This window comes from Mus caroli, unplaced genomic scaffold (genome assembly GCF_978045245.1).
Source record: "Mus caroli unplaced genomic scaffold, Mus_caroli_1 scaffold_15, whole genome shotgun sequence".
NCBI lineage: Eukaryota > Metazoa > Chordata > Mammalia > Rodentia > Muridae > Mus > Mus caroli.
Window position 1 is genome coordinate 96,124,453 of NW_028227270.1, and position 285,688 is coordinate 96,410,140.

Below are 285,688 nucleotides of genomic sequence, written 5' to 3' on the forward strand. Positions count from 1 at the left end.
GGGAGGGAGAGGAGCAGAGGAGAGTATAGAGACACACAGTAATGAAGAGCACGGATGCTTAGCCTAAAATGTTAATTTTTAAAATGAAAAACACAGAACTTAACAAACGAATACGATCCACTGCAATATTTCTACACGTGCATGCAATGTGAGTTTTGAAATCTTGATTTCCCCCCCCCCTTAGGGCTTTTTTCCTTTTATTAACCATGGATTCTTTTCTCTTATCATAATCCTGGTTATAGTTATCTCTCCGTCTACCCCTCCCACTTCCTCCTCCATGGTGTGGCAAGAACAAAGCAGCCCTCACCAGAAACCAAACTGACAGAACCACCTTGCCTTGGACTTCCAGCCTCAAAAGTTTGGGGCTAAATAAACCTTTTTTTAATACATAAAGTTCCTAGGGTGGTGGAACCCCAGACAGATAAGCAAGCTGAAAGGGCCAATAGCTCCTACTACTGCAGAAACCCGTGAAAGGGAAACAGCTGCCTCAACAGGTCCCAAGAAGCCAGGGGTTGTCCACCTCTGAAAAGAGGGAAGCACCAGATGGGAGAAAGGCCAACCCTCTCAGAGGAGCCTTCAGTTCCAATGACGGCTGTCCTGAATGATGAAAGCTGAGAGGGCTTCTTGGTGGAAGACCTTCAAAACACTTTTATTTGATCCTTAGAGCCTGAGTAGAAATGTCCTGTGGGGCGCATCATCGAACAAGGAAGGGACTGACAGCTGATAAAATAGTCTCTGTTCCAAGAGCTGGTTTTATTTACAGAGTTAAAAATATTCACAGATCAGAGTAAAAGGAGGCCCAGAGGGGAGGGGAACGTTTCTCTAGGTATAAAAACCCTAGCAAGCCCCATGGAGGCAGGGACAGTGGGCATGGGAGCTACTGGACAGACTGAAGCCATGCATCAGGGCTGACTGTGGTCAGGGAAGTTAAGGACAAAGCGCTTCTCCAGCCAGCAGGGTTGGGCCTGGCTCCTGGCCTGCAGGCCCCATCATGGCTTTGATCCTGGCAGGTGCTCCAGGAATTGCATAGTGTTGCAGAAAGTGTGGCTGTCCCCAAGCCCTGGCCCATGGCCACCAGGCACCCGCTTCCTGCAATGCACTGCTCACATGTCAGGGTTATCAGGATGCTGAGCATTAGGGCAGGGAGCTGGGATTGGGAAGAAACCAAGGGCAGAAGCAGCCGATCCGAGCCCCCACAAAGGGTTGCCCTAGGAAAGTCTTAATGTGGCATAGAAAATGTTAACTTTATTTGGCCTGGAAGCTTTGCCCTCTGCCATACTCAGTAGCTCATGACTCCTTTCTAAATAAAATTGTCCAGAACACTGGTGTTGACTCCGAATGTCCCAAACCAAAAGATCTCTTACATCTTTAATAAGCTTTTGCCAGGCAACCCAAAGAACTTAGAAGGAGAGGGGTCTCTGAGCTTCACAGCTTAGAGGAGGTGCAGGATAGGATGCGAGGCCCTAACTCTGGAAGCCAATCCTACCGTTCAACCCCACCTTGAGGCTTAAGCAGTGTAGAGTTCAATCCCATCTTGAGGTGTAGAGGGGACTAGTTAGGATACAAGGCAAGATGGATCCCCTCTGCAGGGGACTGATTGATTTTGTTTTTCAGATAAGGCTAGCCTTGACCTTACTATGTAGCCGAGGCTAGCCTTGACTCTAGTTGCTCAGCTTCCATTTCCCATGGACTTAGGTTATAGCACATACCACTACACCCAGCTTGACGTTGGTTTGATTTTTTTTTTTTCAGATAGAATACTATAGTCATTGGTGGGATTTTGGGGTTTTTTTGGGGGGGGTGTTTGTTTGTTTGTTTTTTGGTTTGGTTGGTTTTTTGTTTTGTTTTGTTGCAGATAACCTGATATGCTGTTTGTCCATTTTCTCCCTTAATTTGCAGGGGCTTTACCTTTTCTTTTAACAACTTCATGGTGGAGAAAAGTCCTAGAATTGGTGCTAATTCTAGGGCTGGATATGACCTAATGTGTGCTTTACTGTTCATACAGTTTTGAGTCCCGAGTAACAACATTGTTTCTTCAGATTACCAAAGAATGATAATCCTCCGAGCTCCAAACTCAGACCTCCTTATGTCTACCCAAGATTTAGCAGGTTGAGACTTCCAATCCTTGAACAGGTAGAATCTATATACCCCTGGTCAGCCTTAAGTAGCCTCAGCAGATGGGACTTCTTCCTTCCTTGGTCTTTGGGGAATTAAAGTCCTAGAGGCAGAAATTAAAGCTGAAATGGAAGGTGTCTTGGCGTTGAAGAGGAACTCCTCACCCCTGCTCTCTGGGAATTAGGAAATCTCAGAAACAGGATGACAACCTCATTTGTCATTAAATGTGCTTTGGCTTCCTCTTGACTGGTGTCAAGACTTCCTTAACCTTCTTGACCTTTCCTCAGCCTATTGACCTGTACCACCAACTCTTACACCACCCTGTGATCCCATTTCCTAAAGAAACACTTCTAAAGAAGCATACTGAGCCTTTTCACTTAATCCTGTAACTCCAAAAGCCACCAGTGTTGAATATCCGCTAGTATTCTATTTTGTTCGTCTGTCTAAGGCAGTCTCATGTACCTGTGCTGTGCTGACACTCACCGTATAGCTGAAGTTAGCCTCGAACTCTGGTCTTCCTGCTTTCTCTATAAAAGGCTACAAAGACAGTTCCTGTAACAATACTTAAATGTGACTCTCTTTTGGGAAGCCTCACTCAGCATAGTCCTGGTTGGCCTGGAACTGGCTCCATAGACCAGGCTGGCCTTGAACTCACAGAGATGTTCATGCCTCTGCCTCCCAAGAGCTGGGATTAAAGGTGTGCTTCTCCATGCAGTGCTTGGTTTGCCTTATTGTTTGTTGGTTGGCAAACTTGTGCTAGGGCTAGATACAAATCACCATACAGTCTGTGGAGGATGACCTTGAGTTCCTACCTCCCCAGTGCTGGGCAGACACTGGCCTGACATGTCCAAGGTGTTCTGTTCAATGTCCTAACACTGCTTTAAAAACCTAAATAAAGCCGGGCGTGGTTCGAGCACGCCTTTAATCCCAGCACTCGGGAGGCAGAGGCAGGTGGATTTATGAGTTCAAGGCCAGCCTGGTCTACAGAGTGAGTTCCAGGACAGCCAGGGCTACACAGAGAAACCGTGTCTCGAAAAAAAAAAAAACAAAACAAAAAACCTAAATAAACATAAATTGGATTATTAACAAGACCATGTGTTTGAACAGCTGCCAGCATTTGCCTAATGTTTTTCAAAGGTCATTTCATGGTGCGGGGTAGGGGGTGGGGGCAATGAAGTGTTTTTTAAATAATTATTTTTCTTGAATGACTATTTCCTGGCACATGTTTTTCAAAGATTTAGCACATCAAAGTTCTAATGTAGTGAAACCTCTATCATGTACTTTCTGTACATTCGAAGCTCTTCCTACTAGCAATGCTTAAAGTACTTCTAGCTCTCGGTGTCCAAGCCAAACATCCATGGTCTCTTCTGGAACTTTCCTTTTGTCCACAGCTTCCCACTGTTCTACTTAATCCTTAGTGCCCGGCAAGATAAATAGTTCAACGTCCCCATAGCTCCATGTTCATATATCAGTGAAAAAAAATCCTGAAACTCAAGTCTGTCTTTAGTATTGTGATGTAAACAACAAGTCTATTGACAAATTTTTATTTACTCTGGGGGCAGGCTGAGGGGTGTGATTAACTAGACTGATCTCAAGTAGTACAGACTGGCCTTACACTCTAGTTAAGAATGACCTTGAACTCTGGAGGGATTGCAGGTATTCGCCAGCACACTGCTCACTTTGGCTTTTCCTTGTTCTATAGCAAAAGCTTAACGCACTGTCCCTTCAAAGTGAGTTTTAAACACAGTAGCCTTAAATAAAACTTATTTGATTTACTTATAGTGGTAACTTCCTCATCTCCCAACTGTATATTTGTGCATACATAGATACATAGGGGACCTTTCCAGAAAGTAGCAATCAATCTGCAGCTCCTCGAAATAATGGACACTTTCGGAGCTGAGCTGCTTTGGTCAGTCTACCTTCACACCTGCACGTCCTGGCTCTGTAAAGGACCGCAGACCCGGTCGGCAGTCACCAGACACCACGCCGGAGCATGCGTGGGCGGCAGCGCGCAGGCGCGGGACGGCTCGCGCAGGCGCGGTGCGCGGTTGTCGCGGTGAGCCGGTCGACTCGAGTTCCGGCATGCCGGGCCGGCGTCCTGGGGCGGCTTCCCGGTTGCCCGCGCGCCATGGAATGCCTGCGCTGCCTGCCCGGGCTGCTGCCCCGCGCCGCGCAGCCCCGGAGGGCCCTGTGGACGGCGGCCGCGCGCCTGAGCCTCGCTGCCTGCGGCGGCCGCGCAACCCCTTTGCTCTCCCGGAGCCCGAAGGCGCCGAGCACAGCCCGCGCTGCAGGTACGCGCGTCCCGCGGGGCCCCGGCGGCCTCTGTCCCGCCTGCCCTTGGCCCCGCCGTCCTCACCGCCGCTCGGCCTCTCCGGGCTCACCCTGCCCTCAGTGCTCCGGCCAGCACTGCAAGGACTTGATTGCGGTTTCTTGCTTATTGGGACAGGGTCTCCTTGTGTTGCCCAGGCTGGCCCCCAGTTGACAGCAGTCTCATCCTTCTGAATGAAGCAGTTAGAAGCGTTAACCGCCTCGTTGGCTACTTTCGTTTGTTTTGTTATTGTTTTAAAATTAGCATTTAAGCGGCCTTCTCTGAGTTTGTATGTGGAGGTCAGATGACAGCTTGCTCGAATCAGTTGTCTTAACGCAGGGCTTGGCGGCATGCATTTTGCTGGCCGAGCCAGCTGCTGAGCCCAAAGTAATGGGTTTATGACAGCACTTTTATGCATACTTTTTCCTGACACCCCCTCATCCTACTGGCCCTTTTACTTCCTTATGCCCCCTTCTATTTTCGTGTCCCAGAATTCTGTTAGGTGGGAGTTTTGTTTGTTTTGAGTCGTGGTCTCACAGTAATCCAAGCTAGCTTGAAACTCACTGTGGAGCCCAGACCAAAGTCGATGTTGGGCAGCAGGAAGCTACAATTAGCAAGGTTGGGGTGTTATTAATTCTGTTTATTATGTTACTTTACTCTGGGCATATTGATACAGTTATGTAGTTGCCTTGGAATAAAGTAGGGAATTCCTAGAACTGAGTTTGAATGTGAAGCCAGTGATGAGCATTAATTAACCCTTGGTGAAGTCTGCTCAGCAAGTAGCCAGCCAAGGGAGCAAAAAACGCTGGGGGAAGACAGAGGACTCTTTCTTTGCTGATGCTTTGCTGAAACCTGAGGACAGCGTTTTCCACAAATGTGACTGCACAGAAACAGTCCTGACAAGAGTGGTTTGGGCTACTACTCTTTTTTGAATTGTACTTAAATTTTTCCCATAATGAGCTGCTGTCAGTCAACACCCCCTCCCCCACACCCAGGTCTTTGGCCACGTGCTTTTTTCCTCCCTTGATAATACTTGGGAACCAAGTGGTCTGTAAGACCCAGGAACTTAACTTGTGACTCTTGTCCCTAGAGCTTACATGGTAGAAGGAGAGAATAGACTTCTGATTTCCACAGTACTCAAACACACCCAATAAACAAATGTAAGTGTTATTTTATTACTTTTGTACAGTGCTTTGGACAAAGCCCAGGGCCTTGTGCATTTTAAGACAGGCACTGGTTGCCCCAGCCCCAACTGACCTTTCTAATCACAAAGGACAGACAGACCTCAGTTAACAAGTTGTGTGAGCTTAGTACATGGAAGTGGTGGGTAAGAAGATGGATAGAATGATTAGCTGGAAGCCTAACCAAACAAGTGTCTTCTTAAGGCTCCATGGACTGTTAGAGCTACAGTTTCCCCTCCAAGAAAATGGGTTAGCACGGGCCATTCATTCTCTCCTTTGTTCTCAGGTGATGTGCTCCGGTTTAGAACCTCGGATGCCTCTCAAGCCACTTTAGCCAGCGTGGCCCAGGTGTTTGCTGTGGTGAGTACCCAGCGTCCAATAACTTGCCAGTTCACAGGGTTGGAGTCGGGGGAGGTATTTGCCTCTGTGCTGTGTTTGGCCAGTGACCCAAGCTCCTGAGAGATTGGTCCAGAGGAACTCTGGAAGCTTTGCTGATGACTGGGGTTCTGGCTATACAGAACAGGCTGTTCCAATGACAGCTCAGTTTTCCTTTTCAATAAAATTAAGGTGTTTTTGTAGTACATGTTAAAGGCTTCCACCAGAAGCCAGTTTCGTTTCTTGTCTTTGTTTCAGGGGCTGGGGAGAAGGGGTTGGAGGGAGAACAAGTCTCATGTAACTTAGCTCACTTCAGACTTGCTATGTGGTCTAGGGTGATCTTGAACTTGCCCGCCTGGCTCTGCCCTCTCACGTTGTAGTGTAGCAGGTGTGCTGCGTCACTATCCTATGATTTAATGCACCACCACACCTACTTTATACAGCCCTGGTAATTGATCCCGGGGCTTTTTGTGTGCCAGACAAGCACTCTGCCAACTGAGCCCCAGCCCCAGCCCCAAAGCCTCCTTAGTGAACACTTCATATTTTATCTGAGTCTGTTTAGAATCCCCTGGAAGCCATTGAGAGGTGTGCATGCCCGGGAAGGGTGGCTATGATCTCTAAAACTGGGAAGTGATTCTCAGGGAACTGGGTGAAGTAATACACATCTCCTGTGCTTTTGTGCATTTATGAAATTAGACCCTTGGTGACAAAGTGCTAGCCATAAATAACCTAAGTAAAATTGTAAATTGTTTTTGCAGCTCATTTTGTAAGCTTTTATGGTTTCCAAAAAAAGTTTTAAATGTGAGCCAGACTTCCTAAGTTTAAACTCAGTGTGTGCTCTTTCCGTAGGGGACTTAAGACAAGTCACTGTGATGACTTGTGCCTTGGTCTTTTCATTAATAACTAGGAATTATTGCCTTAGGTAATTATGACAATTAGAGTACCAAGCTGAGATAGCATCACTGTGTGTTACTATGCTCGTTTGTGAACATGATTTAGGGACTGAGGAGATGGCTAAGCACCTGCTGCTCTTCCAGGAGACATGACTTTCACTCTCGGCACCCACACCTGCTGGCTCACAGCCATATTAGCACAGCTCCAGGGGTCTGATACCTTCTTCTGTGTCCCAGAACATATATAAAGGCAAACACGCTCATAGAAACGAAAACAAAAAAGTTAAACCACCTACTTTTTACTGAAAATGAAAACTCACAAAACCCCGAGAATGGTGCCTCAGATACAGTGGCCATCCAGCGTGTTGTTCTTTACAGATCATCTGGGTTTGGTTATTATTAGCTTCATGAAGACCTTTAAGGCATGGTTTGACTGTGTAAGCCTCCTTGCCTAGCCTAGAGTACTCAGGATCCTCCTGCCTCTGCTTTTCAAGTGCTAGGAGTGAAGGTACATTTTACCATGCCCAGCTAAAGAACTTGGGTTGGGTTTGTTTTTTGGGGTTTTTTTTGTTTGTTTTTTGTTTTGTTTTGTTTTTTTTCCTCTTCTTTCCTTTCTCTGTTTAGCCCAGGGTGGCCTGGAACACAGAGTAGGCCTGTTTTTGCTTCCTGAGTACTGGGATTAAAGGCATATGCCAGCACCACCTAGCTAGAACTTTTCTTTATGGACAATATAAACTAAGAGGCATCCCAGAGTTGCTTGTTTGGGGTCTTTTCTTTGTTTGTTTGTTTGGGGTTTTTTTTGTTTTTTGTTATTGTTTGGATTTTGTTTTGCTTTGCTTTGCATTTTGAGTCAGTCTCTTGACCAGGCTGAGCTAAAACTCACTGTCAGTCCAAGGTAGCTTCATAATCAGGCAGTGCTACTGCTCTGGCCTCCAGGATGCTGGGGTACAGCCCAGAGGCCCTTGCCAGTCTCGGCAGGATTACTTGGAAAGTACTTACTCTTAGTTTTCTGGAATTGTTCGGTTCCACGATGGAATCAAGGCCACTGGTTCTCAGGTAGGCAGACGACCAAGGCAGAAGGATGTGAGTGTGAGGCCAGCCTGGACCACACAGTCACTAACTCCCCCCCACCACCACCACCAAAGGATACAAAGTCAGATGATGACTCAAAGAAAGTTCTTTGTAGGCAAAATAAATTTAAACAAAATAAATAAAAGGACCACTAATAATCAACTGATTCTATTGAAAAGAATGAGTTTCAAAAGTGAGGTAGTTACAAAGTAACCATTTTAAATGTTGGTTTATATGATGTCATTCAGAAAAGGGATCTCACTAAAGAAAAATGATGCATAGATATCAAAATGTAAAACCACTTTATATGTTTTGGTAGAGGTATGACTTACAGGAACACTGGAAGATACCTTGTAAGTTGTTATTGGCATAGTTTCCTCTAAAATTTTGTCAAATCATGTGATTTACGTCATTTTACAAATTTCCATATTTTCTGCAGTGAGTATATGTGTTTCAGAAATCAATTTAAGCCAAGCCAGTCGGTAGGTATTACACAGATACAAAGCTTTTAATAGAAGTTGACCCCAGAGCTTGGTGGTGCACGTAATTCCAGTACTCAGGAGGCTGAGGCAGGCGGATTCCTGTGAGTTCAAGGTCACCCTGGTCTATAAAGGGAGTTCCAGAACAGCCAAGGCTACACACAGAGAAACCCTGACTCAAAAAAAGGAAAAAGAAAAGAAAGAAAAAACCTTGACCATGGTGTTTCCTGCTGCTTCCATCCTGTGGATGAGATCTTTCTCAGGGGAAGCAGGCAGAAGTGTGAGTAGTAGGGTTTGTTTTAATTCTGCTATCATAGCATAAATTGTCTCCAAAGCAGTAACCTAGTGTCTGTGTATCACTAAGACCCATGCTTGGGTTGTGTTTAGTTTCTTAACTAGGACAGCCCATGTATTCACATTGGACACCTGCAACCATGACTGCACTAGCATACAGAAAGTGTTCCTCTCCTGAGCAAAGCTAATGTGGCCCGGTGCATGCTGGGACTGCTGCGGGTACCTCTTCTGTACGTCTCAGTTCCTTCTGCAACGCCTACCAGAGACTTCTTAACTCCCAGAAGACATTTAGGTTTGTGAGACAGCCACACTCAGCAACACGGCAAAGCACCGTCATGTTTCCACTGAGTGACATCCTCAACTCAGGAATCATCGTCACGTCCTTTCCCAGCCAGAGAGGCTTCCCTACCTGCTAACTGATAACTCAGGTGCAGGTGAATTTGCAGAGGAGCAAGTGAGGTCCATGGCTTACAGTCCCCATGTCTCCTGGAAACTCGCTTCCACGGCCCCCACAGTGAGCATGGCAAGGTGTAAGATGATGTCCAGCCCAGTGCCATCTACTCACAAGGCCATTGGTACCCAAAGCAAGGTTACCTAGAGACAGAACTCATTCTCCATGAGTGAATTTCTCGAGGAACCAAGATAGAAAGTTAGTCTATCAAGTTTATATTAGCAAGGGAATCAAAAATAGGGATTTTTCTTCTGACTTTTACAGATAATGGCTTAAAATTGCATTTCAGCCAGGCTGTGGTGGCGCACACCTTTGATCCCAGCACTTGGGAGGCCAGAGGCAGGTGGATTCTGAGTTCGAGGCCAGCCTGGTCCACAGAGTGAGTTCTAGGACAGCCAGGGCTACACAGAGAAATTGTGTCTTGAAAAAAAAAATTGCATTTCAAGGTTTTAAGGCTATAATTTAATAAATATACTATTGAGATTAAATTAATACTTGTTTTTATGATCTATCTTTAGACAAAGTTTGACAAAGAAGGAAATGTTACCTCTTTTGGTGAGTATCTTTATCAATGGATTAGTGAATTTGGTGAAAAGTTAGAAATTGCAGTGCTGTTTGTGATTGCCGCTGTGTTGAAGGAGGTGTCTCCTCAATGTTTGTTCACCAGCGCTCTTGGGACGGTCGGCTGCTGAGCACAGTTCTCCTGTATTACTTCCTTCTGGCGGGAGCCACTTGGACTCCCAGGATACTTACAGAGTGTTTGCCGTAGAGCCCTGTTGTCTTTCCTCTTGATTCTTCTGTCAGTCTCCCTTCTACAACCTTCCGAGCCCTGTTCATTCTGAACAGGTTTAAAGGAGAATTGCGCACCACCCCCATCCTCAGTAGAGAGATGGAAGTGTGGGTCACTGAGTGGCTTAAGACTCCAGTTTCACCTCTCGCTGTAGCCCTGTGGTCCTGTTCATCCTTGCTTATGTCCTTGTGGTTCTCCCAGAACCGCTTTCCTAAGCTTTTCTGCTTTTCTTGCTGGAGGTATGGTTTGACACAAAAGTACACATACTACTGTCCCCAGCCTATCACAAGTTTCTCTCGTCTACTATATTCTTAGCTAGTAAATTTAGTTTTCAGATAGGAGGATCTGCTGTGAATATTGACTTTTCTTAGTTTTTATTTGTCCAATAATAAATTACCAAATTCAGCTTATTCACAGATTCAAAACCCTAAATATGATGCTATAGTGGCAAAACCAGAAAATATAGGAGCTAGAGAAATGTCCTAGCAATTAAAAGCACTCATCCCTCTTAAAAAGAACCCAGGTTTAATTCTTAGCATCTACACAGTAGCTCACAGCCATTAGTAACTTTAGTTCCAGGGGATCGGTGTATAGCATTCTGGCCTTCACAGGCACCAACACTCATATATAGAAATAAATCTAAAAAACTAGCTGATAAAAGTTTTGTTCAAGAAAAAAAAAAAAAATGACTGTGTGCTAGAGATGTAGCTAAGTTGCTAGAGAGCTTGCCAAAAAGTACAGGAATACCTAGACTCAGTTCCCAGAAATAACTGTGTGAGTTTGAGGTCATTCTTCAATTTTTAAGGATTTTTAAGGAGTTCAAGGCCAGCCTGGGATGTGTGACATCCTGTCAAAAAAGGAGACTGTGTCCAGAGGTAAAAATTGCTGCTATAGGTGCTTCTCATACTTGGTTGTGGTTTTTATACTGGTCCCCAGTGGGCTGCTGAGCACAGTGAAATATTACAGAAAAGAGGAGAGGGAGAACTTGAGTTTGCAAGAATCTGCTTTTATGGTTAGAGTGGGCATTAAAGTCTCTCCTAACCTCTGTGTGATAGTGATAGAGACTGCACTGGTCAGGTGGGGGACACTGCAGCAGCCCATGCTCCTTAGGTTAGGAGTTTTACCCATTCTGTTTCTCTTATAGAGAGGAAGAAAACTGAATTATACCATGAGTTAGCACTCCAGGCCAGAGACTTGAGGTTTCAGCACGTGATGAGCATCACTACTAGAAACAACAGGATCATCATGAGGATGGAGGTAAGGGCCACGCTGCTGTGTTCACCAGAGTCCTGGCTATGTGGTCAGTATGTGGGTTACAAGAATTCTGCAGAGCTGGGAGAGTGGTGCATGACTAATCCCCCAACACAGAGGCAGGCGGATCTCTTGAGTTCGAGGCCAGCTTGGTCTACATAGCAAGTTCCAGGACAACTGGGGCTATATAAAGAAACCCTGTTTCAAGAGAGAAAAGACAGACAGAGAGACAGACAAGCATTGGGAGGATGTGGGATTTTTGTTACTGAATGCATTGTAAGGGGAGAGCTCATTTTGCATGGATTGGGTTTTGTGTTCAGCCGGCATGATGTTGCTCTCTTTTGAGTTGGGAAAATTCTGACTGTGGTCTTCGTTGGCCTTTGAATTTCATCTGTGGTTTCATCTGATATTACTCAAGCTTGATATTTACTTATTCATAAAGACAGGGTGTTGTGTGGCCAAGGCTACCTTAAGCTTGCTGTGTGGCTGAGGATGAGGCTGATCCCCTGATCCTATCGCCTCTGCCTCCCCAGTGCTGAAGTCAGAGGCGCAGGCTGCCTGCCACCGCAGCTCACGAGATGGTTCCATTAGTGTCCTGTGAGGTACAGTTACAGTAGAGCCTTAGCTACCAAGAAGCATCTGCTTTTTCATGGACACTGGGAATGTCTGTTGACTCTTAAAACCTTGGTTTACGTTTGTATCTAACACTTTCTAAAATCATCACTCTTCACTTGCCTGCTCAGAAGACACTGAGTATATTCAGTTTTTTTAGTGATTTGGTTAACATGGCCCTCCATTGTTTGGACCTGTGAGAGCGAGTGGTCCTGAAATCAGTGAGAGGCCATCAGTGGTGCCAAGCCCTGAAGTGTGCGTGTGCTGCTTTTTACATTTGTCTTAGATCAGATTTTTTTGTCCTTTAATCAAAATTACCACAACAGAAGCAATCTGCTCCCAATGATGCTTCTAGAGCTAGAGAAAGCACCCAAGGAGCTGAAGGGGTCTGCAACCCTATAGGTGGAACAACAATATGAACTAACCAGTACCCCCAGAGCTTGTGTCTCTAGCTGCATATGTAGCAGAAGGTGGCCTAATCGGCCATCAATAGGAAGAGGGGCCCCTTGGTCTTGCAACTGTATATGCCCCAGTACAGGGGAACAGCAGGGCCAGGAAGTGGGAGTGGGTGGGTAGGGGAGAACAGTAGGGGGAGGGTATATGGGACTTTTGGGATAGCATTTGAAATGTAAATGAAGAAAATATCTAATAAGAAATTGAAAAGAAAAAGAATACTTCTAAACAGTATCTCTTTGAAGTGCACATGAGATAAAGTTAGACAGGATGTTAAACTGGGACCCAGATGGTAGATATGCTATACTACACAGATGAATGGATGGATAGAGAGAGGGATGGATAGATAGGTAGGTAGGTAGGTAGGTAGATAGATAGATAGATAGATAGATAGTAAGATAAATAGGTAGATAGATAGAAGACTATACTACACAGATCAATATGTAAGTAGATAGACAGGTAACACTATATAACCTCTCAACTTTTTGTATGAATATTTTCATAGTTAAATGTTGGAAGATCAAATATCTGTGTCGTGAATAGTCACAAACTATCAAATCTTTTTTTTTTCTTCCCACACTTTTTTTTCTTTTAGATTTTCAAAATTTTTTGTAATGTTTAATTTTTGTTTTATAAGTAAGGGTGTTTTCCCTGAATATATATCTGTGTAACACAGATAGTGCCCTCAGAGGCCAGTAGAGGGCATCAGATAACTAGAGTTATACTGGTTGTGGGCCACCATGTGGGTAGTAGGAATCAAACCTGTGTCTCCTAGAACAACCAGTTCTCTTAACCACTGAGCCATCCCTTATATGTAATCCTGGCTATTCACACCTGGTTAGAAAATTTTCTGATTTCATACTGCTGTAGTTTGAAGCACTGAGGCTTGTCTGTAATTTCGAATTAACTCAATAAATTGGTGCTATTTTCAAAAGGAACCATTTCCATTTGAGCCAAACTACTACAATTAAATTAAATCATTTCTATAAGTATACCAAAATTTAACTTCTTTTTTTTAAGTTCAGGAACCAATTTATGGTGTTTGGGAGGAGAAAACAGTGGAGCAGATGTCAGAAGGAGGGGAATGCACACTGAGAAGTGGCTCAGTGATTAGAGCACTTGTCGCTCGTGCATAGGACAGGGTTTGATTTCCAGCACCCATAGAGTCGTTAACAACCACCCAAAATTCAAGTTCCAGGGATCTGATGCCCTCTTCTGACTTCCACAGACACCAAGCACACAGGTGGTACATGCATGTACACTCAGACAAAACACACATAAAATGAAATGAGTTAGTCTTGAGTCGGGACCCAGGGAAGCAAGCAGGCCAGCCAGAGCTGTGCAAAGCAGCTATATGCAGGGGCTGGGTAGGAGGGTTCAGAGAGGGTGAGGACATCCAGAGATGGAACAAACAGGCCTCCATGGTTTGGGCTGGTATCACATAAAAGATAGAAGTGGGGAAGAAAGTTATATTGTTGAGTCAGCTCTTCTAAGTCACAGGCTTAGTGATGGGATCTGCAAGGGTTTTTTTGTTGTTGTTGTTGTTCTTTTTAGATAGCAGTCTTCATACCTCAGCTCCCAAATACTGGCATGCAAGCACTGGCCTCTCCCTTGCTGAGCCGCCTGCACCTGCATGATTGTTTTAGGGAACTTTTTCTTTCACTCTTTCCCTAGTTTCTCATGCGTGTCCTGGCAGATGTCTTGCTTTAGGGCTGGATGTTTTTTTGAGATGGTTTCATGTACACCAGGCTGGCTTTGAACTTGCTCTGTAGCTGGCCATGTCCTTGAACAGCTGCTGGGATTGTGGGTATACATCTGTGCCATACCAGACTGGAATCTTAATAAATACCTAATCTGTATAATCCTAGATCTTCTGAGAGCATCTTAGAATTATTGAGGCTTACATAATTTGAATTTTCTTCATTTATAAAAAAAAGTCCCTTAATTTTATTATTATTTATTTTTAGAAAACCAAATGAGCATTGATTTGGTTTTATTTTAGTCCAAAATTAGTAAAATGAACTCAGTTTTGTAAATTTGCTTTTTCCTCCAGCTTGGTAGCCTGCATCTGTAGGAATGTGTGAATATGTGTGTACATAACACATTCTTTCTCTCAATTTTCTAGTATTTGAAGGCTGTGATAACTCCAGAGTGTCTTCTGATACTAGATTATCGGAATTTAAACTTGGAGCACTGGCTGTTTCGGGAACTGCCCTCACAGCTGGCTGGAGAAGGTCAGCTCGTCACCTACCCGTTACCATTTGAGTTCAGAGCTATTGAAGCACTCCTGCAGTACTGGGTAAGCCTGATTGGATGTATTGTCCGGAGCTTGGTTTAGTTTCAAAGGATTGGGGTGTGAAGATTGTTAGGAAAAGCATCCGCTCAGAACCCCCGAGACCAAATTCTCAGCACAGAGATTTATTTGCCCAGAGGTTCAGAAGACAGGGAATAAGAGACAAAGACGGGAAATAGAGGCAAGGGAGAGGGGGAAGGGAACAAGGGAGAGGAAGGAGGGGTATTTGTGCAGGAGGAGGACAAAGGACTGCCTGTGGATAGAGAGGAGACAGACATGGCACATAGAAAAATGGCAGTATTTTATAAAGGTGAAAGGGGAAACCCCATATTAGGATAAGGTGTTATACTTTAATTGGGCGTGTTAATTAGGTGAGCCTAAGGGGGCTTTGACTGCTGCACTTCAGTACCTTGATAGTTGGACCTTGGTAGTGGCCAAGTAAGGGACTGGGCCTTGGTGGCTAGCTTCAGGGTTATAGTCTAACAGTTTCTAGTAAGGCAGAGGGGATGGAAGAGAAGGGTAAGTTCTGCCAGAGCCGCACTCTACAGAGCATGGCCAGAGTCCCTTCAAAGGCAAGTTAGTATTGATTATTACAAAGCCGATTTCCCCAGCCACATTAGAATCACTTGTCAGGCTCCTCCAAGGACAGACATTCATTTTTCAACTTTATGACCCAAGCCAGTGGGACTAAAGGCTCTTAAGAGGAGACTGAGAAAGCACATTTCAAATTGGCTCCCTTTTATACACGTATATGTTTTTACTTCTTTGTTGTTGGATTGGGTTCCTGCTGTATATATACCAGGGCAACCTAGAACTAAGGTGGTCCACCTGTCTCCTCCTCTAGTGCTGGGCTCACAGGTGTGTAGCACCACACCTGTCTGCACTTTCAAGAACTGTATCATGGGAAGAGTATGCAGGAGACCTTAAGTTAGGATGGATGTCCATCTCTGGGCACCTTTTGCTCCATTCTTCAAATTAAACTGTATAATACAAGTGCTCTCACATGAACATTGGTCACATGGTCCTCTGTTTGAGAGAGCTCAAGGAGATGCCTCTTGTTTGGTCTTCAACCAAGACTTGGAGGAACCACAGTTCTTGTAGTAACCCCTGCCCCATCCATCAGTAGTCACTGGATTCCTAAATGCTCAGGAAAGCCTGAGTGAACCTGGTATCCCTCTCTGTTGCCTGCTTGCTTTAATGAGGGAAGAAATGGTTTCCTCTCTGCTGGGGTTACAGGAGCAACAGCACAGTGCAGTTGGTGCATGACAGGCTGGGCTGACTCAGGACTTCATAGTATGGGAACAGATGTTGTTAGCTATGGGGAGAACAGAGGGAACTCAGCCACCTACTATAAAAGTTCTGGTCTGTGACATGGGGTCCCTTCTTTTTTCTGAAAGAGCACTACAGTATCAAGCCAGCCATCTCCTCAGGGGATCCTTTCAAATAAAGGGGAGCCCTCTCAACCCACTTGGACCATGACACACTAGGAGCTGGAGACCTCACAAGGACCTGGAGGGGGATCCTAGCCTCCTAGCCACACAAAGTCCAGCCCTTGCTGGCCAGAGGGTTGGTGTCTCTTAGGATAGTGAAATAGTAGGTCTGCCTTAATTTCCCACTCTGGGTCTTCTGAATCTAGAACTGGATCCTGTAATAGAGAATAAAAGAGTCTGTAGCAAGCTGATGTAAACCCTGATTCTAGGCTGCAGCTCCAAGTCAGATGACTTGTGTTTCTGAGTTAAAACAGTATGTAGTCCCATTTATAGTCTTCATTCTGCTACTTAATTCCATTAGTCTTGTGTCATTTGCCAGTTGGTGTGGAGGTATTTTGATCTTAACCACTATCCTATTATCAGTTCATTCCTGTGGATTATCAGCCATGCTTGTGTTAGCTTAAGAAAAGTAGACTTTGGACTCTACAGTGATTTAATGTGTCTTTTTAAAGTCCAAGTGACACTTCATTTTCCCTCTCCCTTCCCAGGCCTGGAATTAGAGGCACATGACAATATATGGAGTTTATTCAGTGCTGTGGGTCTCTAGCCCAAGTTTCAGTTGGGCTGAATACTGTGCTCTGTTTACAGAAAACTTAGCTCTAACCAATGTGAAGTGCATGCTTTGACATGGGATTTCAGATTTATTTTATATTTATTGTGTGTATATTTGTGTAACTAAGTGTGTGTAGGTGCCAGTAGAGGCCAGGGGCATTGGATCTCGAGTCAGAGTTACACAGTTGTGAGCTGCCGAACATGAGCTACTGGAACCAAATTCTGATCTTCAGGAAGAGCAGGAAATGCTCTTAACCCTGAGCTATCTCTGCAGTCCCCGGGATATCAGTTTTTTGTTTTAACAAATTGTTCCCTAGTCCTGTCTACAGAGGAAAACTATTGTGAGTTAACCCAAAGCCCGTGGCAGCTTTACATGTTGCTCTTCTAACCAGGAGGTATGGCTTTTGAGTCATCTATAGATAGGTGTTCCAGCAGGGGCCGTGTTCTGAAATGTTGTCAGGTCTTTTTGCTAGTACAAATGTCTGTGTTTAATCAGAGGCTTCACTGATCCTAAGTTCTAAAAAGGTTGTTTTAATTCTTATGAAAGGCCATGTTGTTATCTAGATCAGCACCCTTCGGGGGAAACTAAGCGTCCTGCAGCCAGTGATCCTTGAGACCCTGGATGCATTAGTGGACCCCAAGCACTCCTCTGTGGACAGAAGCAAGCTGCATGTCCTACTCCAAAACGGCAAAAGGTAAATCCCGGTGGCTTGGCGAGCTGGGAGTTAGAGACAGATACCTTCAGCTTCCGACTCTGTGATGTCTACAGAGAGATGCTGAGGTAAATTCACATGTGAAACTAGTGTGGTTCTTGTTTATAAATGGTAACAGCTTTCCACACTGTACTCGGGCTGTCAGCATCGCCATACTTTATTTTCTTTTGTGGGAGGGGACTCCAGGGAGGATGAGACCTACTTCATTACATACCCCAGTCCGACCTTGACCTCGGGGAAGCTTGGACTTGCTGCTGTCTCCTGCCTTAGCCCCCTCAGTGCTGGGATTTAGTTTTTGTATGAAAATAGTGCATTTCTTTTTCTAAGTGTTATCGGTGGAAGATTGAACCAAAAGGAGCACACAATCTAATAGTGTTCAGAAAGATACTGAACAAAACATTGTCTCCAGCCCACCTGTCATCCCGTTCAGTTGTTGATGCTATCTTTATTTTGATAGCAAATTCATTGATCTAAATCCAGATTCACGTATCCCCTACTGTAAAGCCCATGTTCATTTTCTAAAATCATAACTTATCAAAGAATTTAAACTTTGTCTTAGTTAATTTGTGTCACAGTTTAAATAAATATATTCTGAGAATTGTACTCTCCTACTGTCATTGAAAATTTAACAACTAAGGGCTGCGGCTGCGGCTAGCTTAGTGGTAGATATCTTCCTCGTGTGTGAGACCCCAGCACCATATTAAAATTTGCTGTGAGTGGGAAGGTTGTGATTGTCAGAGCTGGCCTACGTAGTGCTTAAGTGCACCTCTCTCATGCCCGCCCCGCCCCTTTTGCACACACCCTGTCACGTGTTAAGTGCTGAGCCCTAAACTGAGGTTCTCTGGGACAGCAGAGAGTGTCCATAACCACATAACCACTGGGCCATCTCTCTGACAACCGCACTCCTCCCCCATGTCAGATTTTAGCTGTCAGTGGTTTGAATTTTTTTTTTTTTTTTTGTGGTGCTGAGGATTGAACCCTAAGCCTCATACACACTAGGTGATCAATAAACATAGCATTTAACTTAAACTTTCAAGAAAAGCTGGAGAGTACAAGTCTCAGAGTATATTTATTTAAATTATGACACAAATTAACTTAGGTGTTTAGGTTTGATGGTAAGCACCTTTGCCTGCCAAGCCATCTCACCAGCTCAGAAAAACAAACAAACTAACAAAAAATATATTCATTTTTATTAAAATTGTATTGGTGGGAGAATATGTGCATATGTGTGGAAGTCAGGAAAGCTGGTTGGAATTGGTTCCCTCCTTCCACCATGTAAATCCCGTGAATTGCCGTGAATTGAACATGGGCCATCAGGTTTTCCAATAGCACCCTGGCCTTCTTGACCCTTCTTACTGGCCCTAGTTTAAAACTAAAGTTAATATTTATTTATTTTATGTGTATGGTTGTTTTGCCTGCATATACTTAAATGTGTACCATGTGTGTGCCTGGTGCCTGAGAAGTTCAGAAGATATCAGATCCCCTGGAGTTGAGTTACAGACAATTATGAGCCATCATATGGGTGCTAGGAACCAAACTTGGATTCTCTGCAAGAATACCAGGTGACCTGAACTGCTCAGCCGTCTATCCCTTAAGCCTCCATTCTTGGTTAAAAGTTTAAAAGGTGTTGTTGTTTGTGTTGTTAGTCCAGTGTTAGAGTTCCTTTATTAGTTAAGGATAATCTGAGCGCCAGGCTGGAGAGATGGTTTCAGTGCCTAATATAATGCTCTCTCAGAGGACCTGAGTTCCATTCGCAGCACCCATATCAGGTGGCCCACAACCACCTGTAACTCCAGCTCCAAGAAGCGAACACTCTGGCCTCAGTTGGCATACAATAGGACACATGGCATAGGCACACACAGACACATAAATATAAGTAATTTTTAAAAAGAATGTGCAAAGCTAGGTATGGCACCTCACATGAAATCCCAGCACTCAGCAGTCTAAAGCAGGAGGATTGCCTCAAGTTGGATGCCAGCCTAGGTTACAGAGTGATGCCCTCTCTCAAAAAAAAAGGGGTAGGGCCAAGGGTGTAAGTGATCTGAGCGAGCCTTTGCCTGCCGTGATTCCCCCTTCAGAACTATGCATAAAGACTGAATGGTCTGTCCATCCCCTTCCTGCATGACTCACAAACGAGACTACAAACCGCTCCTCCGGCTTCTTTTTCTTACCTGTAACCTACCTCCTACAAACCTCCTCGGTGCACCTCTTCAGCCATCCTCTGGCCTGATTCATCTCAGAGTCCTTTGTTAAGGATAATGCCCACATGTTTTACCTTAGCCTTATAAGTTGCCCTTCACACTTACAGTGAACTGATGGTGCTGACCTCTGCTGTGTAACTCTTCTTACAGTCTCTCTGAGTTAGAAACAGACATTAAAATTTTCAAAGAGTCGATTTTGGAGCTCTTGGATGAGGAGGAGATGCTGGAAGAACTCTGTCTGACCAAGTGGAGCGACCCACATGTCTTGTAAGTGGAGCCTTGTGTTGTTTCTCCCTTCAGGTGAGCCTGTATTTTTCTAGATAGAGAATAGGTGTTTTTCAGCTTTAGACACTGTGTGTTGCACAGGTCCCAGCTCAGTGAGGCTGCATTGAGTGCACATTGCATTCCAGCTGCTGGGCTGAAGAGAACATAAATATATCGCAGTAATCCCCAGGGAATGGATCACTAAGCAACATATGCATAATGAAATAAGTTCCCTAAGAAGCAAAGGTAACAGTTGCATGGTAAGGAGAAGGGGATTGCATTCCATAAGCCTTGTCTGCTATAAACACATAGCTTACACACTTTTTCTGATTCATAAACCTAGAAATAATTTGTTTTTTTAGAAACTGCTAAAAGCAGGTCCAAACACAACGTATGAAGCTCACTGTCTGATCTTTAATACTTGGCAGTGCATTTAAAAGTCACTGGAGACTTGAGTCCCCTCCAGTAGTGGGTCCAGAGCCTGTAGAGATGCACTCTCTAGACAGAGGTGCAGTTGTAAGTGCTCTTGCTCCTCACTAGCTAAGAGCAAGCAGAGGGGCAGGTGCGAGTGTCTGTGTGAGCATGCTGACCTGAGCTGGATGCCTGGAGTCCATGGGAAAGGGAAAGGAGGGTACAGCCGCACACTGTCCTCTGACCCCCACATCACTCGCACACCATAAACAGTAACAGCTACTTTCTCTTTTTTTAATTCCCCCAAGACAAAATATACAACCCACTCTCCCTGACATTTAATCATACAGACATGCCAATGCAATTCACTTTTACCAAATCTATCCTGCAGGAAAGGGGATGCCTTAGAGTACAGTCAGACCTGTGGTATCCATCACACAGGCTAGAACTTCACACTCTTAATAGGATGAGTTCAGGGAAGCAGATGACAGCAGTTGGGTCCTCTGCTCACTCATGCAGGGAGGATGAAATCAGCTACTGCTGTATTTGATTGCATTCAAAGGGACATGCTTTTTTTCATGTGCAAAGGTGTTTTGCCTGCATGTATGTCTATGTACCACTTGTATGTTCCATGTCTACAGAGGCCAGAAGTGGGCATCAGATCTCTGAGAATTGGAGGTTCTCAGATTACAGATGGTTGTGAGCCACCAGGTGGGTGCTAGAAATCAAACCCAGGTCATCTGGAAGACCCTTAACCACTGAGACATCTTCCAGCCCCAGGAAATGCTCTTTTCAAGTTAATCTGGGTTCTCTTGTGCTCCATAGTGCCCTAGTATTTGCACTATCTCATCAGTATTCACATCTGCATTTCCCAGTCACTAACGATGTGTTTACATGAGTCTTTTGGATTGAGGGCATGGGCACAGTGATTTGAACTCCTCTGAGTAGGGCTGAGTGCATATGCTTAGGATCAGTTGACAAAGCTCACAAATGGGATGCAGTCGCAACAGGTGAGACAAGGCTAGACAACAGACAAGACAAGGCTAGCTCTCTCCCTGGTGGCTGAAGTCGGGTTTGCTGACTGTTGACTGTATTGAAGTGAGAAGAGCAGCACTGGGATCGACCACGCAGAGGAGATGGAGCTGCTCCTGGAGAACTACTACCGCTTAGCAGAGGACCTCTCCAATGAGGCTCGGGAGCTTCGGGTCCTGATTGACGATTCGCAGAGCATTATCTTCATCAACCTAGACAGGTGAGGATGCCCTACAGAGGGGGCAAGCACTGCAGTTAGGAACGAAGAAGCACTTTTTAAAACAATGGCATTTGGAAGAAGTCACACCATCACATCTGGGACTACTCCGTAGTGGGCTTTATTGGTTACCTGGCTGGCTAAAGCACTAAATGATGCATGGGTTTCTTGGACTCACAGTTTGAGGGAAACTTGAAGTAACTGCTCATATGTCCTAGTCAGGAACCAGTGAGGTGAGTGCTGTGCTGTGCTCACTTCCCTGTGAATGCTCTCCAGGTCCCCAGCCAGGGAGTAGTGCTACCTATGGCAAGGGTGGGTCTTCCCACCTCAGTTAAGACGTTTGTTTCTATGGTGATTCCAAACTTTGTCAAGCTACAGTGTTAACCATCACAGGAGTTCCTTTTGAAGGTGAAGAGTGACCACCCCTAGCCTCCATAGGCCTTCAGTCGGTGTTGCTGGATCTGGGTGTGTGCTGGTCTGAGTGGGATGTTTTCTCTGCAGCCATCGCAATGTGATGATGAGGTTAAATCTCCAGCTGACCATGGGAACCTTCTCCCTTTCGCTCTTTGGCCTGATGGGAGTTGCTTTTGGCATGAATTTGGAATCTTCCCTTGAAGAGGTAGGAATACAACTCTTTAAATGGCTCACAGGATTGTACTTTATGACGTTTAAATGGGCAGATTTGTTAGAGTATATTCGTTCCCTTTCTCATTGCTGTGACAAAATCCCTGGCAAAGGCAACACAAGGTGCAAAAGGTTGGTTTGGGCTCACAGTTAAAGGACTCACAGTCCATCATTGCGGGGGAAGGCAAGGTCGCAAAGCAGGAGGCGTCTGGTCGTGTGGGCCACAGTCAGGAGCAGGGGGCTCGCCCCCTCTGGAGATACCCTCCCAGAATTTGACTCCTGAGAGGTTCCAAATCTAGTCAAGTTGACAATAAAGATGCCACTTAGAAGTCAGGCAGTTACCAGTGGCCCCTGTGCGTTATTTCCTAGTACATGGAAGTACCCAGGAGACACTGACTAACACAGCCACACTGTGAGGCAGTGGTAATAAGGGATTTTATTTTAGTTGTGTGTTCCTGGGAGTTTATATGTATATAGGGCCTGTTTGATACAGTTACCACAACTCCATAAAATAGACATATTTCCCCTACTTTGTAGATGAGAGCCTCAGGAAACTAAAGTTGCAGATCTATAAAACGAGGATTTCAAGCCAAAGATGAAATCCTTTCTCATCCTGGTGTGGTGGTGCACACCTGCAGATCCAGCTCTTCAAGCCCAGGAATTGAGGGCCAGCCTGGGCTGCAGAGCAAAGCCTTGCCTTTACAGCATTCTCTGATAGTTGCATTATCCACAGTCCCGGGTGCAGCAGACCCCAGTTGTGAGGAGACTGAGGAGTAGCCCTGCCCTCGCCGTGGGGTTGGGGCTTTCTTTACTGCAGGCCTTGTCCTAGCTGCTTTCTGTGGAGCGCTCTTCCAGTGGCGGGGAGTTTGTCTGTGAGGAGCCTGACCTTTTGTGACTGGAATAAACTCGTTTCTTTCAGGACCACCGTGTGTTTTGGCTGGTTACGGGGATTATGTTTATGGGAAGTGGTCTCATCTGGAGGAGGTTGCTCTCGTTCCTTGGAAGACAGCTGGAAGCTCCTGTGCCCCCTGTGGTATGGACTTGGGGTTCACGGCAGCACTGCTGGGCTCTCTGCAGACCTGAGTCAGTGGTCGCAGGCTTTGTAACCCTGTGCAAGTTCTCCTTACTTTCCCATCTATTAATCCAGTCCACACCATGTGCTTCCTATGATGTAGACAGTTAAATAAGGTGAGATGCTTAGCAGTGTCCAGCACAGTGAATCAGTTGGAAATGACTTGGTTTCTGTAGAACACTGGCAGGAATCCTACCCTGAGACAGATGCTCTGCAGGGCTTTCCCGTAGCTGTGCTGAAATGCAGCTAGCTGTAGTGCTCTCATGAGCCTGGGGACTGCCCCTCCTTACCTCCCTCATCTGTGGAGTCAGCACTGCTGGAGGAAGTGCACGGGCGCTGACCTGCCCAGTCTTCCCTACCCTCTGGTTAGTGGCTTCTAAGAAAGACACAAACTGAAATTCCTTTCCTGCTTTATTTAGATGGCCTCCTTACCTAAAAAGAAGACCCTTCTGGCAGATAGAAGGATGGACGTGAAAAACAGCCTCAGGCCGGAAGGAGGACTTGGAGCAGGCAGGACTATCCTGGCAAACCGCTAGCAGCAGCCTGACAAACAAAGATTTGTATACTTCTGAAGCTATTATTACTTTCTGGGGAAAAAAGACAACTGGTGTTTAAATTACGTCTGACTAAAAATACTGTGGCATTCACAGTACTAAACGATCACATCTGCAGAATTCTTTGAGACAAAGAAGAGGTTTCTTTGCAAAAGGCCAAAACCCTGTGTCCTACCAACTTTTGAGATACTGTTTTTATGTTTTAAAATATAGATTAATTTATTGTGAGGTAGACTTACGTAGAGTCAGCGCCGTTCTACATATCAAGAAGAGTGCAGCTTCGGGCTGACGGAGCCCCCAGACTCAGCAGAGCCCATGGTTCCTCAGTGCGCAGACCTCACTTCCTCGCACAGGGAGGGACCCACGCTCCTAGCAGCTTCTCACTCAGGAAAGAAAGCTGATGGATCTGTTAGCCTTGCAGCAAGCTCTGGAGGAGTGTCGCTCCTTGGTAGACCTTCCAGGCATTTGCTCTCTTTTATATATAAGATGAATGAAAGGAGGTATAATTTAATGTCAGCATATTTGGATTCCAGTTAATCAAGATTCTTACTATTTTTTTTTTATTAATTATAAGTAGAACCGTGGGAGTTAGGTTTAAAGAAAGTTTGTTTATTCTCTTACAATTTTATAGCTGTTTTGATGATTGCCTGATTTAAGAGATTGTCCTACTACCCCCTCCCCAGGAGAAAATGTATACAGCCAGCTAATGTGTTTGCCTACCTCTCAGAAGTTAGCAGATGGGCTTGTCAAACAAGAACATAGCTAATGCAAGAACTGTGGATACGTTATCTTCCCAGTCAGAAGTTCTCGTTTAAAATAAATGGCAAAGCAGGACATGATTGCTCCACCAGCTGTGCCTCCAGTCCATGAGAGGCTGCAGCAGGAAGGTTACAGAGAGTCTGAGGCCAGCCTGGGCTACAGAGGACGTTCTAGGCCAGTGAAGGAGTTCCAGGCCCACCTGGACTATAAGTAAGGCACTGACTCAAAACACCATCTGAAGTGGGGCTGCGAGTGCTGCTCATTGCAGAGTGCTCACTCGCCCGGTGGAGCAGAGCTGTGGGATCAGCCCTCTAACTGCACGGGAAGAGACAGATGGCTCACACCTGTAAGTCTGAAAGCTGTTGTTTCACTAACCATTCAGCCTGCCCTTGTGTGTTCTCAGGAGGATTCATTCAGTTGTGTGCTAGAGCATTACAATACCCAAAAAGTGTGCTTCCCAAAGGAATGCACTTGTAAGACTATAGTAAGGCCAGAGCAGCGCTTAGCCTATGGGGAGGGGATAACGAAGTGCTCCCACCCCAAATGTAATCAATTCACCTCACATTAAAGGACGGAACTGGCAGTTCGTAAAATTTTTAAAGGTGCCTAGGTCAGGTAGGGTTTTTGAGTGAAAGTGCTCCTTAAAGGGAATGTAAAGTGGCAAATAGTGAGTTTAGTGATTGAGCAAGCAGTCACACATCAGGTGTGAGCAAAGAGGTGGGATACGGTCTGTCCTTACGTTCAGAGCCTCTGAGCCGATGTGGGCAGAGCAGAGGTCATCCTGTGAAGTGATTGCTGACAAGAGACTGGAATAGGCTAAACAGCTCACTGACAGGCTGCTGGGTGCTGGGATCCAGGAACTGCGCTCAGCTTCGTTTCTGTGAATGGCTGCAGTGAAGCTACATTTGAGCTTCAGTGTGATAACTTCAGTAATGGCCAAAGAGGTTCTAATGGAAGGATCCAAACATGGGTGTATCATTTACTTTCTCACAGAGGACTCAATATAGTCAGTATCCTGTCAACTTGAAGATGTTTGGATTTCTGTAAGCTTTAGGTTTTCTTTATCTGATGCCTGTTACATGCTATGCTCAGACACTGAACAAAAGACAAATCCTCTGGCCATGTTTAGACAGGCTCTTGTCCATCCATTACAGAGCAAAATCACTGGCACTGTGTGGCTGGGTTGAGGGAGCCCCTGCCTGCTGTGCACAAGGCCCTGGAGTTCACCTTGCCATTTACATTTTCTAATTGCTGTCCATGTACCAAAACAATGGCCCTTGTGCTGGCTGTGCTCTTTAGATAGGTTGGACCACTACTTAAACCAAATGTCCCTTTGTGCTTCCTGCTGTGCCTTAGGAGTCAGAGTGTATACTCACAGCAGCTGTGCCTTCCTTCCTTAGTGTCTGTAGTTGTACTTGACTGTATAGAATGGGGGGACCACTGTGGCCCCTTCCCCACACCCCTCTCTTCTCCTCCCACTGTTTTCACCGGACATATGACAAAATACCCAAGATAAAGAGCTTAAAAAGAAGAAATGTTTATTTGGGCTCACAGTTTTCGGCCATGTCAGCGCCAGGGTGCTTGGCCCTGTTGCTTTGGGGCTGGGGAAGAAGCAGTGTGCTGTGGCAGAGGGGAGCTGCCCAGGTCATGGCAGCTCAGCTGGCAGCAGAAAGGCAAGGAAGCCCAGGGGTCCTGATACAACCCAGTACATAACTCTCCTCAACAGAGTCCTACTTCACAGTTCCTACCTTCTTTAAGCTGAGGATCAAGCCTTCAACATAGGAGATTTGGGGTACATTTAAGATCCAAATAGGACAAGCCACCACTACCAAGGATTTTTATAGGAGCAATTATATGGAGAGTGTTAGGAGCTAACTACACCCTTTCTAGGCAAGAGAGCCAGGTATTCCCACAGAAAAGGAGGTGGGGTGATAAAGTCCCAAGCTTAGGCAGCAAACTCAGAGGATGCAGAAGAGCTTGAGAGGGGACTTGACCTCACAGCCTGCTGCTCCCTAGCACACGGGGTCCACACATAGCTGACCATATTTCTAGGCAGCCTGGCTGTCCCAGGTTTCACCATAGCTCCACCCGAGAACTACTTGTCCATCCTGGAGATGACTTGGCTCAAGAGAGGGGGGGTGAATAGAAGAGTGCCGTCTTCAGTCTGAGCTGAGGCTGTAGACATGAAGTGCCCCAGAGAGCCGGGCTCCCCAAGAACTCCTTCCAGCAGCAACAACCACTTGGTTCTGTGGAGGACACAAGACAGACAGCACTAGTGACATTCCCGCCATGAAACAGACGTCATACTGTGCTCTGAAGTACACAGAAAAGCAATGCTGGCCACACCCCACAGCCAGAACTTGGGTCTCTCTCTTTGTTCAGATTCCACTTTCTCAGATCTGTTAAGTTCCAAACCCCACTGTTGTACAAGTGGACCCCAGAACCTCACTGTGGTCGGTGCATGTGCCTACATCTGGAGTGGCGGGGGCTTGCACGGGCCACCTTCACAAAGCATCCCTGCTGCCTACGCTGTTCTCAAGCTCACTTTCAGACTTCTGTCCAAAGTCTGCAGCAGGTTGGGAAACATTGTAGTAATGGCAAATCTTCACAACAGTTCAACTTGATCTTGGGGAACTGCCAAAAGTTATTTTAGATCTTTGTTGGTAAGTAAAGTGTAGCTGATTATGCTGGCTGATAGCACTTTAGACAGCAGGCTGTGATGTTTATCTTGTTGGTTGCATTTTAACATTAATAATCCCAAAATGATGATAATGGCAGCAATGTATTGTGGCCTGACCATGTGTCAGGATTCTAGGTGGGGCCCTTGCTGGCACCTCCTAATAATACCCCAGGGTCAGTCCACACAAGAGAAAAATAATCTTTTCAGTTGGCAAAGTGGTAATTTCTTCTTGCATTTTTTATGTAATTACTAATTTACTAAATGTGCTTTTACTTTGGCTATATTCTAAGTCTCCTTTCTATTTCCTGGTCAAACCATGCTCCTCCCCTAAAGTTAAACTTCCTGGCTGCTTGCCATCTCCCTGGTCTTACCATCTCAGAACCACAAGTTCTGTATAGACAGCCACTGTCTGTATCCCTGTGTCGTTGTACCTTGATGCCAAAGGTCTTAGCTGCATTGTATCCTTTGGTGTAAGCTATAGGTGGAGACTTGGCCGTGTCTCACTGTTCTGTCTTCTCTGCTGTCCAGTGAGGCAGAGTTATGTCCTGCTGAGGCTCACCGTGGACACGGGCACCGTGACAGTGGCAGTGTTCCTTACACACGTCTCCAGGCTGCCAGTCCCTCCAGGCTCACGTGTCCCAGGAAGGAAGCCTGTCTTGAGAGTCCTACCTCAGGTCTCAGGGAAAGGCCACTGAGCTTTAATACCCTGTCTCAGTTGTGAGATGGGAAAGTGGGGAATGTTAATACTGACACAAGTGAAGTGCAGTTAGGAAGGCTAACTTGTGGAGTTAACCAGAGTCAACTGTAAAGTCCTTTCCAATGACCTTGATCACTGCTACCCTTGGTCAGTGTTCCAGACAATGTCTAATTTCTTGAAAGTGCATAAAATTGTAAGTAAAAGCCAAGCATGTCCTTTAGAGAATCCTTCCATAAACTTAATAACTGCTGTTTCTAGTAGCTAACCCTGAACTTCCTATGGTCTATCATGGTCTGTCAGTGAGGACTGTTGGCCACCAGAGGGCAGCTTCACTGTGAGTCGGCCAAGCACCTCCCAAGCCTTTACCAGATTGCTGTCTTCACCAGCTTAGGACTGCTCACACTTGGGACTCCTGCTCACCCTGCCCCCCAGCAGTTGGTCCTGTGCTAGTCTCACAGACCTGTGTGTATCTTCTGAGCAGTCGGCATCCCGCCTTTGTTAATAGCCTGGCACAGTCCTACAGTACTAGTCCTGGGATGAGCAAATGCTTTCGTGGATTAGTGTGGTTTCCTTTGTTTTGACATGGGGTCTCACTCTAGCTCAAGTTAACTTGGAACTCTGAGTCCCAGGCTGGCCTCAGATGCCTACCTCAGATTCCCAAGTGCTGGGATTAGAGGCATGAGTCACCACACCTGGCTCTTTAGTAGTATATATTAAGATAAATTTCTTATATTTATTGAAATATTAAGTATATGGAAACTTTAGGGGTCCCACTGCTGTGTTTCTTGCCTACAATGATATTTGCATAATTATATAAAAATACAGGTGCAAGGATGTTCGCTACAGCACTGTGCAATAATAAAAAAATGGAAATAACATAAATATAAGAGTGTAATTTAACTGAGTTATGGACTGTCCAAAAAATAAAGTATTGTGTAACTATTGGGAAGTAGTCATCTGAAAGAAAACAAAGGTGCCTAAGAGGGTAGCCATGGTGTACGTGTCTGTCCAGATCAGCAGTTCTCAACCTGTGGGTTGTGACCTCTTGGGGATCGAATGGCCCTTTCACGGGGGTTACCTAAGACCATCAGAAAATACAGATGTTTACATTACAATTCATAATAGTAGCAAAATTATAGTTATGAAGTAGCAACAACCATAATTTTATGGTTGAGGGGTCACCACACCATGAGGAACTGTATTAAAGGATTGCAGCGTTAGGAAGGTTGAGGACCACTGGTCTAGACGCATTAAAAGACGGACCAGGCACCCAGGATGTCACCCATAAGGTTGCTGCCCAGCCTGACAGCCTGAATTCAGTCCCTGGGACCCACGAATGGTGGGAAGAGAGAACGAAGGCTCTCCCCTGCTCCTCTGAGCACCACAAGTGTACTGTGGCTCATGACCATACTTGTAACACAAATAAACATTTTTTAAAAGTCAGCAGTCTGGACATTGTCATTGCAGTGATCTGCAAATGCCATAAAGGGCCAGGGGATACTGGAGGCTATGTGAGAACTGTCTCAGAAGCTGCGGTGCGGTGTGTACAGCCAGAGCCTGCAGGAGTGAGAGCAGGTCCTCAGCACCGCATGCAAACACCCTTAAGACGGACCCTGACAGCCAACGCCATAAAAACCTCATGTCAGCAAGTATTCTTTCAGCTATTTAAAATAGGTTTAAAAAGTCAAATATAGTTGTCCCACAGGCCCTGCTAGGCCCTGCTGTAGAGCAGCAGAGGGAGGGCATGGGGGTGGGGGCGGGCGTGGGTCTCACACTTAGAAAATAGTGAGGTTAAGTTCCTGTTTCCTTTCTTTTCTAAACTAAGAAGGGATTGTCAGAGCTTGTGTCAAAGCGCAGGCCCTGTACTCACCCTTCCCTTAGACCGCACAGACACGAGCGAGCTCCCAAACCTTGAACTTGCCTGTAAAACACACACACACCATGGTTGGTTCAGCAGTTGACATAAGTACAAGGGGCTGGGGTGGGGGTGTCAGACCTTGGGGTACTTACCTCTGGAGAAGTTAGTACATACTGTGCCTGGAAAAAAGAGCAGTGGGGAGACCTTTAGCATGGCTACTACTCATGCAGAGCTTTGAGCCAGTCTGACAGCTTCATGCTCATATTTCAGTGTTTCCAGATTCTTCCAACTATGCCCCGTAACCTAGAAATTCCATTTACAGAAGCCTAGATCCTAAAGCCTCGTCTGTTGTAAGGAATCATTTCCATTGGAATGTTTGCCCTGCGGTGTATAATAGAATCAGCCACAATGACTAGCGATCACCACTTCTGATAAGTCAGTTAAATGGGCGTATTCCAAGGTAAAAGAGTTAACAGATAGAACCCCCCTCCCACTTCCCTTCTTAGCAGGATCTAATGTAATGCAGGCTGGCCACAAACTCACTCTATAGCCAAGGCTGTCCTTGAATTCCTAGTCCTCCTGCTTCTACCTTTGGGGTAGTAGAGTTACAGCCATCACCACCACCACATCTACATCCCTCTAGAACAATGTGTACTTTTCCATAAAATCTAGGCTCTAGGCTGCTGTCATTTGTGCTTTCCTCTTTACACCGTCTACTTATTTTACTTGGGTTGTGTGTACATGCATGTGTGCCAAGACATGCATGTGGAGGTCAGAGGGCAACTTGAGAGTAGGTTCTCTACTACCACGTGGGTCCTAGGCCCTCCAGCTTGGTAGCAAGCTCCTTTAGACACTGAGCCACCTCACTGGCCCAACAATGTTCTCAATATGAGGTGAATACTCCTCATGCAGAATGCCTGGGTCCAGAGTTTAGATTTGGGATTTTTCTGGATGTGAAGTATCTACAGATACATAGTGGGATGTCCAGAGGATGGGCCTCGGACTAAACAGGAGATATATCTGACAGGCCCACAGCCTGACAGTTCTATACAGTATACTAATGACTGTACACAAGACCAGTACCCTACTGTAGAGTTTCCATTTGCAGTATCATGTCAGATCATGAGAAGTCTTCACTTTTGCAGTATTTCAGGTTTTAGCCTGGGAATGCTCAGCTTGCATACTGTTTGATTAAAGCCTAGCACTTGGGAGGTGGAAGTGGGAAATTTGAGGCCAGCCTAGACTATACCTTAAAAAAAAAAAAAAGCCGGGCGGTGGTGGCGCACGCCTTTAATCCCAGCACTTGGGAGGTAGAGACAGGCAGATTTCTGAGTTCGAGGCCAGCCTGGTCTACAAAGTGAGTTCCAGGACAGCCAGGGCTACACAGAGAAACCCTGTCTCGAAAAACCAAAAAAAAAAAAAAGATCAAGTTAATTTGTGAACAAAACAGGCATGTTGGGATCCTATTGGTTAACAAGTGTTAGAAAGAGGTCTTAGCACTGGTCCTTGGCTGGCTGCCGTCTGCAGTGTCTTGAACAGAAGCCCTCTGTCCTTCAGCCTCTTTGTCTGTCATTGGCATCAAAATAGCTTCGTAGCTTTGGTGTGGATTCAGCTGCACACAGTGCTTTATTGTGCGCACACTAAGTAGGACATGGGACTGCTAGCCTGGGACCCCCGCACCAGTGAGGCAGACACAGGGAGACTACCACAAGTTCCAGGCCAAACAGGGCTACATGGCAAGACCCTGCCTCCTGCCTACTAGAAGATTATGCACTCTGATTAACAGGGGAAAGCCCTACAGAATTCTAAGTAGGTTAATTTTAATGCTCCTCTTTGTGTTTCTGTATTTTCTACATTTTTCACACTAAACTTTCATTTTGCCATTTAAAAAATCATTTTTTGTTTGTTTTTAAGACAAGGTCCCACTTTGTACCCCTGGCAGAGAACTTACTATGTAGATGAGGCTGGCCTCAAACTCACAGAGACCCAAATGTCTCTGTGTCCTGGGTGCTCGGGTCAAAGGCATATGCCACTACACCTTAATTTTCAAATTTAAGAAAGATAACAATAAATAGTAATAACAAATAATAATAGCCAAGCTAAATGCTTAGAGACGCAAGGAACCCCATCAGAGAACGGAGTAAAGAAGCAATACACAAAAATCCAAAGGCTGCAGTTTTTGGTGAAGTTCCAATGTGGCCAGAACCTCCTTTAGCTCCCTGCCCTGGGCACCTACTCAAGCCATGGCCAGCTGTGAACAAGGACCAAGTCCAACTGGGTTCCAGCTCTAGAGGCAGCCAGCACAGCTGTAGGCACACGGGCGGATGACTAAGCGCTAGACCTTGCCCATCATAGACTCCGCAGGTCTCCCTTACCTTCTCCTCTGGACATGGAGTCATCCAGGACTTGCATTTGCCGGTCATGTCACCTAAGGTGGTATACATGCCATTATAAATGTACACTCGCCCATCTTCTCCCCCTAGCAGTCCGGAAGTGACATCTGTTATCCTCAGTGGGGCAGCCATGATGATTTCATCTGTTAACAAAAAAATGGAAAAGAAGCATTAGACTCCTCTCCGCCTTCTGCCCTCCACCTCTGGATCCTAAGCCTACCTCCCACACATGCCCTTCAGTCGCCACGGCTGCCTCCAAAGTCAGTGAAAGGCCTTTGCTTCCCACTTTGTCATCCATCAGTAATGGACCTGGTCCCCTCCCACTAAGTCTCTAGGAAATGCAGCTTATTTGTGTGCATCTAAGTTCTGGTCTATAGAAGCCCTGGAAGCCAGGCGTGGCACATGCATGCAGTGCCAAGTGCCACACAGCTTGGGAGATACAGGCAGAAGGATCAATAATTGAGAATCACCCTTGGCTGCACGAGGAGTTAGAAGCAAACCTGAACTAAGTGAGGTGGTGTCTTTAAAAAAAAAAAAAAGAAAGTTTCTTAGGCCACTGGACTGTCCATAAAGAGGCAGAAGCTAGTCCATCTAACTGGGACACAGGTTCATGGAGTATGAAGGGAGTTAGCTTTAGCTAAAGTCACTATTCCCAGCCTTACCTAAGCCATCATCGTCCAGGTCAGTCAGGTGTAGAACACTACCAAATCGAGAAAAGCGTCGGTCTCCACTGAATGTGCTGAGCAGAGCAGGCTGTGTCTTCTCGGGGGCTAGCTCGTACATCCGAGTGGCTCCACCCTGGTGCAGGGTCATGGTTAGGAATGCCATTTTAGATACGTCATCTGAAACAAGCCACAGGGCCTCCTAGCATCGTAAGAGGGAAGAGAGGACCCCACCAGTATGCCCATTTGTGCCCCAGGTGTGTGCACTTCAAGTGCACCATGTTCTCACACTGTCCCGTCCCCAACTGTGCAGGGACCATGCAGCCAAACCTTTGCCAGATACAAGTTTACTATTCAAGTCTCTTCCCCGCTTACAGGAAGCAAGCATTCTGGGAAGTGGTTTGGCACTATGCAGAAAGGGTGTCAGAACACTGGCTCCTCTAGACTAGGAATCTCCCTGATATCCATCGTATCAGAAAAGTAGCCATAATTTCCCCAGGTCTGGGTTCTGTGCCTAAGGCTCAGTCCCTCCTCCAGAACAATGTGAAAACATTTCCCTCCCCAGGTTTCCCTCAAAGCCCAGTGGCAGGCACAAGGGAGAAAAGTGCTCTATATGTAAGAACAACCAGATATTTGAAGAGTATTTGACATAGAACATGCTTACAATAAGATATGAATACATTTTCTAGTTAAGAAAGGAAAATACATGAGGAAGTTGCTGGTAGGCCTTCTACCCCACCTTCCCAACCCCCACATGCTTCAAGTGGCCAGCATTATTAAAGGACTTGACTATCCTAAAACTAAAAATTTTTTAAATAATAAAAATAATTTAAATTTTTTCATTTAATTGTTACACTTCTTATGTATTTATTCTGTGTATGTGTATCTTATGTGCGTGAGCCAGAAGTTGCCACTGGATCCCCTGGAGTTGGAGTTACAGGCAGATGTAAGCCACATGACACAGGTGCTAGAACTAAGTCATCTGTCTATCCTGTAATTTTTGGGTGTGTTTGTTGAGAGTCTCATGTAGTACAGTATACTCTCAAACTCACTACATCGCAGAGGCTGACCTTGAACCCCTCTGATCCTCCTGCCTCCACTTGGCCTGCAGGAATGAGGACCCGCAGACTCAACTCCAAGTTTCTGGTGACCCTGGGCTAGATAGTGTCTCAATAACAAAAACAGAATTAAAACACAACAAAGCAGCTCGTCTCTAGCTCTGGGGTCAGAGTGTGGGAGCTTTAAACTCACTTCCGCGCATCATTTCAACAACATTTGAAGTATTGATACTATAGCCATTTTGTAAATGATGATATACAAATTCAAAGAGACTACACAACTTGCTACTCATGACTTTTAAACAGGAAGCACTTAAGCCCACTTGTGCCTGGCAAGTTCCCATGACTTTCTGTTAAGACCTTATGGTCAAAGAGCCTCATGGGGTGTGGGTGACCTACCATGAGTAGGGGCTCCAACCAGCAGGACTTGGGTTAGGGTCCCATTCACTCTCACATAACCACTGGACAGGGAGGTACCCAGCTTTCCCATCGCCTGCAAAGAACAATTGGTTGTTACCGATCGAGCAAGCTCCCTACAGCACACTGTCCTGGAAAGGGAGGCTGCCGTACCTTATCTCCCGAGATAGTGATTGTGCTCTGGCGGTTTGGGAGAAAGTAGCCATACACCTTTCCCAGGCTCTTTTCCTCTTGGTTCTTTTTGTGGCTTGAGCGTGCCATCCTGGGGAGAACACAGTGGTTAGTGGCAGATGCAGAATGCTGGTCCGCAAGGGGTTTAGTGTCCAGGAAAGGAGCCTCACCCTACTATGTAGACCCTTGGGCTCTGTCCTGTGGTCCTGAACTGCCAGCATTGGCTCCTATGAAGTTAATCTCACGAACGTGGAGACTCCCAAGTCTCGCATCAACCCTCCACCTCCTCTCTGCAGCAAAAGCAGAGATGCCCTCTACCAGTGGTTAGTTCACACTCACGGCCCACCCCACTGCTGGTGTCCTAGGGGAAATCCTGACGCCAGGACTTCAGAATCAGACTGTGCTGGAGGCAATGTCTTTAAAAGGAGAAGGAACATTGGGGAGAACCATAATCAAACAGGACTTAGTCCTTATATAAACAGATTAGTACATTGACACCAGAGGGCTGTGAGAATCCCAGGGTGGAACAGTCTCTGCATGGCCAAATGATTGGCTTGCTTCCTGACTGTTGTGATGCTGCAGAGCCAGAGCCAAGTGGTCTCCGGCTTTCTTTAATACCTGCCACTCGCTCACTCACTGCCCATCTCTGTATCTCACCTAGCATCTCTGTGACTCTTAGTTAAAGCCCTTTGAAAGCCATAGGCAGCTATCTCTCACCAACTCCGGGCTAAACATCTTCAGAAAGCCTCTGAAGCTAGCAGCAAGACCTTGGGCTTCTGTAATCTATCTGTTGTCTCCACCAACTTATTTCGGGGAAAAAAATGCTTTGATTTCTTACTTTCTTTTGTTCTGTAACTAATGTAATTTCACAAAACCATTTCTGTATTTGAATGTGTTATTTGAACAACTTAAACTTGTGTCCCTGTGCCCTAGTCAGTCATATGTGGCTGAAGAATAAACTATTTCTGGGGCTGGAGAGATGACTCAGCTGTTAAGAGCACTCGTTGCTCTTCCATGGGATTGGGGTTTGATTTCCAGCACCTACATGGTGCCTCACAACTGGCTGTAACTCCAGTTCCAAGGAAATTAAATACCCTTTTCTAGCCCTGTATACAAATATTTTCAAAAAAGGATAAGCTATTTATTTCCTTTGAAGAGTGCTGTGTCTTGCAGAGATAACTCTAACAAAGATGGCTATATATAAGCCAAACAGGAGCAGAACTTTGCCCACACTTTGATCTGAGACTTCGAGCTTTCAGAACAGTAACATGAAATATTTCTGTGTTTAAACTCATTGTCTGAGAAATTCTTTGTGCAATTTCTTGTGCAAGGTTCTTGCACAAGAACCTACAGCCTCCCTCCAGAGCTGTTCCTTCTAAGGGCAATAACCATTCACCCGCTTCTTCATACCTCACACCTACTGAGGTCCCCAACACCTGGCACCTTCCCCTATGTGCATCGTTTCCTCTGATCCCGATGTCAACACTCACCTGCTGACATTCTTCCAGGTCGGGCTCCCAATCAGCAGCAGGCTTCTGTTTGCAACAGTGACCCCGTGAAGGGAGTATCCAAACCACGAGAAATCCTCCTCCCCATTCACCTTCCAGTCAGCTTCCTCCAAAGTCAGTAATTCTAAAGAACACCAGGCTCCATCAGCCGACCAACCAATCATCAGCCAAGAAACCCAGGCCCAATAAACGAACATGAAAGGAGCAAATACAGGCATGTTCTAGGCATGGGGGCACACGTCTAGAATCACAGAATTTAGGATGTGGAGGTGGAAGGATCAAGAGTTCAAGGTCATCCTTGGCTATATGCAGTTTGAGGTTAGCCTGGTAGTATGAGACCCTGTCTTAAAACCAACCCTCTATATGAGTGAATGGGTGGTACCTATTCCTCTTCTGAGGGAGGACCTGGAATAGAAGGGACGGGTCCTGTTAATGAGCATATGAGAACCAGGTCCTTTCTGAGATTTTGCAGACCTTGTTGGTTATACATGGATCCCAGGGCCCCAGCACTATTCGCAGATGTCACACTTCAGACATGAAGTGTGTTTCACAAGCCCATTTCCAAAGGGTAAGGATACTACTTAGAAAAGCCTTCTCAGGGCACGTGGAGCAACTAGGTTGGCTCTGGCCCTCAGCCTTCACAGCATCTCTGTTTCACTCTTTGAAGCTGTGAAAATAACCTCTTGTCCCTTTGTATGTGGACCAATAAACCAGGTGGCCTGTTGTATACTCGGTGATTATTATTTATTAAACATTTATTTATGGTGTGTGTGTGTGTGTGTGTGTGTGTGTGTGTACCCATGTGCCATAGCATACATGTGGAGGTCAAAGAACAACATTTCAGGAGTCAGTTCTCTCCACCATATGGGTTCTAGAGATTGAACTCAGGTTGTCAGCCATAGCAGGAAGCCACTTACCCACTGAGCCATGTCACCTGCCCTCATTGGCCTTTCTCTCCCCATCTTTTGCCACGACCTCTGTCAGCATGAGAGCCTGTCTGTTAGCAAGTGACATTATAGCACACAAGCCCACATGCAAGAGATGTCATGGCAGCCACAGTCAAGCAGTGATCTCTGCCCCTCCCCTTGACCAGCGTCTACCTTTGTCATTCCGTCTGGGGTGAGAATAAAAGGTGGCCACAATCCCTCTCTGCTTCCCTCCACCTGGTGCGAAAGGGGAGCTGATGACCAGATCGTGCCGGCCATCTCCGTCTGCGTCTGTTGCCAAGAGGGTCCAGCCCAAGTTACAGTAGGTGTCCTTAGGAGGAAGATGGGACAGCACAAGCCATCAGCCCCAGAGGCCGTGGGGCAGCAGCTGAGTGAGGCCCAGACACAAGGCAGAAACATACCTTGCAGGAGATGGTGACGTTAGGGGAAGAAGACAGCCTCCCTTGCTGGGAACCATAGTAGACATACACTGAGCCCTAGACAAACAGCAACAAACCAGAATGCTTTCATGGTACCGAGAACCCTAAACCCTAAAATACAGTAAAACTAGAAAGGACTGACTCACTAGTCCCAGAAACACAGTCTGGAAACTGGCATTTGGCATTACTGCTCCATGCCCCAGGCCCCCTCTCCACCTCTGCCTTCCTCCCAGCCTTACATTGTAGGTGAGCTGCCCTGAGCCCACGGAGGGAGCGCCCACAGCCAGGTCAGGCAGCCCATCCTGGTTGAAGTCCAGCACGGCCAAAGCTGAGCCAAAGCGACCTGAAGGCTGAGGAAACACAAGTTACTTCCCTGGGCTAAGCATGGCCTTCAGACTCCCAGCATGGAGAGCCTGGGCCCCCACCTACCACCCATAGGCCAAGGCCCAAAACCTCAGTGTCCATAGCACATATGGGACATATCCTGGTAGCTCTGCCATAGGCAGCCTTTGGGTAAGCCTGTCTATCTTGAGAAGCTGAAGTATAAGAAAGCAGTCAGTTCTTGGGAGCTCTAGATTTGTAGATATGGTCTTGTGTACTCCAACCCATACTACAGTATCCCCTGTGTGTGTGTGTGTGTGTGTGTGTGTGTGTGTGTGTGTGTGTATGTGTGTGTGGTGTTTGGGGTTGAATTGAACGTCTCACACATCCTAGGCAAGTACTCAACCAGTAAACTATATCCGCAGGCCTCTGTGTGTGTGTGTGTGTGTGTGTGTGTGTGTGTGTGTGTGTGTAATTTTCATTTTAAGACAGGGTCTTACTAAATTGCCCAAGCTGGCCTTGAACTCACTTTGTAACTTGGGCAGGCCTTGAACTTGTGACCCTCCCTTCTGTCTCAGCTTCCTGAGTAACTGTGTTGTCATGCCTATACCACCAAGTCCAGCTGAAACTATCTAAGTAACAATCACCAAGTGCCAGCACCAGCAGCTGACTTCAGTGGCACACTCATGATGTGGAGGCAGAGCCACACTGAGGGGCCTGGCATGGTGGCTGCCAGCCTACGATGGCTACTATATTTCCATCTAAAGAAAACAATACAAAACCAGTCTCCCTGCTGCAATGGCCCCATTTCACATATGCAAGCATCCATTTCCAATGGTTATCAACATTACAGAGCACAGCTGTGGAACCTGCCCATGGTGGCAGGAAATTCTACTATGGATTAAATGAGGTGCTGTGGTTATTAACCTCACACCCCATTCGTAAGAGGAAAAACTGGTTCTATTTTAACACATTTTGTTCCCAACATAGATTTTTTTTCTCTATGTATATTTTTCTCCTCCTGTCTAAAACCAGCCTAAATTTAACTCAACTTCTCTGTGCTCTCCACAGCGTGTACCACGGGGAACCATCTGGCAGCGGTAATGTTGCCACATCACATATGGCCCAGTGCCCCATATATTGTCTATTGATTAATTCCTGTCGTGTGTGCAATGGTATCTGTCGTGTCCAGCCTTTTGATGACCCAGAAACATGACAAAGAACAGAGGACTGCTTCAGGAATGGATGCTGTGCTGGGTGGGGACCTGTGATAAGCTAAGCCTTGCCCTCTGCAGCTGGGCTGAGTCATCTCCAGCAGCTGTCCCGGGGCCCTCCTGAGATTCAGCCTCACAACAAAGTGCAGAGGAGTTTTGAAACAGCAATCCTAATCCCCCATGGTAGCCAAGGACATGGGGAGGCTCATGATGACACAGGGCTGGCCACAGGCTTCCAAAGTCTAGGTCATGCCTTCTTCTGGCCGTCATCCAAGCTGCCAAAGGTCGCATGGGGAGGAGGGCACTGTGGAGCCATCGCCTCCTCTCCCATGTGGACTTTGAGAGAGTTTATCATGCAGGAAGCCACTGCCCAGAATTTTAGACTTTACCTGCTGGTTTAACAACAGTGACTGCGCAGCAGTAGGAGAGACAGGACATCTTAACTTAGTTTGGAAATATTTCATGTGATGTCAGAAGACTCCATAAGATGGAACAACCTTTATAGGGTGACCCCATACCCTGGGCAAGCGACTCACTTCCACATGGCAAGGCCAGGACAGCTTTTATCAGAGCCTAAGCTAGATCACAAACCCTGTGAGCTTGTAATTTGTCTTCACAGACAGGTGTGATGACGTTTTTTCTCCCCACAGCATGAATAACTAGCAATGGAGAAGTAACTTACCCAGTCAGAGAGCCACTATTGACCCCCCCCCCCAATCTAGGTTGCTAATCCCAAGCACTTGACACTCAGAGATTCAGGGCCAGGCCAATGCCACCAAAGCCTCTTCTGTGACTAGCAGTAAGGCTTGCTGTCCCTCCTTGCTACTAAGATGGCAAATGCCTTCTGTGTCTGTAATGCCGTCCAGGGCCCTAAGTGTTCCTAAGATGAACGAACCCTCCGAGTCTGTAATAATCGTCAGCAGTGACTGGGTTTTCCCTCCTGAAGAAAAACTTCTTGAAGCAAAGCAATGAAATGCAAGCAGAGCCTGGAGCCCAGAACCAGGCCCACGGTGGCTTTTTATTTTATGGCTACTCCGTAACTAATGAAGACGGTTACACGGGTAGGGGTGGGGGATGGTGAAGAGCATTAGGAATTCTGTCTTTACCACGGCACTGTGACATCAAGAAGCTATAGCTCTTCACATTAACAACCCCAGCCCTAGGAAGAACAGGCATTTAGAAGTTCAAGGCCAACGTGGGGCTACATAGTGAATTCCAGGTCAGCCTGAGCTATAGTGTGAGTCTCTCTCTCTCTCTCTCTCTCTCTCTCTCTGATTTATTCATTTATTTATTTTATGTATATGAGCATGCTGTCACTGACACATCAGAAGAGGGCATCAGATCTCATTACAGATGGCTGTAAGCCACCATGTGGTTGCTGGGAATTGAACTCAGGACCTCTGGAAGAGCAGCCAGTGCTCTTAACCACTGATCCATCTCTCCAGCCAGAGACCCTGTCTCTTAAAATGGAAAGAACCTCAAATCCAGAATGTCTGTGTGAAGCTGTTGTGAACAGCATGTCTGTTTGGTGAAGGCACTGTGTTTTATGTTCGAAGTTAGTAACAGATGGAGCCCAAGGCAATGAAGGCGACTCTAACAATGAATGGCATTGCACGGGTGTAGGCTGCCAACTGTTACTATAATTATTCTCCTCACTAGTGGCTTAGCTGGAGAGCATACCTCAAAATGTCACATATGGGGGGGGGGGCAGTGGCTCAGCAGTAGAATGCTACCCCAGAACCCGCTGAGGGTATGGCTCGGAGATAGAGCACTTGCCTGTAATCCAGTGAAGGGCTGAGAGCATGGCTAAGTGGTAGAATGATGGCCTAGAATCTTCCAGCAATAGGTTGAGGTGTCATCAGTGATCTAACCCCTACCTAGAGTCCCTCAGGGAGAGGCCTGAGCATGGCTCCATGGTAGAGCACTAGACTCCCCAAGAGAAGGGCTGAGCTAGGGTAGGGCTCAGTAGAAGAGTGTTTGCCTTACAGTACCCCTCAGTGAGGGGATGAGGGGCACTCAGATGTTCAGTGCTTGCCTAGTACCCTCAGTGAGGAGCTGTGGGCAGGGGGCTCTGCAAGAGCGCTTGTCTAGTAGGCTGAACAAGGGTAAGCCCTGTGGTAGAGCACTTGTCAGTCATGCGTGAAGCCTTGGGTTTAATCCCCAGTACCAGAAAAACAAAAACAATGAAAACATTTCAAAATATCAGCAGTGGCTCACTCCCCCCCTAAGAGAGGAAAGATGTGATAGGGCATCTCACCTGGAAGCCCTCCAGGATCCCATGGGCCTCCTTGTCTAAGTCCAGGTCGATGGGAGGCAGGCCCAGATCGTTGCCATAGATGATGTACACCCGCCCAATCTGGAAGCGGCCAGGGTGGCTGTAGCCTGGTGCACCCACTACGAGGTCGCCGTGCCCATCCTGGTTGAGGTCAGCTGAGGTCATGACCCTTAGAGAAGGAGAGGGCTAAGGGCTACAGTCACACCACTTGCTCTCCTCTCTAGAACCCAGCCACTTAGCTTTCCCAGCTGAGTCTGCAAGACTTCTGGGGACATTTATATAGGAAATGGGGAGTGGGGGTGGGGCTGTATCATTTGTGAGACTCAGAGTCACTCTACACAGGCAAACAAAATAAAATGGACAGCCAGAGGCCCCTGGGTCTTTCTGAACCACAGAACCAGAGTAGATGAAGAACAGCCTCATAGAACTGCCCTACCAGCAGCCACCGAGGTACACTGTTTCCTAATCAAATTCATGGTTTGCTTCTATGCTGCCAACACAGCCCAGTTTTTTATGGCATTAAATTAGGTAGCCAACATCTTTAGTGGTGAACTGAGATTCCTAAAGGTTGATGGGAAGTTCCTGATTGTAGAGAGTTGAAATGCTGCAGATCTGGAGCCAAATTATCTTTCTTGGACTATCTTTGGCATCTCAGTGGCCATTTAGTGCCCACCTATGTCTGACCTCAAATCCTTGAGGTAATCAGGGAAATCCTTTGGGGATGTATTAACAGACCAAGCCCAAAGCTAAGAATGTTATGTGAGGTCTGTGGCAGCCATTATAATCTAACCAGCCTGCTTGGTGTTCCCACCAATATAGTTTGTTTTTGTTTGTTTGTTTGTTTGTTTTGAGGCAGGGTCTCCCTATGTGTCCTCAGCTAACCTGGAACTCACTCTGTAGACCAGGCTGATCTGGAACTCATAGAGATCCTCCTGCCTCTGCCTACCAAGTGCTGGGACTAAAGCAATATGCCACCATATGTGGCCCTACCAATATATATTTTAAAGTGTCCTGATTTAGAACTTTGTGTGTTATGTCATTATAAAAACTCCATGAAACTGTTACCACATTGGAACACAGTATTTGCAGCAACCTGAACCTGTGTTCTTAGACCATGGTCACTCAGTTGGCTCCAGAATATATCTATCTTGGGGATGAGAACTATGTATCTGAATCAAGTAAATAAGTGGCACCTGTGACTGACTGGCTACAGAGATGACAGTTAATGGTTCACAGGTGACCCAGGGCTGAAAAGAACAAAAGTTTTGCTTGTTCTAGTTCACATGGCCATGGAAAGAACAAATAACAAGGCATAGCGGAAAGAACAAAGCCCTTTCTAAGATGCCTGCAGAAAGGCAAAGGCCAGTGCACAGCCCCCAGGGGCTAAGGCTAGCCAGTAGGTAAGGCCCTGCTGGTTGTGGCTGCCATTCCTGCCTTTGGCTCTTTTGGGGAGGTGGCTAAGAAGAACCTTAACTCACACGTGAATGGCAGCAGAGAGGTAGATTTCACCTCCCAACCCCTGGTGCTTGCTGTATTAGTGTACCCCTCAAATAAAGGGCCATTGGAATTCTGTTGAGGTTTTGTCTTTCACTGTTTATTGTAATGCCAAGTGTTGGCCTCTAAGATCTGGAGTCTGCATGTGGCCTCTGGGACCCTGCCCCCAAGTTAATTCTGATGGTGAATAAAGATTCTGGCAGCTAATAGCTGGGCAGAAGGGAGATAGGGACAGTTGATTAGAGAGAGGAGACCGTGAGAAGGGAAGAGAGAAGAAAGAAGCTACCATGGAAGAAGAAGGATGCTCAGGAGGAAGAGAGCACGCCACCATAGGATAGGAGTTAAGAGAACATGGTCATGTGGGCTGGCCAGCTGGAGTTAAGAGCAGCCCAGATGAAACAGAGTAAATAGTAAGTAATAAATTTTTTGCTGTTCTCTATAGGGAAATGGATTCTAACAGCATGGAGGGTAGGCAGCTGCCCAGCTATTGTGCTGATTAAGGCATATTTAAAAATATAAAGGCTGTGTGTGTGTGTTTCATCTGGGGACATAAAGAATCTAAGGTGGGTAGAAACCCCACGACAGGATTGTTTTAAAAATACTATTATTTCAGAACCCACTCTGAGAAGACATAGCAGTGTTGCCAAACCATCCAGAATAGTCACTTCTGTCACCTGGCTACGCTCAAAATCAGAAGAACCCCCCATTCCCTCAATAAAGTGATCCCTGGGTACCAGGCTCTCACCAGAAGCAATGGTATTCAGACCATCCTGCCTCTCTGCTTACATTCCTGGAGCATCGTTGAACTACTCAGGGAAGCCCATGATAATAAGTCCCCAAGAACACTGGGGCCTGGAAGATATTCTACAAAATGGCACTTGGTTGTTGCAGTTACTTAGTAAAATGAAAGATCCTGGTGCTTAAATATATTTGGCCAACTGTAAAGAGCAGTTGAAACTTATATAGCTTAGCCATGAAATTAGTGATTTTTCTGATGACAAACTAATTAGAAAAGAGTGTTTGAGTTCCTCTTTTATTTGTTTTGGGTGGGTTTCTTCATTTGCTTGTTTTGAGACAGGCTCTCACTACATAGCCCTGGATGTCCGGGAACTCACTATATATACCAGGTTGGCCTCAAAGTCAGAGATACATCTGCCTCTGCCTTTCTGAGTGTCTACATTATAGAAATAAAAATGTGTTCCAACTCAGCCAGGGTCCTCTGCTGGGGCCCTGTTGAAGAAGAGACGTCCTAGAGAGTATGCCTCTCTTTGGCTTTCCAGGTTACCCTTTTGCACTTGTAATATTAGTGTGTTTAAGAGGCATTGAGGAAATGAGTTACTTTCAAAACATAACACATAAAGGCTTCCGACTCTATAGCTCTGAAAAGAATGGGACTCCTGACAAAGAACTCTGCCAGTTTGGGGACCTTGCACTTCACTGCACCAAACATAATTCTTTTCTCTTTCAAAATTGGAAGTGTTTACAAACCAACTTTCTGGGGCTGGAGAGATGGCTCAGTAATTAAGAGCATTTGCTCTGGGCACCCACATGGTAGCTCATAACTGTCTGTAACTAGAGTCACCGGAACTATGACGCCTTCAAGGGCACCAAGCACACACATAGTGCACATAACATACATTCAGACAAAACACTCAAATACATACTTTTAAAAAAAAAGTCTTAAAAACATTTTTTATAATAACCCTGTGCTGGTTAGTTTTTGTTTTTTTTTTTGTTTGTTTGTTTGTTTGTTGTTTTTTTTTTTTTTTTTTTTTTTTTTTTTTTTGCCAGCTTGGTATAAACCAGACTCATCTGGAAAGAGGGGACTTCAGTTGAGAAAACTGCATCTATCAGACTGGCCTATTAGACAAGTGTCTGAGGCATTTTCTTGATTGCTGATGGATGTGGGGTGGTCCAGCCTGCTTTGGGCAGTGCCATCCCTCAGCAGGTAGTACTGGGTTCTATAAGAAAGTGGGCTGAGCAAGCCATGAAGGAAAAGCCAGTAAGCAACTTCCTCTGTAACCTCTGACTCTGTCCCTACCTCCAGATTCCTACCGTGTTTCAGTCCCTGCCTTGGTTTTCATTGATGATGGACTGTGATCTGGACATATAAGTCAGACAAATACTTTCCTCCCCAAGTTGCCTTTGCTCGTGGTGTTTTATCAGAGCGGTAGAACATAAGCCAAGGCAGACTCTATTTTTCTTCAGTCTGGACTTGTACAAAAAAAAACTCTCTAACAAAATGGAGGCACCTTGAGGTCCAGGAGAGGAGCAAGGAAGATGTCTTGTAATGAAATCAACTCATGTCCAGTCTTTGTCCCTCAACCTTCTGTACCTGTAAGACAGCCACAGCTCAGTAGGAAGGTATGGTGTTTAAATATGCTTGGCCCAGGGAGTGGCACTATTGGGAGGTGTGGCTTTGTTGGAGGAAAGTATGTCACTGTGGGCATGTGCAATGAGCCCTCCTCCTAAGCACATGGAAGTCAGTCTTCTCCTAGCAGCCTTCAGATGAAGATGTAGAACTCTCAGCTCCTCCCACACCATTCCAGCCTGGGTGCTGCCATGTCCCCGCTTTGATGATAATGGACTGAACCTCTGAACCTGTAAGCCAGCCCCAATTAAATGTTGTCCTTATAAGAGTTTCTGTGGTCCTGGTGTCTGTTCACAGCAGTAAAACCCTAATCAAGGCAGAAGTGCATTAGATTTCTTTCTGTCTTCCAGTTCACCCAAACTTGAAATAAATCCATGTTCTGCTTCCTAGTTTCTTCTAAAATACAGGGGAATTAATTATTACAGACCTGTGTGCCCGGTTAACACAAATGATGCCTCCCCAGAGCTGACAAAGGGCTGAATGGGAGTCAACATTCCCAGTCTAAGGAGCTCGTTCTTACCAGCCGAGCCTGGCATAGGGGACAGACAGGGTGTAGGAAGCAGAGGGGCTGGAGACATGATTCAGATTTCTCTGAGAGCTGCCAGCAAGCATCAGCCTCAGGTTCCTCTCCAGAGTCTGGTACACAAAGGTGACAGATTCCTGGAATGAAAGGTTGTGTTAGACGCGCAGCATCATCAACAGGAGCCAGGGGGCACAAGCGCTGACAAAGAAAACAGGCCTTCATATTGATGTGCTAGCTCAGACCAGGCATTAGGGACAGCAACGTCACACCGAGATGGTCCAAGAGATGATGGCAGGGGTACAATCTGAGAGAATGGGCTACAGGGAAAGAGTCGGCTAGGATTTCCTCAAAGCCCACCTCTGCATTGATTTGAAGATTCACACCCAACAAAAGATCATCTCACTGTAAGGCTCTTTTTTTGGCCTAGCACTCACTCTGAAGACCGTGTAGACCGTGTATAAACCTCAAGGAGAGCTACCTGGCTCTGCTTCCCGAGTGCTGGGACTAAAGGCATGGCTGGCCAACAAGAGAATTTTTTTTATGGACCAAACTTTAGGAAAGGCGAGCCTGTCCAATCTAGAATCAGAATTATGTTTGTAAATAGATGGTTCATTTTCCTCAAACAAATGAACTGAAACACGTGGAGTCCAAAAATTCCCACCTTCTAAAGCAGTGGTTCTCAACCTGTGGGTCGTGACCCCCTTGGCAAACCGCTGTCTCCTAGAATTCATAACAGTAGCAAAATTATAGGCATGAAGTAGCATCATCAACAACAAAAAATTACCGTTGAGGGTCACTGCAATATGAGGAACTGTATTAAAGGGCTGCAGCCTTAGGAAGGTTGAGAGCCACACCCACAGTGAGATGCTATTGGCTTTGATTCTCAATGTACCTGAAGAACAGGAGAGGACCTTCACAGAGCTGCAGACCTGTACCAGGGAACCTGGGGACAACCGGCCACCAAGCCTGGGATTCTAAACTTCCCTTTTTCTTTTCTTTAGTTTTGTTTTTGTCTGAAGACAACATCTCATTCTATAACCACGGTTATCCTCAACTCAGTAATCCTCCTGCATCTCAAGTGGTGGGATCACTAGTATGGGCACCACATAGAACTACCTAATTGTCTTGAAGTACTGTCTACAAAGACACATGCACAAACCAGGGTGGTCCTTAGCAAGCTGAATAAACTCTTGATCCATCCAATTCAAGGGAGCACAAGTCTAAATTCACCCAAGGGTGACATAAGACCAAAGAAGACTTCCTAGCCTCCAGCAGTCTTGTACAACAAAACAGATAGAGCTAAGAATATGAAGGCAGGCCAGCCAGCCCCAGCTAGGACAAGCACCAATGTAAGTAAGGACCTGCAGACAAGCAACATGTCCTCTGTCTTCCCACTATCATCCTGCCGGCAGGCTGCACACAAACTGCTTAGTCTAATGCTCAGCTCTGGCTTGCGCATTCATGCAGAAAAACACTGCATCATCTATAGTAAACTATCAACCCTCAGGACAGACACTGGGAATACCAACTCTCTGTGATGTTAATCTCCATTGCTTTAGAATCACCTAGGAGATCCACCCCAGGTATGTCTGTGAGGCCAGGGAAGTTTAACTGGGGAGGGAAGACTTACTCTGGATGGGGACAGCACTATCCTATCTACTGAGGACCCATTTATTTCAATAAAAAAGGAGGGAGTGAACTAAGCCCTAGCCTCGCTGCCCTCCAAGTGCCTGTCAGACTGGGAAGATGTGAGCATGCAGCCCCACGCTCCCACTGCCATAGCTGCCATATTTTCTCACTGCAGTAAGACTGCTGCCTCCTCAGGGAATCAAAAACAAACCGTCCTTCCCTTGAGGGGCTTTTCTCCAGGTATTTACCCCAGCAACAAGAAAGATAACTAGCACACTTCCTGCTTAGACATTTTCCCCTTAGGAGACAAATACAAGCACATACATGCACTTTGTTTGTTGGCAGGAGTTCCCAAGCTTGGGGCCAGTTACATAACCTGTGGAGCCCAGTGCAAAATTAAAGCTCAGAGGCTTGCCTTTTGTTAACCTGCTTGTAAGAATTTTTAAGGCCACGACAACGGAGTAGGAAATGAAGCATGGGCTCTTTAATCAGACCTGGAGGGGGACCATCCCATGTGACTGGGCAGGCTGACCTTCAGGAAGCCGGCCCTCCTCATTCCCTCATCCCACTCCTGATGTGTGACATTTACATTGTTGTCTAAACCCTTCTGGTCTTGAGAACAACCACAAGCCAGTACTGACCTATTTCCAAGTCTTGGAACCTTGTCCTAGGTTCCAGGCAAATGCAAATACTGGACTCTCCAAACATCCTGAAATCTCCCCAGCTCATCACCAGCAATGCGTTCTTCTGCTGATGGAATGCTAACCACTATTAAGGTTTTCCTCAGTTCCACTTCTTCGTGGTGCCTTCCCCATGACTTCTGAGGTAAGAAAGACCTCTCTCCTAGCCTGCTGCCAACCCAGCGCACCTTTTATCACACACCCACGGAAGACCTGTGTCTGCTATTAGGCCAACATTTCCCCAAAGATCAAGTCTCTTTTCATTTCCCTTTCGTTTTCATCCCCACAGCAACATGACCTCAAAGTTCCCATGTGATGGGGGACATGGTGGGACATGCCTGTAATTCCAGCACCCAGAAAGCTGAGACAGGAGGACCTAGAATGCCACGAGTTTGAGGCCAGCCTTAACTATGAAGTAAGATTTTTGTCTGAGGGGGAAAATGGCCCTATGAATACATTTCACACTCAATGGTGTCTGTCAGCATGGAACTATGTAGGAAGTCTTCTACATAGCAAGCACTTGCCTAGGGTCACAACAGGACCAGCCTAGATGTACAGAGCTTCTGTAACTAGACCACTTTCGTGTCTTAGGGCATCTCTGGAATGCACCACTCATTTTAGAGACCAAGAACACTGTGCCCTGTCACAAGCTGAGATGCTCATGTGGACAGCAGTATGTAAGGACTTTACAGGCAAGCTGTTGAGAGAAGTGGGCCATCCTCCTTCAACAATAACAGGAAATTCTTACCGGGGCCCAGGAGCCTGTGCTGTAGAACACGCCTCTTTCTGTGTAGTTGAGGTTTTTCCTGATGTCTCTACTTATGAACATGGTCAAATTCCTGTGAAAATCATTTTTCTTCACTTTTGAGCCACTGGAAAGAGAGAACAATAAAATGATCAAACACGGTAATACTAGCTGAGATCCTGGGATTTTAACATCGAGAAGATGGAGAGTCAGAAAACATACCTTTAGAAAAGCCTTCATTCCACAAAATCTTTTGGTGAGTATATTTCTAAGGCTTAGAAGCCAACCCTCACAAACCTTGAAGTGTCTGGAGCTGTGTGTATAGCAGAATGTGTGCTTGACATGTGTGTGGGCCCTGGGTTCAACACCCAACATCAAAAAGAAGGAGGAGGAGAAAAAGGAGGGAAGAGGAGGGAAGAGGAGGAGGGAGGAAGAGGAGGGAAGGAGAAGGGGGAGGAGGAGAAGGAAGAGAAGGAGGAAGAAGAAAGAAGGAAGGAAGGAAGGAAGGAAGGAAGGAAGGAAGGAAGGAAGGAAGGAAGGAGAAGAAGGAGAAGAAGAAGAGATTTCCTGTGGTCTCAGAGCTCACAGTAGGAGTAAAAGTACTTCTAGAATACCGCACCATAAATAAATGTGTTGCATGTTTCACTGAAAAGGTCAAGACAGCTCTTGACATCCTTAGGATGGCAGCATGCAGGCAGACTGACCTGAGCTATAATCAGTTATCTCATTAAAATATATTTTCTAGCCCATCTGTGATGCACACCTTTAATCCCAGCACTAGGAGGTAGAGGCAGGCAGAGCTTTTTGAGTTCAAGTCCAGCCTGGTCTACAAAGTGAGTTCCAGGATAGCCAGGACTACACAGAGAAACCCTGTCTCGAACCCCCCCCCCTAAAAAAATCACATATCTTAAACAGCCTATGCCACAGGTACCTAGAAGAGCCACTTCAGGATGCTTAAGGGTAAGGGAACAATAAGGCCTAGGGGGATACCAGAGGAGGAGGAGGGATTCCAACAGCCACAGACAGTAAGCTTAACCTAAAAATTATATATACATATATATACACATATATATATATATATATATACACATACACACACATATAAACAACAATCATAAAGAATATATATGTGACTGGAGTTAATTATTTTAAATGAATTAAACAATAGGCTTTATAGAACCTTTCCTTCACCTTTTAATTCTTACAACACACCAAATCTCCTTAGGATGTTTCACGGGAAAGCCCTCACTTTACTATCTAGATTATTTCGGGGTTTTTCCTCTTAAACATCTCATTGAGCCCTGGTTAGGCCACTGTGGTAAATTCTCGGAGCAGCCAGCCCTTTGCTCTCCAATGTTCAGCCATGTTTACAATGACACATTCAGTATGCAGACAGCTCTCAGGCCATGTGCTCTGAGTTCCTCATACAATGACTATCTCCAAGTGTTATTATTATTTATGCTATTGTTTTATTTCATTGATAACAGATGGTATCCCTTTCTATTGAAAGCATCGTGATTTGGAGGTTGGTACCTGGCTTTGACAGGAGATACCACCTCTAACAATATAAACGAGGCCTATTCCTCAGAAATTTCCACAGAGCACTTCTCTTCACCTTGTCAGGAAAATGCTTTTTTAGGACAGAATCTAGGTAAGGTTCATAAATCAAAATAATAATCATAAAACTACCAATGAGCATTTAGTGAGCAACTCACTGCCTGCATCTGCCTTACACCTGCTACCATCTGTAGTCCATGTCAGTATTCCAGGACTGTAGATGTCTTTTCTTCATTGTCAGAAAGAAAAGTTGTAGCTTAAAAACAATCACCACTGTGTTTAAAAGTCACTTGGCTGTAAACAGCTCGGCTAGACTAGGAACCTGCATCCACTGGTCTGAAGACCCCAGGCTCCACCATCTCCACAGCAGCCCATCTAGAGAGGCACTCTTCTGGTCCCACTTACCTGAGGGTGTGGTTCCTCCTGCCATCACACGAGATGAACAGAGGGTTCTCAGGCAGGTTGCAGTCACTGGGGAAACAGTGGAAGGAGTTAGGCACTTTTCTTCCTTCCCTCCAAGGCTGATTGTAACAGGCAATCAGTGATGTGCTTTAACTCACTCTTGTTGCTATGAGTCCAATGTGCCATCTATCCATTGTGCCAATGGAGGCACCTTTAAACCACCCCCATAGGCTCAAAGAGTTCACTGCCTGGCCATTTGGATGGAGAGCCCAAGTCTCTCTAGCCAAGCCTCCCTCTGCCCTCCGGGCTCCTCTGCCAAGCTTGCAGGCAAACATGAAATGCCCAGAGTCTGAGAATATGATGCAAACTAGGTCCCAGTTATAAAATTCTACAGATTTAGCAATTAAGTAGGAAATCAGGTATCTCTTCTATAAGTGAGAAGTCTTTGGAAAATGTAAGAGATGACCTCATTCAAAAAGAGACTTTATGGGAGTGGGTGTGGACACTGTGGAAGGAACAGGACTTTGAAGCGCATCTGTGGAGGCCACTGGAGGAGACTAGGAGAAGTGCAAGGGCTGTACAGCAAGGGAAAAACAGGGGCTGGGAAGGGAACCAGGGAGACTGTGAGGAGGAGCTGGCAGCAAGCTTTCCTCATGCATTCCACCAAGTGAGCTACAACCCTGCTCCCTCCCTTTCTGGAGGATTTGTTCACTGTGTAAAGTGACTGTTCTCATAGTGACACTTGGATTCATATGCATCACATACTGAGACCACAATCACCATCCACTTCCATCTCCCCACTTCCCTTCTCCCTCTCACAAACCCTGCTCCTCCTTACATTGCATGGTTTCTGTGTTTTCTAGGTTCTACACAGGAGAGAAAACTTGATGTTTTGAGTATGGCTCATTTTAGCTAATATGATCATCTTCAGCTCCATTTTCCTACAGATGCTGTGATCCCATTTTTCCTGCTGAGTAGGCTCACTGTGTGTGCATGCACGTTTTCCAGACCCATCATGCCAGCTCTGAGCTGAGGAAAAGACTTTCTCTGTGAGTCTCCTTGCTCCACCACTGGAGTTGGAAGGCAATGCGGCCATTCACTGTTTCTTCGGGAAAGCCTACTGTATGCTTCAAATACCATGAATGCACTTTAAAGTGCATTTTAAAAGGTAAGTACTCCTAGCAAGCTGGAATGAGGCTAGTAAATAAAAACAAATGCATTTCTTCTTTTGTGATTCTTTTTTGTTTATTTGTTTCTAGAACCTACTTTCAATTTCTCATAAATTCTGAATTCTGATATCTCTCCCTCTTCCCCTCCACCTCTCCCACCCCTCTGTGTGCTAGAACAGAAATAAGAACTGTGTTCCAGCCGGGCGTGGTGGCGCACGCCTTTAATCCCAGCACTCGGGAGGCAGAGGCAGGCGGATTTCTGAGTTCGAGGCCAGCCTGGTCTACAAAGTGAGCTCCAGGACAGCCAGGGCTATACAGAGAAACCCTGTCTCGAAAAACCAAAAAAAAAACTGTGTTCCTCTGCTGTTTCTTTCTACCTGTCTTTCCTTAGCTAAGTACAGAAATAGTCCAAAGTCACCCAGAAGTGGGGCTGGGCTTGAGGACTGTTGCATGTGGTGAGGGAGAGAGGGAGGAAAACAAGGAGGGAGGAAGGATGAAGAAATGGAGGTCACTAACTCTACTATGACTGGCTGGACATTCTGAGTTTGATAAATATAACCTTAACTTCCACCTAATAGCAGCCATGATCATGGAGCCAGCACTTAGTAAGCACTTGCTTTTTAAACCCTCCGCTGCCTGCATGAGGGCTCTCACCGACTCCTCACAGCTTCATCAAGACGGGATGGTGAGCATCCCCATTTAACAGGAAATCAGCGCTTAGGAGGTTTAACAACCTGTGGACATAAAACTCTGTGATAAGAAGGAGATGTCTCCAATTCCAAACCCCACCCTCTTTACGTCTAGGCTGCACGAACCTAAACACTCTCATCCAGGCCAGGGAGATGAGTCAGTCGGTGGATGCAAACATGAGGACCTGGGTTTGATTCCCAGAACCCATGGCCTGGCATGGGGGCTTGCAGAGTCAAGCAGACCTCAGGAGCTCCAAGGCCAGCCTGCCTAGCTTCCTGGCCTAATCACCAAGATCCAGATCAATAACAGACACTGTCTCAAAAAAAAAAAAAAAGGAGAGCATTCTGGCTTCAGAATGTGTATATATATATATACATATATATATATATACACACACAACCAAACTCCACTGCAAGGGCTTTGAGGTCTGACTTGAATCACTATTGAAATAAGACTTTGGAGCTGGGGAGATCACTCCGAGGGTGGAACACTTGTTGTCTAAGTGTGGAGATAAGGGTTTGGATCTCCAGAACTCACATAAATGAAAGGTGAGCCAACCTGAAGTGTCAGTGCTCAGAGGATGGAGATATGAGATCTCCAAATGAGCTAGCTAGTCGGATAATCTGCAATAAGTGAACTCAGAGTTCAGCAAGGGACCCTGTCACAAGGTGAGAGGAACTGAGGAAGACACCCACATCAACCTCAGATCTCCTCGTGCATGCACGTGCACTCACATGCAAAGATGTCTACACACATGGATGCACAACACGTAGCAGAACAGGTTAAATTCAATAGAATTTATATTAGATTGCTAATCCCTACCAAGTCATCCCTTCCTGAGACTTCCAAGCAAATCTGCATGGAGTAAGCAGAAGTCAATCTTAGCACTTAAGAGAATTTCATTTCAAATCAACAATGTGTAATTATGCTTAATAATGTGTGAATATTGCAAATGTTTTTACGAACACATCACATATTATTCTTATCAACTTATCAACACCCACACTCCAAGTTCCTGACCTGGAACCAGCTCTGGGGAGTAGCTCTTGCGCAGAGAGCCTGCATCTCCACTGCTGGCTTCACACGCCCAGCCAAGCTTCAAGTGCTACCCCTTCCCTGAAGCAGGGGCTTCATCAAAGTTTCCCTTCCTTCTTACCCCCAGCATCCCAGCAGCTCAGCCAGGGGCAGGGGTTGGGGGGTGGGGGAAGATGTGTATCCAATGCTGATGATGTACAGTTTCTCTGATCAACAGTGGCTTCCCAGGACTAGGGGTAGTTCTTCCTAAAGATCTAACTTCCTGTATGCTCTGTTTGGTCTCTGCGTAGCTCTGGTCCTGAAGATGACAAAATGAAGGTGATGCTGTGCTCTACAAACCATCCACCAATGATTTGGTTATGGAGCATGGGGAAGGTGTGTGTGAGCTACTTCTCCGTGATTCCCAGTTCTGCAGTATCTGCTTCTCTGTCTCTGTTCCTAAAACTAGAACAGCATTTACCAAGTCAACCAGGTGTCCCCCAGTCAGGTTTTAGAGAGTTCATAGTTTCCATTGTTTTCTCCCCAAATGGCTTCAGACAACACTTCTGAGATTGTATTCCACTGATTTTTGTTTCATCAACTGAAGATGCTAAGCTTTGTGTGGGGAATCTAGCAAGGCAAAACTCACCTGGTCCCGTTCTCCAGCATAAAGCTGGTCAAACGGTAAATGTTTGTGGACCAGAATGCCATGTCATCCAGACCTCCGAGGAAATAGTCTTGGAACTGCTCCACCAGAAATGGGGACTTTGTAGAGTACGTGGAATAGAGCTGCAGCAGGAGGCAGGGGAGTGAGGCATTGCACCGTCTACATACAATCCTTTAGCCAAGATTCAGAAAAAGCGCATCTTTACCTTGGAAACAGCAAACATCTCCCCGTGCCTGCAACACAAATAAGAATCTTCATGAGCTGCAGTGGCTATAGAAAAATGAAGCAAATAATGAAGAGACAGCCCAGCCATGTGCATCTTCTACCTCTCAACTGCCTTGACAGAAGCGAAGTCCATAAGTTCGAAATGCAACCCCTGAACTAAAATACGAAAAGGGTACTCAGAGAGGTCCCTTCTGGTCCACACTTACATTTCCAGGAACTGAAGGTACGTGCAATCAACAAGGACGTCTTTGGTGATGACTTTCCGGCCATAGAGATTATCATAAATTCTCAGAAGATCCTTGACGGGCACGTACCTGAGTTCAAATGAAAGGGAGACGCGTGAGTTCTGACACTGATGACAACAGGAACAACTGCAGGAGCTGCACAAGCTCCCAGTGTCCCATGATTGATTCTGTGTCACGAATTCAACACTCAAATTCAAGCATCAGCACTGGTCATTTAACTTTGCCAGTGGCACTTAGGGATTGATACCATTATATTCCCATTTTACATAAAAGGAAACTGAGTCTCACAGGGACAGTAAGTAAGTTTCCCAATGATGCAGAACAACAACAACAAAAAAAGAATAGGTGCCTTAGTCAAATAATTTATGAAAAGATATTTAAATATCAGAAATTATCAAATTATCAAGTGTAAAAAAAAGTGTTCAATTTTGTGAATTCAGAGTTCATGAAAATTAGTCTCATGAATTGCTAATGTGTATGTGTGTGGGTTCATGAGCTTGTGTATGCATATGTGCACGTGTGCGTGTGTGTGTGTGTGTGTGTGTGTGTGTGTGTGTGTGTGTGTGTGGTGTGTGGTGCAGGGTTATATTTGGATATGTGTGGAGCAAGGGTGTATTTGGGTTTTTAAGTAGTATCTTACTCTGTAATCAAGGATGGACTAGAACTTCTGTGAATCCCAGGATGTCTTCCAACTCACAGCAGTCCTCCTGCCTCAGCGTTCTGAGTGTTGCACTTATAGGCCTGAGCACCAGATATGGCTCCCCTTTGGGTGTACTAATTTAGATGCACAGAAGAAATCCAGGGAAAGAACTCTGGACCCAGTTTTTGGCTCATAGGCATTAACTATTTAGTTGGAAGGAGAGCAGTATTTTAAAATCAGATGTATAGAGTCATTTTTATTTCAGTCTCAAAAGCCCCAGACTAAACAAGAATATAACAACAGATAAAATCTGATTTCCATAATAAAATCAAAGATACAAAAAATAAAAAATGAGATTAAAATTGATTTATGTGTGTTAACAAGAAAGAAGGAATTAAGAAGCCCATTTTTAGCTTATAAGAGCACCAATGACCTTTGCAATAAAAATGGCTTAACAGGCAAAAAGAAATAACAAAAATATTTGTTTTAATGAATCACTAAGCAAGCAAGAAAGTAATGAAAAATAATAAGTCCAAAGTCCAAAGTCCAAAACCAAATAGAAAATGGAATATTTGGAAGCAAGCAAGGACGAGAGCCAGCTTTACTCTGTTGGTGTCTGATGAGCCTCAGAAGCTACAGCGGTTTGACGGTAGGAAGCAGATAGACGAGCAGGGACATGGGGCCATCCACCAGAGTGTGGCCAACCTGCTAGGGACCCTGTCCCTAAAGACAACTCCCCTAGCAGCCATCAACTGCCAATGACTCCTCCACAGTGAGTGGCAGCCCATGAGTCCCTCCCTCCTCCATGTTGGAATGCTGGCTGGCTTGCTCTTGTGCAGGCAACCAGGGATGCTATGAGTCTGTGCATGCATTCATCCTAGAGAGTCCTCCCTGGCCTCTGGCTCTTACAGTCTTTCCACGCCCTCTTCTCAGAAGGCCCCTGAGTCTTGGGTTTGAGTGATACAGATGTCTCATACATGACACGGGACATGGTCACTTCTTAGCACTCACTCTCTACCCTTTGAGCAGCTGTGTCTGTGTTAACCTTCATCCACTACTCAAAGACGTTTCTCTGCTGAGGCAGAGCTGTGCTGCAGTCAATAAACTTTCATCAAAATTCCAACAAGTTTTTCCTGAAACACATTAATTAGCCTTATCCTAAATTCCACGAGAAAGAGCAAAGATAAAACATACTTTTAAAGAAGGGAGATACTTTGAATGAAAATGGCCCCGGTAGGCTCAAATACTTGAATGTGTGGTTCTAGTCCAGGCCCAGTGTCTGTCTGCTTCTCTGTCTCTCTCTCTCTGTGGCTCTGTCTCTCTCTATCTCTCTTTACCTCTCCTCTTTCTCTGAGTGTGTATCTCTCTGTGTCTGTCTGTCTGTCTCTCTGTCTTTCTCTCTGCCACGGCACTCCCCACGGTGACAGTCATGGACTCTGACACTGTAAGCAAGCTCCCAGTTATATATTTTCTTTTCCAAGTTACCTTGGTCATGGTGTCTCTTCACAATTCAATGGTCACTAAGACAGACGACAAAGAGGAAGCTCTGCCCTTCTAGAAGCTGACGTACAGCAAAGCCACAGGGACAGAAAGAAGCAGTGTTCCTGAGGGACAGTTACTCTGGCCAGGAGGAGAGAAAGGAAAGCACACAGGCTTGCTGCAGACCAGGGAGGAAAGAGTAGACTAACGAGAAACTCGTTCTAGAACACCCAGCCACCTCGATGGGGAAGGTAAATTAAATTTATACTTCAGCTTACAAAAAAATGTCCAGATGAATTAAATGTAAAAAGACTTCCTGATCTCCCAGAAAACCCAGGTTTGTTTCCCAACATCAGACAACTCACAACCACCTGCAACTCCAGTTTCAGGGGATCCAGGTCACTCCCAGCCTTAACAAACAACTGCATGGAAGTGTTACACACACACAGGCACACACACACACAAATAAAAATAAATCTTTTTTAAAGCCATAAAGGTTTTAGAAGACTACATAGAATCATGCCTTAAAGGTAGACTATTGCTTTTAAAAGACACCAGAAGCATCCACAACCAAGGAGAACAGATATAGTCAACTACTATGGATTAACAAATTCGATTAGTCAGCCTTCAATCCCAGCCCTTGGGAGGCAAAGGCAGGCAGATCTCTGAGTTTGAGGCCAGTCTGGTCTGTAGAGTGAGTTCCAGGACAGCCAGAGCTACACAGAGAAACCCTGTTTCAAAAAACTGAAAAAACAAACAAAAACCTCAATAATGAATAAAACACACCCTAAGTATTAATACACACTACAAAGTGTACAAGCATAATTTAAGAAGTAATTTGACAAAATGGTGAGATAGTAGAAGCTATATATTCAGAACACTATGCAAAAACACCGGCAAAGCCAGAAGTAGTAACACAGGCCAGTAACCCAGGCTGCTTAAGAGGCTGAAGCTAGAGAGTCCCCAAGGTCAAAGCCTGAGACACTCAGTTAGACCCTGTCTCAAATTTTTAAACACTATTTAAAAAAAAGAAAAGAAAAGAAAAAATGAAGTCGCTAAGGACTTAGCAAAGTAACAGAGTAGTTGCCTAACATCCAGAAAGCCCTAGGTTCATTAGCTAGTAACAAGGGTAAAATTACACACACGCGCGTGCGTGCACACACCCACACAGAGAGAGAGACAGAGAGACAGAGAGACAGAGAGAGAGAGAGACAGAGAGAGAGGGAACAAAAAGACAAACCAGTAGGAAAATAAGCTATAAACTAAAAAACAAATCCAGCAAGTCATAAATTCTATTTTGGTACCACATATTTAAAAGAATGTTGGTCTTACCAGTGCCGTGAGAGGTAATTAAAATTAAATTCAAACTGGCTCAACACATCTCCTCCTACGGCAAGAGAAAAATATTTACAATCTGTGGGTTAGTGACAAGACAGCTTCTTCCAGCCCACATTCCCACAAACCAGACTATTCCCGTAGCTACTCATTCTGTTTCAGACCTGCCTTAAAGAAAAAGCTCTCTTTTAAAAATCTTAGCTAGAAGCCGGGCGGTGGTGGTGCACGCCTTTAATCCCAGCACTTGGGAGGCAGAGGCAGGCAGATTTCTGAGTTCAAGGACAGCCTGGTCTACAGAGTGAATTCCAGGACAGCCAGGGCTACACAGAGAAACCCTGTCTCAAACAAAACAAAACAAACAACAACAACAACAAATCTTAGCTAGTGACATGAATGGATTATGAAAGCATAGTGAAATAATTCTGTTTGCTATCTTTTTGCTTGTTTTAACAGGATCTCACTGTGTAGCCTTGGCTGGCCTGTGTCCACTCTGCTTAGTGCTGCCCTTCAACTTATAGGAATCCTCCTGTAATTCAGCTCCCCAACTGCTGGACTTACAGGTGTGTGCCACCACACATAGCTCTGAACTTATTTTACTTTAAGATAGACCATACAAGTCTATTCAAATAAATACTAACATGTACATTACCACTGGAAAAAAGAGTTCAGCAATTGGAAGCTGAGGTACAGGTGACTACGACTAATCTAGCAGATGGCGTTTAATCCAACATATAAGAAAAATTTTCTCATAAAATTATTTTCTCATAAAATTATATTCTCATAAATTTCTCAACAACAAAATACATATTTTTAAACAACAACAAAAAATACATTAATGCACCCACTTAGAAATCTGGCCCCTTAGCTTGGGGTGGTGGCACATGCCTTTAGTCCCAATACTTGGAGGCAGAGGCAGGGAGACCTCTGTGAGTTCAAAGCTAGAGTTCCATAACAGCCAGGACAACACACAGAAACCCTGTCTCAAAAAAAGAAAAGAAAAGAAATGCATCTCCATGTTGCATTGCTGTGTTATGTTCTGATAGATTTTAGCAATAAAATTAGAAAAATATTTAGCATATAAGGCTGGCAGGGTGGTTCAGTAGGTAAAAGTGCTTGCTATGTAAGGCTGAGCTCAATTCCCAGAACCCACAGAAAAGTGGAGGGAACCACTTCATAATGTGGTCCTCTGACCTTCACACTCGCACACTGTGGCTCGCATGACACACACAGACACATCATGTCCATGACAACACAGATGCTCAAGCACACACACACCATGTACATGACAACACAGATGCTCACGCACACACACACATCATGTCCATGACAACACAGATGCTCACGCACACACACACACACACACACTTGCATGCACACTAACAAATAAATTAAGAAAAGTAATTGACATATGAGAAGAATGAATGGACAGTACCAAAGTCACCAGCCGAGTGAGCGTCGGAGTAAGAGTCGTAAAAATCGATCTGAGGAACAAAGAGAAGTACGTGGTGAATGTCATGGACTGTGGCCCAGAATGTCACCCCGAATCAGACACGCCAAGGGGAGGTGACAGCCTCTCCTGGGGAACTGCAGAAGTGTATCTTGGTGTTTGGCCTTCACAATAACATTCTCCCTCTTGTCTGTGTTGTCCACTGAGTTGGATAACAACACTGCTGCAGACAGTTGTGTCTCCCTGGGGTGAACAACTTTTCAAATGGAGTTCAGATTACAGGTCCAATAGAGTAGGGTTTGTAGCAACTAAAATGACTAACGTGGGTGGAGGATGATAAAAGGCATAAATATGAGCAAGGTGCACTGACATGTATGTATGTATGTGTGTGTGTGTGTGTGTGTGTGTGTATACATACCATCATGACGAAACCCATTATCTTATATGCTATGGAGAGATGGTTCAGTAGTTAAGAGCACTGGTCACCCTCCCAGAGGACCTGAGTTTGATCCCCAGCCCCACATGACAGCTCACAACTGTCTGTAACTCCGGTTCCAGAGAGATCCAATGCCCTCTTCTGACCTCTGCAAGCATTGTGTATACATGCTGCATAGGCATACGTGCAGGTAAAACATCCACACATATAAAATAAAAATGAAGATTAAAATCTTAATTAAAAATGCCCAAAGTCGAATACAACAACTCACAGGCAATAGGGTCTTTCAGTCTAGTTATTAGGAGAGACCGCAGCCCTCTGTTTGGGAGCTATTTTGAAGAGAGCCAAGTGGCAATCAGTCCTTTCCTTAATCAGACACACAGCCTCAAAGACACTGCAGAGACACACCTGCCCCTGTTTGCAGCACCTTAGTCCATTTCAGTCTTGTGGGTGTGTCTTTAAAGGTGATAACAGTGAAAGGAATTAATATAATAACAACTTCTTAAAAGTCAAAACTCTAGCCAGATGTTCACAGGATGTGTGGACAAGCTAAGCTTTTCCTTTTCCTTAAAATAATCCAGTCTTATTTGTAGATTTGGGGATCAAATCCAGGGCTTTGCCTGTTAAGCAAGCACTCTTATCTCTGAGATACTGCTCACCCTACCCAGTGTTGGTCAGGGTTTGACAGTGGCACCCTCGTAGTGACAAGTACTCACAGCTCCCATTGTCCTGAGGAACCCTTGTTCAATACCCAGGCTATGCCAGCTGACGTCAGCGACCATGTGGGAGGTGATTCCAAACAAGAAAGCCACCAACTTCTCTGTGTCCTGGGGAGAAAAGCAAATTCAAGTCTTATGTGTTGGGTTAATATGATGATTCCCTGGGAGGCTTTAACAAACATGAATTAACTTCCATTACTGAGCCTTAACAAAGAACTAGAAGCAGGTGAATCGCGTAGCTTCTGGATTCAGGAAAGTACACCAGACTTTCTGGAATACTGCGTAGTGTCTTGGAAGGTTTTCAGATTCATTAGGCATCGGAGCTAAATGGCCGATAACGTTAAGGGTTGACTAGTTGTAACCTCCTGCAGCCTAGGCAGGCTCGTTCAGACCTTATGCCACTGGGGCCACCTGCTGTGCTGCTTCTCATCCCTCTCCTTTGATGTTACACTGCCTGCCACCTGCCCTGAGGCCAAACCGGTTCTCCAAGATTTTCCGGAGTTTACTACAAACTGAATTTGGCGAGTTTCTGCTAAAAGGCTGTTCTGACAACTTCACATCTCTACATCAAGAAACTTGACGTGACTGGGGATGGATGGGCTTCCCTCTTTATAAGCGCAGATTTTATTTTTAAACATTTGAACCTTGAACAGACTAGCATGTCTTGGTTCCATTATTTCTCGACCCGCCTAGGTTCCCTCTTCTTTTTCAGCTCCAGGCTGCTTCCCTGGCTCTAACCCAGACATGAGAGCCGCAGGCCGGCCCCAACAACTAGGCATCTGCTGCATCCCCACTGGTGTGCATGGCACCGCAGGTCAAGTGGCAATGAGCTATCCTCATCTGGGCAGCAGAGATGCCAAATGGAGTGAACCCAGCAGTACTTGGCAGTGCAGTGGTGACTCCATGGAGGTGGGAGTGCGTGCATACCTTCTCCCAGGGCAGAGGGTAGTTCTCCCGAATATAATGGATGCTGGCATTAAGAAATGGAGTCCAGTGAGTCCTCTCAGAAACGTCATGATATTTTCCTAATAAAACAAAAAAGTTTGGCTGTGGAGCCTAAAATGTTGAGAGTCTCCTCAAATTTCCCATGACCACCCACTGTGTTGCTGGCTCCCTTCACTTTCCCCCCAATTCCTTCTTTCCTCAGTTCTGACTCCAAGGACACCTCAGGAGCAGAAGGACCAGGTGTAATTTTAGAAGAGTCACTCAAAGGATCCTTCCCCAACAATGTGCTATATTCTGATATCTTATCTCATGTCGTCACTCTCCTTTAATTTACTTCTATCGTTGTTGTTGTTGTTACACTTGTTTGCGGTAGGTAGGTCTGTGTGTACACGCACACCTGCATAGCAGGACTCATACAGAAACCAAAGAACAAGAACAACTTGCAGGAATCCATTTTCTCCTTCCACTATGTGAGTCCCAGGGATGAAACTCAGGTCATCAGACCTGGAAGCGAGCACATTCAACTCACTGAGCCGTCTCTCACACACACCCTCCCTATTATTCATTTTAAGTGACTTTTCTCTCTCATATTCTGGTCCTAATCTTTATACCACATAGGAGAGCATAAACTGGTTTATGCAAATGTGGATAGCCAAGCATGCTGGCACATACTTGCAATCCCAACACTCAGAAGGTGGAGGCAGAAGCAGGAGGATTAGGGGTTTGAAGTCATCCACAGCTACATGGTGAGTTTGAGGCTGTACCTTGGCTACAGGAGACTATCACAAAAGAAAGTGGGGGGAGAGAAGTAGGGAGGGAAGGAAAGAAGAATGGAGAGACAAGGGAGGGAGGAAAAGATTGTAAATAGATAGATAGATAGATAGATAGATAGATAATCTAAACTTCTTAGTGTAGAGTGTTGTGTGTTTTGTCTACTTTGAAGGCCCTCACACATTGAGCAGAGCTTCTTAGATTTAATGATCAAAATCTTCCCTTTTTTCCATGTATTTTTATTAATGTTTCAAGGGACTGTCAGAGGATCAAGGGACAGTAGGACTCACTGAATGCTGCTTAGGATTTGCCAAGTGAGAAATGGTAGGTTAGAGAGAAGAACTATGACCTACAGGCAACAGCAGTAGCGTTGAAAAATGACAGAGAGGAAAACAGAAAGAATTGCTTATAAACTCAAGAAACACCAAGCTTAGCTTAAGGATTTATGTGTTTGACTACGTAAGGCGTGAGTGTGAGCACAGGTGCTTGAGATCCTGAGTACAGGAGACGGCAGCACCTCAGCATGTATTTCACTGTTGTTAAACCAGATTGTTAAGTGATGGGGTTTAGCCAGTGGTGGTGCACGCCTTCAATACCAGCACTCAGGTGTTTCGGCTGGCTTCTTTGTGCCCTGGCTTTGGATGGGTTTAGTTGGGTTGGGATTGGCCAATTGACAGAATCAATAATGAGAGAAGAAAAAAGGAGGGAATGGGAAGTCTGAGGATTTATATTCTCAGCTCCTCTGCTGTAGAACGGAAGGAGGCTGGCTATGACCCTTAGCTACAGATTCCACTCCTGTCAAGTGGTCCCCACCATGAAGGGCCCCTCAGCACAATGATGTCATCATTCCCCTGCATCACCTGCAGGTGGCGACTCCTTATATGCTGCCCACACCTTTAGGAATGGTGTTCTCTTAAATTCCCCTCAAAGTACTCAACTGACTTAGACTTTCGACTGGGCAGTGACATCATTAATATCACAACAGCCTAGGGAGGAGGCTGCTATAGCACAGACACAGAACGGAGACTGTAGGAAACCTTTTTTGAGAGTCACATGCTGACAAACAGAAGGGACTGCCACAAAGCAGTAAAGCAAGGAGAGACATTCAGACCAGATACCATCACGAAGCAAAATTCCCAGAATTTCTATGCCCAAGCACTTAAAGTCATCGGTGAACACTTTTACAGACATGTTTATATATAAACTTGTATTTTATTTTTGATTCTGTGCATGTGTTTGTCTGTGAAGGATGTGCATGAGGGTGCAGGTGCCTGCAGAAGCCAGAAAAAGATGTCAGATGCCCTGGAGCCCAAGTTACAGGTGGTTATGAGTCACCCAACATGGCTGCAGGGACTGAAACCTCATCTTCAAGAGCAGTATACACTTTTAACTACTGAGCTGTCTCTCCAGCTTACAAAATATACAATTTTTAAACTCCTGTTAACCAGCAAATGCGGCATCACTCCCTCTGAAAACATGCCCCTTACCTCTTTTACAGATGCTAGGATAAAAGGCATCAGGAAACACCGTCCCAGCCTGATATGCGTCCTGGTGCTCTAAGATCAGCTGACAAACAAGAGAATGCATCAATTAGAGGGCTGGAGTCAGAGCTGGGAGAGTTGGCCCCATGTGCTTCTAGCTATGAAAGATTAGAACTACACCAGACATAAACAGATGAAGGAAAAAGGCAGGCAAGGGTAACTGTTAAAACCCCATACATATTTCATCAGCATACAGTATATATAATAACTTCAGGGACTTTCCTGTGTAACAGGCAAGTTTAAAAAGTAGCAAAACCCACCTGTTGAGATTTTACTATCTTTCATTTTCTATTTTTGTTTCTCTAATGGAGTAGAATTCTGCTAAGGCTATTTTAAATTTTTTTTACTTCTTTATGTGTTTTTGTTTTCTGACACAAGACCTCCTGTAGCCCAACTGGCCTGAAATTTCTATGTGGTCAAAGCTGACCTTGAACTCCTGATCTACGCCTGGAGAGCTAGAGTTACAGGCTTGTACAAATCACCATACCTGGCCTTCTCTAAGGCTAGTCAGCTGATCCAAAATTGGTTTATGACAAGCTTTTCAATGATCTACTGTGAAATGAGAAATATATAGATACCTAGATATACACGCACATACACACAAACACACACACACATTTACGTAAACATCTATGCAGGGTAGTTGTGCATGCCTTTAATCCCAGCAGTTGGGAAGCAAAGGTAATTAGATTTCTGTGAGTTTGAGGCCAGCCTGGTCTTCAGAGCAAGAACAGCCCGGGGTTACACAGAGAAATCCTGCCTGGGAAAACCAAACACACACACACACACACGATTTAACACAAATGTATAGGTAGCAACAACAAATGCTGTGTGCGTGTGCAAGGTTACACCACTTGGGCTTTACCTCCCCTCCCCCTCTCATTTTCCCTCGTGCTTCAGAGGGATACAAAGATATCCTTTGCCCTTAAAAATGAGGTGACAGTGGATAGCAGGCCTTTTCTCTAGGATGGTCTCTGTGGAACTTGCTGATTCGGGTCTTTGTTGACTCTAATGGTGTGGCGAGCTCAGACCCCAGGCTGGGAAACAGAAACCTCTTCCGCAGAGCCCTCCTGCTTCTCCTACTAGCCTGGAAGCCTGAGAGTTTTCTGCAGCAGAGATGCAGGGCTCCTGGTGGGGCACCAGCAACCAAGTGCTTGCAGGCAGAACACGCACATCAGGTTCACTGGGAGCACGGGCTGAGGTTATAAGGGCTGGAACTGGCAATCAAGGCAGATTTGTATTTTCCAAAGCAAGACTGCATTAAGTCTGTTGAATCTGCGACTAGCCAGCAAGGGCAGTGGCTATAACAACTGGCACACAGACGGTTTTCAGTACTATTACATGTTCTTACATTGTAAACTATTACATGTTTCTAGACACATTGGAGCTCCTCCTTGGGCTCTTATTGTGACAGCCGCTTCTCTAGCTTCTTGCTATTAGTCCCCCTGCATAAGCTAGCTCAAGAGCTTCTGTTGAGGTTTGGCCTTTTGCTATGTATTGTAATACTGGCCCTCAGGCCTGGTTGCCCCCAAGGACAAGAGAATCTGCACATAGACCCAAGTGATGCTACACGACCTGGCCCCCCAAGTTATCTCTGATTGGTGAATAAAAATGCCTATAGTGGGTAGTATTGAGATAAGTGGGGTTTGGGGTTTCCGGACTTGGGAGTCTGAGGAGAGCCATGAGGGGAGACAGAGAAGGTGGAGAGAAGATAGACGCCATGGGTTAGGTGAGTCAGGAAAGCATGGCCACGTGGGCTGGCCAACTGAAGTGAAGAGCAGCCCTGATGGAAGATAGCAAATTAGAATTTGGGGTTAATGATGGGAAAGCAGATTCTAAAAGCTTAGAGTGTAAATATCTGCCTGGCTCTAGTGCTGATTAAGGCTTATTATATTAATAAAAGCTGTATGTCTTTTATCCTGGAACTGAATGATCAAAGGTGGAGTAGAAACTGCAACTGAGATTAAATAATTTCTAACATGGCTTCTGTGGTCTGCAAAAGGACGACGGTGAAGGACACAATCTGCAGTCAAGTTTGGTGGGGCAATTCTTTTTTTTTTTTTTTAAAGATTTATTTATTTATATGTAAGTATACTGTAGCTGTCTTCAGACACTCCAGAAGACCAGAAGAGGGAGTCAGATCTCATTATGGATGGTTGTGAGCCACCATGTGGTTGCTGGGATTTGAACTCCGGACCTTCGGAAGAGCAGTCGGGTGCTCTTACCCACTGAGCCATCTCTCCAGCCCTGGTGGTGCAATTCTTTTCTTTTCTTTTTTAAAGAAAAATATTTATCATTATTATCCATGTGTAGGTATGTGTGTGTGTACCTGTATGATAAATGTGTGCTACAGCACACGTGTGGGGTCAGAGGGTGGCTTTCAGGAGCAATTCCCTCCATCCCTGTGGGTTCTGGGGCTTGAACTCGGGTCCCCAGCTTTGATAGAGAGGATCTTTACCCACTGAGATATATCACCAGCCAGAGAGCTGGACTTTTGTCACTTAAAAAATCATAAATAACAAGCTTGAGGAACAGTTTAGTGCTTAAGAGCACCTGTTGCTATTCTAAAGGACCAGAGTTCAGTTCCCAAGACCCACATCAGGGAACTCAGAACTGCCTATAACTCCAGCTCCAGGAGATCTGACACCCTCTATGGCCTCTCTCCATGGGCACATGCTCACATGTGATACACACACACACACACACACACACACACACACACACACACATTAAAAACATAAATCCCCTTAGCAGCCTCCACCTTAGGAGCTGGGTTTATTTTAAGCCTTTCTTTCATATCAAGAGAAAGGGGGTTATTATAATAAACCATTATTAGACACAGGCAATTAACAGATGAGGTACTGGAAGTGTTTCTACCCTCTTGAAATATATTGAACCTTATTAATAAGTTAATGATTAAAAGACCGCCTTAAGCCTAGAGAAAAACAACCTTTTGTGAGACAGTCTCTCATCATCTAAGTTGGCTTTGAGATTAGCATATAGTAAAGAAAGACCTTCATCTGATCCTTCCGCCTCAGCCTCCCAAAGTCGGAAAGGCGTTTAGCACCCCGCCCAGACAATTCTGCTTATCTACCAAATTGGCAAGGGTGAAAAGGAATATAAAGTAAACTATGAAAGGAAAAGCTCTATCAAATTGGAATATTTATCAAACTTTTTCCATTTAAGTACACGAGTAATTAAGGCTAGTTGCTTTTTGTGTGCTGTGAAGTACATATGCATGAATATGGTTTTTGTCCAAGCCTTCCTGTCTCACATCTTCCTCCAAAAGTGGAATGTAAAAACTAGAATTCCCCTGCCCCAGACAGGTCCCAGAAACTCTAACTTAAAAGGAGGGGACCTTTTTGTCCTGAGCCAGAAATGCTCTGGCTTTATCTTGTCTGGTAGGGAAGGTCGGTTGAGCAACCTGACCTCTCACTGGGCTTCCCCACCCCGGCCAGGAACTTGAAATCAGACTCTGATGTTGCTGTCCAGCTTCAGCCCACACAATGACACCTCCATAGCATTCCAGAGGACAAAGCTACAGTTTGGGGACAGCTGGGCACAAGGAAGCTTGCAGGAATGCAAACAACAACACACCTGAGCCAGAGAAAGACACATACCGCCCCCAAGAAAACACACACAAGATAGATAAATAAATGTAATGTTAAAAACATTTAAGGAGCGCATTGAAGAGCCCGGAGATTAGCAAGCCCCAATTCAATGAGGAGGAAGTGCTTGCGCCCATGACCTTTCCAGGACTTGCTACTATGCCTGTCTATCCATCCGCCCTTCTTTTTACATTTAGCTATTTGCACTTTCCAAAGAGAGACTATGTTAAGTTTGTGGACTCTGCAGTACATTAGTCTAGATGTATACGAATGTGTCTATGTGTATAACAGTAGTAATGTATGTGTGCCGTGGACGTCCCTATGTAGAGGTCAGAGAGCAACATTCAGAAGTAGTTTGTTTGGGGTTTCCCCCCCCCCCTTCTACTGTCTGGGTTCTAGGGATGACTCAGGTTGGTAGGCTCAGCAACAAGTATCTGCTGAGTCATCTCATCGGACCAATGGGCTGAGTCAGTTCTGACATCACAAAAGAATGTCAACCACTCTTACCAAAGTCAGTTTTTGAGAGTCAATATTACCACATAATGTTATATATCATATGAATAGTAGTCGTAGTTGTAGTAACAGCAGCAGCAGTATTATACAATTAGGAACGATACATGGGAACACAATGGGTTAAAGCGATGTAAGGATGGGTACAAATGACCCATCATATATATATATAATCCTACAGGTGGGAGGAGACACAGAAATAGCACATTTCCTCGTGAAGACCCCTGGCTCCCGAGTTCAAGCTGAGGCTAGAACTCTTATCTGTTACATGCATAGCCTTGGCTTCAGTTTCTAGCAATACACACACACACACACACACACACACACACACACACACACGGGAGAGAGAGAGAGAGAGAGAGAGAGTCCCTGCTCCTCTTGATGATAAAATGTGTACAACAAATAGTTATAAAACATAGAAAATAAGTAATTTCTCTCAAGCACAACCTCTCTTTATAAGAACAACAAAATAAAATAACTTACAAATTATTTCAAAGGCCAGAGATGTAGCTCACTGGTAAGGCTATTGCCTAGAATGCACAAGGCCCTGGGTTCTACAACAAATATTGCAAAAAGCAAAGAAAGAACATGATTTCAAGTTATAAATTATATTATTTAAATCATTGAGTTCTAAAGTATTTTAAATTTACATGGATAGACATATATATTTGTATACATACCCATATAATGTCTGAGTGGCACTGGACATATGTATGTTTTAACCACAACATTAGGTTTATAAAGACAACTCTTAGGATTAACTTAAGGATCTGTCTAGACCTTTGTTTGGCATCCACAGAGGAAAACGTAAATACCATCAACAGAAATTCAGCTCCCTACCTCTTTGTAGTTAATGCGTCCATCTTGAAGCTGAAGAAACTCCAGAGCCCTGTGTCCTGCAAGAAATGAATACCATATGAGCTAAGCTCAACTGTATTTACCAGAGATCATTTTAACTTATGTGTATATGTGTCTGTGTATATGTGTCTGTGTATATGTGTCTGTGTATATGTGTCTGTGTATATGTGTCTGTGTATATGTGCGCATATATGTGCATAAGTGCAGTTACCCATGGAGGCCAGAGAGGCCCTAGGATTCCTCCGAGCTGGAGTTATGCACAGCATAACTCCACTGTGGCTCCACCGCGAACCACCCAATGTGGGAGCTTAGAAGTGAACATGGTTCCTCTGTGAGAACATGGAGCACTTCTACCTGCTGAACCATCTCTCTAGCTTGCACAGATTTTTTTTTTAAGAAAACCACATTTTTTTAAGTTGCAAAATATGGAGAAAAGGAGATAAAAGGTAAGATTGCACTCACTTGAGGTTTTCTTTAGGCAGAACTGCTTTATTTGTTTGTTTGATTGATTGAGTGAGTGATTGATTGACACAGGGTCTCTCTGTGTAGCCCTGGCAGGCATGGAAGTTTGTAGACCAGGCTGGCCTTGAACTTCCAGAGCCTCCTTCCACCTGCCCCCTCAAAAGTGTTAGGATTAAAGGCATAGTTTTATCATGTCCAGATTAGGCACGATTTTAAATATTTATGTTATTAGAACACAAATCAAATTTGTACTGCGATTTAAATGTCCTGCTTAACTAACTCTATGACCCTGGGCAAGTTACCTAACACTGTGGACCTCGGTTCCTCCTCTGTGAGATGAAAGCAAAATGTTACCTCACAGGTTAGCTGAAAGGACCACATGAAGCAAATACTGAGCGAGGACACAGGGGCAGTCATGTGGGAGGAACTTGGGAAACAGAAACTGTCATGGTATTTACCTCAAAGCTGGGTAGAGAACCCTAAACACAATATAAATAAATAAATAAATAAATAGGCCCCAAAGCATGGCTGATCAATGGTCCCCAAGTGTGTTTCATCACTGAAATACTTTGGAAGGACAATCATCTCAGAAAGCTGCGTACTCCACCCCCCATGCAGATGTGCAGAGATCCAACCTGAATCTTAGCATAAGTGGGAGGGTTGATACTCCTTGGAACTCCCGCTGAGCAGCAACATCTATTTCTATTGTGAATCACAGTCTTTTTTTTTAAATTTACTAATTATATGTAAGTACACTGTAGCTGTCCTCAGACACTCCAGAAGAGGGAGTCAGATTTCGTTAAGGATGGTTGTGAGCCACCATGTGGTTGCTGGGATTTGAACTCCTGACCTTCGGAAGAGCAGTCGGGTGCTCTTACCCACTGAGCCATCTTACCAGCCCCCACAGTCTTTTTTTTTTAAAGTTTTGGTTTAAAGTGCATGGGGGTTCTGCCTACATACATGTCTGTGCACCACATACAGACAGTGTCTGCAGAGACTAGAAGAGGGCACTGGATCCCTGGAGTTACAGACAGTAGTTAGCTGTCATGTGGGTGTGCTCAGAATCAAACCCAGGTCCTCTGGGAGAGCAATCTGTTCTCTTAACTTCTAAAACATCTCTCTAGCCCTGAATCATAGTCTTTTTTTTTTTTTTTACATCAAAAAAGCCTCTCCTCTACTGTATACATTGATACCCCAATAATGAAATCACAAAACATACAAAGCATTCAGATTCAGGATCCCAGTTTTTCTTAACACAAACCACGGAATGAGGACAATTCTAGAAATGGTCTGACATAAGAACCAGTCTTCCACTCAGGCCTCACATAAAAAATCAAAAAAAAAAAAAAAAAAAAAAGTGCTATGTCATCTAAGTCGTTACTAAATACAAGGTGGAATTTCAGTTGCCCTTCATACAAAAAAAAAAAATCTTAGAATTTGTGCAGATTTGATTTCATTTATAGAAACAGGTTTAAAACAATGGTTTCACTCTGTAACTTAAGCTGGCCGGGAACTCACAGCTCCCCTCCTGCTTCTGTCTTCCCATTGCTAGGTCTATGGGTATAACCACACCCTGGTTAGATATTTTTAAATGTCCATTAGGATTTATCTATCCATCAGGAACCAACACAGAAACTCTAAGGATTTTTGTTTTACTCCAAGGATTTAAAAGAAAAAAAAAAGAAAAAGAAAAAAATATTTTCATTTACATGTGTTCTCCTTGGGCTTCTGTCATTTTAGCTTAGAATTGGAAGATCCCTAAGAATTCATTACATCCTCCCTCCCCCCACCCAGACCCTTTGCCAGCCCCCCCACCCACCCAGACCCTTTGCCAGCCCCCCTCCCCTTCCCCAGCCCCCCACTCCCACCCCACCCCCCCAGCTACAGGCACCATGCCTTTCTCAGAACAACACGTCTAGTTTACAGCAGGTCTAATAGTTGCAGTCTGTGTCCCTTTCCCTTTGTTTCTTGACTTGCTTTCAGCAGTAAATGTTTGACTCACTGTCGGGACACAGCATTCTGGGCCAGACCACCCACCAGGGAGTCTGAAACAGTGAATCCATTTCCTTCCCTGCAGACTGGAAGGCCGGGTCTGGGCCAGGGCCAAGGTCTGCTGTAACCTTTTACACTGGTAACTATGATCTTAGGATCCTGCCTGCCAGGGCTCAGAATCTACATTTACTTTATGCTAGTAACTTTTCCTATTACATCTGTAACCTAGTCCCTCTTTGTAACTGATAGAGGTGGCTTAACTATAACACCTTTTTATATACCTGTATCATCTTTATTAAAACAAAAGAAAGCACAGAATATTAAAAATACCTAAAATTAGTCTTAAAAATCACTGTAGAATGTACTCTTATTTTAGTTGTTTTATGAATTGCTTTACATTCCTCACACATTAAAAAAAAATCACAAATATATTTCATAAGAACCAAATCCCTTCGTTAGAAGAGACCTACCACATATGCTTACGATGGTAACTATGCAAAGTAATAAGCATTTTAATTAGTTTATCAACATATCCTATCACATCACATACCTTAAATTTATACAGTTTATTTTTGTCAGTTATACGTTAATTAGAAAAAAATAAGTTTAAAAGGCCCTCCCCTTTTTCACTTATCTAAATCCACTATCTATGTCATAGTTTGATTTTCATTGCTGAAATAAACACCATGACCAAAAGCAACTTGGGGAGGAAAGATTTAATTGGCTTACACATCCCAATCATAGCCCTTCACTGAGGGGAATCAGGGCAGGAACTCAAAGCAAGAACCTGGAGGCAGGAACTGAGGCAGAGACCGGGGAGGAGCACTGTTTACTGGCTTGCTCTCTCAGACTTGCTCAGCCTGCTTTTGTATACACCCAGACATCTCCTGCTCACAGTGAACTGGACCTCCTCCATCCATCGTGAATGAAGGAAATGCCCCACAGACTTGTCTACAGGCTCATCTGATGGAGGAGGTTCCTCGGCAGAGATTCCCCCTTCCCAGATTTGTCTAGTTGACAAGAACTAACCAGCACAGTCAAGATCACTCAGCCACTGCCTCTAAAGTCAGGCATACTGGAGTCTGTAGCCTCCTCATAATTCCTATGATGCTAGGCTGGACTCCTGTAATGGTAACAAACACTCAACCTCACTCGTTGTCCTACCTCCCTGAAGCCAAGCATCCTAAGGCCAATAGGTAGCACTTAACCCGTGGGAAATAACTTAGGTGAGTGATGGAAACTAGGGTGACCTTAAAGCTCAAATGATGTGTCATACCCATAAGAGCCACTAACAGCCACTCAGGGACTCGCTCCAATGGCCACACATGGCGTTTTACATCTACCTAGAAAAGCCTGTCCTTGGAAATATAAAAGCACAAAACTAGTCTCACACCCTTGCCATAGACATCCACCTTCCTTCTCTCCTCGTTCTGTGACTTTCTTCGCTTCCTCACTATCCCGTGCGAGGAACACCCAGTGGCTTCACATAAAGGAGCCTAAGGGGCTTCAGCTCTCTCACCTAGCTATCCCCCCACCAACCCACCTACCATTTCCTAGCCCTGGATATTCCCAGTCTCCCTCTCTCCTCTCCACTGTCAGGCCACTTCCCAAAGGAGAAAGAGTTGTGTCAATATGTGGGATAGATTTTCAATCTCTTTTCTTAAGCTTATTGGTGGATTCTTGTCCTTTTAATAACATGAAGAGGGATGGCGAGATGGCTCAGCGGTTAAGGGTACACAGTGCTCTTGACAGGACATTATTCGATCACAAGCACCCATGTTGGGTCGTTCATACCTGCCTGTAATCTTAGTTCTGATGCCTCTGACTTCCAAGGGCACCTGCACTCACGTGCATACACTTACACACACACACACCAAAAAATAATAATAGTAAAAATAATCTTCAAAAATTAACACACGAAGGGGGCAGGAATGGGTGTCGAACTCACATAATCTCAGCACTCAGGAGAGAGAGGTTGGAAGTTCATCTCAACTTTGAGGCTAGCCCGTTCTACATAGTGACTTCCAAGGTAGCCAGAACTATATCAGGAGACCCTGTCTGTAAAACAGACAGACAGACAGACACACACACACACACACACACACACACACACACACACACAGCCCAGTACTTACCTATTTCTACATGTGTTGAGAGACCACAAGATGAACTTCTAGAACAGAAAAGAGGCAGCAGAAGCAGCAGGCTAGACCACAGCCTGCCTGCAGACATGTTGTCATTCCTCCTCAGCTGCTCTGCTAACGTGGGGACAATCTAAGCTGAAGCCAAACTATGACTCCCAAATCCAGGCACGGACTCGGTGTGTTCCCTCTACATAGGTCACTGACACAGGAAACCAAGCCTCGTTTCAAAATAACGCTGTTTTCCAATGAAATCGACGGGGAATCACCCACTGTTTAGCGTCTCCGGAACAGCAAACACACTGTCCACCTGGGAGGGGAGAGAAAGCACTCTGCTGGGACCTAAAAGCCTTGGCTGGAGGCACCTTATCATCCCACCCACCCAGATTTCCCCCCAACCCTCAATTGGCTCGACAAATCAAAGCTGCCTTCACCTTACTTTCCAAACCGGACACTTACCTGTGCCAGTTGACGGTCACTCCGATACTACCTGGCTGTCCACGAGCGGCATCTCCAATATCCTCACCTCACACTTATCAAAGTTTCCTCATCCTCCCAAGCCCCAAGTGCATGCTGGGAAAGCGTTTATGGTGATCACCTAGAACCGGCTTCTCTTTTTGTTGTTTGGCAACAGATACTGCCAGTTCTACATGTTACACAACCCCAGCCACTCCTGGCCTTCTACTCTGGCTCTTCCAACAGGACTTACCCGAGATGTGTTGCAAGGGAGGATTCCTGCAGCCCAAAGACACTGACTGCACCTGCAAGGTGGAGGCAGGAAGCAGATTAAGGCGAAGAGACAAGGGTCTGGAAAATGCTGGGCTCAGAACAGACTCATCATAAGGTAGCCAATCAGAAACAGGGTAGCAATCCAGGTCATTCGTGGACATAAATGATGGTGATCTTAACACCCAAATGATGCACTGTCAGTGCTCAGAGCAGCAGGGTGCTCCCAAGAGACTGAGGAAACAGTATTCATCCTTGGGCTAGGCAAGGGGAAGGGATGAATGAACAAAAGACGGGATAATTTGAGCCGGCTGTCTGCCAGGCAGCAGTCGGTTATGTAATCTTCAGCCCCATTCAAACCCGTAGACATGGTTTCTGTAGTTCTCTCCACCCAGGGGCACTGGTCCTGACTGCTTCTAACTGCCTTTAAGCCACAGGCTGCAAGTTTTGATTTGTTTGTTTGGTTTGGTTTGGTTTGTTGTTTTGTTTTTTAATTGGGTAGCAGGGTGTTTATAAACTTACATCACTTTGTTTTATAGCTCTGGCTTTCTTATGGGGCCAAAGATGACCTAAAATTCCAAATTCTCCAGCTTGTACCTCCCAGTGTTGGGACAGTAGGTGTGAGCTCAGCATATCAGACTAACTTTTTGTAAGTGAGAAAATTGACATATAAATCTAGAATTTTAGCTCTCTATACAGAACAAAATAAAAACCCAAAGAACTGACTTCCTGACCCTACACCCCTCTGTGACATGACACCCAACTGGAGTAGGGAACCAGCTGTCCCTTGGATGAATAAGCCCTCCTCTGTGTTCTCTTGTCCTAGGCACCCGCAGTCTGTGGCGGATCCCCCAGTACTACTCTGCGTGCTGAAGTCTCAGTTGGCCTGCCTCTCCCTCTGAGCCTCCTAAAGTCTGCAGGTAAGATGATAGTGATGCTAAATTAGGACCTAAGAGCACCCAAGAATAGTCAGCCAATAACGGAAAATTGGGTGTGATGGCGTTTACTGTAGTGCCAGAACTCTAGAGGCTGAAAACGGATGGCTGATGGAAGTTTGAGGCTGGCCTGGACCACACTGGGACCTTTTCTTGAGAACAACAACAGGGCTGGCAAGATGGCTCGGTGGATAAAGATACTTGCCGCCAAGCCTGACTGATGACCTGAGTTTAGGTGGAAGGAGAGGACTGAGTCTCCACCCGCATACACAAGTAAATAAATGCAGTAAAAAGCTTAAAACAACAAGGAGAAGATAGCAGATAGAGGACTGGCAAGAATCACCAGGAAAAAACCCTGCCTAAAAGAGCTATCTAGGCAGATATAAGAAAACCAAGCCACATAAAACACCAGAGAAGGTTACAGGTTCCATTACTAACCAGTACTAACCCCGGATTCTTTACATATTTTATACATTGAAGCTTAGAATGACCATATTTGTTAATGCAACAAAAACTGGAGGAATCCCTCAGTGCCATGTGATGGCTATGTGATAATGTTGCTATTTTTTTTTTTGAGAAATGTTGGGGAGATGCCTTTTACTCATGAAATCACAAGCATGAGGACCGAATTCCCATCCTTACCAGCATTTAAAAGCCAGGCACAGTCGTGTGCTCCTGTAACTCCAGGGCAGGGGAGGCACAGGTAAGCAGATTCCTGGAGTGCATTGGCCAGCCAGCCTAACCAAATCAATGCACTCCAGGTTTGGAGAAAGACCATCTCAGAGATAAAGAGAAGGAAAGCTATTGAGAAAGATACCTGATATTGACCTCTGATCCTTATATCGTGCATGCCCACATGTTTATGAAAATATTTTCCCCCCTACTGCTATCCCCCTTGCTAACGCAGGCCTTTTTTATAAAGAGACAGTGTGATTCCATCACCCGGAGCTTCTCTGAAATGCAAACACAAGTTGAAAAGCAAGGGTGCAGGTATCCTAGGAGCCTGTGAGAATGTGTGCCTCATTTGCATACCAATCCTGCTAGCTTCAGGCTGAGGGACCTTGTGCAAGTTATTAAAATATGCTTCTGCTTCTCTGTGACTCAGAGGTAATAATAGTTTCCACCTTGTGGGTCATTGTGGATATCAGATGAGCCAATGCACCATGCATTTTAAGTGGCGATCAGTATACTATATACTTCACAACTATCATTCAAAAGAAAACTCCCCCACCCAAAAGACTCACCAGGGACTTCTATTATTTTCCCTGTTGACTTTTGTTTAGTTTGGGTTTTGTGGCATGGGGGATCAAATCCAGGGTTTCCTTCATTTTAGACAAGTGTTCTAACACTGAGCTATATTCCCTATCCATTTATTGATTTCTTTCCTATCAATAAACCAACTTTACATTCAGGTTAGTCAGTATAAGATTATTTCTAAAAATTTAGATATGGGTATAAAACAAAGTTGGATGAAGCCAATTTCAGTTGAAATGAAAACTAGTCTCCCAGCACAGAGATGTAGAGACATCCCTACATCTGTAGGGAACTATTTATGCAGATAAATGATGAAACAATATTTTTTATAAAGCTGCATGTAATTTAGGCTCTCCTCAAACCATCTATGTAGCTGAGTTATGCCTTGATTTATTTAAGTGTGTGTGTGTGTGTGTGTGTGTGCATGTGCACACGTGCCCACACCTGTGGAGATGAGAGGACAAGTTTCAGTGTACACACACCTGCTTGAGGCAAGGTCTCTCTTCATCTTTCTGCTTCTCAGAGTACTCCAGGCTAACTGGTGCATCTGGGAGATCTGTCTGTCTTCAGCTCCCACCTTGCCATAGGAGTGGTGGAACTGCAGGTATGGCCACTGCATCCACCTTTTTACATGGATTCTGCAGATTGAACTCCGGTGATTAGGCTTGTAAGGCAAGCACTTTTACCCACTGGGCCATCTCCCCAGCCCTTACCTTGAATTCTCCATCTCTTTGTCTCTACATCTCTGTGCTGGGAATGCAGGCCTGAGCCCCCAAGACCAGCTTTAGATACAATTTTAGTGTTCAAAATAAAGCATAGCCTTCTATGTCACTGTTAGGAATAATAATAGCTCATCTGGTGCTTGCAGCCAAGCCTGATGACCTAAGGCCAATCCCAGGGACCCACGTGGTAGAAGGGGGAAAAAAATCAGTCCTGGCAACCCTCCAGTTCTTCACATAAATAGGTAAAGTCTTAAAAGCCAGGAACTGGAAGCTCATGGTACCCAGAAACCTAAGGGGAAAAGAGGCTCCGCGCCTCCCCCTCCTCCCCCCACCCCTGCTGCGTTTCTCCTATGGGTCCTAGTGAGCACCCATCCAAGATCCGGGAGTCATGGGGAAGAGCCTGGAGGGAATTGTTTCCACTCCAAACGGGGGCTTGCTGGGGAGAAGAATCAGTGTAGGAAGTTTCGGGTGTTACTTAATGAACTTCTCAGACCATCGGGACAGTTGCCTTGGTGAGCTCCTTCCTTCAACAAGGAAGTAAAAGCATGATTTTACTACCGCGTGGCTGTGAAGATTAATAGTAAGACTAAACCTAAATATTGTGTGCTTAGGCTTTTGGGAATTTTTGTGGGTTTTTTTTTTCTTCACTTTCAAAGAAACAAACAGTGAAAGTGCTACGAAACTTCGGTGTTACTCCTAGGGCGCAAATGCAAGGCGGGCAACTCAGCTGAAAAGGAGAGTAGGCAGAGCTTTTACAAAGTTTCTCAAGCCAGGAGCGGTGACTTGCTTGAATACTCTCAGATTGATACCGTGGATTCCCTGAGTTCAAGACCAGCCTGGGCTACATGGTGAATTTGACGTTGGCTTTGGTTACCAAACAAGATGTTTTTCTTTTATTTCTGGTTTTGTTTTTTGTTTTTCAAGATGAATCTTTACAGAAATAAAAAGAGAGAGAGAGAGAGAGAGAGAGAGAGAGAGAGAACGAGAGACAGTGAATTCTATATTGGATCCCGAGACACACAGCTGATTTCAAGTTTGGGGTCTACAGTGATTAAGACAAGATCTGAAGGAATGCCCAGAGAAGATAGAATGGTCTATGAGTAGAGCGCCCCCTACAGGCAGCAGGCATCCAGGCCGGCCAGCTTGCGATAGCTGAGAAAGCCACCAGAGGCCCTCCTTATCTTGATCGCTTCTCGCTCCAATTCCCTTAAAAAATACAGGACAAAGTAGTGAACACACACAGCACATATGTGTGCACACCTACCTGCACACACAATTAAATTCTGCTATTGAGACTTCTGCCAGATGTATCTGGCACAAAACTGAGAGGCTCTGACTCAGCAGAAGACATCCAACAATTAAAAGAACATCCAAGGCATTTTGCAAATACAATATTCTAACTGGGGCATGTAGTGCTTGCCTGTAATTGCAGAACTCTAGGAAGGAAGACCGCGAGATGTAGGCCATCCTAGGCTGCATAGTAACATGTTTTCTCAATAATAACAACAACATTTGACTCCACTTATTCTGAACACAAACCTGCTATTTCTTTTATTCATATTAAAACTTAGGGTTTCTTTCTTCTGCAGAGTTTGGGGCCCAGATGTAACAGGAAGATGAAGATGTTGTTTAAGGTGATGGTGGTATGTTCAATCCTCACACCCCTATTGATTTCTTTTTAAAAATAGGGTCTCAGCCTTAAACTCACCGAGAGCCTCCCAAGTGCTGGCCACAACACCGGGCTTATTATTACTTCTAGGTTGATTGTTTCCAGTTACTAAATTTCAGCTCTGTTAGTTGCTTGATGTACTGCAGCTACGTCACGAAGCAAAGGGCAGTGGCTTGGGAGCACCCTGCTCAGGACCAACAGAGGACACACACAGAAAGCATGCAAGAGGAAGCCTCACTTCAACCCTAATTGAAAGGTTGCCCCAAATCCCAGTACTCAGGAGCTCTGTGCTCCGAATTCATGAAGGGGATATGTAGAAAAGCATGCAAGGGACGGATCACTGAGCCACACTTCACCCCTCACTGAACAGTGATCCTCAGTTCCAATGCTCAGTAGCCCGAGCATATGAAACCGCGAGTTTGGCCTTTGGTGCCTTCTTTAGACGGAGTGCAAATTGCTGGGACTGGGGAACTGGGGAACAGAAAGTGCTCCCGTCACAATTAAGGCCTAAAGAAATGACAGGTGAGCATCCGACAATGAGAAAAGTGACTTATGTGCACGAATTCATCTTGCTGGGAGTCTTGCCATTCGCAGGCCCTGGAGAAGGACCCGTGGGGAACACAGACCAGTTCAGGCTCTGGCTCCTCGCAGCTCCAATCTCAACAGCTCAGAGAGAGGGCGCTCTCGTTGTCTCCGCCACCCCGCGCGTCCCCGCCACCCCGCGCGTCCCCGCCACCCCGCGCGTCCCCGCCGCCGGGCTCCCGCTTTCCCGCGACCCCTGAGATCCTGCAGCTCGCTTGCCTGTCCCTTGCTGGTGTCGCCGCTACTGCCGGGCCATGGCGACCTGCTTTCTGCTGCGGAGCTTCTGGGCCGCGCGTCCCTCGCTGCCGCCTCCCGGCCGCCTCCGCCCGGAGCCCACAGGAGCCCTGCGGCGCAGCTACGCCAGCGGCCCCGCTGGCTTCCACGCCGACCTACTCCGTGGGGACAGCTTCGTGGGCGGCCGCTGGCTCCCAGCCCCCGCCACCTTCCCGGTGTACGACCCGGCCAGCGGCGCCAAGCTGGGCACCGTGGCCGACTGCGGGGTACCCGAGGCCCGCGCTGCTGTGCGCGCCGCCTACGATGCCTTCAACAGCTGGAAAGGGGTCTCAGTCAAGGTGAGAGCACCGCTGGTGCGGGATCCCGGCCTAGAAGGAGGCAGAGATTCACAGAGTGAAACAAAGTGAAACCGGTTCCTCGGGATACACAGTACGGAAAGCCAGAGCAAACAACAAAAAGAGATAAATAAGTTTGGAGCATGCGTACGGTTATCAGATCCCCTTCCTACATGTATCGACAGGTGTGCATAATAAAAGTGAGGTATGTCAGCCAGCCTATCTGAGTGTGTGTGTGTGTGTGTGTGTGTGTGTGTGTGTGTGTGTGTGTGTGTGTGTGTATAAGGAAGAAGAGAGCCCTGTATGTGAAAGCTGTATGTAGGGAATGTGTATCTGTACATGTAGGTTGCATGTTGGGGCTGTATGTGTAGGAGCTGTGTCAAGGACACTGAGAAAGGAGATGTGAGCTTTGTTTAGAGGAGGGAAAAGTCTAGGGGCATTCTCTGACTTTAGGTCTAAATGGGTAAGGACTAGCGCTTACTAACAGAGATTCCTGGACAGTGGAGGTGAGGACAGAAAATTATTTTAGAAAAATTCTTCCTCCTTTATTTTTGATAGTACCCCTGCAGCCAACCCCATGAAATCATAGTCTCTTTATCCTTCATTTCCTGCTGCTGTCTCCTGATGGGGGTACAAGCACCAGAGCCTTCACATTGGTCCACCCTGCGTGTAGCTACTGGGGATGCCATGTATTTCTGGAGGTGCTTGGAATACAGAGTCAAGAAAAAAGGTTGGGGGAGGCTGGAGACCGATTCGCCCTTTGAGACGTACTTGCTGCTCTTGCAGAGTTTCTGGGTTCAGTTCTCAGCGCTCCCGGGGCAACTCTCACCAGTTTGGGACTCCAGTTCCAGGGGATTGCTGAAGGCACACATACACGCATGCAAGCCAACGCTCATATGCATAAAATAAATGAATCTTAAGGAAATCCAGTCCCTTATAGAGCTCACGTGATGTTTTGGAGATCCAAACTGCAAGCAGTAAACAGCAAGGAAGTGTGCTGGAGCTGATGAATAATGTGGGGGCAAAAGACACACGCAGGCCCAGAGGTCAGAGGAGAGGTCAAGGTGGCCATTTGGGCGGCTTACAGTGACAGGAGTGTGTCTTCCTGCAATTCCTGAGGCCAGAGTCAGAGGCTGTGCTGGCTAAGTTCTATGTGAACTTGGAATAAGCTAAGGTCATCAGAGAGGAAGGAGCCTCCATAAGATTGGACTATAGGGAAGCCTACAAGACATTTTCTTAGTTAGTGATCAGTGGAGGAGGGCCCAGCCCATTGTGAGTGGTAGCATCCCTTGTCTAGTGGTCCTGGGTTCTATAATAAAGCAGGCAGAGCAAGCCATTGGTAAGCAGCACCCCTCATTGGCCTCTGCATCAGGTTCCTGCCTCCAGGTTTCTGTCCCTGTTTGAGTTCCTGTCCTGGCTTCCTTCCATGATAAACAATGTTGTCGAAGTGTAAGCCAAATAAACCCTTTCCTCACCAACTTGCTTTTTGACCATGATGTTGTGTTGCAGCAATAGAAACCCTAAAACAGAGATCAAGATGGCGACAGGCCTGGTTTCATCTGAGGCCTTTCTCCCAAACTTGTAGACATCATGCTTTTTCTCCAATTGGTCCGTGTGGTTCTATCACCATGGCCTTCTTCTGGGACCAGTTGTTGACTGAAGGCCTAGCTGCATTTAGTCACTTCTTTAAAGACGTTAACTCATTCTGAGGCACTGATGAGGTGACTCGGGACTTCAACACCTCACTCTAGCAGGGGGCACATTTTCTCCTATAACATCAGGGTTGGCCTTTCTGAGGATATTAGGTATAAGGATGAAGAGAGGCAAGGGGAGATCCTGAGCAACTCGGGAACATGGCTACTGGGCTGCCAGAACAGCAAGAAGGCCCTTGTGGCCTAGAGTGGACCAAGAACTAAGAAGAGATGCAAGGAGCTGTCACAGAGCTTGGGGAGGAAGGAGCTGCTTCATTCAGGACCTGTGGACCAGCCAAGGATTTCCCAGTAGACTTTGATAATGGTAATGGGAGTTCTGAAAGAGGCTGTAAGAGGGCTGTGGCCGATGAACAGGCCTGTGCTTGCTTTTGTTATTGTTGTTTCTTTGTTTTTGGAATAAGGAAGTTCTTGAGGCATGCTAACTTTATAAAGAAAATAATTTTGTTTTCCCTATGGATTTAGCTGGTAGGAATCCACAATCAATAGTAACCCGGACTGTTTGGAGGTCTATGGGACCTCAGTGGCTAACAACTCCAAACGACGTTATCCATTGCTGGTACTGGGTTCTTTATTTGTCAGCATGTGAGGCTTTAAAGGGCGTTGCTATCCTGTTAGAGAGTAACTTATTTTAAATCCCTCTATCTATGGAAGCTTTTATAGTAGACGGTAGGTTTCCATCTGACTTTAAAAAAGAAAGAGAGGTCTTTAGTGTTATTAAAGGCTCTTGCCAGTGCTGTTGGTTACCTCCCAGAACCTGATGGTGAGACCTATTGCTGAAGACACCAAATATTTGAGTGATGGGACAAAGAGGCATCAAGCTAGACGTGATGTAGAAGTTTCACTTCTATCGCTGTCGTAGAGCTCGACAGTGCTGGGTGTGTGCTGGCTGGATTGTCTTGTCAACTTCACACAAGTAAGTCACCTGAAAAGAGGGAATCTTAATAAAATGACTGGCCTATAGGAAGACCTGTAGGAGATGATCTTGGTTGATATGAGATGGACCAGCCCATTGTGGATGGTGCCACCCTGAGCGCCCTTGAGTATATAAGAGAGGAGGCTGGGAAAGCCGTGACGAGCAAACTAGTCAGCAGCTCTCCTCCGTGGCCTCTGCATCAGTTCCTGCTTCCAGGTTCCTGCCTCCAGTTATTGTCCTAATTTCCGACTGTGATGCAGAAGTGTAGGATAAAAGAAGATAGTTTTCTTCCCCAAGTAGCTTTTGGCCATGGTGCTTTAGCACAGCAATGGAAACAGAAATGGGTACCAGATACAGGCATTGCTGTGATGGGCCTGCCCGTGTGCTTTGGGAGGACTGTGGTACCAATTTGAACTCTGCAGAGGAAAAGCTGTTGAGTGCTCGGAGCTCAGTGGGCTGTTCTGGAGGAGGTTGGAGGTTGGGAGCTGATGTTAAGAGTAGTGCAAATGATGGAGGCCTGGCTTGGGAAATCCCAAAGGGAAGTTTAGAAGTCCCTTAAAGGCTCTACCAAAGCCATTCTTGTGGTATTTTAAATTAGAGCTACTGAAGTGAGGAAACTTTTGCTTTGCTGAGATAATCAGTCCTGGTCACTAGGAACTGAGAAATTAGTGGTGATTTTTTTAAAAAATACCAGTAACACTGAGAAGAAATCTTCTGGGGGTATTTCCACAGAAGCTGTGGTCCAGAGTGGGTTGAGGCTCTATCTCATGCTGGAAGCTAACTTTGGTAGTATAAGAGTTACCCAGGTTTTAAAGGCATGAAGGGGTCCTTGAGAGCAGCTGAGGCTTGACACTCTGTGGTAAGGCTAGAGTCCCTGAAAACCCTGGGGAGGCCACTGATGAAGGTGCACCTCAGCTGTAGTAGAAGCCCTAGGATTGAAGGGGTCGCAAAGAGGGTGCGGCTTGGCACCATGTGTCAGGGTCAGAGTCCCTGAGGAGAGCATAGGAGAGGCCATTGGTGAAGGCGCAGCCCATCTGCAGCAGGATATCCCAGCATTTCTGAGATCATTTGGAGTATGATAATGAGATGGTCACCAAGGACAGCAGCAGCTGTGGAGTGGAGCCAGCCTGAGCCTGTGAGATAAGCTGTGTGTGCTGTGGATGGCAGAGATGGAGAAGTGCCACAGCCGAGTCTAAGATCGTGAGCTCCTGATAATGCACTTCACGCTGTTGAGCTTTGGTTTTGCTCTGATCTGATTGCAACTGTGCCTGGTTCTTCACTCTTGGGAAAAAAAAGAGTTTAATTTATTTTGGGTTTTATAAGAACTTACAATTAAGAGACTTTGGAAATTGTCTTAGTCAGGGTTTCTATTCTTGCACAAACACCATGACCAAGAAGCAAGTTGGAGAGAAAAGGGTTTATTCAGCTTACACTTCCACACTACTGTTCATTACCGAAACCATGGAGGGATGTTCCTTACTGGCTTGCTTCCCCTGGCTTGCTCAGCCTGCTCTCTTATAGAACCCAAGACTACCAGCCCAGAGATGGCACCACCCACAAGGGGCCTTCCCCCCTTGATCACTAATTGAGAAAATGCCTTGGATCTCATGGAGGCATTTCCTCACCTGAAGCTCCTTTCTCCGTGATAACTCCAGCTTGTGTCAAGTTGACACAAAACCATCCAGTACAGAAATTTAGAAATATTTTGAAAGCTTACAAAGATTTTTTTAGAGAGACCTTGGATGTCTCAGAGATGTTGGGTATTTTAAAGAGAGTTTCAATGTTTTAGAGAGACTTGAGATGTTTTAAAGAAACTGAACTTTTGAAGTGTGGAATTTGTAAAGATTGTGGGACTTTTAAAAATAGGAATGTTTTACAATAGTGAGATTCATGTTAACGTGATAGAGAACATCAAGAAAGGAAAGGTTATAGCTAAAGTGGTGTGTTTGTGTGTGAAATTGACAAGGGGGCAGTTGTGCTGGCTAGTTTTATGTCAACTTGACACAAGGTGGGTTGTCTGGGAAGAAGGAATCATAATCGAAAAACACCTCCATAAAATTGGCCTGTAGTGCTTTTTTTGATTGATGTGGAAGGGCCCAGGTGACTGCACTTGGTGTTTCCCTAGGCAGGTGGTCCTAGGATACATAAGAGATGAGGCCAAGCAAACCACGGGAGCAGGCCAGTTAGCAGCCCTCTTCCATGACCTCCACATCAGTTCCTGTGTCCAGGCTTCTACCTCCAGTTCATGCCCTAACTAACTTCCTTTGATGGTGGATTGTAAGATGAAATAAACCCTCAGTCATGCTGTTTTAGCATAGTCATGCATGCAGGTGCTACGTGTACACTCAGCTGTGGGCGTAATGGGCAGGGAGTGAGATGGGCATGGGGGAGTAGGGCAGACCTGATTCCTGGATATTCTAGCATTACTTTACAGACTCACAGTGGTTCACCAAGATTAAGGGCACATAGTGATGTCGCAGTGCAGGCGTGCAGGGAGCTTTTCTAGACCCCTTGGTAGTTTGGCAACCAACTACTGGTGTTGGGGCCCCTCTGAAATTGGCAACATCATTCTGTCATGCAACCATAGCCTCCACCCTAAAGCAGGAACATGTTTCAGCTCCAAAAGTACAAGAGCCTGGGGCTTCTTAGGGGAACTTCCTTCTTGAAAGTGTCCCTGGGTGCCGGAACATTACTGAGGGAGAAGTTCCATAGATTCCCTGAAGGAAACAGTGGGGCACAAAGGCAGGAAATGAGGCTCACCCTCCTTTTCCCTGAGTCTGCACTGCCTGTATCTCTCCCTCTCTAAGTGTAATTTCCCTTTCCTTCCCTAAGCCATTCGCCTCCCACCGCCACAGTCTATGTGTTCTTGCAGGTCTAGCTCTGTGTAACTTCAGTCACTTGGCCTTCCACTATTCTCCTTTCTCTGAAGCAGCAGAACTGGTCCATACACACCTCATCATCAGCCTTACATCTTTCCTTTCATGTGTGGATGACCTTTTCCCACCTTGCAAACTAGAAGATGCATGCCAGTTAGACAAATATCTGACAGAGCAACTTACAGGAGGAAGATTGGAATCCGGCTCACCAAGGGCGTTTGGGTTCTTATGGTGGAAAAGGCATGGTGACACAGCTCAGTGGTGGCTGGACCACATGGTGATTGGACCACATGGTGGATCTCTACACTGGGCTGACTAGGCCAGGAAACAGAGAACAGAACCAGAAGTAGGCCCAGGCAGTAATCTGAGATTATTATTTACTTTCATAATCACATACACTGGCAATGTTTAGGTTTGCCCACAAATTCTCAGGCATCAAAAACATTGTCAGATAAACCACCACATTGGATAACCTGGCAAGAGAAAAAAATATCACGTAAGGTTTATATATTTACTCCCCACTCCTGATTTAAAAGGTGTTTGATATTGATATAGGTGCAACTTTTTTTGTTGTTGTAAAATTTACTTATTATTATAAATAAGCACACTGTAGCTGTCTTCAGACACACCAGAAGAGGGCGTCAAATCTCATTACAGGTGGTTGTGAGCCACCATGTGGTTGGTAGGATTCGAACTTAGGACCTTCTGAAGAGCAGTCAGTACTCTTACCCGTTAAGCCACTTCACCAGCCCCAATTGTTTTGTTTTTTAAGACAGGGTTTCTCTGTGTAATTTTGGCTAAGCTGGAACTCATTATGTAAACTAGCCTGACCTTGAACTCTGACAAGCTCAGCCTGCCTCTGCTTCCCAAGTGCTGGGATTAAAGCATAGACCTTCACACACAGCTTGAGTTTGCAAGGATTTTTTTCCTCCTAGAAGTTCCAGGAGATAATTTCTTCTCCTGTCTTTTCCAGGTGCCTTGGCCAATGGGCTTTCGTCCCTCTGACACTTGGTTTTCTGGTTGCATCAGACCTTCTGACTCTGTCCAGTTACAGTCTCTCTTGTTGTTGCACTGGGCCCACTTGGAAATACAGAATAGTCTCAGCTTCTCAATCCATGATCATATTAGCAAAGCCCCTTTTGACATCTAAGGTAGCAGTCACAAGTTCAGGGAATAAGGCTGTGGATGACTGTGAAGGCTAAGTACTATTCCTGGTGCTTGCCTAAGTGATGTGTTTAGTCTTTTCAAGATCCTACGAGGCGTGCATATGAATCATGTTGTGGATGAAGAGACGGGGGTGGGGTGTGGAACTCTAGCAGAGGAGCTGGGATGGGAGCCACATGTTACTGTCCACCCTTCTGCCTTTCTGAGACCCTGTTTGAGTTTTGAACATCTACACACCCCACAGTTATGGAGGATAGGGCACCTTCAACTTATTAGTCAGGTTAGGGTTTTCCCACTGTATGGTAGTTTGAGAACAGTGCATATTCAGTGGAAGGGATTCATGGAATTGAGACTTTTGATCTTTTCTTGGATGAGCCATTTGCAGTGTCATATCCCTCTTGATGCTGGGCCACAGCAATGAGACTGCTGTGCTATGAGAAGTTCTTGGCTTTCTATCATGTTGCAGAGCTCAGCTTCTCAGCCTGTTACTTGTGTTAGCAGCATTTTCACTTTAGGCTGTTGTTGACTACCAGTGTGAAATCATGGTATAATTTCATCGTAAGCAGGGGTATCTGTCAGCACTCTACAACTGCTGTAACAAGATGCTGCTAACAAGGAGCTTAACAAACAGAAATGTCCTCTCTTGGACTTAAAGTCTAATGTCTAAAATCGAAGGATTCCAGCAGCAGCTTCTTCTGAAGACCAAGCGGGCAGGATTCATCCAGACCTTTCTACATGGTTTATAGATGTCTGTTTCCCTGTGTCTCTTCAGGTGTTTTTTAGTTTGTTTGTTTTGTTTTGTCTTGTTTCTGCATGTGTTTTAATATCTGTGCCCAAATACACACACACACACACACACACACACACCTCCTTTTTTCCCATTATATATTCCTGGCTGGCCTGGATCCCACAGTGTAGACTTCAGACTCACATTGATCCACCTGCCTCTACTACCTGAGTGCTGGAATTAAAGACATGGATCCTATATTCAGCCACATCTTGTTTTTAGAATGACAACATTAATATTAGATTAGGATGAGCCTTAATGACCTCATTTTATTTTGCTGCTTCTAGGAAACCCTGTCCCTATTCTGTCCCTAGATAAAATAGCATTCTGAGAGCCTGGGGTTACCTGTTTGTGAGGTAGACCCAGTTCACTCCATCCTCTGCCATGCCAAGGGCTTTGCATATGAGGATTATTCATGACTTCCCCTGGTTTATATAAATCCAACCTAGGTATTGCATTTTCTACATAAAGGCAGAATCTTACCTTTAAAAAAGTTTATTTTTAATTATATGTAGTGTGTCTATTGTGTGTGCTTGTTTGCATGCATGTGTGTGTATGCACGTGTGCGCACCTGTTTGGTGTGTGTGTGTGTGTGTGTGTGTGTGTGTGTACACTTGTGCATGCATGTGAGTGCCAGTGCCCACAGAGCCTAGAGGTCTCAGATAGAATTACAAATAGTTGTGAGCTACCAGCTGGGAACCAACCTTGGGTCCTTTTCAAGAACAATATTTGCTTTTAATTGTTGGACGATTAATTCAGCCCAGACTCTTATGTTTTATGTCTATAGTTCTGCTATGTTAGATTCTCTCACTCTTTCTCTGACTAAGCATGGTACCCTGTTAACAGCACATAGCAGGCCATTCACTTTTGCCCTAAGACAGGATCCTATGTAGCCCAAGCTGGCATCTTGGTATGTAGTCAGTGAGTCCCTTGAACTTCTGATCCTTCTACCTACAGCTCCCTGGTGCTGGGATTAGTCATGTTCTGCCATGCACAGATTTATGCTGAGTTAAAGATGCGATCCAGGGCTTCATGCGTGTCAGGGAAACACTTTACCAACTGAACACATCTCCAGGCCCACAGACAGAGGCATAGTCATTTCTCAGAACCAGGCCTCCTGGATTTTAATACGTTTTCTCTCTCGTCTGGCGCTTTATGAAGTGAGAATAGGTGAAATCCTGCGTGATAGCAATGCCCTTACTTTCAAGGCAGTGCTGGCATCTTTCTGTTCCTGAAGATTTATCCTCAGCAAAAGTTTTGAGATGTGAAAAGATCCAGCTTGTTAGAAAAGGGACATTCTCCAGAGGCAACTGTGTTCTGTGTGCCACCGGCTCTCTGTTAACAAGTGTAACTATAAAAGTAAAGACTTCGGCGTGGTTACAATGGCAGAATGACATGCTAGGTTTGCTTATTGCATGGTTATCCAGGCAGATGAGAGTAAGTCTGTTCTTCTTGAACTAGGGATGTGGATTATTTGGTAGAGAGTTTGCCAAGCATGTATGACTCCCCGGGTTCAATCCCCAGCCCCCACAAACTGGGCTTGTGGCATACAACAGTCATCCCAGCATAGGATGATCAGAAGTTCAGGGATAGCTCCACCACTGAATGGATACAGGCTTGCCTCAAACTTCTGGGCAAAGGCAATCCTCCTGCCTCAGCTTCCTCCTTGGCTTCACGGTGGCTTCTTCATACATATGTGACATTATACCCTGCTCCAATTCGTCCCCTTCCCTCAGTATCTGTCTCTCCCAGATGTTACTCTTCTGCAAAAAGCACCCATAAACCAACCCAAAACGTTGACTAGCTACTGGGGCATCCCCCAGCCTGGTGAGGTTGACACTTGAGGTGAACTATTCTTCCTCCAAGTGTAAGGCTAGACACATAACCGGTGCTTAGGAGGGCAAGGGTGCCAACCCATCTTTCCTGCACTTCCCAATTCTCTGCCTCATTTCTTTTTTTTTTTTAATTTTTAATATTTTTATTACATATTTTCATCAATTACATTTCCAATGTTATCCCAAAAGTCCCCCATAGCGCCCCCCACTTCCCTACCCACCCATTCCCATTCTTTTGGCCCTGGCATTCCCCTATATTGGGGCATATAAAGTTTGCAAGTCCAATGGGCCTCTCTTTCCATTGATGGCCGACTAGACCATCTTTCTATACATATGCAGCTAGAGACAAGAGCTCCGGGGTTCTGGTTAGTACATCATGTTGTTCCAACAATAGGGTTGCAGATCCCTTTAGCTCCTTGGGTACTTTCTCTAGCTTCTCCATTGGGAGCCCTGTGATACATCCAATAGCTGACTGTGAACATCCACTCCTGTGTTTGCTAGGCCCCGGCATCGTCTCACAAGAGACAGCTATATTTGGGTCCTTTCAGCAAAATCTTGCTAGTGTATGCAATGGTGTCAGCGTTTAGAAGCTGCTTATGGGATGGATCCCTGGATACGGCAGTCTCTAAATGGTCCATCCTTTCATCACAGCTACGAACTTTGTCTCTGTAACTCCTTCCCTGGGTGTTTTGTTCCCAATTCTAAGAAGGGGCACAGTGTCCACACTTTGGTCTTCATTCTTCTTGAGTTTCATGCGTTTAGCAAATTGTATCTCATATCTTGGGTATCCTAAGTTTTGGGCTAATATCCACTTATCAGTGAATACATATTGTGTGAGTTCTTTTGTGATTGTGTTACTTCACTCAAGATGATGCCCTCCAGTTCCATCCATTTGGCTAGGAATTTCATAAATTCATTCTTTTTAATAGCTGAGTAGTACTCCATTGTGTAAGTGTACCATAATTTCTGTATCCATTCCTCTGTTGAGGGACATCTGGGTTCTTTCCAGCTTCTGGCTATTATAAATAGGGCTGCTATGAACATAGTGGAGCATGTGTCCTTTTTACCGGTTGGGACATCTTCTGGATATATGCCCAGGAGAGGTATTGCTGGATCCTCCGGTAGCACTATGTCCAATTTTCTGAGGAACCGCCAAACTGATTTCCAGAGTGGTTGTACAAGCTTGCAATCCCACCAACAATGGAGGAGTGTTCCTCTTTCTCCACATCCTCGCCAGCATCTGCTGTCACCTGAATTTTTGATCTTAGCCATTCTGACTGGTGTGAGGTGGAATCTCAGGGTTGTTTTGATTTGCATTTCCCTGATGATTAAGGATGTTGAACATTTTTTCAGGTGCTTCTCTGCCATTCAGTATTCCTCAGGTGAGAATTCTTTGTTCAGTTCTGAGCCCCATTTTTTAATGGGGTTATTTGACTTTCTGGAGTCCACCTTCTTGAGTTCTTTATATATATTGGATATTAGTCCCTTATCTGATTTAGGATAGGTGAAGATCCTTTCCCAATCTGTTGGTGGTTTTTTTGTCTTATTGATGGTGTCTTTAGCCTTGCAGAAGCTTTGCAGTTTCATGAGGTCCCACTTGTCAATTCTCGATCTTACAGCACAAGCCATTACTGTTCTATTCAGGAATTTTTCCCCTGTGCCCATATCTTCAAGGCTTTTCCCCACTTTCTCCTCTATAATTTTCAGTGTCTCTGGTTTTATGTGAAGTTCCTTGATCCACTTAGACTTGACCTTAGTACAAGGAGATAGGAATGGATCGATTCGCATTCTTCTACATGTTAACAACCAGTTGTGCCAGCACCATTTGTTGAAAATGCTGTCTTTCTTCCACTGGATGTTTTTAGCTCCCTTGTCGAAGATCAAGTGACCGTAGGTGTGTGGGTTCATTTCTGGGTTTTCAATTCTATTCCATTGGTCTATTTGTCTGTCACTATACCAGTACCATGCAGTTTTTATCACAATTGCTCTGTAGTAAAGCTTTAGGTCCGGCATGGTGATTCCACCAGAGGTTCTTTTATCCTTGAGAAGAGTTTTTGCTATCCTAGGTTTTTTGTTATTCCAGATGAATTTGCAGATTGCACTTTCTAATTCGTTGAAGAATTGAGTTGGAATTTTGATGGGGATTGCATTGAATCTGTAGATTGCTTTTGGCAAGATAGCCATTTTTACAATGTTGATCCTGCCAATCCATGAGCATGGGAGATCTTTCCATCTTCTGAGATCTTCTATAATTTCTTTCTTCAGAGACTTGAAGTTTTTATTATACAGATCTTTCACTTCCTTAGTTAGAGTCACGCCAAGATATTTTATATTATTTGTGACTATTGAGAAGGGTGTTGTTTCCCTAATTTCTTTCTCAGCCTGTTTATTCTTTGTGTAGAGAAAGGCCATTGATTTGTTTGAGTTAATTTTATATCCAGCTACTTCACCGAAGCTGTTTATCAGGCTTAGGAGTTCTCTGGTGGAATTTTTAGGGTCACTTATATATACTATCATATCATCTGCAAAAAGTGATATTTTGACTTCATCTTTTCCAATTTGTATCCCTTTGATCTCCTTTTGTTGTCAAACTGCTCTGGCTAGGACTTCAAGTACAATGTTGAATACGTATGGAGAAAGTGGACAGCCTTGTCTAGTCCCTGATTTTAGAGGGATTGCTTCAAGCTTCTCACCATTTACTTTGATGTTGGCTACTGGTTTGCTGTAGATTGCTTTTATCATGTTTAGGTATGGGCCTTGAATTCCTGATCTTTCCAAGACTTTTATCATGAATGGGTGTTGGATCTTGTCAAATGCTTTTTCCGCATCTAACGAGATGACCATGTGGTTTTTGTCTTTGAGTTTGTTTATATACTGGATTACGTTGATGGATTTCCGTATATTGAACCATCCCTGCATCCCTGGGATGAAACCTACTTGGTCAGGATGGATGATTGTTTTGATGTGTTCTTGGATTCGGTTAGCAAGAACTTTATTGAGGATTTTTGTATCAATATTCATAAGGGATATTGGTCTGAAGTTTTCTATCTTTGTTGGGTCTTTTTGTGGTTTAGGTATCAGAGTAATTGTGGCTTCATAGAATGAGTTGGGTAGAGTACCTTCTGTTTCTATTTTGTGGAATAGTTTGTGAAGAACTGGGATTAGATCTTCTTTGAAGGTCTGATAGAACTCTGCACTAAACCCATCTGGTCCTGGGCTTTTTTTAGTTGGGAGACTATTAATGACTGCTTCTATTTCTTTGGGGGATATAGGGCTGTTTAGATCATTAACCTGATCTTGATTCAACTTTGGTACCTGGTATCTGTCTAGGAACTTCTCCATTTCATCCAGGTTCTCCAGTTTTGTTGAGTATAGCCTTTGGTAGAAGGATCTGATGGTGTTTTGGATGTCTTCAGGATCTGTTGTTATGTCTCCTTTTTCATTTCTGATTTTGTTAATTAGGATGCTTTCCCTGTGCCCTCTAGTGAGTCTGGCTAAGGGTTTATCTATCTTGTTGATTTTCTCAAAGAACCAGCTCCTTGATTGGTTGATTCTTTGAATAGTTCTTCTTGTTTCCACTTGGTTGATTTCGCCCCTGAGTTTGATTATTTCCTGCCGTCTACTCCTCTTGGGTGAATTTGCTTCCTTTTGTTCTAGTGCTTTTAGGTATGTTGTCAAGCTGCTAATGTGTGCTCTCTCTAGTTTCCTTTTGGAGGCACTCAGAGCTATGAGTTTTCCTCTTAGAAATGCTTTCATTGTGTCCCATAAGTTTGGGTATGTTGTGGCTTCATTTTCATTGAACTCTAAAAAGTCCTTAATTTCTTTCTTTATTCCTTCCTTGACCAAGGTATCATTGAGAAGAGTGTTGTTCAGTTTCCACGTGAAGGTTGGCTTTCTATTATTTATTTTGTTATTGAAGATCAGCCTTAGTCCATGGTGATCTGATAGGATGCATGGGACAATTTCAATATTTTTGTATCTGTTGAGGCCTGTTTTGTGACCAATTATGTGGTCAATTTTGGAGAAAGTACCATGAGGTGCTGAGAAGAAGGTATATCCTTTTGTTTTAGGATAGAATGTTCTGTAGATATCTGCCAGATCCATTTGATTCATAACTTCTGTTAGTTTCACTGTGTCCCTGTTTAGTTTCTGTTTCCACGATCTGTCCATTGGTGAAAGTGGTGTGTTGAAGTCTCCCACTATTATTGTATGAGGTGCAATGTGTGCTTTGAGATTTACTAAAGTTTCTTTAATGAATGTGGCTGCCTTTGTATTTGGAGCATAGATATTCAGGATTGATAGTTCCTCTTGGAGGATTTTACCTTTGATGAGTATGAAGTGTCCCTCCCTGTCTTTTTTAATGACTTTGGGTTGGAAGTCAATCTTATCAGATATTAGAATGGCTACTCCAGCTTGTTTCTTCATACCATTTGCTTGGAAAATTGTTTTCCAGCCTTTCATTCTGAGGTAGTGTCCATCCTTTTCTCTGAGATGAGTTTCCTGTAAGCAGCAAAATGTTGGGTCTTGTTTGTTTAGCCAGTTTGTTAGTCTATGTCTTTTTATCGGGGAGTTGAGTCCATTGATATTAAGAGATATTAAGGAAAAGTAATTGTTGTTTCCTGTTATTTTTGTTGTTAAAGTTGGCATTCTGTTCTTGTGGCTGTCTTCTTTTAGGTTTGTTGAGGGATTACCTTCTTGTAGTTTCTAGGGCGTGGTTCCTGTCCTTGTATTGGTTTTTTTCTGTTATTATCCTTTGAAGGGCTGGATTCGTGGAGAGATAATGTGTGAATTTGGTTTTGTCGTGGAATACTTTGGTTTCTCCATCTATGTTAATTGAGAGTTTGGCTGGGTATAGTAGCCTGGGCTGGAATTTGTGTTCTTTGAGTGTCTGTATAACATCCGTCCAGGATCTTCTGGCTTTCATAGTCTCTGGTGAAAAATCTGGTGTAATTCTGATAGGCTTGCCTTTATATGTTACTTGGCCTTTTTCTCTTACTGCTTTTAGTATTCTATCTTTATTTAGAGCATTTGTTGTTCTGATTATTATGTGTCGGGAGGTATTTCTTTTCTGGTCCAGCCTATTTGGAGTTCTGTAGGCTTCTTGTATGTTCATGGGCATCTCTTTCTTTAGATTTGGGAAGTTTTCTTCTATAATTTTGTTGAAGATGTTTGCTGGTCCTTTGAGTTGAAAATCTTCATTCTCATCCACTCCTATAATCCGTAGGTTTGGTCTTCTCATTGTGTCCTGTATTTCTTGGATGTTTTGAGTTAGGATCTTTTTGCATTGTACATTTTCCTTGATTTTTGTGCCGATGTTCTCTATGGAATCTTCTGCACCTGAGATTCTCTCTTCCATCTCTTGTATTCTGTTGCTGATGCTCGTATCTATGGTTCCAGATTTCTTTCCTAGGGCTTCTATCTCCAGTGTTGCCTCATTTTGGGTTTTCTTTATTGTGTCTACTTCCCTTTTTAGGTCTAGTATGGTTTTGTTCATTTCCATCATCTGTTTGGATGTGTTTTCCTGTTTTTCATTAAGGACTTCTACCTGTTTGATTAGGTTATCCTGTTTTTCTTTAAGGATTTGTAACTCTTTAGCAGTGTTCTCCTGCAATTCTTTAAGGGATTTTTGTGCTTCCTCTTTAGTGTCTTCTACCTGTTTACCAGTGTTCCTTTGTATTTCTTTAAGTGTGTTATTAAAGTCCTTCTTGAAGTCCTCTACCATCATCAGGAGATATGCTTTTAGATCCGTGTCTAGCTTTTCCGGTGTGTTGGGGTGCCCTGGACTGGGCGAAGTGGGAGTGCTGGGTTCTGATGATGGTGAGTGGTCTTGGTTTCTGTTAGTAAGATTATTACGTTTACCTTTCGCCATCTGGTAATCTCTGGGGTTAGTTGTTGTCGTTGTCACTGTTTAAAGATTGGAGCAGAAGCTGTGTTCCACTCACCAGCAGTCTCAAAATCCTGTGGCGGGGGTCGTGGGTAGCTGGCGGGTGTCAGCCGACCCTGCACTCTAGCTACACCGGTGCTGTTCCGGCCGGATGAGGCCTGTGGCCCTACTCAGGCCGGTTTCTGCTTCCCTTACTCTGCCTCATTTCTTTTCCAGGAGAGGAGTTCATTACTCCGTAAATGGTACGACTTAATGATACAAAATAAGGACGACCTTGCCAAGATCATAACAGCCGAGAGTGTAAGTTGAAGATCCTGGCTTGCTGCTGGGAGGAAGGGTCCTGGAGTGGTTGGACCAGAGCATGGGAATGCGCCTGGCTTCCCTTGACTGCTGTCCTGCAGCTTAACATGTGGTCCTTTGATGAGGGACTAAGTCATTATGGTGCTCAGAAAACACATTTGCTAAAACAAAATTTCTGTGCTCTAGTATATTTGATGCAAATTTGTAAAAAGTAGATTGGTTGGGGAGCTGGGGGCTGGAGAGATGGCTCAACAGTTGAGACCATGCACTACTCTTGCAGAGAACCCAAGTTCAGTTCCCCAAACTCACATCAGGAAAGTCACAACTACCTATATCTCCAGCTCTGGGGAACCCAATGCCTCTGACATCTGTGGGCTCCTGCACGCATACGCACGCACAGACACACAGACGACACTCGTAAAATAACGAGAACAAAGATTTGGGTAATAGCTTCGTTTAGAGCTAATGATCTTTAAAATCATTCTAGTTTTAAAAATATTTATATTATTATTTATTCATGTGTATTTATGTATGTATGTATGTGAGTACAAATGCCAGTGGAAACCAGAATAGGGTGTTGAACTGGAGTTACAGATGGTTGTGAGCCACTCTGTGGGTGCCGGAAATCAAATCCACACCCTCTGGAAGAGTTGCCAGTGCTCTTAACCACTGAGGCAGCTTTTTCCTTTTTTTAAATATAATATTTCTTATTTATTTGTGGGGGATTTCATACATGTATGCAATCTATATTTCTTCCATCAGTCTCCTTCTCCCCCGAGGCCAACCAACTCACCTTGGACCCTTTCAGCATGCCCCCTCCTCACTCCATGTCCTCTTCCTTTTAATGACCTTAGTTCAGCTAGTGCTAGTCGAGGGTGTGAGGCCACACACTATGGCATGGGCAACCTGCAATGGCCACCCGTTCATATCAAAGTCACGCCCCTCCGCCAGCAGCCATGGACTGCTTACCTCTCCTCTGCTCCCCATGGGCTCATGATCCCTGGTGCTAGAACTTTGACTGGCTCGATCTTGTGCAGTTAACCTCGGCCCAAGTTATTTTCTTCTGTTACTCTGTTTTTTATTTTCTCATTATTTTGAAATTTGTGAACTGTGCCATTAGTTCATTCACAGAATAAGAGACTTCACACTGTGAGTTAATATTTGGGAAGCCTTAGACTCTGTAGGCTCTGTGTCTGCCCCTAAGCTGATGGTTTATCTTACCTCCATCATTCCAACCCCCTAAGACTTGCACCAAAGTTAGCCATTTTTCAGCAACCTCTGAGCTCTGTGGTGGGAAGCTTTCTCTCTTCTTCTTGCAGCTTTGAGAAACTTAGGACCGCAGACTGCACTTTTGATGAACATTACCTGTTCTGATTTGATTTAGGGAAAGCCACTGAAAGAGGCCCAGGGAGAAATTCTGTATTCAGCCCTTTTCCTGGAGTGGTTCTCAGAGGAAGCTCGCCGTATTTATGGAGACATCATCTATACCTCTGCCAAAGATAAGCGAGGGCTAGTCCTCAAGCAGCCCGTTGGTGTGGCGGCCATCATCACACCGGTATGTAGCAAGTTCAGCACGATCCTGGGGTGGGAGCAGAAAGCAATCTCTTTTTCCTGGTGAACAGGTGTGTCTATCCTGTCAGCTTTGTCACCTGCCCTTGGTTTCCTGATTCCTTTCCTGGATGTAGACTTGTGTTTCCACATTCTTTGTGACAGGGTCAGGTGTAGGGACATAAGAAGAGACACATGTTTTCTGATGCCTTCAAAAACAGGGTGACCTGCAGAGACTTTCCGACCTGGTGTGGAGTCTCCATCCTGGGGTCGCCTAGCTCCTCTGAAAACACCTTTGAAATGTCGTCATCTTTAATCGACTTCAAAGGGGGCATTTACTTTTTTAAATTTGTACCATTATTAAAGAATTATGTTTATTTTGTGATTATCATCCATAGCAAAACATTTGTGCCTCTGAAGGTAGGCACAGGGCCAGGTTCTGGAGGTCCAAGGGCAATGAATTAAGATGCTGTCTCTGCCCAGATGGGTTTGCAGTACACTGGTGGGCACCAGGTTCTTCTCAGCAGCCTTTCCTGGAGGAGCTTGGTGCCAACTTCTCTCCAGGGTCTGCCAGCTGTTTTCAAGGCTGCTGGCCTTCCCTGATCAGCACAGTTACAGATAGAGTCCTCTTTGCTACCTAGATTGATGAAACCTGCCCTGAAGCTCGCTGTTGTTGGTCATGTGATCTTGGGCAAGTTATTTACCTGTGATGTCTCAGTTTCCCCAAATATGTAAGTAGGGATAATAATAACAATGAGCTCATTGGGATATTATAAGGACTTAGTTCATTGGAATTGCAAAGAGCTTAGGACAATAAATGAGACACAATATGCACTATATGCACAATATGAATTTTGTTAACGTAAAATTTACAGTGGGGCTAGAGAGATGGCTCAGTAGTTAACAGCACTGGCTGCTTTTCCAAAGGATCCAAGAAGTTTGGTCTCCACCCATATCAGATGGCTCACAGTAACTCCATATATCCTTAAACACACACATATAAATAAATGAAATTAGATTTGTAGATATCTATTCCCTATAAATATGTATATACAAGTAAGTAAAGCAGCCATTTTCGTTTTTTTTTTTAAAGATTTATTTATTTATTATATGTAAGTACACTGTAGCTGTCTTCAGACACTCCAGAAGAGGGCGCCAGATCTCGTTATGGATGGTTGTGAGCCACCATGTGGTTGCTGGGATTTGAACTCTGGACCTTCGGAAGAGCAGTCGGGTGCTCTTACCCACCGAGCCATCTCACCAGCCCAGCAGCCATTTTCAAAGTCACATACTGACCTGTTTGACTTAAGAGCCTCAGGTCATGTGTTTATAAATAAAGTTTTATTAGTACACATGGGGTTCATTTACAAGCCTGTGTTCATGAGACAACCTCAGAGGTGCATAGTTGTAACAAAAACTATGCATCCTGCAAGATATGGCCCTCAAAGTACACATTGGTCTAGATAGTTTTGTACTGTGGCCTGCTTCTGTGAACTTTGACCTCCTGATTCCGTCACGCTGGCCAGAGTCAGGTGTTCTGAGAGCTCACCTGTATAGAAGCAAACAGGTTTGCCAGTCAGTTGGGCAATGGAATGGTGACTGGCTCTCTGCCCTGCCTCGTCTTGGATCCTGAGGCACTCCCAACGCTTACATCCTTCCTCTGTTCTTCCAGTGGAATTTTCCCAGTGCGATGATCACCCGGAAAGTGGGGGCCGCCTTGGCAGCTGGCTGCACTGTGGTGGTGAAACCTGCTGAAGACACGCCCTATTCCGCCCTGGCCCTGGCTCAGGTGAGTTTCTCCGTGCAGGACCAATCAGGTGCCCAGGTGGGTGCTTCTCAGGGGCAGGAATCTCCTTTTCTGCATGTGTTTCCTGCAGTGTTCTTAGTCCACCAGCAGCTATTCTATATCTAGATAGATAGATAGATAGATAGATAGATAGATAGATAGATAGATAGATAGACGGATAGATAGATGCATAGATAGATGCATGGATGGAGCTGGCCTTCCAGGTGGTTGTGAGCCGTGTCATGTGGGTGCCCAGGAAAAGCACCCACCAAGTGCACTGAACCACTGAGCCATCCTCCAGCCCCAAGGTTTCTTATTCACTGCCTGATGCTGGTTCAATCTCTATTCAGTCAGATCTTTTAAGTTTCCTGCTGAAAACTCTCAGATGGCTTCATGTGTCACTCAGTAAAACACAGGTTTACTGCAGTAGCCTTCAAGGGTCTATACCACCTCCCATACTCCGGCACCCTCTGACTTGTCTCCACTTCAGAGGCCTCATTCTTCTGTTTGAGCCACTCTGGCCCCTGCCACTCCTTACACCCTCAACTCAGGTATTGGGCAAACGTTTTCTTCTGGAACATTCTTCCCCAGCCATGCTCACATGACTTGCTTCTTCACGCATTTTTAAACATTTATTAATTATTGTGTGTGCATACACACGTTGAGTGGGATGGACATGTGTCCCACAGCACTCCTGCGGAGGTGACAGGATAACTTGGTGGAGTCTGTCCTCTCCTTCCGCCTTTATGAGGGCTCTGACGCAGGTCTCCAGGTTTCCATAGCAGGCACTTCACCCACTGAGCCCCTTGCCAGCCTATTGCCAGTGAAGAAGTGATGGGCATGCACCTCAAAGGGACCCCATTGGCATAGCGGTTATTTTGAAGTGCAGGAAATATCATTTCACAAAGGGCCATTCAGCCTAACTTTTCCTACATGTCACAAGCCAGAAACATACTTTTAGAGGGAGTGCTTCATACACTGGAAAACCTTGCAGGTCACCAGAGCCTGGAACACAAGACTGTAGTGAACCAGAATAGTCACTCGGTGAAATAACCACATTAGCCTTTGTAGCCTTCCTGCCCCCGTTTTCTCTCTGTGACATTCATAGGACACACTGTCCTATTCAGAGATCCACATGTCCTACCCTTCCTTCACGCATTGATTGTTCTTTGTCTGAAGAACATGCTCAGCACAGGCTGTGGTCTTTACTGTCACTTTTATGCTTTGCTCTTGTCAACCAACCATCTTCTGTCTTCACTGGGATTCTACATCCAGCCTGAATTCACATAAGAACTAAGTATCACCAGAACAAGCCTTATATCCCAGCTATTCAGGGGACTGAGGCAATAGATCTCAAAGTTCAAGGCCCGCCTAAGCAACTTAGAGTAGCACTATGGTTATTTGAATGGGAACAGGCTTGTTTGTTCGTGTGTTTGAATCTATGGTCCCAAGCGGATGGAGCCACTTTAGAAATTGTGGGGCCTTTAGGAAGTAGGGCTCTCTGGAGGAGGAGGAATGTGTCACAGGATGTGGTCCTCGGGGTTTTCTAGCGTGGCCCCACTTCCTGTCTGCTCCTCTCTGTTTCTGTGGACAGTGTTACTCAAGCTCGTGCATCCTAGCCTCCTGCCTTGATGGACTGCATCTCTGCTCAACCTGTAGCCGAGATAAACCTGCCTTCCTCAAACTGCTTCTTGTTGGGATTTGATCGCAATGAGGAAGACGTATCTCAAAACAACATGTAAAACCTAGAGCCGGAGAGATAGCCAAGTGGGAGAGTTCTTGCTTAGTATGTGCGAGGCCACGGATTCAATCCCCAACACCACGGAAACAATTACTAATGATAGTAAGAAAAGAGTTCCAGGTGTGTATGCCCAAGGCCACAACCAATATATGCTTGCTCCATCCTCTCCCTCCTTGTTCAGACTTAGTTCTTTAAGGACCTGTGGTTTGCACACTTCTAGTCCTTAGCTGATGTCTTTCTGGTTGTTTTGTTCTTGGACCTTTGTGTTAGCCAGCTTCCTGTCACTATAATGAAATGCCTGAGTTAATAGCTTATGAAGAGGAAAGGTCTAATTTATCCATAGATTTTGGAGGTTCCAGGCTATGATTCCTGCACCTTTGTGCCTATGGTACAAACAGTGCCTATGGTAAAACAGTACATCATAGTAAGAACAGTGTGGCAAAGATAACTGTCTACCTCACAGCCCCAAAGCAGAAGAAAGAGGAAACACTTGGCTCCACGATGCCCTTTGGAGGGGTCTGGACTCCTTTTCTTGTTGCTGTGACAGATGTCTGACAGAGGCATGGAAGGAGACTTGTAGCTTTAGGGGATGCAGTTCATCATGGCCCAGAAGCCATGTCCTCAGGAGCCTGAGATAACCTGCTGAGTTAGGTTTGCAGTCAGGAGGCAAAATCAAGTGAATGGCAGTTCTCAGCTGGCTTCCTCTGTTCCCTCTTTTGATTGGGTCTGCAGACCCCAGCTCACAGGTGACGTGTGTCTCCTGTGCTCAGTCACATGTCTCCTAGGCTGTCCTGTACATCAGCAATGAATGTCATCACAGGGAGCAAGCCTTTGGTGATCTAAAGACCAGGGGCTAAGCCACTACACTTGAAGCCTTTGCTTGGGTGGCGGAGGCAGAAGGATCAATGTCAGCCTGGCTACCCAGGAAGAGCCTGTCGCAAACTAAACAAACAAGCAGAAGGCCTGCCTCCCGTTGGCACCCACCCCTCTCGACTTCCTGTGCCTGTAGCACCCTGACAGAAAGCGGCCAACACAAAGGTGTTGTGGGTTATTTTTTCTTTCTCATGTTCTTGTAGCTTGGTGGTCATTTCTGATTAAAAAAAAAAAAACTCTCAATTTTTTTTATTGTATTCTCTCTAATTATTCTGACTTACAGGTTTGCATATGCATTTTTCAAGGTGGCCTGCTTGTGTCCCGGGGGTCCCGTGAGCACCCTCGGGCTTCCCTTGAGTCTGTCCGGAGGTGTTCTCTGGGCTCCCTCACGCAGGTTTTATACCGCAGGCCTCTACCCACTTGCAGTTTCTGTCTGTGGAGAAACTTGGTCCCTTGGTCTTCTCATAAATAATGTCCTGATATTTGGATTTGCTACCACATTGCTGATTTGATTTGTTTTAATACTTTGATTAACACACAAAGACATTCGCTTCATACTTACTGTTTTTGTGAGAGATTAGTGAGATTAAAAACCTTGCTAACAAAAACAAACAAACAAACAAAAAACCTTACTAAATACTCCAATAATATCAGTACTGGGGAGGTTGAGGCAGGAGGATTGCCACCAGTTTGAGGCCAATGAGGGCTATAAATAGAGATCTGGGTCAGAAATATGAGAAAGTCATAACAGACCTGCTCCAGACCCTGTCCTGGCAAGGCCCAGGTCCCCAGGTCAGGTGGCTGGGGTCAGTGGCTGCTTCCCTCCTCCCCAGATCCTCGCCTCTGTTGAGTTCCTCCTGTCTGTGCCTCCCTTTCCTCAGCTCTGACCCACAGGCACTAGTGAGCAGCTTCGTGAGTTTTCTCTAGACATCCTTTCCCCGCTCCACGCTGGAGTCTACAGTCAGTCAAAAAGCTTGAGATTTGCCTCAGACTGAACAGGAGGTGGCGCTAAAGCTCTTACCTAAGACACTGTGCTTGGTGAACCTCACATTGCTACTTAGTTATACCCATGTATTTATTTAGGAGGCTAGGAGGGTAGTTCAGTCACAGTGTGTGCTTAGCAGAGAGAGACTGTGGCTTTAATCTTTAGCACATATGTGCGTGTGAATAGACATATACACACATAGTCATACATATACATGCACATATATATGGACCTAAAAGAAGGTTTTTTTATTGGTGCTGATGTTAACATATTTAAAAATTTTTAATTACAGTTATATGTGTATGGGAGGGGGGAACTATTCTCAAACCAGAAAAGAGTAGAGGATACCCTGGAGTGGGAGGGTGCTAAGCTATGGGTGATGGGAACTAAACTCGGGTTCTCTCAAAGAGCCATACATGTTAATAGGCACTGAGCTGTTTATCCGGCCCATAATACATTATTTTGAGGAAATAGGGAGTCCTATAGCCCAGGCTGGCCCTGAACTCACTATGTAATCGAAGATGACCTTGAGTTTGTGATCCTCCTGCCTTTACCTCCCAAGAGTTAGAGTTATAGACGTGCACCACCAGGTCGGGTTCTCTTCAGTATGGTTTTTACTGTGGCTCAAGGCAACTTATGTTTTACATTGCATTCTGGGTTAAACATGTTTACTTCTGGTTCTGTTTGTTTTGTTTTGTTTTTTCAGTTCAATCCTTATTATGGTGTGTTTGCTGTTTCTCTTTAAAGCTTGCAAACCAGGCGGGAATCCCTCCAGGTGTCTACAACGTTATTCCCTGCTCTAGAAACAAGGCCAAGGAAGTGGGAGAGGTCCTGTGTACCGATCCATTGGTGTCCAAAATTTCCTTTACTGGCTCAACAGCAACGGGGAAGGTATGTAATGTCAGAGTCAAACAGGTGTTATTCTAATGCTTTCTATTTACAGGGTGTAAGATTACTATCGTATGGTTTTGTTTAATTTTATTGGAGACAAGGTCTACATAGCCCTGGCTGGCCAGGAACTTGCTATGTAGACCAGGCTGGTCTTGAACTCACAGAGAGATCCACTTGTCTCTCAAGTGCTGGGATTGAAGAAATATACCACCATGCCTGGCCTGTCGTGTCATTGTTGAATTGATGGTATGGTTTAAAACTCAAGTCAGTGTTAACGTTGTTCGTCTTTGCCATTGCGGCAGCCCGCAATGTCACTGTCCTTCCTCCCCTTCTGTAAATAATCACTTCTACTTCCCTACTACCTTCCTAGCCATTTTTTAAAATCAAATCTATCAAAATAAAAATCTGTATTCTCCAGAATACATTGTATACATGTATGATCTTCTCAAAGAATAAATATAAATATATTTAAAACAATATATTCTCATGTTTCCTTTTTCTTATGCAAAATGATATCTAAAGCAAGGTGACTTTGTGCCTACCTTAAATTTTCATCCTTGGGTAATTTTGTAAAACAAAGGTTTAGCTGCCTTCTATGCTGGTTTTCTGTTGTTGTAAAATACGTGAGAAAAGTAACTTAAAGGAGGAGGCATTTTGAGGACGTTTGGCTCCTGGTGTAGGAGGTTCCGTTCCTGTCCATGGTCACTTGGCTCCCTTGTTTTCTTTCCTGTAGTGAGGCAGAAGTCTCATGGCAGGAGGCCTTGGTGGCAAAGAGCTGCTAACCTTCTAGTGGCCAGGAAACAAAGAGAGAGAGAAAGGGTCCAGGACCAGATACATCCTCCAAACACATTTCCCCATGACATCCTTCCTGAGCTAGACCCCAGTCCCTAATGAGTACCCCACTCAGCTAGAACTGGTGACCACTCTTTGGACATCTGGGCCATCAGAGGAAGGTACTTTCTGTGCAAACAATAACATCCTGGCCGTTGATTTGGATGCTCACATTATTTTCCTCCTACTGTGCCTCCTGCAGATCCTGCTACATCACGCAGCAAATTCTGTGAAGCGTGTCTCCATGGAGTTGGGTGGCCTCGCCCCATTCATTGTCTTTGACAGTGCCAACGTAGACCAGGCCGTCGCGGGGGCAATGGCGTCTAAATTTAGGAATGCTGGGCAGGTGAGTCATGCAGAATGTTTTAGTGCTGGGGTAAGGGGATGTGTATGTGTTTTACAAAGACCAAGGCCTTGACTCTCTTACTGGTTCCTTTGTTCATCTGCTCAGTCATTTTGTAGCAAGTGTTTACCTAGTACTTTCTGTCAGGCATGAGGTAGGCTTGAATAGTCCAAAGAGAAGTAAGAGCTAGTCTGTTGCTTCAAAGCGTTTCCAGAATTGCAAATGTCTTTATGTATATGTGTTTGGTGTATGTGTCTCAATGTACAGACATGTAGGCCCATGACCTCTTTCCAGTATATGCAGAAGCCAGAGGAGGATGGCTGGCATCCTCTATCACTCTCTACCTTATACCCCTGAGACAGGGTCTCTCACTGAACCTGGATCTAGATAGGCCAGCAAGCCCTGGTGATACACTTAGCTTCCCATTCCCACTGGTGCTGGGACTACAAGCAAGAGCAGCCACACCTGGCTTTGTTATGAGGGTACCAAGGATTTGAACGCAAGTCTGAATGTTATATAGTATCTTTTTTTACCCACTGAACCATTTCCCCAACTCCTTGTCTTCTAATCAAATAATCCTTCCTCACTTCTTTCTCCCACCTCTTGAATCATCTTGTCATGGTGTTCCCTTCCCAGTTTGAACACAATGTTTAACAGCTAAGGCCTGAGGTCTCCCGTGGTATAGGAAAGAAGGCAGGAAAACCCCAAAGTTGACACAGAGCAGGGCGCATGGAGCAGCGTGAGCACTGAGTGGTAGCTGTGTGCAGTGGTTGTGAGGACTGGATGAGCTGACGCTAGCCTAGAAACCCTAGATGTCAGATCTGGCAGCACCTTCAAGACTTCTGATACAAACCTAGGAGCTGAAAGCAAAAAGACTGAGTGACTTGGTGCTATGAGCCAAGGGTCCTGTAAACCCTCTTTTCCTGCTGATGTCCAAGCCACTGCTATTGCTTAAGGCATATTCTTATGACCTATATGTCTTAAGGACATTCATTGGTGTCCAAAATTTCCTTTACTGTCAGGCATCCAGGCTTAAGACATATTCATAGACAACTGGGCCTTAAGAGTACAATCAGCAAACAGAAAATCATTGGCATTGTTTTTAAAGACAGGAGCTTCCCTTGTAGCCCAGCCTGGCCCTGAATTTGCTGTGTAGCACAGACTGGTGGGGGACCCTCATCCCTCCTGGAGTTAGAAGGGGATGCTGCATGTGCAGCCCAGTGAACTTCTTAAATGCTTCCTAGAGAAATAACCTCCAAAGGTCATGACATGAAAGAGGGGTGGGGACGCAACTATCCTATATTATTTTACTTCTTTGTTTTGACTTTTGGTAGTCAGATTTACCTTTTCATAAAACCTCAATAACTTGTTGTTTGTTTGTTTACAGAATTAGAATTGTTTTTAATCAAACACAAAATGTCAGTAGAGGTCTACTACAAAACTACGACTGTGAACTCTGTCAAGCCACTAAAAACTCATAGGTCGCAATTATACACATATTTATTTCTACAAGGAAAACAGAAAAATTATCAATGATAACTACATTTCCTACAGTATGGTTATATTTTATCATTTTAAAATGTGAACTCTAACTGGATATAAAATAAGCAAGAGTCTCAATAATTTAACCTGACGTAGAAGACGGTCTTAAAGTTATAAGCTTTCAAAAAATATTTTTTTGTTTTATAAGTGTATTTTCCTGCATGCATGTATGTACACAGTGTGTGTCCAATGCCCTCAGAGGCCAGAAGAGGACATCTAAGCCCCCGAAACTGTTAGGAATTTCCATGCGAGTGCCAAGAACTGAACCTGGTTCCCTGCAAATACTCTTAACCTCGGAGCCTTCTTTCCAGACCCCCTTCCTAATTTTATGGTTTTGGGGTTTTTTATATTTTGGGTTTTTTTTGGTTTTTTTTTTTTTTGACAGAATTGGAAATAGGACCCATGGCCCATGTATGCCAGGCAAGCAATCTACCACAGAACTCTGTTTCCAGTCCTTATTTTTATTTTTAATTACATGCATAAGTGTGTGACCATGTGTGTCCAAAAAAGGGCATTGGATCCTGTAAACCTGGAGTTATAGGCAGTTGCGAACATGGGTTCTAGGACCCAAACTCAGGTCCCCTTCAAGAGCAGTAATAACTGCTGAGCCATTTCTCTGGCCCCAAAAGAAAGGCCTTGTATCCGTTTTTGAAATTACAGATCCAGCCAAGCTCTTGAACTGGGACGGAGGATGTGAGTTTACCTGACCTCATATCCCCCCCCCCCCCCCCCCCCCGGGCTCTGCTCTCTGATGTCGCTGCATCTCTCTCCTCGGGAACATTACAGCCTTTGCTCTTCTAACCCATCTGCTTTATAATAGCATATTGGATTTCTGGTTTTGTAGTTCTTTGGTTTTTTTTTCACATAGCTATGTATTCTGGCTCAGACACTGAGCTCTCGGTGTGCGGTAGCTATGGGAAGAGCTGGAGTGGTGTGAGCACCCAGTGCCTCCATCCCCGAGGCCACGCCCACCTGGAAAGAACACGGAAGGCCGGACTGATGAGAGCCACCTCGGGAAGGGTTGTCTTACATCTCCTGCATCTGCCGCTTCTGGAAAACTAACTGTGGGTTTGTTTTGTCCTCTGTCTAGACTTGCGTTTGCTCAAACAGATTCTTGGTACAGCGGGGTATCCACGATTCCTTTGTAACGAAATTTGCGGAAGCCATGAAGAAAAGCCTGCGTGTAGGTAACGGATTTGAGGAAGGAACGACTCAAGGGCCGTTAATTAATGAGAAAGCTGTAGAAAAGGTGAGCTGGTTTTCATTATCTGCATTAAGGGAATCTTGTCATATCAGTCTCAAAGGCTTCATTACATATAAGGATTTTTCGTAAGGTGCCCACCAAGGCTGTTTTGGAAATAATGGGAAAATGAAAAAAAGTGGGTTGTTTTTTTTTGTTTGTTTTGTTTTGTTTTTTTTGTTGTTGTTTTTAAAGTGAACTCCTACGGATGCATATGATTGAGTGGTGGTGTCTGGACATGCGCTTCCCAGCTCCGCCTGAGAACTCAAGACTGGGTTCCTTAGGTCTTCTGCCTTCCTGTATCTTCTGTTCCCAGTGGCGATAGGTTTTTTCCTGATGTTCTTCCAGAAGAATTCTAACAAAGGCACCAGAAAATGCACATAGCCTTGCAGGTTAGGAGTGGCAGAGGGAAGCTATTTTTAGAAAGAAATTGCTAATTGACCATCCCAGGCTGGAGGACTGGCAGGGTGAGGTTTCTCCATTACACTTGTGTTTGTTTGGCTTTAGCCTCGGTTTTAAATTCTGTTTATTTACTTAGTGTATCTGAGATCTGAGTGTGAGTATAGGGGGTAGGGGAGGGCACAGGTGTGCCACAGCACCGGTACGGAGATCATAGGACAAGCGCTAGAGTCCTTCTGTCTGTACACATGGGTACTCAGGTTCTCAGGATTGGCAGCAAGCGTGTGTACCTGCTGACCCATCTCACTATTACCTGCTGATTCATCTCACTATTACCTGCTGACTCATCTCACTATTACCTGCTGACCCATCTCACTATTACCTGCTGATTCATCTCACTATTACCTGCTGACCCATCTCACTATTACCTGCTGACCCATCTCACTATTACCTGCTGACCCATCTCACTATTACCTGCTGACCCATCTCACTATTACCTGCTGATTCATCTCACTATTACCTGCTGACCCATCTCACTATTACCTGCTGACCCATCTCACTGTTACCTGCTGACCCATCTCACTATTACCTGCTGACCCATCTCACTGTTACCTGCTGACCCATCTCACTATTACCTGCTGACCCATCTCACTATTACCTGCTGACCCATCTCACTATTACCTGCTGACCCATCTCACTATTACCTGCTGATTCATCTCACTATTACCTGCTGACCCATCTCACTATTACCTGCTGACCCATCTCACTATTACCTGCTGACCCATCTCACTGTTACCTGCTGACCCATCTCACTATTACCTGCTGATTCATCTCACTATTACCTGCTGACTCATCTCACTATTACCTGCTGACCCATCTCACTGTTACCTGCTGACTCATCTCACTATTACCTGCTGACCCATCTCACTGTTACCTGCTGATTCATCTCACTATTACCTGCTGACCCATCTCACTGTTACCTGCTGACCCATCTCACTGTTACCTGCTGACCCATCTCACTGTTACCTGCTGACCCATCTCACTATTACCTGCTGACCCATCTCACTATTACCTGCTGACCCATCTCACTGTTACCTGCTGATTCATCTCACTATTACCTGCTGACCCATCTCACTATTACCTGCTGACTCATCTCACTATTACCTGCTGACCCATCTCACTGTTACCTGCTGATTCATCTCACTATTACCTGCTGACCCATCTCACTGTTACCTGCTGACCCATCTCACTGTTACCTGCTGACTCATCTCACTGTTACCTGCTGACCCATCTCACTATTACCTGCTGATTCATCTCACTATTACCTGCTGACCCATCTCACTATTACCTGCTGACCCATCTCACTATTACCTGCTGACCCATCTCACTGTTACCTGCTGACCCATCTCACTATTACCTGCTGACTCATCTCACTATTACCTGCTGATTCATCTCACTATTACCTGCTGATTCATCTCACTATTACCTGCTGATTCATCTCACTATTACCTGCTGACCCATCTCACTGTTACCTGCTGACTCATCTCACTGTTACCTGCTGACCCATCTCACTGTTACCTGCTGACCCATCTCACTATTGCCTGCTAACACATCTCGCTATCTCTGTTTTTAAGTTTTCATTAAAATTAAGCATTTTATCTTGGCATTTTCATGCATGTATTTCATCATATTTCCTTCTTACCCGCCCCGACTCCCCCTTCCCACTCTCTGCTTGCTGATCCCTTTTCTCTCCCAAGTTGTCCCCACTCTGCTTTCACATGTCCCATTTGTTTTAATGTTTAAAAAAAAATCTTTTTAAGTGAGGGGGCCAGAGGTTAGGTGTTCTTAGAGCTTCTTCTAGAGTTACAGGCAGTTGTCAGCTACTCAACAAGGGTGCTAGGAACCAAACCTGAGTCCTCTGCAGGAACAATCAGTGCTCTTAACCAGGGACCCATCACCTCCGATTTCCTATAACGCCGTTGGATTGTCGGCTTTCTCTTAAGCATCATTCAATCTTAGGTTGTCTTATTCATCGTTGCCCTTGGAATACTAGGCTATACCATATATATCCTACACACACACACTATAGGCAAGGAATGCAGCATGCTAGACCATCTGGGTTTGTATCAAAATATTGTATGATGTTTATTCAATAGTGAAATCAGCTAAGAACACATTTCTGAGACCGAACATCTGTCATGGGCAAGCAATGCCATTATATTTGAGATGTATCCAAACATCTCTTCAACCCAGACAGAAGTAGACAAGTGGTCTAAGCGTACAACCAGCCCAGCATCCATAAATGCAAAGCTCAGAGAAGCGATGGGCTATCCAGAGTCCGTTCTCTCCTTCCACCATGTGATTCCCAGGAATCGAGTCTTGACTGGTTTTCTGCTGTTTAACATTTTAGGGGATTGTACAATTTGGAAAAGGTCCCTATCCAGCTTTCCCTGGTGCCCTTCTTCTCATCTCTCAGGTAGAGAAGCAGGTGAATGACGCAGTTGCCAAAGGGGCCACGGTTGTGACGGGTGGAAAGCGACACCAAAGTGGAGGAAATTTCTTTGAGCCCACCCTGCTCAGCAATGTCACCAGGGACATGCTCTGCATCACTGAGGAGACCTTTGGGCCTCTGGCACCAGTCATCAAGTACGTTCCTCCAGTAGTGGAAGGAGGGAGACGCTTGGGAAGGAAAAGCTAGTCTGAGAGAGAGAGAGAGAGAGAGAGAGAGAGAGAGAGAGAGAGAGAGAGAGAGAGAGAGAGATTGATTGAGAGATTGATTCCTAAGCTGTTTCCAAGGCTGGGTAGGAAGGCTGAGCAGATGCAGTCAGCTGCATAGCAGAGTTGAACAGTCAGAGTCAAGCAGCAGAGTCGTCTTTCTGATAGTTGGGGTTTGATTTTGGAGTTTGTGTATTCAGGTGCACATATAGGTCAGCCCTGGGTGTTACTTCTTGGGAGCTGTCCACCTTAAACTTGGAGAGAGGGTCTCTCACTGCAACCCAGGACTCTCCAGGTAGAGTAGGTTGGTTAGACCTGGGATCCCAAGCACAGGCCACCACAACTGAGTTTTCATACGGGTTCTGGGGGATTGAACTCAGCACTTACCAACAGAGCCAGGTATCTCCCTAGTCCTAGCCCCAGTTTTTGGTGTTTGTGTTTTGTCTTTGTTGAGTGGTGTGGAAGGTGGTTATTGTTGGTTTTAGTTTTGGGTGTTTGTCTGTTTGAAACAAGGCCTCGTCTGTAACCCAGGCTGGCCTTAAACTCTCAACTTTCTTGCTTTAGCCTCCCCTATAGGCATACACCATACCTAATTTCAAGCACAAAATTCATCAAAATCCCTCATTTAGATTTCTTAATGCCTCTAAACTTACTTTCCCCCACCGATTTCTAAGCATATTTTTCTAATACCCTCAAGGCCTCTATCCTCTCAGTCTATAGGAAATGAACTATAACCTTGTATAATCTTTTATCCAACCTTAATAAATAATCATTCTCAGATCAGTGGTCTGACAATATTCCGTTTTCTACTTAGATCCAGGACCTGGAAGGGCTCAGAAGAAGATGTCAGATCTGCTGGGCCTGGAGTTAAGAGTTGTGAGCCACATGTGGGTGCTGGGAGTCCAACCCAGGTCCTCTGCAAGAGCAGCAAGTGCAGCAAGTGCTCTTAACTGATGAGCCAGCACTGCACCTAGCAGTCCTTTCCTTAAAGGATTTTGTTTGACGATGTCTCTCCTCGGTTGGTCCACTTTTCCCTCTCTCTCAGAGAAGGTGGACCACGTTGCTTTACCAGGTCTTGGAGAAGGCTGAGTTACCATGTCTGCACTTCTACTCCACTCATTTCTCCTCCCCTTGGATCTCTTTGCAACTCTGGCCTCCTCCTTGTCAGTATTTAGGAAGTGAATCGGGAGAGCATAAAGCTGGTTTCTCTATTCCTCAGCTCACAGATTTTGCTCATGACCTGCTTTAACTCCGGCAGGTTTGATAAGGAGGAAGAGGCCGTCGCTATCGCAAATGCAGCTGAGGTTGGATTGGCAGGTAGGTTTTCCGACTGGCGGCCACCGTCGTCATGACGCAAGTAAAGGCCAACCTCCGCCTTTTGAGCATTACTCTTACGTTCTGAATTACAGTCAGGAGCAAGCTGAAAAGGCTCACCCAGCCACACTCTGGGGCAGGACTGAGCAATGTGGGCTTGTTTATAGACAACTAGGACCGACTGCAAGGCTTAAGCATCTTGCCCTCTGAAGGAGGAGGGGCTGACGAGCTGGAAGCGAGCACAGACGCGCATGCTTACAAAGGCCCAGTGGGACTGGGAAGGACCCCAGCAAAAGAGAAACAGACGCTTAACGTGATGGCCAAGGTTCTTAGGATGAAAATGTGGACAAAACCAACCTGGGCCTTTCTTTACCTGCAAGCAGGAGAATCCCGGGGTCCCTGTGACTAGGCAAGCACCCTCAGAGGCAGGCGCGTGTGACTTTCAGAAGAATTCCTCAAGCTGTCTGCGTCCCTTTGTTCCCCTGCTAGGTTACTTTTACTCTCAAGACCCAGCCCAGATCTGGAGAGTGGCGGAGCAGCTGGAGGTCGGCATGGTCGGTGTGAATGAAGGACTGATCTCTTCAGTGGAATGTCCTTTTGGTGGGGTGAAACAGTCCGGCCTTGGGCGCGAAGGGTCCAAGTATGGCATTGACGAGTACCTAGAGGTCAAGTATGTGTGTTACGGAGGCTTGTAGGGTTCTGCACTTCTTTAAGAAATAAAACTACCTAGATCTGTAGGGACATTCCATCCATTTTTTTTTTTTTACAACAGATGAGTAGGTTATCAGAGTTAATGATTTTTTTAAAAATCCAGCCAGTCCTCATATCTTAGATGTAAATCCTAACCCTTCCCTTATCTAACTATGGACCAATAGATGCCATATACCTGTGGCTGTGGGTCCCAGCCAGTCCTGAGACCCCAGCACAACCCCACTGCCTCAGGACAAGGTACAGAGTGAATGTTCACATACCCTCTGGCACCTCACAAAGTATAGTCATTGTGTGGGCAGTGGGTCCCCAGTCCTTATGGGACTGTGCAACTTTGGTTCAGAATGCAGGGAAAAAGACGAGGTAATAGGACAGCTAGATTATGAGGAGGTGTGCATCCCTGCCTGGGCACCTGTCAGCTTTGATGAACAGCTGGCTGCCTGTTCCAGGGGGTTGTGGCAAAGGCTTTGGGTTCCTAAGACTTCTTTATAAAACGCACAGACTTCCTGTGCTCTGTGGAATGAGGGGGCGTTTCTCCTTGTTTCTGGGCTGCTGTTTAAATTACTGGGAGCAGAATTGCTTTGGGTTTGTTGCTGTTGTTTTGGTTTTGGTTTTGGTTTTGGTTTTGGTTTTTTTTGCTTTCTTTGGTTTATCTTGGTTTGGTTTGGCTTTATGCGACAGGGTCTTGCTAAGTAGCCTAGCTGGCTTTCAAACTCACAGGTCTCCTCTATCAGCCTCCAAAGTGCTAGGGTCCCAGGCATGCTCTACCACAGCTGGGTAAATGGAAGTCTCCAATGCCTTAAACTTACAGCTCGTGCTTCATTTTGTTCCTCATAGAAAATCAACCCAAACTGGAGGCAAAAGTCAGCAGAGTCGGGTTGGTAGGATGGAAACCATGGCTTTGTCCCTTCTCCAGAGCTGGGTGTTTAGTCCATGGCCTTGTGCATACTAGCATGTGTTCTGCCACTGAGCTATCGCTAGCTTTTTTTCCTTTCATTTTAATTTTTGAGGTAGTCTTGATACGTCACACTGGTTGGCCTTTAGCTCCTTATTGTCCTGCCTCAGCATCCTCCATAGCTAGGTGACAGGCCAGGCCAATGGACAGCAGGGGCTCCCAGCTGCCTCCTGCTGCCTTGGGTATGATGTTTAGGGCTCTGTGCCCCATGTGTAGAGATTCATGCTTGGCTTAAAGGACATTGTGAGCCTGGAAGGAAAAAAATGCTTCACAAAATGGTGGAAATGCAACTCAACTCCAGGAACCATTTTGATTACAAGCAGTACCTCACTGCCCCCCTCCTTGAACTCAGGAGGTGACTTTGTGGAGGAAAGAAACCAGGTGCCTCCTTGTTCACCTGAATAAGTCTGACCCAGGTTTTCTGTGCCAGGGTATGGCCACTGCTAACCCTGCAGAAGAGCAAATACACTTTAACCACTGTGAAAAATTATTCCCACAATTGCCAGTCTGCTGTGGGCGAGAGCTGAAGCCATGAATCTCAGGCACCTTTGTCCTAGAAAAAGCATTTATGCTTCGTGATTCAAAAACAAAGCACCACACACAGGGACCTGCAAGATAGCTTGGTGGGTAAAGGCTTTGCTGGACAAGCCTGGTGACCTGAGACCTGAGTTCTATCCCTGGAACCTACAGAAAGATGAAGAGAACCAACGTGACAGTGTTGACCTCTGACCTCCACAAATGCACCAGAAGCATGCACTCCTATACATTCAAAACACGAACACACACACACACACACATACACACACACATACATGCACACACATACACACGCACATACACGCACACACATACGCGCACACACACACACACACACCAAACACTGAAACTCCCTGCAACTGGTGTTGATCTCCCTTTGAAACAATTTAAGTGAGGAAAATCTAGGCCCTTGTAGACATGGCTCCCATCTACCTAGAAGCTGTTTATCCCTAGTAGGCAATAAAGGAGTTCTCTGCTCCATGCCCATCTGTGCAGAGAGCCCACTGGCACACTCTGTGGATGTTCAGTGAGACATCTACAGGAATGATAGCACAGTTAGCTGCGGTGGTTCCTAAACACTAAGTCCCAAGTCACTGGGAACTTCAAATAAGGATGTCATGGTTCTTAAGGTCCCTGAGCATAAGAAAGTAGACATCTTCATCCTAGGGACCCCACCCAAGGGGCAAGAATCATAACTCAGGATGTTCATAGTCTGTTTATTCTATTCTTCTGTATAGTTGGTTTCTACCACATTTTCTAATTAAAATTTAAAATTTTATAGATGTGGTATTTTTGCCTCCATGTATATCTGTGCACCACATGTGTGCTGGTTCCTTCAAGAGGCCAGAAAAGGGCATTGGATCACCTAGAAATGGAGTTATAGATGGTTATAGTCCACCTTCTGAGTTTGGGGAAGCAAGCAAACCCTAGCTGGTCCTCTGAAGATAGGCAGCCAAATCTTAACTTCTGAGCCACCTTGCCAACTCCAACATTTCTAATTTCTTAAGATTTGTGCCCATCTTTTTTTTTTTTTTTTTTTTGTCAATTAAGAATACAAATGCCTTGCTGGTATTTTGTAGAAAATGAATACACCCACGGAATGTGAACTTATTCCACATACACGTTAAACAGTGTCAACCAGTGGGTTCCTGGACTGTGTGGCAAGTTTGTACTTTTTGTGTGTGCATGTTTGATTTACTGGGTAGATCACTGGCCCACACATTTGTTACAATAAATGTAATCAACTTTTGTAATAATGGGGATGGGTATCAGTGGTAAAGTATATCATTAGCATTCCGGAGATGATGGGATTAATCATCACCAAAACGTAACCATGAAAGAACATCTTCCTTAGAAAAATGCTTTTGGGTTATGGGAAGATGATGAGTTTGGTTTTTGATATTGTTTTTAAAGAGGATCTCCTGTTAGCCTTAAACTCCTGGGCTCAGATGATCCTTAGCTTCCCAAATATCTGTAACTGTAGGCATGTTGTCACCAAATCAGCTACGAGTAGATTTTTTTATTATTAAGGGTTTTTGAGTTTGGGTCTCATGTAGTTCAGGCTCACCTAGGAATTCTCCTGCTCTACTTCCTGTGTTGGACTCACGCCTGCGACCATGCCCAGCTAAGGAGTGTTTTTTGATGAGCCTTTGTTACTGTTCCATAAGATATGTAACAGGTGGGAGTTTTTGAAGATGTCTATACAGTTATGTAAAAACAAGGCTTAATGAACCACAACCTGTAAGCCAGATCTGACCTGCCACCTGATTTTGTATAACTCATGAGTTTAAAGTGTTTTTATATATCCCAATGGATTGGGGTGGGTTAGAACTGTTATTTCCTGAAACCTGTGAGTGAACAGCCTCAGTGCCCCATGCCTGAGTAGCTGTGTTGTGACAGTCTGGCCTGCAGAGCCTAAAGGATTTGCTACAAAGCTGCTAAAAAGGGTTTACAGCCCAAGCGGGAGACACTGGCCTCGCCTGTCTATGAGGCATTATTTTATTCTATTAAACACCTTCTGTGAAAAGGGCACATTTTCTGGGCCTTTGTTATCAGGACTTCTTGGCAGTAATTATCAACTCGAATGATACTAGCCTGATGCTAATCCTGTCTCCCAGGTAGTGGGGCTCACTCAAAGTGTCAGAGTTCATCAGTGTTCTACATCTGAGGGCCTTTAAGCAGGGCCCCAAAGCAAGTCCTTGGTTCTTCTTTCGGTATCTTTGTTCTTCTGGGACTTGCGGGAGAATAAAGATCAGACAAGCCTATTTTGTGATGTGATGACCTTCCAATTGGATCCTGTGGCTTGTCCTCTCTGAAGGCCGGATCCCAGTGTTTTAGTTACCCCTGTGCAGCTACTTCAAAACAGAATTTTACTTGAATACTTAATACTGTGATTGTTTCATGCCATACTTTGTGAGACAAATCTCATGAGTTGTTGAGGAATATATATTGCTCTATAAACATGTATACATTGCTTCATTTTTCTAGTGTGTGACATTGTGTGATCAACAGAGTTGAACCTAATAAATGTTTAACAGGATTTCTTATTTCTGGGTTAAAGTGAGTGGCTGTGTTGTTTTTGCCCTTTTTATACCAGGTCATTGTTGACAGCTTTTTTTTTTTTTAAATCGTTTGAGTTTTGACTGGATAGTGTTAGATCAAATCAATGTGAATGTAAAATTATACTTCCTAACCAGCAGTCCCAGATCAGTGAGGACCTCATGCTGGGAGCTAAGCTAATAGCACTGGCACTTCAGCAACACCACGTGGTCCAGACCTGTGTCTTAGCTTGTCAGTGATGGGCAGTTACCCAAGGTCATGCCCCAGCTCTCTCCAGTCTGTCTTCTACACACTCCACAGTTAGCCACTTTTTTCCAGTTTTTTATTTTTACAGAGAAGTATGAGAAAGGCATTTTCTGAGCCCCTGGTATCCAGATACGATCCTGGAATACGAATGTGAACACTTGTCTGAGTGCATTTTCGGTTGCTAATAACACAATACCACAGCTTGGGTAAGTTGTATTGTTTTAGCTCATGGCTCTGGTACAAGGCCAAGGCAATGGCCTTGCTAGCAGAATCCCTAGGCTGTATAGAGCATAATATGCAAAAGACCTAAGCAAACTGGCCTTTACAAGAGACTCACCCCTAAAGCTCCATTAAATTCCTAAATGGTTGCATTGGTGAAGGCAAAGCCTTAGTCAGCTATGGAAAGGTCCTGTATGACCCCGCCTCCTGGGCCTACAGGTGGCCCACTCCTCTCTGGAGTTCTCCTACTAGGTGCCCCCCCCCCAACCCTCAGTGGGGCTTAGTCACCTTATGACACCAGTAAAATTGGATTAGGACCCAGACTGACTGCTTCATTTTGAACCACTCTTAAAGGGCTTATCTCTTCCTACATTCTAGAATTTGGGGGTTAGGAGTTCAACGTACAAATTTTGCCCCCAGGGTCCCCTGTGCCCAGGGAAACCGGCTGTCTTCAAATTTTGACTTGGAATGTTGACACGAGCTTTCCCTCCCCATCCCCAACTCCCAGAGAGTTCATTTAAGGTGCAACAGCAGTGGGAACTCCAGGCAGAGCCTTGACCAGGGTTGAGCAGAGACCAGGACGAGAGGGCAAGCTCCCAGGCCTCAAGGCTCAGAGTTCCTCGCAGGTCCCAGCTGGACATGATGAAGGCAGGAGGGTGGTACTGCTTCACAAATCAAGACAGAAAGGGTTGGGTGTGGACTTCAAGTACTACCTCAATATAGAGCCTGCAGCGTTTGCTCCCAGACCTGATGGTTTCGCCCCTGCAGAGTGCACAGGGAACCGCCTCTGAGTGGCAACTGACAGAGGCGCAGACAGCCCCACCTTACTCTGCTCTGTGGCTACTAAGCTCCTAGTGGGGCTTTCTTCCCAGAGCGCCACAAAAAAAGAGGACCCTGGGTGATTCCCCCAGGGCTGCTCAGAGGGCCTCCTCCAACCCCTGGCTTGCTGATGAGTTCAGAAAGATTCAGTTGATGAGGGTTACATTAATCCCGAGGACAGAGGCCAAGCCCAATCCCGAGGAACCGGAAGCACAGCCAGGCTCTGGCATGTCCATACCAGGGGCACTTTCCTTTACATGTTGGGCGGTCCACAGACCTCTGCTCTCCGGGGAGTCACTTCAGCAATGGGAAAGCAGAACGCAGGAGCGCTGGAAGCCTCTTCCTCTAAGAAAAAAACGAAGTGTGTTCTGGGGCAAGGGAGAAAGCTGACCTAGAAAAGAAAAAAGGGGGGTGGGGGCATACATAGTTAGACCTTTGAGAACATTTTTTAAAGTGTTTGTTTGTTTTCATGAGGGAAAAAAAAATGTGTTAATCAGCTGTCACCGGTCACAATACCTGCGATTTGATGAATTTACAAGAAGGAAGGGTCTATTCTGACTCACCGGTCTAGTCCACCGTTGCGAGCAGCTTACTTTGGGACTGGGCCCAGAATGAGCATCAACAGAGCTGGGCTGAGGAAAACGGCTCCCATGGCGGGTGGAGAAGCAGAGCGAGGAAGGCACGCACCCAGTGAGGTCACTTCCTTCCACCGGACCCCACTTCTTAAAGCTTCCAGTGTGTTCCAGCAGTGGCGGGGTTTGGGGATCAAGTCTTCCCACACTTTGGCCTTTCTGGGACATTTTAGATCCAACAGCGGCCAAAAGTCATTGTCGTTGTTATGGTGTATATTTGGTTCATTTCCCTTTCAAAAACTCAGTAAAATAAAGAACTCTTGCAAGACCGTGATGATCAAGGAGACTTTTAATTCACAGACCTGAGGAGTAGCACTCCGGGGCTCCACAATTTACCCCAACAAAATTGCTAATAGACTGATGGAGACAACTTCGTGGCGGAGGAGATCCAAAAATGAATACATCCAGCATCAATTCTACAAAACTAGAAACTTCAAAGACATCTAGTAGTGTGGTTTTAGGGAAGGTGTGTCTATGAAGGATCGCACAAAATCGTTTAGGGTGACATACTCATTAGCTCAGTTAGAGTGGCGGCTCCCGGGCATGGCCATACCTCAAAATCTATCACATTATACTTAGTATGTGCAGTTTATTCTAAGTGAATTATACCCCAATATACTTTTTTAAAAATGACTTTTCCCGCAGTGCTATGAACTGAATTTAGGTGCTCACACACGTAGGTAAATTCCTAGTTGTAAATTGGTTTTTGTTTTTGTTTTGTTTTGTTTTGTTTTATAAATACTGTCAGGGCTGTGCATGGTGGCATAGGACTTTAATCCCAGCACACTTGAGAGGAAGATCTCTATTAATTGCAGGCCAGCCACAAAATACAGTGGAGAGAGAGAGAGAGAGAGAGAGAGAGAGAGAGAGAGAGAGAGAGAGAGAGAGAGGAAGGAAGGAAGGAAGGAAGGAAGGAAGGAAGGAAGGAAGGAAGGAAGGAAGGAAGGAAGGAAGGAAGGAAGGAAGGGGAAAAAGGAAGGAAGAAAAGAAGAAAGAAATAGAGAGAGAGAGAAAGAAAGTTAGTTTGCAGCAGGGACAGAATGTCCTTTAATATTGATAGAAAGCCACTGAGCTGAGACTGGTCAATTCAAGCTGACTGTCCTCAGGAAGGACCTGTGAGTTTCAGATATTGTGTTTGTTTTCCCAATATTGATACAGCAAATAATAGTTTTACTCTTTGTTCATTTGGTGTGTGTGTGTGTGTGTGTGTGTGTGTGGTTTTCTTTTGATTTGAGACAGGCTCTTTCTATGGAGCCTGACTGTCCTAGAACTTACTATGTAGACCAGGTTGGCCTTGAACTCACAGAAATCTGCCTGCTCAGTATGCCATTATACCTGGCTAAGTGTTTTAGACTTTGCAGACAACTCCTACTACAGTCTATTTAAAACCTTTTTGTGGGCTGGAGAGATGGCTCAGTGGCTATGAGCACTGACTGCTCTTCCAGAGGACCTGAGTTCAATTTCCAGCAATGGTGGCTCATTACACATGGTGGCTCACAACCATCTGTAATGGGGATCTGGTGCCCTCTTCTGGCGTGTCTGAAGACTGCGACAGTGTACTCACATACACGAAGTAAATAAAATTGGAAAAAAAAAAAGTCTTTTTGTAAGATAAGAGCAGCCATGGGGTCATTCATACATAAACACATGAATGATCATGGCCCAAAAACTTTTTACAGACACAAATTTGAAAATCATATTAGGCATGTGATCAAAACATTTCAATTTTTTTCCCAACCATATAAATCTTAAAACCTGGAGCTGGAGATATAATTCAGGGGTAGAGCCTACCATACATCAGACTCCAGGCTTCTGTCTCCAATACTGAGGGAGAAAAAAGAAAAAAGATTACAGTAAAAACATTTTTTAAAAATCCCTTTTTAGCACGTGCAGCATAAGAAAACAGGTAACAGTCTCCTGACCCATCTCCAGGGACCCTCTCTATAGGGAGGACCAGAGGATCAGAGGATTAAACGGTCCTCCCTGGTGCCTGGCAGGCTGCTTGAACTGACTGATCTCCGCAGGTTTATCTCTCAGTGTTAGAGGACATTCTGTCCTCCGCTGGAGAGACTTGTAAGTGGCAGCCGTGTGGGCGAAGTGTGTAGATTCAGGCCAGTGTCCCTTGACCACAGCCCCAGATTTAGCCACATTAGCAGAGGGAAAATACAGTTCTCCTTCAAAGAAGACTTTTCCTTAGATCAGCATATGTATGGAATACAAGAGTCAACACCTGGTCAAAACATGTGGAAGATAATACATTTAAACGAATAAAATCAAGACTCAGCATCCAGGATATCTTGGTCACATAAAAATAATAATAATTTTAAAAAAGTCCTCCTCATTATGTGAAAGAAGTGTTGAGGAATACTTTTTTTTTTTTTTGGTTTTTCGAGACAGGGTTGCCCTGGCTGTCCTAGAACTCACTTTGTAGACCAGGCTGGTCTCAAACTCAGAAATCCGCCTGCCTCTGCCTCCCAAGTGCTGGGATTAAAGGCGTGTGCCACCACGCCCGGCTACATGTTTTTAAATTGCAATTGTGTGTATGTCTGTGTGTGTGTGTACATGTGCATACACGTCCAGATATTTTGTGTGGAGGCCAGAGGACAACTTTGGAGCGTTGGTTCTTTCTGTCTACCATGTGGGTCCTGGGAATCAAACCTAAGTCTTCAGGCTTGGCAGCAGGGGTCTTTCCCTGCTGATCTATGTCACCATTTTCTTACTTCACTGGATGGCTGTTTACTTCTTGAGACAGGTCTGTAGCCTGGGCTGGCCTTGAATACAGTAGTAGCTGTGGATGGTGATCTCGAACTCCTGATTTTCCCACTCCCACCTTCCAAGTGCTAAAATCACAAGTGATGGCTGTTCCTCATTGTGTGTCTTTTGTTTGTTTGTTTAAGATTTATTTATTTTATTTATATGAGTACACTGGTTATGAGCCACTATGTGGTTGCTGGGAATTGAACTCAGGGCCTCTGGAAGAGCAGTCAGTGGTCTTAACCGCTGAGCCATCTCTCTTTAAGGTGTCTTAAACATACTCAGTTGTGGGATGCTGGCATTTGAATCTTTCTAAAACAGTAACTAGTTGTGCACTCCGCCTCTGAGCCCTATAAAATGCTTTCTCCCACATGCCACAACAGTTTCTCAGCCTGTGGGTTGCAACCTCCATAACAGTTATATATCAGATAATTGCATTACGATTCATAACAGTAGCAAAATTACAGTTATGAAGAAGCAATGAAATAATCTGTAGTTGGGTTCACAACAGCAGGAGGAAGTGTATTAAAGGGTCTCAGAATTAGGGGGGTTGAGGACCACTGCTTATTTTTCTCTGTTCATCAATACCTCTTAGAGTCTTGGAATCTAAGATCATTAGTTATAGACAGAGCAAGATGGATGCTGAGGGGCTAGCCTAACCCCATTTTAGTCCCCAGGGAACAAGTGGGTCACAAGACAGAATCCATTTTCCAGTAACCATTGTGATGTTTATTTCTGGTTCACTATAGAGTCAAGGTTCTTTTGTGATGGGTGGGTCAGAGAGACCAGGCTGAGATCAGGCAGGAACAGAACCAGCAAACCCACTGCAAACCTAGAGGGAGGGTGGCTTATAGTGTGCTCCAGAGGAAGACACCAGGTCCATGACCTCGCACTTTGTCTTTAGCTTCCAGACACACTCGAAGCTTTCCTCATCATCGTAGCAACAGAACTTTCAGGGGTCTAGAAGGTTCTCCAGGATTTGCCCTCCAACATGCCTGGACTACTTCGTGCATTGGGAAGTAGGTCTCGGCACTCGATTCCCAGATCCACCACTGACTCTGACCCTGTGAAAATTACTTATGCTCTCTGGACTTTCAGTGGGTGTCTACGACATAGGAACGCTTTCTTTCAAGATGAATTGGAAAGGTCAACTAGGAGTGAGTACACTTGTGCACAGAAAGCAGCAGGGGTCACAGGCTTCAGCACCTTGCTCTATTGTTCCAACTTGGGCTGGATTCTCTGTGCCAAAAATGTCCAGTTACCCACGAAAATAGCATCAGCCTGGTCTGTGGATAGGGAAGATTCTGTGTATGGAGCTAAATACTAGTGCTTTAAAAAAAAAATCACTGCTCCTCTAACATTATAGATAATGTTGAACTATAATATATAGATATAAACATACTACTTTTAAAATAAAAGTACATTCCTATACATTTTAATTCCATCATTCCACCAGTAAAGTTATAATATACTGAGCTCACTGATTTTTTTTGAGTTTTCAGTTAACTATAGCTCAGAAATAGAAAATTCCAGAACAAACAATTACTAAAATTTAAGCTGTGATTCTAATTCTCCTAACTTTTTTTTTCTTTCATTTTTACACATAGGATCTCAAATAGTCCAGGCTGCCCTCAAACTTGTTGTATAGCCAAGGCTAGCACTGAATTCCTGTTCCACCTTGCTCTCCTCTCCCAAAGCTAAGACTACAGTACTGGCTCTTCCACTCTCTAAATGCCAAGGGCATCGCCAAGGCCAACAGCCTTGGGGCCATGGGCACCTGGGCAACTACCATAAGTCAGTCAACATCTCAGGCTGCAATGAGCTCCAGTCCATTGCTCTGGGTGCTGCTTTGTTGGTGGACCTTGTATAATTCCTTTTTATGTGCTTGAGTATTTTGCCCACATGTATGAACTCTGTACATTCTTCCTGCTGCTGCCACCACCGCTGCCGCCGCTGCTGCTGGAGGCCAGAAGAGGGCCCTGGACCCCTGAAAATGGAGTTCTGGACAGTTGCAAGTCATCCTGTGAGTGCTAGGAACTGAACCACAGTCTTCTGCAAGAGCAGTGAGGTCTTATATGTAGCCATTTCTCCAGTCCCTTAAATACATTTCTAAGCAAAAATGGTAGATGTTCTGTCCAGTTATTTCAATGGGAAGTCTCTGTAGGCAGTCAGAGCATGGTGACCACTTTCCCCTCATTAGGAGCATATTTCAGAGCTTGGGAATGTCTATGCTCACCGAGTCCTCCCCACTTTTCCATGGCAGTGCTACAGTGCATATTTAGTAAAAGTTACAATAATAAGCAGTCAGTCTGAATGTCCACTGGGGCTGAAAGAAGTCCCACTGTGGTTTCTTTTTCTTAGAGAAAGTGAATGAGAAAAATGTTAAAGGCCTTCAACATTTAACCTGAGGGTCCTCCGCCCCCTCCCCATCTCTATTGCCTCCTGTCCTTAGATTCTGAAGCTTCCTTAGCTCCTGACCTTCTAGCTGGCCACAGCTGGCTGCATCACAGACAGGAAGCTGCACACAGAAGGTTCCTGCCTCAAAGATGAACTGCAAGCTGATCCTGCAGGTCCTCTGGAGAAGCCGTTTCTGGAAGGTTCTTAGAGGCAGTCGCAGCTTCTACAGAGCAATCAACCCTCCTTAACTTGCCTTTCCTACAGGGCTATATAAATAGAAATAGGTGTTTGCCTAATCTCATCATGGACAATAAATATAACAAAGTGTCTGCTAGAAGACACAAAACTTTTCAGCAGATGCCAGAGGTTTTATGCACCCCTTTTCTCTATTGATGAGCATCAGTTGGAGAAGCAGGATTTTGTTTTGTGTCTTGAAAGTTCCAAGAACCCAGGTCTTTTCATCACTACTTGGAGCACAGCACAAGGCCCCTGGGGAGGGTTGCCACTGCACTGTGGCCAGCAGGAGACAGCTTTTGTGTTTTAACTCCCACTGCCTAGTACTGAGCCACGGGGGCTCACGAGGTCTCTCCACAGCAGCCGGTTATCTGTCCTTTGAGTAATAACCGAAGGAAACTCCATTTCTGGCACAGCCATTCAGGGAACCCTTCAGGACCCCTCTCTCCATCCTCTCTCGGCTGAATAGCGTGTCCTGGTCGCTTTCAAACTCAGACTCCGACACCATCAGACTGGAGTTGTGCTCCGTGCTCCTGTGCTTGATACCTGGGGAGAAGCAGGGAGAGCGTGAACACAGGCAGTACTTTACTCTCAGGGCTGTCCTTTTGTCTGTGTGCTCCCCAGTGCTCCAGGGAGGACTGTGGATTACCCTCTGACTGGCCTTTAAAGCCGTCACCTGCATGGCAGGTGGGTTGGCATGACAGAGGCTTCAGGTGTCAGTCAACCTTGAATTTGAGTTCCAACTTTGACAAGATACCTAACCTCGTCTCATCTTCTGGAAGGCGACAAAGCTCCTACCCATGGGCCTGTGGTGAGGACTGGATATAACTCACCTGTGAAGCCCTTCACCCAGCTTTTAGTGCAATGTGGGCTCTCAACACATAAATGCTGCCATGACTTCAAAGTTAACCCTACTAAATATTTTTGGTAGATGATTTGAATTCTGGGGGATTGAAGCAAAGAAGAGGATTAAAATATGATCCCTACTGGGCAGTGGTGGCACAGGCCTTTAATCCCAGCTCTTGGGAGGCAGATTTCTGAGTTCAAGGCCAACCTGGTCTACAGAGTGAGTACCAGGACAGCCAGGGCTAGCTACACAGAAAAAAACCCTGTCTTGAAAAACCAAAAAAAAAAAAAAAAAAAAAAAAAAAGATCCTGAATATCAACCAGCTCATAGGGTCTAACAGGAAACTCTAAAGATTACTGGGGGTGCAGGACCACGGCATTCATGTGGAGGTCAGAGGATGACAGTAGGAGTTAGTCCTCTCCAAACACCACCAGGCACAGAACTTATGTTGTCAGGCTTGGAGACAACCACCTTTACTCACTGAGCCATCTCACCAACACTAATGTTTAGAATTTTTTGAAAACAACTTATAGTTTCTAGCTAAGGAGTTAAAACATAGATCTATGCCAGGACTCAAAAATATCTAAGAAATAAGAAGTAAAACTCTTACATGAATCAGGAGGATACGAACATCCCCTGGTGTCTGGGATTAGTTCTGTGATGATCTAAATAGGATGGATTTGAACACAGAGGGATGTTGAGGTAGGAAGACAGAAGGAGGGCATAGAACATTTAGAAGCATCCGGAAGAATTTACAGGAAAAAGAAAAAAAAACAACCCAGATAGTGTGGAATGACAAGTGGGAAACAAGGCTGGAGCTCACAGAGATAAGACAGGAACGCCACTTTGAGGGTTTAAATGAAAATGGCCACTGTAGATCCACAGAGAGCTGCACTATTAGGAGGTGTGGCCTTGTTGGAGGAGGTGTTGGAGGAAGTAGTCACTGGGGGAAGGCTTTGAGGTAGATCTCTCAGCTCCTTCTCCAGCACCACATCTGCCTGCACGCCGCCATGCTTCCCACCCTGGTGACAAAGGACTAAACCTCTGAACTGTAGGCAAGCCCCAGTTAAATATTTTCTTCTGTTAGAGTTTTCATGGTCATAGTGCCTCTTCACAGCAATGGAAGCCCTAACTAAAACAGCTGGAAAGAGTGGGTTTTAACCCATACACAGAGGAACCCACAGTATACAAAAGAGGAAGTATAGGGGAGTCTTGCAGACTTAGAGGATACTGTAGTCTAACTATAGTGTCCCCCAAATTTTACATTGAAACCTATCTCAAGGCTATGTTACTGAGCAGAGAGCCTATGGAGGAAATTAGTACCTGTTGTGGATTGGTTCTAAAGCTATTTGAGTTAATTTGGCTCCCAAAATCACGCAGGAACCTGTCTGCCTGTTAGCAGACTGCTGCCTATAAGATGTCCAGGGTCCCTGCCCCCAGTTGGCTCTAATTGGTAAATAAAGTCCCTGGCAGCCAATTATTGGGCAGGAAGACAGAGGTGGAACCTTAGATTTCCCAGGCAAGGAAACCAAGAGAGGAAGTTCTTAGAATCACTATGACTGAGAAGCAGAAATACCAAGCCTAAGAGCTACAAGAGAGAAAGCATACAACCTTGTAAGAATTGGGGAAGAGTGGTCCAGGGGCACTCCCCTGATTGGGTCTGAGGTAACAGAGATGAAATATAAAATTTTAGTAAGTAATAATTCAGGAATATCGAGGGGAAGTATAAGCAATGCGTACGTAAGTTTGGGAGTGGCCCAAGTATTGTGCTGCTTAGGGCATAATAAAAATAAGGTTGAATGTGTGTGTGTCTTTCATTTGTGAACCCAAAACATCTCGGTGGGTAGCAAGAAGCGCGCTTGCACCCACTGGAGAGTTTAGAGTGGATTAACAGAACCACTGCTTCAAGTACCCTTATGAAGAAGGCATAAGAAAAGACTGGAGACAGTACTCGGGAGGCAGATTTCTGAGTTCGAGGCCAACTTGGTCTACAGAGTGAGTTCCAGGACAGCCAGGACTATACAGAAAAACCCTGTCTCAAAAAAAAAAAAAAAGAAAAAAGAAAAAGAAAAGAAAAGAAAGAAAAAGAAGAAAAAAAGAAAAAGAAAAAGAAAGAAGAGGAGAGGAGGGGAGGGGAGGGAAGAGAGAAGAAAGGAAAAGAAAGGAAGAGAAAAGAAAAGGCTGGAGACATCAATAACACAGAGGTGGAACAACTGTGTAGCATATGTTGAAAACCTTCGGTTCTATACCCTTTGAGAGAGAAGGGTGGGGCAGAAACAAGGACATGGAGACAAGAGACAGAAACATAAAGATAGACCAGAGAGCTCTCTTGCTCCTCTTACCATGCAAAGATACAAGAAGAAAATACTAACCCATGAAAGAAGTGGCCTCAACAGATTGAATTTGCTACCTTGACCTTGGATATCCAACTCCAGATCTCTGACAAATAAACACATGTGGTTTCTAAGTCCCCACTCTCTTTTATGTCGTTACGGTAGCCAGAATAGACTTATACCGTAGTGGGGCACACAGAGGAACAGAGTCCAGCTCTGAGGCTGACAGCCTGCTCCAGCCCATGCTCCTCAGACCATCTGCTAAGCTTTCCTCCATCCTTGTACCCTCTCCTATAGAATGGAGAATAATCCCAGTACTTGATTCACGGGGCTTAGAATCAAATGGGCAAAGTGTACTTGAAAGTACCTGTGCTAACAAGGATACTTACTACTGTGAGTTAGAGGTGGGATTATAAAGATCTGAGACAATGGTGGAGGGGTATGGGAAGGTATTAGGCGATATGGGATGGCAGGAATGTGGGGCTTCTGTGACTAGTAAGAAGGCACATGAAACAAATAGAAGGTTTGTGAACTAACCAACCCTAAGCGCCTCAGTCTCTTAGGAATAAAGCACCTAACACCTTTGCATTAACTCCAGCAACACCAATGGTGAGCACTCAATGGATTTACAGCTGCAGTTGGTATTCCCTGTGAACTCCTGTGGGGCCGCTAATGAGTGCCTATTTTCCATTGTCAACTTGACAGACATCGCTAATGCATTAGTGATTGTACATCTCTCTGTGTGACTTTAAGAACTCTGTCCAGAGAGGGACAATCTGCCCTGAGTGTGGGCTACTCCATTGTATGGTCTGTGGTCTTGGGTGGGCTACTCCATTGTATTCAGTGGTCTTGGGTTGAATGAGAGGGAACAAGGAGAAAACAGCTTAGTGCTGTCATCCCTAGACCCACACAGATAATGAGCAAGTGTCCTCAGGTACCGTTGCTATAGTCAAGAACTGCTCCTGCAGCCAGGCCTTCCCTACCAAGATGGTCTGTATACTCAAACACTTAACCAATTTAAACCCTTCCATGTCGAGGGTTAGGCCCAAGCCAAGGCTTTCCCTGGGACCCTGGAGTGTGGAAAAGGCACATAGTTCCTTGTCTAAAACTAGAAATATGTTTGGCAAAGCCAGAAATGGCTTGATTCCAGGACCTTGAGGGAGCTATGTTTTCATGCTGAGAACTCAACTTTTCCCACCCTAAGAGGTTATGTTTGTTTATCAGTCCAAAGGACCTTGTAGGCTAGGTCTGTGGTACGTTTGAGATACCTGTGTCCCTTCATGCAATATTGCTTGATCAGCTTCCTGCTGACTTTGTCCCTTTGTATGACAGCTTTTGATAACAGTGTCATATTTTTTTTTTTCAGGAAGACTGTATATAAGATGCTGTGTTTCCTAACAAACTTGCTTGGCATAAGACATAGCTTGGGTAAGATCTCCTGTCCCCAGCTTTCCGATCTTCTTTATCTTATCGTCTGGTCATCCCCCTTAGCACCCTGTCACTGAAGAATGACCTATTGATCCAAGTCACTCCCTCTCTTACATTGTTACTTGTCAGGTATTGGGTCACAACAACTTAACCACACTCTCTACACACAATAAACCATTTTGCACCCCCTAACACACACACACACACACACACACACACCCTTCCTCCCCTGTCTTAGTTAGGGTTTCTATTACTATGAAGAGACACCATGACCATGGCAACTCTTATAAAGGAAAACATTAACTTGCAGCTAGCTTAAAGTTTTAAAAGTTTAGTCCATTGTCATCCTGCCAGAAAACATGGTGCATGCAGGCAGACATGATGCTAGAGAAGGAGCTGAGAGTTCTGCATCTTGATCCTCCAGAAGCAGAAGTCAAAGCGGGTTGAGCTTCTGAGGCCTCAAGCCTGCCCCACAGTGACACACTTCCTCCAACAAGTCCATACCTCCTAATGGTTCTACTCCCTATGGACCAAACGTTCAAACACAGGAGTCTATGGGCACCCATTCCTATTTAAACCACCACCACACACACGAACCACCTACTAGAAGGTGTTATCCTTGATCTTCCATGACAAGAATCCCTCCTCATATTTTGGGAGGGTTGGTCTGTTACTACGTATTATAATGCTAAATTCTGTACTGAAGGTCTAGGCCTACAAGTGAATTCTCACCTTTACCAGCTTTTGTTGTGCAAACTTTGCTCCTTAACTTAAAACTACTGGTTATATAAAAATGGCTATAGCAATTACTGGGGGGATTAGAAGTAGGTGGGTTTTTACCTGATTACGGGAGGAGGAAGCAGACAAGGGGAGAGGAGAAGGAAGAGATGTGCCACAAGCATGTGGCCAGGAGAAACAGCAAATATTTGGGTACATCATTGGGGAGGTAGCCAGGCCAGCAGTTAGAAAAATAAGTTAGGGGCTACCCACCTCCAGCCAGTTATTGTCAAAGCCAATAAAATAGCCATAGTCTGAGTCTCATATATTTTTAAGCTGGTCAGGGATAAGATTAAATTGCTTATACTACGGACTTCATCCCTGTTGACAACAGCTTGGGTTGTCAACTTTGAAAATAGCCACACCTCTCTAAAAGAATTAAGCTACCTACGAACCCAGAATTATGGAAAGCTCACAGAATCATCACCGAGCAGCCTCAGAGGCACATTACATAAGTGATAGCTAATGGGTAAGAACCCAAAGGTTAACTGGAGCAGCAGGAGGTGTTCCGAGCATAAGGGTCAATACCCGAGGTAGGGCCACAGGCCTCATCCGGCCAGATCAGCACCGGGGTAGCGGGAGCGCAGGGTTGCCTGACACCCGCCAGCTACCCACGACCCCCGCCGCAGGATTTTGGGACTGCTGGTGAGTGGAACACAGCTTCTGCTCCAATCCAATTGCGCGGGACCTGAGACTGCATTAGTTAGGGAAGCAGAAACCGGCCTGAGTAGGGCCACAGGCCTCATCCGGCCAGATCAGCGCCGGGGTAGCGGGAGCGCAGGGTTGCCTGACACCCGCCAGCTACCCACGACCCCCGCCGCAGGATTTTGGGACTGCTGGTGAGTGGAACACAGCTTCTGCTCCAATCCAATTGCGCGGGACCTGAGACTGCATTAGTTAGGGAAGCAGAAACCGGCCTGAGTAGGGCCACAGGCCTCATCCAGCCGGATCAGCGCCGGGGTAGCGGGAGCGCAGGGTTGCCTGACACCCGCCAGCTACCCACGACCCCCGCCGCAGGATTTTGGGACTGCTGGTGAGTGGAACACAGCTTCTGTTCCAGTCCAATCACGCGGGACCTGAGACTGCTCTGGTTGGGGAGAGAGAAATCCGGCCTACATAGGGCCACAACCCTCTTCCGGTCAGAAAAGCACCGGGGCAGCTGGGGCGCAGCGTAGGCTGACACTCACCAGCTACCCACAACACCCACCACAGGATCTTAAGACTTCTGGAGAGTGGAACACAGCTTCTGCTCCAATCCAATTGCACGCGGGACCAGAGACTGCATTAGTTAGGGAAGCAGAAAAACGGCCTGTGTAGGACCACAGGCCTCTTCCGGCTGGACCAGCACCGGGGTACCGTCAGCTACCCACGACCCCCGCCGCAGGATTTAGAGACTGCTGGTGAGTGGAACACAGCTTCTGCTCCAATCTTTAAACAGTGACAACGATAACAACTAACCCCAGAGATTACCAGATGGCGAAAGGTAAACGTAATAATCTTACTAACAGAAACCAAGACCACTCACCATCATCAGAACCCAGCACCCCCACTTCGCCCAGTCCAGGGCACCCCAACACACCGGAAAAGCTAGACACGGATTTAAAAGCATATCTCCTGATGATGATAGAGAACTTCAAGAAGGACTTTAATAACACACTTAAAGAAATGCAGGAGAACACTGCTAAACAGGCAGAAGACAATAAAGAGAAAGCACAAAAATCCCTTAAAGAATGGCAGGAGAACACTGCTAAAGAGTTACAAATCCTTAAAGAAAAACAGGATAACCTAATCAAACAGGTAGAAGTCCTTACAGAAAAACAGGAAAACATATCCAAACAGATGATGGAAATGAACAAAACCATACTAGACCTAAAAAGGGAAGTAGACACAATAAAGAAAACCCAAAATGAGGCAACACTGGAGATAGAAACCCTAGGAAAGAAATCTGGAACCATAGATACGAGCATCAGCAACAGAATACAAGAGATGGAAGAGAGAATCTCAGGTGCAGAAGATTCCATAGAGAACATCGGCACAACAATCAAGGAAAATGTAAAATGCAAAAAGATCCTAACTCAAAACATCCAAGAAATACAGGACACAATGAGAAGACCAAACCTACGGATTATAGGAGTGGATGAGAATGAAGATTTTCAACTCAAAGGACCAGCAAACATCTTCAACAAAATTATAGAAGAAAACTTCCCAAATCTAAAGAAAGAGATGCCCATGAACATACAAGAAGCCTACAGAACTCCAAATAGACTGGACCAGAAAAGAAATACCTCCCGACACATTATAATCAGAACAACAAATGCTCTAAATAAAGATAGAATACTAAAAGCAGTAAGAGAAAAAGGCCAAGTAACATATAAAGGCAAGCCTATCAGAATTACACCAGATTTTTCACCAGAGACTATGAAAGCCAGAAGATCCTGGACGGATGTTATACAGACACTAAAAGAACACAAATTCCAGCCCAGGCTACTATACCCAGCCAAACTCTCAATTAACATAGATGGAGAAACCAAAGTATTCCACGACAAAACCAAATTCACACATTATCTCTCCACGAATCCAGCCCTTCAAAGGATAATAACAGAAAAAAACCAATACAAGGACAGGAACCACGCCCTAGAAACAACAAGAAGGTAATCCCTCAACAAACCTAAAAGAAGACAGCCACAAGAACAAAATGCCAACTTTAACAACAAAAATAACAGGAAACAACAATTACTTTTCCTTAATATCTCTTAATATCAATGGACTCAACTCCCCGATAAAAAGACATAGACTAACAAACTGGCTACACAAACAAGACCCAACATTTTGCTGCTTACAGGAAACTCATCTCAGAGAAAAGGATAGACACTACCTCAGAATGAAAGGCTGGAAAACAATTTTCCAAGCAAATGGCATGAAGAAACAAGCTGGAGTAGCCATTCTAATATCTGATAAGATTGACTTCCAACCCAAAGTCATTAAAAAAGACAGGGAGGGACACTTCATACTCATCAAAGGTAAAATCCTCCAAGAGGAACTATCAATCCTGAATATCTATGCTCCAAATACAAAGGCAGCCACATTCATTAAAGAAACTTTAGTAAAGCTCAAAGCACACATTGCACCTCATACAATAATAGTGGGAGACTTCAACACACCACTTTCACCAATGGACAGATCATGGAAACAGAAACTAAACAGGGACACAGTGAAACTAAGAGAAATTATGAATCAAATGGATCTGGCAGATATCTACAGAACATTCTATCCTAAAACAAAAGGATATACCTTCTTCTCAGCACCTCATGGTACCTTCTCCAAAATTGACCACATAATTGGTCACAAAGCAGGCCTCAACAGATACAAAAATATTGAAATTGTCCCATGCATCCTATCAGATCACCATGGCCTAAGGCTGATCTTCAATAACAAAATAAATAATAGAAAGCCAACCTTCACGTGGAAACTGAACAACACTCTTCTCAATGATACCTTGGTCAAGGAAGGAATAAAGAAAGAAATTAAGGACTTTTTAGAGTTCAATGAAAATGAAGCCACAACATACCCAAACTTATGGGACACAATGAAAGCATTTCTAAGAGGAAAACTCATAGCTCTGAGTGCCTCCAAAAGGAAACTAGAGAGAGCACACATTAGCAGCTTGACAACACACCTAAAAGCACTAGAACAAAAGGAAGCAAATTCACCCAAGAGGAGTAGACGGCAGGAAATAATCAAACTCAGGGGTGAAATCAACCAAGTGGAAACAAGAAAAACTATTCAAAGAATCAACCAATCAAGGAGCTGGTTCTTTGAGAAAATCAACAAGATAGATAAACCCTTAGCCAGACTCACTAGAGGGCACAGGGAAAGCATCCTAATTAACAAAATCAGAAATGAAAAAGGAGACATAACAACAGATCCTGAAGACATCCAAAACACCATCAGATCCTTCTACCAAAGGCTATACTCAACAAAACTGGAGAACCTGGATGAAATGGAGAAGTTCCTAGACAGATACCAGGTACCAAAGTTGAATCAAGATCAGGTTAATGATCTAAACAGCCCTATATCCCCCAAAGAAATAGAAGCAGTCATTAATAGTCTCCCAACTAAAAAAAGCCCAGGACCAGATGGGTTTAGTGCAGAGTTCTATCAGACCTTCAAAGAAGATCTAATCCCAGTTCTTCACAAACTATTCCACAAAATAGAAACAGAAGGTACTCTACCCAACTCATTCTATGAAGCCACAATTACTCTGATACCTAAACCACAAAAAGACCCAACAAAGATAGAAAACTTCAGACCAATATCCCTTATGAATATTGATGCAAAAATCCTCAATAAAGTTCTTGCTAACCGAATCCAAGAACACATCAAAACAATCATCCATCCTGACCAAGTAGGTTTCATCCCAGGGATGCAGGGATGGTTCAATATACGGAAATCCATCAACGTAATCCAGTATATAAACAAACTCAAAGACAAAAACCACATGGTCATCTCGTTAGATGCGGAAAAAGCATTTGACAAGATCCAACACCCATTCATGATAAAAGTCTTGGAAAGATCAGGAATTCAAGGCCCATACCTAAACATGATAAAAGCAATCTACAGCAAACCAGTAGCCAACATCAAAGTAAATGGTGAGAAGCTTGAAGCAATCCCTCTAAAATCAGGGACTAGACAAGGCTGTCCACTTTCTCCATACCTATTCAACATTGTACTTGAAGTCCTAGCCAGAGCAATTCGACAACAAAAGGAGATCAAAGGGATACAAATTGGAAAAGATGAAGTCAAAATATCACTTTTTGCAGATGATATGATAGTATATATAAGTGACCCTAAAAATTCCACCAGAGAACTCCTAAGCCTGATAAACAGCTTCGGTGAAGTAGCTGGATATAAAATTAACTCAAACAAATCAATGGCCTTTCTCTACACAAAGAATAAACAGGCTGAGAAAGAAATTAGGGAAACAACACCCTTCTCAATAGTCACAAATAATATAAAATATCTTGGCGTGACTCTAACTAAGGAAGTGAAAGATCTGTATAATAAAAACTTCAAGTCTCTGAAGAAAGAAATTCTAGAAGATCTCAGAAGATGGAAAGATCTCCCATGCTCATGGATTGGCAGGATCAACATTGTAAAAATGGCTATCTTGCCAAAAGCAATCTACAGATTCAATGCAATCCCCATCAAAATTCCAAATCAATTCTTCAACGAATTAGAAAGTGCAATCTGCAAATTTATCTGGAATAACAAAAAACCTAGGATAGCAAAAACTCTTCTCAAGGATAAAAGAACCTCTGGTGGAATCACCATGCCGGACCTAAAGCTCTACTACAGAGCAATTGTGATAAAAACTGCATGGTACTGGTATAGTGACAGACAAATAGACCAATGGAATAGAATTGAAGACCCAGAAATGAACCCACACACCTATGGTCACTTGATCTTCGACAAGGGAGCTAAAAACATCCAGTGGAAGAAAGACAGCATTTTCAACAAATGGTGCTGGCACAACTGGTTGTTAACATGTAGAAGAATGCGAATCGATCCATTCCTATCTCCTTGTACTAAGGTCAAGTCTAAGTGGATCAAGGAACTTTACATAAAACCAGAGACACTGAAACTTATAGAGGATAAAGTGGGGAAAAGCCTTGAAGATATGGGCACAGGGGAAAAATTCCTGAATAGAACAGTAATGGCTTGTGCTGTAAGATCGAGAATTGACAAGTGGGACCTCATGAAACTACAAAGCTTCTGCAAGGCTAAAGACACCATCAATAAGACAAAAAAACCACCAACAGATTGGGAAAGGATCTTCACCTATCCTAAATCAGATAAGGGACTAATATCCAATATATATAAAGAACTCAAGAAGGTGGACTCCAGAAAGTCAAATAACCCCATTAAAAAATGGGGCTCAGAACTGAACAAAGAATTCTCACCTGAGGAATACCGAATGGCAGAGAAGCACCTGAAAAAATGTTCAACATCCTTAATCATCAGGGAAATGCAAATCAAAACAACCCTGAGATTCCACCTCACACCAGTCAGAATGGCTAAGATCAAAAATTCAGGTGACAGCAGATGCTGGCGAGGATGTGGAGAAAGAGGAACACTCCTCCATTGTTGGTGGGATTGCAAGCTTGTACAACCACTCTGGAAATCAGTCTGGCGGTTCCTCAGAAAATTGGACATAGTACTACCGGAGGATCCAGCAATACCTCTCCTGGGCATATATCCAGAAGATGTCCCAACCGGTAAAAAGGACACATGCTCCACTATGTTCATAGCAGCCCTATTTATAATAGCCAGAAGCTGGAAAGAACCCAGATGTCCCTCAACAGAGGAATGGATACAGAAATTATGGTACATTTACACAATGGAGTACTACTCAGCTATTAAAAAGAATGAATTTATGAAATTCCTAGCCAAATGGATGGACCTGGAGGGCATCATCTTGAGTGAAGTAACACAATCACAAAAGAACTCACACAATATGTATTCACTGATAAGTGGATATTAGCCCAAAACTTAGGATACCCAAGATATAAGATACAATTTGCTAAACGCATGAAACTCAAGAAGAATGAAGACCAAAGTGTGGACACTGTGCCCCTTCTTAGAATTGGGAACAAAACACCCAGGGAAGGAGTTACAGAGACAAAGTTCGTAGCTGTGATGAAAGGATGGACCATTTAGAGACTGCTGTATCCAGGGATCCGTCCCATAATCAGCTTCTAAACGCTGACACCATTGCATACACTAGCAAGATTTTGCTGAAAGGACCCAAATATAGCTGTCTCTTGTGAGACGATGCCGGGGCCTAGCAAACACAGGAGTGGATGTTCACAGTCAGCTATTGGATGTATCACAGGGCTCCCAATGGAGAAGCTAGAGAAAGTACCCAAGGAGCTAAAGGGATCTGCAACCCTATTGTTGGAACAACATGATGTACTAACCAGAACCCTGGAGCTCTTGTCTCTAGCTGCATATGTATCGAAAGATGGCCTAGTCGGCCATCAATGGAAAGAGAGGCCCATTGGACTTGCAAACTTTATATGCCCCAATATAGGGGAATGCCAGGGCCAAAAGAATGGGAATGGGTGGGTAGGGAAGTGGGGGGCGCTATGGGGGACTTTTGGGATAGTATTGGAAATGTAATTGAGGAAAATATGTAATAAAAATATAAAAAAAGAAAAAAGAAAAAAAAAAGAAAAAAAAAAAGAAAAAAAAAAAAAAAGGGTCAATACCCTCTGAGAGGACAATTTTCTCAAGTTGCCTCAGCTGACTGAGCTGATGGGAAACGGTTGCTTTTAAAGGCCAGGTGCCTTGCTGCTGCATGTCTGGCCAGATGTCAAGGGAGCAGCTCTTAAGGAAAAGCCAGGGGAAAAGTGCTTGGTGGGCCACATGCCCCGCCTCCCCACAAGCCAGAGTAGAGAAGAACTAGACACCAGGGACACCCTGATGGAAGAGAAGTCCTTGCTCTGGGGGCATTTGGCAGAAGCTCAGTATTTGCAATCCTCAGCCATTAATGCCTCAGAGTACTTGCCAATTCTTGTTTGTTTGTTTTTTGTTTTTCATTTTTCGAGACAGGGTTTCTCTGTGTAGCTCTGGCTGTCCTGGAACTCATTTTGTAGATCAGGCTGGCCTCGAACTCAGAAATCCGCTTGCCTCTGCCTCCCAAGTGCTGGGATTAAAGGCATGCACCACCACCACCCGGGTCGCCAATTCTTCATTAGCTTCCTAATACAGTTCCCATGGGCCTGTTCTCAGGCAGCCTGCCCAGGGGACTGCTGCTTTTTGTCTTCCCTTGCAGACTCCCAGGCTTGCTCTTCTTCCTAACTATTGATTCCCTTTCATCCAGCTCGACTCTCTGCCCAGTGCCTAGGTAAGGTGTTTAAAGGGAAGCGTCTTACCGTACTTGGGCCTCAGTTCCATTCTTTCCTGTTCGTCCATGCTGTCTAGGATGGTATACTTGGTTTTCTTCCGGATCTTAGTCCTTTTCCGTCTGAAAGAAAAGTGAAACGCTAGATTGGATGCTTAGAATGGCACTTGGTATCTCTTCCACATAAATTGCCACACCAACCTCAGTAGAAACTGTGTGACAAGTTCTGCCACAGACTAAGGCAAAAACTTCAAAAGAAGGAGGCCTCCTGGGACCGGTTGTGGAACTCTTGGCTGGAGCAAAATACTGTGCCATAAGTTCTCATGGCAATCTATCTGTTTTGTTTTCTCTTATTCCTTTTCTTATTTACATGTTCCTGGTAGCCTAGGCTAAGATCTTAAGGGAGAATAATGGGTAAGAAACCATCCCTTAAGATGGGGTCACTAACATGACCTTATCTCTGGGGAAACCAACGCTTTACTTTATAAATCATTTACAAAATTATATAATAGTATTGTGATAGAGAAAAAACTTTCCCAACAATAAAGTTTCATATGGCTACACGTGTGTTATTGGAAGTGGGCTTTGGTATATGGTAAAGAAAGCCTTAAATAAGAAGAATTAAAATAATTTAAGTTTATGTGTTGAAGACTTATTTTAAAAAATCAGGCATTAGATGCTAAACAATAATTGACCATAACAATTTATTAATCTGCTCTTGGAATATGCCACTAGCCTTGGATGACTGCCTCACTGAAGACACCCTTTCAGAGTTGTTATTCTTGGAGGATTTCTATTAATCATGCTGTCACCTGTTCTGTTTGTGAGTCACTGAGTACATCTTTTCAGAGTTGTAATGTCTGCTTGATTTTTGTGCTTTACTGCGCCAAATGATAATGATGGTATTTATGATTGCTTCACTGTACACATCATCTAAGAATTATAATATTTGGTTTTTGTTTTGTTTTTCACTATATGAGTACAATGTAGCTGTTTCCAGACACAACAGAAGAGGGCATCAGACCCCTTTACAGATGGTTGTGAGCCATCATGTGGTTGCTGGGAATTGAACTCAGGACCTTTGGAAGAGCAGACAGTGCTCTTAACCACTGAGCCATCTCTCCAGCCCAATATTTGTTTGGTTTTTTTTTTAATGTATAAAAACCCCTGCTTGAGGACTGCAAAATACACTCAGATTCAAACTGCCTCTGTGTTTGTTTCTGTTTGTCACTGCCAAATCCTTACCCACCTAGATTTCGAGGACCCTCATTCCAGGGACCCTGATACCTGACTGGAGTGTTGAGTGGCAATAAATAAAGGGTTCCCCTGAGCCTGGGGTGCTGGAGTCAAGCAATGCCCAACACCTGTATACAGCCCAGGCACCTTTCCCCACAAGTGATGTTTCCCTTAGAAACACGTGGGTGAGCAAGATTCCTCCAAACTAGTGCTAACTAAGAATGTTCAGAGACATGGGACTAAAACCACCAACCAGCAGGAGGGGCACACAAAAGAGGTAAGACACTGAAGCCCCACACTTATCTTAGAAATAACTCTGTCTTCCGTTTTTTTTCCTACAAGACGTAAAAACTGGGATGAAGCAGGGCAATGGTGGCGCACACTTTAATTCCAGCACTTGGGAGGCAGAGGCAGGTGGATTTCTGAGTTTGAGGTCAGCCTGGTCTACAGAGTGAGTTCCAGGACAGCCAGGGCTACACAGAGAAACCCTGTCTCAGAAAACCAAAACCAAAAAAACAAAACAAACAAACAAACAAAAAAGTGGGATGATCCTTTGTGCTTCACAATGAACTGCTAAGGATCACTTGAAAACACTCATTTAAACTACATTAAACTCAGGCAGCAGAGGCAGGAAGCTCTCTTTGAGTTTGAAGCCAGCCTGCTCTACCTAGCAAGTCCCAGAACCCACGGCTACATAGTGAACCACTGTTGCTAAACAAGCAAACAAACAAAGGAACCACTAGCTAAGGTGTGGTTCTGACCATATGTCATTCAGAGCAAGGGCTTCTTGATTTCAGTTTAGTGCTTGCTAGCTGGAGACTTTGAGAATACTATTTAAGACTTCTGTGTCCCATGCCCTTGCCTCCAGAAGAGTCCCTTTCTCCTGTGGTCACTGGGAAGGCCAAAAACTGCAGTATAGTTAGAGCCTGTCATTATGGATCAAAATGGCAAAGGCTCAGTAGATGTTCAAAGTAAGCACCATTTACTTACTGTCCACAACCCTGAGATATAAAATATTCACAGCCACACTCAGTAGGTTCTGGGATCTGGGCCTCTCCCTAAGGCCTTGGCTCACCCCCACTGCTGGGAATTCAATCACAAATGGATCTCAAAGAAAGTAAGCAGCATTTTCGGAAACAGCTATTACTTTCAGATTGCCTTTTTAAAAGCACATCTTTAGACAATACAGTGTTTTGTATAGAAAGATGAGCCTACCACTCTCTGCTGAGGTCTAGTGGTATCTTTCCTTACAAAACTCCTCGTGAGGGCTGAGCCTGGGGTTCTGGAAGATTCTGACAATGAGGCAGCCTAGGGGCCTCTCAGAAGTCACCTCCATTCTCAGAAGAAAACCTTAAAGCAAAGGGTCCCTTGGGTATGCCATTGCCTCTCTTCAAGGTTTAGATGGACTAAAGGATTCAGACTGATCCAATTGTCACTTCATACAGTGACGTCTACAGAATAGACCCACACATTTCTACAATGTCTTTCTCTGCTGACATGGAAGGCCACCTGGGCACTGGTCTGGTGACATGCAAGAACGAGTTACTATCAGGTTTGGGGGAGAGAGTGCCTGCCTTGCACAGACAAGACACTAGGTTTAATTCCTACCATATACATATATATTTATATATAATTTTATCTATAAATATTGTGTAATGTGTATTTATATATATAATTTTATCTCTATATATTATATAATATGTATAGTAGATTTAATATAGGATTGTGGGCCCTGCTAGAAGGTGAAACCTTCAGTTAGAGAAAGCTGCCCCCAGTGTTGCTCCACTGACTTAGACGCACATGCTAGACTTGTAAAGGACATCATTGTGCCCATGAAGTCCAGTTTATTTTAAAGCCTTGTTGTCAGTTAGTTAACCAGTTGAGCAGTTAAGACAAACCCAAGCAAAAAAGACCAAAGCTGTCCATCACCCCAGCATCTTCTTTGCACACAATGAACAAGCATATTAGGTACCTCCTGCAGCAGCAGATGCACAGCCAAGTCACAGCTCCAGTTAGCACTGTTAGCGTCAATGCCAGAGCTGCTACATAGAATATACTCCACTCTGCAAAAGAAAAGGTCAGAGTGCACAGTGATAAACTATTTGCTAAACAGCTTGGTTCTTGGTGAGACGGACTCACGTCTGAGCAGCAGCCAGCTGTGGTACAGAGGGCACTGTGGGGGCAGACAAAAGAGCCAGGCTAGGCGCCAATCAGAACAGCAGACTGATGACTTTGTCTGTTTGGTGTAAGGACCTCATGAGGCACATAACTCAGGGACCTCAGGAACATAGTTCAGGCGGACTTGAGAACAGGAAATCCAAAATAACTGAAAAGAATCAGGGAAGCAGCTATGCCTCCTACATACAAATGTATGAAATATTATACAGCTAATGCCAGAATCCCAAGAATCATAACAACCTTTGTCCCTAAAAATATCTGCATGACACTGTTCTCCTCTCCTCTCCTCTCCTCCCCTCCCCCTCCCCTTCCTCTTCCTCTTTCTCCTCCATTTTCTACCTTCTTCTTTGTGAGACAGGCTCTCATGTAACTCAGACTGGTCTTGAATTTATTACATAACCAAGGATGATCTTGAACTTCTAATCCTCCTATCCTACACCCCCAGTACTGGGATTACGGGTGTGCACCCTACACATGGTTTTATGTGAGACTCTGTGTATGGGAGATAGAGTCTAAGGCTTTGGATATACTTGGCAAGCACTCTACTTACTAGGCTATATTCCCAGACCCACGGCATGGTCTTCACAAAGCAAGCCAAGAGTCTGTATGATTGGTTGCCTGCAGCATGAAGACATCTACCAGGTCAAAGGTCAAAGGTCAATTTGGGAACTACTCCTCATCCCTTCTGTATCCTAAGCTTTGCAATAATAACTTAGGGGCAAACATGCCAATGGCTGCCCAACATAGTGGCACATACTTTTAATCACATCTTTTGGAAGTTGGAGACAGGCAAATCTCTGTGAGTTCAAAGCCAGTCTGGTCTACAGAAAGGATTTCAGGACAACAAGGACTATGTAGAGAGATGCTGTCTCAAAAACAAAAACAAAAACAAAGCAAACACCAATGGATCAAGGTTTCATGTTTAACCTGATTGACTATTATGCCCCCTTCCTAGAACAGTGGCCTGAGGCTGGTTTCCTTCTTGATGTTTGTGGGGGGGTTAAGCAAGAAAACAACACGGCAGGCAGTTCTTAACATCTTTCGGCCATTTATGTCCATCGGGATTGCCAGGATAGCAAATTAGCTCTTAGGAGTAGACTGCCATTAACAAATAGTTTTCTAGCTTAGTATTGTGACTCATATGCAATCCTAGCACTTAGAAGGTGGAAGTAGAAGGGTCAGGAGTTCAAGGTCATCCTCTACTACATAGAGAAACCAGAGTCAGGCTAAGCTCTATGAGACCCTGTCTCAAAAAAAAAAAAGTAGTGTGTGTGTATGTGTGTGTGTGTGTGTGTGTGTGTGTGTCTATGTGTGCGTGTCTTTGTGGGGTACTGTTTTTCTTTCCAGAGGGACTGACAAAAAGCACCAGCATGGGCTCTGGGGCACTACGGTGATTCCTGTTTGTGGTACCTGCTTGGGCTGACCCCTAGCAGTGTGGGCCACATTTCCCATTTTGTATTATCCCAACAGAATACATAGGAGGTGTGTCATCATAACGTCCCAACATCCTAAGTCACAGCAGGTACAATCTGAGGGGAAGAATCTCAAGGCAGTTGCTTTTTAGAACCCAAATCTATCTCACAGGAGGTTTTGCAGACGAGGCTCGGGAGACAGATTGGGACAAGCTTTTTAATGTACAACTAAGTGAGTTGGTTCACTTGGCTTCAGGAAAGAATGCTGCGGGATGGCTCTAGGTGCTGAGCCAGGGAGAGATGAATATCCCCGAGAACCACAGCAGAAGCCACGACCACACACGCACCACTCACCACAGTTGCTCTCTCCATCCCACATGTACCGCTGTATGAGGTTCTCCATCCACAGCTGGGAGCAGATGCAGCGCTTCGTGATGGGGTCACAGTGACCATGGCCTGAACACTTGAGAAGGCACCCTGTGAAAAGTGGTACAGAGCTGAGGCTAACATGGACAAGGGGGATCCCTGCTTTTCCACTTCCAGAGTAGAGGCCTAAGATAAATGGGTGAACTAACAATCTCTCAAGAAGCCAGGTGTAGTAATGTGTGCCCTTAATTATTCCAGCACTCAGGAGGCCGATGCAGGTGGATCTCTGAGTTTGTGGCCAGCCTGGTCTACAAAGCGAGTTCCAAGACAACCAGAACTACACAGAGAAGCCTTGTCTCACAAAAAAAAAAAAAAAAAAAAAAAAAGCAAACAAACAAAAACACTACCAGCACCACCACCACCAACAACAACAAAACTCTCTTATAAGCCAAGCATGACAACAGATACCTAAAATCCTAGAACTCAGGAGGCTGAAGCAGGAACATTTCTGCAGGTTTGATGTTGATACAGAAAGCACCAGCTCAGCCAGGACTACATAATAAGACTCTGCCTCAGCCCTTACCACCACCACCAAAACAGGAGCATAAACTCTCACCACCTACGAGCTCGTCAGGAAGCAAACGAAGGGAAAATCCAATCCATATCATAGAACGAGCCGTGACATTTAACAGTATAATAATCTCTAAGAACATGTGCACTGAAACCAACTGGGTGTGCACAGTGCTTGGTCTTTATTGGAACACAACTCATAGTCATTCTTACAGTCCACAGCTAGAAGAGTAGTGTGTGATTACAGAACACATCCAGGGAGGAAGACCAGGCAGCCACGAATGTCTCATGGAAAAGAAATTCTAAAGGATTTGGAAAAATAGTAATGGCACGATGTAAAATACAAAGACATGGCAAGAGCTGTGATGTAACTCAGTGGTAGAGACATGAGATTGAATCCCCAGCAACACACACACACACACACTCACATAGACACATACACAAACATACACTCACTACACTCTCTCACATGCACACTCACACAAATGCATACTCAAAACATCTGATCATATTATTTTTCCTAAAGATAGAACAACAAAAATGAAATATATCAGAATAGTAACAAAAGTTTGGAAGATGGAAATTCTAAACTCTACAAACTAGAAGATTGTTTTCTTCTTTGTCCATTTCATAATTGTATATATATCAGATCAGGATATCTCTGTGCAGTTCTGGCTTCCCTGGAACTCACTCTGTAGACCATAGACCAGGCTGGCCACAAACTCAGAGATCCACCTGTCTCTGCCTCCTGAGTGCTGGGATTAAAGTCATGTGCACCACACACAGCTCTCAGATTTTCTACAATAAATAAATCACTGCTTTGGGCTTTAGAAAAACAAATGACAGGAGTTACAGAGACAAAGTTTGGAGCTGAGACGAAAAGATGGACCATCTAGAAACTGCCATATCCGGGGATCCATCCCGTAATCAGCTTCCAAACGCTGACACCATTGCATATACTAGCAAGATTTTGCTAAAAGGACCCAGATATGGCTGTCTCTTGTGAGACTATGCCGGGGCCTGGCAAACACAGACGTGGATGCTCACAGTCAGCTATTGGATGGATCACAGGGCCCCCAATGGAGGAGCTAGGGAAAGTACTCAAGAAGCTGAAGGGATCTGCAACCCTATAGGTGGAACAACAATATGAACTAACCAGTACCCCCCCCCCCAGAGCTCGTGTCTCTAGCTGCATATGAATCAGAAGATGGCCTAGTCGGCCATCAGTGGAAAGAAAGGCCCATTGGTCATGCAAACTTTATATGCCTCAGTACAGGGGAACGCCAGGGCCAAGAAGTGGGAGTGGGTGGGTAGGGGAATGGGTGGGGGAGCGCGTGGGGGACTTTTTGGGATAGCATTGGAAATGTAATTGAAATAAACACCCAATAAAAAAAAGAAAGAAAAACAAATGACTTTACTTTGAAAAATATCAAGTTACCGAGTTACTCCATGTTATGAGTAAGAGTGTCAATTGTAGACTAACACATGTGTGAAACAACTTTGTCAAATATTATCATATTATGGAAACTCTGAGATGACTACCTTCATTAACATTTACTCATGAGATAAGGACAGGGACCATGGAACTAGGAATCAGTTTGGTGTCCTGAAGGGACAAGCAGAGCTAAGAAATGTGGTTACAACTATTTTAAACTGGCAGGAAGAGTTTTTGAAACAGTGATGTGTGATACTACTGTTCTCTGATTTCTTTCCAAGACAAGAGCAGTTGGTAAATGGGTCGCCTACTGGAGAAATAATTGCAGAGTCTCTGGGGGGTTGAAAGGAAAATGTCTGTATTAGATAGCTTTCTTGTTTCTATGGCCAGACTCCTGAACTTAAAGGGCAAAGGGCTTACAGTTCAAAGGGATACAGACTATTATGGCAGAGGAGGCATGGCCACAGGATTGAGAGGCAGCTGGACACACTGCTCTACTGTGAGGAAGTAGGAAGGGTAGACAGAGGTAGGAGGTGGGGGAGTGTGAAGAAGGCTAGGCTAGGAAACCCCAAGACCTGCACCCAGGGGACCACCTCCTCCAGCAAGGCTCCACCTCCTAAAAATTCCATCATCTTCTCATCAGGGCCACCAGTTGGGCTCCAAGTGTTCAAAGACACTATAGAGAACGTTTTTACATTCAAACTACAACCATGTCCATGTTGTGCCTATAAGACTCGTGCATGGTTAGCACATCTGACTGTTTTATTATAGTATTTCTGTGGGAGATGTACCTGCTGTGTCTACCCTCAAGACCTTGAAAAGCAGGAAAGCCTCCTTCTCCTTGGAAAGCCGCTTGTGCAGATTCTGGGCCACATCAGCAGCTCTGAGAACCTTGAAAGGTGACCCACTCTGTACATAAAATACAATCACAGTGCTGTAGAAGAGACAGAGAGAGGACAGACACATCATTAGACAGCGACCAGCATGGCGTTTCACCTCAGCCTCCTGGCCTGCACAGTTGAGAAGGTAGATGGCTACAGCTCTGTGATTGGATTCATTCTTCTTCATTCTTCTTCATTCTTATTGCCAAATAACATTCCATATAGATAGATAGATAGATAGATAGATAGATAGATAGATAGATAGATAGAGATACACATATATATTCATGAATATATATGTATATATATATATTTCTGAACATATTTAAGTAACTTGTATAACTTGTTTGCGGGTGTAGATGTGGATGTCAAAGGTCAACTCTGGGTGTCATTCCTCGGATGACATTCAGCTTGTTGTATCCAACAAGGTCTTTCTTTAAAAAAAGGAGGGGTAGTGGGAGATTTACTTGTTTATTTATGCATTTGTTTTATGTATGTGGCTACATGTGGTCATCCACATAACAATCTTTGTGCCACTAGTGTGTCTGGTGCCTACAGAGGCCAGAAGAGGGCATCAGATTCCCTAGGGCTGACGTTACAGAGAGTTGTGAGCAGCCATGTGGTGCTGGGGAGCCAACCCAGGTCCTCTGAAAGGCAGCCAGTGCTCTTAACTCCTGAGCCATCTTGACAGAATGGGAAACAAGGTCTCTCATTGGAGGCTTGGAGCTCATTGATAAGGCTAGGCTGGACTACCAGTGAGCCCCAAGGATCCTTCCCCAACCTGTCCCTGCCCTCCAACCACCATTCAGTCACCACTGTAGGTTGCATAAGAATGTTCCCCATGGGATATGTATTTGAGCACAGTGGTCCCAGTTGGTGACACTGTTTGGGGGATGGAGTGGTTCAGCCTTGCTGGAGGAAGTACATCACTGAAAGCAGGCTGTGAGACTTATAGCTGGCTCCACTTCAAGCTACTCCTTTCTGTTTGTAGTTGAAGACATGATTTCTCAGCTCCTGCTCTTCCCATCATGCTTGCTGCTCACTGCCCCGCCTCTGATGTGATATCCTCTGGAATGGTAAGCCCAAGATAGACCCTTTCCTCCATGAATTGTTTTTCTGGTCATGGTATTTCATCCCAACAGGAAAGCTACTACAGCCACCACCGTCCCCCTTACTTTCATTTGAATGCTTTGGGGGCGGGGGGGGGTGTACACATGCCACAGTCCATGTGTATAAGTCAGAGGACCGTTCTCTCTTTCTACCACGTGGGTCCCAGGGGTTAAACTCAGGTCACCAGGCCCAGTAGCAGGTGCATTTCCTTGCTGAGCCTTTATTTACTTATTTGTTTGTTTGTTTTTTCTGGCCCTTTGTCCAGATTTTTACTTGAGTTCCGTATCAAACTCAGGTCTTCAAGCTTTCATGGCAAAATACCTTACCAACGAGCTATCTCCCCAGTTCCCATATATCACTTCTATCCATTGATGGACATTTAGGTTGCTTACACTCTATCATGAATATATGTTGTGAACTGTCAATAAATACTTTTTAAAAAATATTTATTTAATGTATATGAGTACACTGTAGCTGTCTTCAAACATACCAGAAGAGGGCATCAGATCCCATTACAGATGGTTGTGAGCCACCATGTGGGAATTGCTGGGAATTGAACTCAGGACCCCTGGAAGAGCAGTCAGTGCTCTTAACAGTTGAGCCATCTCTCCAGCCCCTAAATACTTTTTTAAATGTAGATGAAAGTTTTTATATTCCCCTCAATAACTGCATTAGGTAACTAATTCTATAGCTAAATTTTTTTTACAGTGTCTGTTCATTTTACATCTGTGCCAGCAACACACAGTGCTCTGAACAGTTGCCATGATCTAAACTTTAGATTATATAGGCAAGCAGTAAACAGGTATTAAAAGATAGGTGTGTGTGTGTGTGTGTGTGTGTGTGTGTGTGTGTGTGTGTGTGTGAGTGTGTGAGTGTGTGAGTGTGTATGCGCGCGCGTACACAGATGTGGTAATCAGAGGATAAGTTATGGAAGTGAGTTCTCTCCTCCACTATGTGAGTCCTAATGATTGAACTCCGGTCTTCGGGCTTGGTAGCAGACAACTTCACCTTGCTAAGACATCTTTTGGCCCTGGGAGTAGTTTTGTTTGACAGTTCTGTTGACTATGCATGCTGACTCAAGCACAGGGAAAGGCTTTCCTACTATGGACTCCTACCATGGACTAGGTTTTAAACTTTGTATACTGTGTACTTTGGAAACTTTGTATACTCTCAGATCAGGAGACTGCGGCTCCCCCAACTCCACCCCACCCCCCACCCCCTGCCGGAGGAGCTTCAGCAGCCAGGTCCCTCCCCAGACCTCTCTGCCATAACATTTTCAGCCTCTGTAACTGTTAAAAAGGTCATCTCTAGCTCCTCTGTAGGACCCTTCCCAGATGATGTTAATTTTAGGTAAAAAGTCTGAGCAAAATCCCACCAAACCCTAAGCAGGAAAACCTACCAATCCCTGAGCTTGCCACAGAAACCCACCAATCCCTGAGCACCAAAAACTACCAATGACTGAACAGGAAACCCTACCAATCCCTGGGCTCTCCCAAGCTCAGGACTTGAAATCCCACCAATCCTCACCCTGGATAGCTCCATGCACCGCCCCCCTCCCCCCTTAAGAACTCCTATGTAGCCGGGTGTGGTGGTGCACGCCTTTAATCCCAGCACTTGGGAGGCAGAGGCAGGCGGATTTCTGAGTTCGAGGCCAGCCTGGTCTACAAAGTGAGTTCCAGGACAGCCAGAGCTACGCAGAGAAACCCTGTCTCGAAAAACAAAAAAACAAAACAAAACAAAAAAAAAAAAAAAAAAAAAAGAACTCCTATGTAACTGTTGCTCAGTTCTCTGTTGTCTCCTTCTGGAAGCAAGATTTAGCCGATCCTGGATTCACCCCTCCACACCCTGGACCCTCCCATAAGTCTCTTTTATGAGATTTACTTTCTGATGTGACTCTTGCCAGAAGAAGCCAAGAAGCAATGAAGAGAAGGGAAGAAAGGAAGAAGTGGAGCAGGGCCGAGGCTCCTGAGCCCCTCAGCTCAGTGGGGATCCCCTCCCCTGAGAGCTGCAACGCCCCTGCTGAGGAGGCTTCCTCTAAGAGCTGTGTGGTTCCCGAGCTCCTGTGCCTCAGGATGCCCTTCCACTGGGACACTGTCCCACCTCAGGGCTATGTGGTTCCTGGGCTCCACAAAGTATCCTAAGTCCCAGGATACCTTTCCATCTGAGCAGGAAAACTAACGATTTCCTTAATATAATGGAGCATATTGTCATGTGATGAACACACCTATATCTTCTCTAGAGAAATATATATAGCTCTTTCCCAGGACTACCGAAAATAGTTCCACAGCTTAATCACTGAAAACAAGAGCAATCTCTTGTCTCACAGTTCTAGTCAGCCAAAGCAGTTACCTCACTGCAGACTCGCCTTCAGCAAGCACAGGTAGCAGAAATTCATCAATATGAAGAGATGTATTTAGTACATATTGTGGCTTTGGTCTGATTGAGAATAAGGTAAGCTATAAGGGCCGGCAGCCAAGGACAGGCCACTGAGACTCTGGATTATTCAATCTAAGACAGAGGCATGTGCCAAGAGGCTATGGTTTGTTCATAATAGCACCATAGAGCCGTGTTTGTGTAAAATAAACACAAGCAAGCTGCACATGTTCTCCAGGGCAGATCAGAATAAATTCATTGTAGACCAAAGTCCCGAGACAGGCGCAGCTGCCAGCCACTAAAATTCCCAGGCAGGACCATGGAGCATAAGTAAATTTTATGCCCCAGTCCAGCTAATTTTTTATTATATATTTAGGGAGGAATTGCAGCCTCCCCCAGCCTTGAGCAGGCTGACTCAGACCTGTTCTGCCACTGTGAACAAGAATACCTAGTCTTCCAACCTAGATAGGTCTATTGTTCTGCCACCCGTGCTCTTCTCCAAGACACTGCTACCCGCTGAGAGGCTGAACCTGTCATCCTGAGATAAGCAACAGCTTGGCGACCAAGTGCTGACAGCCTGGCAACAAAGCATCAAGAGCCTGGCATGGCAGGAGATGGGCCTTCCCCCTTTATAAATAAGCTCAGACTCTTAAACTCTGGGACCTTGTCTTGGTCTTGTTCTTTCTCTTCCCTGCCCCCTGTCTTTTCTCCATATAGCCCCAGCCTACCCCTCAGGAACCCGGTTTGTGTGGCTGCGGGTGGCTACACAAAGCCTCAAATAAAAGTGTTGGTAGGGTCATGCTCTCTGGCACTCTGTAGACAGATTATGTTCCACATCTTTCTCTCAGCTGGTAGATGCATTAGTATCACCCGTACCTCTTTATTACCTGACATTATTTTCATGTATGTGCTTCCTGTATGTCTCCCATGTGTGTGTGTGTGTGTGTGTGTGTGTGTGTGTGTGTGTGCAGGTGTTCATGTACAGGTACATGTGTGCATGTGCAGGTATGTGTGTAGGTGTGTACATGCAGGTTGAGACCAGAGGTCTTCTCAGCACCAGTTTGAATACTATCTTGTCCTCACATTTTCTCTGCAAAAAATCAGTCTGTTAGCTTTAAATTCAGTTTTATTCAAGTTCGTAGGACATGGGCAGAATTAAACTAAATTCTTAGAAAAACATCACATGAATGGGCCCCATCCCAGGTCCTGATAGGGTTCTTCAGAAACGTCATGATCCAGGCATCTGTCCACTGTCCATGTGCCTTTCAACATTCTTGTCCCCTAAACTTTGCTTATAGTATTGTAGAGCTTTTCTACCTTGAAGTTCCAAATCCTTTCATATTCTTTCCACAAACGTGTTTCAAAAGCCTATGAACCACATGGTCAGGTTTATCACCACATTAGTCCTACTCCTGGTACTGATATTCTGTCTAGGCTCTTTTCCTATTGTCATGGCAAAAGAATATTAAAGGAAAATGAGGTAGTTTGGACTTATAGTTTGAGGAAGTTCTGGTAGCAAGACTTGGGGCAGCTGGTCATGGTTCAAAAGTAGAAATAAAGAACACCTATGTTCAATTCATTTTCTCCTTTTTATACAGACCAGGATCCTCTACCTAGGGAATGATGCTACCCGCATTATTGAGATGGGAAGACCCATCTCAATAACCTAATCAAAACAATTATTCAACAGATATATCCAGAGGGTCATCTCTTAGATCAAGTTGACAACTAAGATTAACAATTTCAGCTTGTGTCTTAGTTAGGGTTTCCATTGCTGTGGAGAGAAACCATGAACTCTTTTTTTTTTTAATTTTTAATATTTTTATTACATATTTTCCTCAATTACATTTCCAATGTTATCCCAAAAGTCCCCCATAGCGCCCCCCACTTCCCTACCCACCCATTCCCATTCTTTTGGCCCTGGCATTCCCCTATATTGGGGCATATAAAGTTTGCAAGTCCAATGGGCCTCTCTTTCCATTGATGGCCGACTAGACCATCTTTCGATACATATGCAGCTAGAGACAAGAGCTCCGGGGTTCTGGTTAGTACATTATGTTGTTCCAACAATAGGGTTGCAGATCCCTTTAGCTCCTTGGGTACTTTCTCTAGCTTCTCCATTGGGAGCCCTGTGATACATCCAATAGCTGACTGTGAACATCCACTCCTGTGTTTGCTAGGCCCCGGCATCGTCTCACAAGAGACAGCTATATTTGGGTCCTTTCAGCAAAATCTTGCTAGTGTATGCAATGGTGTCCGCGTTTAGAAGCTGCTTATGGGATGGATCCCTGGATACGGCAGTCTCTAAATGGTCCATCCTTTCATCACAGCTACGAACTTTGTCTCTGTAACTCCTTCCCTGGGTGTTTTGTTCCCAATTCTAAGAAGGTGCAGAGTGTCCACACTTTGGTCTTCATTCTTCTTGAGTTTCATGCGTTTAGCAAATTGTATCTCATATCTTGGGTATCCTAAGTTTTGGGCTAATATCCACTTATCAATGAATACATATTGTGTGAGTTCTTTTGTGGTTGTGTTACTTCACTCAAGATGATGCCCTCCAGGTCCATCCATTTGGCTAGGAATTTCATAAATTCATTCTTTTTAATAGCTGAGTAGTACCCCATTGTGTAAATGTACCATAATTTCTGTATCCATTCCTCTGTTGAGGGACATCTGGGTTCTTTCCAGCTTCTGGCTATTATAAATAGGGCTGCTATGAACATAGTGGAGCATGTGTCTTTTTTACCGGTTGGGACATCTTCTGGATATATGCCCAGGAGAGGTATTGCTGGATCCTCCAGTAGTACTATGTCCAATTTTCTGAGGAACCGCCAAACTGATTTCCAGAGTGGTTGTACAAGCTTGCAATCCCACCAACAATGGAGGAGTGTTCCTCTTTCTCCACATCCTCGCCAGCATCTGCTGTCACCTGAATTTTTGATCTTAGCCATTCTGACTGGTGTGAGGTGGAATCTCAGGGTTGTTTTGATTTGCATTTCCCTGATGATTAAGGATGTTGAACATTTTTTCAGGTGCTTCTCTGCCATTCGGTATTCCTCAGGTGAGAATTCTTTGTTCAGTTCTGAGCCCCACTTTTTAATGGGGTTATTTGACTTTCTGGAGTCCACCTTCTTGAGTTCTTTATATATATTGGATATTAGTCCCTTATCTGATTTAGGATAGGTGAAGATCCTTTCCCAATCTGTTGGTGGTTTTTTTGTCTTATTGATGGTGTCTTTAGCCTTGCAGAAGCTTTGCAGTTTCATGAGGTCCCACTTGTCAATTCTCGATCTTACAGCACAAGCCATTACTGTTCTATTCAGGAATTTTTCCCCTGTGCCCATATCTTCAAGGCTTTTCCCCACTTTCTCCTCTATAAGTTTCAGTGTCTCTGGTTTTATGTGTAGTTCCTTGATCCACTTAGACTTGACCTTAGTACAAGGAGATAGGAATGGATCGATTCGCATTCTTCTACATGTTAACAACCAGTTGTGCCAGCACCATTTGTTGAAAATGCTGTCTTTCTTCCACTGGATGTTTTTAGCTCCCTTGTCGAAGATCAAGTGACCATAGGTGTGTGGGTTCATTTCTGGGTCTTCAATTCTATTCCATTGGTCTATTTGTCTGTCACTATACCAGTACCATGCAGTTTTTATCACAATTGCTCTGTAGTAAAGCTTTAGGTCCGGCATGGTGATTCCACCAGAGGTTCTTTTATCCTTGAGAAGAGTTTTTGCTATCCAAGTTTTTTTGTTATTCCAGATGAATTTGCAGATTGCACTTTCTAATTCGTTGAAGAATTGAGGTGGAATTTTGATGGGGATTGCATTGAATCTGTAGATTGCTTTTGGCAAGATAGTCATTTTTACAATGTTGATCCTGCCAATCCATGAGCATGGGAGATCTTTCCATCTTCTGAGATCTTCTATAATTTCTTTCTTCAGAGACTTGAAGTTTTTATTATACAGATCTTTCACTTCCTTAGTTAGAGTCACGCCAAGATATTTTATATTATTTGTGACTATTGAGAAGGGTGTTGTTTCCCTAATTTCTTTCTCAGCCTGTTTATTCTTTGTGTAGAGAAAGGCCATTGATTTGTTTGAGTTAATTTTATATCCAGCTACTTCACCGAAGCTGTTTATCAGGCTTAGGAGTTCTCTGGTGGAATTTTTAGGGTCACTTATATATACTATCATATCATCTGCAAAAAGTGATATTTTGACTTTATCTTTTCCAATTTGTATCCCTTTGATCTCCTTTTGTTGTCGAATTGCTCTGGCTAGGACTTCAAGTACAATGTTGAATACGTATGGAGAAAGTGGACAGCCTTGTCTAGTCCCTGATTTTAGAGGGATTGCTTCAAGCTTCTCACCATTTACTTTGATGTTGGCTACTGGTTTGCTGTAGATTGCTTTTATCATGTTTAGGTATGGGCCTTGAATTCCTGATCTTTCCAAGACTTTTATCATGAATGGGTGTTGGATCTTGTCAAATGCTTTTTCCGCATCTAAGGAGATGACCATGTGGTTTTTGTCTTTGAGTTTGTTTATATACTGGATTACGTTGATGGATTTCCGTATATTGAACCATCCCTGCATCCCTGGGATGAAACCTACTTGGTCAGGATGGATGATTGTTTTGATGTGTTCTTGGATTCGGTTAGCAAGAACTTTATTGAGGATTTTTGCATCAATATTCATAAGGGATATTGGTCTGAAGTTTTCTATCTTTGTTGGGTCTTTTTGTGGTTTAGGTATCAGAGTAATTGTGGCTTCATAGAATGAGTTGGGTAGAGTACCTTCTGTTTCTATTTTGTGGAATAGTTTGTGAAGAACTGGGATTAGATCTTCTTTGAAGGTCTGATAGAACTCTGCACTAAACCCATCTGGTCCTGGGCTTTTTTTAGTTGGGAGACTATTAATGACTGCTTCTATTTCTTTGGGGGATATAGGGCTGTTTAGATCATTAACCTGATCTTGATTCAACTTTGGTACCTGGTATCTGTCTAGGAACTTCTCCGTTTCATCCAGGTTCTCCAGTTTTGTTGAGTATAGCCTTTGGTAGAAGGATCTGATGGTGTTTTGGATGTCTTCAGGATCTGTTGTTATGTCTCCTTTTTCATTTCTGATTTTGTTAATTAGGATGCTTTCCCTGTGCCCTCTAGTGAGTCTGGCTAAGGGTTTATCTATCTTGTTGATTTTCTCAAAGAACCAGCTCCTTGATTGGTTGATTCTTTGAATAGTTCTTCTTGTTTCCACTTGGTTGATTTCGCCCCTGAGTTTGATTATTTCCTGCCGTCTACTCCTCTTGGGTGAATTTGCTTCCTTTTGTTCTAGTGCTTTTAGGTATGTTGTCAAGCTGCTAATGTGTGCTCTCTCTAGTTTCCTTTTGGAGGCACTCAGAGCTATGAGTTTTCCTCTTAGAAATGCTTTCATTGCGTCCCATAAGTTTGGGTATGTTGAGGCTTCATTTTCATTGAACTCTAAAAAGTCCTTAATTTCTTTCTTTATTCTTTCCTTGACCAAGGTATCATTGAGAAGAGTGTTGTTCAGTTTCCACGTGAAGGTTGGCTTTCTATTATTTATTTTGTTATTGAAGATCAGCCTTAGTCCATGGTGATCTGATAGGATGCATGGGACAATTTCAATATTTTTGTATCTGTTGAGGCCTGCTTTGTGACCAATTATGTGGTCAATTTTGGAGAAAGTACCATGAGGTGCTGAGAAGAAGGTATATCCTTTTGTTTTAGGATAGAATGTTCTGTAGATATCTGCCAGATCCATTTGATTCATAACTTCTGTTAGTTTCACTGTGTCCCTGTTTAGTTTCTGTTTCCACGATCTGTCCATTGGTGAAAGTGGTGTGTTGAAGTCTCCCACTATTATTGTATGAGGTGCAATGTGTGCTTTGAGATTTACTAAAGTTTCTTTAATGAATGTGGCTGCCTTTGTATTTGGAGCATAGATATTCAGGATTGATAGTTCCTCTTGGAGGATTTTACCTTTGATGAGTATGAAGTGTCCCTCCCTGTCTTTTTTAATGACTTTGGGTTGGAAGTCAATCTTATCAGATATTAGAATGGCTACTCCAGCTTGTTTCTTCATACCATTTGCTTGGAAAATTGTTTTCCAGCCTTTCATTCTGAGGTAGTGTCTATCTTTTTCTCTGAGATGAGTTTCCTGTAAGCAGCAAAATGTTGGGTCTTGTTTGTGTAGCCAGTTTGTTAGTCTATGTCTTTTTATCGGGGAGTTGAGTCCATTGATATTAAGAGATATTAAGGAAAAGTAATTGTTGTTTCCTGTTATTTTTGTTGTTAAAGTTGGCATTCTGTTCTTGTGGCTGTCTTCTTTTAGGTTTGTTGAGGGATTACCTTCTTGTAGTTTCTAGGGCGTGGTTCCTGTCCTTGTATTGGTTTTTTTCTGTTATTATCCTTTGAAGGGCTGGATTCGTGGAGAGATAATGTGTGAATTTGGTTTTGTCGTGGAATACTTTGGTTTCTCCATCTATGTTAATTGAGAGTTTGGCTGGGTATAGTAGCCTGGGCTGGAATTTGTGTTCTTTTAGTGTCTGTATAACATCCGTCCAGGATCTTCTGGCTTTCATAGTCTCTGGTGAAAAATCTGGTGTAATTCTGATAGGCTTGCCTTTATATGTTACTTGGCCTTTTTCTCTTACTGCTTTTAGTATTCTATCTTTATTTAGAGCATTTGTTGTTCTGATTATTATGTGTCGGGAGGTATTTCTTTTCTGGTCCAGTCTATTTGGAGTTCTGTAAGCTTCTTGTATGTTCATGGGCATCTCTTTCTTTAGATTTGGGAAGTTTTCTTCTATAATTTTGTTGAAGATGTTTGCTGGTCCTTTGAGTTGAAAATCTTCATTCTCATCCACTCCTATTATCTGTAGGTTTGGTCTTCTCATTGTGTCCTGTATTTCTTGGATGTTTTGAGTTAGGATCTTTTTGCATTTTACATTTTCCTTGATTGTTGTGCCAATGTTCTCTATGGAATCTTCTGCACCTGAGATTCTCTCTTCCATCTCTTGTATTCTGTTGCTGATGCTGGTATCTATGTTTCCAGATTTCTTTCCTAGGGTTTCTATCTCCAGTGTTGCCTCATTTTGGGTTTTCTTTATTGTGTCTACTTCCCTTTTTAGGTCTAGTATGGTTTTGTTCATTTCCATCATCTGTTTGGATGTGTTTTCCTGTTTTTCATTAAGGACTTCTACCTGTTTGATTAGGTTATCCTGTTTTTCTTTAAGGATTTGTAACTCTTTAGCAGTGTTCTCCTGCAATTCTTTAAGGGATTTTTGTGCTTCCTCTTTAATGTCTTCTACCTGTTTAGCAGTGTTCTCCTGTATTTCTTTAAATATGTTATTAAAGTCCTTCTTGAAGTCCTCTACCATCATCAGGAGATATGCTTTTAGATCCGTGTCTAGCTTTTCCGGTGTGTTGGGGTGCCCTGGACTGGGCGAAGTGGGAGTGCTGGGTTCTGATGATGGTGAGCGGTCTTGGTTTCTGTTAGTAAGATTATTACATTTACCTTTCGCCATCTGGTAATCTCTGGGGTTAGTTGTTGTCGTTGTCACTGTTTAAAGATTGGAGCAGAAGCTGTGTTCCACTCACCAGCAGTATCAAAATCCTGTGGCGGGGGTCGTGGGTAGCTGGCGGGTGTCAGCCGACCCTGCGCTCTAGCTACACCGGTGCTGTTCCGGCCAGATGAGGCCTGTGGCCCTACTCAGGCCGGTTTCTGCTTCCCTAACTAATGCAGTCTCAGGTCCCGCGCGCAATTGGATTGGAGCAGGAGCTGTGTTCCACTCACCAGAAGTCTTAAGATCCTGTGGCAGGTGTTGTGGGTAGCTGGCGAGTGTCAGCCGACCCTGCGCCCTAGCTACCCTGGTGCTTTTCTGACCGGAAGAGGCTTTGTGGCCCTACGTAGGCCGGATTTCTGCCTCCCCAACCAGAGCAGTCTCAGGTCCCGCGTGATTGGACTGGAGCAGAAGCTGTGTTCCACTCACCAGCAGTCTCAAAATCCTGTGGCGGGGGTCGTGGGTAGCTGGTGGGTGTCAGCCGACCCTGCGCTCTAGCTACACCGGTGCTGTTCCGGCCGGATGAGGCCTGTGGCCCTACTCAGGCCGGTTTCTGCTTCCCTAACTAATGCAGTCTCCGGTCCTGCGCGCAATTGGATTGGAGCAGAAGCTGTGTTCCACCCCCCCAAAGTCTTAAGATCCTGTGGCGGGTGTTGTGGGTAGCTGGCGTGTGTCAGCCGACCCTGTGCCCTAGCTACCCCGGTGCTTTTCTGACTGGAAGAGGCTTGTAGGCCGGATTTCTGCCTCCCCAACCAGAGCAGTCTCAGGTCCCGTGTGACTGGACTGGAGCAGAAGCTGTGTTCCACTCACCAGCAGTCTCAAAATCCTGTGGCGGGGGTCGTGGGTAGCTGGCAGGTGTCAGCCGACCCTGCGCTCTAGCTACACCGGTGCTGTTCCGGCCGGATGAGGCCTGTGGCCCTACTCAGGCCGGTTTCTGCTTCCCTAACTCAACCATGAACTCTTATAAAGAAAAACATAATTGGGGCTGGCTTAATACATTATTGTCATGACCGGAAACATGCCAGCATTCAGGAAGACATGATGCTGGAGAAGGAGCTGGGAGTCTTATGTCTGGATCTACAGGCAGCAGGAAGAGACAATGCCACACTGGACCTGGCTTGAGCATATGAGACCTCAAAGCCCACCCCAACAGTGACGTACTTCCTCTAACAAAGCCACACCTACTCTAACAAGGCCACACCTCCTGATAGTGCTGCTCCCTATGGATTGAGCATGCAAACACATGGATTTATGGGATAATATTCAAAGAACCACAGCTTGAAATAGCCCAATGTCTAGTATAAACTGTTTCCAGCAACCCTGGCTAAGGCTATGCCTGCAGAAGCCAGAGAAATCCAATGTTATGCCTGTATAGTTATCTCAAGGCATCCATGGAGTGTTTAAGACAGCTAGTGTCCTGTAAGTATAGTCCAGACAACTGTTTGGCTGATGAAAACTACAGAGGAGTACAAATGTGATAAAACATGAACAAGATAGCAAGAAGGAAGGCCTGGGAGAGAACAGAGGAGGCCTGCAGCAAACTTGACACGTGAGGGATGCCCAGTGCTGGCTAAGTACTCATATGTGACACCTGAGTACCACCATATGCTGGGCAGGTATTGTACCTGACACCTGCAGCCCCATACCTGACATCCGTGTGAGCCTGGATCTTCAACACCTTCACGTCTGAGTCTAGCACGTTCAGGAGCACAGCCAGCTGTCTCACTAGAGTCTCCTTCTGCTGCTCTGTCAGCTGCTCAACACCAACCTGCAGGATCAACTCCACCAAGCCATCCTTCTTGGGGTCTGAGGGGAGAGGACACAGGATTTTCATGGGAGATCACAGGCTTAACAAACTCTGGGTCTGTGGAAGGGTTCAAAGCCAGCCTGGGCATGTGGCTCAGGAAAGGATGCTGGGCCAGCACCCACAGTACCTAGGCTCCATGCCCAGCACAGCAAAAGTAAGGTCAAAGTAAACCAATAGAAGTTTAAAAGAACTCTTGTGGGCCGTGTAGATTTAGCTTTTAGGACTCAGATCACTTTAATAGCTAAGAGGAGAGTGTGCTAACACACTCCTGCAAGAGCAGCACCTGGGGCTGAGGGGGTAAGAGGATTAGAAGCTGAAAGTCATCCTTGCTGCAAAATGAGTTCAAAGCCAATTTGGGCCTGAAGGTGAAAAAAATAAAAAAGAAAAAAAGATAAGGAAGGGGGAACCCTACAGAAGCCACTCAGGGGTTTTGTTTTGTTTTCCAATTTTATTCTACTTGGTTATGTCAAGGTAAGCAACTGTGCCTTTTGGTCCTTTAGAACCTTGGCCCCTCACACACTTCTCCAGTGACTGAGAACATTACCCTCAGGCCAGTTTACACTCTGAATCCCTATGCCCACCTCATTGAGGCTGTGCTCCCTCAGTCAGTGACCGTGTTCACTTCATGCTAAATCAGGAAAGCAAAAGCCTCCTGCCAGATAGAATTCTTATCGATGAGGTACAAGTTGGGATCTGCTTGGGGGTATAAAGGAAAGTACAGAAAAATCCTAAAGTTGGCTAGAGAGGTGGCTCTGTGGTTAGCAGCCCGTTCTGCTCTTCCAGAGGACTGGGTTCAGTTCCCAGCAACTGCATTCAGTAGCTCATAACTGCCTGTAACTCTAACTCCAGTTCTAGAGGATCTCATGCCCTCTTCTGGCCTCCAAGGACACTACATTCATGTGTATGAAACAGACACACACACACACACACACACACACACACACACACACAAACACATTGTTTTTTAACTAAAAGGAAGAAAGTAGAGTGGGATTGGCCAAGAGCCAGGCACAGATGGCTCCCGTCCCGGTGACATCAACTCAGTACACACCTGGCAGCACCTCCACAGTGGCCGTGTCTGAGTCCGAGGCCCCCTGACTGTCAGTGACTAGCAAGTGAAAAGTGTAGACGCCTTCCACCAGATTGGTGAGCTGCAGAGCCGCCCTGTGGTCAGAGCCTCCAATGACATCCTGGGGAGTGAAGGGATCCAGAGAGCAGTTGTCAGTCTGGTACCCAGTTTCTGAGCCTCTGTAGAGCTTGAAGCACTGAGTCCTTTGCTTTCTGGTGGGTGTGACTTCTATGGCTGGGGAAGGAGGGAGGGAGGAGGGAGCAGGGCTGAGGTTTTTGAATCTTCAGCTCCTCCTTGTGTGCAAGGACCCAGAAAAGATGCAGTAAACTGAACTTTCCAGGAATTATCAAATGATTAGTCAACGGAGGGAGATGGGTGAGCTTAGGCTGAAATCTCCAGGGCAAAGCATGGAGTTTCAGAGACATATTGTCTAATATGGTTTTAAAATGTTCTCACCTCAGGTCCTCTCATAGCATAGCATACTCATTATCTCAAGGGATCCCAGAGCCTTGGTAGACTACACATTCACCCTGCAGCCCCAGAGCTCCAGAGAGTGAGACACAAATCTTTTGAACATTTTTGTCTGCACTTGCTGACCAGAATGGATGGCAACACAAAGTCAGGAATGTGAAGTGAGACACACTACTATTTCATTCAGAAGCTAACCTGCCACCTAGCCAAATGGAACTCAGTCTAGGAGTACTTTAGACTGTACAAGGCAGTTTCAGTCCCTTCCCTGTATTCATGCCTTTGGTATATCTACAAGAGTGCTTCTGTAGATCTCAAGCCCTTAGCAATGGAAAGAAAGGGAGATGAACAGAAATTTACAACCTAAGAGGCAGTGTGATCCAACGGCTTCCAAAGGCTAAAAGTCTGGGTTTGTTTGGTGTAAGGCTGAGCTCTTCAGCCTTGGCTAAGTCACTTGCACCTCTGTATTTTACTCTCTGCCCCTGCGAAGTGGGAACAGGAATCCCCATGCATCTGACACACCCGATACACGGAGGAAGAAAACTAAAATGGGAAGCTGAAGAGTAGAGGGGCCCCACTGGCAAGCTGGGCTTCCATGTCCCTCGTAGTATCAACCTTTTGACATTGCGACATCATGGCATCGTCTACAAATGTGTTGTTGGGCTGCATTCACAGCTATTCTGGGACATGAGTGGGGCACACCTGCATGGTCTGCTATCCTACCCAAAGTCAGATCAGAAAATCGTATTCAGCTTTGCTTAACCCTAACAGCAGTCCGGTGCCTCCATCCCTCCGCATAGTCAAACTCAAGGGCCTATGCATCTTATCTGGGAGATGAAACAGTGAGACAGAATGTTCAAGCTCTACTCTGCAATGTGACCTAAAGTTAGAGCTTAGAAGGAGGTAATTAAAGTTAAATGAGATTACAGGAGCAGGGCCCGACCCACTGGACTGGTGTCCTTATAAAGGAGACATGAGAACAGTCTCCCGTCTCTTCCCTCCTTTCTCGCCCCTGCCACAGAAAAATGCAGTAAGTAAGTAGCCATCCAGGATCCAGAATGAGATCCCAGTAAACTGGCTGGCACCCTGGTCTTGGTTTTCCAGACTTCAGAATATTGAGAAAATAATTTTCTGTAGTTTAAGCCCCACCCCCGCTGCCATGATCTTTGTCCCAGCAGACAGCACTGACTAACCTGGATGCAGTGTACAGAGCTGAGGGCACTGCCCTTCAAGTACTCACTCCAGCAGCTGGACTCTGGCCATCCCGGATCCACAGATAGGACACAATTCCTCCGTCATCAGTAGACCTTGAACCATCCAAAGTAATGGAATTATTGGGAAGTATAAGAACATGTCTGCCACCAGCCTGGGCTCTGGGAGGGCTGTTATTTTCTAAGTCAGACACAAGCAAAAACAAGAGCAAAGAAATTGATTTAAAACACTAGTGATGGCATGTCCTAAAACCCGCACAACTGGTCCATCCTGCAGCCAAGGTTGTTTTAGATAACCCAAAGCATTGTTTTCTACCCCACACACCTGTAAGACAAGATATAGAAATAGACATTGAGCAGTTCTTAGTGCAAATGGGAAGACAGACAAAAGCAAGGAATTTTACTGAAACTACAATAAAAGCTACTATCAAGGGCTAGGGACTGACAGTGACGGAGTGCTTGCCTTGAGTACTCGAAGCCCTCAGCCCAGCCCCCATCACCAGATAAAACTAAGGGTGACACTGCATGCTTGTAATCCCATCAGGCGAGAGGATCCAAAGTTCAAAACTTATCTTTTAAAAAGGGGTGGAGGAGATGTATGTGTGCCAACTAAATGGCTTAGTGGATGAAGGTGCTTGTCACCAAAGCTAATGGACTCACATGGTAATCAGAGAGAATTGATTCCTGAAAGTTGTCCTCTGACCTCCTCCCTTCTCTCTCTTTCCTCTCTCTCTTTCCTCTCTCTCTCTCTCTCTCTCTCTCTCTCTCTCTCTCTCTCTCTCTCTCTCTCTCTCTCACACACACACACACACACACACACACACACACGTGACAAGCACACTCTCCTCCCACACATATACATGCACAATAAATAAAAACACATTAAAAAGTTTTTAATCTTCAACTATAAAAAAAAATAAAGTACACAACTTGAGCACACTTTTGCTCTTGGCCTTCTGAGAAAGCAGAGCATTGCACAGAACTGCATCTTCTGTGGCCAGGGTCACAGCAGAGCGAACTGCTGGGCAGACAAAAGGCAACACTACTTTCCTGCAGAGAATCTTGGCTCATGGCTTCCTCCTCTACACACTCCCTCAAGCCAGACAGGACTTAACCAAAGTCATGTCAGGGACAAGGGTTGGCCCATCTGAGCTCAGTCAGGTGAGGACACCAACATTAACGCCAAGATTGCTGGGTAATCATTAACTAGCTGGGGACCTGGGAGGCCGGATGGCACAGCAGGCTCAGCAGGCTATCACCATGTCCACTCACCCTTCTTCACAGCCACAGTGAGGGTGGACGTGCTGCTCAGACCCTGCTGGTCTCTCACGGTTAACCGGAAGTGGTAGATACCCACCTGAAGGCCGGTGACAGTGGCTATGGCTTTGTCCACATTCTCCATCTCCACTGCACTGGGGCCTCTGCAAAATTGGGATGTATAGACAAAAAGTGGAGCATGATATCTGTGCTCTAGCAAATGCCTCTGCTTCTGCCTGTGGTGACCATCTGGTCTGCTACGGAGTTGTAAGCTTGGCATGAGGGTCAAAGCTAAACAAACAAAATCTGCTGGGTTCTGGGGAAAGGTTTTTTTTCATTCTTTTTTCTTTTTTAATTGAGATGCCACTGGAAAGGTCTCTCTTTAGAAAATAAAACCTTAGAAACTGTTTGTTTCGTTTTGTTTTCTTCTTGTTGTTTTTTAGATAGGGTCTCACCATTGTAGCCCAGGCTAGCCTAGAACCAGTGATGAGCTTTCTGTTTCAGCCTCCTAAGGGCTGGGATTACAGGTGTGCACCACCATACCCAACCTCCCATTTCTTCTATGAATGAAAGTCAGTTACATTCTCATCTTGCTTCAGGGCATGCACTGAAGTGGAAGGCAAGAGCCAGATAATCTGCCATTCTGCCTCGTCAGGAAATCCCTAGACTTGGCTGTTAGACAGATGCAGGTTTGTGTTTCGACAAAGCCTCCTCCTGTCTAGGTAACCTTAACTACTCGTTGGTTACCTCACTGGTTTCTTCAAGCTTGAGTTTTTCAACTTTAAAATGGGGATGATCCAGCCCACTGTGGTGGCACATGGGAGGTAGAGCATAGCCAGAGGCAGGTGGATCGCTGTGAGCAGAGGGCCAGCCTGGTCTACATAATTCTGTCTTAACATAAACCAAAAATAAGAATGATCCAGTTGCCTCTTCAGAAGCCATGTAGTATTGAGGCCCGGATGGTAAAAGCTCAGGAAATGTTATAATATGAATTTCACCCTGAACTCTGTCCATCTCTTACATGCTGGTTGGGTGTAAACAGACTGCACGCAGCTTTCACTTTTACCAGCAAGTTCACCTCACACCAAGCCAGCCCCGTGCACCTCTTCTGAGCTCCACTTCTCTCCACTGCCAACCCATGTCCCTCTTCCCCACCACACTAGCCTCTTTTGTTTGCGTGTTTGTTTGAGTTGAGGGGTGGGGAGGGGGGTCTCATTATGTAGCTTAGGCTAGCCTTGAACTCAAGAGTTTCCTGCGTCAAGTTTCCCGCCCAAGCGCAAGGACGCTGAGCACGGACCACCATGCCTATGATATATATTTTTATCAATAAGGCCCAGTTACTCTGCTTAAATCTTGACTCAACAAACTCAAGCTGCTGTTTAGTGCAATCCTCCAGGGAAGGGGTGCTGTCGGTCATCGCTGTCACAGCCTCAGAGCTGGGCAGACACACTACCTGATGTGCTCCCAGTGATAGCAGACAATGCCGTGATCGTCACTGCTCCGGCTCCCGTCCAGTGTAGCACTCTGCACCGGGAAAACCAGCTCCTTGTCGGGGCCTGCCACGGCCACCGGAGCCTGGTTGTTCTCTAGAGTTGCAGACGTTCAAGAGAGGAAAGAAGAGAAGGGGGAGGAGGAAAGAAAGAAAAAGAGGAGAGAAAAAGAGGGAACCGTAGTCAGTGTGCATAGACTTTTGCCTCCATAGCCCCACTGTCTAGCACAGCACCTGCTAAATAGCAAATGTTGAAAATATTTCAGTTTGAGGGTGGCGAGACAACTCAGTGGGTAAGAGTAGGTCTTCCAGAGGACCTGGGTTCAATTCCCTGTACCCACATGGCAGCCCACAACCATCTGTGACTCCCATTCCTATGCCTCCTTCTGGACCTCACAGACATTCATCCAAGCCAAACACCCATGCACATAAAAATAAATAAGTGTTTTAAAGAAGGAAAATATTTCAGCTGAATGTTGGAAGAAAGGAAAAGAAATAAAATATCACTTGTAGTATTAGTTTTATAAATAGCTACTATTTCTGCTTTAAAAAAAAAAAAAGCCACATCACACAGCCACAGCCATTAGCACTGGCATCTCCTGTCTTTCCCTCACTGCCCTTCTCAGTGTGTGTAGTGGCTTCCTGAATTCAGGAGGGCAAGCATCTACAAAGCCCTTAATGAGAGCCCCTTCCCTCTGTGAGCAGCTGCATTCCAATCCTGGCCCCCACAGGCCTAGTTCTAGCTTTTCCTCCAGCCACACTGTTTTGTTTTGTTTCCAGCTCTTCAATGTACCCAGCCCCGTTTCTTCCTGTGGCTTCTGGGAATCTGATCCCCTCTTTCTTTCTCTCTCTCTCTCTCTCTCCCTCCCTAACTCCCTTCCTTCCTTCCTCCCTTCCTTTCTTTCTTTTCAAAGATTTTTTAAATTTTTATTTTATGTATATGAGTACACTGTAGCTGTCTTCAGACACAACAGAAGAGGGCATCAGATCCTATCACAGATGGTTGTGAGCCACCATGTGGTTGCTGAGAATTGAACTCAGGACCTCTAGAAGAGCAGTCAGTACTCTTAACTGCTGAGTCATCACTCTCCAGCTGTCCCCTCTTTCTGAACACCTTTCTTCTTGCCCTCCACTTCCCACCCTTCTCCTCCTGATCATCTGCCATGAGTGTGGCCACTGGGACTCTAGGAAAGGCTATCTGTGGACCCAAGCGCTCTGTGGGTGCTCTTTAAGTGGGCACCCTTTCTGAGAAAAGCACCTGAATATCATGTCACTACACATTTTATCTTCTGGATGGGTAGAGACCAGGGCCATCTTTAATGCCACATCCCTGGGGTCTGGCTCAGAGAACCTCTAACATCTTAGATGAATCAGTTAATGAAGAAAACAAATTATTGTCTTTCATTTGAGACTGTGCCCATCATCAGCATACTGGGCGATGGTTGTGGAAACAGCAATCCTGTTATAGGGAAGGTTTGAAGCCAAGACCATTGTAAGCAAGGTGTGGCTGCCTACCTGTGCATCTCCTAAAGAGTAGGGTAGCAGAACTCTGGGGTTTTGAAAGAACTAATAAGTGAGTGGAACCTGGATTGATGTTCCCCACCCCCCAGCCCGTGTCTGACTGCATCTGAGTGTCAGGCCACACAGTCAGCCAATCTCCTTAAGATGCTCTGGAACTCTCCCAAGGGGGGGTTGATGGGCATAGGAGTTCCCATACAACAAATCAGACACATGTAGTATTGGTGAGGACTCTCATTTTATCTTCTGTATCATGGTCTAGAAACACATGACGAGATGCAGAACATCAAAAGAAAGTCGGTCCTGTGGCACACCAGCTCTCACATCCCTGACTTCCTGCCAGCTCAGGAACCTCAAGGTACTACCACCAGGTTAGACACATCTGAAGGCCAGGAGTCCAGTTAATTAGCTCTGCTCTCATCCCTGGGGTCAGATCTCCTTTGCATCTCACCTACCAGCCTGGACAGTCACAGCAACCAAAGCGGTGGATTGCTGTCCCGAGGAATCCGTCACCAGCAGCTGAAACGTGTACTCTCCTTCCTGCAGCTCAGACAAGTGAAGGTATGGGGTCTGCGCTCCCTACACAACAGCAGAAATGACCACAAAATGACTATCATTAAAGACGTACAAGGAAACAGTGTACCATGATGGATGCCAGTGGTTTTACTTAATGCAAAATCCCTGCTTGAAAACCAGCTGGATGCAATGGCCAAGGCCTAACATGCCAGCTACTTGGTGTCCTAGTTAGATTTTTTTTTTCCAACTTGACTCACGCTAAGTTCAGCTGGGAAGAGGACACTGCAGTTGAGAAAATGTCTCTATCAGATCAGCCTGTAGGCAAGTCCATGGGAGCATTATCCTGATTAATGACAGAGTTTAATGACAGAACCCAGCCCACTGTGGGTGGTGTCACCCCTTAGGTAGGTGGTTCTATGTTGTATGAGAAAACAGGCTGAGCAAGCCATAACGAGCAAGCAGTAAGCAGTGTTCCTCTGTGGCCTCTGCTTCTGTTCCTGCCTCCAGGTTCCTGTCTTGAGTTCCTGCCCTGACTTCCCTTAGTAATGGATCAGAACCTATGAGGGGAAGTAAAACTTCCTCTCCCCCACATCACCTTTAGTCATGGTCCTTAACACAGCAACAGAAAGTAAACAAAGGATCCTGGGATGCTGAAGCAAGAGGGTGGCAAATTCAAGGCCTGCTGGGGATACAGAGCAAGTTCAAGCCAATCTGTGTAACTTAGGAAGACCCTAGCTCAACAATAAAGAGATAAAAAGGAATAGGGATATTGCTCAGTGATAGAGTGCTTGCCTAGTATATGTGAGGTGCTGGGTTCAGTGCATGCAAGAATTAAAAGCAGAATGGAGGGAGCAGAGTGTGGGGCACACGCCTTTGAACCCAGCACTTGGGAGGCAGGGATAGGCTGATCTCTTTGACTTTCAGGCCAGCCTGATCCTACGTTGTGAGACCCGATCTCAAAAGGGCTGGGGGAGAGGGAGAGTAGGAGGGAAGAAGAAAACTAAAACAATATGAACCTAAGGAAAATGTAATTTTGAGTCTGTTGTGTATCCTTATATCACTGAAGGAATGTAAATTAAAACCTCCAAAGACAATACAGCAGTGTCAAAACAGGGTCCTAGAATGGAGTCATGTGAGGAGACTTCTGAGTGCTTGTGAGAAAACGCCAAGAAACCAAGACATGAGTCTTGTGACTTCCATTCTTCAAGAAAACACAGAATTGTTCTTGGATTATGTTTTGGTTCTCAGGTGTATCAGATAGGAGTGCGTTTACTTCAGATGACTCATTACAGCTGGCTATCATTTGTTTATACACCTCTGGAGAAAACCCATTTTTGCCATGTGCTGGCCTGCCTTTGTGGTTATACACTTTACTCATGTGACGCATTAACCCTGATCATATAAATTGTCTGATGCTCTGAATAAAGTTGGTTATTGTGTGAGACTGTAGTCCCTCTCGTTTATCAGCTCCATTCTCCCAGGTCCCACTGCCTCTAGAGCAGTAAACACAGCCCCATCTGCTATGGTGTTACAGGAGTCCATCCTTCAAGTAGGCCCACTTCTTGGGGTCTGTTGCTCAGAGATCACAGCAGGTGGCATGTGCATGCTCACCAAATGCAGTTCGCAATGGCCAGCCATGAGAACAACTTAAGATGCTTACCTGTAAGGGAATGCCTAACATAATGATGCTAGTTTGAAAGAATGAGGGTGATTCATTGATACTAAAGGGAAAATGACAGCCAGGCCTGCTAGTATATGCTGTCATTCCAGTCCTGGGAAGGTGGAGGGAGGAAGATGGGAGTTCCAGGTCACATCTGCCTACATAACAAGTTCAAAGTGAGCCTGGGCTACATGAGACCCTATTTTCATGCATACATACATACATACATACATACATACATACATACAAAGCAAGCAAGCCAGCCAGGCAGGTGGTAGTGGCAGGGCATGCTTTTAATCCTAGTACCCAAGAGGCCGAGAAAGAGGGATCTCTGATTTACATAGTGAGACATGTCTCAAAAAATTATTTTTAATACTGTAAGAAAAATCAAATTAATTTTTCAATGATGTGCTATGGTGGAGGTGTTACAGCTCATGCCTTTAATCCCAGCACTCAGGAAGCAGAGGCAGATGGCTCTCTTGAGCTGTTTGAAGTCAATATGGTTTACAGAGTGAGTTCCAGGACAATCTGGGCTACACAGGTTGTCTCAAAAACACCCCCTCAAAAAGATTTACTATGAAAAAAAATCATACAACAATATAAAGTCTATGACAGACATTGCAATCCATACATCCATAAACACATCCAAAAACACAGGAAATGTTCTAAGGTTTATGAGATAAAGTTACCAAAATCATTATCTTCAATAAGGGGTTTTATGGAAATTGTTATTCAAGGTATATTTTGTTATTTGTATGTTTGTTTGGTTTTGGTTTTTTTGAGATGGCGTTTCCCTGGCAATTCTGAAACTCATTTTGTAAGCCAGGCTAACCATGAACCACAGAGATTTGCCTGCCCCTGCCTCTGCTGGAAATAAAGGCATTCACCACAACTGCCCAGATTTTTTGGTTGTTGTTTTGCTTTGTTTGTTTGTTTGTTTGTTTTTGAGTCAGGCTTTCACTTACGCGGGCTGACTCTGAACTTACAATTCTCCTGTCTCAACCTCTCAAGTAACTGGGATGACATGTCTTCAACACTAGGCCCAGCTAAAAGTACATTTTTACTTCATCAAATTTCATTTGGATTTTTTTTTAACTATAAGAAGCAATTTAGCCGGGCGTGGTGGCGCACGCCTTTAATCCCAGCACTCGGGAGGCAGAGGCAGGCGGATTTCTGAGTTCGAGGCCAGCCTGGTTTACAAAGTGAGTTCCAGGACAGCCAGGGCTATACAGAGAAACCCTGTCTCGAAAAACCAAAAAAAAAAAAAAAGAAGCAATTTGCAGAACTGAGGATGTATGTCAGTGGGTAGAGTGTTTGCTTGGTATGCACAAAGCCCTGAGCTCATAAAACTGTAGTGGCATTCATGGATTCTCCTAGCTCTCGAGGCAGAGGCAGAGGCAGAGGCAGAGGCAGAGGCAGAGGCAGAGGCAGAGGCAGAGGCAGAGGCAGAGGCAGAGGCAGAGGCAGAGGCAGAGGCAGAGGCAGAGGCAGAGGCAGAGGCAGAGGCAGAGGCAGAGGCAGAGGCAGGAGAGCCAGAAGTTCAAGGTCATCCTTGTCTATAGCGAGCTTCAGGGCCTGAGCACACAACACAGAATCATCTCTTGATGGTGACCGGACAAGCCTCCTCAAGTATCTGGGAGGGTGTTGTTGGAGTTTCAAACCCCAATAAGCCCATATAAAAAACCACACAGTCTCATTATTATAGTTATAAACTATAAGTCTAGATGGGGCAGATCTAACACTATACTAATGTATTCTCCAGCTACAAGACCCCTTGTTACTTGTGGTTTCTCCTGGCCATCACGGCTTCCTCCTCCTCTTCTTCTGTCCTCTCTCCTTCCCTTTTCATCTTCTTCTCTCTATCTGGCCCCACTCTCAAACCTCTAGCCCACCTTTCCCCTCTACTGTGCAATCACAGGCTCTAGCCTTTATTAACCAGTTAAAATGGGGAGAAGATTCACAAGAGATCACCCGACTACATGATCAACTGCTTGCAGGGGCGGGAGAGGGAGAAGGGGAGAATAAGGGGGTAGGGGGGCAACTTCTCTTGAGGAAACAAAATTAACATCAAAATACAAACAACATCAGGACAACCTACAACAGAAGGGTTGGTTTTTTCCTACATCAGGTTAATTGAAGTGAGAAATGACACCCTAATACTGGGCAGAACCATGCCATGGGCTTGGGCCCTGGACTGCAGAAAGAGAACAAAGTGAGCTGTGTGCCAGCATCATAGCCTCTCCTTCCTGACTGGGTGCAATGTGATTAAGTGCCTCAAATTTCGACCACCACAATGGACTGCACCCTCAAACCATGAAACCAAATAAACACTCCCTTTCTTAAGTTGTCTCTCTTGGCTTTTTGTCATAGAAATGAGACAAAGTCATGCCAATAATCCACCCGAGCCATTGATTGAGTAATGGAAAGCCCAGGAACCTTGCTTGAGTAAGGAGACAGCTTACCCACAGCGAAGGTTTTAAAGTCATTGTGTCTTTAGACAAATGGCACTTAAAAGTTTGAACAGATTGGGCAGGAGCTGGGGTTCATGTGGTAGAGCATATGTCTAACATGGGCAAGGCCCCAGGTTTGATCCTCAGCACCCATCACATGCCTCCAAAAATCACAGACATTCTTAAAAAAGAAACTACTAGATGCTAGATGTAACAAGATAGAACAGATTTCAGGAAATGGGCAAACAAAATAATAACCACTTTTCTTTTCTTTCCAACTGACCTCAAGATCTAGTTGAAACAGCAGGATGGACTGCTTTTTTGCTGATCTGTGCTAACCTGTGTGTGTGTGAGCGAGGGATATAAATTGAGATAGATCTGTAAGGTTAGATGCTCTTCCAATGACTGCGTGGTTTGAGAAATTTATAAAACAGAATTCCTGATTTAACAACCTCCCTAAACCAAGAATAGATGAATGGATGATAAATGATAGACATACATACATACATACATACAAACATACATGCACGCATGGATGAGAGAGAGAGAGAGAGGAAGGAAGGGAGGAAGGAAGGAAGGAAAAGGAAGGAAGGAAGGAAGGAAGGAAGGAAGGAAGGAAGGAAGGAAGGAAGAAAGGGAAGGAAGGAGTCTGCAGGCAAGATAGATGACTTGCCTGCATGATCATCTCTTTGCTCTCACCGCCAGGGCCTGGGAACCACTCATAGAGGACAATCTGGTGATCGTCACTGCTCTGGTTCCCATTCAGAACGATGGTGTTTTGGGGCAAAGTGATGGTCTGATTTGGCCCTGCATTGGCAACAGGTGGGTAGTCCACGGCATCACGGATGATGAGGGAGGCAGTGGTGGAGTTGGTAGCGCCATCCGAGTCTGTGATGGTCAACCTATAAAGAGAAAAGGAAGCTCGTACATCCAAGAGTGTGCCACACCAGGAAGTAACCAGTCCCAGAAGAGGTGAAAGTAAAAACTTGAAAATGAGGCGAAGGAAAGCAAGGTGGGGAGGAGAATAGTTGTCTTTGCTTCTGTTCATCTTATCTTTGAGTCACAAAATGTTCCCACGTTATGGTTTAGCCTTTATGAATTTATCAGTCTCTGAGATGCTGAGTGGGAACTGTGACCCCTCCAGGCAACCCGAAAGCTTCTCTGGACCACTCAGTTTACCCTCAGGGTACCAAGCACAACTCTCAAACCATGAGCCAAAACCCCTAGAATCTTTCCCATCAGAACTCCAATCCAAGTTAGCAAAAAAGAAAAAGGCTTAAAGAAGCATATGGATAGAAAAGATACTTAAGAGCCGGGTGGTGGTGGTGCACACCTTTAATTCCAGCACTTGGGAGGCAGAGGCAGGTGGATTTCTGAGTTCGAGGCCAGCCTGATCTACATAGTGAGTTCCAGGTCAGCCAGGGCTATACAGAGAAACCCTGTCTCAAAAAAAAAAAAAAAAAGACACTTAAATTCCATATTGTCCAGAGTGCTCATTTTAAGGTCATGGACGTAGGGGAAAGATTTTATTCCTTCTGCTAAGAGATACATTGCTTTTATTTTTATAGAAAGCATCAGTGTCAAGAAACAGTCAAGAGAGAAGCCCTGGGTAAACACAATAAAGGTGTAACCCACTTGCCTAAAGGTGTAGTTACCAGGATCTAGGTTCGACAATTGTAAGATTGGGGTGTCAGCTGGAAACTCCTCTCCTAGGAAGGGCCCGTCAACTTCTTCCCAGTGGTAACTCACTATTTCAGTATCATCTGTACTTTCTACAAAGATGAAGAAGAAAAAATCCAAAGTGAGTTATAGGAAACGTAAGATGAGAGCTTTATAACACACTGAACATTGAAATGTGTTTAGTATAAACATTCACACGGATCTCAACCATATACATTAGGCATTGCAGTTGTCTCCCAGCCCTAAATTGCCAGCACTATTTTTCTAGATTTGCACAGGTTTGAGCAGGGCTGTTCTAATGTGTTGAATATTTAATAAGCAGAGTGATGGATACTGTAGCACAGAATGTAGCCTCTTGACATTCTGCTCCTACTCACTGTACTGCTGGTTTTATGTCAACTTGACACAAGCAGGAGTTATCACAGAGAAAGGAGCTCTAGGTGAGGAAATGCCTCCATGAGATACAACTGTAAGGCATTGTTTCACTTAGTGATCAAGGGGAGAGGGCCCCTTGTGGGTGGGACCATCTCTGGGCTGGTAGTCTTCGTTTCTATAAAAAAGCAAGCTGAGCAAGCCAGGAGAAGCAAGTCAGTAAGAAACATCCATCCATGGCCTCTGCATCAGCTCCTGCTTCCTGACCTGCTTGAGTTCCAGTCCTGACTTCCTTTGGTGATCAACAGCAATGTGGAAATGTAAGCTGAATAAACCCTTTCCTCCCCAACTTGCTTCTTGGTCATGATGTTTGTGCAGGAATAGAAACCCTGACTAGACACTCACGTTGGTGACATGCTATGGACAGCTTCTTATCTTAGCTAAAAATTCCTTTATCATATTAATGGTTAAATGTAAATCCAGAGAAATATAAATCTGTGTTTTGCATGAAATTTCCCCACTTAAAAGAGCAAAGCAGGGTAGGACTGAGATGGCTCAGCAGTTATAGGCACCTGTCACGTTGAAGATCTGAGCTCAGTTGCTGGGACCCACAAGGTGGAAGAAGAGAACTGACTACTAAAAGTTGTCCTCCATAATACTACCAGAAGATCCAGCAATACCTTTCCTGGGTATATACCCAGAAGATGTTCCAACTGGCAGTAAGAACACATGCTCCGGGGCTGGTGAGATGGCTCAGTGGGTAAGAGCACCCGACTGCTCTTCCGAAGGTCCAGAGTTCAAATCCCAGCAACCACATGGTGGCTCACAACCATCCGTGACGAGATCTGGCGCCCTCTTCTGGAGTGTCTGAAGACAGCTACAGTGTACTTACATATAATAAATAAATAAATCTTAAAAAAAAAAAAAAAAAAAAGAACACATGCTCCACTATGTTCATAGCAGCCTTATTTATAGTATCCAGAAGCTGGAAAGAACCCAGATGTCCTCAACAGAGGAATGGATACAGAAAATGTGGTACATCTACACAATGGAGTACTACTCAGCTATTAAAAACAATGAATTTATGAAATTCTTGGACAAATGGATGTATCTGGAAGATATCATCCTTAGTGAGGTAACCCAATCACAAAAGAAGTCATTAGATATGCACTCACTGATAAGTGGATATTAGCCCAGAAACTTAGAATACCCAAGATACAATTTGCAAAACACAAGAAAATCAAGAAGAGGGAAGACCAACGTGTGGATACTTCATTCCTCCTTAGAATAGGGAACAAAATACCCATGAAAGGAGTTACAGAGACAAAGTTTGGAGCTAAGATGAAAGGATGTACTATCCAGAGACTACCCCACCCAGGGATCCATCGCATAATCAGCCACCAAACCCAGACACTATTGCATATGCCTGCAAGATTTTGCTGAAGGGACCCTGGTATAGCTGTCTTGTATGAGGCTATGTCGGTGCCTGGCAAATACAGAAGTGGATGGATGCTCACAGTCATCTATAAGATGGAACACAGGGCCCCCAATGGAGAAGCTAGAGAAAGCACCCAAGGAGCTGAAGGGGTTTGCAACCCTATAGGAGGAACAACAATATGAACTAACCAGTACCCCCAGAGCTCATGTCTCTAGCTGCATATGTAGCAGAAGATGGCCTAGTTGGCCATCACTGGGAAGAGAGGCCCCTTGGTATTGCAAACTTTATATGCCCCAATACAGGGGAATGCCAGGGCCAAGAAGTGGGAGTGGGTGGGTAGTGGAGCAGGGCGGGGAGAGGGTTTAGGGAACTTTCGGGATAGCATTTAAAATGTATATAAAGAAAATATCTAATAAAAAAGAAAAAGAAAAAAAAAAGGTGTCCTCAGAACTTTACATGTATGGCATGGTGTGCACACTACACACACACACACACACACACACACACACACACACATGAAAAGAGAAGAAGACTAGGACTGTAGCTCAGTGGTACAGTGCTTAATTACCATGCATGTGAAGCCCTGGGTTTGATCCCCAGCAGTGCAGAAAGAGGCTGTGGCTTGGCATGGTAGTTCAACAGCATTCAGGAAGCTAAGGCAGGATTATCTCCATGAGTTCAAGGCCAAACTAGGCTACATGGTGAGACCTTATCTCACAAAAAGAACAGGGCTGGGGATACAGCTAAGTGACAGAGTGTTTGCCTAGCATCCACTGTAACAGAACTTTCCCCTGATTGGATAATAAAGACAACAAGAAGCCAATGGCTGGGTGAAAGGAGGAGATTAGCCTTCCGTTTCTGAGAGAGGAAGAGGGACACAGAAGGGAGGAACAGCCTTTTTTGTCTGGCAAGGTGGAAGCAAGAAGACCAGGATGTAGACTTGGAATGGTTAGATCTGGTGGTGGATTCTGCCACTGGAATATTTCCAACTTAGAATAGTTGATGAGTTTAGGACAATAGAGTCCACCAGTAGTGGTTGTGTTATCTGTTGAGTCTAAACTAAGATTGTCTGGTGTTTTCAATTCACCACAATTCAGGTGGGCCAGAGGGAAAGAATTTAGCTGGGGCAGAATTTGGCCAGGCTTTGGAGCGGGAAGACTGGACAAGGACCAAGCTCCAGGGGAGAGGTAACCAAAGCTTGCCTCTGGGATCAAGAGAGCGAATTCCGAGCTCTAGAGAGAAAGAGCTGACATTTGTGGGAGAGGTGTTGGCTAGGAAAAACACACGGTCTTGATCTCAGTACTGGGCTGGGAACAGACAGAGACCATGGTGCCTAGCCGCCCACAGTGTGGACTGTTTTTTTATAATTACATGCTACATCTACTAAAACGTGGTGGGTTCAGTCTCCATAGCACAAATAATAATAATAATACAAGAGAGCAACAATGTGCCATGTAGACCCATAGATCTAGAAGGAAGCTGGCTTTTCATCAAATTCATTTAGAGAAAAAATTTATGCGGTCAACTAATAATCCTGTATGATTTTTGTGACCAAGCTAGTCAGAATCAAAAGATTTAAAAACAAAACAAAACAAAACAAAACAAAACTGGGAGGCCTTTTCTCATGCAATCATCTCCTTTGTCAGCCAGGCATGGGAATACAGGTGCCTATAATCCCAGAACTTGTGAAAGGGTCAAAAGGTCATCAGGAGATTAAGGTCAACTTTAAATACATAGCAAGTGTAGTAATAGCCTGAGCTGTTTGAGAAAGCAAGCAAGCAAACAAACGGGCAAATGCACTGTATGTTCACACTAGAGAAGGGGGAGGATATAGACATGACACCGAATAGATTCAAGCAGTCACATCGCTGTCACCTCCACATCCGCAGACCAGTAGACAGAGCAACCCTCGGGAGCAACCGGTATGACCACACCTTTTACCTCTCAGCCGGCCATGGGGTTAACCTTGTAACTGGATGAATGTAAAAACAGTTGCAGAGCACTCTACACTGTTAAACCAAGGCAAACACTGGATTCTCATTTGTCTGGACACCCAAAGTTACACCATCCTTATCCTCTACTTAAAGAATAAACTCTGACTAAATTAGTAAAGTGAAATGCTACCCACTATCACTGAAGCCAACCTCTTTCAAACTGAAAGGCTCTGTCCAATTGCTAATCTTACAACTGCTACACGATTCACAAAAGAATCCTTAGTAATTATTTGAATTACAAACCAAATATCTGACCTTAATGAACGCTGTATTTGTTTGTTTGTAGTTTGTTTTAGACAGTGTTTTGTGTATCCCAGGCTGGCCTGGACTTCCCTAAGTCACTGAAGATGACCTTGAATTCCTGATCCTCCTGCCTTTGGCACCCAAATGCTAAGGTGACAGGAAGGTTACAGGCATGCTACCACTCTCAACTGGGAGCTGAGGAGCCTAGGACAGGAAGCTAAAAGAAACCCCAGTTTATCATGGTGCCACTGTAAGCCTTCTTGGCCCTGACACAAAGCACTCAATCTGACAGTACAAACAAACAGAAACCACCGAACATGGAGGATACGCACGGCTGCCATCGATCAGGGCTGAGGTCAAAGGCACACTGAGCTCTTGTGTCTGGGGAGAAACAACAGCTACAGGTGGCTGGTTGACTCTTGCAGCTGTGAGACAAAAAAAGACAGCTACTTAGCCTACACTGCACAGACACACACAAAGGTACCCTCTTTCTAAATGCTAATTCTAAACATCTTGTAGAGGTCTTCACACACATACCCGCTGCCCCTCTCCTCCCACACACACCTCCCTGGGCCTCAACTGTGGGAAACTCCCCAAACTGTCAAACCCCTCCTGTGGATTTTGAGCTTGTCTGTCAGTCTACAATTCTATAGGTAAAGCCAGACTCAAGGGGTAAGTCATACAATGTGTACTGTGGTTACAGAAAAGCAAGGCTAGATTGCAGGGCTTTATCTATCCCAGGAGTAGTGATCTGAATAGGTTTGGCCTCCAGAGATTCATGTGTTTCAATGCTGGGCCATAGGGAGTGGCACTCTTAGGAGGCGTGGCCTTATTGGAGGAAGTGTGGTCTTGTTGGAGGAAGTACATCACTGTGTAGGCAGTGATGGATACCTCTGTGAGGAATCCTATGCTCAAGCTCTGCCCAGTGTGGAATAAGAGCCTCCTCTGGCTGCCTGCAGAACACAGTCTCTCCCTGATGCCTGCAAATCAAGATGTAGAACTCTCACTTCCTCCCTTACCTTGTCTGCCTATAAGCTGCCATGCTTCTCACCATGATGATAACGAACTAAACCTCTGAAACTGAAAATTTCAGATTAAATCACCAATGAAAAGTCCCTTGGTTATGGTGTCTCTTCACAACAATGGAAACCACAACTAAGAGATGAGCGTAGCCTCCAATTCACTATGCATAACCTTTTAAAGTCCTAGTCCCCCTGTCTGGGCCTCCCAAGTGCTAGAATCACAGGGTGAATACAAGTGTATTCAGTGCTGGGCAAGAACTCTGCTAACTGAGCTACATTCTCAGACCATGAATAGCATCTTAAATCTTTGATTGAAAGTACTTCCACCATCCCTAGACTTCAGCTGTATTAAGTAGACTATGGAAAAGCTTCTGGCCACCAGAGAGAGGGGTAGGAGGTGGAGCTTCTGCTAACATGCTGATGCAGGCTAATGGCTCGGCTGAGCTGATGGGTAAGTGGAAACCGGGAGCCAGGACATAGGTAGAGCAGAGTGTATCCACCGGGACTGAAGGTCACCTGCTCTAATCAATCCACACAAATACACTGAATTATGACCCAGGGATGGGCTTGCTAATCAGCCCATGACATACATGTGCCTCTGATTCTTTAGGTGCACAGATGAATGCATTTTGGAATAGCCATGCTCCTATATGAAAGCTAAATCATGAGGAAAGAAAGTGGACAGAGTAAGTGTTAGACAGGGAGGGCCAAGGTACCGTTTGTTATCATTCAAGAAGAGCAAGCAACTTCCTGGTATACGTGAGTGGCCATGTCAAGAGAATACTAGAGTTATTAAAAAAAAAAAAAAAAAGCAAAAGGAAACAAAAAGACCAAACCTAATCCCTGTACATTTTCTCTACAATGGTGCCTGTGGTTGTTTAATGAGAACAGCTTCCAAAGGCTCATATAATTGAATGCTTAGTCACCACAGAGTGGAACTGTTGAGAAGGATTAGGAGGTGTGGCCATGTTAGAGTGGGTGTAGCCTTGCTGGAGGAAGCCAGTGTGTGACTGGGGGGTAGGCATTGAGGTTTCAAATGCCTACACCTGGCCCACCTCTCTTCCCTCTCCCCACCTGCCACCTTGCCTGCCTACCTGCTGCCTGTGGGTCAGGATGCAGAGCTTTCAGCCATTCCTCCAGCACCACACCGTGCCTGCCTGCCTGCCTGCCTGCCTGCCTGCCCGCTGCTGCCATGCTCCCTGCCACAGTGATAATGACCTAAGCCTCTGAATCTGAAAGCAAGCCCTTAATTAACTGCTTTCCTTTATAAGAGTTGCCTTATGAGAGTTGGTCACGGTGTCTCTTCACGACTACACAAGTCTAACTTGTATAAATAAAAAATAAGGGCTGGTGAGATGGTTCAGTCGGTAAGAGCACCCGACTGCTCTTCCGAAGGTCCAGAGTTCAAATCCCAGCAACCACATGATGGCTCACAACCATCCGTAACGAGATCTGGCGCCCTCTTCTGGTGTGTCTGAAGACAGCTACAGTGTATAATAAATAAATCTTTAAAAAATAAATAAATAAAAGCATTTGTATTAAAACATTGTCTGGTCCAAACTCCAAAAGGCAGTCCAAATATCCAGAAATGAGCTCAACCTGAAATGAGATTTCTGGTGGTTAGGTAGAAGCCAGCATTCCTCGGGAACTTGGGAAGCCAGTTCCCCTCTACCAAAAGGCACCTTTACCTCTGGCAGAAGGGGCATATGGTTTCCTGTGGTCCCTACCAGCATATCAAAGCCCATGCTGGCTTCTAGGCTCCCTCAGTATCTCCAGTAAAGTCTTTCCTCTTCACCATTCCATGGGTCAGTCATGTCATCAATCTATTCCTCCATGTCATCCAGGTGCCAGAACTTGAGACTAGCACAGCCAAGATGCCATTCTCCCAACAGACTCACCTGGCATAACCGTGACATTCACATAGCCTTCTCCAAATGCATTCTCACTAGAAACGGCCACTCTGAAGGCATAGAGTCCCACAGATAACTGCAAGGTGAAAACCGACAAGTGAGCAGCTGAAGACAGGGGCATCTGCCTCCGAGAAAAGCCTACAATGCCCCAAAGGCTTGGGAGAAAGCTTCATTTTAGTCTGTCTAGGACTGCTATACATTTGAGAGCTGCACTCAAAGATACTAAGTTACCTACAGAGACCTTTTGCTTAGTAACAGATGTCACAGACTTCAAATCAGCCAAGGACAGCAGCCCTCAGATGGGCATGTATGGAATCATGCTGGACTTGGGTTTTTGTGGAGGGGGGGTGAGTCAGTGCTGCAAGTGAGCCCAGGGCCTCACATATGCTCAGCAGGGACTCTACACTGATCAGCAACAGGGTCTGGAGTCACAGATTTCTAACACGTGTTACTGCGTACCACACTTGGAGAAATAGCTCAGACACACAGCAATGATGTGAGCTGGTAAGGCACTGGGATTGGTACAGCCTTGAACAGGAAGACATTCACCTCATAAGAAACCAGACCTCGTGGTTCCTCTTGGAGCCAAGGAAGTGGTATGTGTCTTCTTGTGTGGAGCAGTATTTGACAATCTAAGCACCTTGTAAACTAGAATGGAACATACCTGGTGGACACCTGAGATATCCTTAACACTGTAAAGACTGAAAGAATTAGACCCAGGCTTTGAACCTATCACACATCATGTCCCCAACCTCCAGCCTCTTTCTCCAGAGCTGTTATTTTGAGCAATTTAAATGAAGAAAGGCTACTGAATGTCTCCTCATTTAATCATCCATCTGCCTGATTAAGTTTTATTTAATTATAAGTTTCTGATTTTTTTTTTTGAAATGGGAAATCTGATTATGTCATCGAGGCTGACCTTGAACTTCTAGGATGAAGCAATCTTAAAAGTGAGGCAAAAAGATTGCCTGTCTTCTTTATCCACTCTTAATCCTAAAAGAGGGAATTCTGCATTCAACAGCCAAGACTTTGCTCACTGGAGTCTGAGCTGTGCAACCTGCCTTGTTACTTACTTGAGAGAGGTGAAGAGTCGGCTTGTTTTCTTGTTTGATTTTACCTTGGAAGTCTACTGGGTGGTTCATTAAACTCCATTCATAGGAGTAAGTTGTATCTGAGGGAAAAATCAGAAACACTAATGCTTATCAGATCTGAGAGGTCACCTTACAACCCTAAGGAGGTGAATGCTTTAAATCAACAGCATCAACAGCCTTAGAGACACAGAGCTCTGCTTCCAAGGCTCATCCCAGAGAGGAATCTCGGGTCTCTGTGCTTTTGCAAATGAAGAGAAACAAACACAAAAACAAACTGATAATGAAAGTACACAAATGATAGAAAATAGGGACTAAAAATTAAACCTCCCCAACTTTACTATTAGCATTTGAAAGCCTTCCTTCTGGGCTCTTGCCAACACCTGGTTATCCATATAATTCCTTCTTGTTGTTGTTTTGAGACAGGCTCTCACTGTGAGCCCTGGCTGGCCTGGAGCTCACTATATAGTAGACTGAAGTGTCTTCAACCTCACTAGGTCCGAATGCCTCTGCTTCCATAGTGCTGAGATCAAAGGTGCGGAGAGCCACACCCAGCTCTACACACACTTAAACTGTATAATTCACTGTATCTTTTCTCCTTTTGATGAAAAGCAAAAGCCGGGTGGTGGTGGCTCATGCCTGTAATCCCAGCACTTGGGAGGCAGAGACAGGTGGATTTGTGAGTTCGAGGCCAGCCTGGTCTACAAAGTGAGTTCCAGGACAGCCAGGGCTACACAGAGAAACCCTGTCTCGAAAAACCAGAAAAAGAAAAGCAAATAGGTTTCAGCTCACTTGATTTTTATAGAGTTTGTTTAAAGACACAGTGTTACCTAAGCATCTCTTGAACTTAAGTTGTCTGAAGCCTTTTGGTAGCAGGGTAGTGTCTCAGCTCATCTCAAGGACTGAGAGGCAACTGACAGGCACGACTGCCTCTGTGTATGAAGTTTTGACCCATGAGACCTGAGTGAGAATCAAGCTGAGAGGTTGTAGGGATGGCTCAGGAATAGTGGGCCACTGGGTGAAGGGAAGGCAAGCACTTACACCTTGGCACTGTATTTAAATGTCTGTGTGGGATATTGTGTGTGTGTGTGTGTGTGTCTGTGTAAGTGTAGTTGTGTCATGGCATGTATGTAGAGGTCAGAAGACAGCCTCGGGTGTTAGTCCTCTACTTCCAACCTGTTTGAGATGGGATCGCGTGCCATTCACCTCTGTAAGGGCCAGGCTGGTTAGTCTATTGCTTCCTCCCATTGCGCCATAGGAGTGTTGGGATTATAGATACATGCTGCCGTCTGGGGATCTGAACAGATCCTCAAGCTTCTGTGGCAAGCACTTTGTCCATGGTACCTACCTGGCCCCTGAACATTGTTGAGCAGTTGGTCTCAAGTATTTTGAGAGCCTCTCAGCTATGTTGTTAAAACTACAGCATTTGTAAGCAAGTCTCCCACTGCATGTCAATCCCTCTCCTCACAGTGGAATCTTCCTGGCCTCCGTGGGTTGTCACAGACAGATTGCGATCTTAATGTGGCAACCCTTCCTCTCTGATATAACATCGTGTCCTTCCAACCTGACCAGTTAAAGATTATGAACTATATGTAACTTCCTAGACAGCTACTGCATTTATGCTACCTCAGTAAAACTTGACCAACCTCCACTGTGGAATGCTGTGGGGAAAAGGCATCTAAATCTAGTCCATGGTCTGTAGTGACCTGCCCTGGGAGAGAATGCCTGAGCTCTATCAGTCTCTGAGTCACATAAGAATAGCAGACTCTCACCTGCAGGGGGCGCTGGTTCAACAGAGGCCTTCAGTTCTGCTTCTCTGTCTGGTAAGGTTAGTACTAGGTTATCTCCAGCAGACACAGCAAGCGCCTTTACTAAAAAAGTTCAATAGAACAGTGCATACCATTATCCAATACAGTATTTACCATGTCTCTATAAATATACCCGTTCTTAGAATGACCACTCCTCATGTAATTTTACCTAAGGCGCCCCACCTTGGGCCAGTATGCTCTGTTATGCTACAAGATAAGCTTTGCAAGTTTAAAACTTCCTACAGGAGTTGGCACCAGGAAGAAAATACCCATCCAGAACGAGCCGGTGTGTTGGGTGACAGTTTTACCAGTAGGTGAAGGACTACTGTTTTCTCTGTTGTGACCAGCTTTTTTCCTGACTCCCTGGTGAGCAGTCCTTCCTTACAGAAAGGTCAAGAGTGTTCATAAGTAGCCGGGCGTGGTGGCGCACGCCTTTAATCCCAGCACTCGGGAGGCAGAGGCAGGCGGATTTCTGAGTTCGAGGCCAGCCTGGTCTATAAAGTGAGTGCCAGGACAGCCAGGGCTACACAGAGAAACCCTGTCTCGAAAAACCCAAAAAAAAAAAAAAAAAAAAAAAGAGTGTTCATAAGTGTCTCAGTGTCATTAGCCACGCTGCTTGGATCCGGGAACTCCTTATAAGTGGCTGCTAATGGCCTTGCTCTTGGAGCTTTTCCAACAGGAAATCCAGGCAAGCTCAGTATGAGAAGGTAATTTAACTCCAGCAGCAGCAGGGACATTCACTCTCACCAAAAGCAGTCACCGGCTAATGCAGCAGAGCTCATTCACTGTACAACCTGAACGCCATCGATAGCGTCCTACCATGGCTTCGGAGGTTTGCCTCAACTGGGCATTCGTTTCACTGTCATTCATAATTTGGTTCAGAAAAACACTATTTGAATTGAGTTTTCTGCGACTCTGGCCCCTCCTGTCCCCATCCAAGCTTATCAAGATCTGTGCCGTTCTCAAAGATACCCCGATATTCTGATATCACCATTGGCAGCCAGGGACCCCAAACCCAGGGCCGTTTCTCTTCTCTACACAGCTTCTCTCTCACCACAATCCTCTTCTCACTGAAGTTCAGGAGCAAAGTCAATAAATTGGAGGTTAGGGAGCACCAGGGAATCAAAACCGAGTCGGACCAGTTCTCGGTGCATCTCCAATACCAGTCAGGTTTCAAATGTGGCTGAAGCTTCATGGTGGGCGGGGTGTGGCGGTGGTATTACTATTATTTGATACAGAATCTTGTACAGTCCAGGCTGGTCTCTTATTCCGTATGTAGTCAGGGGTGATCTTGAACTCCTGGTCCTCCTGCCTCCATTTCCCGAGTGCTGGATGACAGACTTGCACCTTCACGCCCACCTACACCCTTTGAAATGAGCTGTAGCTATAGCCACCCTCATATTCAAGTTGGTGTTGGAAGCATTAACCCCCACGGGCCTTCTGGACTTAGTCTGTCTTGTATCTAATTTTCTTGTCGCTGTAACAAAAATGCCTGGCAGAAGCAACTTGAGGAAGGAAGGGTTTATTTTTCTCACAGTGTGGGCAGGTCCAGTCCATCTGAGGCAGCAGGAGCGGGAGGCGGCTGACCACGCCGCGTCTACAGCCAGGAGGCAGAGAGAGGTGAATGCTGGTGCTCACTTTTCCTTTTTGATGCCTTACAGTCCCTGGCTCATGGAGTGGTGCTGCTCACAGTTAAAGTCTCCATCGAACCTAATCTGGGGTGGGATGGGAACGGGGGCAGCCCTGGCTGTTCTTCGTTCTTCTTGGTTCCTCATGAGGCAGCCGAGGGACAGGAGTAAGACTTGATCTTACAGACATTTAGGGTTGCTTTATAACACCTACCTTAAGTCTAAGTCACTTTGTGTCAGTAGCAGACCTGCCTGAGTTCCACTGAGGCAGGACGCTGTCTCTGGCATTTAGCACCTACCTCATCATAAAACACCAGGGGATTAAGTAAAGTAGCCTTTGTTCTATCTCCACAGGAACTGCTCAGCTCTAACTCCCTGCCTGCTACACATTGAAAAGTGATTTCATTCTTTATTTCTATGTTCTCTCTAAAAAGTTTCCTATGAAAATTCTTTAAGAAAAGGGGGATGGGGAATTAAGTAAAGGATTAATTGCTAGAGTCTTTCCCCTCTGGTCTGGATGCCTCTTGCTTGTCAGGCTAGGGGGAAGTTTGGAGCAATAAACTTCTATTGAACCAAGAGAAAAGAATAACACTTGTAGAAGGAAATATTTTTACACAAGCAAATATGGATTAAACTTACATAAATCCATATACGGATTCATGCATACACATTCATAAATCTCCATTCAAACCAGTTGGGTCCAGCTTACATGCTATCTCTTAATTATATACACATCCATACAAACACACACATCCATACTTATATGTATATACAGAGCAAAAGACCAAGCACCAGTGCAGAAAGAACTCACTCATTCTGGATGAAAAATGAGCTCCAATCTTTATTGCTTGGGGAAAGAAAAGGCTTCTACGCTTTTATTGCTAAATGAATTAAACCCAAGTCTGTAAGAAGAAAGCTTTGTTCCCTTTAGTAAGACTAAACCTGCCTTGTTATTAAGAAAAGAACTGTTCTGTCCCATGGTAAGGAGAAGCCTTCCTGCTCCTTCTGCTCTCTCTACAGCTTCTTCTTTTTTCTTCTTTCCCTCTGCATTACATATTGCTCTTAATATTTTAAGTTGCCTTATAATTTTTAAGTTATTCCACTCTGCATTCTCCTCCTAATTGTGCTCTCTCCTCCTGCTCTGATGTAACAATGCCCTCACTCCCAATGCCTTGCTCCCAATGCTATGTTCCCAAATGCTATCTCTTCAATATTATAACGTCCAATGTAGTCTTTCTTAGTCTTTTTGTACCTTTTCTAGGAGAACAGATCACATGATTTTTCCAAGCACCCCTTTTTTACAAAAGTTCACTAGAAGTACAAACATAAATTCAAATCATAAATTGAGTAGGAAATTTAAAATAGAGAAGGTTTACATGTATATCCATTAAGAGTAATTATCTGGCTAAACATTCATCATCTGTCTCCAGCTCTACAAGTTCATGGAGAATTAAAAGCCATAACTTTGTGACTAAGTTATTAGTGAAGTTTTGTATAGATAAACCTAGTCAATATTTTATCTTCTGTCCTTGCACCTAGAGTAAGTCCACAATTCCCTTTGTATGACCTTTAGTTTATTGTTTTACAACTTCTTGGCATGTGCTCTAAGTCACAGATGCCTTCTTGCTATCTCAGAAGCAATTAACTGGTGACATTTGAAGACTGGCACAGTTCTCAATGTACTTTTGACATCAGAAAGGACTTAAAAGCAGTCCTATTATAAAAGAGCTCAATAATTACTAATATAATTTTAGGAATTCTTATAGAATCATAATTAAGAATTAAGAAATCATCTATTTGTCTATATAGTGTCACTCAAGACAGTACATTTTTGGTGTTCTGCAGAAATCTGCTCAAATCTGCTAATATTTAGTGACTGTTATACATTTTTAATAATAACAGGCAAAGCATATTAATAGCAGGAAACTTTCTTAAAATCACATCTCTTCTGCCTTGTTTGAAGAAGCAAATCCATCATTAACTGTATAGTCCATGGTGGGACCATGGAGAGAAGCATTAGAAACTAGAGAACACTGCAGGCCCTTCTGACCTGTCATGCTTCTTCTGCTTCCAGCATCAGGACAGGCTTTCTGCAGTTCCCTTATCTCCACATTGAGATCACCTCAAATAGAAATACAGCTACCATGTGTTCTTGCTACAAGTTCACTAACCAGAAATATATACAACACTCCGTCCCGTTAGAGCATGCGCTGCTCCCACGATAGAACAGGCTAGACCCATGTGAGTTGGTTCACCCTAACCTGCCAGTCCCTCCTCCAGAAAGGCTTCCTGGCACTCCTAGGAGGTCAGGCGACCTTCCTCTGCTGCCGGAGCATCCTCTCACGCCACTTCCCACTGAGTATCAGCCTCATCTTTCTACCTGTCAGTCTCCTCTCATGCTCTGCAGAGCCACAGAGGGAAAAGGCCGTGTACAATTCATCTTTTCCCTCTGGTTATAGAGCACTGTGACTGTTATGCCTCAAGGCTGGGGCCGAAGGGAGGACTAAAACCTTAAACATTGTCGCTGCTAGATTCTTTACGTGTCTTCTAATTACAGTTTTCAAAAGTTACCTGTCCTGGAAGCAGTAGGTGACAAGGGCCACGGAGGAGGGCTTAGCCCAGTGAGGACTGTACTGGTAGGAAAAGTTGGGGTGCTGTGTTTTCTGCTCCGTGGCGTGACTGTAAAGTTGGAGTTTTTTTCCGTCGTGGCTGGGCTAGACTCCAGGCTGGCAGGTGAAGGATTATGGGAAGGCATTGGAACCTGTGGGGTGAATTAACAAGGGTATATTGTTATGGGAAAAAAAATGAAGACTAGGAAGGCTTAGCAATGGATTGTTTGTGCCCACCATCTCCAAATCCGTGCACTTAAAAGGGGGAGGTAGAGACAGGTAGAGGTCAGGTCATCAGGATGACAACACTCAAGAACAGTATCAATGCCTTTGTTACAAGAAGACAGAGCTGGGAGGCGGTACAGGATCCTAGAATTAGTGTACTCAACGGGCACTCTTAGGTAGATAACCTAGGAAGAGGAGCTCTGTGTTCTTTCCAAACTGCCTGCTTAGAGAAGGAAGCACAGCAAAAGAATGCTGTTCTGTTTCCGGTGAGGCTCTGACAGACGTTCCTCCTCTGGCATCGGCCTGAGGTAGTGCCCTTTAGGAGAAACCTCCTTGGGTTCCTCTAGCCTGAAAGAGTCTGGCAGAGCTTAGCCCTGTGCTCCTTCCCTTGCCTACCCCGGCACATCTCAAGCACACCCACCTCTTTTCCAGAGCTATTGCTCGGTTGTTCTTGGAGCTGTAAAGTCTCTTCTCCTTCCAGTCCCTCCTCTGTCGGTAATGGGGTCGCAGAGGAAGGCCACACACTGCTTATTGTAGAGTGCCCGGGTGTAGGGGACCAAGTCGACTCATTCAGGGCCTGCAGCTGCTCCTGGCCCAGTGGGTGGGGCGTAGGGTCCTGCAGCTTCTCCGTGGAAGCAGCTGAGTTGTCTCCTGTAGCTGAAGCATTGAAACCTCCCTCGCTGCTGGGCAGCAGGCTCCAGTCGGGGTATTCTGCGCTACCTCTAGGGTCTTGTTGGTTGGAGGGCTGCAGGAGGCCCCGCTCCAGTTCTTTGTATTCATCTGAGTACTCAGCGGTTTCCTCTGGTCCCCCGTCTTTGCCAAGAAAGGGCAAGTCCTTCCTGAGGTCCTCAAGGGAGTCTCCCCAAGCTCCTGAGGGGGAGCCCCTGCTCAACATCATGTCTCCATAGTCCAGCAGCTGCCCGGGCCTCTGGACAGGTCTGCGCACGAAAGTGAGGTAAGACCGGATGGGGCCTGTGGTCCTGGGCTCGCAGTTCTCTGAGCGCATGCAGTTCACCAGATAGCAGCTGCCCTCAAACCACCAGGCCAGGTCACAGGTGGGCAAGTCACAGCAAGCGGCCGTGCAGTCTCCCACGGAGAAGGTTTGAGACACCCGCATGATTCTGATGGTTTCCGGGTTAGGTGAAATGATGGCATCGGAGTAAGTCCTGCCCTCAGAGCACTGCTGAGAACTGCCCCCTGAGGACCAGAGTGGTACATGACTCAATTGGTAAGCAGACAAAGGGACTACTCAGAGCTCAAAAGAAGAAACAACAGACGACCCATAAAGACATCGGGAAAATATCCAAGCGGCATCGTACACCCGGGAAATAATCCCAGCACTTTGGAAGTAGAGGCAGGAGGACCAGGAGTTCAAGGTCATCCTTGGGAGCTTGGAAGCCAGCATGGGTGGGCTACATGGCAACTGGTCTCAAGAAATCAAATCAAACCCAACTTCAAATGCAGAATCTCGATTGAAAGATACATGATATATATGCACTTATATGCATGCACACACATGACTTGAAAGTAGAAAGGAGACTACAGGAAGAGGGAAGTTTTGAAAGGAGGGGGAGAAAGAGGCTAATGGCAGAGAAGGGTGACAGACCACCATGCTTTCTCTCATATGCAGAATGTAATACACACACACACACACACACACACACACACACACACACGTATTCCAAGGAAGCCACTTCAGAAAACCGGAGCCTCCTCCATCCCTGGCTATTCGGCCAACCATCAACACTCCCTACAGAAGGGTTCACTGCTATGCTCCCATCCAGACAGTCACCTGTCTCTCCAGCCATTCATCCATTGTTCACTCACTCACCATCCACCCACCCTCTATTCTTCCTCTTACCTCTCCATCCCCCTATTCTTCTTTCTATCCATGTATGTTTTTTCAACCATTCATGTGCCCTTTTACCTATACATTCTTTCTCTTTGTATAATTCCATTCTTCTCTACTTGTGTCTCCTTTTTATGTAACTTACAAGAAGCCCTGTGTAAAAACTAGTTATAGAAGTAACAGAAAAGTACTGTATCTTTGTTTTGTTGATGTTTTTAATAGATTTTTTTAAAAATCTCACAGGCTGATAATAGATCATCTGAAAGGAAAATGTCTAAGGAGAGAAAATACTTGTCCTCCGTACAAATGTCTAATCAAACTTTGTTTGGTTTCTGAGATGGGTCTCACTGTGTAGTCCTAGCTAACTTGGAATTCACAGGGATCCGTCTGCTTCTGTTTCCCAAGTGCTGGGATTAAAAGTGTGCACCACTAAGCCTTGTTTTACATTCCACTTGGTTTTACTCAGATTCTCAATAATAAACTATTCATCTTTCTACAGAGTCACTACAATGGGCACTGGCATACACTGCATAGAGTCTGGCCTATTCTTTTCTGTGACAAAATAGACACAGACCTCAACAGCACGAGAGTTCCTTCCTAGTAAGGGATGGTCATTCACAGCTGTTTTAATAACTGTGGCTTTAGTCACAGACAGTTTCTAACAGGAAACATGTGAAAATAGCTGCATGGTGCATAGGAACCACCTTTGTGTTGCATGTACAGAGATCACTGTAATAGATTTTTAGTAGCACAGTAGCATGATCATTTTTAGTGTCTCATTAGCATGGTAGGTAGGTTAGCAGTATCATGACACAGGGCCAGAGCCAGAAAGTTTGCTCAGTGGGTAAAGATGCATGCTTCCAAGACTGATGGCCTGAATCTATATGGTAGGAGAAGAGAACTGATTCCCATGAGCTTATCTACACACACACACACACACACACACAATGAGTAAATGCAACATAATGCCAAATATCAGCTCTGTGGAAAGACTACTTCATCCAATGTAAGAGAAATTAGATCTGACACACACGTTCCTTTTCCAATTAAAAAACAAAAACGCAACACGTGAAGCTGATGTCTCAAACACAAATCATGTGATAGTTTTGGTCTGTCATTTTTCTGAGAAGAGCTAGATCCAGGACATAGAGGAAACAAAACTACACCCCTTAGGAAGATCAAGAGAGAATGGGGGAACAGAGGTAAGGAACCCTCTCCAAACATTGCATTTTTATGACACCTCTCCTTGATGTATATGAAGACCAAGCCAGAAGTTTCTTCCTGGCCCAGATGGTCAGATGTGCTTTCGTTCCCTTGAAGACATGTGTCCTGTCATGTGGCCTCCCTTCCCCCCAGCCTGGAACCTGCCTGCTCAAGGGTGGAGCTACCGGCTCATTCGTCCTGCCACGCCCACTGCTGGAACCTGCCTTTGCTGCCTGGAGGCACACACGTGTTCGTCCTGCTACTGGACCCTGAGTTACTTGGCGGGAAATTGGGTTCCCTCCCCCTTCCTTTATAAACTGAGTGTCTGGAAATATTAAATTGAGTCTTGATCAGAATGTTGTCTTGACTCCATTGTTTCTTCCGCCCCGTCTAGATTCCTCTCTTTGCAGGGAACTGCCATTTTCAGTGAACCGTTCGTGTTGTGGACCGCGGGCGGGCCGCAACACTGTCATGCAGCAAGTGAATGAGCGCAGAACCATGTTTAATGTCTGGCCCTGGCCACCATAAACCACGGGAGCCAACACTGACAAGTCTCCCAGGAAATGGCGATGGTTTGCTAATGACTTCCTACCTGCCATGGCTGCCAGCAGCAGCAATGAAGACAGTACTCCTGGTGGGGACACCATTCTGCCTCACACAGGAGGAGGCTTCCAGGGCAGTGGACTTGAAACACTCCCTTTGATGGTTGATGAGCCAGCCAGATGTAGCCTTCTAGAACTTCAAAGAAAACAAAACAGAGACAAAAGAAGAAGAAAGGATTAGGTAAATGGGACTGAAACACATCATTCCTACCCTGTACTCATGTTAACAGGAAAGCTGCTCTGCTCACAGAATAGCGTCATATCCCAAGCAGCCAACTCTCCAGAGAGGTTTGTTGTTGTTGTTTTATTGCTTTTTTTAAAAAAAGATTTATTTTTTTTTATTATATGTGAGTACACTGTAGCTGTCTTCAGACACTCCAGAAGAGGGCGCCAGATCTCATTATGGATGGTTGTGAGCCACCATGTGGTTGCTGGGAATTAAACTCAGGGCCTTTGGAAGAGCAGTCAGTGCTCTTAACCGCTGAGCCATCTCTCCAGCCCTTATTGCTTTTTTTTTTTTAATTTATTTATTTATTTTATATGAGTACACCATTGCTCTCTTCAGACACACCAGAAGAGAGCATCGGATCCCATTACAGATGATTCTGAGCCACCATGTGGTTGCTGGGAATGGAACCTCTTGGAAGAGCAGTTGGTGCTCTTAACCACTGAGCCATCATCTCTCCAGCCCGAGAACTTTGTTAAAATAGCCAGGACAGTTAGTTTCTAAGAAGACAAAACAAGCCGAGCACGGTGGCACATGCCTTTAATCTCAGAACTCAGAAGGCAGAGACAGGTAGATCTCTGTGAATTTGAGGGCAGCCTGTGAATAGTGAGTCCCAAAAGAGGCAGAGCTAAATAATGCCTCAAAAACAAAACAAAAAGCAAAAGGTTTTAGGTCAGTTCACCCTACAGACTGGAAATAAGGGCCAATCAATTGAGAAAAGCAAGGCTCTGTATTCCAGTGCCTTATGGCAAAAGAGTCAACCACTGTCAATTGAGTTTAGCAGAGACTCAAAGGCAGAAGAGAGGAAAGGTTGTTTAGTGGATAAAGGAGAGGCTTCGGGTGTATTGGGAAAGGAGGCTCCTACTATGGGAGACAGTCCTGGGTAGCTAGAGTGAAACACCCAGTGGTTAGTACGGGGAACTCTACTGCATAGTTTAATGCCAACTTGACACAAGCTAAAGTCATCTGAGGAGAGAACCTCAACTAAGAAAATGCCTCTGTGAGATAGGACTGTAGGCAAGCTCTGTGGGGCATTTTCTTTAATTAGTAACTGATGTGGAGGACCCAACCTATTGTGGGTGGGCCATTCCAGGACTGGTGGTCCTGTGTTCTATAAAAAAGCAGGCTAAGCAAGCCATGGGGAGCAAGCCAGTAAGCAGCACCCCTCCGTGGTCTCTGCATCGGCTGTTGCCTCCACGTTTCTGCCCTGTTTAAGTTCCTGTTCTAACTTCCTTTTGATGATGAACAATGATATGGAAGTGTAAAACACATAATTCCTTTTCCCTACAACTGGATTAACTAAGGCAAGAGTGTGTTTGCTTTGTCTGGCTAGTCCCAAACTAGGAAAGGGGGTTAGAAATTAGGAAAGCTATCAATAAAGTCCTGCCTACTTGGAGGTAAGTGCTGGAGAAGGTATTATTTAGCCTCATGAAGTACTAGAGATGGCAGTCCAGCTTCCCAGAAGTCTCTTGGCAGGCTGGCTTCCTGGACTGTGTTATAGATAAAGGGTTGGGTTCCTGGGCAGGTTTCTATTTGTGGGTCAGAGTTCTGCTTTTGTATACGGTCCAGCTACTCCCATTTGTACCTTCAGTGTCTCAGAGCCCGTGTGCCTGTTCTTTCATTTCTAACACGTGACTATGTTATTTACCAGCTCCAATGCCAGGGTTTCTTAGAATTACAGATGGCCAAGTGGTAGAGGAGCTATGTTGTTGTTGCTCTTTGTTTATGGGCTTCAAAGTGTTTGGGTTTGCATAAAATCATGCAAGGCATAGAGTGAATTAATAGCTGTTTTACTGAACTTTCAAATCCATTAAAACCCAAACCTTCTGGCCATTCTGTGATTAAGTTTTTAAAGAGGCAAACACAATCTGGATCCTGATATCATCCATTTAATCACTACTGTATTCTCCCTTACAGAGGGAAATCTTATCCCAGTATTCAGGAGGCACGAGCAGGATGATCACAAGTTCAAGACCAGCTTGGGCTACATAAAACTCTGCTTCCAAAGAGACCAAACTTCCTTATGGCTGGAGAGGTGGCTTGGGCGATCAGCAGGACCTGCTGATGGGTAGACGGAAGGTGAGGGCGAAGGGCAAACTCCAGGGGAGTCAGCAAACACAAGAACAGTTGCCATTACTCAGAGTGGGAGACAGTTCAGGAGAAATGTGGTAGAGCTGCTATGCAGGACACTGTGGGCAGCCACACCAACCCAAGACTTCCTCCGAGGCCTGAGCCAAAGGACAGAGAAATTCAGTCCTGTGTCAGATTAGGCAGCACTTGGGAAGCAGAAGGAATTGGATCCTTGTGAATTCCAGGGCAACATGGTCTACATAGCAAGTTTCAGGATAGCCAGAGCTACATAATAGAGAGACTATGTCTCAAAACAAACAAACAAACAAACAAACAAATACAGTGCAAAGCCCCTTGTGAAGGACAGACATACCCAGTCATACACAGACACAGATTCACAAGACAGCCTTCAGTCCGGCACAAATCCATCCAGACAGACAGAAGTCAGAAGACACAGGGAGCCCTAAAGTAGAGAATTCAATGGTTCTCTTAGTTAAATGACACCAAGGGTAAGTTCTTTACTGTTGGTGACTTGGAGTTTATTATTCATGCCTTTAGTTCATGCAGACATTAATCCTACAACCTTAAAGAACTGAATTACGCAGCCACCAGAAACAGCTTGCACACAAATTCTTCCCCAGAGCTTCCAGATAAGAAGGCAAGTTATTGGGCTGCAGAGATGGCTCAGTGGATAAGAGCATTGACTGCTCTTCCAAAGGTCCTGAGTTCAAATCCACACGGTGGCTCACAACCACCCATAATGAGATTCTGACACCCTCTTCTGGTGTCTGAAGATAGCTACAGTGTACTTATTTTTTTTTTTTAAAAAAATGTAAGTTGTTAAGTAATTGGTCCAGGCTGAAACATTCTCCCACTGAAGGAAGAACGATTCCTCAGGCCCATGAAACTTGCAAGGTCATAACGCTCCTTCTCCCTTGGGTTATGAAAAGTTACAGGTTGAGAAGACTCTTTAAGGGCAGGAGAGATGGCTCAGCAGTTAAGAACACTGACTGCTCTTCCAGAGGTCCTGAGTTCAATTCTCAGTACTGATGGCTCACAGCCATCTGTAATGGGATCAAATGCCCTCTTCTAATGTGTCTGAAGACAGCTACAGAACTCATAAACATAAAATAAATAATTTTTTTTTAAAGAAGAAGACTTTTAAGTAGTGTAGCTGCCTGCAACTGTCTCAGAAAACTCCAGTGTTGTAGTTCTGTGAATGGTCAGCCATGCTGGGTGGGGTTCTTTCTTGGTGATGGAGTTGCTCCTGTAAGTAATGCCAAAGAACTCATTGGTCCATTCAGCTAGATAGAATTGCATTTTTGGAGTACTGTTGCCCTCTCTCTTTTCCCAGGAAAAGCCACATGGCACATCTCAATGGAAACTTGATCTGAGTCTTGATTCGAGTCCCTCATAAATTCTAGCAAATGTATGATACTTTAAGTCACCATTTTTGTAATAATTTATTCTATGGCAACATCAAACTAATACAGCAGGCATGTGGGGTAGACTGGCTGACATTGTAAAATATTATGAGGTCTCATAAACAACACTGAAGGCTAAGAAAGGGTAGTGAGTCCTATTACTTGGGACTGGAAAAACAGAGAGTCATAAACTTCAAGATCAAAAACAAATAGGAGGATTGCAAAGATATGGTTATTACCAGAACTTTGTTTTGGGAACCCGTAAAGAACTAATTTAGAAGTATGTCCACATTGATTGTGGCATAGGCATATATATATATATATATAGATAGATAGATAGATAGATAGATAGATATAGATATATATATATAAGCATTTTTATGGGGTGTAGAAATAGCTTAGGAGTTAAGAGTGCTTGCAGCTCTGAAGAGGTGTCATGACCAAGGTAACTCTAATGAAATAAATGATTTAACTGTAGGCTTGCTTACAGTGTCAGAGGGTTGTCCTACTATCATGGTAGAAGCTTAGTGGCACTCATGGTGCTGGAGCAGTAGCTGAGAGCTACATCCTGATCCACAGGCAAGAGAGATGTCGAGCCTTTTGTGGGCTTTTGAAAGCCTACACCCAGTGACACACTTCCTCCAGCAAGGTGAACACCTACTCCAACAAGGCCACACCTTCTGATCCTGATAATCCTTAAAAAGTGCCACTCCCTGATGACTAAGTGTTCAAATATATGAAATTATGGGGACCATTCTTATTCAAACAACCATATATATGTGTGTGTGTGTGTGAGTGCGCGCGCGCGTGTGTGTGTTCTTATAGTTTCCCTTTTCCAACTCATATTTTTTATTTTTTTCCATAAAAATATTCAAATATTAACCAAGAGAGCTGATTGCAATCTATCTTAATTAAAAAGTAGCTTCTTTGTAAGCTTTAGTCTTGAGTTTTTTTTTTCAAATAAACTGATAGTAAATTTAAATTTTTTAATTTAAAAACTAAAAAACCTAGAGGGGCTGTGATCAGGATGTAAAATGAATAAAAAAATAAATATTTTAAAAAAATTAAAAGCCTAACCAGCACAGGGTCTATCTGTATGTGGGCATGTGCATGTGTGTGTGGTACACATGGAGACCAGAAGAAGGCATTGGAGCTGGAGTTACAAGCAAGAAGAGTCTTCGGCAAGAGCAGTATGCCAAACTGCTGAGCCATTGCTCCAGCCACTCTGTCAACCTGTAAGCTTTCTCATTAGTAGAACAGGTTGAACTGGTAACAGAAGATGACATCAGTGGGATTATACAGTTGCAAAGGGCAGCTGCCACACCAGCAGCAGGAGGAGCAGTGGCAAGGAAGCAGCTAGAGTGTTCCAGGCAGCTGCTGGGGGCAAAGAGCATAGGTTAAAAACTATTGGCCCAGTCTCTGGAAGAATCCCAGGGAGCTGGCAAGTAATGGGTGAAAATCTGTGATATTTTATTCCCAAGAACTATAACTATGTCTGCTGTCCAAAGGTCCTATCTAGGCCTAAGAGCTGTCACAGTAGACACCCTAAGACCTGAAGGTCCCAACCCACAAGGCTTTCCCAGATATTGTAACATAAGCAGGCACAGCCTGCTACTAGAAGGTAGGGAGTACAGCCAAGTGCTAGGGCTACAGGTAGAATAGCCCCATCATAGCCTCCACCTCCAAGTGCTCAGAGACCTAAGTCTCTGGCTTCTAAAGTCAGATACAGTAGGGCTCCTGCTCTTAGGGCTTGGATATGGAAGCCTCTGGGTCAGCACTGGGCATCTGAAAGTCCATTACTACTGACGTCTGAACAGCTATACTCGTATGAGGTACCTTTACCTACTAAGCCATATTGATGGTCCTGGTGGTAGTGTTTTGTTGTTGCTTTTGGGTTTGTGGAATTTTTGGGAAGTGGGGGCAGGGTATCATGCAGCCCAGATTAATTCCAAATTTACTATATAGCCCGGGATGACTTTGAATTCCAGAGCCTCCTGCCTCCCTCTTCTGAGTGCTTGGAATTACAGACATGGATCAGTCACGCTCAGCTCAGTTTTATTACTCAACTACACTTTAACAAAGCTGATGAAGAAAATGCAATACAAGGGGCAGAAACGTCCCAGAATTGATAGAAACTGTTAGGAAATAAGAATTCCCCAGTTCTGAGCAGGTGCTAGAGCGTGAATTTGGATCTTTTCACAATGCATTTGGAATGTAAACTCACTTGATGAGCTATCACAAGGGCAGGGCTCTAATGGATAGGATCTGTGTTATGTGGTGTTTTGAGGTAGGATCAGTGTAGTTTTGGCTAGCTTGTAAAGTAGATTTTCAATGGAAATAGAACAGTAACCTACCAGTTGCTTCATGCCTTTATATTTTATATTTGCGAGAAAGCAAATCTTTCAGAATACTAAATGTAAATTAACTGGGTGTTAAATTGGCATGCTTTTAGATCATATCTGTTAGATTTACTGCTTTTGTAAAGCGGTTACAAGAAAAAATGCATGGATTTTCTGATGTTTCTAGTGAAACTTAACTTTAGTCATCAAAAAAAACTTTTGGCCACATTAAAATAATTCTACTTTTAGTGACATAATTTTTTGGGAAAAAAATGAATTTTTTTCCTGAACATTTTTATCTCAAAAATAACTTTTCCTGGACTGGCGAGGTGGCTTGGCTCGGGGGCTAGGAGCATGTGTTGCTTTCCCAGAGAACTCAAGTTTGGTTCCCAGTTCTCCCACAAGGCAGCTCATGACCATCTCCTCCCATCTCCAAAGGATCCAGCACTCTCTTCTGGTGTCTGTGGGTATCCGGACACATCACCATGCATGCAGCTATATAAACAGTTTTTAAACGTTTTAAAAATGTAACTTGTATTTACTTAAAGTTTTGTGGGTTTTTTTTTTTTTTTGAGACAGAATCTCAAATAAACCAAACTGTCCTCTGACTTGATAGATTAGCCAAAGACGATCATCTTGCCTGAATCCAGGAATTAAGCTGGGTGTAGTGGTACACACACTTTTGATCCCAGCACTCAGGAGGCAGAGGCAGGAGGATCTCTGAGTTTGAGGCCAGCTTGGTCCACATAGTAAGTTCCTTGATAGCTAGGGATATACAGAGAAACTATGGTTTTGTTTTGTTTTGTTTTGTTTTGTTTTGTTTTGTTTTGTTTTGTTTTGTTTTGTTTTGTTTCGAGACAGGGTTTCTCTGTGTAGCCCTGGCTGTCCTGGTGCTCACTCTGTAGACCAGGCTGGCCTCGAACTCAGAAATCCACCTGCCTCTGCCTCCCGAGTACTGGGATTAAAGGCAAGCGCCACCAACGCCCGGCGAAAGCATGGTTTTTAAAAAAGCATTTGTGTAATAGTATCTTATTTTAATTATTTTCTAAATGGGCCTCTAAGTTTGGATCCTAGCACCTAGGTCAGGAAGCTCACAAGTGCCTAGAACCCTAGCTCTAAGAGTTCAAACTCCATGTTGGCATACAGACACAGTCGCACAGAAATCAAAAATAAAAACAAAAGCAACAGCATCCCTCTGTATATCCAAAGCTGGCCTCCAACACTAGGGTTTGAGCAATCCTTTACAGCTCATCATGTGCAAATTCTATTCTTATTTTAATTCTTATAGAAATTCCACTCAATAGGCCTTACTATTTTCTCTATTTTACAGATGAGAACAATGGGGCTTAGAGGTTATAGTTTCCTTAATATGAGGGAGGTCGCCTCTAACAGCTGAACCACAACCTAAGCAGACCATCTTTTCCCATCAGGCTATCTGTCACCCAACACTGCGCACGCGTGCGCACGCACACACACACACACACTCCAACCCCTGCTCCAAACAGACATCCTTATTTCCACAAATTGGTTTTAAAGGGAAAGACTGTCTGTTGGGGGTGAGGGGAACTTAAGTCAAGAACAAACCTTAAACATAGTTACTATTTTATAACTCACCAAAGCTCTCCTTCGGCTCTCTAAACCGTGAGGATGTGAGCTCAGTGACTGTTATCTTTTTGAAAGGACACGCATCCCTGCCTTGGCATTTTACACAGCAACGATGTGGTGTCTGTTCCTGTTACCGGTGGTTCTAAAAATTCCTGCTAAAAAAAAAAAAAAAAAAAAAAAGCCGGGCGGTGGTGGCGCACGCCTTTAATCCCAGCACTTGGGAGGCAGAGTCAGGTGGATTTCTGAGTTCGAGGCCAGCCTGGTCTACAAAGTGAGTTCCAGGACAGCCAGGGCTACACAGAGAAATCCTGTCTCGAAAAAACAAACAAACAAACAAACAATTCCTGCTGCAGGTTTTTGTTTGTTTTTTGGTTTTTGGTGTTTGTTTGTTTGATCTCCTTTTCAGTTTGCAGAGAATTCAGCTTTCTCAGTGAGTTCTAAGTTTAGAACTGAACTGAAATCTCTACTTTGCCCCATCTGCATTAGAAGTAACTAAAATCATGAGCATCAAATAAAACTTTACATGTGACATAACTTCAGTCTCTCTGAGGAACTTTCCCAGGCACCGTGCATTTCAGGAATAAATTAATGCACACATTCACCTTGAACATTTTTGTGGTTTTTAGGAAATGTGATCTACACTTTTTTCCATTATTAACACAAATGCCACTCAACTTTTCTGCTCAAGCACTCGGAAAAAATATCAACATCTAACCCACAAACGAAAACGTTCAGTAAAGCCAGCAATAAAGATGAGCGTGAATATGCTCCGGCTTGCTTGCTCCCTTCAGACAATTATGAGAACAAATGGTGTTGAGAACGATGACTAGCGATCGCAGCTTTGTGATCCTGATAAATCTGGGCCATTCCTTGGAGAGAATTCAAAGAGCAGGGAAGAAAAGCTTTTACACAGCGTTAAGCTTCTGGTGACGGTAAAGAGAGGAGATGAATGCATTTGGTAAGTGGTAGCAAGGTCCACGACAACAGCACCAAACGAAATTTAAAGGTAATTCTTCAGTCTAAAGCATGCAATTTGAGAGGTTGGAAAGATCCCCAAACCTCCCGCCTCCACGAGACAGGGAAAGCATGAAACCACGCAACTATCCAGGATTGCTTTTCCTAGGTGTCCAGAAGGACCCTTAGAAGTCCCCCTCTTGGCTTTTTTCCCACTGACACCTCCTACCTGCTTGCTGTCGTCGTCCTTGCTGACAGTTGGCCAGCTGGGCTGGGAGATGGGATTCTGCACCTGAGGTGGCTGCTGAAGCTAAACACTGCAAGCTCACTGGAGCTTCGTTCAACACCCCATCACCCAGTTTCATAAACACACTCATACCCTGCATCCCTAGGCAGAGGTAAGGAGGAACCCCAACTACACCCTAGCTAGAAATCCGGGGACCTGGAGTCCAGATTAAAAGCCTCTGACTAAGATACGAAATGCATTTAGCATATGCCAGTACTGAATGAACTTTAAAGAAACCTAAGATTCTTAGGTTTAAGGTTAGCTGCCCAAGTCTCCCTGACTCCACCCTGCTGAGAACCCATCGGATCCAAACAGGAACGCAGGCAGCTGAGTGCGGCTCTTACCTCCATCCCCAGCGATCTCCAGGCTCCGCGGTACTCCAGATCGGCCAGCCGCTGATGTCCAGTTGAGACACCTGCGAGGCACACCTGCAGGCGACACCTGCCCACCCCTGCGGCTGCACAGACAGACGCTGCGAGCCCGCGCTGGTGATTCAGCGCCTTTCTGCCTCCCGGGTTACCAGGGCGACGCATACGCACGCGCACACACGCCCCTAGGGATGGCCTGTGCCGCAGCCCGCACTGCCCCGCTAAGCAGAGGGGCCTCCGTTGTTTCCTGCTCTGGTCCCTCGCCCACCCTTTTCCTGCCATGGTTCTGAACTGTTGAGGGGATAGACGGGTCATCTAGAAAAATGCTCCACCCGGGGAAGCAAGCACTGCTTGGCTCAGACTACTCCAAGTCAAGTCACCTGGCCACTCAAGTCTTGTTTTCAGCCAAGCCTTTTGCCCCCCAACCCCATAACTAATCTGCTTGGTTTCAAGTGCTGCTTTCAAATCAGGATGGTAAACTGGGCCTAGGTCGCCACCGAGCAGAGCAACTCTACTTTGCAGGTTAAATGGGTGCCAAGTGCATTTCAACATTTGTGTCTTGTGGTGGGAAATCTTGAGTCAGAGGAAATTCTAAGTCAGTGGAACACTGTTCCTTGTATTTTTAGTTTTGTAATAAGGACAAGAAAGTGTCTAGGAACTGGCATTAAGGGTGGGCAGAAAGGATGGGCGGAGTATTCTTTACACATCCACGGTGGCTTCATGACTGAGTCGCACACTAGTATAGGCCTGCACTGTCATCTTTGTGGAGAAACACCAGACAGGTTACAAATGTTACTAAATGTCTCCTGTTAGAAAATGGAGATGACCCAAGAACAGTAGTCCACCCTAGGACTCATGCGGCTGAAGCAAGAGCTTCACGCTTTCAAACAATAACACTCTTTCAAACAATAAATAAAAAGCCAGATACAGAGCTGGGCGTGGTGGCGCACGCCTTTAATCCCAGCACTCCGGAGGCGGAGGCAGGCAGATTTCTGAGTTCGAAGCCAGCCTGGTCTACAAAGTGAGTTCCAGGACAGCCAGGACTATACAGAGAAACCCTGTCTCAAAAAAAAAAAAAAAAAAAAAAGAAGCCAGATACAGTTACCAGGCCAGCGCAGGCTACTTAATGAGGCTTTTAAGGGGAGGGGCAGTGAGATGGCTCAGCTTACTTTACCAAGGCTGACTTGAGTTAGATCTACCATAAGACCCACATAAAATTGGAAATGACTCCACAAACTGCCCTCTGGCCTCCTCATGTGTACTTACAAACACCATACATGTAAAAGCATCATACAGGATGAACACGTTAACTAATGCAGATAAAGAGCCACTAAGGAGGTGAAGAGAATAAGCTATAAAACTGAGAGGGCACGGGCCTTTAATCCCAGTCCTACAGTTGTAGAGGCAGCTACATCTCAAAGCCAACATGGTTTACAGAGGGAGTTCCAGGACAGTCAAGGCTACAGAGAGACCATGTTTCAAAAAAACCAAAATAGAAGACTGAGGAGAATAAAAATAAGCATGGACTAAAAGGGGGGGGGGGAATCATTAATTCAGTCACTAAATGGGCTCTCTAGAGGGCAAACACCAAACCTCACTGTAGGAAGACATTTCCTCCTTTCATGGTACATATTAATGATAGCTAGAGAAAAGATGCAGGCAGTGAAGAGCTCCGGAAGGCACGGAGTCACAAGATGAGAATAGTTACATCAGTGTACAACTCTCCCAGCCCTCATATAGAAACAAAACAGACAAAGTCATCAGAGGTCCTTACACATCCCTACAGACTAGAAAATGAGAAACTACCTTCAACTTTCCCCCTCCAAAACAACCAAACTGCTTACCATGAAAAAGAAAATCAGTTTTCCTCTCCTCTGTCCATCATCAGTGTGCTGAATGAAATGCCAGTCTCCTTCAGACTGATGTAAAACTACCCCTCTGGTATTCAGTGGACATTCATTTCATATTGTGGCATTAACCCATTTCAACGTTTCTGCAATGTGACATACTGTGGTCTTCTAAACTTAATTCTACCAAAGGAGTAAGTACCATCCTCCTCTACTACACTGCTCCTTCAAGCCTTAATGTTTAAAATTATGATGAAAATAGACAGTTCCTGCCCTTTCCTTTGTCAGGAGGAAAGGCATACCACCCTATTATAAGTTCAAATTGTTTTTAGGTGTTTAGTTTGGGGTTAACAGGTAAAAATGTCACTTCATTCTAAATTTCCTTATTTTGTCAGTCCTTACTTTATAACCTAGGCTAGCCTTACATTAATGACAATCCTCCTGCCCTAGCATCCAAAATGTCAGGAATTTAATATAACAAAACACATTTGGTGATTCCCACTGAAAAGTAACATGCAGGGCTGCTTTCCCGATGGCAGTAGAGCAAGAAATCCCACCATGAAGTAAAAAGTCGTACTCAGTCTACAAATAAAACACTTTATTTACTGTACATTTTTTCTTTACAGAACATTTACAAAAAAGAAAAAGTATTCTTTATTCACTCTGCAAAGCATTTCCATTTTACCAGTAACAAAACTCAAAGTTACTTTTCTTCTGAATTTTCTTCTTAGAAAAAATAAAAATTCTCACATTGCTAAGCTGGGCTTAATCATTGCCAAGATGAACTTTGTCAGTTACCAGCAAATAACCAACACTAATCGGAACAGTAACTGGGAATCAGAGTGGAGCTGTGACTCATCAGGCACGGTATCCTATCAGCCGGCAAAGTTAAGTCTGATATACAACAGCTGCCATCTACTTACGTTTCTGAACTTACAGAATGTAAGACAATGCCATCTCAAGGATTCAATGGCTTACTTTTTCTCTTAATAAAATGATTTAAAATATATTGGTGCCTAATTCAAACAATAGTTAGCCCTGAGATAATGCCCATTACTTGAAATCCTGATGGCAACAATGACTTTGTTACAAGCTGAGAGGTTATGTCCTTTAAACCAAAGCCCACACATTCTGAACATAAGCATGCTTTGAATTATTACAAACACTAATTCTTATTTCTGAGGACACAAGATACAAAGTAAAACGTTAGCTGCTTTTGATGTAGTAATCATCCAGTTTATTAATTCTTCTGTATTAGACCTAGATGTCCTGAAAGGCTGAGACCTATACAAATTCAGAACTAGTGCTAACAAACGTGTAAAGCTGCAAGTATGTAAAGCTAGAAGTGGGAAGCTTTTCACAATACTACATTCAAGGTGCACAAGAGCCCCCAGTGATCACTCGGAAATCTACCACAGTCCAGTTTTTCCAACCCAACAAGGTCTAAACTTTGAGGAATAAGGTGCCCCTCTTCTGCTCTGAAAAATATTCGATCAAAACGATGCCTACAAGCAGCAGGGATCCTGAGGTTGTTATTTGCTTTCGTGTCCCATGTATACCGGCAATGTTTAGGTTTGCCTAGAAATTCCCAGGCATCAAAAACGTTGTCAGGTAAACCACCACATTTGATAACCTGGCAAGAGAAAGAATAGTATGAAAGAATATTATATATTTACTCCCTGCCCCCAATTTAAAAGGTGTCTGATATTATCATTTGTAGGTACAACTTTTGTGGTTGTTTTTCAAGACAGGGTTTCTGTGTAATCCTAGCTGTGCTGGAATTCACTCTGTATAACTCAGAGATCTGCCTGTCTCTGCCTCCCAAGTGCTGAGATTAAAGCATGGGCCACCACACCCAGCAATAAAGTATTTTAAAAAGTTGATTTCAACTCAGAAGAGAATTAGATCTTCTTATACATAGGGATGCTACAAATACCCTCAACTTTTTAAATTAGAATTCTTATAATTATTATCTTATTTTAATACTTGTTTATCTAACATATAACAGGATTTCTCCTAATAGCTTTTGTGCATATTTTAAACAAAAGCTACAACAGTGTTTTCTAACTTGTATTTCAAGTCCATAAGACTTTAGATAAAATGAATCCAAATTAATTTCCATAGCAATACTCTCCCCACAAACATTGAATCAATTCTGTTACTTACTTCTTGATCTCTTAAATTTGTATCTCCTGCAAATATAACAGTAGTTGAATCTGGAGCCTCTTGCATTTTTTGAAGAACAGTTTTTAATTGACTTATTCGTTCCGCAGAATGTTCTCTGGTACTCTCCAAATGGGATGTCATAAGGCAAAATTCATTTCCACCCAAACTCACCTAAAACAGAATAATTACAATTGAACTGGCCACTGATGCTGATAACAGGCTCCAACGCAGATTAATTAACTGGAATGTATTTACTCAACTGAAACCAGTCAGTACTGTTCCTAAATGAAGAGCAGAAGGTGCAACCCAACCCATGATAACTATTTAGAACAAGAACTATCCACAGAATAGCTCTTCTGTATGTACCCCTTCTCCAGCAGCTCCAGGCCATCCATGGCTCACACCTCTCTAGGATCCAATTCCAAGGTATACAGATGGCTAGAAAAGGTTCCAAACAAGTAAAAGGACAGCAACTTCTCCATTTCATGAAGCCATGAGTTATTTGCAAACTCAGATAACTCTATTTATTGTTCCAACAATATCCAGGCACAGATACATGGAAATAATCACTTAACTGAATGAAGTCATTATCATTTACAATGAAGATACTAGTATATAGAATGTGCTGCAATGCCTACAGAATCATTTTAATTTGTTCAAACCTATAATCTGGATCCTGCCTACTGCTTAAGCTCCAGTCAACACTCCACTACCTCTCCACACTCAGGATGGTGGTTAATATTGTCAAACTTTATAGAATCTAGAATCACCTAGAAGGCAAATCTCTGGGAATATCTAAAGAAATTTGAGATTAGCTTACTTAAGGTGGAAGCCCCACCTTAAAATGTTAATGGGCACCAGTGGGAGATGAGGTCCCAAACTAAAAAAAAGGTGGTGGTGGTGGTGGGGGGTGGGGTAAAGCAAGCTTAACAGCAGAAGTCATCACTTTGCTTTCAGTCTGTGGACACAATGTGATTAGCTGCTCCTGCCTTACCCTACAACTATGTGTCAAAATAAACTCTACTTAAGACTGCCTTTGTCAGATACTTTGTCACACTCTTAGGAAAATAACTGTTTATCACACCACCATGAACATAAGCTCATCCACACGCACAGGTTTACCCTTGCTACCATTTCCACGTCCTGCGCTGAATAAAGGAGACAGGAGAAAACAAGCTGAACGCCACATTCCCTTAATTCCTGAATTGGAGGGCAGCCTGGTCTACAGAAGCCCAGTAGGATCACACCTCCACTGCCATGCCTTCCCTCAACTGTGAGCTAAAGTACTAGTGTGTTCCTTAGAGTTATCTATGTGCTGTGTTATTTTTCTCATTGATATAACAAATGACTTGACAAATGTTCTCCATAGCCAACTGTTGTCACATTCATGAAAACATCTAATCAATTAAGAATTCAACTTTGCATTTTTTATTTTGCATTTTTGCAGATTTATTTTACATTTTAAAGTTTGCATCTAAAATTATGAGACCCAAGTTTTCCGAAACTATTTAATCAATACAGAGAACTACAGTGGGAAATGAAATCTGACTCCAAGAAGTTGTCCTGATCTCCAGACCCCACAGACAGACACAAATAGGGTTTAAAACAATTGTCCCAGTGACATGGCTCAGCAGGTAAGAGCCTCTGCCAAGTAAACCTGAGTTTGATCCCTAGAATCTGGATCCCTAAAACATGTGGTGGAAGGAGTGAACTGAGTCATAGAAGTCCTGACTAACTGATACAGACAGACAGACAGACACAAACACACAAATAAAAATGCCTTTATAAATTTATCTGTAAAGGCAATACACCTTCAAAAACCAACCAAACAAAAAACGCCCCAAACTTAAACTTACATTTACACATAGAAGGTTTCTCATCATTTTGGTATTTGGAAAAGGAATAATCTCTAGACTTTTAAATTTCACTCTTCCTTTCTTCAATAGTATAGCTGTGAAATATCCTTCTTCATTACCTTCAAACATTTGTGGAAAAAAGTATAGGGAAGAAAGTCAATTGACAAAATTGATGGACTGTGTGTTAACTGTATCTTCTACTTCATAAATGACACAATGTAATAGTTGTGCTTAATTTAAATCTGAGAGAAAAGAGCCTTTCAATTGAACAAAAAGGGGGAAATGTAGTTTGCCCTGGTATGGTTTGTATTTTGATGTTAATTCCACTTTCTCAAGAAGGGCTGCCACAACCAGGAATGGATCACATACTCAGGTAAATTCATGTGAACCTCTCCCCATTTTAACTAGTCAAATAAAGGTTAGAACCCACGATTGGCCAGTGGAAGGGAAAAGTGGGGCTGGAGGTTTTAGAGAGGCAGAAGAGATGAAGGAGGAGACAAGGAGATGGAGAGAGAAAGATGGAGGAAGAGGAGGTGGAAGGAAGATGGAGCAAAACCACATGGCCAGGAGGAGCCGCAAGTAGCAAGGGACCTCAAAGCTGAGGCCTAGTGTAGTGCTAGGCGTGCAGCTCATAAATATTTTAACTGTAATTGTGTGTTCTTTGCACGGCTTTATTGGGGTTGGATATTTACCACAACAGAGTACCTTCACTTTACCACAAGCTCCCTCACTATAACAAGGAGCAAATCATTTAAATGGGATCAAATCTTAAGCCTCTACTTTGAAGTAGGTCAACCAAGTGCTATGTTTCTGTCCCTTATCAGAGTTTAACAAGAGATACAAGTGATGTTTAAGTAAGAACAAATAGTTGATAAGGGCATGCCTCGATATTCAATTTCAGAAAATATACAAATCTAAAATTTTAGAACTTTGTTTTCCTAAAAAGAAATACCCATTTCAATTATTTTTCCATTTATTAACATTAAGCTGTAAAATAGCCTATAAATCTTTTAAGTATCTGGTGTCATGTTGAGTTTCCTCAAACCCATTTGTGCCCTTTGTAATAGCCTCTCATTTTTTTTTTTCTTCATTGATCTATTTTTCAAAGAAAAAGGTAGTTTAGGTAGCAAGAAGAGCATTACCTGTAATAATTTTGTAACTGGCTGCTCTCTTCTTTAGGTAGGCACAGTATGGGGGGATAACTTCCTGTAGAAATACCACATCTGGACTGTACCTAATTAAAAAGAGCAATTTACCAAGAGCAGCAAAGCATTCATTTTCAGCTACATAGAGAAAATTCCACAATATATGCACATAAAACAACTGTTACCTGGCCCCCTAGCACTCAATGCTCACACTGACCTCTATCTAGATATAGTTTACTACACCGTGCCATGATGACCAACAGGCTGGGTGTGTAGGGCAGTGACACTTGCCTAACAATCCCAGCATCCCCCCTACACATCACCCACACACAATACACCAGTGGAATTAAAACAGAAAACAGTATATATACTACATTAAGCGTTTGCAATCGTTATATATACACCAAGAGATGTATTCAGTGCTATGCTCTCTTCAGGTTCTCTTAAAAAGCTGTCCAGTGACAACAGCTCTAGAGAATGTGAGTGCTTTAGTCACAAAGCTCTCCTGAGGCCAAAAACAAAACTTTTAGGAAATTTTCACTTCATAACAATACTTATAAATAAAACTATGTATGTAAAGCTTACAATTCTAGAAAGAATCTCACATAAACCGGTGTTCCAATTCACCAAGACCCTCCCAGATCAAAACACCTCAACTCTTATTAAATATTTACTCAGAAACTGACCTTAAAGTCAAATTTTCAAGTATACAACTGTTGCGCTGTAGAACCATTAAAACACTTATCAAAGTCCCTACCATGGAAAAGAGAATGCTTACAAAGCTAGGCAGGAACACACCCCTCGAGCCCTCTCGGGCAGATTGCATCCATCTAATCCATCAATATTCCAGGTAATGAAAGAAATAGTGCTGTTATCTTCTAGAGGAGTTCCAGATGAACTGGCTTCTAAAATGGTTGTATCATTTGCATCCTCGTTGGTTAGATCAACACTGGTAAGATCAAAATAAAGGATTAAAAAAAAAAAACAAATTATGAATTGCTGTAGTTGGGGGTTATGGAGGCAAGAACCCCCACATTTAACACTGGAAGCTGTGGCATACTTGTACTCTCAAAACTGGGAGGCCGGGACCAGTAGATACTTGAGGCCTGTTTTACCTTAAATGGTGAGTGCATGGTCCCAGTGAGAGACAGTCTGAAAAACCAAGGAGTACTATGCCTGGGGAATCCAAATCTGACCTCTGGCTTCCAAATGTAGAGACTGTTTGAATTTTGTTGTACATGTTTGTCCTCAATTTGAAGATATAAACAAATCACTTCTAATCAGGCATTTTTGAGTACAGACTACTTTATACAATCACTGTCTTATACAGTAATTCAGTTAATCTTGATGTTTTCTTACAAGTCTAGCTGTGAACTTTGGGGCAGGAATGACAGCATTACCAATGCATGGTTAACCAAATATCCCCACTGGAAAGTACTGATTTTTCCCATTCTCCTCAGTATTTTGTGGGTTTTAACTATGGAAGCATCTTGTTTATGACTCAACTTTCATCCTGGTTTTACTGCCCGTACTTAACTGAAACATAGTTCAGTTTCAGTTTACTTTAATAGTTCTCAAAAGATTTTTCTAATTCCTCAAGCCTTAGAAATTTAGTAGTTTAAATTCCCCTACAACAGTAACTAGTCGGGTTGGAGAGATAAGAGTACCAACTGCTCTTCCAGAGGTCCTGAGTTCAATCCCCAGCAACCACATGGTGGCTCACAACCATCTGTAATGGGATCAGATTCCCTCTTATGGTGTGGCTGAAGATAGTGACAGTGTACTCATGTACATAAAATAAGTCTTTTAAAAAAAAAAAAAAAGTTACTTGTCCCACAAACAGCAGGTACTTACTTAAATATGGGTTCGTATTTTATTGTGCAGACTACAACCTGTTCTGAAATACCCAAGTGTTCATTGTCACCAATTTTACATTAGCCCTATGTTCTCCTGGAACGTTTCCAACATTCTCTGGCTACTCCCTTACTTCCCAGCACTGTAGATTATTCTAAATCCATCTCCTAGCTCACTTACTCCTGCCTAGAATCAGTCATCCTGTTCTTTCTAGTGGAGATTTGAAGCCAAGGTCTTGATGCAAGATGGTTTAGTACCAATTCTAAAGCAAAATATGAAATGTAAACACCCTCTTTGAAACAAGGTCTGGAAATGTATACCTGCTAGCCTCAAACTTACAAGCTTATAAAGTAGGAACTTTAGCAAGTATATATCCAGATTGCCTTAGGACTCAATACTTTAGCTAAGCTGGCCTCAAACCTTTGGCAATCCTGCCTCAGCTTCCCAAGTAACATAAGCTACTACATCTGGCTAAAATTCATCTGTATGTATAAAAGTATTTTTAAAGAGAACCAAAAACTATGTTTAATGCCAAGTTCCTTTTGGAACTTCACCCATCCCAGAAAGCTTTCTTTTCTAACATTCAATATTATACTTTTTCTGCAGCCTTACCAACGAGAAAAGGCTACGCCATTTCAGAGCATTGTCAGATCTCAGGCCCTTCATTTGTAACTAAAAACATCTAAGAAGAGATCCCTTTAGGAGCACTGGGTCTTTCAGAGGACTTGGGTTCAAGTCCTAGAACTGCAGCATGCATAGCTCATAACTATTTAACCCCAGTTTCAAGGGTTCTAATGCCCTCTTCTGGGGCTGGGCAGTGGTAGCACACGCCTTTAATCCCAGCATTTGGGAGGCAGAGGCAGGCGGATTTCTGAGTTCAAGGCCAGCCTGGTCTACAGAGTGAGTTCCTGTACAGGCAGGGCTATATAAAGAAACCCTGCCTGCAACCAGGCAGAGTTGTTGTCTAACCAACACACAAGTAACTGGAGGAGGTGGGGAGGGGGTACTGGATAGGTGGACTCCACTCCTTATTTATAACCTATGGAGTGTGGAGACCCAACGTTTTCTAAACAACTTTCCACATAATTTTCAGCACAACTGTTTTATGACAATTGCCCGTCTCTTCTGGCTGACACAGACAACTCCCGTGTAAGAGACTCTGGAAAGAACAGTGGCCAATTTGTGTACAAGGCCCAGTATGGCACCTTAGTTTTATTCTGCAAACTGTAGAACAACAACAATGAATATCAGAGGCAGGGCATTGAGACAACAGAAACAGCATACACTAAAAACAAATCTTAAACCTGGCTGGTATGGTTTCTAGTTCCCACAGGCTGAGGCAAGATTGCTAGGAGCTCAATGCCGGCCTGGACTACATACAAACTTGTGCCAAACTAGTCAAACTTGAGACAAACCTGTCTCAAAAGAAAAAAACTATCGTTCTTTGGCAAGAGGAGAGCAGATAAACTATGCAGAAACAAGGAGACTTACAGGTTACCATTCTTCAGGAGAAAATCTCTACCTCCATTTTTTTTTTCTAATCTCCAGTTTACATATCACCAATATTTCAGGTTAGTAAGTGTATTTCAGTAGTCAGGGTTTCACAAACCTTTAATCCCAGTACTGGGCCAATAGAAGGCAAGCCCTGACCACACAGGAGTTCCAAGTCAGCCTGGACATATGGCTCAAATAAGAAGTTCGGGTGGGGAGTGCTAGAATCAGATGCAATGCTAGCAAAAGGGAGGCTGGAAAAGAGCTGGAGGTCAGGATTATTGCAAGCCTCTGTCTCAAAAAAGAACAAATAACAGTAACATTAAACAGAAATTTCGTCCCAGTGTGGTGGTGGGCACTCTAAATCCAGCCCTTTCGATTCTGAGGCTGGTAGATCTGTGTTTGAGGCCAACCTAGTCTACACACCAAGCTCAGGTCAGCCAGGGATAAAGGGTGAGACTCTGCCTCAAAATACATAAAATAATCTGCAGGTTTTTTCTCCTCCAAAGAAATAAGATAAAATAAAATAAAATAAATCACGTTGGAAGCCAGTCCTAGTATGTGCCTTCAACGTGCCAGCACTGAGAGGGCAGAAGCAAACTGTTCTGAGTTCGAGGGCAGCTTGGTTCAAATAGCGAGTTCCAGGCCAGCCAAGCGCTACACAGTGAGACTCGTCCCAAAACAACAAAGACAAGTCCCGCTGGGAAGTGACCCTGCATCCTCGGAAGCATTCCCTCAGATTTCCAGCTCCGGGGCGCCGGCTGCCCTTTTCCAGGTCCCGGTCCTCGGACGCCCAAGCCCCTCCCCGCCCTCGGCGAGCAGCCCGCGACCCCCGTCGCTTACTAGGCCTCGGACTTGAAGGACGTGGGAGGCTGGCGCGGCCACCCTTGGTCGTTCTCTGGCAGTTCGAAGTAGGCGCTCAGAGCTTTCTGAAAAGCAAAGGCACAAGGCTGCAGGGCGCGCCCCGCCTCCCCGGGGAGAGCGGCGGAAGCGAGAGACGCGAACTGACCTGCGTCTGCCAGTCGTTCTCCGGCAGGACGCTGGGGACCATCGTGGTGTCGCATCCCCCAACCAACGCAAAGCCCAGGCACTGAAGCCGCCGCCTCTTCACCCGGTCCTCCTCCGTCTGTGCTGCTTCGGGCGCCGCCGCCGCCGGCCCTGCCGGCCCTGCGGGCTCCGCCGCATCGGAACTGCTGCCGGACGCCATCGCCGCAGGGTCCCCTCAAAACACCCGCTCTTCACGCTGCCTCCCGCGCGACTGATCGCGAACGCCGGAACCTGAGCAGGCGCGCAGCGTGCGAGCGCGTCCGCGTCAACCTTCCGGTGGAGAAGACCGCCCTCTCTGGTTCCGGGCCGCGGCCAGCGAGGCGCAGATGGGGAGGGGGAGGGGGAGGGGGGAGGGAAGGGAGGGGGCGGAGGAGGCCTGAAGGTTGCGCGTGCGCGCTGGGGCGCTAAAGAGTGAAGGTTACCCGTGATCATCTAGGACCAGGGCGACCAGGGCGCGCGATCCTTTCTCCCGAGCACGACGCGACACCGGCCGGGCTTGCAGACTTGACCTTCCACACCCTTGTCCTCTCACAAACGTCTCTTCCAGAGTTCATTCTCGCAGAGCCCAGACTCTTGCTTTGCGTCCACGATGAGCAGCATGACCCAGAACCTACGAGAAGTAATGAAGGTTATGTTCAAAGTTCCCGGTTTTGATAGAGTTTTGGAAAAGGTATATTTATTGTAGGCGAAGTCTCTGGTGAAGAGGACCAACCTAGTAAAACACTTTAGTGGCCTCTCAAACGCAGGGGAAGTGCGTGGATTCTCATCGAAACGTAAATAAGCATGTTTGGTTTGGTTTTTTTGTTTTGTTTTTTTTGTTTGTTTGTTTGTTTTGTTTTGTTGTTTTTTTTTTTTTTAACCAGCAAACTGTTGGAGTGTGCAGAGAAAAAAAGTCAGCGTACCATTTAAGGGACGCTGGAGTCTGCAGGGCTAGTATAGAGGAATTGTTTCTTCTGGGGTCAGAGTCAAGTAGGTTTGAGGTACAGAAGTGAATGTGAGAACCACCTGTACCTATGTTGTGTTTCTTGCTTTTGAGACTAGGTCTTTGTAACTAGGTCTATGTAACTATGTAACGATTGTTGGCTGAGAACTCTGGTAGTCCAGGCTGGCCTGGGAATCTACAGTTTTTTTGTTTTTTTGTTTTTGGTTTTTCGAGACAGAGTTTCTCTGTGTAGCCCTGGCTGTCCTGGCACTCACTTTGTAGACCAGGCTGGCCTCGAACTCAGAAATCCGCCTGCCTCTGCCTCCCGAGTGCTGGGATTAAAGGCGTGCGCCACCACGCCCGGCGGGAATCTACAGTTAACCAGGACCAGTGCCTGCACCCTGCCATTCCACATGAACTAACATAGACTACTGTTTTTCCAGACTTTATAGAAAGACATTATGTTCTATAGGAAGCAGTCCTCAATAAACATCAGTAGCAGAAGTCCAGTGCGTGGTATTGTCAGAGTAGAAAGACACTTTAACCTTAGAACTTGCAGACTTTTTTTTTTTAATTAAGATTTATTTATTTATTATTATATGTAAGTACACTGTAGCTGTCCTCAGACACTCCAGAAGAGGGCGCCAGATCTCGTTACGGATGGTTGTGAGCCACCATGTGGTTGCTGGGATTTGAACTCTGGACCTCTGGAAGAGCAGTCGGGTGCTCTTACCCACTGAGCCATCTCACCAGCCCCAGACTTTTTAATAAATGTTTTAATGCACGCATGTCTATTTTTCTGATTAAGAAAAAATACTTGGAAATTTAAAAAGAATTTGGGCATGAAATATATTGGTCAACAACAGGCATTTGAAATCTTTTTCCTGAACACTCCCCCTCTTAGAATTTTTTAACTATGTTCATAAAGTGTCAAAAAAATAGGAAATAACCCTTAGGTAAATATATTTAATGTTTTCCAATAGGAAATATTTAAAAACTAAGGACAGCATTTGACAGTGACTTTTGGAAAGATAATATTACCTAAAAAGAATTTTAATGATTTAAGAGAAAATTTTAATTCTTTAAAAACAACCAAAAACAACTTTATGAGGACTGGAATGTAGTTAGTCCAAGCTTGCAGGTGGGCGCCTGTCGTTGATAGGGTTCCATAGCCACTTCTCCCTAAGCTTTCCTCACGCTCCTGGGTATTAGAATATTTTGTAATGTATTTATTTGGTTTTATTTATTTATTTATTTATTTTCTATTTAAACGGGGTCTCTCTATGTAACCCTAGCTGTTCCAGAACTTGATATGTAGACCAGGTCGGCCTGGATCTCACAGAGATTGATCAGCCTCTGCCACTTGAGTATTGGGATGAATGGTATGTGCCACAGCATCTGACTGTTTTGTGTGAGATAATTTTGACATTGATTTGATTGCCTTTGAGTAGCTAATTAAAATTCTCATGCCTACGTTCAGCTTGGTGGTACCTGCCTGTAATTCCAGGCTAAGGGAGGCTGATGTAGGCCAGCTTGTAAGCTAGTTACATAAACAAATCCCTCAAAAAAAAAAAAAAAGTGAATTTTTAAAAAACACTTAATAGTTGAAAATTAGCATAAATCTCACATTTATAGTATGGCTAGCCACACTGCACAAGTTCGGTATTTATAGGTAGCAGCTAGTGACTGTTAAACTACACGGGGTCGATAATATAATAATAGTTATTGTGTGATTGATAACTTACGACAGACAGATAAGAGGTTGTTTTATGTGGGATGAGAAGCTAAGACTAAAGTATATATTTTTGTATAGTGGCTTGTATATGTGTATGTGTGGGTTTTGTGATTTCCTTTGTTTTGTTTTTTGAGACAGGATCCTGGCTGGCCTTAAACTTGTATTGACCTTCCATGCCTCTGTCTCCCGAGTGCTGGTATTACTCATGTGGTGTATTCTGTCACCAATGATTCATAAAAGATTGCTATACTTGCTGATTCTGCAAGGACTTCAACATTCTGGTCGAGTCTCGATTTCATAAGACAATACAAAACACCTAACTCTTCACTTTCCACTTTTTTTGTGCTCATGTGGCTCGGCTGGTAGAATGCTTGCCTGGCATGCACAAACCCCTGGTTTACATCTCTAGCATCACAGAAAAGCAGATGTGATAACACACACCTGTAATACCAGCAGCATTCAGGGAAGTAGAGACAGAAAGATCAGAAGTTCAAAATCATCCTCAACTTCATATCTAGTTCAAGGCCAACCTGAATTATTTAAGAGACATTGTCTCAAAAAAAAAAAAAAAAAAAGAAATTATGTCTGCATGATACATGTTTTCCTGCAGTGTAACTTTCCCTGGGGAGAAATGAACAAACCTCTGTTCACCCCAGGTAGAGTAGCAACAATAAGCCTGCTAACACAGTGACCTAGTGAGTGTTTTAGAGTACACATCACTCAGAGGCAGCTAGATCACCAAAAAGCCCACCCCTCCATGAGTGGGAACTCGGTATGGCTGCATCTCTGAAGCGCCCTACTCGCAGAGGCAGGCCAGCTAGCAGGAAACTGTCTTCCCTCCATTCTTGCAAGTTTTGTTTGCTTCCAAAAGGGAATCTTTCAAACTGTCTAATTATTGGGCAGCCTTGGAAATCCAGTCACGAGGGCACACAGTTTGCACCTCATGTTAGGAAAACTCAGGCACACTACCACATCCTGGTGAGTGAACCTGAGCTTCAGAATGCATTCAAGCCAGAGCCTGCAAAAAGAGCTTCCAGCCAGCTGCAGGACAGAACTCCGAGGCCCTGCTTTCTTTTTAGAAAGATTATTCCATTTTGTAGATAAACTATACTTTATTCAAATACCCTCTTTATAGGAACATTTGAATATAAAGAATATTGGAATACACTTAAGTGCTTATTTATAACTTTCAAGGTTCTGCAAGGAAGGCAGGAGACCTCGTAAGGGCCACCAGTGCCTTCCTAGATTCCTGCCAGAGGCTTGGGTATTTATTTTCACCAGCCTTTTCTGGCTGCCTCCTTTGGAGTCCTATCCAAAGACACATTTACAGTAATTCATAGATTCTAGTTGGCCTTTTCAATTCTAGAATTGAGCACTATTTATATAAAGCTGCACATTTTCTGAAAACTTTTTTTTGTATGTTGATTATTATTTGAGAACTTCAAATGGAATGTATTTTAATGGACTCACTCCGTAGTCCTCACCTAACTCCTCCCAGATGCGCTCCCTGCTGCCTCCCAGTGTGATGTCCTCACAGGGAACTTCCAAGGACTAAACTAAAGTTTAAAGAGCTGGTATGATTTAGAAAGAAAGCCAACCTGCAGTTGTCCTCCGTGTCCACAGGCACTCAGGCACACGCATACAAGCAAATGAGTAGATGTACCTTTTAAAGAACAAACCTCCAGGAACTTTTGGTGTCCATATGGCTCTCATGTTTCTGGACCTGGCTGGCTTTTTCCTGTCTTCACTAACTGGCCTTTATAAGAATTTCAGGTATCATTTTCCTGTAAGCCTTTCCTAATCCCTCATAAGAGCACGGCTTTGAAAGTGAGGTACGTACACTAAAACAAGAAAATAAAGGCTTCTTTTATTCTAAAAGTATCTACTTCAACAAACCTGTATCAGACTAGTTGTAGTGGCACACACCTACGATCTCAACAATCAGGAGGCTGACGAAGATGATCTAGACTTTGAAGGCAGCCCGAGCTGCACACGCAGTAAGACCACCTCTAAAAGAAAAGGGAGCAGGCAGAGAGGCAGACTTCCATTCATGCTGTCAACAGTCACTTTCCGCTGCAACTTTATATGCCTGACTTCGGACTGAGCTCTGAAAAAGCAGGCATTAAATGTCCCTCATGTGGCTGGGGCTGGTGTCACATCTGGAAGGGAGACAAGAAGATCAGGAGCTGAAGGTCATCCCAGCACTGAAGATTCGAGACTTAATCTCCAAACAAAAAGGAAACTCATCCCTTTTGCCCTGCCAATCCTTGACTTAAAAACTCATGTTGAGTGTAGCTCACTTATAGAATACCTGGCCAGCATACATAGTAAGGCCCTGGCCTACATTCCAGACCTCCCTGCTGTGTAGCATTGGTTTGTGAGAATGTCCCCTGGCTGGACTCTTTATTGTAATACAGACAGGCAACGCTGACATTTTCCTGTTTATTTACCTGTGGCATAAAACACAGCATTGTTTGAGGTGGCTTGTTTCATTTCAGTTTTTTCCTTTTCATGGTCTTTGTAGTACATTTAGAAGTTACATAGTCTCTGATTTTTAAGCCAATGATTGGAATCGGGAATAATAGCGTGTGCCTATAATCCCAACACAGGGTGGAGGCTGGGGTGTGGGGGGAGGGGTTTCTCAGAGATAGAGTCAGTTTGACTGTAGGAGACCCTGTCTCAAAAATTAAAATATTGACAATAGGAGGTGTTTGCATATGCTCAACCCAGGGAGTGGCACTATTAGGAGGTGTGGTCTTGTTGGAATAGGTGTGTCACTGTGAGTGTGGGCCTGAGACCTTCATCCTAGCTGCCTGGAAGTCAGTCTTCCACTAGCAGCCTTCAGATGAAGGTGTAGCTCCTCCTGCACAGGCCTGCCTGGATGCTGCCAGGCTCCCACCTTGACAATGGACTGAACCTCTGAACCTGTAAGCTGCTCCAATTAAATGTTGTCCTTTCTAAGACTTGCCTTGGTCATGGTGTCTGTCTACAGCAGGAAAACCCTAAGACAGGAGGTACACATGAAGGTGACAGGCCTCGAGCAATGCCGCAGTTCTGTCACATATGAGGTGACCCTGAAGTGAGCTACTGAGTAGGTCAGCAAAATGGAAGTTATCTACGTAGCATTTGATAGTTAGACATCATATAGTCGACATTTTTGTCAAGCCACATGTGCTACAGAGGCCCCCTGAGTTTGATATTAGAGGTGAAAATTTCCTGCAGGTTAGGTAGTTGGCTTACAATTGTTTGTAACTCCATCTCCAGACAATCTTACACCTTGTTCTGTGCTCAGAAACTACATGCCGTGTGCACATACTTACAGACCCACACATAGAAGTGTAATTTAAAATAAAATACATACCTTTTAAAAAAAAAGGATTTATTTTTATATGAGTACATTGTAGCTCAGACACACCAGAAGAGGGCATCAGATCCCATTACCGATGGTTGTGAGCCACCATGTGGTTGCTGGGAATTGAACTCAGGACCTTTGGAAGAGCAGTCAGTGCTCTTAACTGCTAAGCCATCTCTCCAGCACCTAAAATACATACTTTAAAGAGATCATTGTTGTAGCGCACCCCCCCCCCCCGCCCCACAAGCCTTGACTCAGCAAGTCCTCCTCCATGCTAGAATCACAGGTGTGTGCCTCTAGACCAAGCTTCCAGCTTCACAATCACTCTTGCCCTGCTGTTTGTATCTGAGCTGTTCTAATACCACAGAATTAATGTTGTTTTCTTTTCTTTTCCTATTGAATATTTAGGTGACGCTTGTCTCGGCTGCTCCTGAAAAACTAATCTGTGAGATGAAGGTGGAAGAGCAGCATACTAATAAGCTGGGTACGCTCCATGGAGGCTTGACAGCAACCTTAGTGGACAGCATCTCCACCATGGCTCTAATGTGCACAGAAAGAGGAGCACCCGGAGTCAGTGTGGACATGAACATAACGTATGTATCCAGAGGCCATCCCAGATAATTTCTCAAAAACAAACAAACCCCAATATTCATTTCAGATAACTTATACTATATTGTTTAGGGAATAATGACAAGAGTCTGTACATTTTGGGGACAGGTGTCCCTTTTCGTCGACTACCTTCAATCCACAGTTGTTTAAACTCACGATTTTTTGTTTTGTTTTGTTTTTCGAGACAGGGTTTCTCTGGATAGCCCTGGCTGTCCTGGAACTCACTCTGTAGACCAGGCTGGCCTCAAACTCAGAAATTTGCAACAGGGCGAGCACAGGTACCAGGAAGGCATCCTGACTCTCTCCTAGGACTACTGTATAAATGGCACAGCAGTGTGTGCTCTAGACCCCGGCCTGTCACTATTGGAAAATGTTTGTAGAAGCCACTTCTCCAAAATGGGAAATTTGAGTTCCATAGTTAGGCATGGTGGCTCATATCTGTAATCCCAGCCCTTGGGAGGCTGAAGCAAGAGAATCTTCAGTCCACGCTTAGCCTAGGCTACAAAACAAGACCCGGTTTCCAAAAACAAACACAAGAACCTAGAACCTTGTCAGTTTCTCTTAAACCCGGGAATAAGCAGAGATCAGTAAGTAAATCACAGGACAAAATATGGAAGACAAGATGGACAGAAAAGAGACTGCGCTGAGCCATATCCAGTGGGAGTTATTTTACCTTGTGTGGTAAACAAGCCCAACAGTGAAAGTTTTACATGAAGGCTCTTATAAATGGGCAGAAGTGGTGGAGAGATAGCTCAGTGGTTAAGACCTTAGTGGTTCTTGTAGAGGACCTGAATTTGGTTCCCAATACCCACATCAGATAGACTGCCGGTAACTCCAGTCCAGAGAGACCTGACACCTCTGGCCTCCTTGGACACTCATATGCACATATCCACATGGGGTACATGCATAACGAAAATAAGATGGGGCTGGAGAGATGGGTTGGTGGACAAGCATCAGAAACAACTTGTGGGGCTAGAGAGCTGATTGAGTGGGTAAGTGCGCTTGCTGCCAAACCTGCTGACATGCGATTGAACCCTGGAACTCACATAGTAGGAGGAAAAAAAATCCCCACAACTCCCATAATGGAAGGAGAAAACTGGCATTGTCAAGTTTCCTGCTGTCCTTTACACAAACACCATGATGTGCACGAGCACACACACAAAATAATGCAAATGTAATAATTAAGAAGCCCTACAATTGCTTGTGAAATGGATCTTGAATTGCATGTTGACCTGAACATTTATGGGTTTGGTGTATCTAGACGGGTGTATCTACACCATCCTCATGCATACAGGACAGCTGTATATGCTCTTTATTTCTGATGGCTAAAAACTTCATATTCACTTCACCTTCTTGTAGTTTCTTTTATGAGTATGTATCAGAGTACATGTGTGTATAACAACCACATATATACAGGAACCAGAGGCTGGAAGAATCAACAGATCCCCTGGAATTGGAATTACAGAGGGTTGTGGGCTTCCATTGTGGGTGCTGGGAATTGAACGTGGGTCTTCTAGAGCAGCCAGTCCTCTTAGCTTCTGGGACATCTCTCCAGTCCACTCCTTGTAGTTCTTCTGTCATTTTGGAGTTGAATAAAGTATGCTGATAAGCTATAGACATCCAGGTACTTCCCTTAGGAAGCTAAGCAGATTAAATGAAAGCTAGAGGTAACTGTTCAGTGGTTTCAAATAGGAAATAGAAAACTTTTTTAAAAAGGCATGGAAATCCCATTTTTATGTGAAAAGAAACCCATGGATAAATGAAGGATGGATCAGGTAGACCCCCATGCAGCCCAGCCATTTGAATCTGGTACCAAAATTATTTGTAGGTTGCTACACAGGAAAGCTGGTAGGACTGTCACAATCTTTCAATAGTTCCTTACCATAAACTATATTTAAACCTGTTTTCTCTCAAGGTACATGTCACCTGCTAAGATAGGAGAAGAAATAGTGATCACAGCACATATTCTGAAGCAAGGAAAGACACTTGCATTTGCCTCAGTGGATCTGACCAACAAGACCACAGGAAAATTAATAGCACAAGGCAGACACACAAAACACCTGGGGAACTGAGAACAGCGGGAAGACCCGAAGAAGCCCAACAACGCCAAGTATGGTTTGTGAGCAACTTTCTGAAATAAATTATCAAAACCAGAAGTAGCTAAGGAAGTATTTTCTTTGGAGGGGGGAAAAAAAACCCTAAGAAACCAAAATGAAACTAATATGAAAGTTAGGGAGAGGGGTTATTTCTTCTGAAACAGAAGTCTGACTGTTCTAGAATTATGTAGACCAGGCTGGCCTGGAACTCAAGAGAGCTGCCTTCCTCTGTCTCTGAGTGCTGGGACTAAAGGCATGCACCACAACACCTAGGTGGGTGAATCTTTTTCTTTTGAAGCATCTTGTTTAGATGAAGTGCCTGATGATTGGATGAAGTAGTTCTTGGCTCAAAGTTTTGAGTTTTGGTATTTGAGTCTGGCTTTATAACACCAGGATGGCCTTGGGCTCAGTCTTCTGCCTCAGCCTCCTGAGTGTTGGGATTATAGGGAGGAACCACCTTTGTGCCTGGCTAGTTTGCTTTGGGTTGTATAGGTTTGGGTTTTTGTTTGTTTTTTGTTTTTTTTTTATTTATTCAAGTTCCACACCATGCACCCCAGTCCTGTTCATCTCCCCATCCCCTCTTCACCCTTACAGTCTCCCAACCAAAATAAAACACACATATACACAAACCAACAAAGCATAGAAAACATTTTGTGGAAGCTGCCGTATGTCAGTGTGTCGCACAATACATTCCTTCCTCTGTCCACACATCACCTGCAAATGTTCATTGCAACGAGTCATTGATCTGGTTTGAGATCTCTGGCTTCTGTGACGTCATCAATATTAGATCCTCATCTGGACTCCCCCCATATATCCTGTTGTTGCCATGTCATGGAGATGCTGCAACTTTGGATCAACAAGACTGGCGCTTTCATACCTCCCAACCATTTGAAGATGATACAGATTTTGTGGTGGGTCAATTCAGAGTCTTGGATCTAGGCCTAGATGGTAGCTGAGCTGGTCGGCTCTCCCTTACCCACTCACCAGGGCAAACTCTATAGTACTGCTCTGGCTAGGCCACCCAAATGGTGCCATCTACAGGAGGCAGAGTCAGCTCTCCCCTCTCATGTAATATGGGCCTGTTCACCTTCACTCATGCCTCCAGAACCAGCTCCACTGTGCTGCCCAGACAAGAGGTGGGGCCCACTAGCCCAAATGCTGCAGACTGTGAGGGGCTGGGCCAGCTCTCTGGCTCTCACACCCTGAGGGCGGGCCTACCAGAGCCTCTGTCATCAGGACCAGCTCCATTATGTTGCCCAGGTGAGGTGCTGGGCCTGTTCTCCCAGTGCTACAGCCAGTGATAGGGTAGGGCTAGGTCTCCTGCTCTCATGACCTCAGGGCACTCACCCACCCCACCTCACTACTGATGAATGGTGGGGGCCAGCTCTACTGTGCTGCCCAGACAGGTGCAAAGCCAGCACTACAGCTAGCAGGGAGCAGGGCCAGCTCACATAACCCTAGGACCAGGTCTGGACTGCTGCAGGTAGTTAGGGGCAAGGGGGAGGGGAAGGGAGGGCATCAACCCTACACCAGTCACAACAGCAGATGAGTGGGTGGGGCAGCTCTCCCTCACTTTTGCCCCCAGGGGTGGCTCTCCTGTCCGCCATTCCCTCCCCCACCCCCACCAGTGTCAGGTTTGCTGCCCTGTACAGGCAAGGTGAAGGGTCCATTCTCCAGTATTGCAGCTGGTGAGAGGCAGGGATAGCTCATGACCCTGTGGGCAGCTTTCCCAACTGCCTGAGGTGGTGAGTTCAGTGTTTATATACTGGGAAAAGCAAAGAAGCTAGGACCACTGTAAGGTTACTGTGAAACCAAAGTTTGGTATTCCAGGAGCAACATAAACTGCTAGATGTCAGTCACTACTACAGGCTGGCTAGGATATAAACGCCTTGCAGATGTAAAAGACATTACGTTTCCAGGATACTTTTTGGAGGGGCCACTTCTTCAGATAGCTGCCTTCTTCACATAGGGAAAGGCCTCCCTGAGACGTCACCCCCAAAAATCACTACCTAGGGGCCCAAGAGTTTAGGAGACAAAGGCATCCCAACATAGTAATAATCAATCCTTAGTGAAATTTTAGGTCTTTCTCAGCTCTAAAATAGTGCCATATTTTCCACTTCTTTTGAGACAAGATTATCAAACTCCCAAATGGATAAACCACAGCCATACTAGGAAATTTAAAAGCCTGGGACAAATTTTGAAGCAAAGCCCCTGACCCTAGAAATATCATTCTCTGCTGATTTAGTATGTCTGGACCTGACATCTTTTGTATAGAAGGAACATTTATCATGAGCGCCTATTGAAAAGTTAGAGGCCGGGCGTGGTGGCACACGCTTTTAATCCCAGCACTCAGGAGGCAGACAGGTGGATTTCTGAGTTCCAGGACAGCCAGGGCTATACAGAGAAACCCTGTCTCAAAAAACCAAAAAAGTTAGCATATTAGGGCATTTCTCAAAATCTAAAGAGTTGGGACTCTTGCTTTCTTTGCAGTGAACATCAAAACTAAAGTGGAAAGACAGAAAGCAGCTTTCGGTAGACTGAAACATCCTAAGTAAAAAGCTGTCTTAGGTAGCAGATCTATAGACTCTTCAGTTGTGGACAAACTGGAAACCTAGATCTTGATCTCTACTCCATCCAACAAAAAGACCTGTATACTATACTCCTTGTAGGAGCTGCTTCCAGTCCGGGAGGACTGGATACAGGCAAGTTTGGATTTATCTGTGATAGTGCTTCAGAAAGTCTTATGGCCACATCATGTGACAAGGCTGAGAAACATTTGAGGGTTAATTTGGAAAATCTGCTTTGCAACCAAGACGGCTAGAGACAATGCAACAAGAGCATCAGCTGCTCTTCCAGCCCCCTACAGCTCAACAGTTAATCAGCCCCAGGGGTCACCTCCTGGCCTCCACAGGCATTGCATGCATGGGATACAGATACACATAGGGTGCAACAGCTAGACACACAAAGGCTGAAACACTTTTCAAGCGGTTGTCTTGGCTTGGCACTAAGATTCATTCTAACTCAAGGGAGAAAAGGAGGGGTCAGCGTTTTCGTACTGTTTGTCATCAGTCACTAACAGTGAGTTCATAGTGCAGAAACCAAAGTTAGTTTTAAGGAGATGGCATTTGCTTTTGGATAGTAACCTGAAGGGTACAAAGTCAATCTCAGCTTGGACAAACTCCAAATTTTTTGAGCTAATTAGCAGAACTAGAACATGGATGGCATATTGTTTTTGTTTTGGTTTTTTGAGACTGGGTTTCTCTGTGTAGTCCTGGCTGTCCTGGAACTCACTCTGTAGACCAGGCTGGCCTCAAACTCAGAAATCCACCTGCCTCAGCCTCCCAAGTGCTGGGGTTAAAAGCTGCCCCACCATGCCTGGTGTATTGTTACTTTTTAAGTTTGGTAATGGTACTCTAAGGTATCTTTAACACCCCATCCACCACAAAATCCTGTACTGTAACATAAACCTAAGCACCAAAGACAAAAATAAAGGATGTGTGCAATAAATACCATATGGCTCATTAAATATGTAAAATATATAGAGAAAAAAATGTGGCAAAATCTTAATGTGTTATACCAGAACATCTACACTGTTCTTGACAATGTTCCTAAATTATTGACATAAAATGGGTGCTGAATTGCCTAACATGTTGAACACAGTAAAATGATTTTTATAAAGCCACTGGCCTCTAGATCCAAACTGATGACTTAAATCCTCTATTTATACGATCTTGGGCAAAGCTCTCCAACTGTATATCTACTTCTACTCCAAACTTTGACAGAATGATAGCTGCAAGACAAACCTTCAAAATGTTCTATCAAATTCTTCTGATAAAACAACCTTAAGTGACCAGAGACATGGGATTTAAAAAAAAAAAAAACTTATCACTGCTATTTTTATACATCCATCTGAATAGCCGGGAAGCTTTCACCTATTTTATTTAGGTTTCTTTCCCTTTTTTTTTTTTTCAAATTCCAACCAGAAGCTAAATACAAATGGAAACCAGTAAGCACTAGTTTTACTCCAAAAGAGTAGAATCATTCCGATTTACTCCAATAAAAGTATGCAACCCTTAAGCAAAGCTTTTCTTCATTTAAAAGAAAACAAAAACAACAAAAGTAAAAGCTATACAGTAGTCTTTCCTTATGTTCATTGCACAAACAAGTTCTGCTTTCAGAACTCTTCACTCTGCAGTTATTTTTACAATGTGAGATTCCCCACTTTCGTTTTCTATCCCAAACACTCAACTTCTTTAGGATGGTGTAGAAACCAGTATTGCTGCAAAATTCACTGGATTTTTTATTTGTAATTAAAATTTCTAACACCAAAAAAACAAAACAAAAACCAAAAGTCCTCTACTTATGATGGTTTTTGCAGCTATGAATGTTTCTCGGTTTTGTAGCTGCGTTAGCCACACCAGACTCCAGATCTGCTTTGATGTGTATAAATGCATCTGCACGCAGCAGAGTACTCTATAACAGCAACCCGGGGAAAGAGATCTGGGAAAAAACACGTGTACTAATGAGTACCAAGAAAACAAACATGGCCCAGTGCACACGAGGCAGAAATGCCTCAATGAGATGCTTTTTTTTCCATTAAGATTTCTTTCCCATGGTTGTAATTTCTTTTTGTAACAACCATCTGGTCATTATAATGAATCTGACAGTGCTCTGGAACAACGGTGATTATAGCAAAGCTATTAAGTTTTTAAGTGTTATTTATACCTGTTACATTCACTCTCACCCTCAATACTGATGACAGATGTCAGAGGCAAACACCAGCACAAACATGAAGACCACAACACTGAGCATCACCTGTGCTTTCAGATACAGTAAGCATTTCAGTGTACAATAGTCCTTCCTTCACATTTTAGTAAGATGCCGATGCAGTGCAGCAATCTGCAATGCACCTTCTTTCACACAGTCCGTGCAGAAGACATCTAATTTTTTTTAAAGTTCTGTGATACAAATGATTAAAATAAATCCAGGATGAACAAGTTTCAAAATGCATAGTGTTCTGTGCATGAGTCCATTTTCTTTAAACTCTGAAAGAAAAGTGGTAAGAAAACAAGAAAAGAAAATAGCTGCTGCATTCTCTGGTCTTCTCCATTTTGCTGGTCAATGCTCTTATTTACTCTGGCATGTAAGGACGGAGGTGATCCTCTATGGTGCCAACTGCCCAGTGGGTGAGCTGTTCCTGTGGCAGGTAGAGGCAGATGCTGCATAACTTGAAGATGGTGGCTTTGTTTTTTGGAGTCTAGAGAGAAACACATTTTTAATAATTTTAATAGTTTTAAACTGTCAGTAATTTAAGGCTTACGGCTGTAAGACTGTAATGACAAGGCAAGAGACATGTAGTTCATTACCTATGCAGGATATGAGAAAGAAAGAGTAGTTTGAAATAAATGCAGAGAATTTATGCATAAATTTGTGCATATTTAAGATTAAAACACTACACCTGGGAAGTCAACAGAACTGTCCTGTGCCCCAACCTCCAGCCCAGAAACAAGCTCCCCTAATGAAGAGGACACAACAGGTCCTCTCTAGTAGGAAATAAAGATCTGGGCTTCTTATCTGCTCCTAAACAGTACAGAGATCTGGCTTCTAATATGCACAAACAACCATCTTATTTTCCCCCAGTTTTTTGAGACAGGGTTTCTCTGTATAGCCCTGGCTACCCTGGAACTCACTCTGTATATCAGGCTGGCCTTAAACTCAGAGATCTACCTGCTGGGATTAAAGGCATACACTACCACTGCCTGATTTTAAACAACCATCTTTGTAATTTTTTAAGATTTATTTTTTGTATGTGAGTACAAAACAGACACACCAGAAGAGGGTGTCAGATCACATTGCAGATGGTTATGAGCCACCATGCGGTTGATGGGAATTGAACTCAGGACCTTTGGAAGAGCAGTCAGTGCTCATAACTGCTGAGCCATTTCTCCAGCCCAACTTTTAAACTTGATTTATTTCCAAGTTTACTTAAAGCTGCTATCTTTCCACTCTATTCTTGATGGTCACTGAAACCCAGATGCAGAAATCAAGAGTCCTAAACCTTTTAAGAACTTTGAGAAATACACTTGTTAATTTAGTCTTTTCTATACAATAGTCTGAGAGATTGAAGGGGGCTCACAATATGCTTTTGGCGTTATTGACTACATCACAGGTCTTAAACATGCCAGACCAAGTTTCAAGGAAGCTGGTGTGGGGAGCCACAACACTCAGGAGGGAGAAGCAGGCAGATCTTAGTTAAAGGACAGCCTAGTCTATGTAGAGAGACCCTGTGTCAAAAACAGAAAAAGACTTGGTTATTACCAAGGCTTTTAGAATGAAGTTTCTCATTTGCTGTGGACATGACCAGAAAGAAAAATTCCCATGAGGTTTTTCATATGCTACTTGACTAGCAGTTAACCTGTTGGGAACATTTGTTGATAAAAGAAAAAAAAAAAAAACAAAACAAAAACAAAAAACCACTTCTGCCAGGAACTCAGCCAGCATCTCAGACACCAGAATTCTGCAATCTCAGAACTAGGGAAAAAAACTAAGACGATAGAGAAAGGCTGTGTGGAATGCTGAAGAGGGGAAACTTGAGTCAGTAGTCACTGAGGACTGTTGGCAGAACCTGGGCACGACCCACACTGACAGCTGCAGCAATGGGGCCACCTTGTCACTGTTGAAGGGTGTCACATACGGCAGTGCCTTCCACGATGTGCCTTTTTTTTTTTAAAAAAAGATTTATTTATTTATTATATGTAAGTACACTGTAGCTGTCTTCAGACACTCCAGAAGAGGGCATCAGATCTCACTACGGGTGGTTGTGAGCCACCATGTGGTTGCTGGGATTTGAACTCCTGACCTTCGGAAGAGCAGTCGGGTGCTCTTACCCACTGAGCCATCTCACCAGCCCACAATGTGCCTTTCTTGTTCCTACTTAGGAGTTTATCAAGAGAAGAGATCAGAAAGCTATTTTAAATATCCAACAAACCTACATGGATGTAGCTCAGTTGTGGTTAAAGCCTTGTTGAAAACAAATCGAGAAGATAAGCCTTGCCCTGGAGGCTGCAGCTAATATGTGTTATACACCGTGTACCCTTCCATATCAGCTACATGTTTCTGCTGACGTTTCCCTTAATTATTAAAGCATAACCCACAACTAATTTTGAGGAAAATCAATAAAAAGTTCTCCTTGCCTGTTTAAAAAAAAAAAAGAAAAAGATTTAAAATGTCACAAAACCAAGTCACAGTAACTGTATAATATGACTTATGCAATTCACACCAAGCAGAAACACATTCTCTGGAGCCAGAATCTACTCATGTACTATCTACCCATGCTAGTGAGAACTATACTATAGCTTTGGAGCACACAGCTTCAGATGTCTGAGTTCCTTACCTTGGTATGTCTTGCAGTGGATAAGTAACAGACCTAGACAATTCTATCATTTCTCAGCCTGAAATTTTACTGGAGAACATCTGTGGAAGCGGTTTTGATAAAAATCTGGATTGCAGTCGAGCACTGGTGGTGCACGCCTTTAATCCCAGCACTTGGGAGGCAGAGGCAGGCAGATTTCTGAGTTCGAGGCCAGCTTGGTCTACAAAGTGAGTTCCAGGACAGCCAGAGCTACACAGAGAAACCCTGTTTTGAAAAAAACCAAACCAAAACAAAAAACCCAAAAAACAAAAACAAAGTGGATTGCTGTTAAAAGTAAGAAAGAAACATCTATGCCAGGGCTAGGGAGAAAATTTAATGAGTAAAGTGCTTGCTAGAGCACGCATGAGGATCTGAGTGGTATGCATAATTCTGGATTCCCTAGGGTTTGGCCACTGCCTGAGGAACCAGACCCACATGAAGACATACATATCTGCATACTTGCACCCCCCCCACACACACAAATCATTTCTTTAAAATACATACTCTAACTGAAAGTAGAGCAGGAACTGAGAGTCTATTTTTAATTAGCTCCCAGGCCACTGATTAGGAGCTAAGAAACACCTGGGAAGTTCTCTGGAAGCACCTAAGACAGGTTTTTTAACTTCACAATATCCCAAATTAGTCCTAAACATTTTTTCTTACCTGCAAATGCTGTCTGTCAATGAAGAGAAACACTGACTGGTTAGGATTGTTGACAACAATTCCTGTCTTGTCCTTGCGGCTCAGTACATGCAGAAACTGTTTCTCATAGTCACCGTGATGAAATTCAAATTTGGCCTAATTGCAAAATACAAACATTTTATATAGCTACAATTACATCGCACTGCCCAACCATTATCTACTGCTTCCACATACATGTTTGTGCTGACCAATATGGAGCCAAGAGACAAACAGTACTTAGATTTAATTAAAATTATGTACAGTATAAAACTCAACTCATCTCAAGAAAATAAAACACAAATTCAGTTCTTGCCAGGCATAGTAGCACATGGCTGTTATTCCAGCAATCAGGAACCTTGACTCAAAACAAAAACAAATTTAAAATAAAAACAAAAACCACCAAAGCCACACACTTAACACCAGTGACATTTCAAATGCCCAAATCACATCCCGCTTGCTTTCTTGAAACACAGGACATTTTCTTCATACAGAAGAAAATTCTACTAATAGTACTCTACCGTAAAACGTTGTGATCTTTAATACTTAAAATTAAACAGGAAATGAAAACCTAATGAACCTAACAAAATAAAAATGCAAAGGCCTCAGTGTACAAAGTAGTCCCACGTGTACAAATGGCCTTCTGAAAATACAGGTCCTGAGTTCAATTCCCAGCAACCACATGGTGGCTCACAACCATCTGTAATGGGATCTGATGCCCTCTTCTGGCACAAAGGTGTACATGCAGATAGAACACTCACATTAAAAAGAAAAAAAAAGGCAAAGCTTAATAATAGATATTAACAAAAAACCTTTAACATCCTCTCAGATAACTCAGAACTGTAAATTCTGAATCCTATTTGCTTTGAACAATTTCTACTACGAACAGTCGGCAACATTAAGCTGTAAAATCATGAGTGTCTGCTACTTATGTTTTACTAGTGCCTTGTAAACCCTGGGCTCCTGAACTACAGTACTCATCGCTCCCTTACTCTCCAGTGGCTCCACAAGCTCAGGCCATACACAAGCCAGTGCTCCACTAAGACATGACCCTAACTCTCAATAGCTTTTAATTTAAACCTAGCTTTCAGGGCCAGAGTTTGGTGTGGCATGCACCTTTAATCCCCTCACTTCAGGAGGCAGAAGCAGGTACATTTCTGAGAGTTCCAAGCAAGGCAATGCTACATAAGACCCTGTCGCAAACAAATCCAAAAGTTCACCAGGAAAAAAACCAAAAACAACGAAAAAACCCTAAATCCTCAAAACCCAAACCCCATACACATTACTCTTCTATTGCAAACAGCAAATAATCAAATTGACAGTAGTCCGAGATTCACCATATAGTTCTAGAGCATTTTAATTATATCCTACTGAATTTCTTCTTGGGGAAGGAATGTTCTACCAAATAAAACAATTTGCATAAGGAAGATATAAAGGAATTCTCTGAAGTTACAAAATACTCTAATATGAATTGGGCAGTAACATGAATGACAAGGAAAAGAGCAAACATGTTTAGTAGCCCCTCCAGTCAGTATCTCACTGTACAAGCACACAGTCATTATTCCCCACCAAATATCACTATAGATGGACTCACATTGAAAAGTTTCAAATTTTTTGGTTTTTAAAATAGTCTGGGTTAAAATGTATCATTCCTTTTTACATTTACCTATACATCTATATAGACGTTTGTTCTCTCAATTCCTACTTTGTTTTTTTTTCAAAATAGGGTTTTTCTGTGTAGCCCTGGCTATCCTGGAACTCACTTTGTAGACCAGGATGTCCTTGAAGTCAAGAGATCCTCCTGCCTATGCCTGTCAAGTCCTGGAATTAAAGGTATATGCCACCATACTGGCCTCAGTCCCTACTTTTTTTAAAAATGGGGAAAAGTGGGTCAGGTCACTGTGAAGGTCAGCAGGTTCATGGCCTCATTAGAACAGAGTGAACTAATAACATTATCTTCAACATCCAGACTAAAAGTATGTAAGGAAAACAAAACCCTATTAGCACTAAACAAATATGGACTCCTCACCCCTCATATCCTTTCCAAAAGAATCCAGTGTGTAACACTATTAAACGTTTATTGCTTTTATAAGCAATCTAGAGATTATGCACAGTATACCTAAGTGTGTGTGCAAACACTACGCTGTTTTACACAAACAGAAGGTTCTAGAATTAGTTCAAGGAACTTTCTGTCGCAGTCAGTCTCCAGATGAACCTTTTCTCTTGTTTACTTTACCTTGCTTTCCTTTTATTAAGTTACTGTTTTGTATATGGCTGTTTTGCCTGCCTGCATGTGTCCATGTACTATGTGTATGTCTGGTGTCCTTGGAGGCCAGAAAATGTCATTGGATTCCCTGGAACTGAAGGGTTAGAGGGACACCATGTGATGCTAGAAATTAATTCCAGTCTAATGGAAGAGCAGTCAAGTACTCTTAACCTCTGAGCCAGCTCTCTAGCCCTTGCTTTTAAAGAAGGGTTTCTTTTGCCTTACAGTTTGTCTGGCCTCCTCTTAACTGAATGACCGTAGGCCTACTCCTCTCTGTTTTTTAACTGCCTCATTTCTTTTACACACCTACTTATCACTAGTGTACTTAGGTAAAATGTATATATAAAATACCTAGAAGAAAGATTAATACAATGGCTTTTAGTAACCCTTACACCTGATTTCAAAAGTAGCACTTGAGAAAAGACTTCTCTATTTCAAATAACACCCCAGAGGAAAAGATTATACATTTAAACCCTGTCTCGAAAAAAACCCAAAAACCAAAAAAAAGGTATTAGCTACCGAGGGGAAAAGATTTTCTTTTCTTTTCTAGAGGGTTTCTCTGTGTAGCCCTGGCTGTCCTGGAACCCACTCTGTAGACCAGGCTGGCCTCGAATTCAGAAATCTGCCTGCCACTGCCTCCCAAGTGTGGATTTTCTTTTCTATTTTTTGTTGTTGTTGTTAGGAACTTCTCTCATGTCCACCTAGTCTAACAGTCTTATTACTATGGGGCAGGAGATACATAACCAACTTAATGGCATGTATCACACACAACATCAACAGAAAGATGAAATCCTACTAACAGGTAAGAAAATTTCTGAATGACAATTTTCATCTTTCTAACAATAAGCTATTCAACATTTAGTTCCATATACCTAATTAAAATAGGCTCAAACACATATTATTATTATTATTATGAGCCTAGCCTTTAATGGTTGAGCCATCATTGTTTTTCTAATTCTAAAATCTGAGTATACACTGTAGAAAACTGTAGCTACAAGTCAGCAAAGAGGACTAGAGTTGGGGCTCTGTGACTGAGTGACTGCCTCTGATACATGAGGCCTGGGTTCCATGTTCAGCTAAGTAAACCAGGAATGGAGCCAGTAGGATCAGGAGGTTCAAAGTCACCAGGGGTACAAAGGCAATTCTAGGTCAGTCTAGGCAACATGAGACTTTGTCAAAGAAAAAAAAGTCTAAAAGATTTTAATAAAGTTCATTTAAAACCAGAGACACTAAGAGAGTCTAGAATTCTAATGTTTTTTCTAATATAATATTTAAAAAGACAAAATATTTATGAACTATTAGAAGCACATTCCCAAAGATTCCAACTTAAGTCCAATTACAGGTATTGTCACCAAAGTGCTCACTACTTTATTGAAAACAAATACCTGAACAGGCCTAAAAGGTTCATCAGATTCCTTCCACCTAGAAAACAGGAGACAAACAATTTTCTCAATATCATTCCGAGGCCAAAGAATGAAATCCATCTCCTGAGTACAGCCGATTACATCCTAGAAAACAAGAGCAAAGATTTTTCTTTTAAATGTTAAAGAAGCAAAGTACAAAAACATCGCTTAACTACAGAGTCATGCATCAGCGCTTTGTACCATCAGGGTAACAGACTGCATACAACCTAATTCCAGCTGTAGTACTAACTTTTACACTGTAGAATCCAGTCACTTAGCCAATATTTCTCACACAGAAACATTCCTCAGTATGTGCTTAAACTCTAGCTAGGGAGCTAACGTTATTAGTGAATATGCCTTTATTTTCATCTTTCAAAACCAAATGTAATCTGGCTAAAATGTCTCCAAACGAATACAAACCAAGTTATAGTTTCATGTGTTGCTGGCTACTTTTCTCCACTTAACTTCCAAACATCACATGCCATTATCTGTTCCTTAAGGCCAATGAACTTCTTCAGACTAGTATAGGTAGCTCCATGTTTCCACTGCTTCAACTAATTTTGGAGTATGCACCAAATTAACTTCAATGTAATACAGTTTTGAAGGTTATCAGTAATATATTTTCTTTAGATTTTCTTATTACAATGGGGCATGATATTCTCCCCTCAGAAAGAGAAAGCAATCATGGTGATCACATACATACATCCCTGTCATTCCATCCAAGTCAAGTCATGGTGATCACATACATCACTGTCATCCCATCCAAGTCAAGTCATGGTGATCGCATACATCCCTGTCATTCCATCCAAGTCAAGTCATGGTGATCACATACATACATCCCTGTCATTCCATCCAAGTCAAGTCATGCTGATCACATACATCACTGTCATCCCATCCAAGTCAAGTCATGCTGATCACATACATCACTGTCATCCCATCCAAGTCAAGTCATGGTGATCACATACATCCCTGTCATTCCATCCAAGTCAAGTCATGGTGATCACATACATCACTGTCATTCCATCCAAGTCAAGTCATGGTGATCACATACATACATCCCTGTCATTCCATCCAAGTCAAGTCATGGTGATCACATACATACATCCCTGTCATTCCATCCAAGTCAAGTCATGGTGATCACATACATACATCACTGTCATTCCATCCAAGTCAAGTCATGGTGATCACATACATCACTGTCATCCCATCCAAGTCAAGTCATGGTGATCGCATACATCCCTGTCATTCCATCCAAGTCAAGTCATGGTGATCACATACATACATCCCTGTCATTCCATCCAAGTCAAGTCATGGTGATCGCATACATACATCCCTGTCATTCCATCCAAGTCAAGTCATGGTGATCACATACATCACTGTCATTCCATCCAAGTCAAGTCATGGTGATCGCATACATACATCCCTGTCATTCCATCCAAGTCAAGTCATGGTGATCACATACATCACTGTCATTCCATCCAAGTCAAGTCATGGTGATCACATACATCACTGTCATTCCATCCAAGTCAAGTCATGGTGATCGCATACATACATCACTGTCATTCCATCCAAGTCAAGTCATGGTGATCACATACATCACTGTCATTCCATCCAAGTCAAGTCATGGTGATCGCATACATCACTGTCATTCCATCCAAGTCAAGTCATGGTGATCGCATACATACATCACTGTCATTCCATCCAAGTCAAGTCATGGTGATCACATACATCACTGTCATTCCATCCAAGTCAAGTCATGGTGATCGCATACATCACTGTCATTCCATCCAAGTCAAGTCATGGTGATCACATACATACATCCCTGTCATTCCATCCAAGTCAAGTCATGGTGATCACATACATCACTGTCATTCCATCCAAGTCAAGTCATGGTGATCGCATACATCCCTGTCATTCCATCCAAGTCAAGTCATGGTGATCGCATACATCACTGTCATTCCATCCAAGTCAAGTGACCAAGACTTTTATTAGAAATCAATCTTTTTAAAAAGCACTTAAAGGTCCTTAAAAACTGTCTTATTTATAATACTTAAGTACCTAACAGGAATGATGGGTGCTTCTACATGTTTTATCCATGTCTTTTACTTTGTCTTGAGGCAAAAACATTACACATCTGCACCCTCTAAGCATAAGGCTAGCTAGCTAACTACTGATTTTCAGGGGAAAACTGCACACTTTAACTCACACCAACTCATTTCCTCAGTGCAGACTTGCAGAACTTACCCTTCTCATAGACTGGTACCGAGGGGCATGGAGCTGTACCACATCCTTCTGTAGAAGCTCTAGCGAACTTTCCAAGGAATAGCTGGAATCTCGCACACCTTTCAGAATATTTTCTTCGTAATTATTTGTCATGACTGGTATAACCTCAGACACTTCAAAAAGTGCTGACTTTTTCTTCTAAAAGAAAAAAATTCAGCGATACACTGTTGATATAACTTGATTTAACTGGTTCTACAGGCAATAAAAATCTCACAAGTTTAAAACATGCAAATATTCAAACAAATTAACAATTTTATTCTTGAAATGGAGTCAAGTTCAATGATAGTCAATATTTCTGGATATTATCTGACTACAATTATCAATGTTTAATAAAAGGTAAAAAACAAATTGTGTCTCCAAGTTATTTAAGATTAAGTGTTCATTACCAATCTAACTCTATACTCCAATGCATGATAACACTATATAATGGATCTTATGGAAAAATCTATCTAGTATCATCACTATATCACAACACCTTCAACTAATCCATCAAAAATAACATCTTCAAAATACTTCAATATAAAAACTTCTCTGGAACCACTTTGCCATGAGCTAACAGGTGAACGTTCTCAAGTACAAACCTTAAGATTGGGGCAACAAGCATGGAAAGTTACAAAAAGTACTGAACAGATTTCACGCTAAGATTACATTTCTCATTAGAGGCAGACCACTTTCAGTGCAAAAGTCAAAGTTGCACTTCTTTTATTCATAACCCAATCTATGTCAAACAGCCCTATTGACAAATGTCCACCTTGAATTGCAAAACAATACTGCTTTCATTGAATTCTCTTTGCCTTTCACTCAAATTCATCTAATATTTAACTATGGAACTAGATCATAAACACACCCAACATCCTCTTGGTTGATTTTTAATGTTAAAAAAATAGCAATTCTAAACAAAAATTTACCATTTCAGGTTTTAGCTGCTTCTGAAATTTATTGTATTCCTTCATTAACTGTATCGTAAGAAATGTCACCTACATGGAGACATCCTAGGTAACTTTACTAAAGTTCCCCCTTTTGTTCTACATAAAAGTTTCAGTTATACAGTCCAATGTCAACTAAAAGTGTATTCTACTAAGCCCTTAGAATTATTTCAGTCAATATGATAAGCCCTCCATTTTCTCTAAGGTCTCTATTCACAGACTAACCCCAGCAGTAAAAAGCAGTAGTCTTTCTCCAAACACTCTTAAACCTAGTATTTATAAAACAATGAAGTATCAAATAATATACACTTACAAAAACCACTTGTACTAATTCACAGTAAGAACTTAAATTACCTTCTCCTTGAACACAAAGGCAATATACATCTTGAAGTCAAACTGGTCAGCTAGAGATTCTTTTTTCTTTCTAAGCTGAGCACGTAGTCTGTTCAGAGCTTGTTTCTTCCGGGAGTTTGGGTCCCCCATTTTGAAATACAGGTGGTACTAAAGCCTTTGGAAATTGTCACTAAACTATGGGCACTTTTTCTTAAGACTCAAGTACAACAGAAACAAGTCATTTTTTTTTTCCTGCTAATATGATTGAATAGCTAAATCACAACTGTAACCCCCAAACTGCACCTTCTAACAATATTAGCAGACTGTCATACCACAGGGTCAAGAAACAAAAGTTGCTGTCCAGTCATGTTTGGACAATAACGTTTGGGGGTTAGATGGGAAAGGGGAAGGGGAAGGAAAGAAAGAGGAGAAAAAAACTTGGAACTAACTTTCTGGAAAACACATGTGGCTAAACTGCCAAAATAAAAGCCATTGAGGGGAAAATGAAAAACCGATCATCAGGATTTAGGTGTGCAGTAAAACACAGCTGACACCAGTCCAATCCGTGAAACCCATTCGGATATTCCCCCTTTTCAGAAAAGGGATTAAGAAATTGAGAAAAGGGAGGGAAATTGTGATGTTGCTTCCCAAATACAGGGAAAAAAAATACCCCCCCTCCAAAAAACAAAAACAAAACAAAAAACCCAAAAACTGAAAACCACCAAAACAGGGTAGGTGAATGAAACTGAAATCCCCAGTTGGATTTTACCCAGCCAGATCCATGGCTGTAGTACCTGATTAATTCTTAGTTATTTCAGATTTCACTACTGCTATGAACTGTCAGTGCTTTGCTATTGATTACACTTGGTGGTGAGCAAAGAGAAAAGTGCAAAATCAGCAGAGAAAGAAGGGGAGAGGTACAGGGTTTCCCTGCAATCAACTACAGTGTATACCGGGGGTGGACAGCTGTTGCCCAAAGGAGTCATGAGAAAAAACAGCGGAGTCATTACCAACTTCCCCATCACCCACGTTTTCACCCTCAGGCGGCTGCGAACGCTGCTGCCAAGGAGAACCATGATGGCAGAGGGAAAGGGGGGGTCTATTAAACGGTATTAATAGTTATTCCGGCTCTGTGATTAGCCCTGATTAATGCCCGGGATCCAAGCACCCTTAGCCCTGTGGTGGGTTCTACATTCCCCGGGGAGCCCTCCGTATAAATTTGACCCCGTTCAAGTTCGGGATGGTAGGGAGTTCGATTATCTTCGTGTGAGCATGGCTGAGGCTAAAGTGGCGGGTTCTCCCACGTCCCAGGCCGGGCCCGGGGATCACCTGCCTTCGACCCCCAGGTCCCACCCACAACCCCTGGCCTTCAGCGGCAGCGACTCACTCGCACCACGGGAGACACTGGACCACTCGGGTTCTCACTCATTTCAACGTGGAAACAATTCCCGCCCGGATAGAGGAGGCGGGAAGAGAGTTAAGTGGGAAGGATCAGTTGGGAGGGGGGGAAAAGAAGAAAATAATCGTGTTAATAGTAATTACTTCTTAAAAGGAAGCCCACCCTCCCACCCCCAAAAAAGGAAGGAATGAAGTTCCCGGGTTCTGGATTCGCTTTTCCCGTTCAACAGCCCATGTTTCCCGAGTGGGGGCGGCTGGGTGGTTTCCCAAGGGGACAGAGAGGCCGGGATCTAGGCGGCAGGGCGGGGTCCCCGCGGAGAGGAGAGCGGGACTCGCAGGCCGACCGTCGGTGGGCCGTCTAGCCGCAGCCTGCGGGCGGAGCGGCGGCTGCGGAGGAGGAGGCGGCGGCGGCGGCGGGGGCGCTGCTCGTGGCGCGGGCGGGAGCCATGTCAAGAGAACACGACGGGCCGACGGAGCCCCTCCATGCCCGCTGCGCTGCGCTCTGTGGCCGAGCCGCGCGCGCTGCTGCCGCCACTCAGCCCCCACCTGGGCCCCATAGTCGGGCTCGGCGCCCCGGGCGGCGACGGAGGGAAGGACGCGGCGCGGGGTTGGTAGGGGGTGGGGGGGAGACGGCGAGGAAGAGGAAAGCGCGCGGGAGGGAAGAGGGAAGGAGGGGAGCCCTGCGCTACGGCCTGTCCGCGGAGTGAGCCCGGCAAAGTTGTCTCGGTTCGAGCGTCGGCTCCCGAAGCCTGCTTCGCCCAACAGTCCAGTTCAGGAAGACAGTCCAAGAGAGAGCCCCGACGGATGGGGGGAGAGAGCCGCAACGGAGGAGGAGGTCGAGCGTCCGCGGGGCCACAGCCTCGGTTCCCCCACCCCCCGCACCGGAGTGGCTTCAGAAGCAGCGGCTGCCGCGGGAACCTCCCGGGTCCGGGGCTGAGTCGCGTTTGAGGAAAGGAAACAAGAACAAACAACTTAAAATGGCAGCGACGGCTGCTGCGTCACCCGCCCCTCCGCGGCACCGCCCCGAGCGCACTACGCCTGCGCGCGCCCCGGACGCTGCCATCTGTGGCAAAAACTGAAGGGGGAGGCGGGAAAAGAAGCGTGAAGGTTTTCACAGTTATGAAGACAGAAAAATCGAAAGGCTAGTAATGTGTGACATCTAAAAGTCGGTAGAAAGAGTGAGTAGCTTTGAAATTAGGCTTTCAGTAAGCTATTTCTTTTCCTAGGGGTGTTTGAGAACACACAGTCCCCCTATTTATCAATATGGAAAGTCCTAGGGCGTGGCAAGGGTCTCCCGCCACTCCCTCCGCCCCTCTGTCCCTCCATCAGGCTGTCCTGGTCTCCCCCGCCCCGTCCTTTTACGTCATAAGAGCACGCCCCCTACGCCCTCCATGACGAAGCGGAGAGAGTAGCTCCACCCTGGGCTTTGCTGGGGAGCTGTAGTTGGACTTGGGGGGTGGGATAAGGTGGGGGTCCCTTTAAAGCAGTGGTTCTCAACCTGTGGGTCGCAACCCACACGGGGGATCCAATGATCTTTTTATAGAGGTTGCCTAAGACCATCGGAAAAATTTTAACATAACAGCAGCAATATTACAATTAAGAAGTAGCAACAAATTTACGGTTGGGAGTCAGCACAATATGAGAAACAGTACTGAAGGATCTCAGCAATGGGGAGGTTGAGAATCACTGCTCCAGAGATGCTCAAAAGCCAAAGCCGGGGAAGTGGGCGGAAAAATGGGTGTTGGAAGGGCCAGAGTGAGGAAGAAACCCGGAAGACTGAAGGATGGTTAGGGTCATTTTATTATCCCCTAGAAGTTGGCCAGTTGGCAACAACGGAGAATTCATTTCGAGTTCGCGGAATGAAACTTGCTTGCACCCCAACGAGTATAGCCTCAGTCCATGCGGCTCTATCCTCACCCCTCTTCCTGCGCCACCACGGCGAAAGGACCTCGGGCTTTAAGCGACAGACGCCCTTGTATGCGTTGTTGCTAGGATCGGAAGAGGCAGCCGAACGTGATTCCCCCACCACGGTGAACAGGGATCCCCGAGAACCTCAGACCTACGTCCCATCTTCTCCTGACTCTACCTCAACGGTAAATGGGACACTGGAACGTTTACTGCTGAATCACGCCGTCCTTGACCCCAAAGAGTGCTCATTCGGTTTCTGAGAGCTCTGGTGTGATAAAAACGAAGTTACATAATTAATCAGCGAAGGTTGATACTCCACATGAACAAAACCTGGGTGCTGCATTCCTGACTACTCGGTCGAAACTTTTAAAAGTCCAGTCTCCTAAATAGCTGCTTTTCACTTCGTGAAATCAAAATCTATCAGCTGCAATCACTCTTTATCCATAAACCAAAGAAAATAAATAAATAAAATCCTATTTTTATGTTTGCCTGCATGCATACTTGTGCCCAGACAGAAGAAGAAGTTATCAGATCCCCGAGAACTGGAGTTAAAGATGTACTAGGACCCATTCTTCAATGTAAGTTGTCCAGAACCAAGGTTGGCATTCCTGATCGTTCCAAATTAGTTCCAACATGAGTCAGCCATAGTGGCTGTAATCTGAGCACTCAGGAGGCTGAAGCAGGTTTGTTGGGACTTCGAAGTCATTCTCCTTCAAGGCCAACCTGGAATACCACAGAAACCCTGTCTCCCCTCCACCAGCACCTCTACAAAATAAATATAAATAAAACCAGTGTGGTGACACAGGTTTGTAATTCCAGAATTGGGGAGGCTGACACTGGGTAATCGCTGTTCAAGGTCAGCCTAGTCTATATAATATGTTCAAGGCAAGCCAGGGCTATATAGTAGGACCCTATATAAAAAAAATAGAAAAAAAAAAAAAAAAAAAGGAATGACTGGGAGAAGACTCAGTGGGTAAAGGCACACGCTGCCAAACCCTACTTGAATTGATTCCAGGACCCACCAGTGTGTCATGAGCACACACACTAGTACATACAATAAATATAATTTTCAATTAAAATATATATGTAATAAAACTTGTAGTACTCATTTGGTGATTTATCCCACAATCATATGACTGAAAAGCTCACATGGGTAAAACAACATTTTAGAGTTGATAGTATGAACAAGAATATGTGTATACATGATCATGTTCAAGGCCTTTATAGAAGTGAGCACATTTGTTATCCATAATCTAATATATATACTGTACTGGTGTTTGGGATTTTTGAAGAGTAGTGTAAGCATCAGGGTCTCACCGTAAGAAGAGCCAGTACCCATTATTAGTCATTCCCCTTCCTGGCCCCAGGAAACCACCAACTTATACTGTTTAAGTTTGCCCTTTTTAGGACTTTATATAAATGAAATACAGTATATAATGTTTTGTGATTAGTTAAGATCTATTCATAATTTACCAAAACTTAGTTTCCTTTTGCTGATGAATAATATTCCATCTTAAGGCAGACATTCTATTTTAACCTGTCCTTCAGCTGTTGAACTGCTCTTCAATTTCTCATGGTTAATAACCTAGGAGTAGAATTTCTGTGTCATCTACTTTCTGGCTTTTTTTTAAATGTCTTTATTAGAAAGAATGTCTATTCAGAGGGTTTTTTTTTCCCCTATTTAAAATTTGTTATTGACATGTAGGAATACATTGCGGGTATTTTCTCCTGTATATATGTTTTTTGGTTGGTTTTTTTTTTTTTTTTGTGATAGCCTTCATGGTATAAAAGTCAAATTCATTATTTTTTCTTGTGTTTGTACTTTTGGTGTCATATCTAAGATCAATGAAGAATGAATTTTTCAATCAATGAATTTTTATGCTGCTGTAGTAACTATAGGCACAGAGAGGCAGTTGGGCAATATGGTAGGTATCTGACACAGGAGGATCACATAGAACCCAAGAATTTGAGGCACCTGAGGTCAATATAGAGTCCTAGTATCAAATCCGAAACATAATCAAGATGGAAAAATGTTAAGGAAATTTGTAGTTTTTAGTTTCAGAACTGAAGATAGCTGGTTACGAGCTGAACAAACCCTACAATCTGTGTTATGTAGCTCGGCCAGCTGAAATGAGCCACAAAACAGAGGTAAGGTGCCTTAAAAGGGCTTGGGGGTGGGGGTGGGGAGGCTGTTCTGGCTCAGTTTTCTCTGAAACTTGGAAAGGCAGTAAAACACTGAGCAAAGGAAATTAAAAAAAAAAAAAAATCTCTGACTGTAATGTTCTCCAGGGAAATTAAAATGCTGTGAATTCATTTTTTTTCCTGGGGAAGCTGGAAAGATGGCTCAGTAAGTAAGTGCTGATGTACAACCACAATGACCTGAGTTCAAATCCCCAGCACGGGGGCATGGCTGAGAGTGCCTGTAAGCCCTAGCACTGTGGTGGCCTGAAACAGGATTGCTGGGGTTTGCTGACCTACAGCCAAGCTACTGATAAACCCTGCCTCAAGGGGATGAGGCAAAGGCTGGCAGAGCAGGGCACTTGGTGTCCTCCCAGGGGCATCCTTACATATGCCCCCAACACACATAATAAGTAAGGAAAGGAAGAAAGAAAGAAAGAAAGAAAGAAAGAAAGAAAGAAAGAAAGAAAGAAGAGAAGAGAAGAGAAGAGAAGAGAAGAGAAGAGAAGAGAAGAGAAGAGAGAAAGAAATAGGATTTGATAGGAATGGCTCAAGTCACACCTCCAACACTAGATAGGTAAGGACAGGATGATCAGGAGTTTGGGGTCATCTTCAGCTACATCAGCTATGGAAACACACACACTTATGTTAGAAACTACCTATTTTGAGTTAGGCTGCTCCACACAACAGGATTGGTAAAGCCATGATGGTGGCACCTTGGTTAAAAATAGCTGTTTAATTTCTTCTGGGTTATTTATTTATTAGCTAAGATGGCACATGTTATTTAAATATACTGAGTTTGATGGCCAGTATATTTAGTATACTGGCCACGGTGCTCACAATCATCTTTAACTCCAGTTCTAGGGGATCTGATACCTCCTTCTGGTGTCTGGGCACAAGCATGCATGCAGTCAAACATAAAATAGGATTTTATTTATTTATTTTTAAGTAACAGGGTCTCACTATGTAGCCCAGGCAGCCTCCTTATGGTTGGGAGTAAAAGAGTTCATGGTCACATCATCAGAGTTTTGATTTATACTCCCAGATACACTAAAATGTCTTTGGTGGAAAGGCAGATAGCATAAAAGGGCGTTATGCTTTCTTTTTTAGAAAGGACCCTGGGACCCCTGGGTTCAAGTATCCTCCTACTTCAGGTTCCCAAGTGCTGCCAATATAGATACACCACCACATCTAGATTCCAGTTCCATTTGCAATAAAGAAACATCTTGTAAAGATTCTGGGCCAGCCTTTTTTGAAGAATCAAGACCAGCCGGGCAGTGGTGCCACACGCCTTTGATCCCAGCACTTGGGAGGCAGAGGCAGGCAGATTTCTGAGTTTGAGGCCAGCCTGGTCTACAAAGTGAGTTCCAGGACAGCCAGGGCTATACAGAGAAACCCTGTCTCGAAAAACAAAAACAAACAACAAACAAAAAAGAGTTATTCAAGCATGTGCTTATATCAAGTACACAGAAGGCAGTAAGACTGCCAACCGCCAGCATGGTAGCTCACCAAAACTCTAGGCCTTGGGAAATAGCCAAAAAAAAAAAAAAAAAATAGGGAAAAGGGAAAAGCCAACGAAGTGTTTACTAGCTTGCTCTCCTGTTACAGAGTCTGGGTTTCATAATACTCTTGTTCCATTTCGTATTTATGATCAGCAACGATACCACATTGTTCAGGAACTCACAAATACATTTTCCCTTCATTTTTATCTGAGGTTGATCAGACACAGGTCTTCTTTATGCTTAACAGTTATGAGAGTGCAATAAAGATCTACTCAAAACAAATCTATGCACCAGACTAACTTGTTCGTAGACAGGAAAGTTTAAACACAAAAGCAGCAGTGACAGCCAGGGGCCTTGGCTCCAAATTTCAACCTAAGATTTTTCCATCTGTGGTGGAATAATGGCCCAATGGAATCACAGGAGCAAGACCGAATCATAGTAAGTACACTGACACACAATAGTGTCCCCTGTATCTTATAACCACACGGCTAACAAACAGAAGGTAATAAAAAAGAATTATGTGGTCTTTGAGGCCTTCGCTGGCCTTTTGGGGGAGAACATAGATTTATTCTCAATTCAGTTTCATGCTATTTTCTCCATCTCAAATGGTAGAAATTGGTGTTTATAGTACTTAAGGAATAAATAGTTGAATTGATTTATTGACTTGGAGACAGGGTCTCTACATTTAGTTTCAAAGATCTTTCTTGATTCCAGATATAACTCCCTTGACTCAAAATACTGCGGGCTGGAGAGATGGCTCGTCGGTTAAGAGCACTGACTGCTCTTCCAGAGGTCCTGAGTTCAATTCCCAGCAATCACATGGTGGCTCACAACCATCTATAATGGGATCCAATGTCCCCTTCTGGTGTGTCTGAAGAAAGCAACAGAATACCCACATACATGAAGCAAATAAATCTTTAAAACAAACAAACAAACAAACAAACAAAACTGCTGCTAGAAGCCCTGCCATGGACTTTCATGCCTAGAACTCCAGCATTCAGTAAGTTGAGACCAGAGAATTAACTCAAGTTTGAGGCCAGCCTAAACTATAAATTCTAAGCCAGTGTGGACTATAACATGAGACTTTATTTTAAACTTATTTTTCAGACAATGCTATTACAAGGAAACATATAATACATATAGGGCCATACATGTAGCTAAGTTGACTAGCATGCATGAAGTCTTGGGTTGGATCTCCAGTACTGAATAAAACCATTACTGGCACATTTGTAATCCCAGAAGTTGGGAGCTAGAGGCAGGAGGATCATGACTTCTGGATTATATATCTTGGCTATATATCAAGTTCAAGGCCATCCTAGCCCACATGGGACCCAAAAAGATTAATGCCACACTAGGAAGTGAAGGCATCTATACAGTCACCACATGGCTCAAGAAACCAGGACCTAGAAAACAATCTTTTGTACCCCAATAGATAAAGATTTCAGCAGTTTTAAAGTTAGTCCCTTCCCAATTTTTGGCCACCACTCCTCTTATCAGGTAGTGGGGGCCCTAGTCTCTACCCTGGATATTGACTCAATAGAAAGCTTAATCCATAGATACAATTCTGCCAACTTTTAGGCTGGGCCTTTAGAAACTGGTAATTTTCTGTCTCCTAAGATGTTTACTTTTGGAATCTAACCACCAGGATGAAGGCTATTCGTACACCCACTTGGAATGTACAAGTCTTAGTGTTCTGTCCAACACCTGTAAAGTCCCAGGCAAATGGGAGCAGCCTTCTTAAGAGCTCAGCCTCCAGTGCCACATAGCCCAACTTGGTCTTTGAGTAGCTCCAGCTGATGCTATGGAGGGAGATTAGAGCTGAGCTGTCCCCTTCACAGTCTTCCCAAATCACAATTTTGTTTTTTAATATAAATGGCTGGAGCCAGGATGAGTGGCTCCCACTCCTGTAACTCCAGAGCTTGGGAGGTTGAGGCGGGAAGACTGCCATACGTCCAAGGCAACCCTGATATGAGTAGTGAGTGCCAGGCCTATGGCAGAGCCTGTGGCAGAGAAGGAAGAAGAGATGGAGGAGGAGGAAAGAAAATGAAAAATAAGTGCTAGGCATAGTGATGTATGTATGTAGTAGTGGCATTTTGGAGGTGGGCATAGGTTCAAGGTCATCTTAGGCTACTTCTCTATGGCCATCGAATTAGAGGCCAGCCTGGGTTATATGAGACCTATCTCAATACTACTAGTATGTTGTTGTTAATTACTAAAAAGAGAACGAGGAGCCTGGAAAGATGAGTGGATTCAACTAAACGGAAGTCACTGTTTATTTAGAGAACAATTTCAGGGTAGCTATGGGAATGGAAACTTGAGATCACATATGCAGGAGGTATGAGCATTGACAGAATGGATGGGACCCCAGGATACACAGGTCATTCATTTGGAGTGAAACTAGCCCTAGAGAGAGTGTGTGGTGGCAGACCAGGAACGACTGCCCTTCAAGATCCCATTGAACAACACAATTGAAAATCAATGCAGAAGGGCTGGACAGATGGCTCAGAGGTTAAGAGCACTGACTGCTCTTCCAGAGGTCCTGAGTTTAATTCCCAGCAACCACATGATGGCTCACAACCATCTGTAATGGGATCTGATGCCCTCTTCTGGTGTGTCTGAAGATAGCAACAGTGTACTCATATACATAAAATAAAATAAAATAAAATAAATAAATCTTTGAAAAAAAATAAAATAGAAAATCAATGCAGAAAGAATCAATAGATTCGGGGAAGAGAGACGCCTTACAGACTTAGCTCCAAGGGAGCCCAATAGCCCCAGAGATGGGTTTATTTTTTAAAGGAAGTGTGGGGGTGGGGAGAGGCTGAGGTCGAAACTCTAACTCCATAGCAGAGCTCCTAGATGACGGACAGTGTGCCTGAACCCCTAGGTTGATTCCCCAGCATCACTGGGAAGAAATAAAGCCAGGGAGAGAGGGTGAGAAAATGTGGTAGAGGGGGTGGGAGTGGAGTGGAAGCTAAGGCTTCTAGACAATCTGGCCAGAAGGTTAAGAAGATGGCTGCGAAGATCCAGACACGGTGAAATTAGAATATTTGAATCAGTGACACAGGAAGGAAATCAGTGATGGTAAGTCCAAGGGCATGGAGCTAGGCTTGAGGACACACACACACACACACACACACACAGAGAGAGAGAGAGAGAGAGAGAGAGAGAGAGAGAGAGAGAGAGAGAGAGAGAGAATGTCCATTAGACAGGATCCTAGAGGTCCATAAGAAAGCAGTAAACTAGCCGGGCGTGGTGGCGCACGCCTTTAATCCCAGCACTCGGGAGGCAGAGGCAGGCGGATTTTTGAGTTCGAGGCCAGCATGGTCTACAGAGTGAGTTCCAGGACAGCCAGGGCTACACAGAGAAACCCTGTCTCGAAAAACCAAAAAAAAAAAAAAAAAAAAGAAAGAAAGAAAGCAGTAAACTATGCCAAGGAATGATAATAGTGGGCCACAAATGAAATCGGAAGTGTGTACAAGAATGCGTCAACGATGGTTGGCAGCAGTTGACTAAATGCAGCGCCTGTGACCTTGAGAATTCCAGAACCATTTCCTATCACTGCATCACCATTTCCAGTGATCTGGAATTCTGTGACACACCCAGAACAGCAAGGTCATAGAAATGACAGGAAGGAAACCTGTAAGACCCTCTCTGCACGGAAGGATTTTAGCACAAAGTCAAGGACCCTCTTTGCCCTAAGTGAAACAGCTAAATTCCTGAGACAGCAGCTTTGCAGAGAAATGTTGTGCCAAACCAGATTAATCATGGCTTTCTTGCAGAGCAGATCTGCAGGAAGAAATGGAAGTTGGAAGTGAGAGCATGAGTCACAGTGCAACTTGTTAACTGGCATCCTTCCTTCCTCCTGAGCTGCTAGTTCTGTTGCGTGGTGATTCATGACTTTGAAATACTTGCAATAGTTCCTAATATCATAGTGGAAATGCAGCAAACAGGAGTCCTTTGGGGACTCTTCTCAGGGAAATGTTTCCTTCACAGTAGACACGGCCTCAAAGCTTACTGGCCATGTGACTAGCTTCTCTTGGATTTGAGGGTTGTCCATATGATGAACACGGACTAGCTATGCTATAGTTAGTTAGCTCATGGTGACTTACCCCTGAGGGCTAAGTATGTGCCTCAACAAAAGACAGTACTGTTGGTGGCTGGAGAGATGGCACAGGGTGTTAAGAGCACACCGTCAATTTGCAGAGGACCGGAGTGGGGTTTCTAGCACTCATGTCAGGTATCTCACAGTCACCTGTAACACCAGCTCCAGAAAGACCCCTGTGGCCTACATGGCCATTCATGGGCACATACCCATACACAGACACACAAGACATATAATAAATCTTAAAAACAAACAAACAGAACTATTAAGCCAGATGGGTGGCACATGCCCTCAATCCCAGCATTCTGGAGGCAGAAGCAGAAGAATCTTTGCCTAGTCTCTCCCTGACCCCACATCCACCACATTAAATAAAATAAATAAATAAATAAATAAATAAATAAATAAAATAAAAAATTTAAAAAAGTGGATGGTTCCTGAAAAATGACACCCAAGGCTGACCTTTGGCCCCAATGCATGCATGAGCATTAAACACAAACACACTAAAAGTAAAAAGAACTTCAGATGTGTGTTTCATTTGGCATACACGTAGAAATCAATGCACCTCTCGATTTTTCCCCGAAGAGCTCTCTATTTGCAAGAGATGGTAATTAACACAGAACTACAACTGGCTAAAGAGCACACAGAGTAAGGGACCCCAGCATGCTGAACCCTAAAGGGAACGTACATGCCACATGCACCCCCTCCCAAGATGCCAGGATCATTTCAGAAGAGGAAGTGGAAAGAGTTTATGAGCCTGAGGCAGTGGATGAACGCGAGGAAACATCTGGACTCATGTGAACCCACAGTCATTGCAACACACCAAACTTGTGCAAGTCCAAGGCAGACCAAACCCAGAACAAGACTTAAACCCAGCCAACCTGGCTCCATTGTCTAAACTAAAAGGAAGTTCATAGCTTAATTATGTATATATATATATATATATATATATATATATATATATATATGGGTACCAAGGGAAAAAATCATAGTATATTAAGTTCCATACAGTTTGAAACAGTCTGTAGCTTCTAAATATACCTTTGAAAAGTCTCCAGGGTGTTCAGGACACGAAAGAGAAGATAACAGTGTTCAACACTGGGCTTCAGGTGAGCTCATTTGCATGCAAAGATGCGAGGATGAAAGATGCTGGGTTGGTTGTTTGGTTGTTTTGGTTTTGGTGTTTTCCAGATGGGGTTTCTCTGTGTAGCCCTAGCTTTCTCAGAACTCATTTTATCGACGACGAGGCTGATCTTGAGCGCAGAGATCTGCCCACCACTGCCTCCTAAGTGCCAGGCTTAGGTGAGTGTCCCAGCATGTCCAAACTAGAAAGATGCTTTTTCAATTTTCTCTCAATGGAAGAATTGATAAGGAGATGATTTAGTTTATGTTGTATTGAAAACATTGTGATAAGCTGAAGGATCGACAGGGAGGGGCGATATTTATCACCCCAGAACTGATAAAGATTTATTCGAGACAATTTACTCGAAGGGTATAATGGCGCACCTGTAATCCCAGTACCTGGCTCGCACAAGAGAATCAAGAGTTCAAGATAAGTTCTTCAGACTTAGCTCTAATAAAAACAGAACAGGAAATGTAAAGAAACAGAAAACTAAAGAAAAGCTGCTGCAGAAACGCAAGAGATACATACCAGTTCGTACTTTCAGTGCTAACAGTCAGTGTCAATCGTAAACTTAATAAAACCTACAGTCACCTGGGAGATGGGCCTGGGCTTGCCTGTGGGGGGGCTGTCTTGGTTTCATTAATGGATGTGTGAAGATCCATCGATGTTTCTGACTGTCAGAAGCAATGTGAGCAGCTGTCCAGGCCCCTGCTGTCTTGGCTTCCTGCTATGATGGCCTGTACCTTGAATTGTGAGCCCCAAATCAACTGTTCTCCCTTCAGGCACATTTGTCAGAGCATTAGGAAAAGAAACCAGGGTAATTGTTCCAAAGATGTACTCTGTCTACTGCCAGCTGCTTAAATTGTGGCAACGAATCTGCTGTCCCACGTGAGGGCTTTGAGGGCTTGCTGTGTAACTCTAAGAGGCCTTACAGTTTGGTATATAGCGCCGGCTGGCCTTGCATTCTAGAAATCTTCTTGACTCAGCATCTTCAAATATAGTTTCACCTTCATTATTCATTTATTTTCACCTTTCTTTAAAAACTGGGGTTTGGCTGTAGGACCTCATGTATGCAGTGTATGTATGTAGCTCTAACAATGAGCTACAGCCTATCTTCTTGCTGTTTTATTGGTTTGGTTTTTAGATAACACTCTAAAATGTGCATCTTTGTAAGTGCAAGGCTTCTTAAATGTTTTCCACCTGCAGCCAGACACTCCATCACAGTACAATCCAAAGGCGTACTAATTTGATACATGCTGGGGAACAGTGGTAGGACAATATTAAAAGCGTTTTCCACAATGAAGCTATTATGTTTTCAATCTGAGCAAAAACTACGTATAAATGAAAGAAGGAAAACCTGGTATAACAACAGACAATAGTCTTATATCTGAGTTGAGGTGTTTAAGGCAGGATTAAGGTGTCATGTAACATGATCGATAGCGCACACAGGGCAAAGCACACTTGAATGTTTAGAACTGTGGTGGTTTACATGAGAAAGACTCCCATAGGCTCAGGTTTTGAACACTCGGTCTCTAGTTGGTTCTGTTGGGGGATGGGGAGGTCATGGAACCTTTAGAGGAGATGCCCTACTGGAGGAAGTATGTCCCTGGGGTGGGTTATAACTTCATCCTGTCTGTAGTGCATTCTCTTTTCTTCCTGGACATGAAGTTGAGATGGGACAGCTCAATTACTGCTCCCTGCTGCCATGCCAGCCGTGTGCTGCCATGCCTACACTCCATGATGGACTAGTCCTCTGGAATAGTAAGCTAAAGTAAACGCCTTCCATAAGTCGCTTTGGCCATAGTGTTTCATCACAACAGAAAAAAAAAATGGATGCAAGACTGAGGGTGCAGGGACATACACAGTCAAACGCCCAGATTCATAATGTCTGATTTTTGAATTAGTTTTTGGCCACTATGCATTCAGAAACCCTTTTCTATCACCAGCTTTTGTGACACCCCCGACTTCAGCAACATGATCCCCACTTTAGGGCTGTGACTCATAGTTTTAGAACCTGTGTCATATCCCAGCTTGATAGCCATGCCATAGGTTCAATAAGCAGATGCGTGGACCTCAGGCTGAAAAACAAAGAGTCTGTCTGTTTAATGTTGCTATGAGAAAAAACTCAAGACTGCACAGTTTATAAAGAGAAGAAAGTTATATTCCCACCGATCTGGCGGTTGAGAAGAGGAGCTGGGTCCCTCACCAGTCTTCTTGCTGGTGGCAACTCTCTTAGATGGGTTAAGTGGATAGTTTTGTGGAATCTAATACAGAATCCCTGTTTAACGTGGTGGTCCATGCCTGGAATTCCAATAATCAGGAGGTGGGAGCAGGAGGATTATGAATTTGTAGCCAGTCTGGACTACATAGTAATAAGAGTCAGTCTTTTTTTTTTTAAACACTCTTTTTTTTTTTTTAAGATTTATTTATTTATTATATGTAAGTACACTGTAGCTGTCTTCAGACACTCCAGAAGAGGGCATCAGATTTTGTTACAGATGGTTGTGAGCCATCATGTGGTTGCTGGGATTTGAACTCTGGACCTTTGGAAGAGAGTCGGCGCTCTTAACCACTGAGCCATCTCACCAGCCCCTCTTTTTTTTTTTTTAAAGATTTATTTATTATTATATGTACGTACACTGTAACTGTCTTCAGACACACCAGAAGAGGGTGTCAGATCTCATTAAGCATGGTTGTGAGCTACCACGTGGTTGCTAGGATTTGAACTCAGGACCTTTGGAAGAGCAGTCAGATCTCTTAACTGCTGAGCCATCTCACCAGCCCCAGAAGTCTATCTTGAAGTAAAAGAATACTTTTCCTTTCTAGACAGATCCTAGATTTCCTGATATACTTGACCTTTGAGCCCAAGGTCAGAGGGATGCAGCTTGTTTTTGTTTGTTTGTTTCTTTCTTGCTGGCAACCTCCCCTTGTGGCATAGCAGGACATCACCTGGTGAGGATTAGGGAACTCCCAAAAACAGAACATTTTTTCTTTCTGCATTTACTTGCCTAGGATTTTAGTCCATACTTCATTTCACACTTATTTCTGAAAATAATTTTGTCATATGGTGTGTGTGCGTATTCGTGCTAAAAATAATCCACCCTGTGTAGTGTAGATGATACACGCCTAGGAACACATCTTCTGCCTGCCCGGGGAAACCTTCTTCTGGCTTCCCATGTGCAGCCCATGCTTTCCTCGTAGGCTGTCTTTCCCTGGCCCCTCAACCTTTCCCATCTACGGGCTCTTTTCTAGCACCATTTAAACACTCACACCTTTTCCCTCTTGGTTTGCCAGACTTTATTTTTCAGTGCTGGGACTGAACCCACAGAGTTAGTTTTCTGACTCCACAGAGGCGCATGCTACTCGATTCCTAACCTACTGCGTGAGACCTATCAGACCACTAAATCTCCCTTAGTCAATCTGACAGCAGGTTCTTATTGATAAAGGAATAGATATATTTATATGTACTTGTTTCTTTTATTTTTGCAGGGGATCGGAAGCAGGGCTTTGTGCATGCTAGGTGAACATTTTCCCACTAAGTTATATCCCCCACTCTCATCTCAGTTTTGTAGACAGTCTCACTAAGTTGCCCAGGTTGGCCTTGAACTCATGCTTTAGCCCAGGTGTGCAATGAACTTTCAGTCCTCCTGCCTGAGCCTCCCAGGTTGATAGAATTAAAAGCCTGCACCAACAGGTCATGCCATATTGCTTAATTTTTTATCATTAACCAACACTTAGTTCCTAAGATGCTTGCTTTCAGCTCAGCATAGTGGCCCACACCTTTGATTCTAGCACTCTGTAGGCAGAGGCAGGCAGATCTCTGAGAGTTCAAGGCTAGCCTGGTATACATAGTAAGACCCAGGACAGCCAGAACTACACAGTGAGACCCTGTCTCAGAAAACAAAACAAAACGTACTTCCTTTCAAGATGCCAGTGCTGCCCTGCTGTCCTGGTTTGATTGTTTTACAGCCCTTCCTGTCAATGGTCTTCACAAGTAGGTCCTGGGTCTTCTGTCAAATCTCCCTAAATTATCCATCTTTGCAGCAAGGACATCAAGACTCCAAATGTAGAGGGATTTGTTCAAGCTTGCATTGGGTGATACCACCTATCAGACTAAGGCACAAACTAGCCTTATTCTGTGTAATATCTAAATCGGTCTATTTCATGCTTGTTGTGTGGGGCACTGGGGATACAGGGCATTAAGATGCTATCTTGTCTCCTCCTCTGCCTCTTGTAATCTGTTTACCCTTTCCCCCCACCCCTTGCCTGTCCAGCTCCATCACACATCAATGATTTGTTGATGGCTCACTGCACCGAGAAGAGTTTTCTTGATCCTATGCCTGTGTAGGCTCTTTCTCCTCCTGAATTCTCTGCTGTGCCTTGTGACAGTTCATTTTCATGGTCGACTTCACCGGGTTTAGAATCACCTACCTGACTCATCCTAGGGTGGGGCAGGGAAGGTGCTTGCTGAGAGGTTGACTGAGAAGACACCACTCACCCTGAATGTGGGCGGCACCTTCCTTGGCGGGAGTCCTAGACTGAATGAAAAAGGACAAAGGAACACGTGAGCTAGGAAGCAGCATTCATCTGTCTGTGGCTTCCTGTCTGTGGATGAAATGTACCCATTTTCCTCAGAGGCCTGTTGCCACATGCAGACTGTGCTCTCCTCTGCCCTCCCCACCCTCCTAAGTCCCCTTCGTCAGGTGTTTTGCCACAGCAGTGAGAGAAGTAACTCCCCACATCCTCTCCCTATTTTCTTTCATTTCTCACATCTTCTGGCGACCCTTCACTTCTCCTCTTCCCATGAGGCCTTTCTTTCTAAGTTGGCTCTCTAGTTTAGTCAAAAAGTAGAACCACTACTGTCTCCATTGCATTTCTGTTGCTGTGTTAAAAACCCAGACAAAAAAAATTGACTTGGGGTAGCAGAGTTTATTTTAGCTCCCAATTTCAGGTTACACCCCATCATAGCAGAGACGTGAAGACGGAAACTTGAGGCGGCTAGTCCCATGGCATCCACAGTCAAGAGCGGAGGGAAATACATGCATGCTTCCTGTTCATTTATCTGTTCTTACACAACCCGGCACCCAAAAGCAGGGATGTGACACCCACTTTTGGGTCCAGTCTTACAGCAGTTAAAAGCAGTCGAGACAATCACTCACAGACATGCCCACAGGCCATCCTGATCTCCACAGCTCCTCCTGGGAACCCTCTTCCCAAGCGATTCTGAGTTGTGTGAGGTAGACAGTTAAAGTTAGCCATCACAGCCGCATTAGCAGGAGTCAAAGTAAATCTCCCATTTCCTCAGGGCGTGGTCCTTAGTGTTCCCATGGAGGCCAGCAGAACCGTCTTCAAAACTCATAGTCCCAACACCTGGCACGAGGGGTTAACTAAGAATTTGTTTGCTTTATGAATAAGGAGAAAAATCAGACACTTCACATTAAATATTTGAATTGATACTTGAGAACTGTTATCTTCTCAAGCAAAGGAAAAAAAAATACTACAGGAGCCTTATTCTGTGTGGAGGTAGATGAGAAGCCTAGATGGCCTCTGTCCACCCCACCCATCCAATCTGCTCATTCTGTTTGCTTTAATACAGTCCATGTTTAGGGAGACAGAATAAAACCCAGTCATCTTTGTTATTGAACTTCTAAGGGACAAGCTGGTTGTGGTGATGCGTGTCTGAATTCCCGACACCGGGGAGGCAGGAGCAGGAGGATGCAGAGGTGAAAGCCAACATGGGCCACAGAAGGAACTCAAGGGAAGCCTGAACTTGTGAGGCACTCAAACAATAGTTTGAAAGATTACTGTCTAGCTATGAACCAAAGTTAAGTTTGGTCAACAGATGAGATAAACTCAATGCAGAAGGTTAAATGGGTGAGTCTCTCAAATTCTGCTTTTAATTTAGACAGAGTCTTTCAAAGATCTGCTTTTTATTTAGACAGCATTGTTACCTAGTGAGAAGTTGGAGGGGGCGTGGATTATTGTAATAGAGATCACTAAATTATTGTGAATAAGTTTGTAAAGATTTTATTTATCTTTTTTTTTTTTTTTTTTTTTTTTTTTACAGACATGGTAGTGTACTCCTTTAATCCCAGTGCTCAGGATATAGGCAGTTATATGTTAGTTTCAGGCCAGTCTGCTCTACATAGCAAGTCAGTTAGGTATACCTAATGAGGCCAGTCTCAAGACAATAGAAAAGAGAGGCTAGAAAAAAGCCCACGTGTATATGTGTTCATGTCTGTGCATGTGTGAGTGCAGGTAAGCGCTGAATCCAGAAGAGGGCATCAGATCTCCTAAAGTAGAGTTGTACAGGTGGTCGTGTGTCCCCTGAGGTGGGTGCAAGGAACTGAGACCCTTTGAAGGACAGTGTGTGCTCCCACCTGGGAACTGAGACCCTTTGAAGGGCTGTGTGAGCTCCTACCTGTTCAGCGCTCTCTATTCCCTGAGGATGGATATTTTTGAAATTGAATCCAACCACGATATTTGAAGAATTCTGTGGGTTTGATTTTACAGCTTGGGGTTTGGTATAACAGCGTAGAGGAAATCAGTGGGAATTTCTTTTCTCCTTTTCTTCTGGAAAAATATTGTGACACTTCTTCCTAAATACATTAACACACTCTATTATAATCTATCAATGACAGAGATTTAAAAACTGGGATTAGCCGGGCGTGGTAGTGCACGCCTTTAATCCCAGCACTCGGGAGGCAGAGGCAGGCGGATTTCTGAGTTTGAGGCCAGCCTGACCTACAGAGTGAGTTCCAGGACAGCCAGGGCTACACAGAGAAACCTTGTCACGAAAAACCCAAAACAAACAAACAAACAAACAAATAAATAAATAAATAAATAAATACCTGGGATTGTGGGCTGGAGAGATAGCTCAGCAGTTGAGAGCACCGACTGTTCTTCCAGAGGTCCTGAGTTCAAATCCCAGCAACCACACACACACACATAAAACATCCTGTTATTAGAAATTGAAGACTATTTTCTCTCATTGTGCATTTGAAACTTTTCCTTATTGTGTACATTGCTGGTGCATGATGCTGTCACCTAAGAGCCTTTTCACGCAGGTATGGAATGAGTCTGAACGCACCCCCTTCTCCTCTTCTCCCCTATTAGTCCTTTTTGTTCCTCTAAAGAGTTTTGCTTCCACTTTCACATGATACATACTTACATGATTTCCTGTAGTTATGTAAAATCTAGGAACCACACAAAAGAGATAACATGCAACAAACACACAATATCTTTTTTTTTTAATTTACTTATTTTTAATGTATACGAGTACAGTATCACCGTCTACAGACACACTATAGATGGTTGTGAGCCACCATGTGGTTGTTGGGAATTGAACTCAGGTCCTTTGGAAAAACAGACAGTGCTCTTAACCACTGAACCATCTCTCCAGCCACCAACATCTTTGTGGTTTTTTGTTTTGTTTGGTTTGGTTTGGTTTGGTTTTTGGAGACCGGGCTTCTCTGTATAGCCCTGGCTGTCCTGGAACTCACTTTGTAGACCAGGCTGGCCTCGAACTCAGAAAAACGCTTGCCTCTGCCTCCCAAGTGCTGGGATCAAAGGCGTGTGCCACCACCGCCCAGCTAACATCTTTGTTTTTAAAGACAGGGTTTCTTGTAGCCTAAGCTGGTCTCAAACTTTCTATATAGCTGAAGATGACCTTAAGCTCCTGATCCTCCTGCCTCTACTGCCCCAGTTCCAGTTCTGGGATTATAGGAGTGCACTATTACATCTTTTTTTTTTCTAAAGATTTATTTATTTTATGTACATGAGTACACTGTAGCTGTCTTCAGACATCCCAGAAGAGGGCATAGGATCTCATTACAGATGGTTCTGAGCCACCATGTGGTTGTTGGGAATTGAACTCAGGATTTCTAGAAGAGCAGTTGGTGCTTTTAATCTCCAAGCCATCTCTCCAGCCCCTACATCTGGTTCTTATTCTACTTTTTCCATTTAGTATCTTAGAAATTTCTCTACCTCAGATATCTCAATTTGTTTTTATGACTCTGTAATATTTCCTTGTACAGACATACTGTAATTTTTTAATCCATCTCTTATGTATGTATCACTAGGTTGCTTCATTATTTAACTATTACAAATAATATAATAAACCAGGTATGGTGGTTTATATCCATAATCCAAGTACTGAGGAAGCGGAGGCAGGAGTTTGAGGGTAGCATGGGCTACGTAGGAGCCTGTCTTGACAACAATAACACCAACAACACAACAAATAACACTGTCAGGGCCCAAGAAACTCCTTTCCCCAAAATCCAGCATTTTGACAGAAAGAAGCCAATATTCCCTTGGGGACTTAGGAAGCCAGTTTCCACTTCCAAAAGGAGTGACTCTATTTCTAACAAAGTAGGGTTTGACTCTTCCATTAGCATAGGCCCTTGGGGCCTATCAGGCTATCAAGGGCTACAATAGCCTCCAGGCTCCTCAGGTTCCAAATCACAAGCACTTGGTAAACACTTCAAAGCCTCACTTCCACCTCACCCAGCTCCCTCTCTTCCAGGCACCAATTCTCTAAGTACATTGTAGTTGTCTTCAGAGCACCAGAAGAGGACATCACATCTCATTACCGATGGCTGTGAGCCACCATGTGGTTGCTGGGATTTGAACTCAGAACCTTTGGAAGAGCAGTCATCTCTCCAGACCCTCAAATTTATTGTCTCATTGTGGTGGCACACACCTTTATTTATTTATTTCTCTCTCTCTCTCTCTCTCTTTTTTTTTTTTTTTGGTTTTTGGAGACAGGGTTTCTCTGTGTAGCCCTGGCTGTCCTGGAACTCACTCTGTAGACCAGGCTGGCCTCGAACTCAGAAATTTGCCTGCCTCTCTTTGTTTATTTATTTATTTGGGGGTGGGGTGGGGTTGAGACAGGTTTTTTTTTTTTTTTTTTTTTTTTTTATGTCCTGGAATTCACTCTGTAGACCAGGCTCTTCTCAAACTCAGAAATCCACCTGCCTCTGTCTCCCAAGTGCTGGGACTAAAGGTGTGTGCCACCACTGCTCGGCTTTTTAAAAAAATATATAATTCTTTTTTCTTGTAAGATTTATTTTTATTTATTTTTATGTATATGAGTACACTGTCGCTGTCTTCAGACACACCAGAAGAACGCATCAGGTCCCATTACAGATGGTTGTGAGCCACCATGTGGTTGCTGGGAATTGAACTCAGGACCTCTGGAAGAGCAGTGGGTGTTCCCCCATACCAATTCTCTATTACTCTGAAGACCCCACCCCGCCCTACCCCACCACCCCCAGTATTTCTTTCTGCTTTCCCTGACAGACAGCCTTAGTTTGAAATCAATCATTTCCCCTTTTCACCTACAGAGCAGCTATCTCTGTTTCTTTACTGTGGCCTTCGGGTTCACCCAGGAGGGACATATATGCTTCCACCCTTTTCGACTTCAGTGTAGAGGATGCTGGCCCCCGACCCCTCCTCAGCCTAACCCATCAGAGCAACAACCTCTGGAACCTCATCCTCTGGCACTGTCCGCCAGCTTCCTCTCCCCGCCCTAACTTCACCTCAACTCCATTCTTGTCACCCAGGGCACTCTCCACATTGCCTCTGTTGGCTCACACATACTCCTGTATTGATGGCCTTTATCCTCTCAGGGAAATGGCGGTCTGAAGGGCTTTCACATCTCTTTTTCTATGCAGTTCTCTCCCAGATAGAAAGGCACCCTGGTTCGTCTTCTGTTGACCCCTCTAATGACATCAGAGTTCAGGTGCCTTATCCGAGCCTATGCCTCACCTGACAAATGCCATAGGAAAAGCCCTGGATGCATGCTGCTTTGAGTCAGCGGTGGTCTCTCCTCAGAGCTTTGGTTTGGTTTGATTTGGTTTCGAGCCAGTAAGAGGCTGACTCAGGAAAGACCCACATTGTTGGCAGGCATCCTACTGATTAAATCAGGGCCATGAGAATAACCTTCATTTTGATTAAAAGCAACTTACTGAATGGAGACCTTAATTATGTCCATAAAATTTCATGGCTGTTTCGGTATAACCGAGTGTAAACTTGGACACAAGGGAAAATGTGGGGCATTTTAGAAATCTGACCATCATAGTATGGTGTCAAGAATTTGTATTGGCACTGATATGCTGTGTGAGACATATTTCTGTTAAAATTTGTATAACTCTAAGCAAAGGTGGTTGTGATTCTACATGGTTAAGGACCGTTTCTACATCTTTTTTCTGGAAAGTGACTATTTCTTTAAAATTAATTATTGTATGTGTGTGTGTTGTGTGCACTTGTGTGTGTGCATGCATGCTAGGGCACATGTGTGGAGGACATTGTGATGTTGGCTCTCACCAACCTTTATATGAGTTCTGGGGATCAGACTCGGGTCTCCTGGCTTGGGAGATAAATGTTGTTACCCACTGAGCGTCTCACCCACTCTAAACGTTTTTCCTCTGTAGCCACGGTTGGCCTGGAACTGATAGTAATACCCCGGCCTCAGCCTGCAAGCACTGGGATTACAGACATGAGCCGCCATATTCGTGGCTTTGCTAGTTTAGAGGCAGATTTTGACGTTTCAGAGCTCTGTATTGGTTCAAGTTGCTTCTCCATGTATTCAGTTTGGAGAGTTCACTCTGGGACATTTATACTAAAATATATTAAAACCAAGAGTCAGAGAATCAAAACAGGAAGCTGTTTTTACACCTGCAAAAAGCATGCTTCTGAAAGATCCTGACAGAATGTAAAAGGTCACAGAAGCCCTGAAATTGGCAAGATAGATGTCACTGTTAGCAGAACTAGCTTCACTGATTTAGAAAAATAGAGGTGCACAATGCTCTGGCCACTCCTTGAACCTGTGTGTCTGCAAATGTTTTGAGCGTTCCTTGAACCCATGTATGTGCCCACCAATGAAGCCCATTGCCAGGTGTTTGTGATATTGGTTGCTGAGAAAGAGTCAGAAAATCTCCCCAGCAACCACAGCCCAGCCAATCCTGAGTTGCTACACCTGCACCAGACTCTTTCCTAGTACCCCTCCCATACCCATTTCTTGAGAATAGACATTGTTTAGATCTGGAAATCCCCTATTCCCCTCTTCTCCCCCCCCCCTGAGGGCCTATAAAAACTGGGACCTCTTTCCCCTTGAGGTCGACTCCTCTACCCCTGCATGGGATATGAGTCGTCCCCAGAGCTCTGGCTTTCCCCGAATAAAGCCTCATGTGGTTTGCATCAAGCTTGGTCTGTGAGTTCTTGGGTGTCCGCTATTGTCCTGAGGCCTGAGTGAGGGGCTCCTTTCGGAGTCTTTCACTTCATAAATTCCGACAAATACGCATCCTGGGCATTGTAATAAACATGAGACCTTGCCTTTGCTTTTCATTCATTGTAAGAGAAAAGGATATCTGGACTACACGCATCAGGGGACTGCCATGGTTAGTAATCCCAGAGTGTTGGATATTGTGGTAGTTGATACCGATTGTCAACTTGAAGGGATTTATAAGCGCTCTGGAAACTGGTCTATGAGGGATATCCAGAGGCATAGGATTCCCTGGAGCTGGAGTTGCAAGTGGCTGTATGCACCTGATAGGGGTGTGGGAATTGAACTGGGATCCTCTGCAAGATTGGTGCACACTCTAAACCGCCAAGCCAGCTCGTCATCCTCTGTGTACCTTGATTGTTCTCTATAAATCAATCCTTCTCTGCTTTTCAGAGTTGAGGCTCAAACTCAGCCCTCCTCTTTTCTTTGCTCTTCTCTCCCCTCTCCTTATCCCCTCCTCCATTGTCTTTGTCCTATGGAGTTCATGCTGCCTCTTATTTTGGATCTCCTTTCACCACAGCCTCCATGGTGGGTCCTATGCCTGCCCCTCCTGCTTTTTAACCCCTATCTTGTCATTTATTTGTTGGAGGAGCAAGTTATTTGCCCTGTACAATACTTACATTTTGGCTTTTGACATCATTCCCACGTTGTAGCTCTAGAGTTTGTTGCTAACATTTCCTTAGACTGGCAGTAAGTATCCAAGTCAGATGTAGTTTTGGGAGGTGGGGTTGGAAGTCTTTGTAGTTGCACTTGTTTTTAAGAGACTCTAGATGATACCCAAATTTGTCCTCTGCCCTCTCCATGCCTGCACACATATGTGAACCCGCAACACACACACACACACACGACACATATACAGAGACACATACACACATGCAAACATGATTTCCAGGCAGAAGCCAGTGAATCTGTTTCTACATATAACCTTGGTGATCCTGAAAATGAGCCCTGAAATCTGACATTCTCACGTAAGAAGATTAAAGAGCAGCCAGACTCTCCAGAGCTCTCACTCACACAGATGGTGGCCCTGTGGGAATGGTGGACCTCCTTGGCACTTACCTTGCCTAAACAGTCCCTTGTCACCTCCTCACTTATGGCTTGAACACAATTCGAAAATGAGTGATTTGTAATTTCAGCACAAACTGGATCATCTCTTGGATATAAAGTAATGAAGCTTATTATAAGGGGACAAAGATAACAGCTGTCCTTATCCTACTACTTAGAATTAATTCTAAAGAAAGGTGTTACTCAGCCTATGGTCTAGGACTCGGGAGGCTGAGCTAGGAGTACTTCCTCAAGTTCAAGGTCAGGCTGAGCTAGGAGTACTTCCTCAAGTTCAAGGTCAGCCTGAGCTACATAGTGAGTACAAAGCCAGCTAGACAATAAGACATACACGTATAATACCAGAATTTGGGTGGTAGGGACAGGAGAGTCAGGAGTTCAAGGTCATCCAAGGCTATGTGGGACTCCATCACAAACACAAAAACAACAAAAGAAATGTATCTTTCTGTGAGAGAGACTGGGACCTGTACATCCTGTCACTTTTTGGTTTTTGCAGATAAGTTGTGACATTTTCCATACCAAGATCTTCTCACAAAGATTATATTAAACATAGGCATAATTTTAGCCAAGAGAGACAATGCTTTGGTCCTCTTCTTTTTAAAATACATATCATCATTTAATTCATGTATGTGTGTGTGTGAGTGTGTGTCCATGTGTGTGGTGCCTGAGGAGTCCAGAAGACAGAATTGGATCTCTTGGAGCTGGAGTCACATGTGCCTATGAGCTCTGCTTCTGGGTGCTGGAAATCAAACTCCTGTCCTCTAAAGAGCAGTAAACACCCTCAATTGCTAACCCACCTCTCCAGTCCGCTGGGCCTCTTGGATGATAAAATTCAAACCATAGATCTGTGCTTCAGAGCAGGTGCCTAGGACAAAGGCAGAAATGAGAAGATCTGACATTTAAAAGCTCAGCCCCCTAAGTCACCATCAGTTGAAGGGCATCCGGTGAGTCAGGCACATCTCACAGGAAAACCAGGACCAGCAAAGAAAACCACGGGGAACAGAGGAGCCCCAGACTCTTCTCTGCTCCCTTTACAGATATGTAAAAGTAACTCATTTGCCTGATGTAACTGTGGTCTTCGGGGCTTACTGCCTCTGTCTGCAAACCTAGATCTATTAGAAGCCTCTTAGCCTCTGTACAATCTAATCTAGGCCTAGAATGTTTTCTGCCTCTGAGATTTGGTGCTGAAGAACTTTGTAGTTCATAGTTTGTTTTGAGCTCTGGCTGGATGACTCAACTCAGCTGTTCTGGCTCAAAGGCCTCTCCAATCTGACTGATTCAGTCTGGCATCTCGGGGCCTTTCATTGACTTGTCCTGCTTGGCCTCAAACTAACTCTAGGAACTTATTCTAATCTTTTGGCTCCTAATTCTCTGGCTCATTCTATTTTTACTTGTGTCTAGCTTGTTCTCTCTTTAACCTGTGTAAAACTCTCCTGGTAAAACTCCCTCCTTCCTTCTCTGCGCTGTCCCCCAGGTAGTTTACCTGTCCTCTGTTCGCCTGAGAGTTGGGCGTATCGTATTTTGTCAAAACTTTCTCTGATTCATCTCTTTGTCTGCCATTCAATTAGACATCACTTTCAAACATGGCTGCTTTCTTCTACACACTAATGTTACCTTTATTGTTTTGAATTAAAGGTGTGTACCAAGAGTGTGTCTGTATTCCAATCAGATGGATTAAAGGTGTCTGGTGTGCTAAGGACTGAGCCACACCACAACCAGAAAGAGATTTTGCAGTAAATAACACAATCTTAGGGTTCACAGTGTGATCAAATATCCTGCAACACAGGTCTGTTAACGTAGGGCTGTGGCACCACAACAAGAATAATGCCAACACTGGGAGGGTGGGTAAGAAGAGAGGCCAAGGCCAGCCTGGGCTCACAGTGAGACTTCATCTCAAAAGCCACACAAAAACCGCTGGGGCTTGTCATCCCAGCATTCAGAAGACTGCAGCAGGAGGAGTTGGAGGCCAGCCTGAGCTCTTACAATCCTCCTGACTCAGCTTTGTGAGTGTTGGGAGTACAGATGGGGACCGTCACAGATGGAGGGTGTGATTGGTCTTCCTATTTTTAAAGATTTATTTTTAATCATGCATATGTGCATGTGTGTATATGCACATGAATTCAGGTACCCTCAGAGGCTAGAGACGGAACTAGAGCTACATGCGGTTGTAGCTACCCAGTGTGGGTGCTGGGAATTAAAGCCAGGTTGTCTGCTAGAGTGGTGTGTGCTCTTAGTCCCTGAGCCATCCCCAGAACTATGTTTGTTTGTTTGTTTCTTTCTCTGCTTTTTGAGACAGGGTCTTTCTATGTGGCTCTGGCTATTCTGGATCTCACTATGTAGAGCAGGCTGACTCTAACTCCCCTGCCTCTACTTCCCAGACACTGAGATCAAAGGCATACGTCACCATGCCCAACTCCTAATTTTCTCTTCTTTTCTAATAAAGATTTTATTTATTTTATATATGTGAGTACACGGTAGCTGTCTTCAGACACTCCAGAAGAGGGCATTGGATCCCATTACAGATGGTTGTGAGCCATCATGTGGTTGCTGGGATTTGCTCAGGACCTCTGGAACAGCAATCAGTGCTCTTAACCACTGAGCCATCTCTCCAGCTCCCCACCCCCTTAATTTTCTTTTTCTTTTCTTTTCTTTTCCTTTCTTTTCAAGACAGGGTTTCTCTGTGTAGCCCTAGCTGTCCTGGAACTCACTCTGTAGACCAGGCTGTCCTCGAACTCAGAAATCTGCCTGCCTCTGCCTACCAAGTGCTGGGATTAAAGGCGCGTGCCACCACACCTGGCTCTCTGGAAGTCTTCTTAACCCTGGAGTCATCTCTCTGGTCCCCATTTGCATCTTTCAAAACTATGTTGATATTTTGTTCATTTTCATTTTGGAGAGAAAACGGAAATGAAGTAATTGACAAACTTGTGCAAGAACACTTAAATCATTCTCACCTGAACTTGGCTGGATGCTCAGGAGAGCGATGAGAGCCCCAGCACTGCAGTGGCCAGGCTGGTGGATTGGGAGTTTGCTTGAGGTCAACTTGGGGACCTATCTCAAAAAAAAAAAAAAAAAAAAAAGAGCCGGGCGGTAGTGGCAAATGCCTTTAATCCCAGCACTTGGGAGGCAGAGGCAGGTGGATTTCTGAGTTCGAGGCCAGCCTGGTCTACAGAGTGAGTTCCAGGACAGTCAGGGCTACACAGAGAAATCCTGTCTTGGAAAAAAAAAATGGGGTGGGTGGGATCTGAACTCTGGGAACAGTCACATCTCTGGTAAATGATCTATCTGTTGCCTCTCAGCTACAAAGTCCTTATTTGGCATGGTCTTTTTTTTTTTAATTAATTTATTTTATGTATATGAATGAGTACACTGTAGCTATCTTCAGACACACCAGAAGCTAGGGCACTGGATCTCATTACAGATGGCTGTGAGCCACCATGTGGTTGCTGGGAACTGAACTCAGGACCTCTGGAAGAGCAGTCAGTGCTCTTAACCACTGAGCCCTTGGCCTGGTGTTTTAAAAAATGGTCTGGTCAGGACTTACTTACTGCCAAGTCTCTCACCACCTGAGTTTGACTCCTGACACCACCCAGTAGAAGGGAAGTACAGTCTCCTATGGGTTGTCCTCTGACCCTCCCCCTCGAACACAGAAGCAAATAAATTTACACACACACACACACACACACACACACACACACACACACACACACGAGCGTGCTAATACATTTTAAAAAGGAAAATGGCTTAGTACTTTTCCCTTTGCTGCTACTGCTGCATTTTACCAGTAGAGGGCGCAGGTGAGACACTACAGGAGCAGATGGCCTTGGCTTCCTGATTCTGCTCAACTTGTGAAATGCACTCACTAGGCTTCACAGTTGAGACAGGTGACAGACATTTGCTTCTCCCTGGGCTTGGGGTAAGTGGTGATGCTTACCTGCAGTGGTAGCACTCAGGGAGCTGAGTAGGAAGATCGTAAGGGACACACAAGCACCAGTGGGCTGGCAATGCAGCTCACGGGCCTGGAGTTCTAGTAACTCACCATCACCAAATCTGTTAAAATCACCATCAGTGGTCACGATGGCTCCTTAAGTTCTTACTGTACACATTCCTCATGTTCATGTTTGGGGGCAAAGCAACTTGATCCCCTAATTGACAGCTACTGATGACTCTCTTGCTACTCTGGCCAGCTGTAGCACCAGGACAGTCACCCAAACAGCCAGCGCTCTTCTACCAGGACAAGCTGTCTCAAACACTCTACTGAAGTCTGGAGACCACAGCATGACAATCTTCACAGCCCATAACAGCCTTGGCACCTCAATCTGTTTTGGTTTGTGTTTTTGAGACAGGGTCTTTCTACATAGGCCTGGCTGTCTTACAAGTATGTAGACAAGGCTGGCCTGGAACTCGCAGGGATCCATCTGACTCTGCCTCCTTCGTGCTGAGATCAAAGGTGTGCATTAGCAAGCTTGGGTATGTAGGTCATTTTTGGTTTTGTTTTTTTGAGGCAGGCTTTTCCCTGTAGGTTAGGTTTGTTTGTAGTTCACCATGTAGCCAGTGCTGGCTTTAAATCTATAATGATTCTCCTGTCTCTGTCTCTTGAGTTCTGGGATTACAGGCATAAGCTACCCTGTCTGACTTGTTTCTGAGATCAGGTCTGGCCTGAAACTTTTTTTTTTTTTTTTTTTTTTTTGGTTTTTCGAGACAGGGTTTCTCTGTGTAGCCCTGGCTGTCCTGGAACTCACTCTGTAGACCAGGTTGGCCTCGAACTCAGAAATCTGCCTGCCTCTGCCTCCCGAGTGCTGGGATTAAAGGCGTGCGCCACCAAAGCAGGACTTGAACTTGCAGGGTTCTCCAGCTTCAGATCCTGGCCTAACAGCTTTTAATGCGGGCCAGTGTTGAGGGCTAAGACTCTCCAGACATGAGGCTAACTAGAAGCTGTTAATGCCAGCCACCACCAAGAGCTTCCTAGGTCTGCAGTGCCTGTAGGGTTAAGGCTGTGGATACGGAGATCTGTGCAGGAACTCCAGCTTTATAGGACATCACTTGCTGCGGCCTTAACCTGCTTACTGCAGCAGCTCAACTGCTGCTAAGCATGGAGGGAAACACGCTGCTGGAGCTGGGAACTCAGAACTTCTTGTCCACTCAGGACTTCTGTCCTGCTAGAGCACAAGGATTATAACCTAACATGACTAATATATTGTCTTAGTCAGGGTTTCTATTCCTGCACAAACATCATGACCAAGAAGCAAGTTGGGGAGGGAAGGGTTTATTTGGCTTACACTTCCATGCTGCTGTTCATCACCAAAGAAGTCAGGACTGGAACTCAAGCAGGTCAGGGAGCAGGAGCTGATGCAGAGGCCATGGAGGGATGTTCTTTACTGGCTTGACTCCCCTGGCTTGCTCAGCCTGCTCTCTTATAGAACCAAGACTACCAGCCCAGAGATGGTCCCACCCTCAAGGGGCCTTTCCCCTTTGATCACTAATTGAGAAAATGCCTTACAGTTGGATCTCATGGAGGCATTTCCTCAACTGAAGGTCCTTTCTCTGTGATAACTCCAGCTGTGTCAAGTTGACACAAAACTAGCCAGTACATATATAGTTCTAGAGAGTATATACTTACAGTATATACTTCATAGGTAGAGTCCCATAGGGTATGCAGTTTCTTCAAGATCTGCATCTCATCTTTAGGTGGAAAGGGTAGCCGCCATTCCTTATGTCACTTTTCTTTTTCTATTCTTTACATTCATCTCTCTCTCTCTCTGAGTGTGTGTGTGTGTGTAGGTCAGAGGATAACTTTTAAGAGCCAGTGCTTGAAAGAACCTAGTGGGGAAACCCCCACCCAACTCCCGATTCAGCGTGCACCCAAGAATCACGAATAGAACACAACACCTTGATGTAACAACACGAGGTATTTTAATGGCGGAGCTCCGGGTCGAAACGTATCTCACACAGGAGACAGTGGATTCGACCACGAGGCTTGGAAGCTAGGGGTTTTTATAGAAAAGGAGTGGGGCTGGGGGAGGAATTGGCGCGGTTTCACATGATTGGTCCATTTAAACATCAGCAGCCTGAGGTCAGAGGGGTGGGAGATAGGGAAGCGATGGGCCTGCCTGGGCATGTCCTGGTCTGTTCTGCTATGTTCTCAGCCCCAGGTTTCAAAGCTCACAAACAACTCTTTGGGCTATTTGACATACATTACATGAATCACAGGTCTCAAGTTTTATTTCCTTTCATTCTCTCCCACCAGCAGGTCCTGGAGATGGAATTCACATGGTCAGTCTCTGCCGTAAGCACTCTATCTGCTTAGCCATCTCCTTAGCCTCTCCCTCTCTCCCCCTCCCCTCCCCCGTCCCCTCATTTTGGAATAGGGTCTCCCTACATAGCTCAGGATGACTTCAAACTCAAGATCCTCCTGCCTCAACTTCCCTAGTGTTTGGATTACAGGTGTGAGCTATCATACCCAGCTTCAAATTGCATTTCTTAGGAAAAGAAAAGTCTTTTAAAACTTTGAATAACAGCCTCAGTGTGGTGTTGGTGCACACCTATAATCCCAGCACTCGGGATGCAGAAGCAAGCAGATCTCTATGAGTTTGAGGCCAGCCTGTTCTACAGAGTGAGTTCTTGGACAGTCAAGGCTACACAGAGAAACCCTGTCTGAGAAGCAAACAAGCAAACAAAATAATCCACAAAAATTTGAGTAGGGAGAATCTTAACTTTCCCACCAAGAACTTTCTTCCTCATCCAGACCCAAAGTCCAGGTCTCACTAGAGAGCATGAGAGAGCAAAGGAGAAGTCCCCAGTACTCTGAGGGCAGAACACATATGCAGTTCCTCTGGAACTTGCCAGGGGACTTGAGGCTGAGAGGTGATAGTGTGGTAACTGGCTGGTAACATTTCCACAGGTTCTCTGCCTGTAGAAATGGATAGAATATTTTCCCATTGAGCAGGATTTAGTGCTGGCTAACATGCAACATTTTGTATGTGTACGAATGCTTGGCCTGCATGTATGGGACCTGCTGCACCCCCCCGCCCCCCTACTGCCATACCTTCCTGACTCTGAGGACTGTACCCTTAAATTGTGAGCCCTGACAAACCCTTCCTTAAGTTGCACTGGTCAGGTATTTGTCACAGCAACAAGTAAGGTGGCAAATACATTGACTTTTTCTCAGCTTCTAGGCCATTGCGGTTCCCTCGGCCCAAGTTCTGTTTCCTTCTAAATTGTTATTGACTGATAAGGCGGGTTCTGGTGTCAGCAGCCCTACTGCATTCTGTCTATGTAACCTGGCTGGCTTTAAACTTATATTTATATAGCCATCCAGGAGGTCCTTTAGAGAGGTTTCCTGTATTGCAGCCCTCTCTCCTTTGTTTAGATTTATTGAGGGATAGTTTAGGTTTTTCAAAGTTGTCTGTGTGATGCATATTCATCTTGGTGTCCATGAAGGGCATCAGATCCCCTGGAACTAGGGCTATGGATGGTTGTGAGCCACCATGTGGGTGCTTGGAACCAAACCCAGGTTTGTCCTGTGCAAGAACAAAGGCTCTCAACCAATGAGCCATCTTGCCAGTTAGTTGAGGTCTAGTTCAAATACAGTAAAAGTCATATGTCTTAAGTATAGAGTTAAAATTTCCTCAGCTTCAGCTTTTTTTGTTAGCTTGAAGCAGGCCCTTGCTGTCTCTAGTTACTGTCACAGTGTGACTTTCGAGTCATCACGTTTTGTCTGTTTATTTACTTCCTTTAGTGTGTGCGCATCTAGGTATGCACGCTTGCATGTATGCATATTAAAAAACTAAACACACAAAATACCTTGGAAAAATATATGCATATTCTCGTGTTTGCCGCTAGAGAGAGTAAGTCTCTTTTGTCCTCGCCCGCTGAAACTTGGAGCCGGAAGCGGAGGGTCATAAGGCAAGGTCAGAAGGCACACACTCATAAAGCAAGAGGAACCCTGGTGACCTCTTCCAGAGACTGCACGCACCGTGGCCGGGTGCGCAGGCGCACGGAAGCCACGGGCGCGGTGGGCGGCGGCGAGAGGCGATTGGCTGAATGCCGAGGCTCCGCCTCTCGGCGCGTCAGCGACCGGGTCCGCGGGTTAGTCTGCAGGTTCGGGTCGTTCTGGCGCCGTTGGGTCCGGTGTGGTGCCGGGGCCTTGTGCGGCTCTCAAGCTCGCCGGGAATTGAGCATTGCTGTCTGTGAGTCCCAGGGCGCGGGAGACCGAGGGCGGGGGCGAGTGCAACTCAGGCCGCGGGATCGCCGAGCTGGCCCGAATGCCGGGCCTGCTTCTCAGCCACGGGGAGCCGGCCTGGGAAGCGACGATTTGAAGGGATCCGAGTCTGGGGACTTGAAAGGGACCCGAGTCTCGGCCCGACTGCAAGGCAAAGCTGGGCGAGCTGAGACGAGGGGCTGCGCCATTGGTGAGGTCGGTTTTGGCGCGCTCTGGTGTTCGCTCTTCCTATTGGCTGGCGCGCGCCGCGTTGGGCGGGGCCGGCGCGCCCGGGGAAGTTTGCAGCCGCGGAGTCGGGGATGATGGCACGGCTAGGGGTTGAACTGGGTGTAGATCCCTCTGGCCTGCTCACCAACTGCAGCAAACGCTGCTCCTGGGACAAGGGCATTGAGTCCTCCGTCTGCTATCCCAGTGGTGCCGCTGTAGGTGATAGTAGGTTCTCCGACACTGTCTCTGTGCTCACGACTCACTAATGATAGCGGGATCTTGGGCCACTGCCTGCGTTATCCAAGTCTGGGCCTGGTGTTAGTGCTCAGTCTCCTGCACCCAGGAGGTTGAGGCAGGAGGTACAGGAGTTCAAGGTCAGCTTTGCCCACTTAGCCATTTCAAAAGGAAAGAAGAAATACATCAAGGTCCCTGCGAATAGGTTTCCAATCGGGTTCTTTTTGTTTGTTTGTTTTTTGTTTTTTTTTTTTTTTTTCGAGACAGAGGGTTCCTCAGTGTAGCCTTGGCTGTCCTGGAACTCACTCTGTAAACCAGGCTGGCCTTGAACTCAGGAATCCGCCTGCCTCTGCCTCCCAAGTGCTAGGATTAAAGGCGTGTGCCACCGCTGCCCGGTGTTTTGTTTTGTTTTGTTTTTGGCGGTCGGGTATTATTAACTTGAAATAGAATAGGAAATAACAGAACACCACTCTGGCTGGGCTGTGAGTTGTTTACATTTGCATACATGTGTGAGTGCCAGGGCACAATGTAAATTTTTAATTACATGTAAGTAAGAGGTGTGGGGGGGTACAGTTTAAGTACCGTTCCCCCCTAGCCTCCTTTTAAATACAGCTTGGTCTTGTATTTGCTACATAGCTGATGATAACCTTGAATTCTGGTTCTCTGCCCAGCTGCTGGTATTATGGACTTGTGTCTGGTTATGCAGTACCAGGAACTGAGCTGAGCCTTTGCATGCTTGTTATGCACAGTACTCACTGAGCGACATCTTGGTTGGAGCCAAAAGATCTTGGGTTTTGTTTGTTTTTGGTTTTGAGACAGGCTCTTGGCTGTGTAGCCTAGGCTCCCATAGGCTCCTATCTCCACCGTGTTCCAGGATTGCAGTCATGTACATGATGCTGTTCTTTAGGGTGGATCTGAACGGGCCCAAAATGTCTGTTTGGCTTTTCCCAGTGCCCTTTTCTCAGGTCTTTTTGAGATCTCTGTAGTTTGTACAGGACACCATGCCATTGTTACAGATAGTGGTTCTACCATAAAGTAGTAAGATTTTTGTGGTATAATAATTTTCTTTAAAAAAAAATCTAGATTCTACCTTCAGATATAAATATTGAAATCACCTTTTTTCCTTGTGCTTTGCCAGCTGAAAAATGAATCTCAGTATGAAGCAGAAACAGGAGGGAGCCCAAGAGAATGTGAAGGTATGTAATGGAGCCACTTCAATGTGCTTGAATTTGTTTGTTTTAAATAAGAGGTGAAGTTTTGTTGTGTTGCCCAGGCTGTCCCCAAACCCCGGGGGCTGAGGTGATTTCCTCCAGTGCCAGAGTGAATGGAGTATACTCTTGTATATATTTTTAGGAAGAGGGTTTGCAGAATATCGGATTGTTTTCTAAAAAGGTTAAGGTTTAAATATGAGTGGAACTTGGAGTCTAGAGGTCTGCTCTTCTGTGCACTGTGTGTTTAGAGAAAAGGATATAGTAGTATACATTCCGTGGGCTGTCTTTTAGAAAGCTCACATCTGTGAAGTGGAAGTCGCGGAAGTGTTGTGTGTTAACGTGAGCATGACAGCAGGTAGGTTGGCTTTGACCATTATCAACATCAAGCACTTAGTTGTATTTTCTTCTGTTTGGAGACTTGATTAATCTGTAATCTACATTGTATCTGAGATGTTGGTATAATATTTGTTCTCGTGGTGGCTGGCATTGGTCCCTCCGTTGCATAGCGAGATAATCAACACTAGAAACTACCGTGGGAAAGGTGGATGCAGTCATGTGAAGCACAGTGACTTTCTCACGCTGGTGTGGTGTCATGTTCTTGCTAACCTTGTTTGAGTATTTACCATTGTTTGCTGTCCCATGGTGGCAGTATAACTAATGAGTTTTTTTCCCAAATAAAACTTTCAAATCAGGAACACTACAGGGGCTATTTACATATCATAAAGAAGGCAACCTTTTGTTTTTAAAATAATAGCTTGGGCATTTTAGAAGGTGTTTTTTTTGGAGGGGCTTGTTTTGAGGCAAGGTCTTACTAGTAGCCGTGGCTATCCTGAAATTCACAGAAATTTGCCTATCTCTGCCTTCCAAGTGACAGGATTAAAGGTTTATGCCACCAAGCCTGGCTTGTTTTTGTTATTGGTGTTTATTTTTTGATACAGGTTCTCAGTAAGTGGCCCTGGTTAGTGTGCCACTCACTGTGATGTAGACATCTGGCTGGCCTTGAACTCAAGAGTGCTTCACCTGCCTGCCTCCCAACCTACCAAGTGCTGGGATTACAGGTTTGTGCTACCAGTCTGGACCAGAGTATTTTCATTTGCCTAAAGCACAGACATTTTATCAATGTCCTAATGAATGGACTTGCAGCAAAACTGCTTCTACTGTCAGGTGATAGCTGAGGGGCTACCATTATCCACACATGCATTTGTTCCCACTTACAATTCCACCTACAATGTATTGCTAAAAGTTACATTCCTGTGTCAGGCACGTGACACACCTTTAGTCCCAGCAACAAGGTATAAGCAGGTGGATCTCTGTGAGTTTAAGGCCAGCCTGATCTACATAGTGAGTTCTAGGATAGCCACAGCTACACAGAGAAACCCGGTCTCAGAAAAACCAAAACAACAACAAACCCACCATGAGCAGAAACAAACAGGATGAGAGTTTATTTCAGTTTCTAGCTCTTGAGTCACGGTCTAACACTTGAGAGAGGGCAGAACAGGTATTCAAGGCAGGAACTGAAGCATAGGCCAGGCAGGAACGCTCCTTACTTACTGGCTTCTCCCCTAACCCCTCACCTCTAGCCAACTCTTAACCCCAGGGATAGCACTGGCAACAGCTGAGCCCTTCACATCGCCAATCAATCAAGAAAATGTGCTTCCTCCCTGCCCCCTACTTGTCTATAGGCCATTGTGATAATAGCATTTCAACAGCTGAGATTCCCTTTTCCCAGATACCGTCTTCTTTTCTTTTGTTTGTTTTGTTTTGTTTTTGTTTTTTGATAAAAATTAACCAACAGGTTTTCACAAGTGTCCATTATTGTTTGGGAATATTTAGAGTTCTGAAATGAGATGAATCTTTTTTTATTAGAGAAAGTATTTTGTGGTTTATCTTACCTCTTCTCTCAGTGTTTACCTATTGTAAGTAGAGTGTTTATAAATTCCAAATTTGGAAGAATCTTTTTTTTTACATCTTTTTTTCTCGAGACAGGGTTTCTCTGAATAGCCCTGGCTGTCCTGGAGCTCACTTTGTAGACCAGACTGGAATCCACCTGTCTGGAATTCAGAAATCCACCTGTCTCTCCTCCCGAGTGCTGGGATTAAAGGCGTGTGTTTGGGCAATCAATGGCACCACAGAGAGTATGTTACGTGTGTTTTACCTGAGATAAGTTGATTGTGATTACAGTGAGAATATGTCTGAGAATGAGAAAAGTTATGTGTATCTGGTTGGATGGTAGGTTCAAGGTTTATTATACTCTTGGGAGATGAGTCTGCTGGTTGATGAAGCCAATATCTGGTTTGAATACAGCACTATGAGACTTTATGTATATAGCAGGCTAAATTTTGTGTTCTTGGTGATTTTTTTTTCCTTTCAAATTCTACATATTAGACTAAGTCTAATATGTAAAAACTCAGAAAGTAATCCTACAGCTGTAACCAGATAATGAATCATCTTGCCTTTTAGAATAGTCCTATCCCAAGGAGAACGCTGAAGATGATCCAGCCTTCTGCAGATGGATCTCTTGTTGGCAGAGAAAATGAGGTATGTGTACAGGACTAGGATGGGTGGACCATGGGCCAGTCAGCACTAGACATCTCCCCAACTTTCTTAAAAACAAACCCTTTCTTTCTTCCTTTTTCTCTTTCTTTCTCTCTCTCTTTTTTAAGATTCATTAATTCATTATATATAAGTATACTGTAGCTGTCTTCAGACACACCAGAAGAGGGCATCAGATCTCATTACAGATGGTTGTGAGCCACTATGTGGTTGCTGGGATTTGAACTCAGGACCTCTGGAAGAGCAGTCAGTGCTTTTAACTGCTGAGCCATCTCTCCACCCCCTAATCTTTTCTTTATTGTAGCTAAGCTGTAGTTCTAACCAAAATAATTGCAAATAAGATTCCTAAAATAATATTATACATTCTGGTAATTTTTTTTTTTAATTACATTTCTGGGCTGAAGCAGTAGCTCTGTGGGTGGATACCACTCTTCCAGAGGACCTGAGTTCCCAGTGGGCAACTCAACTGCCTGTCAGTTTTCCTTAAAGGGATGGGACACCCTTTTCTGGCCAAGAACTGCATGTAAATGTATAAACTAACACAGAGATATAAAAAGGTAATTACAATAAAATCTAAAACAATACAACTATTTTGTGTCTGCACATACCTGTGTGGGTGTATGTCTGCTTGCATGGTCTTTAAAGCCCATAAGTAGCACAGCCCCAACTGGAGTCACGAGCTTTCGGGACTCTGCTTCCTTCACTGTGTGGTCCCTGGGTCGCGTGCAGGTGTTAGTCTTGGTGGCAAGGACCATTACCCGACCATTACCTGATGAGCTAACTCACCAGCCCTATTTTGGTGGTTTTGAATTATTTAACTTTTAAAAAATGGATTCTTAACTACATAAATAAATAATGTAGCTTTCTTGTTCGTCAAATCACAGTTGCCAAAAGGCTTGTTCAAAAGGAAGCTTTGGGATGACCAGTTAGCATCTCAGACTTCAAGCTGTGGTCCAGAAGCTAATGAGAATAAGGATGTTGGAGACCTCACCCAGGAAGCCTTTGATCTTATAAGTAAAGGTATGCAAAAAACCACAGTCTGGTCTTGAAAGGTTAAATTATGGTGGTGGGGTGTCTTGTTTGGTGGGGTTACTGTTTGATAATTTAAAATTTTGTGTTGTAAATATGAAAATACTCTAAATTTGGACACATGGGACAGACCATTTGTTTGGCAAGACCCCCAGTGTGGGTGAAATATTAAAGAACAGGACAGTGACTGAGTTGGCGTCTCAGTAAATTGCATTGGGATCTTTAAGACCCAGAAATGGGCTTTTCAGAAAAGTGTTATTGGAGAATGGATTTGAATATTCCAAGAGAACACTAAGTAATGGGACCGGGGGAACATCACTGGAGAAAGGGGTTGAAGGTAAATGAGAAATACACCTTTTTTTCTCCTTTCTTCCTTTTTATTTTTTTTTTTTTTGTATTTTTCTTGAGACAGGGTTCCTCTGTGTAGTCTGGGCTATTTTAGAACTCACTCTGAGGAAAAGGTTGGCCTCCAAAAGAGAGATCCGCTTGCCTCTGCTCCCCCAGTGCTGGGATCAAAGGTGTGTGCCACCACTGCCTGCCGAAACACTTTTAATAAGTGGTAGTTTTTAATGGAGGAGTAGAGGAAACTGATGATGGTTTAGAAACATTGTGGTTGGGCTTTTCTTTTTTTGTGAGACACTGCAGCCTGGACTGTCCTAGAACTCAGTGTAGCCCCAGTCTGGCTTTGAACTTGCTTCAGCCTCTTCAGTGATAATCTTGAGCTGCCACACCTGGCTCATCGGTGAGACGACTTTTTTTTTTCCTTCTGTATTGGTCAGTGGCCATGAGAAATTTTAAGCATAGGCTTGCTCAAGGTCACAGGAGCAGCAGGTAGGTTTGATCTGAGTTTCTTGGGATGTTGTAAGGAAGTTTAGAAGCAGAAAGTACTTCAATAGGGCAAAGATAGAAACAGTTACGCAGCCGGGCAGTGGTGGTGCACACCTTTAATCCCAGCACTTGGGAGGCAGAGGCAGGTGGATTTCTGAGTTCAAGGCCAGCCTGGTCTACAGAATGAGTTTCAGGACAGCCAGGGCTACCCAGAGAAACCCTGTCTTGAAAAAACACAAACAAACAAACAAAAAAAAAACCCCAAAAAACCAAGAAATAGTTGGGCAGCTGGATAGATCCACAGCAGCTTTGTCATGAGACAGAACAGGACTTAAATGTTTGTACTCGTAACATAGGTTAAAATCTGTCAAGGGTTAGCTCCATACTTGGCAAAAACATGGCTCACACACCTCTGACTTCAGAATTGCAGTGGGATGTATCAGTAGAAGTAAGAGACTTGCACAGAGTGCCTGAGTTTTGTGGAATCTGTTGGTAGTGCGTTAGTGTACTCCTGAAAAGAAAAATCTTGTGTATGCTTTAGAATGGAGCAATGAGTAATGTGTTTGTTGGGAGGCAGGTTCATACTAGGGTGAATAGGAAAACCATGTGTGGAATGAAGAAGGGAAGGGTGAACTCTGTTGCACTGGAGTTGGGAGAACTAGTATGAATGGATAGCTAAAAGCCCTTTCCTGAAAGCAGGAAGCACAAGAGAGCCAGTTCTTGGTTTTTAAACTCTGCTCTGCACGGATGCTCTTAAGGAAGTGGCTGATTCCATGAGAGCAGGGTACTTTGTAGTGATGCCCAAGTTTCTTATATCAGAGTAAGGTAACATGGTGGACCTGTTTAACTAACAGAGATTCACATTGATTACATGGGTGAAAACGTCACTGTCAAAATGAGCAGTGCTGTCACACACCTGTAATACATGTTTTCCAAGGTGAAGGTAGGGTGATCTCACAGCCATTCTCAGCTAACCTGGGATACATGTCTCAAAGTACAGATAGACAGACAGACAGACAGACAGCAGAATTAGTCTTGAACATTGAATGGGAAGGAACATGAATCTGTAGTGATAATAGAAAACTGAATAGGGAGAATTCATTTCAAAGTCAGCTGCTGTGGTGGGTTACAGAAGATTTAGGCAAGAATCATAGTTATATATATAACACAATCATAGTGTTAAAAATTGGTTGGGGGCCGGGCGTGGTGGCGCACGCCTTTAATCCCAGCACTCGGGAGGCAGAGGCAGGCGGATTTCTGAGTTCGAGGCCAGCCTGGTCTACAAAGTGAGTTCCAGGACAGCCAGGGCTATACAGAAAAACCCTGTCTCGAAAAACCAAAAAAAAAAAAAAAAAAAAAAAAAATTGGTTGGGGAACAGATTAACAAACTCAAGTTTTACTCCCTAGATCTCTTACTAATTACCAAGAAAAACAATCTTTACCAGGCAGAAACTTGGTTTATAGCATCTTAATCAACTTGGTGAAATTTTATATTCAGTTTTGTAACTGTGCCGTGGACTTCCTGATGATTCACTGAAAACACAGTGCATGTGTGCAATATTCTAGCCACAGGTGCTGAGCTTGAAACAAATTCAAAATTAAGAATTATATGCAGATTAACTAGTCTAGACTTTTCAATCCTATATTTGGACTGAGTGGTGGCAGAGTCCCATAAAGGTTAAATAAAAAATGTATAAGCACAAAAGAAATCTTGTAAAATATTAAGCAATGTACTTATTCTCCTTCTGTTGCAGCTCAGGGATTGAAAGCTTTGATTATATTGTGAGAAAAGAAAATTAGATTGGGATTTTTCAATAAACATAAATTATTGCTTTTTTTTTTTTTGGTAGCAGTGAGGTTGTTTTTGTTTTTATTTTTTGAGACAGTGTTTTTCTGTGTAGCCCTGGCTGTGCTGGAGCTCTGTAGACCAGGCTGGCCTCAGACTCACAGAGATCTTGTTTTCCTCTGCCTCCCAAGTACTGGAATTAAAGGTGTGTGCCACCACACCCAGCCTGCCTCTGCCTCCCAAGTGCTGGGATTAAAGGCGTGCGCCACCACGCCCGGCTTGTTATTTTTGAAACAAGGACTTGTTTTCACTCTAGGTATACTCTGCTTAGAGCACTGAATTTTGAAGTTCTATAAAACACTAATTTTTTTTCCCCCAGAAAACCCATCTTCTCAGTATTGGAAAGAAGTGGCAGAGCAGCGGAGGAAAGCTCTCTATGAGGCACTGAAAGAGAATGAGAAAGTAAGCATTGCTTTATTCCATTTAAGGCTCTGCTGGTGCTTTTTCTCATCAGCATAGTAAGGCGACAATGCCATAGACTAGCTGGAATGTTGGTCTAAGGGAAATGTGGGTGAGTAAAATGAGTCGTGCTGTGTTACTGCGTGGGAGGGTGCTCAAGGTCAGAGCAGTTCTGTGGAATACTGAGATTCTGTTCTTATGCAGCTTCATAAAGAAATTGAACAAAAGGACAGTGAAATTGCCCGCCTGAGAAAGGAGAATAAAGACTTGGCAGAAGTAGCTGAACACGTGCAGTACATGGCGGAGGTAATCGAGGTAGGTCATCCCATAGTCACGGGCTCAGTCATTGGCCATGTTGTGATCAGCGAGGGTTCAGCCGTGTGATGTGGTTCTCAGCACGACTGAGCTTTGGATAGAGCAGTTATTTATCCTGTCAGGGTTTCATTTTCCTTACCTGTAAACTGGGAGCGAAATGCCCACATGTGAAAAAGTTAGGAAAAGTTACTCTACTGCACAGGTGACATGTTTCTAGGTTCTATTTTTTTTATAAGCATGATATCAGCTATCATTTATACAATAAATAGGCTTTGTGGCTTTATCTGACTTTTTTTTTTTTTTTGGGGTTTTTCAAGACAGGGTTTCTCTGTGTAGCCCTGGCTGTCCTAAAACTCACTCTGTATACCAGGCTGGCCTCGAGCTCAGAAATCTGCCTGCCTCTGCCTCCCAAGTGCTGGGATCAAAGGCGTGCGCCACACTACAGTGCTTTATCTGACATTTTAAATTTGAGAAGCAGCTAATATGTTTCTCAGAATCAGCCTGATTTCTGTGACTTTACTAGGTTTGGCTTGATCCACGTTTTCAGTCTTTGTTGTTTGTGCAAAGCAAATCCATCTCACCAATGGGAATAATTTCAAGTCAAACCTTCTCACATTAAATTGTTTCCTTAATATTTTAGACTCATGACAGTGTTTTTAACTGTTATTAATTATGTGTAAGTATGTGCTGTGCAAAGAGTCTAGCCTGGAGCTAGAGTTACAGACACATTGTGTGGTTGCTGGGAACTGGTCCTCAGGTGGAACGCTGCGTGCTCTAACCACTGAGTCATCTCTCCAGCCCTGCCATGACAGTCCTTGAAGTACTGAACTAGCCCTCTCTCTGGCTTTAAAAGTATGGTTCCCCAGGTAGTGTGGCACTAACACACAGCTCTGTGGGGCCCCAGAGAAGTGCCATTTTAAGTTAATGCTTTTTTGAGGAGCTCAGTCGGTGCATTAAAAGAGCTAGCGAATTACTGTGAATGTTGCTGAAATATGATATAGCAGTGTATAGACTTTGGTGTACTTACTGTAAGTGATAGCATTGATGGGCTGCTGCTATGTCAGTATGATTAGTAGTAGATTTCCGTTTTGAGGTCTTGACAATAAATTATTGGTTTATTCCCTAAAAGAGGCTGAGCAATGAACCTCTGGATAACTTTGAGTCACCGGATAGTCAGGAATTTGATTCTGAAGAAGAAGCTGTTGAGTATTCAGAACTGGAAGACTCAGGAACTGGGACGTGTGCTGAAGAGACGGATGCTAGGCCGTGTACATGACGTGTGGGACGCACTGCCAGCGTTGCCCTTTAGTATAGCTCTTGGTAAACTAACTACACGATGCAAGTGCCGGAAGCCAGGTTTGAATCCTGGGGCTATTATTATGTTAAAATACAGATAGTGTGTATTTTTAATTCGTTTTATGTAAATAGCATTTTCATTTTTGTCAGTGTCAGATATAAACTGTATATTAAATAAACTTCAATTTCCTATTGAACATTGTATGTCGTGGAGAATTAAGTGTGTTTATTTCTATAGTATTTTATTGTTTGGCTGTCATAGAAATGGGAAATGAACTGACTACTCTCGTCCAGGCTGGTGTGGCCCGGTATCTGTGATCTGACCTCAGGATCTCTGAGCACTGTTGATTTTCATGCTTGCAAATTCTTTTTTTTTTAAGATTTATTTATTTATTATTATATGTAAGTACACTGTAGCTGTCTCCAGACACTCCAGAAGAGGGAGTCAGATCTCGTTACGGATGGTTGTGAGCCACCATGTGGTTGCTGGGATTTGAACTCCAGACCTTCGGAAGAGCAGTCGGGTGCTCTTACCCACTGAGCCATCTCTCCAGCCCCATGCTTGCAAATTCTTACTCAGCAGTGTGAAGCGGCTACTTCTCTAAAGCGTCCCCACAGGAATTTGATTAGTCACATGAAGAGAGGCTTGCCTAACTAACGGTTGCAACAGTTCTGAATGTTCCGATGGGTGAGAGGAGAGTTTTCAGAAGCAGCAAGCTGAGCAGTGGAAGCACACTGAGAGTCACCAGGGAGTCACCACAGTCGTGTGACTCAGGAGTGAGAGCCAGGAAAAAAGACACTGTTAGGACAGTGTGCAGCAGTAGGGGGTGGCATATGCTCTGACGTACGTGCGCATGGTTCTGGGCGTTGACTTCACCTATTCCATGTGACCCATGACAGCACTGCCCACCTTTACGTTTCTTATCCCTATTTACTTGTGTGTGTGTGTGTGTGAATGTGTGGTAGTCAGAGGACTCCACCTTCTGGGTCCTAGAGAAGGGTTGCCAGGTTTGGCAGTAAGTTTCCTATTGAGCAATGTTTTCAGCCCGAATATCAACCTTTAAGTGATTATTTTAGGTGTGTTTCGTTATAGAACTTTAATTTTCCTACCTCCAATATTGAGGTAAAGCCTGTCTTAAGTATTACTGTGAGGAAAAAAGACTTCTGTGTGTGAAGTAAGTGCTTAAAAATTGAAGCTCTCGTTAGGCTGGGGAAGTAAGGCAGCCGAGCGCTTGCTTAGCATGCACACAGCACTGATTTATCCCAACCTGTGGAAACCACAAGGTAGCATGCTCATCCATTCATGTAGTTTGAATCATCCCTGTTTGGCTTGTAGCAGTATATCATCCAGTGAAGCTCAGACTTCACCTATTCCATGTAACCCATGGGAACGATACCTCGCTAAGGATAGTAGCAGGGTTGAGGTGGGGGCAGGGTGAAGCAGCTCGGGGTGGTGTGCTAGCTACAGCATAGCAGCAGAGGGGTCAGCATGCAGCGTGATGGATGGTTATGGTGATGGGCTGTGTGCCTGCTAAGCTAGAGAAGCCAGCTGAGCTCGATTCACTGGCTTTGCAAGAGTTTGTAACAGTAGAAACATTTTTGAAAACTTCCTTTTCGTTTGAATTTGAGATGGAGAGATGATCGATCCTGTGGTTAAGAGCACTTGCTGCTCTTACAGAGGATTCAGTTCCCAGCATCCACCTAGTGGCTCATTAATGCCTATAACTCTAGTTCCAGGGGTCCCACTGTCGTCCAAAGCCACCAGACTATCATGCAAGAGGAATATATATATACACACATACACACATATGTACATACATACGTACGTACGTACATACAAATTCGTTTGTGTATGGGTCACCTGCATGTGCCCTTAGACATGTGTAGAGGTCAGAGGAAAATTCATGGGAGTTGGTTCTCTTCAACTATAATTCCAGAGATTGAACTCTGCTCAGAGGTTTCAGGGCAGGTACCGTTACCTGCTGAGCCATTGCACCTGTGCAGAAAGCATTTATCTATCTATCTATCTGTCTGTCTGCCTGTCTGTCTATTTTTATTGAGAATAGCATCTTCTCTCATACAATACATCCCAGCTAGTTTCCCCTTCCTTCCATTCCTCCAAGCTCTTCCTCACCAGATCCACTCCCCTGTGGTTTCTTTTCAGATAAGAGCAGGTCTCCAAAAGAAAATAGCCAAACAGGACAAAATAAGACAAGTGCCAAGACCTCATTTTGAGGCTGGACAAGGCCCAATAGGAAAAGAGCCTCCACAGACAAAAGAATCAGAGAGATATCCACTCCCCTCATAAAATCCCAACCTGAAGTGGAAATTTCTGGTTTCTTTGGAGACTTGGTTGTGTCATATGTTCTTCTGGACACTTATCAGAGCACGTTTTGCTGAGAACAGTGTTTTTCCGGAAGCAGCCCGGAAAAAGGGCACGTGGTGGTTTGCTCGAGCAGACACTTAAGAGAACACCTGATGTTTGGAAAGGGTATAACCCAACAGACAATGGCCAATGTATTGGTTCACCTTGCCACTCTTTGCTTGTCATCATTTGATGTGACTTCATAGAAAGAAATGCCACCAAAACTTTGGTGGTGCTCTAGCAGCTTCTTGCTGCTTCTGCAGACTCAGGTTGATAGACAGAGACTTGGCAGTCTCTTCTGGGTCAGATTGCTGCTGCTGATTCATGAATGGTGTGAGTGGATGGAGCTGTTGCTGCTGATGTGTGTGAACTGAACTGCTGCTCTCCTGACAGTGCAGATTGGACTCTCTAAACAAGCCCACATCCTCCTTTGCCCTATTAAGCTTTCCTTTGCACTCCCTCTGGTGGGTGGGCTTGAGGGAGGTTAAAGCACTTAAGTACACTTATTAAAAGTAGGCTTTAAAAGTTATAAGCCTATAACCTAATAGTTATACATATACACAGAGGACCTGGTGCAGACCCATGCAGGCCCCATGTTTGCCACTTCAGTCTCTGTGAGTCCATGTGAGCCCTGCTTAGTTGATTTGGTGGGCCATGTTCTCCTGGTGTCCTCCATCCCCTCTGACTCGTAAAATCTTTCCTCTGCCTCTTCCACAGGGTTCCCCTGATCTCTGAGGGGAGGGATTCAGTGGAGACCTCCAAATTGAAACCTTCCACATAATGAATATCTGAACATGGGTCTACATACCTGCTCCTATTGGTTGCCAGAGGAAGCCTTTAATGACACCAGGACAAGGCACTGATCTATGAATATAGCAGAATATCATTAGGAACTTTTTTTTTTTTTTTTAAGACCATTCCTGTTTGGTCTAACCTAGGTCTCTGAGCTATCTAGTCGTCAGATTCTGGCTATCCATGCAGTGTCAGGCAAGGACACTCTATGAAGAGTGGGCCTCAAGTCAGACATTGGCCACTCCAGGTTTTGTACCACCACTGCCCAGCATATCTTGCAAGCATGGCTGTGTTGGTATACAGGTTTCTCTTTCCATAGCCCATGGAATATACCAGAGACTAGAATATAGGTGTGAAGGCTCTAAACCTGCATCAGCTAGACCTTTCTACATTCAATAAGCTGAATAGACATTGTCCTCAAAGAATGATTTTCTATCATAGCATCAGTCTGAGTTGTTTAGGGATCTCCACAGGACCTCCTTGACCCACAACCCAGTTCCACTACTGAAAGCTTTGCCTGGCTAATATATAAAATCTCCAGTTCAGACACCATATCCTTTTTTTACTAGGAATCCTTACAGATTCCAGGAGGTTTCTATACCACAGTCCTGAATGCCCCCAATTCCAGCAGTCTCTCCTGGCACTCTCTCCCTTCACTCCACCCCCACCTGACTGATCCCTCCTGCTCCCATCCCTACCTGCTTCCAGCCCACCTGCAGAATCTATTTCTCCTTCCCAGAGAGATCTGTAACTTTGCTTTTTTTAAACCTTATTTTTTTTTCAAGAGAGGACCAGCCTCCTCCTTCTCTTCCTCCTTTTCCTCCTCCTCCTCCTCCTCTTCTTCTTTTTTAAAGATTTATTTATTTCACGTATGTGGGTATACTATCACTGTCTTCAGACATACCAGAAGGTGGCATTGGATCCCATTACAGATGGTTGTGAGCCACCATGTGGTTGCTGGGAATTAAACTTGGGACTTTTGGAAGAGCAGTCAGTGCTCTTAACTGCTGAGCCATCTCTCCAGCCCTTAAACCTTATTTTAAAGGATGGTTCTTTTAAATATTTAAACCTCTTTCTTAGTCCATCACCCACCAGAGATTGTGGAAAAGAAAGGATATAGGGGAGGTGGACCTGCTTAGAAAGTTTTTTTTTAGTAACTCTAGTCTGTGTTGTATGGAGATTGGCAGTTTGTTTTATAGGTTAACAGTGGGAGCTTATTCTACTTGTGAACACTTTTCGGATATATCATTAGTCTAGTTTGATAGAGTCAGGATAGCAGCAGCAATAGCATGATCTAGCAGAGACAGCCAGTCCTCAGCCTTGGCACTAGCCAACAGGAGGGACCAGGGTCAAGAGGAACTCCAGGAAAAGTTCTCAGCTGTGCCTCTGTGAGGCCAATAAGTGTTGAATAGCTAGCTCTGTAAGCAAGCCAAGTTCAGCCCCCAGTCACTGTCAAGTCCTATTTATATCTCTTTGTGATGGTTTGTATATGCTAGGCCCAGGGAGTGGCATGATTAGGTGTGACCCTGTTGGAGTAGGTGTGTCACTGTAGGTGTGGGCTATAAGATGAGAATCCTAGCTGCCTGGAAGTCAGTGTTTCACTAGCAGCCTTCATATGAAGATGTAGAACTCTCAGCTCTGCCTCCATCATGCCTGCCTAGATGCTGCCATGCTCCCACCTTGATAACAGACTGAACCTCTGAACGTGTGAGCCAGCCTCAATTAAATGTGGTCCTTTGTAAGACTTGCCTTGGTTATGGTGTCTGCTCACAGCAGTAAAACCCTAACTGAGGCACCCTTTAAACATCATGTGTCCTCTACAGGTCTTGTCTCAGTCCATGTGTCTGTCTCAGCTGACATCATCAATAAGCCCTAGTTCACAGAAATGGACAAAACCTTTGGCATACCACCAGAAGTGCGTTTCTATGGAGTCTTGACAAATGGCTCTTAACTACGCAATGTTAGTTGGACTGATACAAGTGTATTGTTATCAAAGAATCTCTCATCACTTGCCTTTCATGTGTTCGCTTTAGCAGAACATCTTTCCTCTTGTGTCTGCTCTAGTGAAACGTTCCTCCATGAGCCTGCTTTAGTTTTTCATCTGTGTCCACTTTGGGAAAACATTCCTTTCTGTGTTTGCCCCAGCAAAACACCATCCAACACAACCGACTCTCCAAAGAACCCTTAAGTTTCCACTTCAGAGGTCCATTGAAAGCACATTTTAAAAGTCCATACCACTTCTGTTCATGTAGGTCCCAGGAATCAGCTCCTACATATATATGGTCCTAGTATTCAGATCTCTGAGTTGCTTCTGGAGAGATTATTTAAAAAGGAATAGCAAGGGAAAGCAAGGCCTTGGAAACTGGCTATCCAGTTTGACGTTCGAGACTTAGCATGACAGCAGAGCTTTAAGACTTCACCTTGTGTCTTAGCTCCTTCAACTTGAGAGGCACCTTTTGGAGCTTAAGTAGACCATGGTGCCTTACTGTCTATCCTGTAGAGAAAATGTTAGCCAGAGCTTCTGTGAGCACAACCAGAAGAGCTTTCTGAAGTCTCCAATTAAATATGTGAATTGAACATTGCTATCTATCGGCTTCATCTCCTGAGCCCTTAAGAAACTTAAAACTCAGTTCTACACCAAGAAAGCTAGATAGAGGAGTGACTGAAGCGGCGCTGGGAGCGGCGGTCGGACGCCGGCGGAGCAGGAAGAAGATGAGCCTGAAGTCCGAACGCAGGGGAATTCATGTGGATCAATCTGAGCTCCTGTGCAAGAAAGGATGCGGTTACTATGGGAACCCTGCCTGGCAGGGTTTCTGCTCCAAGTGCTGGAGGGAGGAGTACCACAAGGCCCAGCAGAGACAGATCCAAGAGGACTTGGAACTGGCAGAACGACTTCAGCGGGAGGAAGAAGAGGCCTTCGCAAGCAGCCAGAGCAGCCAAGGCGCCCAGTCCCTCACCTTCTCCAAGTTCGAGGAGAAGAAGACCAATGAGAAAACCCGAAAAGTCACCACAGTGAAGAAGTTCTTCAGCGCCTCTTCCAGGGCTGGATCCAAGAAGGAAATTCAGGAAGCCGAAGCTCCCAGTCCCTCCAGAAACCGGCAAACCAGCATTGAGACGGACCGAGTGACTAAGGAGTTCATAGACTTTCTCAAGGCCTTCCACAAGACAGGCCAAGAACTCTATAAACAGACGAAGATGTTTTTGGAAGCAATGCCTTATAAAAGGGATTTAAGCATCGAGGAACAGTCAGAGTGTACTCAGGACTTTTACCAAAATGTGGCTGAAAGAATGCAGACCCGTGGGAAAGTGCCTCCAGAGAAAGTGGAGAAGATAATGGATCAGATTGAAAAGCACATCATGACGCGTCTCTATAAGTTTGTGTTCTGCCCAGAGACTACTGATGATGAGAAGAAAGATCTCGCCATTCAAAAAGGAATCAGGGCCCTGCACTGGGTAACGCCTCAGATGCTCTGTGTCCCTGTCAATGAGGAAATCCCTGAAGTGTCCGACATGGTGGTGAAAGCGATCACAGACATCAGTGAGATGGACTCAAAGCGTGTGCCTCGGGACAAGCTGGCCTGCATTACCAGGTGCAGCAAGCACATCTTCAATGCCATCAAGATCACCAAGAATGAGCCAGCCTCTGCTGATGACTTCCTGCCCACCCTGATCTACATCGTCCTGAAGGGCACCCCCCTTGGCCTGCAGTCCAACATCCAGTACATCACTTGCTTCTGCAACCCCAGCCAGCTCATGACAGGTGAGGATGGCTACTACTTCACCAACCTGTGCTGTGCTGTGGCTTTCATTGAGAAATTAGACGCCCAGTCTTTGAATTTAAGTCAGGAGGATTTTGACCGGTACATGTCTGGCCAGACAAACCCCAGGAAGCAGGAGTCTGAGAGTTGGCCCCCGGAAGCCTGCTTAGGTGTGAAGCAAATGTATAAGAACTTGGACTTCCTGTCTCAGTTGAATGAACGGCAAGAAAGGATCATGAACGAAGCCAAGAAACTTGAAAAAGACTTAATAGACTGGACAGACGGGATTGCCAAGGAAGTTCAAGACATTGTTGAGAAATACCCACTGGAGATTAAGCCCCCAAACCAACCCTTAGTAGCCATCGACTCTGAGAATGTGGAGAACGACAAGCTCCCTCCCCCTCTGCAGCCTCAGGTGTACTCAGGGTGATGGCCCTGTTTATTTGGGGCTGATTTCTGGGAGCTGCTGCGTTCCACTGTTCAGGTCCGGAATATGAACTGATTGCTTAAAATTTCAAAGTATTTTTAAGGTACAGATCTAGGGATTGGTTATTTCTTTTTTCTTTTCCTAGCTGGGGAAGCTTAGTAAATAATAATGTACTATTTATTTGAGCTGGTGGAGTAGGTTTGTGTGAATTCTGTGTCGATCTTTTATGTCCTCCCTGATTTCCCATGGGCTTCCTCTGTGTAGACACTGTTGTTGGTTTTGGGCAAACACTGCCTTTTAAAGGATAAAACAGATGCTATAAAGTCTATGTTGAAATGAATTCTATGTTCCCACAGTCTCCCAGTGTGAAATAATTTTGTAATTGTAAAGATAGAAGATAATGTTAATAAGTAAATATGTAAAATTGTAAATATGTAAAAAAACACATAGGGCTGGGGAGGGGTGTCTCGGCGTGCATGGCATTTCATGAGCTGATTTTTTTTTTTAGGTGAAAATGAGATTTATTGAATGTTTGCCTCTAGCGCCATTTTATATGGTTTGTCCCACTAAAAAGAATCTAAAGAATTTGAGCTTTAACAGGACATTGGCACTAACTGCCCTAACTCGAGGTTCTTTCTGGCACATGTGAAGAAGTTGTAACGCCAACTTTTAGGTCACATACAGAATTATTCTGGGACCCTGGGGCGGTGGCTCAGTCAGTAAAGTGCTCTCTACACTGATGTGAGGACCTGAGCTCCCTGTCCGGCCCAGGGTGAAAAGCCGGGCATGGTGACACTCACTTGGGACAGCTCTGCTGGGAGCCAGAGACGGCCAGGTTCCTGGGGCAGGGGGCATCGCTGTCAGCGAGACACCCCGTGTAAGCAAAGAAATCAAGATGGACGGCTCCTGAGAAATGACAGCCAAGGATGCCCTCTGGCCTCCACATGGCTACATATGTGCCTGTGTACCTCTACATACATGTGTAGCACACACACATAAACACACAGTTGCTGATTAGTACAGTTGACTTGGAACTGTGCTTGCAGCTTCCTTTCCCTGTTTATCCAATAAACTTCCCCCACAGTGCTGTGGGGCTATTGCCTTAAAAAAAAAAAAAAAAAAGAAAGCTAGATAGAGTCCACTCATGAAAAGGTGACAGTGTAGGGATAAGACATTGTTTTGAGTTAATTTCATCTTAGAAATACCTTTGATATACTTGTGTGAAATACATGGTATTCATTACAGTAGCTGACTTTTGCTACTTTGTGTATGTGTGTGGGGGGGCTTCTTTTTCCTACAATTTATCCCCCCTGGTTTCAGTGTTAACTGCAGAAGACAACACTGTAGAATAATCCATGGACTTTATTCTTTACTTCAGGTTTCTGGGGTAATGCAATGGCACGAGGATAGTTGAATCTTGTAACTGAACTAAAAAAAATAAAAATTAGTTCCTGTGAAAACCTATTAGGAAATATAAGACCTCGGCAAAATTTTCAGGCCACCCAGACCAGTTCTCTGTAGCCAAGATCTGTAGGTGGAATTTTAGAGATCGGTAGGATCTCAGCTCCCTCATGATAGCTAAGTTGTTACAGGTTATGGCTGTGAGGGCATAGCAGGTCCAAAATTGGCAGAGGCGGTGGGTGTTTATGTCAGTCTTGTTGCTAGATGAGAAAGGCAACTCCAAGAAATCAATGAAAATCGGAATAATCTCTAGTTGTCTGGCCTTCCTCTGGCTTTCGGGGTTTAGGTAGCACCAGCACGCTACACTCTGGAGTAGCAGGATCTTTGTCTTGAATGACATCGCCTTTTTCTTCTGCAGCAAGAAAGCAACCTCTGTCATGTACTC

The 285,688-nt window shown here is 44.4% G+C and overlaps 9 protein-coding genes, 1 non-coding gene and 1 pseudogene across 18 annotated transcripts in view; 6 read left to right on the plus strand and 5 right to left on the minus strand.

The window, feature by feature from the left end:
- Positions 1-4,152: 4,152 nt before the first annotated feature.
- Positions 4,153-29,275, plus strand: Mrs2 (magnesium transporter MRS2). The gene is made up of 11 exons (XM_021179910.2): positions 4,153-4,406; positions 5,891-5,964; positions 9,686-9,722; positions 11,102-11,214; positions 14,399-14,572; positions 17,173-17,303; positions 19,673-19,789; positions 21,297-21,449; positions 21,948-22,065; positions 22,990-23,103; positions 23,562-29,275. The coding sequence occupies exons 1-11, from the start codon at positions 4,244-4,246 to the stop codon at positions 23,676-23,678; spliced, it is 1,311 nt and encodes a 436-aa protein (XP_021035569.1). The 5' UTR covers positions 4,153-4,243; the 3' UTR covers positions 23,679-29,275.
- On the minus strand, positions 25,971-79,731 carry Gpld1 (glycosylphosphatidylinositol specific phospholipase D1). Of its 4 annotated transcripts, none has more exons than XM_029468336.2 (27): positions 79,478-79,731; positions 74,080-74,131; positions 73,365-73,680; positions 68,758-68,813; positions 63,746-63,824; positions 61,470-61,567; positions 60,540-60,650; positions 59,373-59,421; positions 57,938-57,992; positions 54,448-54,555; positions 54,222-54,249; positions 53,999-54,138; positions 50,480-50,545; positions 48,521-48,644; positions 45,461-45,600; positions 41,058-41,244; positions 37,505-37,615; positions 37,248-37,322; positions 37,000-37,156; positions 35,882-36,023; positions 34,374-34,482; positions 34,203-34,296; positions 32,746-32,925; positions 32,066-32,226; positions 29,843-29,869; positions 29,703-29,753; positions 25,971-26,701 (listed from the first exon to the last, which is right to left on the minus strand). In XM_029468336.2, the coding sequence occupies exons 3-27, from the start codon at positions 73,459-73,461 to the stop codon at positions 26,615-26,617; spliced, it is 2,532 nt and encodes an 843-aa protein (XP_029324196.1). In that variant the 5' UTR covers positions 73,462-73,680; positions 74,080-74,131; positions 79,478-79,731; the 3' UTR covers positions 25,971-26,614. The 4 variants fall into 4 exon arrangements, with proteins under 4 accessions (XP_029324196.1, XP_085687327.1, XP_021035568.1 ...); XM_085831201.1 differs by lacking the exon at positions 79,478-79,731 and adding an exon at positions 76,768-76,782; XM_021179909.3 differs by lacking the exons at positions 74,080-74,131; positions 79,478-79,731 and adding an exon at positions 73,830-73,969.
- Aldh5a1 (aldehyde dehydrogenase 5 family member A1) lies at positions 79,513-116,265 on the plus strand. The gene is made up of 10 exons (XM_021180175.3): positions 79,513-79,830; positions 95,215-95,298; positions 96,683-96,853; positions 98,519-98,635; positions 102,979-103,122; positions 104,156-104,299; positions 106,929-107,087; positions 109,954-110,123; positions 111,451-111,509; positions 111,996-116,265. The coding sequence occupies exons 1-10, from the start codon at positions 79,513-79,515 to the stop codon at positions 112,199-112,201; spliced, it is 1,572 nt and encodes a 523-aa protein (XP_021035834.1). The 3' UTR covers positions 112,202-116,265.
- Positions 116,266-121,343: 5,078 nt separating this feature from the next.
- Positions 121,344-198,528, minus strand: Kiaa0319 (KIAA0319 ortholog). Of its 4 annotated transcripts, none has more exons than XM_021180546.3 (21): positions 198,364-198,528; positions 189,106-189,251; positions 185,883-186,658; positions 185,199-185,388; positions 180,964-181,062; positions 179,177-179,274; positions 178,092-178,179; positions 175,504-175,596; positions 171,084-171,216; positions 170,118-170,346; positions 165,274-165,397; positions 163,265-163,397; positions 161,827-161,975; positions 160,584-160,735; positions 158,858-158,996; positions 157,646-157,805; positions 144,843-144,985; positions 142,035-142,157; positions 140,063-140,153; positions 136,886-136,977; positions 121,344-124,112 (listed from the first exon to the last, which is right to left on the minus strand). In XM_021180546.3, exons 2-21 carry the CDS (start codon positions 189,158-189,160, stop codon positions 123,934-123,936), a joined length of 3,246 nt encoding a protein of 1,081 aa, XP_021036205.1. In that variant the 5' UTR covers positions 189,161-189,251; positions 198,364-198,528; the 3' UTR covers positions 121,344-123,933. The 4 variants fall into 4 exon arrangements, with proteins under 4 accessions (XP_021036205.1, XP_085687331.1, XP_085687330.1 ...); XM_085831205.1 differs by having other exon boundaries at positions 165,274-165,393; positions 170,114-170,346; XM_085831204.1 differs by lacking the exon at positions 198,364-198,528 and adding an exon at positions 196,789-196,926.
- A 2,283-nt stretch (positions 198,529-200,811) lies between these two features.
- Tdp2 (tyrosyl-DNA phosphodiesterase 2) lies at positions 200,812-210,033 on the minus strand. Its single transcript, XM_021180297.3, has 7 exons — positions 209,756-210,033; positions 209,590-209,675; positions 206,180-206,350; positions 205,399-205,490; positions 204,257-204,375; positions 202,401-202,571; positions 200,812-201,867 (listed from the first exon to the last, which is right to left on the minus strand). Exons 1-7 carry the CDS (start codon positions 209,951-209,953, stop codon positions 201,592-201,594), a joined length of 1,113 nt encoding a protein of 370 aa, XP_021035956.1. The 5' UTR covers positions 209,954-210,033; the 3' UTR covers positions 200,812-201,591.
- A 120-nt stretch (positions 210,034-210,153) lies between these two features.
- Positions 210,154-218,567, plus strand: Acot13 (acyl-CoA thioesterase 13). Of its 2 annotated transcripts, none has more exons than XM_021180483.3 (3): positions 210,154-210,463; positions 216,211-216,395; positions 218,327-218,567. In XM_021180483.3, the coding sequence occupies exons 1-3, from the start codon at positions 210,383-210,385 to the stop codon at positions 218,481-218,483; spliced, it is 423 nt and encodes a 140-aa protein (XP_021036142.1). In that variant the 5' UTR covers positions 210,154-210,382; the 3' UTR covers positions 218,484-218,567. The 2 variants fall into 2 exon arrangements, with proteins under 2 accessions (XP_021036142.1, XP_085687333.1); XM_085831207.1 differs by lacking the exon at positions 210,154-210,463 and adding an exon at positions 211,997-212,097.
- A 3,854-nt stretch (positions 218,568-222,421) lies between these two features.
- CUNH6orf62 (chromosome unknown C6orf62 homolog) lies at positions 222,422-236,195 on the minus strand. Its single transcript, XM_021180085.3, has 5 exons — positions 233,829-236,195; positions 232,510-232,686; positions 230,248-230,370; positions 226,582-226,716; positions 222,422-223,764 (listed from the first exon to the last, which is right to left on the minus strand). The coding sequence occupies exons 1-5, from the start codon at positions 233,955-233,957 to the stop codon at positions 223,639-223,641; spliced, it is 690 nt and encodes a 229-aa protein (XP_021035744.1). The 5' UTR covers positions 233,958-236,195; the 3' UTR covers positions 222,422-223,638.
- Positions 224,816-224,937, plus strand: LOC115029121 (small nucleolar RNA SNORA32). The gene has a single exon (XR_003834692.1). It is a non-coding gene; the product is annotated as a small nucleolar RNA SNORA32 (small nucleolar RNA).
- Positions 236,196-266,142: 29,947 nt separating the features above from the next.
- Gmnn (geminin DNA replication inhibitor) lies at positions 266,143-276,702 on the plus strand. Of its 2 annotated transcripts, none has more exons than XM_021180786.3 (7): positions 266,143-266,550; positions 268,162-268,219; positions 270,695-270,772; positions 271,672-271,807; positions 274,810-274,892; positions 275,094-275,204; positions 276,334-276,702. In XM_021180786.3, exons 2-7 carry the CDS (start codon positions 268,169-268,171, stop codon positions 276,478-276,480), a joined length of 606 nt encoding a protein of 201 aa, XP_021036445.1. In that variant the 5' UTR covers positions 266,143-266,550; positions 268,162-268,168; the 3' UTR covers positions 276,481-276,702. The 2 variants fall into 2 exon arrangements, with proteins under 2 accessions (XP_021036445.1, XP_029324315.1); XM_029468455.2 differs by lacking the exon at positions 266,143-266,550 and adding an exon at positions 266,913-267,004.
- A 5,657-nt stretch (positions 276,703-282,359) lies between these two features.
- On the plus strand, positions 282,360-283,845 carry LOC110308564 (rab5 GDP/GTP exchange factor pseudogene; annotated as a pseudogene).
- A 1,363-nt stretch (positions 283,846-285,208) lies between these two features.
- Positions 285,209-285,688, minus strand: part of Armh2 (armadillo like helical domain containing 2) — a 6,041-nt gene continuing 5,561 nt past the window's right edge. The window contains exon 2 of the mRNA XM_021180922.2: positions 285,209-285,688. This exon is cut by the window's right edge and continues 29 nt beyond it. Coding sequence (XP_021036581.1) covers positions 285,287-285,688 — 402 coding nt within the window. The 3' untranslated portion in view covers positions 285,209-285,286.

Coding starts and splice junctions, on each gene's coding strand:
- Gmnn (XM_021180786.3), top strand. CDS start 268,169: ATGAATCTCAGTATGAAGCAGAAACAGGAGGGAGCCCAAGAGAATGTG. Junction 270,773..271,671: donor TTGTTGGCAGAGAAAATGAG/GTATGTGTACAG, acceptor GTCAAATCACAG/TTGCCAAAAGGCTTGTTCAA. Junction 274,893..275,093: donor CACTGAAAGAGAATGAGAAA/GTAAGCATTGCT, acceptor GTTCTTATGCAG/CTTCATAAAGAAATTGAACA.
- Tdp2 (XM_021180297.3), bottom strand. CDS start 209,953: ATGGCGTCCGGCAGCAGTTCCGATGCGGCGGAGCCCGCAGGGCCGGCA. Junction 202,572..204,256: donor GAAACCTTCTATGTGTAAAT/GTAAGTTTAAGT, acceptor ATTCTGTTTTAG/GTGAGTTTGGGTGGAAATGA. Junction 201,868..202,400: donor CAAATTTAAGAGATCAAGAA/GTAAGTAACAGA, acceptor TTCTCTTGCCAG/GTTATCAAATGTGGTGGTTT.
- Mrs2 (XM_021179910.2), top strand. CDS start 4,244: ATGGAATGCCTGCGCTGCCTGCCCGGGCTGCTGCCCCGCGCCGCGCAG. Junction 9,723..11,101: donor AGGAAATGTTACCTCTTTTG/GTGAGTATCTTT, acceptor TTTCTCTTATAG/AGAGGAAGAAAACTGAATTA. Junction 19,790..21,296: donor TGGAGCGACCCACATGTCTT/GTAAGTGGAGCC, acceptor ACTGTATTGAAG/TGAGAAGAGCAGCACTGGGA.
- Acot13 (XM_021180483.3), top strand. CDS start 210,383: ATGAGCAGCATGACCCAGAACCTACGAGAAGTAATGAAGGTTATGTTC. Junction 210,464..216,210: donor TTGATAGAGTTTTGGAAAAG/GTATATTTATTG, acceptor TTGAATATTTAG/GTGACGCTTGTCTCGGCTGC. Junction 216,396..218,326: donor AGTGTGGACATGAACATAAC/GTATGTATCCAG, acceptor TTTTCTCTCAAG/GTACATGTCACCTGCTAAGA.
- CUNH6orf62 (XM_021180085.3), bottom strand. CDS start 233,957: ATGGGGGACCCAAACTCCCGGAAGAAACAAGCTCTGAACAGACTACGT. Junction 232,687..233,828: donor CCTTTGTGTTCAAGGAGAAG/GTAATTTAAGTT, acceptor TTTTTCTTTTAG/AAGAAAAAGTCAGCACTTTT. Junction 226,717..230,247: donor AACCTTTTAGGCCTGTTCAG/GTATTTGTTTTC, acceptor TTTTGCAATTAG/GCCAAATTTGAATTTCATCA.
- Gpld1 (XM_029468336.2), bottom strand. CDS start 73,461: ATGTCTGCAGGCAGGCTGTGGTCTAGCCTGCTGCTTCTGCTGCCTCTT. Junction 50,546..53,998: donor ATGCTGGAGAACGGGACCAG/GTGAGTTTTGCC, acceptor CTGTTTCCCCAG/TGACTGCAACCTGCCTGAGA. Junction 37,323..37,504: donor CAGGGCAGCTCACCTACAAT/GTAAGGCTGGGA, acceptor CTGTTTGTCTAG/GGCTCAGTGTATGTCTACTA.
- Aldh5a1 (XM_021180175.3), top strand. CDS start 79,513: ATGGCGACCTGCTTTCTGCTGCGGAGCTTCTGGGCCGCGCGTCCCTCG. Junction 95,299..96,682: donor AGATCATAACAGCCGAGAGT/GTAAGTTGAAGA, acceptor GATTTGATTTAG/GGAAAGCCACTGAAAGAGGC. Junction 107,088..109,953: donor ATGAGAAAGCTGTAGAAAAG/GTGAGCTGGTTT, acceptor CTCATCTCTCAG/GTAGAGAAGCAGGTGAATGA.
- Kiaa0319 (XM_021180546.3), bottom strand. CDS start 189,160: ATGGTGTCCCCACCAGGAGTACTGTCTTCATTGCTGCTGCTGGCAGCC. Junction 165,398..170,117: donor GCAAAGAGATGATCATGCAG/GCAAGTCATCTA, acceptor GCTGTTGTGTAG/GGAGCGCAGACCCCATACCT. Junction 124,113..136,885: donor GGAACTGAGGCCCAAGTACG/GTAAGACGCTTC, acceptor GCTTCTCCCCAG/GTATCAAGCACAGGAGCACG.